The following is a 288,358-nucleotide window of genomic DNA, read 5'->3' as shown; positions in this document are numbered from 1 at the left end:
CCACGGATGCAGCTAGTGATTGGGTCAGACCAGCGGGCAAAATCTGGAATGAACTTGCGGTAATAGTTCGCGAACCCCAAGAAACGCTGCACCTCTTTCTTGTTAGTTGGCGCCCGCCATTCCAATACTGCTGAAACCTTGGCTGGATCCATGGAGAGCCCTAGAGGCGAGATACAGTAACCAAGGAAATCTACCTCTTGTAGATCGAAAGCGCATTTTTCCAACTTGGCATAAAGTCCATGATCTCGCAAACGTTGTAACACCATTTTGACGTGGTTCTCATGTTCTGATTGTGATCTAGAAAACACCAAAAAATCGTCCAGGTAGATTATCAAGAACCGATCTAGATAGTCCTGAAAAATATCATTGACAAAATGCTGGAACGTTGCGGGGGCTCCGCATAATCCATAATTCATAACTCGGGACTCGAATAATCCGAATTTAGTCTGAAAGGCAGTCTTCCACTCGTCCCCTTCTCTGATGCGAACTAGATTATAAGCCCCTCGAAGATCCAGCTTGGTGTAGACCTTGGCTCCTCGAAGTCGGTCCAGTAGATCCGAGATTAAGGGCAGGGGATAACTGTTCCGCTTGGTGATATTGTTCAATGCTCTATAGTCCACCACCAAGCGTAATTCCCCTGACTTCTTCTTCACAAACATCACTGGGGAGGCGGCTGGGGATTGAGAGGGTCTGATGAATCCCTTGCGAAGGTTTGTCTCTATGAATTCCCTGAGAGCTTCTTGCTCCGGTTCAGTCAGGGAGTATAGGTGCCCTCGCGGGATCGGGGCCCCCTCCACCAAGTCAATGGCACAGTCATAAGGTCTATGTGGGGGTAATTTCTCGGCTTCTTTTTCATTGAATACATCCCAATACTCGGAGTACTTCTTGGGCAGGGTGATGATGGGCTCGGTCTCTGTGGCATGGCAGACCTTGGCTACGAGGCAATGGTTTTGGCAGTACTTTGAAGCAAACTGTAGTTCTCTGTTGGACCAGGAGATGCTTGGGTCGTGGAGAGTCAGCCACGGGATTCCCAAAATCACAGGGAAATGGGGAACCTCGGTAACAAAGAAAGAAATCTCTTCCATATGTTCCCTTATCCACATCCTGGTGGGTTCTGACCACTGGCTTACGGGCCCCGTCTTGAGGGGGCGGCCGTCTATGGCTTGCACCACACGGGCATTCTTGAAGTCATGATATTGTAATCCCAGAGAGTCGGCATACTCTCTGTCAATGAAGTTGTTGGTGGCTCCGGAGTCTATCATGGCGTGGATCATGACGGGTCCCCTTTTTGCTGACCACAAGGTGACCACTAGAAGGAACAGGACTCCGGTTGGCGGCTCTTGAATGGGTTTCCTGACCGGGTTGGCGAGCCTCTCTACGCCCGGTCGTTGGCTTCCCCCGCCGGCTGTGTGCCAGCCGCCTCAGACGCCTTCGTCTCCGTGGAGGACGCCGCCGCAAGACGGGCGGCGGGCTTCCCTTTGGCTGGACACTCTCTGGCGAAGTGGCCCCCATTTCCGCAATACCAGCAGAGATTTAAGCGTTGGCGACGGGCCTTCTCGGCGGCATCTAACCTGGGTCGCACGTTGCCCAACTGCATCGGCACCTCCTCGCTCCCTCTGGGGTATGGGGTTGGTGGTGGGGGTCTCCACACTGGACGCGGCTGGACGCTGGCGGGAGCGGGGGGTTTTGCCCCAGCTCTACCGCTCTGACCACGTACCCATTGTTTCCTGTTGGCAATCAAGACTTCAGCCCGTAAACATTGGTCAATGAGTGCTTCGAGGGACTGGGGAGGGTCCACCTTGGAGATTTCTTCCAGCATTTCAATGTTGAGACCCTCCCGAAATTGTCCCCTGAGGGCTACATCGTTCCAGCCGGTGCTGTGGGCCAGCACTCGGAACTCAGCTATGTACTGAGACATGGGTCTGTCTCCTTGAAAGAGGCGCCGGAGTTTATGGCCGGCTGCCTCCAAATTGTCCTCGATTCCCCAGGTCTCCTTAAGGTGATCCAAGAAGCGTTGCGCTGTTCTTAGGTGGGAAGAGGCTTGATCGAATAGGGCCGTCGCCCAGCTGGCCGCTGGTCCGTCTAGAAGGCTGTAAACCCACGCCACCTTGATGTCTTCTTGGGGAAACTCGGCGGCACGGGCCTCTAGGTAAGCCTGGCACTGGCGGCGGAAAACTTGGACCTTGGAAGCTTCTCCAGAAAACTTAGTTGGCAACGCCATGGCCGGGAGGCGGACTCCGCGCTCCCTCAATCCTTTTATTTCTCCATCCTGCGCGTTGAGTCTGTCACGGATGCGATCCACTTCATCTTTGCTGATGGTGTAGCTGAGCGGCTGCCCAGCCGGCGCGGCTCCGGTCGACATTCTGGCCTTGGTTAATTGGTGCTTATGGGTGGCGGAGTCAAACTGTCAGGACCCAGGCTGCAAAGGCACCAATAACCAAACACAGAGGCCAGAATCTATCTAATATCTTTATTGAAGGAATATATAAAGTTAATAAAAGCAAGTATATGAAATAGTCCAAAAGCAGACCTTTCGGGAAAGGTCTAAATTAGTCCAAAAAAGCGATGTCTAATATGAAATATTAAGGTTCAAAGTTGTAATCCAATAACCGAAACACTCACTTTGCCAGGCAAAGTGAGGGGAGATGACAAGGTCCTTTAGTCCATAAACTTGAGCAAGGCTAGGAAATAACTTGATACTTGAAACAAGGCTTAAAACGTGGAACAAGGTAACAAGGAACAAGAACAAGGTCCGTGGAAAAACTTGGTAAAATCCGTGATACAAGGCAATGTTTAGTCCTGGGAAACAAGCAAGGTCCGTAGGTAATCAAAGACAGAAACAGGAGCGAAGGCTGGAAAGCAGGGCAAGGCTTGAGCAGGAGCGAGGCTTGAAACGGAGCGCGCTGTCCAGACACAACTCGCCCCGGAGGTTGACGAATTGACTCCGCGAAGTTACTTCGCGGGTAAATCACCTATATAGAGTCTAACTTTCCCGCCGAAGCAGTTCTCTGGGAACCAGAAACGAAAGCTAATCTTTGAGACCAGATGTTTGCCTCCTTAAGGATTCTCACGAAAAAGCAGACTTAATTGGCTGAATTCTTGGCTGCTATCCTCGCACTCCTGCGCGAAGCAGCTTCCAAACTTCTCTGTTGTTTACAAAACTCATGGCGGGAGAACACAGGAGAAGTGGGCTCCGGATTTGTTTGACATACTTCTGGGTCACAACTCTCTTGCAGGTGCAAGGTTCCCAGATCTGCCTGGGAAGGATCTGGCTGGGAAGATTCCAGTTCAGACTGGGAAGGTAAAAAACCCAAGTTTTCTTCATCATCAGGCATTACAGTGTCATAAGCAGGACTACAAGGCCCATGAGTCATCACAGAATATAAATACTGTAAATAAAAAAATAAATAAATATGTAGATGATAGCACTTAATAATTTTTTCCATCAAATATTCAATTGCACACAGTGAACTGAAAGTGTCTTGTGTACATTATGTACTATTATATGCTGTTTGATAAAGATCATATGCAGTGGTTAGAAACTGTCATTACGGAGACACAAATGGCTTAGAGGAACAAACTAAAGACTTTATTATAGATACTCCCTTCTAAAATAGAAAAGTTACTCAGGATGCTAACCTAATCTAGCTTTATTCTAGGGAAGAATTTAAAGAGATCTGATAGGGACAGAAGAGGTGGGAAACATCCTTAAGAATGTAAGTTTACATCACAGGATATGTAAACAAGGACACTTGGGATCATTCAAACTACTATTTTTTACTCTGAGGCATTATTAATTCTTCAGTGCAAAACATTGTTGAACTTCACTACTAGCAGCAAACTGCAAAATATACCCAGACTTTACTTTGGCAGGATTCAGAAACATTTCCAACCACACATGGATAGTCTGGACTTGCAGCTTCTAATCTGGCAATTCTTTGCACTTAGGTTTTAATCATCTGTACAATAAAGAAGATGTGTCTTGTTTATGTTTAACTGTAGCATCCACAAATAATATATTTTCAAAATTCACCAGGCCATTATGGCTTGGCTTCTCTGAGACCAAACAACGAAACAAACTCGTATGGAGCAGCAGAGAAATATGGTTTGGATTTCATGAGCTATTCCTCAAAGCAAAAGTCAGCTGTGCCTTAATTACCTTCATTATCTCAGTTTCTTCTCAACTCATTGTAAATGCACTGAGATCAGTGTCCCATATGAAACCTAACATATAAGTTATGAACTTCATCAACAACATCTGAGTCCCCTGAGTCCCTTCGGGTGAGAAGGGTAGTATATAAATATTGGAAATAAATCTTGGAAATAAATCTGTGCTTTCCTGCTTTCTGATATAAATCTGATTCCATGCATCAAACAGGCACAAAAAGTGTCCTCAAGTGGTCACAATAATGTGCAAACTGGTTCTGACTGGTTGATTAAAGCATTAAATCAATGCATAGTAATGCAAAGTAAATTAAACCACAATAGTTTTTTTAGTCTATGAGTAAATGAATATAGATACGATAGTGTTGAGTTATTTTAAACAAAATTGATGATATTTATTTAGGATGCAGTTGAACTGGTAATAGTACTTATTTAACCAAACTACTTTGTTCTGAAAAGATCTATAAATCTCAAGTGCTAATTTTTCTTGTTGTTTGAGTTAGGTATTTTTTTTCTTAGGCAATAGAGACATCAGGCAGAATGCCGGAAAAGTACTATGTGCCATGTCATGGCTGGGGACTGCTGCAACATGGGGAGGGGGGATAGACAGAGAACTGCCACACTGTGTCTCTGAGCTCTGAACATTAAGATGGTTTTGTCCCAGGTTAACCTGGATCAGCCCCATATGATTTTTAGCTGTCATAGGGCTGATCCGTTTCTACACCAATCCAAGGCCCTAGCTACACTGCCATATACAATTCAGATTATCTGATTTGAACTGGATTATATGTCATAGATTCATAATCCAGTTCAAAGCAAATAATGTGGGTTATCTGCTTTGATAACCTGGATTATATGTCAATGTAGAAGGGGCCTAAATCTGAGGCTACACTGCGTATAAAATCCAGATTATTAAACTGGATTATGTAACAGTATAGATCCAGCCTCAGTGGTCAGTGTAGAAATCTCCTTAATGCTTGAGTAGAATCTCTTGTCTTGTAATTTGAATCCACACTAAGATCACTTGCTGTAGGGCAAGGTATTAATAAATCTTCCAGTTAACTTGCAGAATAGTTGGAATTGGGTTGGCATGTCCAGTCAATTACTAAGGGCCTAGGGGCTCAGAAGGGGCCATCTTGAATTTTGATGACTGCTGGAAAAGTTTGTAGTGCATGTTTTGTTTGTTCTGTTCTTATTTGAGTCTTTCAGCAGTGGATTAGGCACTTCATTTGGGATAATTTAACGTGGTGCATAAGTGACTCAGATAACTGTAGATTGCTACCTGGACTGCCACACAAAACCACCACCATGGCCCATAGCAGAAATTCCACATAACAACTGAGGTGGGTGACTACACTAAAATGGATGGTGTCATAACTCATTGGTAGAGTATGCAGAAGGTCTAGTTTTAATCCCCTGCATCGCTAGATAGAGAGAGGGAAAGAAAGATTCCTGCCTGTAAAATTGGGGAGCCATTCCTGTAATCAGAGCTCACAGTTCTAGGCTAGATAAACCAATGGTTTGACTCAGTATAGTGTAGTTTCCTATGTTGCTATGACTGGTGATGGCAACACCATGAGAATGTTTCTGGAAACTAGTGCTATTGGGGTGGAGATAGGATGAGGAAGGCACATGCAGCATATACCAGTGGTGTGGCCTAATGTTGTGGGAAGTCCTTCCCATGCCTTGATGTAGGAGAGTGGAGCTGGGAAACATGATCCTACTTCCAGCAATTACCAATAGAAAAAAGTGTAGAAGAGGTTAGCATACAACATGATCTCCATAATAACCAGTCAGATGAACTTCAGTGGGTTAGCTTTGCATTATGAATCTTGAAAAAAAAAGGCATGTAATTCTATTAGCTGATGCACAAACTATTTAACTAGTACAAGGAAAAGACACATTTCTGTCAAATGTCAACAGCAACTGTGCAGCGTGGGAGCAAATAGGCACCACTAACTCTACTTTGTTCTCTCCTTGGCACAGTTGGTGAAATTGCTAACTTCCCTTGTTTTGATTCCGCCTTGGTATTTTATTCTTTAGAAAACAAAAACACAAGCCTATGCATGCATGCGGTCCTTGCTGATTTCATTAGGCAAGGGTAGAATTTGGTGTGTAAATTGACTGACCTTTTCAAGGTGGGCTGAGGAAAGGTATGTTTGTCATGGTGCCAGTAATGGCTTAAAATTAGAGAGCTTGGAAACTCTTTCCCTGGGAAAATTGTCTCACAGAAGGCACCCTATGGTTTTAATATGCCAGGTCAGCTTTTGATTATGATTGCAACCCAAGTGGCCTCTCCACTGAGTGTTGTACAGCAACAAGTGGAAACAAAAGTGCACCTTCGGACACTTGTGTTTGCATCATTTGTTTGATGCAAGCTGCTTTCTAGTTCTGAAAGATTAACTCAGTAGCCAGAAGCAGAGAGAAATTTCCGCATTTATAGTTGTGCTTTGCCTCTAGTGTTCTCAGTATACCATAATAGTCGTCATCACATAATAATAACACCCCTATTTGTGTTTTCCTTGAATGATAATCACATACCAATTTTGTTTTGTTTTGCTTGCATAATAGTCACACACCCATTTTGAGGCTGATTTTCCCTTCCTTCCTTCTTTCTTTGAAGTCAAGGCAGTTTAAAAACTACAAAATGGAGGTCTGAAGCTCCACTCTTCTCTCCTCCTTCCCCCATCCTTCTTCCAAGTCAAGGCAGTTAACAAAACCAGAAATAGAGTTCTTTGAAGAAAGGAGGAAGGAGGGAAGATCCGAGTTCCAGAGACTTCCATTTCAGATTTTTTTAAAACCTTGATGAAGGAGAAATGAGAGAAGAGTGAATCTCCAAAGACCTCTATTTGAATGAGAGAGAACAAGAATCCCAGTGGCACCTAAAGGAGGCATCTTTAGGTTTGGCATCTTGTTCTCCATTCGTGGAATTATCTCAAATGCATTTGCAATCAAAAATTGCTTCAATTGTCGGGGGGGGGGGGGAGTATGAATCAATCTCTATAAATACAGAACAGAAAATGTTCCCATTGGAAAGAAATAATTTGTTTCCCACAACATTAACTAAAGAAGATTATACCCCTCCCTGCCCCAACTAGGTATTGATGGACGTATGTAAATGGGAACAATTTGATGGTATTGGTGGTAGTGACAATAACTGCAATGACAACTTGGATTATGATGTAACAATGTTGATGATAATGAACATCATAACCAGTATTCTGAATCAGCTAGCCAGTTAAGTATATTTTGTCACAGAGTCTGTTTCGGTGTCTATAAAACACCAGAGCATCACCATGCCATAATTCATCCCAAGATAAAGAATGTATAACATTGGGAGGCCTACCATGAAAAAAGGTTGATAATTCTGGCCTACCCTGAGAAGAGAGTGATAACATCAGTCAGTTAGGACTGGAATGTGATGTGTTGTTGAAGGTTTTCATGGGTTGCTGTGAGTTTTCCAGGCTGTATGGCCAAGTTCCAGAAGAATGCTGGAATGGGATGTTTGCAGAATATTAATGAACTGAAGGGCTGGGGTTTTAGGGAGGCTTTGGAATAGTTGTTTGCCCACATTTTCTTTAATCGTAACTTTGCTGTAGCGTAGTAACCTAGCATTAAAGATATTTCCAAGATTCTCTTGTGAGTGCCTTGACTGCTGATAACACCCTGCCATCCATTAAATAGTTCACTAAATAACCTCTCCTGCCCTGACCCACATCTCAAAACTTGTGGGCTGCGGCCCAGCAGTGAGCCACAAGAATGAAAATCTGGTCTGCAAACCTCCTTCCTCTTTATTTATTTATTTATTTATTTATCTGTAGAGCTGACCAGCCCCATAGAGCTGACCAGCTGATGTGGTCTATCCAATGCAATTTTCTGAATCAGCACCCCAAATAACCAAACCAATCTAAAGTTGACCAAAAACTGATTCATAACCATTTTGGTACTAATGTTGGAAAGTGGTCCTGATCAAAGTGGTCCTGATCAAAGTGGTCCCTGGTCAAAAGAAGGTTGGGAACCACAATTATAGTACTACAATTCCAGTTTAACTGTCAGGGCCACATCCTATAGTATTCTGAGATTTGTAGTTTGCTAAGGCACTGGAGTGGTCTGGCTTAGAATTCCAAATGTCCTGAGCTAACCTACCAATCTCAATATTCCCCAGGAAAGAACCATGGCTATTTAATATAGTACCATAATTGTCCAGTGCAAAGTTTTTCAAATTGTGCTCCTCCAGATGTTTTGGACTTCAGCTTCCACAATTCCTAATATCTGGTAAAATGGCTGGGGTTTCTGGGAGCTGAAGTCCAAAACACCTGGAGGAGCACAGTTTGAGAAACACATATTCACCATTCCTGGTTTACCAAGTCAATTTTCTCCCAAGGTATGTCACACACTTGTAATATCTTTTGATTGATGTTAATGCAGGGTCACTACATTTTAATCCAATGCTGTTAGAGGGCTTAGTTTGGCTTTCATTGTAATGCATTGTAATGTAGTGGTCTAATCCCTGCCTGTCAATCATTCTATAAAAGCTTTGGCTCTGGAAGGTGAAATAAGGTCATAAAGCAAACAAATAGCTGTGGTTGCTTTTTCAAAAAACTGTCCCACCTGTGACATCAAAAATTGTTTTGTTTGTTTTTAATGAATTGTTATACTGCATTCCCACACCATGGGACCCAATATAAGATAACATAAAAACATCCCAATCAGTAGTAGTGATGCATTTGAGTCTCCTCTATCCAAAATGCTTGGGAACAGAAATGTTTTGGATTTCAGAATTATTTTATTTTATTTTGGATTTTAGACTATTCCCATGTACATAATGAGATAGCTTGAAGATGAGACCTAAGTCTAAACACATTTAGGTTTCATATAGACTTTATATACCTAGCATGAAAGTAATTTTATACGCAACATTTTGATAATTTTGTATATTTAAAAATATTTGTGTACGAGGACCTATCAGAAAGGAAATTATCACTAGCCCAGCCACCCAAGTTGACAATTTTGTATTTTATTTTGGATTTCCTTCTTCTTGGCAGGGGGTTGGACTGAATGGCCCACAAGGTCTCTTCCAACTCTATGATTCTATGATTTAGGAATTCCAGAAAAGGAATACTCAAACTGTATATAAAATTAGAGAAAATCCCATCAAACCCTGATCCTATAGAAGAAGGGATGGCAACATCAGTATCACAATTCAAACTCTTCTGAGTCTTTATTAGAATCACCATGTTGGAAAGAAATTGGGGCTCCTATAACTTTAATCCTTAGGAGGTTGTGAAGCAGGATGAGATATATCCAAACTCAAACATTCAGCTGCAGCCATATCCTCCCAAGATGACCATTGCTTCATCCCAGTGGAGACCTGAGGGAAGGAGCAGAGGAAGGTCCCCTGATTTATTTATTTTTTTACTATTTCTGGGTCTCTACACCTCCATTGAGGATGCTATAGCTATGTTTGGAAAGAATTTGCTGTAAATGCCACAGTATGATGTGGCTTTTTGACAGTCTGGACAGCTAGATCAGGTCCAATTCAGCCCAATATGTTGTCCATACTAGACACTAATGTCATTGCCCTTTCCTTATGCTCATCAATACAAGGAAAAGGGATGGATCGTGCCTGTCATGCCACTGCTGCTCCTAGCCAGCCATGGAGCTCCATCCAATCTCCTGGCTAGTGCAGATGCCTCTGCTGTCATCAAAATGGGAGCCCCCATGACCAGTATGAAGGAGGAAAGTAATCCCCCCACATTCTTCCTTGTTGCACGGATGCCCCAATCTAACATCTGTCAAGGTATCTACATGACCAGGTGATCCTAGTTGTACAGGTGCTTCTCCTGAGGTCAGAATTTCCCACATGGATGACCAGGAAGAAAAGGGAGGTGCACAAAAATCTGTCACTAATGCTGGTTATGTGCATGCCCCATTCTGATATCAGCATTAGTACCATGATGGATAAGATCTTGCATGGAGCTCCATAGCTGGCTTGGAGCAGGAGCTGCAGTGACACTCAAGAAGTGAGTTGCACACAACCCTTACAGAGCAGCTGTACTCCCCAGCCTTGTGAACAATGTATTTTGCACAAACATACCAGATCTAAGGGTGCTCCAAGGCACATTTACAAAAGGAATGCCAAAAGCAGGGGAAAACAATTAAATTACATATATATTAGAAAGCATTTTTAAAACTTAAGTCATGTTTAATGGTCTATAGCACCTGGTATTCTTTAGTGATCACTCTAAATGGGTTCCTGAGTCAACTCAAACACAAATGACCTCCTATATATACAATTGAAAATGAATCAGTTCAGTAAATAATATATCTGGCAAATTAATATACTGTTTAAATTCACAGTAATATCGAACACCATCAAATGGATTGTCCCATATACATAGAAATGCAGTCGGCGTTAAATTCACAGTAATAACAAGCAGCCTCAAATGGATAGTCCAATATACATTGAAGTGCAATCGGCGTTGTATATTCTATTGCCGAGAAGAGTAAGTTCGCCACGACCGGTTTCGGCCCTGCAACAGGCCTTCCTCTGGTGGTCTGAAAATAGTTACGTACACTAACATAAGTAACAAAATATATCCATAAAACATCATCCATTGCCTAATACTAACATGGTTCCAAACTTAACACTTGTTCTCTTTAGAGATACATGTCATTTACATTATGAAATGTATATCAAAGACACCAATAGTTACATACACAAAATATAAGTAACCACCTATCCATTGAGTAATAACTATAAACAACATTACAATATACTTACATAGTTCCAAATTTAACACTTGTTCTCCTTAGAGATACCTGTTTTTTACAGTGGAATCTAGGTCAAAGGAACAAGGAGTGGCCATAAGCATTAAAGAGTTACAAACATCCAAAAATTTGTTTTTAAACAAATTGTATATTTCTAAAACAGTATATACTCACGGGATACTCTGCTGTGTGTTAGGTTCTAATTGCGAGTATGAAAAGCATCAAGGGGTTGCCTCAATTTAAAGGGGAAGATGTTAAAGAAACAGAAAGGTTTATATGAAGATATAGAAGAAATACCACCAGATGGTGCTATGAGTACCCTTATTGTATTGGGTGTATTCAATTAGGGATTTATAGTATGCTAAGGTTCTATATATAACAACTGTATGAATTTTGTTCATTTAAGCCCTGTGGATGTTCTGTCCGTAATCTGAAAATCCAATATGTTTCCCTTTGCAAAAGTTTATTATTGAAGTCCATATGTTTGGATTGTGATACTACTTCTAGTATGTGGTATTTGAATGATTCAGGACTATGCTGTAGATCACAGAAATGTTTGTACAATATGGATTCTCTGACATGATTTCGTATTTTGCTCCTGTGCTCTATAATTCTGCTCTTAACTTCTCGACGAGTCTGCCCCACATATGATAAATTACAATCACAAATTATCATGTAAATAACCCCTTTGGTTGTACAGGTGGCAAAATGGGGAAATTTAAATTCGAATGATAGATGTTGGTGTGTCAAGATTTTGGTCTCTATCAATTGGCTGCATACTGAACAATGATGGCAGCGATAGTTGCCCACCAGATTAGATTTTACAGTCCGGGGCCTATTGGTTATGTTTGAATGTACCAATATATCCCCAATATTCCTTGTTCTTTTATATGCTACCAAAGGGGGTCTATCACATCCAGGGATGTCTCTTATTAAGTTCCAGTACTTTTTAACAGTTTTGATGGCTAGATTGGACAAACTTGTAAGTGTGAGTGGCCATATCAATCTGTCTACTCCTGGTCTAATTTTGTCCTCTAGGAGTTTAGATCTAGGAATACTGGCAACCTTCGAGTAGGCTGATTGTATTATGGACTCTGGGTAACCTCGATTTCTGAACCTGCTTTTTGTCTCTTCCATTTCCTGATTGAAGTCCTGTAGGGTAGAGGAGTTGCGTTTAATCCTGAGCATCTGTGTAAAGGGTAAATTATTTTTTAATGCCCAATGATGGTAACTGTTGTAATGTAACAAGGAGTTTCTATCAGTGGTTTTTCGGTGGTTACTCACTTTCAATCGATCATTTTCCTTTGTAACCACGACATCTAGAAAAATCAAGGATGTAGAACTGATGTTTCCTGTAAATTTAATTTTGAGGTGAATTGTATTGATCCAGGATAATAACGTTACTGCCTCCTGATGTGAATTAACAATGATAAAGATATCATCAATAAATCTACAATATTTGATAATGCCGTCCGCTACAGGGTTCTTTGTGTGATTCAAGATAGTTTCATTCTCCAAATTATCCATGAATAAATTGGCTATCGCTGGCGCGACAGGACTGCCCATGGCTACACCTTGTATTTGGAAATAGTATTTTTCATCAAATTTGAAGTAATTTTTTTCAAGAATAATATCAAGAAGATCCAACAAAAAAAAGGTGGGAGGGTGGTGATTAGGCCTCCTTTTGGATTTTCAGATTACGGACAGAACATCCACAGGGCTTAAATGAACAAAATTCATACAGTTGTTATATATAGAACCTTAGCATACTATAAATCCCTAATTGAATACACCCAATACAATAAGGGTACTCATAGCACCATCTGGTGGTATTTCTTCTATATCTTCATATAAACCTTTCTGTTTCTTTAACATCTTCCCCTTTAAATTGAGGCAACCCCTTGATGCTTTTCATACTCGCAATTAGAACCTAACACACAGCAGAGTATCCCGTGAGTATATACTGTTTTAGAAATATACAATTTGTTTAAAAACAAATTTTTGGATGTTTGTAACTCTTTAATGCTTATGGCCACTCCTTGTTCCTTTGACCTAGATTCCACTGTAAAAAACAGGTATCTCTAAGGAGAACAAGTGTTAAATTTGGAACTATGTAAGTATATTGTAATGTTGTTTATAGTTATTACTCAATGGATAGGTGGTTACTTATATTTTGTGTATGTAACTATTGGTGTCTTTGATATACATTTCATAATGTAAATGACATGTATCTCTAAAGAGAACAAGTGTTAAGTTTGGAACCATGTTAGTATTAGGCAATGGATGATGTTTTATGGATATATTTTGTTACTTATGTTAGTGTACGTAACTATTTTCAGACCACCAGAGGAAGGCCTGTTGCAGGGCCGAAACCGGTCGTGGCGAACTTACTCTTCTCGGCAATAGAATATACAACGCCGATTGCACTTCAATGTATATTGGACTATCCATTTGAGGCTGCTTGTTATTACTGTGAATTTAACGCCGACTGCATTTCTATGTATATGGGACAATCCATTTGATGGTGTTCGATATTACTGTGAATTTAAACAGTATATTAATTTGCCAGATATATTATTTACTGAACTGATTCATTTTCAATTGTATATATAGGAGGTCATTTGTGTTTGAGTATTCTTTAGTGATCTCCCATCCAAGTAATAAGCAGATCCAACCCAATTAGCTTCGAAGATCAGACAGGATCTGGTGCCTTCAGGGTATTTGGGCCCCTAGGGGTCTCCACAGCAGCGGTTTGATTTCTATATCAAGGTTTCAAAGCAATACTGAATTATATTGTAGAAATTGAAACATGGATCTCCTTGGTTTTGCCTCTGGTAATTTCTTCACCTGGTGTACACAAGGGAAACAAGATAGATCTGATCAGTAGCATTTACTCATTTATAATAAGTGAATATCACATATTACATGTTTTCTCTTAAAGCAATAATGCTTACAAACACATCTGCTTCATTAACTGAGTTATACCTGTACTCATCCTTGAAATCCGTAATTAAATGTTATGAAACTTTAAAAGCTGAAAGCTAATGAAAGTCAGAAATATTTGCTGACTTTAATTGGATAAATTAAGGGATCATGGAAGATGGAAACTATAGAAATAGTTCTGATAACCATAAACGTTTTTGTCAAGTTTTGAAAAGAGGAGGCAATGGAGTCCAGACAATTAGCTGCTCAGAGCTATTGAGGATCAGTAGAGACACACATTTTCAATTTTGCTACTCCCACATGCAATAAAAATTTCTCTCCATGGGTGAGATTATGAGAGTTTTCCATATTTTTAAATTACCTATTTGTTTTGCATTTTGGAATTATCTTGGAAAAAACATAGTTTGCAAAAAGCTTAATTTTGCATTACAATCAACATGTACAAAAAACAGCATCTGTTGTACAAAATACAAAGCATCCTGATTTCTGTCTCCTCTCCTCATTAATATCAGATTGCAAGACATATTTTGTATGGAAATGTATGTCTAAGCATTTCCTTAAAGTACGTGCTTATTTGAAAAGCCTGTGCTATATGGGGGTTTGTGTAGTAGTAGCATTGAACAATCACTCTGTAGACTAAGGCCCAAATGTGTCAAAAGTCAGACGCCAATTAGAGAGCAAAATAGAGTTTATTAAAGCAACAGTCCAAAAAATAGCTCAACAAACTAAAAATACTTAAAACACTTAACTTTCAGTGTTATTAAGTAGAACAAGCGGGTAAAACCCCAAAAAACAAGAACTGGCAAATAATCCGGATTAGCCAGAGATATAATCCGGGTTAAACTTAAAGTTCTAGAACTTGACCTAAAAGTTCACAATGGGCTGAAAAACGGAGGCATGAAGTTCAAAACAAACAAACACCCAAACTGAGCTAGGGAACTCCCAGTTGAGAGCAGCAAAGCCAGCGAAACAGCGAGACGCCAGCGAGTTCGCAGCAACTGCTGCTGGAACATACACCAAACAAAGAGTTAAAGGATCAGAGCGGGAAAGTGTCGTCAAGCCGGTCCGAAGTCGGGATAAGCAGACAGCATCGGTATCAGGAGTGAAGGTAGTAGTCAGCAACAGCAGACAGCCAGGGAATAGAAAACGACGCCAAGCCACGGATTGAGAGCGAAGAGCAAAGCCGAGTCAAGTTCCGGTCCAAGGTCCAAGATCCGAGAGGTTGAAATCATCCAAGAAGGTCACAACACGAAATGGTACAGAGAGCCAAAGCAACAAGGGCGAACAGCAGCTAATACAAAATAGTAATAACAGTGCAGTCCAGGAAAACCCACACAATTCCAGCCCTCCATTGCAGAATAACCCAGATTAAACTTACATCCGTTGCAAAGTCCCAGTCCAGTCTTCAGTAACACACACAGAAAACCCAATGGCGCCCAGCAACACCTTGCCACACGCAAGGTGTGATGACTCATGGGCCATGTAGTCCTGTTCCTAGTACTGTTGTGACAGATGAAGAGGAAAACTTGGGTTTCCCACCGTTTCTGCCGGATTTGGAGCCCTTGCAGCTGCAGGATGTTTGCCCACAAGAAGTCAGCCAAACAAGCCTTGAGCAGAAATCTCCCCCATTTTCTCGCCGGCTTTATTATAATCAAGATAGAAGCGCTCGGGAGGCGACTCGCCGGAGCGCCAGGATAGCTGCCAGACAATTAGATGATTAAGTCTGTTTCCCTTGGGAAAGTTTAAGGAGTCTTGCATCTGGACACAGCATAGGTTTCGGTTCTTGTTCCCCAGAGAAAGTGTTCTTTGGCGGGAAAACAAGATCCTATATAGGTGTTTGGCCGCAAAGGACTCCTTGCGGAGTCAATTCGTCAGCTTCGGGAGTAGATTGTGTGTGGACTACGCTACTCCAGTTTCCAGGACCTTGCTCTCGTTCCAGCCCTGCCTTGTTCCCCGGACCCCGCCACGGATTTCGCCACGGACCCTGTTCTTGCTCCTCGCTTCTTGTTGCCTTGAATCAAGCCTTGTTTTGCCAAGAATCTAGTTTGCTCCCCAGCCTTGCTTTAAGCTCCATGGACTAAAGGACCTTGTCATTTCCCCTCACTTTGCTTGGCAAAGTGTGTGTTTCGGTTATTGGATTACAACTTTGGACCTTAATATCTCATATTGGACATTGTTTTCCTGGACTATATTTGACCTTTCCTGAAAGGTCTACTTCTGAACTATATTCTACACTTGTTTTTATTAACTTTATATATTTCCTTAATAAAGATATTAGTTAGATTCTGGTCTCTGCGCATGGTTATTGGTGCTCTGCAGCCTGGGTCCTGACACAAGGTATAATGGCCAAACAACCCCAATATATCCAGGTCTCCCTGGGCGTCCAAACTATTCACGCCCAAAGAGCAGGTGTCTCAACTTCTTAATCTGAATCAGAACTCCACACAGCCAATGCCTTTGGGTCAGGTGTTCTGAATTCCTCATCAGAATCCCAATCATCCTGCCCATGCCCAACTCTATCCACACCTGTGGACCCCCTCTCACTCCTCCAAGCAGACCAAGTGGGATCTGCTTCTGAAGACACCCAAGCTTCCCCAGCATCAGCAGTATCCATGGGCCCCGATTCGTCCCCAAGCATCTCCGGTGCCTGTGCCCAGTCTGTGCCCAATTCCTCCGTTAACACCTGTTCCCCAGCATCCATTTCCACCTCAGGATCCCCACATGAATCCTCCTCAGAAGACTCCCCATCAGTCTCCCTGACCCTTTTCCTAAACAAATCCTCGCAAGGGTTTTTCCTTCCTCTCCTGATCCCACCGCTATCATTCACAGTCGCGGAAGGCGCATTCACAACAAAATGCCTTCTCAGCCATGAAAACCAGCTGGGTTACTTTGGAAAATAATGCTCCCTCACTCTCTGAGAAAGGCAAGAACACAACTCTCTCTGAACAAATTTTGCCAAGAAAGCCCTTTGAAAGATTTGTCATAGAGTTGCCATGATGGGAACAGCCTGAAGGCACACATAGCCAGCAATAATGCATTTATTTACAAATTTGTAAAACAATTGTCTTTAATCAATGAGAAAAAATGCTTACTTTAGTGTACAAATGTATAAATACACATTACATACACATAAACCAATAATAAAATGTCTTATATGCTTTCCAAATGTACAAAGTCACACATTGAAGTATGTTTTCCCCCAGAATGAGTCTTAAGAGGTACAGATGTATTACTTTTGTCAAGAATGACAAATCTAATTATATACTTTTCCATCCACACAGCAAAGATTTGCAGGGGGCAAATGGTTCTCATAGTATATGAGAGAATAAGTCTGGTGGCTGATGGTTAGAGAAATAGACCATGGAGAGCTTTAAAGGTGAAAAGTAAGAATTTGTGCTATATCCACTGTCTGAAACAAAATTAGGAGTGGGGATGTTAAGAACAAATAAAAAAACTTTGAAAGGAGAAGAAAATTAATGTCAAGGAACTGCTGCTATCAAATTAAACATAGCAACAGAGGTGAGCTATATTGTGGATCTTGCTGAGAGAGCAACATAGTGAATCATTTTGGGAAAAGCCAATAATCACTGCCTTTGTGCACAGATCATTACATTCGCCCTCAGTGGTTTCTCCCATTATGTTTCCAAAATTATTGCCCAATTTTCTACGCTTTTAATATGAATTTTATGATCAATATGTTCCCTCCAACATTGTCTTGAGTCCCTCGTCCCCCGTGAACATTTACAGCTCAACTAAGTAGTTTTGGCCATTGAGAGATTCTTCATTTCTAACAGCAACATTAAAGCCCAGGTATGTAGAGAAAGAAGAATTAGGGGCAATTCAATAATAATTTTGTAGCCCAGCATTTCAGGAAAAAAAGGTATTTGGCATGATTAAGAACCTTACCAAAAGGAAAGAAATGACTGGCATTGCTGTGTCTTGATACTGACAAGGAGTCATCTATGAAGGAGGGAATGGCTTTCAGCAAGCAGAAATACAGTTTAACAAATCTAGAAGGCTTCAGTGATATCCATTCATCAGACACTTCCCCAAATGAACCTGAAATGTAGGAACTGTATTGTTTACTAGTCCATTTGCCACACTGTAAACCAGTGGATATGTGAAAAATGAATTTGCTGGCATCCAGTGAAGAGACATACCATAATTTCCCCTGACAGTTAGTCAAGCCATGGTTTATTTGGGTTATTTAAAGGGCATGGTTTATTTGGGTTATTTAAAGAAGCTACTCAGCCCAATCTGCCTCTTTTAATTTTTTTCAGCCCATCCACCTCCTTTCACAGTGTAGTGGTTGCTTATGGGTTGGATAGGACTCCACCCCCTTTTTCCTCCTCAGGGTGTTTTTTGCCTACCCTACCCTTTCATGGAGATACAATTGGCTATAAGCAGTGTCAATTATATAGGCTCCCTAAGCAGATGTTAGGAAAGCTATGATCCAGTGATACACCTACTGGCACATTTTGTGTTGGATGCAAGTTGGAATTTCTCTTGGGTATCAGGGATTGTAAATAATCTCCTGTCCTTGGGATTGGTTTCTGGGCCTTGCCTCCACCAGAGATCAAAGCAGCTCAGGGGCTTAAACCCTTTCACTAGCACTCTAGTATCCAAGCTGGACCTTTGAGTAATCATGCTGATCGGAGATTGCTACAAAACTCTGCTTTGTAGTGAATAAATTTTTAGTAGGTTTGTTCCAAGCATTCTCGGAAATCACAGGGCAAACCCACTATGGCCGCTGTCTGGACTGGCCAATCAGAAGTCCTGGGACTTCTGAAGGGGCCGTCTGCATAGCTGTCTTGCATTTTCTGGGCTCTAACGCCCTCTCCAAAAAAACCCCAAACCCTTTTTTAAATAAAAACTTACCCGGTCTCTATTACTGTGGTGCCAGAGCTCTCCTGGCACATAGGAATGACGTGCCAAGAAAAATGGGGAGGAGGAAAATTGCTCCTGACCCCCCCCCTTCTCCTGGTGCATCATTTCTTGCGCCAGAAGAGCTCTGGCACCATGCTAATGGAGGCCAGGTAAGTTCTTTTATTTTTAAAAGGGGGTTTGGGGTGGTTTGGGGAGGGGTAGTGGCTGTCTCCCTGTTCTCCCAGTAGATACTGGAAGGACAAGTACACAATGCCTGTGGAAAGCATAGGTTGTTTTGGTGGTGTGCGGACTTCAGTCTGCCCCAACTTGGCCTTTTTAAACCCAGGTCGCAGTGGACTTTACCGCTGTCTGGGACTGCTCTGAGTTAACCTACCAGCACTGGTACAGAGATCTGGGGGTGGATGAACCACCCTATACTCACCATTACAGGGCTTAACTTCAGAGGAAGGCAAGGGCAAACTTCTGAACAAAATCTGACAAAAAACCTCTGTGATAGGTTTGCCTTAGCAATGTCATAAGACAGAAATAACATGAAAGCACACAGCAACAACTAGTTGATGATCTCCCCAAAAAACAGACATCAGCTGGGTGTAAAACAATACACAGCTTTTATGTCACATTTGAATCCAATTTTCCTACAAAGAACAAAGACAATCAAACATGAGAGAAACTGAAGGAAGACATGAAACACTCCTTTGGAATTAATACAATGCCAGTTTTCTAACTGAATATAATGTAGGAAGAAATGAAAACAGCCATGAGAAAGGCTGTTTTTTAAAAAACTAGAAGAAAGAATATGATACAAGGAAAAAATAGAGATAGCAAAGCAGACATAGGAAACCTTGAAGGAAAACATTTTAAATCAGCAGTAAACAAATATTTGAAAATAATACAAAATTGTTTTTAAAATGTAATTTAGACTCATTGGGTTATCTCCATGATCTGCCTTTTGTGGATGAAAGGACTCAGCTCATGGAAGGTGCCTACACTTGGCTATCAGTGCCCGGTGTCTCTTAAATCTCTATATAACAAGAAGCTGGAAGGCCTGCTAAGGGGACAAAGGGTCCGGCTTCAGCCCAGTCCTCCTGAAATCTGGATCTATCCTATTGATCTTTTGGCAAGTAGTGAAACATGACTTTCAAAATCAGTTTTATAGCTTGCAGGCAGGTAGCCTGTGGCATATAAATGCAAAATGTTCTTCTTGGTACATCTTACATTTATGAGCAACAGACTACCTACCTGCATGAGAGGAGAGTTAATGTGTGTAAGAATTTTAGGGCAAGGACTTTTCTCTTTTTGCCTACATGCACATCATCATTTATACTGATAATACTGAGTGACTGGTTAGTGTTGACTAGCAAAGAGCTGATACAATAATTCAGCACAAATATTAAATATTAACATTTGAATCCTATTATAATTTTTCATCTTTTCCTTTTGGAACTTTGATAGAAGGAAGTTTTGTCCTATTTATGGGATTCTGAGGAGGGAACTGACCTCTCCTTCTTGACTTCTGTGTCAGGCATTCATATGTCACACACACATATACACCTATATGTATATAGATATATAAAGAAGATCATGATAATATGATTACATCTATGACTGCATGAACACTTAACAAATTAATCTGGCATATTGTGCTGGGGAAAATGGAAGGAAAAAGGAAGAGAGGCCGACCAAGGGCAAGATGGATGGACGGTATTCTTGAAGTGACTGGCTTGACCTTGAAGAAACGGGGGGCGGCGATGGCTGACAGGGAGCTCTGGCGTGGACTGGTCCATGAGGTCGCGAAGAGTTGGAAATGTCTATGCGACTGAGAGAGAGAGATTGTGCTCCAGAATTTTTCCAACCCTGGTGCACATATCCGGCAGGACTGAAAAACATTAGGGTCACCACTACCTTTGTGTTACTGGCTGCAAGCCACTTCTTCAACAGAGACTTAGTGGCAACATTGATTCTGCTGGTCACATGGCTAGATGTCATGTTGTGACCTAATCAGAGGCAACATTGCCAGCAAGCTTCTGGCCAGAGACACGACAGTGGGTCTGATGGACATGTGAACACTGAATGCTCAAAATCACTAGGATAAATTCCATTTTCTCTTGTTCTGGATTAATGGCTGGAAGCAACACTTCTTTTGCAAATCCAGCCTTACCTAATACAGACTTCCTGCAGAAATTGTAAGGTGAGTTATTTGGCCTTTGTAAACATTGACCAAGTCTGCAAAATTCACAATGAATGCTGTTATAACAACTGAGAATGGTTTTATAAGGCTGAGATTTATTTAACTATAATATTTAATGAACATTGCAGTACTGTACTTTAACTTTATAGAATAGTGTGCTTCACATTGCAATGGCTCGTGACTGATGTAAATAAAAGATGCATTGTTCAAAGGATGTAAAGTTCTAACATTTTGGAGAATTTTAGTTTGAAAGTGTTTTCTAAAGTAGCTCTTGACTGAGTATTTGGTGTTGACAGTTTTGAAGAGAACATCCATAGGCATTGCTCATTAATAACGTTTTCCTTCAGTTAACCAGTCACAAATGAACCCTTCAAAATGTGCCCTGATGCTTCTCTGACACAGAACTGGGGGGAGATGCATATTAGATCTGGTCAATTTATCAGCAGGACTGAATTACATTCTTTAATTAGTTCCACTTGCTTGGATAAAATATAGCAAGGGATATCAAAAAAGCTTTGGACTTTTGAGGTGATCTTTGTGTGTATGTTTACTTGCTATGAGCAAAGGCAACTACAACTTTCTGTTGTACACAAGACTTCTAAAAAGACTTCATGAAGGTGAGGAGATATTTGAAAGTTTGTCTTTACTTCAGTCATCAATGTTGTGTTTAGACCATGGATGTTCTCTGAAGTAATAATGCAAACTCACCAGATGCTTAAAGGATGCAGGATTTGTTATTCTGAAGCTTCCTTTCTGTCCAGGGCCACAGGCTAATCTAGCCTTCTCAAACACCTAATAAAAAATGTGGGGTGCACTATCCATACTTGCTCTATCACATTCTAACAATGATGACCTGTATCAAGGAATAGTGCTTTCACAAACATTACAATCAACCACTCATTCTAATAGAGCCTAAAAGTCTATTGCAAGCAACAGAGAACTTGATTTTCAACAGAAGAACTCATGGATGGCCCTACCATTATGCTGGCATTTCAGATAGTAGATACTGAAGTCAGAGAGTAGCTGCAAGATGCTGAGTGAGAGTGCCATATTACCTTTATGCCACTTACCGATATATTTGTTCTGAGTATGCAGTTATTTTCAATTGTTTATCCTCCAGATATTTTACGTGTCATCTCCCAGTAACCCTGGACATTGTGACCCATGGTGAGGAATTCTGGGAGTTAAATATCTCCTGGTCCAACTTGTCCTTTACCCCAGGCCAACTCTTGAGATAATGGGTATATGTTTTCCACTTTCTGAAGAATAAGACATTTAGGAGTCAGGTGTACAGCACATGGGTTGGATAAGAAAATCCTGGAGACTTGGATGACACACGTTTGGGAATTGATGTCTTTGTAATAATTATCAGCATTGATCATGAGAGTGCTCATGCCTGTTTGAAGCCCATGTCAGAGATCACTTAACTGCCATGGAATAGCTGCTGCATGTGATAATGACCTAAGTGTGGATCAAAGCCAGAGTGTTGGGGGACTACTACCACTAAATATAAGAAGACTAGTTCTAAGAAACCTGTGAGCACAGTAGCTTTCCCAATACATTTCCTGACTCCCTGACTTTAAATTATTTAGTGCAACCGCAGGCAAGGACTTATGAATTTTCATGACTTCAGATATGTCTGCATTTTTAAAATTCTTCCAAGCTTTGTTCATTGTCACTGAACACCTCAGCTATTAACAGATACTTTCAAACCTCAATTGGTTGTTTAAAGTCATCAGTTTTGCAAATGATAAAACCCAACATTTAAAGACTTTTGGTTTAAAGGGAGAATTGCAGCTGCCTTAGTTACAATAAAAATAGAGGTCTGTTTTGTTTGGTGGGTTTTTTGTTTTGTTTTGTTTTTATTTTGATGTAAGAGACTAACCCAGCTGCCTTGAGGATTTGTTGTATTTCTTTGAGTCATTCCTGACTAGTGGCATCCCTGAGGTAAATCTATTTTGAAATTTTCCTTGCAGAATTTGCTCAAAGGGCTTTCCCCTTTGCCTTCCTTTGAGGATGAGAGTGCCCAAAGTGACCCAGTAGGTTTCCATGACTGAATAGAGATTCATCTGCAACATTTTCCTTCTCTTCAACTTCCCTCTGCAACTCTCTTTTTACCCACCCAGTATTTCAGAGAAATCCTGGCTAGAGGCTCTGAAACGAGAGCTGTCAACTTTCCATCAATTTCCCTCCTCCCCTTCAGTCCCCAACTAGTTTGACAGTTGTAACATCTTTTCATAGCTAACTTATCTGCAGCTTTAGGCCTGCAAGTCAGGAAGGGTGTTAAAAATAGTACCAAATATATGACAACTTACAATGCTGAACCCTTTTCAATGAAAGTGCACAGTTATGAAACACAAAAAGGAGCACAAAAAGGAAGAATGGATGGATTTTTCCTGATTGTCATCAGGACAAGGAAAATAAGAGTTACTACCCAGGGGTGCCCCTGGATTTAGAGAGTGCTACAAAAATCATTTTCCACAGCCCTTATTTGCAGTGCCTTGGAAATTCTTCCATTCTGTCACTGCCAGTCTGCATTGGTTTATTTGGGGGTCATATTTGGTTATTCACAATTCTAAATATGAATGCTGAACAAAGTGCCGGCCAGAATTTGAAAAGTTTTGCAGGCTCTACACTTTAGAATGAGTGCAGTTTGACCCCACTTTAACTACTAATGTTCAATGCTATGGAATTCTGGTAAGGCACAGGACTCTTTGACAGAGAAGGTTAAGTATCTTGTAAAACCAACTCCATAGCATTGGAATTGTAGGAAGGCTCATAAGACAGAAGAGAAGGGCAGACCTGGACCCATACTTTAAAACCCTTACTTTAAGAAGCATTGCTCTAAATAATACAACACAATACAACAGTACAGATGTTACACAAAGTTTTTCTGTAGTAGCACATACTGCTCTTTCTCCTAAAAATGTGAAAATCCATCTCATTCTGGGGATGGATTTACATTACTATACAATGTGGCTTGAACTCATATAATGGAATTCAGACTGCATTGAACTTCATTATATAGGTCTACACTAACTATATAATGCATTTCAAATGATATTATATGGCGGTGTAGATACAGCCTCAGTGAACTTTTGATTGTGTTATATATTTTCATGCACATTTCTCCGTTGACTAAAGTGTATTTGTTCTCATTTTTCAAATGCACACCAAAAACATCGCAAAATACCCCTCATTAGGTTTTTGGTTGGTTTTTGGTTTTTTTTTTGGAGGGGGGGGTTGAGTTTTCTTAAAATGAATTTTATTGTATGTATTGTATTTTAACTGGATTTTAAACCACTTTCACACAATACTGTTTAATTGTTGTTTTAATTTTAGTATTTGCTTTGTTTTAAATTGATCAAAGTGGGTGACTGTTATCTGCCTTGATTCCCCTTGGGAAAGAAAGCAGAGTACAAAGATGATGATGATGATGATGATGATGATGATGATGATGATGATGATGATGATGATGATGATGTGCATTTGAGGGAATATATATATATATATATATATAGAGAGAGAGAGAGAGAGAGAGAGAGAGAGAGAGAGAGGCCCTGAGTACCAGAAGAACACCCCAAGGGGTTGCTCAGTGCTCACTCCATCTTTACAGTTTCGTTGTTTCTAAGGAGAAGCTATCAATGTTTTTAAATATATCTGGACAGAACTAGGAAAAAAACAGGTTTAGTGTTCCCTTAGCATATGCCAACCGCAGACAAATAAGTGCAGGGATATCATGCAAGAAAAGCCTTTCTATTCAAAGTGCATCCCTAGAAAGGAATACACTGTGTGCATCTACATTATAGAATCAATGCAGTTTGATCCCACCTTAAATGCCATGGCTCAATGCTGTGGAATCTTGGGGTGGGGGAGCAGTTAGTTCGGCAAGTTCTTTAAACTTTTCTACCAAATAGAGCTAGTGTCTTATCAAACTACAGCTCCCTTGATTCCATAACATTGAGCCATGGCAGTTACATGGAGTCAAACTGCTTTAATTGTACAGTAAATGCACCCTTAATCTCATCATCTTTCTTGTAGACCATTCATTTAGGATCCTCCAAAGCTTCAGGGATTCTAAGAGTCCAAAAATGTGACTTATTCAAGCTCTGATCTGAACTTTAATTTTTCAAAGCTCTGATCTGAATCCATCTTCAGTTCTCTCTGTCCCTGTCTCTGTCTCGCTTCACTACTCCAGGGGTGGCAATTCCCCGATTTAAACCTCTGTGATCTTACTGTAAGCAGCTATATTGGCTTATGCTAGATATATTCCCAGCATAGGAATAAAATAATACACCATGCAGTTTCAGCCTGAAATGACTTTAAAGATATATTTGGACAAACTATGATAGTATTGCACCCCACATGAAACAGTCATCTACCTAATATAATAATGTCTACAAACTCACGTTAAAAGTGTATGCTGAGGAAGACTGATAAAAACAGTTGTAGTAACAGCGTCCACAAGAATGTTGTTACTTATATAACTTTCATTGAGACCCGTTATGTGTATAGGTGACAATTGTTGGGGGAGGGAGGATCAGGCAGCAGACAGTTTGTAATAGCTAATTGCTTTTTATTAAGTGTGGCTTTTTATTAAAGTCTTGGATGCCTGTTTTCTTTACTTTAAAATGTGCATTCACATGCTTTTAAATGGTACTAAGCTTTGTAAGTTGCTTCATCCTGTTAAATTGTTTAATATGTTTTTAGTGTGTTTCAATTATTTTGAGCTGCTTAAATGGATTTTACTTGTTTGCTATCCTGAAATCCCAGGACAGAAAGCAGTGTAGAAAAACTATATTGATAAATAAATAAAGATGCTGGTGTGTGTGTGTGTGTGTGTGGGGGGGGGGTAACATTACTGTTGCTGCAGCTTGCTGTTCTTTATTATTTCAGATGGCAACATTTTCTCTGATTTATATGCTGTTTAAGTTGATACCTAAATAGATAATTCTTCAGTGGGGAATGGATTATAATTTCTAAGAAAGAGAAAGTGATAGGCTTTGCATATAGGAAAAATATGAGCAGTAGGAATAGAAAATAATGAGAAGCACATAGACCTGAATGTACAGGTATTTGAGAGGAATAATGGCCTATTAAATACACAGGCAGGTATTGTTATTTGCCATCACACTGAATGGGACTCTATGAGTGATAGGCCTTCAAGTACACCAGTTATCAGCTGCCTTGTTCAGGTCTTGCAAACTCAAGGTTATGGCTTCCAACTGAGTCACATCATCTCATAATATGTCAAAAATATGGCAGCCTCAGTTTAGTCAGGTGTTTCCAGTGAGACTTCAAGCATGATTTCCTTCAGGACCCATTGATTTGTCTTTTCAGCAGTCCATGGTATCTGAAGAACTCTCCTCAAGCACCACATTTTAAATTAGTTGATTTCCTTCTCGGTTTTCTTCACTACCTAGCTTTCTCACTCTTATACAGAAATTGGAAATTTTATAGCATAGACAATTCTGACTTTGGTATTTAATTACATATTTTCATACCTGGGAATCTTGTTGTTTGAAAGTTACTTTTCCAAGACTTGCTTTTCTTCTGATTTCTTCACTACAGTCTTCATCTTGATACTTTGCTGAGCCAAGGTATATTCTTATGAATCTCTGAATCAAGGTATAAAGTATCTTGATGGCTTGATTAACCACTTTATATGTAGTGAATGCAATCATATTTGAAAGCACAAGTTGCCTATTTTGTGTGGTGAGGGTCTATGTCTGATAGCTCCCGCCAGTGGACTGCTAAATACATTCCACAATTTTCAGTCTGATTTTAAAGAAGCTATCAAAGCTGCTAAAGCTTAAATTCAAAAATAGATCAACAGTATAGATATTAACACCATTAAAGTTCAGAATCAAATCTGGAATAGGTTGACCTCCTTATGGATATGAAAAACACGAGCTGCCTGGAGTTCAGAAATGACGGGATGCTACTTTTTAAAAGAGCTGTCTAGTCCAAATTTAGTTTATTTCAAGAAGAATAAAAAGAAAAAGAAAACTTTGGTGAGTGTGGTTCAAGAGGCTGGTGAGGTAGGGAGGAATTGTCCAAGATGCTGCACTACCACCACCAACCATTCCATTAGATCTCCATTCATGAAATACATCTATGAACTGTTGTTTTGTAGATTGTTTTATATGAATTGTTGTTTTTACATTGTTTTTAGGCATTGAATTTTTGCCTTTTTACTGTAAGCCGCTTTGAGTCTCCTTGGAGAGAAAGGCAGGGTAAAAGTGATGTAAATAAATAAATAAATAAATCTACATACAACCTTATCACATTCGGCTGAGGATTCGCCATGCATCGTGCTAAATCCATGGGGGTCACGGTGGAGGGTGTGGAGAACCCATCATTCCCCAACCCATATCACACAACTTATCCCAACCCCATTCAAACACGGGAAGCTTCCCATGTTGATGCACCACAGAGTCTGACTGGAAGGTGATGTGCATTGTGGGAAGAACTTTCTGGTGAAAGGGGAGAAGTGGCATAGAACAGGTAAATTAGCCCTTCTGATGAAGTCATTAGTCATTCTCCTGTCACAATCTTCATCCAGATCAGCACTAATTCCATGCTAGTGAAGGAAGCAGCCATGGAAAGCCAAAGGGGATTGATGATGGTGGTGGGAGTGGTGGCTGCCCTACCAGCAGTGAGGCTAGACTTGCCAGAGTGATAATTGAAGATGGCTCCTGGATCTTTAATGTTTGTGTAGAACAGGCCTGCACAACTTTGCAGGAGGAAGGGGCTGAAATTAAAATAGGCTAAACTTCTTCATGTTGCAGATAGGTTTTTAGACCTTACAAGGGGGCACCTTACTTTCAAAGCAAGCAGCAAATTGGAATCATCTCAATTCCCACCTAACCCTCACCTTGGTGGCGGGTTTCAGTCATTTTCTGAGGAAAAGAAAAGGGCCCCAGTTCTTGCCTCTACCAACCTTTCCTTTCCCTTTTCCTCTATGGTGTCTCTATTGTCTCCTCCTCCAGAGGGTAAATGCCAACTCGGCACCATTCATTTCCCTTGCTTGTGAAGGAGAAACAGCTTCACCATAAAGACCCTGCAATAACTCCATAGTGAAGCTAAGTTTCCCCCTCATAAACAAGAGAAATAAATGACTTGAAGTTTGCAGTTTGGCTGCTGAATGAGAAGAAGATGACAGAGGCAACCCAGACGCAAAAGAGGAAGAGAGGTGAAGACGGGAACTGAAACACTTCTTTTTATCTGTTACCTCCTCCCTCTTCCTCTAAAATGGCCAATCTAATTTTAAATTTTAACATAACCTGGAGCCCAAAATTCTAGTGCCCCCCCCCCAAAAAAATAGGTCCAGTACTCCTTTAAATTTAATCTCTACTCCCCACTACTTTAACGTGAGTCCAACAGCCTCCCCAGGAACAGCATTTCTAGCATCCTGACCAGTGGTACCCCTTTGCCACAGGTTATTTTGGTTACTTTGGTGCATAGAGAAAGGAACCGTGTAAGAGTTGAATCACTTGTAGGGGGAATGATGGCTTCTAATTGCTCCTCTGCTGTAGTGCTGCAGGTGACTTCCCTTTCTAAGGCTTAGAGCATCCGAGGGCCACACCAAAGCTTTTGAGGGCTACATCTGCCTTCCAGGCCACATGTACAGTCCTGGTGTAGAAGAAGAATTTCAGAGAATGTTGGCAGTCAAACTACATGGTAACCTGCTGATATCCCCTCTTCTACATCACCATTAAAGGTACAGAAGCTTTTTCCAGTTTTCACTATGGCCAGGGATGTTCTCATGCCATTTCTGAGAAGGAGGAGGCCTCCATAATCATATAGCTGCTGTGGACCAGTGACACCATGATTCTAGGGACTGAGCCCCCTTCTACACTGCCATATAATCCAGATTATCAAATCAGATAATCCACACATTATCTGCTTTGAAATGGAGTATATGAGGCTATACTGCCATATAACCCAGTTCAAAGCAGATAATCTGGATTTTATATGGCAGTGTAGAAGAGGACTGAGATTGTTAAAGCTATTCTTGAGTAATGGAAGAGTATAGGCCCCTTCAAGGCCCCCTTCCACACTGCCATATAAAATCCAGACTATCTGCTTTGAACTAGATTATATGACAGTGTAGATTTATATAATCCAGTTCAAAGCAGATAATGTAGATAATCTGCTTTTATAATTTTGATTATATGACAATGCAGAAGGGGCCTTAAATATGTATTTATTTATTCTGTTGCAATTCTGTGGCAAAATTATAGCAGCCTGAAACACTGCAATATCTGAGAGTAAAAATGCAAAGCAACTAGAGATTTATTTTCAGTCAATTATTTCATTGCACTTCATTTGCATTTATAAACATGCAGAGATTCCAGGGTCTGTAATTCAAAAGTCTGTTGGACAAGGAGATTAGCTGTGCCTCTTATCAGAACATATTATCATTCCTGTCAATTAGATTTATCACATTGCATTAACTGGAGAGAATAGTCAATGGCAATGGTTCAAACAGAGATGTTTGAACTCAATTAAAGATACCATTATGTTCCTCCAAAACATATAAGCCAAATAGTGCTGAATATAATTCCTTGACCTGTTACAAGAAGTTAAACTATATTTTAGTATGCAATAAGTTCTTTTAAATATGCAGTAAGTGCTCAGTTCAAAAGACATGAATGCAAATAAGGTAAAGTCTGTCTTTTCCAAGCTGTCTAGACCACCATTAGTGTTCAGATTCTATTCTTAGTTTCAGGAATACTTTAAGTGCTATCATTTCTGCTCTCTTCACCTGCTTCTTTTTGCTCCTTTCTAGGCTTATGCATAGATCCATTTTCAAAACGGTCTTCGGCTGGTTCGGATGCCCGTAATGGCATGGGCTCCCCCTCCATTTTTTTTGGTCGCAACAGCTGCTGTCAAAAATGAGATGGAATGAGATTATTATTATTTTATTATGACACAGCAAACAAGATAGATATGCTGGATTTCGTATCACACAATCACAAGTTGAACACTTCCCAAGTGTCTAGGACTGTGTGATGTATTTTCAGATGATGCGTGCAGATCCCAGTAGGGTGGCCTTTTGCAGTTGGCACATCGTGATTTTGTCAATGTCTATTGTTTCCAAATGCCGGCTGAGATCTTTTAGCATGGCGCCCAATATGCCGATCACCACCGGGACCACCTGCACTGGTTTCTGCCAGAGTCTTTAAAGTTCAGTCTTGAGGTCCTGATAGCGGCTGAGTTTTTCCTGTTGTTTTTCGTCAATGCAACTGTCACTTGGGATGGCAACATCAATGATCCAAATCTTTTTCTTCTCCACAACTGTTATGTCTGGTGTGTTGTGTTCCAGAACTTTGTCAGTCTGGATTTGGAAGTCCCACAGTATCTTTGCGTGCTCATTTTCCAATACTTTTGCAGGTTTGTGATCCCACCAGTTCTTTACTGCTGGGAGGTTGTACTTGAGGCATAAGTTCCAATGGATCATTTGGGCCACATGGTTGTGCCTCTGTTTGTAGTCTGTCTGTGCAATTTTCTTACAGCAGCTGAGGATATGATCAATGGTTTCGTCGATTTCCTTGCACAGTCTGCATTTTGGGTCACCAGCTGATTTTTAGATCTTGGCCTTAATTGCATTTGTTCTGATGGCTTGCTGCTGGGCTGCAAGGATCAGGCCTTCTGTCTCCTTCTTCAGAGTCCCATTCGTGAGCCAGAGCCAGGTCTTCTCCTTATCAGCTTTTCCTTCAATGTTGTCAAGGAACTTATTATTATTATTATTATTATTATTATTATTATTATTATATCATGTTTTTTCATATCCCAGTTTTTTCTCCACACAGAAACTCAAAGCAGCTTACAATAAAAAGCACTACAATACAACTTAAAATATACAAATATAAAAACAGTATTAAACTTCATTAATATTTTTTAAAAACCATTCATAAAATTATATAAAGCATATGAAATCACAGCAGCCCCTGATGAAAGGTGAAATCTCTGTTGATACTACACAAATAAAGTAAAAGTATAGTAAGATCTCCACATCTGTGGGTTAAGCATTTGTGGAATCATAGCTTACTGTATTTGTCACCATAACTGCTGGTGTTCTTTGTAATATTTAATAATAATACCGGTGTTACTGGGAAGAAACCAAGCATTCATTGTCCTGTTCACTCACATGGATAGGAAGAGGATGAGATGAGAAGAATCCAACAGCAACGGAAAACTGATATTGAAGTGGTAATCCACATATTCAAACTCTAGATTCAATTCTAAATAGTAGTAAGCATATGCAATCCATTTAAAAAGGGTTTGAAAGTACTTACAAAACTGGGGGGCCCTGGCACTTCATTTCTAAAGTGTTTTCTAAAGTTTTGGTGGTGAAAATTTTGGAATTCTAATGAGACTAATGAAATTTTGTTACTATTTCGTTAATGGCAATTGTACATGCATATTAATGCAATACGGTAGAGTCTCACTAATCCAAGCCTCGCTTATCCAAGCCTCTGGATAATCCAAGCCATTTTTGTAGTCAATGTTTTCAATATATCATGATATTTTGGTGCTAAATTCATAAATACAGTAATTACAACATAACACTACTGCGTATTGAACTACTTTTTCTGTCAAATTTGTTGTATAACGTAATGTTTTGGTGCTTAATTTGTGAAATCATAACCTAATTTGATGTTTAATAGCCTTTTCCTTAATTCCTCCTTATTATCCAAGTTATTTGCTTATCCAAGCTTCTGCTGGCCCGTTTAGCTTGGATTAGTGAGACTCTACTGTATTACCATTGGGGAAACTTCAGAGGCGCCTATCTCCCTTATTTTTAAAGCTTATGGGGTGAAACTTGCTATAATGGTAAAACACATTCACCACTCTTTGCCCATCAAATTTCATAACATTTCACTTTTCCACAAATTTTGGGGGAATTTTTAAGGTTTTTAAAAACCACATTAAAAAACTACAAGAGCTAGGTCCTTGAATTTTCTATCCAATGACACAAGATAACAGGGGATCATTCCTCCCAACTTTCAGAAATACTCATACATCAACTGATTTTAGGGATATATATATATATATATATATATATATATATATATATATATATATACTGACTGTTTAGGGGAAGGGACAACTTCCTCTCTTCTCTCCTGATTGGTGAATTCTCATTCTGTTGCATACTAAGAAATGTAGTTTAGGATAGAGCCTTTTGAAATCTTTGGCATAGGGCTGCTCCTCTTCCTGAAGTACATTTTCCAAGTTCTGTGTTGTTCCCAAAATGCAAAGCTTCCTGTCTTCACACTGAGAAGCAAGCCATGAAGTCTTTAAGCGGAGAAGCCATTTACAAGGAGAGAAATGGCAAAGGAGGCAGGCATGGTAGCTTTATGCTTCCTTTCACTAGTAGCAGCTTGCTAGGGGAAACTGTGCACCAAATACTTTGCCTGTTTAAAAACAGGAACAGCAATATACAGAAAAAAGTATACAGAAAAAACATTTTAGTCTGTGTGGAAAGGTTGCATAAATTAAGTACATTGCGCAAATAAATATGCAGGGAGAAATGTGCTGAATTTTAGTGACAGAAATAATGCAAAATTTTGCAATTTAAGATTAGACTCAGGGAAATCAAGCTTGAGAGAGATTTTCAACACTCTGCTACTGATACACAACATAGCTGCTTTTTAAACAGAAGGAAGCGGTGCTTCTTCTAAATAAGCATATGACAATAGAGAATGCCAAACAATTTAAATCTCTATTTGCCATAAACACTAACCATCATCATAGGCTATCACAAGGTGTGAATTGTTGCTATAGTATCCTCCTAATCACATCATTACCTTTAAACCAAAGTTTGCATATTTTGCTATTGGAACTTTGCCAAAAAAGCAACCTGGAAACTTTGTCCCCTAAATGTTGAGTTTGTGATCTCTGAGGAATATTGTAATGAAAGTATACCATTATGATGTTCAAACAGTTTACACACTGGATACCTTACAATATGTATACAAAAAAATCATTTAGAGTGCACGGACATGACTATGATTCTAGCACTTGTATCCAAATTCAATTAAAAGGCCAAAGTGAGGCAGAAAAATCTGCATTTGAAAAGAATGTGATTTTCCCAAAGAATCTCTCTTTTTTGGTCCTTTCCTATTTGCATCTTCTCTGTCGCATATGACGTTATTTGATAATGAGTTACAGAAAAGCCCGGCTTTCCCTCCTTCATGAAATAATTAATGCCAAAGCAACATTTCCAAGGTGATCTGATTGGTCCTGTTCTTTCTGAGAGCTTGTTCTTTGAAGCAGTGAAGTACTGATGTTTTTTTATGATTATTATCATTACCCAGAACTGCAAATGCACAACCCATTTGAAGACAAATAAGATGAGATATTTATGTGGTGAAATCTTAATGATGCTTCCCTGGTAAAAAAAACTTCAGAAGGAACCTTTGAAGATTATAGACTAACATAGTAATGAGCATTTGGGTTCATTTGTGAGAGAGGATTGAATGTAGGACTCCTGGGTTCTAACAATGACACCTCATTTTGCTCAAGGCCATTATTGGCCCGACTGAGTTTTACATTTGAAAGGGAATGACTGTTTGTAATATGAAAACAGAGAATGCATGATTTGTTTTATTCACAGAAAAGCAAGTCTTTGTTGTCTTTGATCACAAGGCAAGGCACCATTCACAGAAAGATTAGGCATTTTACATCTCTTTGATTTCAACTGGAGAGATTTCTGCATGTGATCTGCCCTCCCACAGACTTCAATGCTTGGTGGATATGCTTGCTATTAACATCCAAGTTGTTCTCAGTGCATGTTCCAATCTTCCCTGAATACCAGCGTTTTCTTATACAAGATCACAGATAGATTGCCAAAATCATCTGTTTAGAAAAAGTCCAAATAGTGCAGATGAAGTCATCATTTTAACTTTCTTTGTTTCTAGCTTGTCCTAAGCTTTAATCATTTTCCAGGCCCAAAATATACCTATTTCCTCTCTCTCTTTCTCTCTTTTTCTCATCTGACAGACTCCTTGCAAATAGATTGTCTACAGTACACTAATGAATGCAGGCTGACACCATTTTAAATGTTGTGGTATAATGCCATGAAATCATGTTATTTGTAGTTTTACAAGGTTATTAGCCCGCTTTGCCAAAAAGTGCAGGTTACTCATCTAAAAGCAACTGGCATGATTCCATAACATTGAGATACATCATTTAAAGAGGTATCAAACTGAACTCATTTTAGTGTAAATGCATTTCATGTAAAAACCCAGCCTACACTGAAATGCATTGAAAGAGCTGGACCTCTGTGAGAAAATAAAGTTGACCAAGGATTATTGTATAAGAAAAATGTTTGGCTTTTACTTAAGGTGCATCTACACTGTAGAACGTAGCCACAGTGGAGCAATGGGTTAAACCCTTGTGCCGGCTGAACTGCTGATCTGAAGACCTGAAGGTCGGCTGTTTGAATCCGCAAGACAGGGTGAGCTCCGTCTATCAGCCTCAGTTTTTCATGCAGGAACATAAGAGAAAAGAGAAGCCTTCCACAAGATGGTAACACATCTGGCCATCCCCTGGGCAACGTCTTTGTAGACAGACGATTCCCTCACACCAGAAGCGACTTGCGGTATGTTCTCAATTTGCTTCTGACATGATAAAAAAAACCTTAAGTAATACACCAGCTGAAAGCCTCTTGTTGTTTGATGCATGCATAAGTTCTTCTGTGAACATGGCTGGACATTTTTGTCTACTGAGTAATGGTCACGTGCTTTTCAAGACTGCAAGCGTGGAATTCCCTATAGAACACTCTTCTGCATATAAGTGCATTGTTGTTCACTGCACATTGATATACATGGTGGACTACACATAGGCACAAATTGCATAGTGCAAATTTAGTGCAATGTGCACTGATGTGTCATGTTGCAATTAACTAATGAAAGTGTATGGCACAACTGCCATGTATCTTTGTGACCATAAAATTTTGCTCTTATTTCTTGAATAAAGGGTCTGTGTTCCTATTTAAAACTAAGGGCCCTTCCATACAGCCATATCTCAGAATATCAAGGCAGATAATCCATAATATCTGCTTTGAACTGGGTTATCTGAGTCCACACTGCCATAAAATCCAGTTCAAAGCAGATAAGATGAGATTTTATACAGGTGTGTGGAAGGGGCCTGTTTCAGTCTTGAATAATAACTTCTATTGTAAACCTAAGCTGATTGATTTTCTACTTCTTTTTTTAAAATAAGACTTATTTCATATTTCAAATTTTGTTTCTAAATTTATTCCTTGAGAGTATTTGTTATTGATTTTTATGATTTTTAAATGTTTTTTATCTTAGACCAAAAATGATTTCAGAGAAGCTTACAGAAAATTCGGCAACAAAAACACTCCCTGCAACTAGTCTTAGGATCTTGTTTGTTAAAAACTACAACAACTAAATTCACAGTTGAATGTTAGCATATTAAGAAGGGGAAAAACTATCCCATGGTGATTTTAAAAGAAAATCAGCAGAGGGAAGCATACTTCTTCTCACACTCACCCCTTCCCTTTGTGTGTGTGGGGGGGGGGGCACAAGATTTTACTACCCCAAATTATAAAGAAACTAATATAACACAATGCCCTTAGAACAAGAAAACTTTTCCAAAAAATAACAGTCTGGGCAAACATTTATTGGAAACTTTTCAAGTACAGAATTCCTAAAGCATATGACCTTTGCATTTTGATTCAGCCTTCCTTCCTCTGTCTATCTATAGGCGATAGAGGGTTGCATTTCAGAAATAATCTGAACCTTTATATATATTCATTTTAACAAGTGCATGGAGATATATATATAATAGCATAAAGGCTCTGAAGAATGAAAAAGTACAAAAATAGTACTTCTGAACAATCCTTTTTTGTCTTCCTTTCAGTGCATCCAGAGCTCACTGAAACTATGTAAGTCAGTGTTCAAGCATTCTTATATTTCAGAAAAGCTCATACCTGTCTAACAAACTGCTATATTTTGGAAGGGGATTATTAAAGCCATATGGCTAGTTACTTACCTTATATACTCATGTACAAGGACCTTTTCACACAGGGCATTTAACCCCATTTTGCCACTTTTATTCATGTCTTGAATGGGGCCTGCCATTTGCCATCACATGATGCATGGCGAGTCCTGTCCACATTCCTCCCAGAGTGAAGTGGAAGCACCAAAAGGCACTTCCTCCACCAGTACAGTATATTTTGGGTAGCTTCGATGGAGTTACCCTCACTTTCCTCCCCCTTTCCCCATATGGTGGGGGAAGGGGCAGTGGGGCAATGTGTGTTACTGTCAATGTGTGTTACTATCCCATCCCCACCATATGATGGAGAAAGGAGGGAAGGCGTGCAGAGCTCCACGAGTCATCATACACACCTTTTGTTTTGTCGGCAACTGCTGGCAAAATGGCATGGCCCGAAAGGGCCGTGCCAAGAAATCTAAATTTTTTAGTCAAGAAATCAACCCCAAAAATCTGGCTCAATGTATCCAAGGGTCAGTGTGAGTACTATAGAGGAACCATTCCCTTCTCTGGGTAGGGTGACAAAAGGCAAAAGCTTGGTCCATTCCAGAAGAACCTAAAAAAGAACCCTCTACTATTTCTACCACAATGCCACCTCTAGCTTTTTAAAATATCTGGGCAAGAAATTGCTTGCATCAGCTCTCAGGAGCATAAGGACCACTGAGGCAGTAAGAGGTGGGGAGTGACATCCAGTCTTCTTTTCAGCAATTATTTGTACATCTGATTATTCTTTGTGCAGATATAAGAACAAGCATGCAGGCAGTAACTGATACAGTTTTTGTGTGTGTGTGTGTGGACAGGTACAAAGTTGCTGGCATAAATGATAAACAGGAAATATATTTCCTAATGTAATATTTGATTTTATTGGTATTTCATGCAATGGACACAGTAAGCTGCCAGTGTCAGGTTCCCGCTTTTCTGCATTTAATTTCTGGCCCTTGAAGCAACCATAAGCCCCATCAGCACAGCGTTTCTGGCTATGGACCTGGTGCTTTGGAAGTAATTTTAGATGTAATCAGCATACTTTTGTTGGATTGATCGTGGTTACATGCTTTTAATCAGATGAGAATGGCAGCTATCTTAGAAATCATTGCATTCAATGAAATATAAGAAATTGTACTTTTTATTTTACTCAGCTCTGAAAAATGTATTGATCCAGCGATGTATATAACAAAGGGAATGGAACTCAATTTTATTTATTTATTTATTTATTTATTTATTTGAGTAATGTGTGGGATTTGAATGTTTGGTTCAGAATTATCACATGAATTCAGAGAACATGTTCAAAGAACAACAAATTAAGAAATAGGAATTGGTTTTCCCATCTTCTGTCTTCCCCATTCAATCTTCCACTGTGATGTTCATTTGGCAATATATCAGATAAATGCAGCAGTCAAATTATGTTGGAAAACACCTTCTAATACATGTAGTTTATTTCTTCAGCTCAACACGGGAGTATCTATCTACATGTAATGCCAATGCAGATGCTCATCTGCATTCAAATGGTGATACTTAGCTCTTCCACTTAGCCAGCTAGATTTGTTTTCTGATGCAGATCAGACCTCGTGTTGTTGCAGGGACTCTGCAAATAGTTGCACCCATATGTGTAGTCCAAGCATAGTTAATGGGAAGTTGCTTTACACTGAGCCAAATTCTAGGTCCAGTTGGAGGTGAATGAAAGCAGCTTAAACAAGAACATTACCTTTTCAGCTATCCTAACTTAAATCTTTTTCAGGGATCTGAGTACCAATAATGATGTCTCTACTCTTTTCATATGCAAAGCAACTATGCCATACCATTTCCTCAAACATCTGTAAATACTCCTTCATTAAGTTTGTAAAGGAGGTGGTTAGTCCTTGCTCAGATTTCAAATTTTTGGAATGTTGAAACTTTCTTTTAAAAGTTGTTTGTTTATTTATTTGTTTGTTTTATTGTTTTACTCCACTACCACCCTCCACTCTTCCCCTTGGACATACTCTTTGTACAATAAACTACATAAATTACATTTGAAATATCAATCTTAATCTCATTTTTTCCACTCCACATCTTAATACATTATCGAAGTAATTCCTGACTGGATCCCACGTACTCTTAATTATTATAACTTTTTTATTTTATCTATATAGATCAATTTACAATTTGCTATTTCCACATTTAGCATATTAACTATATAATTATACTAATTTGCCAGAGTTCACTTTGTTTTATCTTTCCAACCCCTCAATAAAACATTTTGAGCACATGCTATTAATTTATCAACCACACTTTCCTTATGGACATTATAAACTCTGGTATCCTTGCATGTAATACATTTCTATTGGCTATTATTATTTGAAGATTTAACATTCTATTAATTTCTCCTTCAATCATTCTCTATCACATTCTGTTAGGGATACCTCTTCTTCAGAAGTGGAAGGGGAGCAGGAAAGTATTCATGAATCTGAGGGGGAGTTGGAATCTGAGGAGGACATTTTGCAAGTACACACATTTCAGGAGAGGCGAAAGGAAACAGAGCAGAAATGTCGTTCATCCAGAAATGCAGCTGAGTAATTGGGAACTGCCCTAGTAGCTGTGAGGAAACTCAGGGCTATAAAGCAGAAGCAGGTGCAGTCAGCTTTTGCTGGTAACAAACTGACTTTAAAGCCTAAGCCTAAGCCTTCTCTCCCCTTGTGCCTGCTTTGAATCTGCATCTGGGAAACTGTTCCTAAGGATTTATTGCTGTTTCTTTGTCTGAAGCAAGACTGCTACTTGATTTGGGAATTGATCAGAGACATAAGAACTGTGTTTGCCCTAAGACTTCTTTGCTTTCTTTTGCATTATACCACTGAGTGTACTGTTCTTTATATTTTGCTGAAATAAAGCAGTTTTCATTTACTTACCACATTGTTTTAAGGCTGTTCTTGAAAGACAAAACAGGACACATTCCTATATGTATTTATTTCATTTATTATTTCAATTATTTATACCTCGCTCTTCTCACCCGAGGGGATTCAGGGCAGCTTACAAGTGGCAATTGATGCTGTTACACCATTATACAAGGAACTAAAATGTTAAAACAGTTAAAACAGTCATAAACAGTCTATTACTTTCCATATTTTCTTATAATTCCCCTTAGCTATACTCATCTGATCTTTATATATCTATACTCCTAAGTATTTTAGTTTCTTTAATCCTAATCTCAGTCCTGAGATTTTCCTACTCTCCAATTGTTCCCTTGGTGGGGTATTAAGACACAGTATCTCTGATTTATTGATATTAACATATAATCCTGATAAATTCTTGAATGCCTCCAAATTTTTAACATATCTTTCACCATAGATAATGGTTGACCTGTAAAAAGCATTGCATCATCTACAAAAAGATTCAGCTTTATTTCTTCCTCCTGTATTTTGTAACTAGCCCAGTTATGGCCATTGGCTATCTCTGATACTACTAGCTAATAATTCTATAGCTATTGCAAATAGAGTTGGGGATAGTGGACAACCTTGTTTAATAATAATAATAATAATAATAATAATAATAATAATAATAATAATAATAACAACAACAACAACTATTTTTGTATCCTGCCTCCATTTCCCCAAAGGGAATTGGGGTGGCTTACATGGGGACAAGCCCAATCAACATAGTTTAAAATAGCACAATAAATTTCATAAACCAACATAATAAAGCAATATAAAACAACAGTGTCATAACACAATATAAAACAACCATTGAGCAAACAACAGTAGCCTAATATAGTAAACATTTTTTACTGTTTAAGACTGGAATTTCTCCAGTTCTTCCATTGTTCACCCTTAATACTTGCTTTGCAGTTACTATATAATTGTTGCAGTGTTTTGGCAAAATATTATCCCATATTCAATTGATGACACAATCTTAACAGGATTTTCTGATTAACTTGATAAAAGTATATAAATATGGACATGTTGGGAGGAGAAAGGATACATTTTATCCCAGAAGGGAAGATCGGGCTTGTTGTGCAGGAGATCCGCTACTGCAGACTCTGTTCATATGTCTTCTGGTATGAATCAATGCATCTTTATGGATTTTTAATTTTATATATATGGTGGAAAACGAGCATTAAGTGGCATTGGCTGCTACTGGCTCATCATGGTGTCACTATGGCCTTGCAGAGCAGGAAAAAGGAAAACATTTTATATTCTTTGGTTTGCATGTCCTAGGTGAACTATAATAATAATATAACAAAATGTTATTTATATTCCGCTACCATCTCCTCAAAGGGACTCAGGGTGGCTTACAAAGGCACATATAAAATACAACAGGAAAAAACATTACATAAAACACATATAACATAAAATCAGAATAATACAATTTTAAAACAACAGTAAATAAAACTAACAGCCATCAAATCACAAAGTGCCAAGTGTCAACTTCATATGGGCCCATTCAGCCAACTCGAGGTCAAAAGCCTGTTTGAACATCCATGTTTTCAGGTTGGTATGGAAGGATTGAAGAATGGGGGCTAATCTAATCTCTTTTGGGAGGGTATTCCAGAGCCGGGGAGCCACTACAGAAAAGGCCCTCTCTCTCATCCCTACCAACCACGCTTGAAACAGTGGTGGGACCGAAAGAAGGGTCTCCCCCGTCAATCTCAGAGCCTGTGCCAGTTTGTAGAAAGAGATGTGGTCACAAAGATAGGTTGGACCTGAAGCATTGGACCTGAATTATAAATATTTTGGGGTGGAGGCATCGTGTTTGACAACATAATGATGATAATAATAGCTAAAAATAAAAAAAAACAAATTTGTTCATTTTAATATAATTATAACAAGGAAAAAATGAAATAAAAATTAATGCCTTACCCAGTTTAAATCAGTCACATTGCTGCTTTGAATTAAAGTTTTGGCTACATATTACTGGGGTCCTTTCATACAACACAAAAATAGTACTATCATTCTTTTTAAATGTCATAATTCTACCATGTGGAATCTTGGAATCTGTAATTTAGGGAGAGTTGTTTAGACTTCTCAGGTGGGGAGCTTCAGTGCCTTGCTAAAATACAAATCTGAATATCACATAGGATATTGCCATGTCAGTTTAAGTAGAATCATAGTGATACTACTGTAAGTATGAAAGGGACCCTGCCAAGATAGGAGTGGTCATACTGTAGCAATCTGGCTACAGTGAAGCAGCAACAACTCTGGTCCACCTCTATTATATATGTTCTATTATATAAGAAAATAGTGGTCTTTCCCCAATTTTGTGGGGGTCCTGACCCCTAGCCCCTGAAAATGAGGAGCGTTGACTAAATAAATCAAGAAGATTTTTTAAAATTTATTCAGTATCAGTAACTAAATTGGGGGCTTCAAGTTTCTTTTGAAAGAATCAGGTCTATGTCACCCACATTTACCTATGCCTTTGTTCTCATCCTGCATTTGTTTGCAAGGTAAGTACTTCCCTCCCAATAACTTCAGCATTTACTTTTTAATATAAGAAAGCAAGTATATCTTATTGCAGTTATCTAGACTCAAAACACAGCTAGTCACACATAAAGCAATGAACAAACACATTCTAAAGCAATTCCCCAGAAGCTTCCAGCACCAGATAATTACTTCCTTATTCTTATTGCCACTGAGAACAATTTGGCTGCAGCTGATGATACTGATGGATTTTTATTTCACAACAGACATTTATTGTAAAACTGTATTGGACTACCTGGTAAAGTGGCAAATAAAAGAGAAATAATTGATTGGCCAAAGTCTGACCAAATACATTACAGACTATAAGGACATGTTGTACAGATTCCACCCTCTCATTATTATACAAACAAACCTTTAGAAGAAAAGGATTGCCATCACATCTTGCTTGAAGCTTTTTAGGCAGTCTAACAATTCATTACTTTATATTTTGTCTTTCTCCCAGACTGGAATTCAAGACATTTCATAAAAGAAAGAAAATGACAATAAAAATTCATTTAATGTTATATACTCATCTAAAAGTCTAGAAATTTTAGTTAAAAAATTGACTGTAAAAACCTGACATGACATACCCATGGGTCAATGTGGGTGATGTATTTTAACTTTTATTCCCTTCTCTGAGTATAATGGCACTAACAACCCCCTTCTCTCCACTCAGCCTCTCTGGCTTTTCTGGATGCCTGAGCATTAAAATGGTGCTGGCAGCACTTTGGTGATTCTCTTCAAATGAGTCTGAAAGAGCAAAATCATTTGCACTCCTCCCAGGCCAGGTAAATTCTCATCTTTCACTGTTCTATTCGGAGAAGGAGGTGGTTCCATGCCGTTAAAGAATTAATACTGTATTGTAACTTTTAATATATTTTTTTTAAAAAAGAGCCATCCCTTCTCTGAATCAAGTAGCAAAAGGTCCTTTTGAATGCCTACATAGAAAAATTGTGGTATTATTTCATGCCAAAAGCATTGCATAATAAATAAGGTTAAAAATGATCAAATAAAGGAATCACAAACAGCTAAACAGTTTTAGACCAAAAGCAGGCAACAGCGACTGCATTGTCCGTAGCTTTAAACAACAACTCATGAGGCAGGACATTGTGGGCAAGCGTACATATGTGGAGTTGTTTGTTTTGCTCCACAGTCACACAAGGTGGAGGATTCCTCCAGGTAGTACCATCTTGCAAAGTTGTCTTTTGATCTGCCCACTCTGCTTCTGAGTCTTTTCAGGGACTTCCAAGTTGCCCATTCTTGGTTTGCCCCTGAAGGCGGACCCTCATGGGGGCCCATCCAGTTGGAATTGCCTGGTTTAGCTGCCCAGAGAAAGAGCCTCCTCGAAGACTGAGTAAATCCAGTCAGGCTTCCCCTGGGCAATGTTTCTTGTAAATGGCTAATCTTTCCAGCCAAAAGCATTGCTTTTAAACATTTTTTTTTTAAAAAAAATGGTGGTAGACAAGAACAGCAGGCTGCTGAAGTAGTATTGATACTTTTTCTCTCCATTGAATGATCCTCAGCACATTCATGGGGCATATTAAAATCATAATTCTGGCCCTAATACCTACTCTCAATTTAGACACGAGGTCATTTTATGCACAAGTATATTCCATAGCAGTGATCTACCTTACCTGGGGGAGGGGGGCTTCATCCTACCCCATCCATGTCTTGCAACTCAGGGAGGAAGATGAGAGGAGGGAAGGGGAAAACCTCTCATCCCCCTTCTTTGTGAATCACAGGACATGGAAGCAGGAGGAACAAACCCCCAGCACAAGGTAGATCACCTAATTGCTGCTGTAGTGAGAGGCAATGTGGGGAGGGGCAGCAGAAAACAGCAATCCTGCATCCCCAAGCTGCCTGGGCTTGGGGAGTACAGGATGGCTGTCAGGACATCCACAGCCAGTTCTACTTAAGAATTGGATGCATACATCTGGATTACCACAACCCAGATGGGAATCTGAATTCTGGTGCAGGATTCAAGTTTTCTTCTGAGTTAAATTAATCCAAGGCAAGCTTCATTAAATGGCTTTTCCTGGGTTAATTCAGATCAGCTCACATGTGTTTTGTGTCTGCCCATGGGCTGATCTATCCCCACACTGACCTTAATGGTCAGTATAGATGGGGCCCATGTAGTTTTAAATAGATGACAGAGTGCCCTGCATGTCAATTCAACAATATTAAAATTTCCAGGAAGAGTTTCCATAAGAAACACCCAATGAACATGATGAGCACACTGAGGCAGATAAGTACTGAAACAAAATGTTCCTGAGTTTTTGCGTTATCAAGGTAATTGCAGGATCAAATCCCATCATAGCTGGAAAAGAAGATGACATTATAAAGCAGCAGGCTCTTAAAACACATATACTTAATCTAATTATCATTTGTAACTGTCCACAGAAAGATGAAACAGCAGCTCCACTGCAATCCTAAAAATATAAATCCTGATCCATAATTTCCAAGGTTCCAAACAAAGCTAAAGATATCACAATTTTAAATGAAATTTTCTCCTAAAATACTTAATGTGCATTTCCAATTATTTTGTTAAAGTTGAATCACAAGATTCAGAGAAGTGACAAATCTGGTTCATAGCAACATTACAGTTACCACCATTTAAAATATGCAAATCAGGTCATTTGTATATAAATTATTTAGAAATCATATAGAAGTTGGAAAGCGTTAATCCACAGATATCCTTAATGTGGACTTCCTTTTAGTTGGGTTGTTGTGTGTTTTCCGGGGCTGTATGGTCATGTTCCAGAAGTATTCTCTCCTGACGTTTAGCCTACATCTATGGCAGGCATCCTCAAAGGTTGTGAGGATGCCTACCATAGATGTGGGTGAAACGTCAGGAGAGAATACTTCTGGAACACACATCAACCCTGTGATTCCGGCCATGAAAGCCTTTGACAACACATTCATTGTCATTGTTCTTTGTTCTTATGACCCTCTGAATGTCTCTTTTTGAAGATCTTATCCCCATACTCACCAAAGTTTTCTATCAGCAGAATGTACTGTTTGCATATTTTATTTATGTTTACCCTATGTGGTTTTTGGTGGTGGTGGATATATTTGTTTGTTTTCAAGACCATGATTCAAGGTACCATATAAAAGGTATAAGAGCTACAAACCATACAATATAACTAAATTATTGACTGAATATTAAAAACCCTAATATGTGCAATTAAAAATTAAAAGATAAGAATGCATTATTGTTGTTGTATACCTTGAAGTCATTTCTGACTTGTGACAATCTTTAGGTGAATTTATCATGTGGTTTTATTGGCAAGATTTGTTCAGAGGGGATTTGTTCTTGACTTCTTCTGAAGTTAAGAGAGTAAAATTTGCCCAAGATAGGCTTCTATGGCAATGATTTGAGCCTTTGTTCCAGTCATAGTCTACCATTCAAACTTCTATGCCATGCTGACTCTCCTTGTAAGAATAGTAAAGCCATTTCTTTATACACAATTCCAAAAATTGTAGAAAGAAAAAAGCCAAGAAAAAGAAGCACAAGGTATTAGAAATATCCTATACAAATTATGTAGAAAGGAGAGGCACAATCTAAGGCCAATCATCTTTTACAGGGCTAATTTGAGAAATAATATTCTTTTTCATACTTTGAAGAGACAGCTGCCATTAGAAAGTGACTATTGAGGCTGACAGTCTAACCCCTCTGGGTTGCATCTACATAGTGCACAGTGTGGTTTGACCCAACTTTAACTGCCATGGCTCAATGCTGGTATTTGTAGTTTAGTGGGGCATAGCATTATTTGGAAGAGAAGGAGATCTTGTAAATCTGCAACTCCCATGATTCCATAGCATTGAGTAATGACAACTGAAGTGGTGGCAAACTGCATTAAATCCATATTATAGATGTGCCCTGAGAAAGTACTTCCAGATCATGGGAACAGCCACCAAGAAAGCCCACTCCCACGTTCTCACCAGATGTAAATGTGAAAATGGTGGGACAGAAAGGAGAACTCTCACAAACTTCTCAAAACAAAAATACATATATTATGGCTCTCAGTATTATGTACTTGGGTTTGCTACTTCAGAACAATGACAACACTAATTGAAGTTGAGTCATAGCACAAAGTAATATTGACCCCAAATTTCCCTCTCAATGCATCTTTTCCATAATGTCAGGAAAGTCACTGTTTATTTTTCAATTCTGGGTTCTTTGGAGGGAGAACCAGAGTAAATTGCTCTCTCATTTCATCCTCTCAAATGATTGCAAAAATTTGATGTAATTGGCACAAGCTCATAGGACAAGGGGATGATGCATTTTAGTACATTGGATAATAGAGTACACCAAAAATGTCAAAAGAAAACTAGTTTGTGAGTTATAGATTGTAGATTATGAAAACCTATCAATCATTCTTGTGTAACTTGTATGGTGTATGTAACATACATAAAGTAGAATTAGACTTGGAGGAGGAAAGCATTAAAATCCAATAAAGAACAATCTACAATTTAAGTTATTCAGGTGACACCATACTGATTCCAGAAGAATAGCAAAGGCCTGAAACAATTGCTGAGGAAAGTCAAAGAAGAAAGTTCAGGTTTACAGTTAAACATTTAGAAAACACAAAATATGAGCACACATGATTTATATAACTTTAAAGCAAGCAATGAAGATATATAACATTGTAGGTCAAGACTTTCCATACCTTGGCTCAGTCATTAAGTCAGAATGAAGACTGTTGTCAAGAAATCAGAAGAAGATGAAGAATTGAAAGAACAGCTATGAAAGAACTAAACAAGTTTCCAAAAGGTAAAGATATATAATTTGATTTCAAATTTAGAATCATATTTCCCATTTGTATATTTGGTTGTGAAAGCTAAACAATGAACAAAGCAGATGGGAAGAAAATCAACACATTTGAAATGTGATACAGGAAAAGAGTTCTAAAGATATTATGGACTGCTCAAAAGACAAATGGCTCCTAGAGTACATTAAGCCTGACCTCTTCCTAGAAGCCAACATTATCAAACTAAGATTGTCATATTTGGCATTAGAACACATAGCCCACTAGAAAAGACAATGATGGTTGCTAAAGTAGAGGCAGTTGAAAAAGAGGAAAATTACATTTCAAATTGACTCAGGGCTCTTCTACATAGGCCCCAAAATCTGAGAGAAACCGGGATAAAAGGGGGGCAAGATTATGCTTGCTGAACATACACACTGAATCTCACAATTGGCTGAAAAACACAGGGTAAAGAGGTGCACTTAAAATCTGAGAACAGCCTCACATAAATAAGTCAAAATTGACTTTATAGCAGTTATCAATGCATTCAACTGAGGATGAATGAAATTTCTAATGAAATATACCCATATTTACTAGAGTTTAGTGCACCATCGAGGTGCACATTCGCAAAAAAAAATGGATTTGCCTTCCCAGTTGGGTGCAAGCAGAAACAATGCCCTTCCTCTACAGCCTGGACTTTGAGAGGGAAGAGGGGTGCTGCTGAGACTGGAAGGAGAAGTGGACTGGGAAGGGAAGGAGGGAGGGAGGTTCGTTTCTTCTTCCTCTCTCAGCTGAGAGAGGAAGGAGAAACAGCTGAGAACGGGTGCTGCTTCTCCTTGCCTCTCAACTGAGAGGCAAAGAAAAACCCAGCTTGGGGACAAAACAGCTGGAAAGGGAGTGAAAAGTTGCTACTTTTCCTTTGTTTCTCAGCTGAGAGGTGAAGGAGAAGCTGGAAGGAAAGTAGTTGCCTCCCTCCACGCCATGCCGAGATTGGGAAACTTGCCAGTCTCAGCTTGATGGAGGGCCACAGCTTCCCAACTGGCTTCCTTCACAGCCTGAATGAGGCCAGTTGGGAAACCACCATTTCTCCATCAGGCTGAGGCTGGTGAGTTTGCCAGACTTGGCATGGAGGAGGGGCATAGGCAAGGTTTAGATCAGGGGTCCCCAAACTAAAGCCCGGGGGCCGGAAGCGGCCCATCGAAGCCATTTATCCGGCCCCCACGGCACGAGGGCAGAAGGGGGTTGGGCTAAATGATCCAAGTGGTCTCTTCTTCTCTTCCAACCATCATCATCATCATCATTATTATTATTATTATTATTATTATTATTATTATTATTATTATTATTATTATTATTATCATTGAGGCTGGGTGGCCATCTGTCAGGGGTGCTTTGCTTGTGCATTTGGTGCACAAAGGCAAAAGGGGATTGGACTCAATGGCCCAAAGAGTCTCTTCCAACCCTCTTTTTTATTGTTGTTGTTGTTGTTGTTGTTGTTGTTGTTGTTATTGCTCGGTGGCCAACTATAGTCCGGCCCTCCAACGGTCTGAAGGATTGTGAACTGGCCCCCTGTTTTAAAAGTTTGGGGACCCCTGGTTTAGATACATAATTGTAATGCACCATTGAATATTATGTGCACCTCCATTACGGCTAAGCAATTTAGACAAAAAAGATATGCATTTCACTCAAGTAAATATGGTATTAAAATGTAGCCTTCACAATTATTTCAGTCAGCCTCTTTGTCTCCTTGATTTCTAAATGAGAGGATTTTGTCTAGAAGCTGAAAATATGTTTGGAGCTTGACCTTTGTGAACCAATTAGCAAATCAGAACCATCAGTCCAAAGATCTTAACAGAAGAGACAGGTTTCACAAAGCTTGACATGCACTGATAATGAATGCTAATTAAAGAGTCAGATAATCAATCTTCCAAACAACTCATTTGAATAAATGGAAATATATAGAAATACAATATATGGAAAGATAATCCCTTTCATGTTTCTTATGTATTAGGAATGTTAAATATTCATTTAAAAATAACCCAAAATATGCTAGCACCTATTTGAAATATCTGCCTTAGTCACCTTGTTAGCTTCTAGTGTGTTTCCAAATTTATGTAAATATATGTGTATGTGTGGGGGGAATTTTTTATTATTTTGGTCCAAATGCAAATTAATTAGGGAAGATTTTTGATCCAGATTCCCAAATCTCAATTTGGATTGAGCATTAAGGTTAAATTAGGTTGGCTCTGGATCAATCCAGAACAAATCAGGCCCAGATGTGAATCACTGAACTGAATCAGGGAAAAGAAAGTAATCTGTTACCTTACTGATTGCTACACATCAAATGGTTATTAAAATGCAGGAGTCATTTCAACGAGTTGCAATGCTAACATCAAATGGACAACATGTTTGTTTTGCCACTTACTGGCAGCAAGCAATGAGCTATCCAGGACTTGCTTGATCAAAGCTTTTAACAACTCATACTGTGACATTCCAGTCAAGTTGATATTAAAGGAATAAACTAATCCAGGATCCAACCAGAATTAAGCATTTCTGTATGCCTTTGATTTCAGTGAGAAAGTTCAGCATTGGCTTAATCAAACCAGTTAATCAATTTATTTATTTATTTATTTATTTATTTAGTTAGTTATTTATTTTTGGGAAGGGATATGTCCAAACTTCTGTTTGCAAGATAGACCTTTCCCATCCTATTATCTCTCATCCCACAGTTCCAGCGTATCACCTGAAAATCTGCTCCAAATAACTCACCAATCTTAATGGGGAGGAGTAGCAAGCAATACAGAATCTATTTTGTTCCTCTGTGTACTGATGAGTTGATATCTTGTTGTTCTTTTTCGCCAGAGGGAGAGTTTTAAAAACAGTGCTGTCAAACATGTCTAGGTGGGAGTTGGCCACACAGCAGGCTTTGGTGAAGCATAGCCCAGAGGGAGGGACGTCATTTTCCATTTGATTGATCAAGCACAAGCTTCAGAACCAGGAGGGGAAAACAGCAATTTTAGCTTTGTATGGGAAAGAATAAGTACCTGGCTGCTGATGGTGATTTCACTTGTTTCAGAGTTCTAGGTGGAGTATACACAAAGGAAGCTAAGAGCAAATAGAATAGGCAGGTAAATTTTATTAAGTTATTTTATTCCTTTCTGTTTCATGGGCATGGCAATATTGTACGGGGCATAAGAATTAGAAATAGTTCTGGTTGATCAAAGCCATTTATCTCACCCTGCTTTCAGGCCATGCTAATTTTCTACCCCAAAAACAAGAGGGTTTTTGAAAAGCCATAAATTAAAAGAATAGCCTTTTATTTATTTATTTATTTATTTATTTATTTATTTATTTATTTATTAACCAAACTTGTATCTCACCTTTCTCAACCTCAAAGAGGACTCTAGGCACCTTACAAAGGCAACAATTCAATGCCACATGTATATATACATCAATGAATGAACAAAAACATTAAAACTAACCAATTAAAACATAACATTAAAACATAAAGTAAAACCACATATTCCAGGTCATTCTTCAATGTAGTGATGAGAAGACTCCTACTGGATCTGGAACAAAAAATGAAAAATAAAAAAAACTTATTTTTAATAACGTAATTAATTTCTATTACTCATTATAGTGTTTAGAAAGTAATTCATTGTCCTTGCTTGTTAGAGCCTTGGAAAGCAAATTGCATTGCGTGTTTTCATAACTTTTCAGTAACTGTTCTGTGGGAAATCCAGTTGAAGACCCAGTTAAAGAGAATGACATGAAACATTTTGAAGTCCTTTAAAGTTATGTTAGAAAGTAACCAGAAGCAGTTAGTTGTTCTAACAGTAAAGTAAATTTGTCCCTAATAATTTCATCACTTTTCAGAATGGCTTTTGTGCACACTTTAAAAATTAACTTATTACAGCTGTGTTACTTCTAACTTTACTTTGAACTTTTGGCTGAATTAGATAAAAATCTGTCTAGCCCTACATCCTGTTTTTCATTTGTCAACTAGATGTCAAGGGAAGCTAAACCCATAAATTTCACTTCTCTAACACATTTAATTTTAATGCAACTCTGCAATACCTATTCTAAAAATGAAAAATGCTTCTTCAAAAATCTCTCCCATTGACACAAGTAAAATTCAATAGCTAAAGATCTAATTGGCTTGCTATTTAAGTGTAAAAAATGAAGCATTCCTCAGGAAAAAAAATAGATGGCACCTTGTTTCAATGCAACAAGCTGAATGCCTAGGGATTCAGAGCCTGACTTTTAAAAGTGACAATCCTGAAGCTCTGAGTGAGACTGATAGATCTGTCATTTTCAATTCATTAAAAATAGTTCCTTCCATCCTTGATATAAAAAACTGCAAATTTTGGAATGTGTTGTCAAAGTAAAACTGAAACAAAAATTTGTTCTTCAAATGCTTTTGAGAAGTCCAGAAATAGATATTAATATGATATTAGTCTCCTGCAGACATTTAGCCACAACGCGTATTGATAAATAGTAGGCTTGATCGATCCACGAAAAATTTGATTCTAAACTCGTTTCAAAACTAGAGGGGGGCAGCTTTTCGTTTCTGATGGTATTTCCGAATTTGGCCCCCCAAAAAATTCGAAATTAACGAAAATTCGTTATTTTCTAAATTAATTCGTTAATGGCGGACGCGCATGCGCAATTCCCAAAAACAGCACAGAGGGAGAGGACTTTACAGGACTCTCCCACCCTCATTTTTTGAGTGATCTTCTTCAAACTTGGTACAGTGGTAGAACACATTTAACACTGATAGCTCACCAAAATTTGGAACGTTTCCCTTATCCTCTGATTTTTGGCGAATTTTCATAGCTTTTATAATAAACCATTTTTTAATAATTGCAGAAATCTGTTCCTGGTTTGAAAGTCTTATTTCCTGTTAAATTGGGTTGTCTTTACTGTGAAAGTCATTGTTCTACTTCAGAAACTTTGTTTTTGTGGCTGAAACTTTGTTAAATTGGTGTGTATGTGATATATACTGTGTATATATAATATATATATAGTCCCTGCATAATGTGTGTGTGTGTGTGTGTGTGTGTGTGTGTGTGTATAGGTAAAGGTAAAGGTATCCCTTGACGTTAAGTTCAGTCATGTCTGACTCTGGGGGTTGGTGCTCATTCCATTTCTAAGCCCAAGAGCCAGTGTTGTCCATAGACACCTCCAAGGTCATGTGGCCGGCATGACTACATGGAGTGCCATTACCTTCCCGCCACAGCGGTACCTATTGATCTACTCACATTGGCATGTTTTCAAGCTGCTAGGTTGGCAGAAGCTGGAGCTAACAGCGGGCACTCACTCTGCTCCCGGGATTTGAACCTGGGACCTTTCGGTCTGCAAGTTCAGCAGCTCAGTGCTTTAACACACTTCGCCATCGGGGCTCATGTATATATAATATACATACACATACACACAATGTGGAGAATATGTGGAAAGGTAGATAGATAAGTTGGGAGCCACAGCGAAGGCACCTTCCTGGGAGCAAGGTCTAATAATAATAATAATAATAATAATAATAATAATAATAATAATAATAATAAATCCCTTACAATATCCAAGATGGCTCACTGCTACAGAATCTTGGGAGGTTTAGTTTGATATGGTACCATTATTGGCAGAGAAAGCTAAGCTGTAGGAGTTGAAATCCAATCATTTATCCTCCCTATAGAATCAATTTTATATGCATTTTTAGCTACAGAAAAGCTAAAATCAGGACAGTAAAAGAACAACACCCAGAAAATGGGAATTCCAGACAGGAAACAATCAGGGCCAGCTAATACCTCCCAACAAAGGATTCCCCCAGGTAGGAAGCAGCCAGGCTTTGAAGCTGCAAGGCTATTCAATGCTAATCAAGGTGACCAATTGCAACATTCACACTTGCCTCCCACAGACAAGAGTTCTTTCTCCCACCCTGGACCTTCCACAGATATATAAACCCCACTTGCCTAGCTTCGCACAGACGTCAAAACCTCTGAGTATCAGGCCTGAGCTGAGGCGAGGCGGCGGCGGCCATTTTCCCCCTCCGTCTTCCTCCTCCTCCTCGGCCTCCTTCCCCCTCGCCCCCTCCCATTGGCTGAGCCTGTGACGCCCCTTTTGCTGAGGGGCAAAAGGAAAGGGCCTGAATGGTGGGAGTTTGGGTGATTTGCAAAAGCTTTTTTTTCCTAACGAAAAAAACGACGACATAACGAAAAACGGCCTCTCGCGATTCGAAACCGCGATATCCAGACGTGTGGACAACCAATGCCGTATATTGCTTCAAAACAAACGAAAATAACGAATTAATAACGGTTAACGGGGAAAACGAATTATTTGAGCAAGCCTAATAAATAGTACATACAGTCTATAATGTTTGTACTTATTGCTCTTTTCAACATCATTTTAAGTACATTTTTCCTTTTTAGAATGTGGATTGTTGAGCAACTGATCTCTAGTCAAAGATTGTTTCTCTTCCCCCCTTTCTAAAACAAAAAGTAACATTCTATATCACATTATTCATATTCATTAATAGGGCTGTGCAAAATTATCGTTAGTCCTTGTAAGTCGGTTCAAATTCGTTAAATCCATACTTACAATGCAATATGTGACACATGGGCGTGGCCTGTACTAATACTTTTTCGTTTGAATTTTGTAAACCTCGGAAGCCTCCCAAACTCAGTTTCATTTTCAGTGCAAGGAAGCAAAGCCAAAAAGGCTGCCATTCCTCTTTAAATTAATGGCCTCTCATCATTAGGAGAGGGAAGCAGCAGGGAGAAAATACAGTTTACTGGGAAAGAGACAGAGAAAGCACAGAATTGTGGGAAATGTAGTTTGGGAAGCCAAGGAAACCTATGGCAGAGAAGTCAAAAGGCCTTGCCCTAAATTACACTTCCCAGAATTCTGCTCAGCATCAGAAAGCCCCAACCAGGATAGAAGAGAAATGTGTCCCTCTGTAACAGCAGCCACCCAGAGTTCCAATAAATTGTTGAATCTGCAAGGACTGACTGATACTTCCAGTGGGCTAGACTGTGAAAAAATTCTATTGGTTAATATGAGAGATGTTCAGTGAGATAGCTGTTGTGGCTTTTAAAAAAAAATTGTCAGAACTTTTAAAAAATCCCCAAAGTTGGTAGATATATGAATATTTCTGAAAGTTGGGGGGGGGGGGGGGGGAACGATTCCCTGTTGTCTTGTATCATTGTATAGACAATTCAAGGGGATAGCTCTTGTACGTTCTTTTTTAAAAATGTTGTTAATAAAAGCTTTGAAAATTCCCCAAAAGTCCTTTGGATACGTGAAAGGTTCTGAAGCCTGATGGGCTAACAGTGGTAAATGTGTTTTACCATTGTAGCAAGTTTCACCCCAATAGCTCTAAAAATGAGGGAGAAAGGATCCCCTGAAGTTTCTCCACTTCCACAATTACTATAACGAAAAAGTAACATTTTGTTACTCTCATTATAGTTTTCACTAACGATACTTTAGAGACACTTTAGAAATGAAATGCCAGTGCTCTCTAATTTTGTAATGGGTTTTGAAACATTTTTTTCATCGATCACACAGCCCTATTCATTATTGTCACATTAAGAAATGTTAAAACAATGTTTCACAGTATAATGAGGTTGTTTGTTTCTTAGTTTGCCAAAGTATTCAAATTGTATCTTCTTTCTTCCATTGGTATATCAGTGTTCAGTGCTTCTGAAAAAGTTAATAGATATCCACAAAAGCCTGTGTTAAATGGATTGGTTACCATTAAACATGTTTCTTTTGTCGCACATATCCCTTTCTCCCTTTTTATGCTGTGGCAGACTATCATAGCTATTTCTTTGAAAACTGTTCATAATGGATTGGTTTTGCCACACGTATATTAATCAAACCAATTCTTCACCACTGGAGACTTGGCTTGTCAGCAATTACTTACATTGCATTAATGTACATTAATTCACTATCTGTCAGATATGTCAGAATACATATGTGTCTGAGTGTGAACACCAATTAGGAAAAAACCAAGGGATAAAAGGCATATCTCTATTTCTATTATAGTTCGGAAATCGATAGAGTTCAAGTTGGGTGAAGCGTAGGAATGGAAAATAGATTTCTTAGGTATATATGTCTTCATAAAAACATTGGTTTCATGATTACCAATATTGGCAATGGATTGAATTCTATCTTGTCTCAGAAATGTGTACTTTTGATAGCCATTTCTTCATTTCAAGCTTGTTGTGAAGTTTAATGAATAAATAGATAGCAAATCATCTATATGTGTGAGAAATGTGTATGACTGAGGCCATGTCTCTACTGGTTGGTAAATCTGGGGCCAATCTGAAACAGAAATGCTTCAGCCACAGGCACGCTTCCAAATTCATTACTGTGGTTGGTTGGAGTCCACATAGTCCAGCCAGGTCAACACCACATCAGCCGATAACCCATCATTTCATCTTCCAAGTCTACATCACTGTTCTCAGCTGATCACAAAGCTCCATGTGGACTCCTGGTCACTGCAGGTCACTGATGCTGACATCAGCAGAAAAATCTTTATAATCACAAAGAAATTGGCAAGACAGGTATGATCTGTCTCTTTTTCCTGTCTTGACGAATGGATGGTGGAGACAATGGTTCAGTAAACAACCCTCACTGCCCCACAGTATACTCTTAAGTTTCAAGCAAACACCAGAGCACCCTCTGATTTTACCAAAAGTGGAGTAAATCAAGTTTAACCTGATATTAGGAGAATAAAACTTATGTATGCAATTTTTACAGTTTCAAAATATACTGTTTTAGGCTTGGGAGAAGTTTTTTACAAAACAAAAGTGATTTATTGGAAAAATCACTTCCCAGAAACAGTGGCCAGAACATGTTAGAGAGTTCATAACTGTGTGCTATTCATGATCTCTACGTAGCTCTTAGTTTAGAGAACACATAGAGACCATGAACATCCCCAATCTCCACTTACCAGGAATCAACTTGTCCATTCCCCAGTTGCTGGAGCAACATCTGGCTAATGTATGTACCTACCCCACCCCTCACACAAAACGAGTGATCTCTATTGCAAGGAGAACTGTGAGAGGGATCCCACTTTTTCCTATTGTAGTCCTCATGGGAGGATGTGGGAACATTAGTCATCTGCTTTCTGAAAAAGAAAGGGAACGAGCTGCCATCTATCAAAAGAGCTGTTTCCTAGTTAGTGCGTGTATGGAGTTGGGCTGGAATTCACTGTACCGATCTCTAACTATGGTAAGTTACACATTCATAATTGCCTAATAAAAATATAGTCAAAAATATTTCTGTGCTAAAAAAATTAAAATTGGGAGGTATTTATTTATTTATTTACAGTATTTATATTCCGCCCTTCTCACCCCGAAGGGGACTCAGGGTGGATCACATTATGTACATATAGGGCAAACATTCAATGCCCATAAACACATCGAACTGAGACAGAGACAGACAGACAGACACAGAGGCAATTTAACCTTCTCCTGAGGGGATGTTCGATTCTGGCCACAAGGGGGAGCAGCTGCTTCTTCATCCACTCTGATGGCACTTCCTCACTTCCTTATTCCAATGTTATAAATTAGTTAAACTTGCCTTCCCACTTTTTTTTATAAGTGGTACCTTATTTCCTATTTGATAGATGCAACTATCTTTCGGGTTGCTAGGTCAGCAACGAGCAGGGGCTATATTTTATTTTTAATTGACGGGTGCTCATCCTGCCACGGGCTGGCCTCGAACTCATGACCTCATGATCAGAGTGATTTATTGCAGCAGCTGTTTGACACCCAGGAAATCCCAACAGGAAAAATACAGGCAGTTGCATGGCCTTTAGAAAACTCTTAGTCTTTTGGGAAATATTCATCTGCACATAAATATACATGACTTATCTGTGTGGAAATATGTTTTAAAAGGCCATGTATGCATAGGTAAAAAGAATTTCTGCACAAAACATGTTTCCAGCAGAGAAACAACATTTTTCTGCGCAAAAAGCCTTCATATATTTCTCTATAGAAAGTGTATTTCTGCACAAAGAACATGCTTTCTGCATTAAGAGGCCTCATATATTTCTGCAAATAAAGTGTATTTCTGGATTTTAAAAAATCATATGTATGTCTGCAAAAAAGCATACTTTGCTTTCTGCAAAGAAAATGTATTTCAATGCTGATTTTTTTCCACAGATAAATGCTTCCCAAAGCACAAATAACAAACTACACAAAAATCTTCTCCCTGATATTTCATTTGGCAGAGGGAATGATTAAACTCTGAAAAAAGAATGTAGATAAGCATTCTTAATCTGGTTGCTAGGTAAAATTATAAATACTATTAAGCAAACTCCTCCATATCTCAGACAGAAAGAAGGTGAATGTCTGTGAAAAATAGTGTATCTATGTGAATTTGGGATAAATATTTTTCCACTCCTAATTCAGAGAGAGTTGAGAAGTTCGGATCTGATCCTCTGATTAACACCTCTGTATTGATATGAAATGTTTATTTTACAAATCTTTGTGCTAAGAAACATTTATCCTGGGTTCCTTCTAAATCATCCTTTTGCCTATCTTGGTAGGCCCTGGTCAAGGAGGCCAAAAACACAATAACACTTCTGGTTAGCAGAACTTTTTCCCAGTGCCAGCTGTTGTGTCAAGTAAAGAATATATGATGCAATTTAAAGCTCAGGAACTTGATAGCATCAAATGTTAAAACACAAAATATTTTTTGGTATTCAGGACTCATCAGTCCTGATGGGAATGATTTATTTTACCCTCTTAAACATTTATGAGGACAAGATAAAAACAACAGAAGAAGGAATGGATAAACAAAAGTATCTAATGCTGCAATGAATGTAACACTTTGTTTATCAGTATCCATGTATTCCTTGCATATTATTCACAATAACATAAGGGTGAAAATGGAGAAGGAACCCAGCATGATGAATCCAAGAAAAATGCAGCCAAACAATTCTTGTTTTTCTAATCCAGTTGTGCTTATTAAAATGATATCATAAGCACCCTTAAAAATACAAATCATCATCATGATCCTCCTCCTCTTAGCCTAAGCTTTAGCCTAAATTTACACAGAGCTATAATGTCAAAATGTGCTCCCCAATAACAGCTGAACTATACTTCTTGAAAAAGCTCATCTTTGTTTCCTATGGTATATGGATTTTAAACTAAAAGCTAAATTAAATCCTGACTCTGTCTGTTCAGAGAAGGAGAGGAAACTCTGCATGGTCTTGAGTATTAGAATAAAATTCCAGGAGGCCAAGATTCAAGTCTCTGCTCAGTGGTGGAAGCCTACTGAGAAATCGTGGGCAGCTTGCATTCTCTTATCCATGGAATCTTGCTGTAATACTCTGATAGAGTTGCTTTAAGTTAGAGGTGACTTGAGGGCACGCAATGACAACAGCAGCAGCAACAACTACATACAATAACAAGAAGACAGGACTGTCCTTCCTGCTGTATTTGGATTAATCCTCCCAAATGCCCTGTGATTTCCTCTTGAAAACCATTTGCCCCCTTCGGGCAAAGGAAATAGGAGTGCTATTCCAAGACATTTTATCACCAGGGGAAAAGGGAAATGTAATCTATATAGAAGGGATACAGAATGACAGATGAATTTGGCATTACCATTGGTGATAGAGAGGTTCCTCCTGGCCACATAAGTGCAGCAGGCAAATTACAGGACAGCAGGTCGTTTGACAGATTGTCCTTAAGGCAGACAAGTATCCTCCTGAAAAAGTTATAACTGGGGGAAGATGAGTCTGCTGCTATCTTCCACCTGAAGGGATTGCCTTGTTTGCCCTAATTGCAGGGTTGGCCCAATCTAAGATTTTCTCTTTCTAAAAACGTCATTTCTGCTCCACAACTTTTCTAGCCCACTGCTTCTTAAACCATGGGTCCCAATCCCAAATAGGGTCCCCTTAATTCAATGTTGGGGCCCAAAAATTGGCAACAGTAAAAGGTTTCTGTTTATGCAAATCTGTTAGCAACAATGTGTAGTGTTTACAGTGGACTCTACTTTAGCTGTACTCCACAAAAAGGAAGAGGAGGCTGTTTTGCAAGCCTTGCAAACATTACTCTATATACATATATATCTGGGGACGCATACATTTTTTTCTAGTGGAAAGGGGATACAGGTGGAAAAAGTTTAAGAAGGCCTGCTATAGCCTCTTGGAAGAAGGAACCTTCCCCTCCCAATAGAATGAACTTTGTAAGCTGAACTGTCCATTCACAGAAAGTAGATTCTGTGTTAAGCCTACTGAAGATCTAAACACAAATATTTATCCCACCGTGTTAACTCAGAAGTTCTATCACTTGGTTTCTGAAAAATTTGTTCTCAGGTGGCAATGGGATTCTGGCCTGCATCAATAGGGGAATAGCGTCTAGATCCAGGGAAGTCATGCTCCCCCTCTATTCTGCCTTGGTCAGACCACACCTGGAATACTGTGTCCAATTCTGGGCACCACAGTTGAAGGGAGATGTTGACAAGCTGGAATATGTCCAGAGGAGGGCAACTAAAATGATCAAAGGTCTGGAGAACAAGCCCTATGAGGAGAGGTTTAAAGAACTGGGAATGTTTAGCCTGCAGAAGAGAAGGCTGAGAGGAGACATGATAGCCATGTACAAATACGTGAAGGGAAGTCACAGGGAGGAGGGAGCAAGCTTGTTTTCTGCTGCCCTGGAGACTAGGACATGGAACAATAGCTTCAAACTACAGGAAAGAAGATTCCACCTGAACATCAGGAAGAACTTCCTCACAGTGAGGGCTGTTCGACAGTGGAACTCTCTCCCCCAGACTGTGGTGGAGGCTCCTTCTTTGGAAGCTTTTAAACAGAGGCTGGATGGCCATCTGTCAGGGGTGCTTTGAATGCGATTTCCTGCTTCTTGGCAGGGGGTTGGACTGGATGGCCCATGAGATCTCTTCCAACTCTACTATTCTATGATTCTATGATTCTATGGCAGGGGTTGATTTCCATGTCAGGGGAAAGCTGTATGTACTCCAGATTTTAATGTAAAATTTAAAGGAACACATTGAGATATTTATTACCCAAATACCTCAGAGAGCTCCTCAAAATAGAGACAAAATTTGGAGCAGATAATATATTATTTCCAGTCACCACTAATTACCATTTCACATTTCTACCACATTTCTGTCATTATATTCTATCTGGGAAATTTGTCTACAAAAGAGTTTTTGTAGTTTTAATACTGAAGGTCTGAATTATTGTTTTGGATTGTTTAGATTGGGGTCCCCAAACTTTTTAAGTGGAGGGACAGTCCACTTTGAATTTGTTTTAATAGTTTTTAACTGGAAATTTTTTAAATGCCATTTATATTTTATCCTCTTTTAATGTTCATATATTTATATATTTTAAATGGTTATGCTAATACTTTTATGCTAAGCTGCTTTGAGTCCCCTTTGCAGGATATAAATATATATAATAAATAATAATAACCATAATAATAATAATCATCATCATCATCATCATCGGGTGCATGTTGAGTGTGTGTGTATGTGTCAGCTCTGTGCGCATGCAACATATATCAGCTATGCCACACACTCACAGTTGCACACATACACTCACCACCACTGACATCACATGCCCACCACTGTCAGACATGTGCACTTGCTGCTGCCATTGCATGCATGCATGCACTGTGTGTATATGCACCAACAATGTGTGCATGTGCACATGGCAGTAGTGGTGGGGGAGAGGGAAAGACCTAGTGGGCCACATTCAGCCCACGGACCTTTGTTTGCAGACTCCTGGTTTAGGTGAACATGCTCTTTTTTATTAGTTGGAAATATGCATTATATTATTTCTCCAAATCCAAAGATTTACCTATACATATTATTGTAAGTAAGTACTTACACAAAGATATTAATCTTATCATGTGCCAGATGAGGCTTCACTGTGCATCACCCTAAACATCCAGTTGAAAATTAGCCAATGTCTCAAATCTACTTTCTGTTCAGGACACTTACTGCTCATAGTTAAGATACCAGGAATAGAAAATTACAAGCACTGATGACAACACCTATTCACATTTCATTGACAAGGACATGTAGATCATATGTGGATTTAATGCATACTGTTAATAAAGCTCTCCAAGTAATACGAATGAAAGGATATCTCATTGAACCAAAAAATATATACTGAGACATCATGTCCCTGCTTACAAAGAAATCAATTTCTGTCCAACTTACTTCCAATAGGATTTTATGCAATTGTCAGATTATTGCAAGTAATTAGCATCTGTCTTCCAAATTTAATAAATAATTCATGTTGGATTACTGATACAATATGGATGGAGGAAGACATATTCAGTATGCACAAGGGAGACTTTAAATAAAAGAAAGGCATTTCAGTTTCATTAAAGATGTAAGGGGTCCATGTCAGCCCAAAAAAAAATTCTTATTAAGTGAACAGTAGTGGGGGGGACTCTGCAGAATTCATGAATGGAGTAGAATTGCATGTGCATCAATGCATAATTTCAGCAGAAAACTTGTCATGCCATTCTGTGCTGGTTCTCATTAGCTGTTTCTGAAAATAATAATCCCAAAGTATAGCATAACATTGTACAAGCATTGCAAGTCCAATTTGGTACATCTCATTATCCATGCATCAATTAAAACCATCCATATCCCACCTTTTCATTTCTATGGAATCTGCAATACAAATAATAACTTTAGTGGAAAATATGCATCCAGCTGAATAACAACAACAAAACCATTGATCCAACTAGCGCTTATAAACATGGCCATATTCTTAAAAGATTTGACAGGCTTATTTTGACTCTAGATAGACTGCAACAAAAGGATCACAAACAGCACATAATGCTCTGAATAGTCTGAGAGTCAAAATAAGCCTGTCAAATCTTTTAAGAATATGGCCATGTTTATAAGCGCTAGTTGGATCAATGGTCAGATTCAGAATAAATCAGTGGTATATTTAAATTTATCCATAAATCTATATTCAAGATGGATAAGAAATTTGTTTTGTCCACATTTTCAGTGAAACTTAAATATTACATGCCCCCAAGACCTACATCTCAATTCATACAGATAAAGCATGTATTTGAAAAATGCTCATGGAAATGTGTTTCCTTGAAAAACAACACACAAAAACACATGATAACCAATAGAGGAATGATTGCACTTTGAAAAATATGCACAGAGAACATACAAACCATTTTCAATTTGGACCAAAGCTGACACATACTTTATGCTAGAGAAAACTAAACACCAATGAAATCAGGCACAAGAGATTAACATATCCCAATATATTATTATTCCCATTCATTTTTTTTGCTTTCAGTCTTTGGATACTTGGGACCAGAGAGAACCCAGAATAATGCTTCCTCCTGGCCATATCCAATTTTCAGCTTGTAAATATTCCTTTCCTGATATATTAGTGCTAACCTAGAATCTTAAACATAAACTAGTCTTGACAGATATAAAATCCTGCAAGCATTTGCCAAGGCCTAGGGATGCAACTCTGTGCCTTATGGTGTTACGTCAACACCTTCTGCCTCTGTTGAAATGTAGGTTAAGCAGTTCTGTTCCAGTAATGCTTTTAATTGCTGTATCCAAGCTTCACGGTCCTTTTATCACATAACAACTTGATGGTGTTTATCCTCCACAACTCTGACAAAAATACATATTGCTTGAATGAACATCTTCACTGCCAGCCATATAGGAAGGCGTGATTTTGGAATAATGTGTCAATCTAAGATGTTTTCTTTCCCTCTGCTGAAATATTTGAGCTATAAATGCTGCCAAGTTCAGCAGCAGTGTTTGTTCCTTTATATTCCTGTTTTCTATCAGAACAGAATTCAGATACTATCAGTTTAAGGAAATGAAATATATTACATTTCTGCTGCTATGTTTTATAATGTGAACATTGCCTTTGCCTTTCTATTCCTCTTCTTAATAAAATTTTGATAAACTAGTGGAAAGCAAATGTGGACATTCTTTGAAAAGAGTTTCATATAGCTATGTGCTATACAATTTGCTCTGAGGTAAGTCCCAGTAAATTAGTTTTGCTCCTAATTAAATGTGCCAAGAAGTGCTCTCTTTATCCATCTTTGGGGAGTATAAACCATGGAACCAAATTACTAAATCATTTGGTTCCATTCCAGTTCAGACAAATAAATTTCAAACTATCGTTTCAGCACATCTAAACCAACTGACATAGTTCTTGTTCACATGAGACGCATGTAAACATTAGTTAGTCATGTGGCTTCAAGACATTTCCAACTTAATGTGAATTTAAAATGAACCTATCACAGGGTTTCTTTGAGAAGATTTGGTTGAAGAATTTTGCCATGGCATTCCATTGAGGAACAAATACGGAAATGAGAAAAAATGAATAAAATTACATAAAACGAACAGCAATTCCATACAAAAGTACAACACTAATGAATATTCAGAGATGGTTTGATCTGTCCCTTCCTCTCAAATACATATTTCTCTTCTCAACGACAGGTTACCAATAGGCAGAATTTAGTTTTCATTAGAACAGATCCAACAAACATTTAAATAATTTTATGAGAGACATTTCAAATTTTAGGAGGAAAATAATGCCCAAGCAAACATTTTGAAACAGAAAAATTTATAGTAGACTCTCAAACCAAAACTCAACTGGAACTCTCAAGCAACCAGTAAAAAAAATGAAGAAATATTCCATCCATAAAGTTATTTTTACAATATAGAAAGACTGTATTACTTTAAGTGTGTCTTTATTTGTCTTAGTTTGCTTTTAATAACTTTATATTTCAATAAATGTATTTCAATATTAATATTAAGTCAAATATTAAGTGAGTGAATTAGAACCAGACATCCTGAGGAGTGAGGTTGAATGGGACTTAAGAAGCATTGCTAATAACAAGGCAGCAGGGGACGATGGGATCCCAGCTGAGTTGTTTAAAATCTTGGAAGGTGATGCTGTCAAGGTGATGCATGTCATATGCCAGAAAATATGGAAAACACAAGATTGGCCATCAGATTGGGAAAAAATCAATGTATATCCCCATACCAAAAAAGGGAAATGCTAAAGAATGCTCAAACTTCTGTACAGTTGCACTTATTTCCCATGTCAGTAAGATAATGCTCAAGATCCTGCAAGGCAGACTCCAGCAATACATGGAGCGAGAGTTGCCAGATCTCCAAGCTGGGTTCAGAAAAGGCAGAGGAACGAGAGACCAAATTTCCAATATCCACTGGATAATGGAGGAAGCCAGGGAGTTTCAGAAAAACATCTACTTCTGCTTTATTGACTATTCTAAAGCCTTTGACTGTGTGGATCATATTAAACTATGGCATGTCCTTGGTGGTATGGGGATACCAAGTCACCTTGTCTGTCTCCTGAGAAATCTGTATAAAGACCAAGCAGCCACAGTAAGAACAGATCACAGAACAACAGACTGGTTCAAGATTGGGAAAGGAGTATGGCAGGGCTGTATACTATCGCCCTACCTATTCAACTTGTACGCAGAACACATCATGTGACGTGCAGGACTTGACGATTCCAAGGCCGGAGTTAAAATTGCTGAAAGAAACATTAACAGCCTTAGATATGCAGATGACTCTGATGGCCAAAAGTGAGGAAGAGCCGAGGAGCCTTATCACCAAGGTGAAAGAAGAAAGTGCAAATGCTGGGCTGCAGTTAAACATCAAGAAAACCAAGATCATGGCAACTACGCCTATTGATAACTGGCAAATAGAGGGAGAAAATGTGGAGGTAGTGACAGACTTTATATTTCTAGGCGCGAATGTCACTGCAGATGCAGACTGCAGCCAGGAAATCAGAAGACGTTTACTTCTTGGGAGGAGAGCAATGGCCAACCTCGATAAAATAGTGAAGAGCAGAGACATCACACTGGCAACAAAGGTCCGCATAGTCCAAGCAATGGTATTCCCCATTGTAACTTATGGTTGTGAGAGCTGGACCATAAGGAAGGCTGAGCGAAGGAAGATAGACGCTTTTGAACTTTGGTGCTGGAGGAAAATCCTGGAGTGCCTTGGACCGCAAGAAGATACAACCAGTCCATCATCCAGGAAATAATGCCCAGCTGCTCACTGGAGGGAAGGATACTAGAGACAAAGTTGAAGTATTTTGGCCACATCATGAGAAGACAGAAAAGCTTGGAAAAGATCACGATGCTGGAGAAAATTGAAGGAAAAAGGAAGAGAGCTCTGGCGTGGACTGGTCCATGAGGTCACGAAGAGTCGGAAATGACTATGTGACTGAACAGAGCAGCATTAAGTCAATACAAAGGTTATGGTATGGTATAGTATGGGGTATAGTATTAGTCCTATTTTTAAGATTAACTTTCCAACCAACTAGAAATTACATTTATCACTAGTTATCTCTACACAGGAATTCAAAGAGGGATTTTAAGAGCTAATGATTCAAACTCTTCTGAATGGGGGAATATGGCAGTTTCTCCAATGCTTGCATTTTCATCATCTCAGCTTTCCTTTAAAACATGAAGTTTATGAATCCTGGAAAAGACTGACTTTGAAAAAACCCTTAAAACAAGATGCTACCAAAAAATATATATCCCAGTAACATTATTCTTGTCATAGAAAAAAGATCAAGGTTCCCTTGGTTTAGGAATTCTCTATTTGCTAAAAAGTCAGATAATACCCACACAATGCACTGGAGAATTATTGGACTTATGTTCTGCTCAGCGAACTACAATGTCTAGTTGAATGAAGCTGAGAAATGTCTGCAGTATTGTATTCCCCATTCCCCCAATCTTCCTGCCTCCACTTCTGCTTCCAAGGCAATAGAGCATGAGAAAGATTAACGATCTGTGATGTAGAGCTTTAAATGGAAAACTATAAAGGCTTGGTTCAACTAATATAAACTCTTTTAAATTCAGATTTGTTTCAAGAGGGAAATTATAGATTCAGGAGTTTTTAGACTTCTTTAATTTGAGCTGAGTAATATCTGATAGCTTTATAAGATTAAGCCTTTATAGAATTCAGGTGAAATGAATAGGTATTTTCAAGAAAAAAATGATAAGTCAAATTCCACTTACAGACTATAGATCTAGTGAACTCAGATTCAAATATAAAATCGTGTTAATTATCAAGATAAAACGTTTTCTGGCATCTTAACAGACTAATAAAACCACAAAAACGTATACTACAATACAACTGTTTTATTGAGAGAGTTTTTACGATCAAATAAAACAAACTATAAGGAAAGGGAGAGAATAAAAGGAAGAAGAAGAAGAAAGAAGAAAGAAAGAAAAAGAAGGTGACTTCCATCTACTTTGCGGTGTTGTATAAAACTTTCATAGTTCTTATAAATTCAACAAGGTCTTCCTACCTCCCCTTTCTCTACTTTTTATATGTAAAGAACAACTATATTTCTTATGTCTTCTTTCTTGTTCGAGTTATTATTCTCATCTTTTTATTGTTTAAATAGCCTTTGATCAGTTGCCAGTCTGTTTGATTTTTATTCTTTTCCTTGTTTTGTTGTCATCAAATATGTCAGCCTATCCATGTTCATAACTTCCATTATTTTCAATGTCCATTGGTCAATCGTAGGTATTTCTTTGGTTCTCCAGTTTTTGGCATAAACTATTCTTACCGCTGTTACCAAATAGTTAAATAGTATCTCTTTATTTTTTCCTTTTTCTATATCTAGCATTCCCAAACGGAAGTACTTTGGTTCCATTTTTATCTTTATATGTAATACTTTTTGTATTCTATCATGTATTTCCTTCCAGAATTTCTTTGTCTATCTTGGGAGTTCTGAGTTAGGAGTTCTGTTCTTGGGACTGTATCTTGTTCTCCTGTTTAAGTTCCATGCTTCCTGTTTGAATTACAACTCTTGTTTCAAGTTTCAAGCCCTTGGATTATGGTCATGTTCATGCTTTCAAGCTTTTGTGTATAATTCTAGTGTAAGTGCAACAACCCTTGAATTACAGTTTCTTTTTCTTTCTTTCTTTCTTTCTTTCTTTCTTTCTTTCTTTCTTTCTTTTTTCTTTTCTTTTCTTTTCTTTTCTTTTCTTTTTTTTTTGCCTTAAGTGATTTTTGGAATTTCTATCCCAAGTTGATCATTGCTTTTTGTTAATCTAGTTCATGGATGTATTTTGAAACAGTTTTATATTAGATACTCATTTCTTAATAAACTTACTAGTCTTGTTCATCTGTGTGATATTTGGGTAAAAAGAAGGATCAAATACGCGGCTGGGCTACAACAGATGTCCCTTGTCCATCTTGCGGATTTTTATAACCCGCTACAAATGTGTCAAGATAGCAGAGGAGCATTTACTGGGACTCACAGTTCCATGTTTGGACCTGCTGTCAGGTACCATGATTTTTTGCCCCATTTATTTGTCCTGGATTATGACATTGTCTGGAAGCACCCTAAGACTGGATCTACACTGCCCTATAGCCCAGGATCTGATCTCAGGTTATCTGCTTATCCCAGGTTATCTGGCAGTGTAGACTCATATATTCAAGTTCAAAGCAGATAATATGGGCTAGGTGTCTGGGATATAGGACAGGATAGATCTGGCCTTAGAAGATGCATTGCACAAACAGAACAATTTCCTGCACTTTTCAGAAAGAAAGAAAAGGAAAGGAAACAGATAAAGGCAGGTGAAAATGGAATAACATAATTGTGGAACAGGAATGCAGGAACAGGTGTTGACAGGAGTCTACAGAAGTGTAATTTTAAAAAGTAGTCTTCCCTTGTAGGCTCACCCATACAACTTTTGAATTCGTCTTCTCTCTTTCTTTTGCACTCTTGGTAAAAAATACATATGATGATGTAAACTTCTGCAAACTGATACACTTCACACCCATACAAACTACTTTTCCCATCACTGGTTCTATGGACCTCTTCAGAAAGCCCAGGTGAAGCGTTCTGCTTCACTGGGCTTTTGAGAGGAAAGCGGGAACAGCAGGGCAAATCTGTCACCTTGCGTGCAGCTCTCTCTTCATGATGCTTTCCCCATCACATGTTGCCCTTGCAGGAAGCCTCCCGTGTTGGGGCAGAAGCATCCATATATGCTTTCATCTTGGTTGAGGGCAGGGCCTGCACTGGAAGTCACACAACGTCGTGTGATGTCCGGCGTCAGTCTCCAGACCCAAATGAGGTGAAAGCATCCTCGGACACTAAAATCACCCCATCTGGTGAGGTAGTAAAACACACGCAGAAAAGGACAATCTGAGATCATTAAACCAGACTTGCCAAAGATTAAACCTGAGCCCTTTGGTTTTCAAGGCATGCACTCTTCTAGTGAATCTCACTGATGTTTTCCATCTTCATCTAATTCCTATGTGAATTATCATTTGGGCGTGTGTAATGTTTTGGCTTTTCTGTTTTACAAATGCTAAAAGCTCTTCTACTGGGAAGGAGACAGGGAAGGAGGGAAGGGAGGAAGGCACCTCAGCAGTCCTCAGTACTTCATTGTTTTCTATCCTTGATGTCTGATAATAGTCAAACACGTTTCATGGAACAATGCTACGAAAGGACCAATGCAGGTGTTGCCATAACCCAATAGGGCATCATTGATTCAGTATGACTCCATATCTCTGTTACTTTGCTAAAACAACCATATCAGATAAACCTTGTGGAAGGATCAAAAAACATTTGAACCTTCAAAAGTTTCTTCTAAAATGCATCAAGGGATGAATTTTTTTTCATCAGCATTCACTTTTCTTATGACCCCCAGTTTGGTGACCAAATTACAGATCCTTGCTTTCAAACATGCTGGAGGGGAGCTGTTCTCCCTTCTTTTCCCTGTTCTGCTGCTATCGCATGCTTGGCCAGGAACTCAGGAGACACAGTGGAGCTGGCTAAAGTAAATTCTCATTCTTTCTGAGCTCAAGTGTTATTACATTGTTGAATGCAGGCCTGTTTCTTCAACATGTCAACAAAGGCCTTTTTTAAAGCCATCTTTCACTATCTTCCCAAGGCTGACACTGCTAAAATGTCCAGCTAAATAGAAAACAAGAAAAGAAAGAGGACTGCCTGGGCATATAGTGCTCACTTTAAGTGGATTTGTATTTCTCTCAACATGATAGCTGCCTGTTTCGCTTCACTTTTTGTTTCTTCGAATATTTGTCTTTTGTCATTTACTGTTGATATGGTCAGATGACTAATCAAATCTATCTATCTATTTAAAACAAGTGTGTGAGTTATAGAAGCTAACCTTGACCACAGTGGAAGAAGATAGTTGCTATAAGTAATAAATTGCCCCATTTAAAAAGAGAGGTTGAGAGGTGTTAAATATGTAAATGCATATGTATGAACCTAAACTCTCAGAAAAAAAAGTATTTGCATCTCTAAGCCTAGAAATTAGGGGAGGGTGCCTCATTAAGAAACTGGAATTTTAAAAGAAATGTATTGTTTCTGAGGTTAAGTTCTTAAATAAAGCAAGCTTATGTGATCTTTTAATGTGGAAATGGGAAGTATCCAGGGGTCACTGGAAGAAAGAAGACATGTCTGCAGTACACGCCCAAGAGAGTGGACAAATATTATTTTCTAGCCTGGAACAAATGCAGGTCTGAGGGCATAACCAGTCATTAACCTGAATTCTTTAATAAACTAAGGCGTCATTGTTCTGAGAGAGAAGATTATATAAGACCGCAAATCTAGTTAGGTGTGTTTCCTCCCATCCAAAAGATCCCTGTGCCAATAGTCTACTGTTCCATGTTCTCTGATGCAGCTTACCATGGTAACTCATTTTTATTCTAACCAGATTATGATAATAAACTTTATTTAAACAATTGCTATGAAGTGACTGTGCTGTTGATTTTCAGAGACCGAACTGACAATTTGATTCCACATTGTCTGCTTCGCAAGCCATATAAAAGCAGAGTTGGAAATCTTTTAAGAGTGGGTTGGAGAAATTAAAAATAACTCAGTTATATTTGGAGTGCTATTACATTTTCAAAACCAATTAACTTGATTTAGAATTTTATCACATCAACTGGTTATTCCACTATCATCATGTTACCATAGATCAGTGATGGCAAACCTTTTAGAGACAGAGTGTCCAAAATGAAAGGAGGGGTTGGGCACCCAGGAAAGTGAGCAGAAGTGGGGGAGAGCAAGCAAGCAAGCAGGGGGCAGGTGAGCGGAGGGCAGGCAGGCAGCGAGCAAGCAAGCAAGCGAGCAGGCAAACAGGCAAGAGAATAAGCTAGCAGGGCAAGCGGGGAGGGGGAGGCAATGGCACATGTGCCAGGAGAGAGGACGCTGCGTGCCCCTTTTGGCACACATGCCATAGATTTGGCACCACTGCCATAGATAGTAGATACATACCTTATTGGGCACCTACGATATCACACTTTTCTTCAAAAGCACAGTTTTGCCAATTTGCCATTATGTGGTTCCATGTTAATATTTCCACATGCCCTCATATCCCCGCCTTCCTGCACTGCTGTGATTCCTTTTTAAAAATTTCAAACAATTGTGCAATTTTAGAAATTAGATCATTGGAATTGGAATGTGGTGAGATTGGGAACTATTGATAGCTTTTTACCCAGTAATAGCTAAGGATGGTGCAATGAAATTGGAATCCAAGCTGGTAGTGGGATACACTAGGTTTCATGTGATAGCAGGATGTGAATAATGTTATGTTACTGTAATACTGGTTTGTCTACCTTGTGTGTTAAAGTCCTTATAATAGTTGGATTAAATATTCAATATTTTTCTCATCTGTGTCTGTCCCTTGCTCACCAACCTACTCCCTTAGTTTTCTATTTGCTCATCCTTCATATCTGGCAGAAGCAACTGAGTCTGGGAAGCTTTCTACTGCTCCAATTTTCCCACAGTTCCCCTAAGCAGTGTTATATTAGGCATTCTGGGGTACCTGAAAATGATGTTTCCCAAAGGCTAAAATTGCCACCAGATAAAACGGCAGCTTCAGCACTGGATTAGCAGGTTGAGCAGTGGGCCTAGACAAAGAACTTGGCCCAGGAAGGTTTGTGATTATTCTGAGCAGTCATACCAGTCTTGCAGTCTCCATCAATGCACTGCACACTGGAACACAATTGGTAATTGGTAAATGTGAATGCCAGTATTACAGGATGAACCCAATGTTCATTGATGCATTGCCTAAAGCAGTGTTTCTCAAATTCTGCTCCTACAGGTGTTTCGGACTTTAGCTTCCAGAAATCCCAGCCAGTTTACCTGGAATTGTGGGAGCTGAAGTCCAAAATATCTGGAGGAGCACAATTGGAGAAACTCTGGCCTAGAGCATTACCTAAAATACCAGTATTTTGTTTTCTCACATGGCTGCCTCAACATGTAACACCAGCAGCTAGCTGCCATTACAAAAGACTCCAAAAAGCTTACATAAGGCAGGACGAATCAGCTAATTTAGGGGTCAACCTGCCCAAAGCCATGACTACCAGAAGCAGGGGAGATTGTAAAAACAACCTATTGTATGAAATTATGAGTCTATAATTTAGTTTGAGCTTCAAATGGGTTTTAGTCTGAGCTTCAAATGAGGCATCCAAGAGGCTGAGCCTGTTTTTGGAAGTATTATAGATATTATAGGTTCACTTCTCATTAACATGGATGCCACTAGTTGCCATGAGGCCAAAGGAATGTTCATCTTTTGTGCTTGATGAATATGTTGACTTCTTTTAAACAGCATGGTGATACAGTAACAGATGGTGTAGGATTTCAGAGGTATTTCTTGTTTCAACATTCAGTGCTCATTTGCATTTGATAACGTGCCATTTCCAATTAATTGAAGATCCCTGGAACATAGTCAGGATGTACTTTTCTGTTTTATAAATCTAAATAAGTCAGTTCAATTATTCCATAATTACACTCATGCTCATTTAAGGGATGCAACAGTTTGCAAAGCCAACCACAGAGAAGGAAGTGTTACTGCAGCTGTTACTACTTTAGCTTGACATCCAAATAAAATTTCCATGGTTTATAAACTTTTAGGAAAGTATTGAATTTTGTTGTTATTACATTCACTGATTATTAACCTAGTTTCTAATTTCAGAAGACGGATCTTAGTAAGAATTTGCTTATTAGAACATGACTTTCATGTACAAAATACCACATTTCAATGACTACCTTTTGGTCTTAAAAATAGTTGGATTCCGTGTTCAGTTTGTGAAATGCTATAAACTTTTCCTAGTTATAAAAATTCATAGATCTTTAAATGTATTTGCTACATTTGAGTGGAATCCACTACCTTGATTGTATTCCATTCTATCCATCCCAATCCAATATGTAGGAATTGCCCACCAGACATTGTTCAACTACAGCAGCCCTAGACAGCATAGCTAGTGCTCAAGAATTTGCTGGGTGTTGCAGCTCAATTACCAACTTGAGACAAATAAATCTTGAATGGTAAACTTTGGTGCTGGAGGAAACTACTGAGAGTGCCTTGGACTGCGAGAAGATCCAACCAGTCCATCCTCCAGGAAATAATGCCCGGCTGCTCACTGGAGGGAAGGATATTAGAGGCAAAAAGTTGAAGTATTTTGGCCAGATAGGAAAGCTTGGAAAAGGTCATGATGCTGGGGAAAATGGAAGGAAAAAGGAAGAGAGGCTGACCAAGGGCGAGATGGATGGATGGTATCCTTGAAGTGACTGGCTCGACCTTGAAGGAGCTGGGGGCGGCGACGGACAACAAAAAGCTCTGGTGTGAATTGGTCCATGACGTCACGAAGAGTCAGAAACAACTGTGTGAATGAAGAAGAAGTCCCAATCCATGGTCTCCTGCTCCTTCTCTCCAGTCATGTAGATGTCAGCAAAGGGGCCCAGTGAAAGATAGCTGTCATGGCAATCCACATCTCCTGAAAGTAGAGCCATTGTGGACCCTACTCTCTACCAGACTTTAAGTATATATACTCGGGACGCTACACAGGTATCAAAAGATAGGCTTTGGGAGACTTTGTCAGAAGATGTGATTTGGCCTTCAGGTGCAAAGCTGACACACGAGAAGAAGAAGAATGGTCTGGCAACAACTATAACTGAAACATGGCAAAGTCAATTACAGTATCTACCAATGATATGCATATCTGGAGGAACCATTACAAGACCAAGTGCCATATAATTTATATGATTTCAAATCACCACAAAAATGCTTTATGACGGAGAGAACTATCAGTAAGTCTGTAAAAATACATTTACGTGCATTTTCATTTCAGGTGCTTGCTATATGGCTTTACTTCTAGAGACTGAAGACTCTAAACTGTTACTCTTTTAAAAGATAACTTTGAATGTAAAATCCTTGTTCAGAGAGTAATGTCTACTGGGATGTTCTGTGCTGTTTTTGATGGCAAAATGCAAACAATAAATACAGCCCTTCTATTAAAATCATATTTATAGTTAATTCTTCTAAAAAGAAGTTAGTTAATTCTTTGAAAAAAATAGAAAAACAGAACATGTCAACATGTGATGACATATTGAATTTGCCCAAATTTCTTTAATAATTTGTATTCTGATTTTTATTATTTCATTACCAATGAAAGACAGCCTCAAGAAATACCATCACAGAGTTCCTTGGGGGGTAATCATAGTCAACATCCCAGTAATGACAGTTTAAGGCAAGAAGAAAACCAAGATGCCCCACATCACAATAAATATACCTCCATATTTATTCAAGCCTAGTGCGACATCAAATGTAATGAGCATCTCTATTTTGAGGTGTGCATTACCAAAAAAAAAAAAAAAGGATTTTCTAAAGAAGGAAGGAGAAGCAGAGCCCTTCCACCAGTCAGAAGCTGGTGAGTTTGCCAGCCTCAGCTTGTTGGAAGATAATGCCACTTTTCCTTCCTTCTTAGAAAATGGAGTTTGGGAGGGAAAGGGTGCCCCTTTTTCCTTCGTTTCTGAGACAAAGGTGTAGGGACATGGGAAGGAAAGGACATTCTTTTTCCTTTGTCTCAGAGACTAAGGAAAGGTGATTTGGGGAGGGAAAAAGCACCCCTTTCCATTTCATTCCCGAGACGAAGGAGCAGGGACTCAGTTAAGAGACAGAGAAATGGCTTGAGAAGAGAAGCCACTGCTCCACCATTAGGCTGAGGCTGGTGAGCTCCCTAGTCTAAGCCTGATGAGAGCTACAGGCACCTTTTGGGGCATGATTGTAATGTGCCATCGAAAGTAATGCACACCTCCATTTTGGCTGAGCAATTAAGCCAAAAAAGATTCACATTACAATTGAGTAAATACAGTAATATATAGCACCCTCCTTAGCCTGTTCACTAACTAGATTTTCTAACTGATGAGTTATAAAATTGCTCTTATAGTTTAAATCTGTTGGAATATAGATTGAGCATCTCATCCTGATTCACCATCTCCTAAAGATTAACATTACAGGATCCTCAATACATATTCAACATGGTAATCCTAATAAAGACTGAGGAATTTGAATTGCAGCACTAGACATTGTCATGTCTTGTTCTATCGACTTAGTGTCTGACTGCCCTTCCAGATCCTGGAAGGAAGTGGGATATTATATCCCAGTTCCTCCAGGGTTTGAGACTCCACACCTCCCCCAAACCCCAGGCTTTCCTAGGAAGGTGGCAGCATGCCTTCCCGGGTCAACCAGAGGTTGACCTGGGAGGATACGGAGCCAGCCCCCAGTCCCCCATTCACCCCCAAAACTTACCTTAGGAGCCTGGCTACATGTTCAGGTCTCTCCAGCAAAGGTTCCTGGTGCTTCAAAATGATATTTTGGGAGGTTGGGGCCGGGGGCGGGAGGGATTTCCCTCCTCCCAACTTCCAGATGCATAATTTTGATGCACCAGAAGCTTTTGCTGAAGGGGCCTGAGTATGCAGCCAGGTCCTTCAGGTAGGTGTTGTGGACAAATGGGGGATTGGGAGGGGAGGGGTACCACTCTGCTCCTTCAGGCTCTTGGAGCCTGAAGAACCAGGATTAGAGTGGGGATTGACCCCTAGGATTGCATAAATTGTCCCAGGAATCAACCCTCACAGAGCTCACACCTGGAAAAATCCAGACTTTACAGTAAGGTCCTGATCTTTCCATCTGTTTAATTAATCCAGATTCAACTGGGAAATCCCAGTTTACTCTGGATTAATTCGGGTTTACCTAAGGCATCATTTGGACACCTCAGGTAAACACGAGACAAGTCCCGCATTTTAGGCCTGTCTGTAATGGCCCTGAGAGAACTTTCTAGATTTTTATATACAGTTTGGGTATCCCTTATCTGGAATTACTAAATCCAAAATACTGTAAAATCCAAAATTGTTCCTTCAGGAGGCTGAGCTAGTGTCACCTTTTCTTCAAAAATACTCAACCTGTAATGATTAACAGATTTTTTTCCCCCCTTTAAATATGGAATGCAGACAAGGGAGTATGAATTCTGCTGCAGACTTATATCCTCATAGCAGCAAGTCAGCCCAATTCAGTTCAATGATACTTAGAATACCATAGGGAATTACACCATAACCATTTCACTTGGTGGAGAGGGAGGAGAAAGCTAGGGAATTTTTATCATAATTCAAGGAACCAAGGAAGAAGAACAATTTGTAGTCCCCAGTATAGCTTTGTACTTTCAGACTAATTGCTAAAAGAAGACAAAGGACTGTAGGTCCCAGAAATAGGTGGCTGGATTGGAACAATATGTCCCCAGAGTACCATTAGATAGAGCTCTGAAACCACACTGTATGAATAAGCAGAAGGACTGACATAGAAGATATTCAAAATCTTACTAGTGATCTTGAAGATTTGGGAAAACGTAGGAAATTAGTTTGTTCAGAGTTAGTCTATCCTAGCTTGAACACAGATCAAAATGTGGACTCCTTTCCAGAATGTACTGTACTATGGCTTTCTCATTATAGATATTAGACACAGAATGGTTTTAGTGGAAATACAGACATCATAGAATGATACTGGAAGGGAAAGGATAGAGCCACCGTAACACATCAATACTGCAAGCTGAATAAAAGGCAATCATAGTCCAGATCCCATTCCCAAACACAGGCCTAAGCTCTAATTAATGTAGTGGAAAATGCGTTTTCATGGAACTGAGTCCATTTAATGCATCAGATGAACTCTAGACCAAAAAAAGCTCTTACCATTAATAAATGTGTTAGTGTTTAAGGTGCTTTAAATAGTGTTGTTCTTCTTTAATGATTGGATACAGACAACATTTGATATGAATTACTCATTTTCTGTGGTTGTTGCTTTGCTGTGGTGGTAGTTGTGATACACATTTGTTTTTGAGATGATCCCACAAAGGGTTTCTGGTCAGAATTTGTTTAGAAAGGGTTTCCCTTTGCCTTCTTCTGAGCTGAGTGTTATTGCCCAAGGTCATCCAGTAGATTCCCATAGCAAAGTGGGGACTCAAACTCTGCAAATGGGGACTCAAACTTTGCAAGTGTCCCAGTTCACACTCTAATTGTTTTACCATACTGGCTCTGTTATTTACTCCTTATCTTACATTAGGCTGATGGCACTATTTATATTAACATTTATCTTGACCTGAACTAGACTATGTTAAATTCTATGTTCCCAGGAGCACTTCTGAACAGATGAAGAGACCAGCTAAATGAGATCAAACATCTAGCTGATATCCTATTCTGTTTGTAAATGTAGCCAGTGTATGCCTTTGGAAAAGAGCTCATGAAGACAACAAATCGTTGTTTCCAACATTTGCAATTCAAAGGTATATTACCTCTGAAAATTGCCCACCACAGCTTTTAGATCAATCCTCTATTTGTTTTTAAAAGTAATTTTAAAACGCAATCATTGCCAAGTGCCAGGCTATCAATTCTTAAATGGTCACTTTTCCTGATATTTTATTCCTTTGAAACTCAATTTACCATTGCTCATTTAAACATGTTTGACATGAAAGCAAGTTAAGGGTTTGTTTCTTAAGAATAACAGGGCACGGAGACAAACAAAAACACATGTTGTGAAGAACTGGACAAAAAGAAGTCTTTTGTCATCATTTGTGGAAAAAATATGGGTCATCTAATGTCTTTGATGGGCAACTGATTCAGGAGAGACAATGAATTGCAAGCTGCTTTTAAGGGTTAGACCTTAAAGCTAAAGATAGGCAAGTCTGTCAAGTTCACTTTCTCTCAGGTGCTTTTGCTATTGTTATTACTTTTGACCAATTTATGAAGAAATAAGTTATACAGCATTTTCAGCCACCCACACTAGCTATATAGCATAGATATTATTACTGTATACCTGCCCCCATGTAAAGATGAATAAATTTTCAAAAAGAGATGGTGGAGGTTGGGAGATTTCTGGGCATAATAGCCTGAAAAATAATCTTTGTTCAGGTGCTGGATTAAGTATTAGTTACTCAGAGGTAATTCCAGCCAGTACAAGCAGTTCCTGAGTTACAGACCGAGTTACAAGCCTCTGACCCACAAGCAACTCATAGTTAAGAATGGAGGTGAAACAACAGGAAGTGAGAGAAATCCTATGCTTATGGACCCTGGAATTGTGGGGATAATTTTTTCAAAGTATAACCTGTGGTGGCTGAGCCCCCCACCACACCTCTCCAAATGATCTGGCAAAACCGAACCTATGAAAGCAAATAATTCTATGAAAACAATTTGCAGAAAACATTTCTATGTCTATACTTGCTACAGAAACAATATAACAATTCTATAATACTGTGCAATCCTTGCACTTGCACAGAATACATTCACAGACTTTGCATGCATATGCACAACTGCAGATAATAGTGAACCCTGTTGAAATAAAGAACTTCTGGCTCAAGATACCACAGAGTGTCTTTGGATGACCTAGAAAATTCCTAAAGAAGACATTATTTATTATCTGCCTCTCCTGATGGCTTGAGGCAGGGTACAACAAATTCAGAAACATATGATCATAAAATATATACAATAAATTACATAGATAAAACCACAAAATATAAAACACTTGCACCTAACACTGATACAGAATTGGCATATAGTAATAGAGAGTCAGTAATGTGTTGGACAAGGATACTGGCATGGGAAAACTTCCTCTGAACACATTCTTCCAAGTAACCCATAACAGGTTCATTATAGGGCTGACAGACGTCAGAAATTACTCGAAGGTACACAGCAGCAACAATATAGTAGCACTATGGGACTCCTTACAAGATTATGGCCTGTGGACAGTTTCATCTTGTCAACACAGTTATAGTCTCATTTACTAACCAATTGTTGTTCTGTCAGTGAGTAAACTGTCTAACTCACAAAACCTTGAATTTATATAACAGCCTTTCACTTTTACAGAAGTTACCTTGCCTGAGGACTTAAATGCAAGACACTCACAGATATCATTCAGCAATTGGGCTCTTCAACTTATATTTGTTATCTACGTGTAAATTATAGAGTAACTCCCTGAAGATCACTTTAACCCTAAATAAACATTTAATAGAGTGCCTTTTTAACTGTAATGGGACTTCTGCACAAACCTTCAGAGAATGACAATGAAGTTAAGAATATGGGTGAAGTCATATGTTCAAAATCATAGGATCAGTCTTTAAAACTATTGTTTCTCAATACCTTCTACTTCATTTTATATTTTACCTGTCTATAATGATTTACAAATCATAGATTGTAAATCCACAGTGTACATATTACCTATGGGTCAATTTTGACAGATCTATTACACAGACTTCTCAAATTTTAATAAAGGCATAGCATGAAATCTTCACTCAGAATTACTTTTGTAAGAAATGGTAAGACCCAGAAGAAAACTAAACAAATAATAATCATCATTTTTTAAAATTCAGACTTTTTCTAAAGCTTTTTTCCTAAAAAAATATTTGTGAACATCATACAGCTAGAATATATCACAGAGACCATTCCATTTAAGCCTCTGTCATATAGAACTACACAAAGCAGATAGGTCAGGCATGGGCAAACTAAGGCCCGGGAGCTGATGCGGCCACCTGGGCACTTATCTCAGGCCCACCTCATTTTCCCTGTCCTCTTGGCATAAGAACACAGTGGCATGGGGGAGGCAGACACGCAGCAGCTGAGAGTCCTCTGGAGCACTCTCAGCCAACGTGTGTCTCACCCTCCGCCTGGTATAAGGACAGTGCGAGCAGCCCATTCTTATGCTGGGAGGACAGCTCAAGGAAGGCATGTGATGGCTGAGAGGATCAGAGCAGTTGCCACATGTCCCGCCTTCGTCCCAGCATAAGGATGGGGCAAGCCACTTAGGCAGAAAAAATGAAATGCAAAGATACAGAATGGGGGATGCCTCGCTTGACAGTAGTATGTGTGAAAAAGATCTTGGAGTCCCCGTGGACAACAAGTTAAACATGAGCCTAAAATGTGAGGCGGTGGCAAAAAAAAGCCAATGGGATTTTGGCCTGCATCAATAGGAATATAGTGTCTAGATCCAGGGAGGTCATGCTACGCCTCTATTCCGCCTTGGTCAGATCACACCTGGAATACTGTGTCCAATTCTGGGCACCACAATTGAAGGGAGATGTTGACAAGCTGGAAAGTGTCCAGAGGAGGGCGACTAAAATGATTAAGGGTCTGGAGAAAAAGCCCTATGAGGAACGGCTTAAAGAGCTGGGCATGTTTAGCCAGCAGAAGAGAAGGCTGAGAGGAGACATGATAGCCATGTATAAATATGTAAGGGGAAGTCATAGGGAGGAGGGAGCAAGCTTGTTTTCTGCTGCCCTGCAGACTAGGACACGGAGCAATCACTTTAAACTACAGGAAAGGAGATTCCACCTGAACATTAGGAAGAACTTCCTAACTGTAAGAGCTGTTCAGAAGTGGAACTCTCTGCCCCAGAGTGGGGTGGAGGCTTTTAAGCAGAGGCTGGATGGCCATCTGTCGGGGGTGCTTTGAATTCGATTTTCCTGCTTCTTGGCAGGGGGTTGTACTGAATGGCCCGTGAGGTTTCTTCCAACTCTATGATCCTATGATTCTAAGCAGCACTGTCTTTATTCTGGAAGGACAACCTGAGGATGATCCAGACCCTGCCTTGCCCCCTCCCAGGCCCTACTCCTCGCAGGCCTACCCCGCCTAGTGCTTGGACAGCCCCCTTGTCTCCCGGCCCAGCCCTCCCAGCTGGGCCCACAATATGGTCCCAAGGCAAAATGTTTGTCCATGCCTGAGATAGATATATAGCCTTCATTGGATATTTTTTCTTAGAATGATACATAAAATATTTAAAATAAAACTTTATATTCACTGCCCCCATTTTCCCCTAAAATTTTACAACAATATCTAACTATTGTAACTTGTGGACTTGGTATCATTTCTCAGTTCTTTTTATAGGAATGAATGTTTTGTGCCTGGTTGACCCTTTGGAAGACTAGAGGAGGCAGAATAATTTCCTGTTTTACTAATGTTAATGATTTGTTAATGTTTTTCCCTTGCTCCTAATAAACCGCCAACAGTCAAAACCAACAAGATTTATCGCAATTTGTAACAAAAACATATTTTTGAAAGAGAAGTCAGTCTATAACTATTATGTATCTGAACTTTACTATTAGTATGTCAAACATGATAATTTTATGTCAAACAATAATTACAGCATATTATTTATGTAACTAATGAAGTGATTTTATCTGTAAAGGATGCTAATGAAACTTTTTTTAAACCCCAAAGGTTCACCCTTTTTGTTTTAAAGAAAACATGGGATATGGGGTTTCAAAAGTTTCAGGAATTTTTCATCTGTATGTGAGATGGGATTTAGGGCTTGCTCAGGATATTCAGCTGCCTAAGGAAAATAACATGATAATGTCCTTCTTCAATCCAAATACAGAAGCTGGGCAGTTAAATATTATTTTTATCTTATGTGCAGTTAGATTTGGGTGCATCTACACTGTAGAATTAATACAATTTCACCCTTTTTAATGCCATGACTCAGTACTATGAAATCCCGAGAATTGTAGTTTGGTGAGACATTAATACCATTTGGCAGAGAAGGCTAAAGTTTTATTTTTGACAGTAATTTCAGGTCTTCAAATGTAACTGTGATCATCCAGTATAATGTGTAGACATGATCTGATCAATAGTAATACTCTGTAAAAGTTCAAAAAGCCTCAGAGTGGCATTTTGTTGCTAAAAACATATAAAATGTAGCTTCTAAACTGCTTGGACAGATTACTAACAACCTTATCATAAAGGCAGGATGCTTTGCCTGGCTTCAGGCAAGGAAAGATGAAGCAGCGGGGCAAATCTTGATGATCGTGCCTTCTAACCCTTCGTCTAAGTCGTTAATAAAGATGTTGAACAGAACCGGGCTCAGGACGGAGCCCTGCGGCACTCCACTTGTCACTTCTTTCCATGATGAAGACGACGCATTGGTGAGCACCCTTTGGGTTCGTTCGCTTAGCCAATTACAGATCCACCTAACCGTAGTTTTGTCTAGCCCACATTTTACTAGTTTGTTTGCCAGAAGGACAAAGTCCCCCACGACCTTCTGGCAAAAATGTGAAAGTGTATGGTATTCTGATATTATGGTATGGCATTTATGAATTTTGAATAATTCTCTCCAAGATACTCAGCACTATACAGAGCAGCTGTTCCTTGTCTTCTCTTTGTAATAAATACTATATATGTTCATGAATAATTTGACCTTACATAATCATAAGTTGATCAAAATTATGGGCTTTGATATGTGGATGTCGAGGGTCCTTCCATGTTGGGGGGGGGGGGGGGGGGCTAGTGACATCTTGGGACCAGGAACCTCTGTCCATTGCCACCATTTACCCACCAAAATCTTTCAAAAGGCCAGAAGTGGTATGGAAACAGAGAGAGGTTCATGCTTCTTTCAGGTTCTCCTAGGATAGACTGAGGCTGGATCTACACTGCCATATAATCCAGATTATTAAAACAGATAATCTGGATTTTATATGACAGTGTAGTTGGGGACTAAACCTTTGATTTTTGCCACTTTAAAAAGAAAAGGGAAGAGTTAAGATACAGTACTCACATTGACCAGTGGATAAGTTGACCCAGGTTTTTTTGGGATTTTTGTTACAATTTCCAGACCTATACATGGGTTTATATCATACTCCTCCCTAAACTCCAAACCCAGGAATCCATAGGATGCAATGTAGTAGAGGTTGACCACAGAATCACAAAAGAGGACCTAGAGATTCCACAACAGTTAAATCAACAAAATTTAAACTCATGAATGCAAAGTGCAAACTGTAGTGTGAAAGAACTCAAGAACAAGATATATCTGACACAAAGTATGTTAGCTCAAGCAGCTTCTTCATTTGGTATCATAGTAGAGCTGACCGACTTTCTACTTGTTTCACTGTGTGATGGGGAATTAAAAATGTGGTAATATCACTACCTCATTCCACAAAACGCTATGAGTTTGAGTATTTTCAAGGCAAAGTCTATTAAGGGCCTCATCCCGCTTCACCTGGCATCCAGAAGGGGCATCCGGGCAAATCTGTCTCCCTGAGCACAGCTCCCACTCTGCAATGCTTTCCACATCAATGGGGAAAGCATCACCCTCTCAACGGTACCCTGTATTGGCTCCATGAACCAGCACAACATGGTTAGGGTTTCTGCTGGATGTCACACAATTTCGTGTGATGTCTCGCATGGGACTTCATCCATTCGATGGGAAGAAAACTCCATATGATGAGGTCCTAGGAGACATTGGTCCCATTTGCACTGCCATATAATGCAGATCAAAACTGTATTATATGGTATAATACAGTATAGATTCATATGGTCAGTATAGACTGATATATTGCATTTTAATGCAGCTTCACATTGCATTATACGGCAGTGTAGATGGGGCCATGGAGTGACTCTTTACTATCCAGATTTATATTACTCCCAAAACTGACATTTTTGTCTACAAAGAAGTTCCTATTCCAAAAGTAGCATGACTCAAGGATTAGGTTTTTCTATCAAGTTCTACAATGGAAAAAAAACCCCAATGAAATAAATAAAACATACACGAAAAAACTTTGTGGTGAATCATGTCCCATAGCTATTGTTTTATACCATAATTTTGGAGGCAGCAATTAGGGAGTGATAATAAACTAATCCTGAAGGGAGTGATATAAAAGTAAATGTTCTTTTTTGTGTTATTGTTACTGTACAAACGCCAATGTTATTGTGTGATAAGATGAAGCACCAAATAATTATGTTGCAATTAAAAATGAGCATACAAACAGAACAATAATGAATAAAAACAATTTCATTTCATTCATCTATTATTTGGAGACTAACTTTAAGACTAGAGTATGTATACTGTCATATGATGGAGGGAAACATGATAACTAAATGACTTGCTTTTCTCTCATTATTATTTGTTCACAATATTTTTCAGTATTATTACAAATTAATATTTGCAGTTTTTTTATTGGTGAGCTGAAGTTCTAAAGAAGCAACACTGGGAGTAAAGGGAGCTTTAACTTACAAAAGAATCAATTGCACTTGGCTTTGAAAATAATACCGCTCCACATTCACAGTACTGATGGCAAAATTATGACAAGAAAAGAGATGGGATCATTTTTCTGAGTTTACATTTGTAGACTAGACAAAACATGCCTTTTATTCTCGGTATATTTCACGAAGAACCACTATACTGATAATAATATTATATAATTAGAAGTATTACAGTAGAATCTAGAGGCAATTGACATAATTATACTTCTACTTTGGTAGACACTGTTCTAGTGCTTTGTAAGGTTATTTTGGTTAATTCATTTTTTAAGTAGTGGATGAAATGATTATGATGTCTTTTTTTTTAAAGAAAGAATTGTCAAACAAACACTGAAAATTGACAGCCAGACATTTTTTATTGTTCCACAACTTCCATGGCATATTCTGAGAAAGCATTTTTCAAACTTTAAATAGGATGTATCAGAAGCATTTTTTTGAAAAAAAAATTAATAAAAGCATTCAGTAAAACATTTATATCCTACCTTTTGCCACTCACAGTAACAGGATCAAGATTGGCTCATTTTTATATATCGTGCTTGCCATTTCAGATCAAGAGCAAATTTCTACAATACATATTTTGAAATGTATTAGAGATAATCTAAGAATATTCTGGAAGATGAGATGTGTCAAAACATGCACTACTATTTGTCAGGAATCCTTCGTTGACTTCAGAACCTTCCCAGGTACTAATTGAATGGGTAAACCCACATTCATCACCATATAAGGTATAGTATAACCCCCATATCTGCAGGGAACGTTCCAAGGCTCCTGTTAATACCTAGAATCCCACAGCTTGACTGTATTTGGGCTGGAAGCATATCATGGAATTGCACTAGAGCGAGGGCTCTCAAACTAAGGCGTGTAGGACAGATGTGGCCCTCCAAGGTTTGAGGACCCCTGCACTAGACGATCTAGAGAAGTCCATAGAAACTTAAAGGAGGGTTATGGCTTTAGGGGATAAGGAGATCATACTGTACTTGATGGATAAGAGGGTCATAGTATACTTGATGCATCCATAGAACTAGCCAATTTTGAATAGTTGGCGAGTTTCCTGAGTCAAGATGGAATGAGTATTAATTTGCCCATATGAATAAAACACTGGAGTTTCTGATCCCTTGGGAATATTTCTATGAAGAAAAACAGCACTTGAAAAGTTCCCATGTCCTTGTGGGATCTTTTTGTTGTTGTTCTTGGCACAACAAACACTGTTTGACGTTGTGAAGAATATAGTTTGAGAAACCTCCCACTCAATAAGCGTGTATATATATATATATATATATATATATATATATATATATATATATATATATATATATATATATCCCTGTTTGTATTGTCATATATGCACTTAGGAAAACTGCACAAAATATAAACATATACAAATGGAGAAGTATATATATTAAACCTATGTGTGTACTATTTGCCTTTTTGTTCTGTGAATAATATACCATTGCTCGCATTCAGGGCTGTTGTTCCTGTTCTTATTATTGAAAGTTGTGCATCATTCCCTTTTGTGCTCTTCTCTCCAGCTTTTTTAAAAAGCTTCATAGCTATTGAAGATATGCATTGTTCTGTTATGTTTTCTGTCTTTTAAAAGAGTAGGGCTTTTAAACTTGTGCAACATTTAAAGTTGGAACATTCCATTTTGACCTTTCTTCTCCATCTTTTTAACGCTCTGCTGCTTTTAAACCTATCTATCACTCCCTCAAGCACTTCACACACCCCTCTGTTTTTTAGGAAGGGGAAGGATTTAAAGCTGAATGTTTAAAGTTAAACGTTTAAAACAGCAAATCATTCAATTTTATGCTCTTTTTCTCTGCCTTTTTGGAAAGTTCCATGACTTTTGTAGGAAAGCTGCACTACTTTCTTGAAAACTATGCTGCCTTTGGTAAACTATGTATGTAGCTTTCTTCAGAAAATAGCAGTTTCCTCTTATTGCTGAAAGAAAGATTCTAAGCATCCTGATAACATGAGAAGGAATTATCAATTAATTTTTCCTAACATTTCTCAGGAATGAGAAAATCTGGGGTTACTATCCCTACTCCAGAGTTATTAAATATCAATATTACTTCAAGATACAGTAAACATTTGTGGTGAGGGCATGAAAAACTGGGGCAACTCCAAAACTTTATAGAAAGTGAAAAAGACAGATTCATCTGTCTCTTTTTCTAATGTAAGAAGGAAGGGTGCCTCCTATTTTAATTCAGTCAAGAACACACCCTTGACTTAGATGTTTAGGAAACACTTCTTCAATTTCTTAGAAAATGAGTAAACAGGAACACCGCTCATTAAATGATAGCATCCATTTTTGTAATACAAATAAAAACATTGGCAGTATAAAGGGATCCATTTAGCTAAATGTTCACTGTCAGACCCATAACAATAAGCCTGTTCCTTTTATTACCATCTCACATTGTCTGTAATCTCTTAATGGAAAATAATGTTAGTGATGATAAGAAATACTAAATTGAATGGGACAGAAGGTGGTGAGAGTTTTGCTTTCAGTACTTCGTGTTCCCTCCTCCCCCCTTCTCCCATTGTCTCTGTAAGAAAGTTTGCTTTGACAAACATTGTATTAATTGAGACAATACTTTGAAATATCAGAACAAAGCAGTGACTTTGGTCATTGGGAAGCATGGGCAGTTCTGAAATGAAGGTCATTAACAGGGGAGACAGTTACAATTTTATTACAGTTTATAACCACTGTCAAAATTGGAAGTCGCAGACACCTTTTTCTCCTTTTTAGCTTTAACTGTGTTTGGTGTGTTTAATTGTGTTTAACTGTTTATTGCCTTGAAATAAATAAGTCTGCAGGGGAATCTAACTTTTATAAACCTTAAGAATCATGGAATCATAGGCAAAGGAGCTACAAGGGCCATCTGTTCCAATCTCCTGCCATGCAGGAATACGCAACTAGAACATTCCTGAAAAAAAATTGTCATCCAGTTCCTGTTTAATGACCTCTCAATAATTATAGTCCATTGCCCTCAGAGGCTCTTATAATCCAGAAATTTGTCCTAAAAGTTTAGGTGAAATCTCTTTTCTTGTGATTTGAAACCATTGCTGTGTATTAGCCTCTGAAATGGTAGACAACAAGCTTGTTCCAGCTCTGACTAATGTTGCTGTTATGTATCTTCAAGCAATTTCTGACTTGCAGCGATTCTAAGACAAACCTAATACAGAGTGTGTGACTTGCCCAAGATAACTCAGTCTGTTTTCATGCCAAGTGGGGATTAAAAAACCCTATTCCCCAGATTTGTAGTCCAACACTCAAATCTCTATTATACATTGGCTCCATCTTCTACATGATATCTTTGTAGAAAAGAATAATGATAGACATTTTAACCATATGAAGGCATGACATCCCTTTAGATCAGTGGTTCTCAACTTATAGGTTCCCAGGTGTTTTTGGCCTACAACTCCCAGCAATCCTAGCCAGTTTACCAGCTGTTAAGATTTCTGGGAGTTGAAGGCCAAAATATCTGAGGACCCACAGGTTGAGAACCACTGCTTTACATAATTAAAAAGGGTATTATATTACCTGTCTTATCTTCTCTAAGTTAAACATATTCAGCTCCAAAAGCCTTTCTATTAAGGTACACATGCTAAGTTCCTACGTGAGCAGTACCATGTATGTGCTGAAAAGAAAAAAAAAAAGCTCACCTTGGTTAATCACAATCCTCAGGTTGTGTAATTGGATTAATTAAGGCTAACTAGTTTGGGCACTCCCTAAGGGATATAACTGTCAGAGTGCGCGGTTTGGATAAACACACATGCAGCGGAAGATCAACGAAGAATCACTGGCACTAATAAAGAGGCTGAAGCCTGTTTGGCTTTCTACAAAAGATTTACTAACAAACGGAAAAACTCTCAAGACGATATATACATACAGAGTACAGAGAGGCAAAGAGCAGAGAGTAGAGGGAAGAACAGATAACACAGGGAGCTATTTATAATCACCTCTGCTGTCTGATGCAATACACAGTTAACTCTTTACACACTCGCATAGTGGACAGCAGACAGTGCATGATGCAATCTCCAGCTCACATTGCAACACTATAACTCAATTACATTTAAACAATTTTATATACAATCATTCCCACTTCAACAATAACTACAAGGTGTTTGAAATGTATCACTGGGTTTCTTGAATGTTTGCTCCTGGGCAGAAGCTCTTAACTTGCAGTTCATTTGATACTGCAAATGTTGTCTTCTCTGTTTATCCACATGAAGAAGGAATAAAGCAAGGAAGAAGATAAACTTTTGTGATGGACAGCATTGCATGAAGGAATGCAAAGGATTATGTGTGAGTGTCTATAGGAAGACTGTTACTGTTTATGCTGAAGTTGTTGTGTTAGTATTTTTAAACTCTGATACACAAGAGTAAATTTTGAGTTCTTTGTTAATTTTGTGTTGCTCAACTTTTGAATATAAAAACTGAGTATTCTGCTGTTCTGTTCACTGGCCCGCATGCATACACAAACCGCAACACTTTCCTCGTATGCCATGGCTTTTACACCTTTCACCATCTTGGTCACTATCTGCTGAACATGTTCTAGTTTGTCAATATCATCTTGAATATGACACTGAGAACTTGACCCCAGCTGAGGTTTACCAAAACTGGACATAGGAAACTATTACTTCCTTCTCTCTGGACACTATGCCACATTAACTGCTGTGTGACAACATCAAAAGCAGCAACTAATTTTCTGTATTTTTCATCCATGTGACAGGTTCACCTCACAGTTGTCATAAGTCAGAAATGAATTGAAGGCACACAGTAATTATGCAAGGGAACTGAATTCTCCAGATTGTTGATGTGGAGTAGGTGTCACTCTGTATACATATCTATCTGAGAGTGCCATGGGATATTGTGCAAATGAAATAGCTTTTTCTTTGTCCTAAGCTTTTGGCAATGAAGAGCTGGCTAGCCAAAAAGAGTTCCCTCCCTAGTATTCACACATTTCCCAGTGCCACTTTTTACAGTACAATATAGAGATATAAGTAATACAAACCACATTTCCCTTTCCTTCTCGTAAACAAGAAAGCAATCTATATGTGTGCCAAATAAACAAAAGTACTTTGTGGTTTACCAGAATTTAAGAAAAATTAAATTAATTTCTGGGCATAATATCTTGGAGCATCCTTCTCCATGTATAGCTTAGAAAATTGCAAAGTTACACAAACCGGTTACATTGAATGACACCTCAGAACCAACAACAGCTAGAGAAACAACAAAAATCCCTACTGCTTATAGGAAAGCATGTCTTTGGTTCTCAGGTTTTCCCATGGCTAATGAGGCAGATGAAAGATGGTATACTTTGGCCACATAATGAGAAGTCAGAAAAGCTTGGAAAAGATAATGCTGAGGAAAAAGGAAGAGGGGTCGACCAAGGGCAAGATGGATGGATGGTATCCTTGAAGTGACTCGCTTGACCTTGAAGGAGTTGCGGGTGTCGATGGCTGACAGGGACCTCTAGCATGGGCTGGTCCATGAGATCATGAAGGGTCAGAAGAGCCTGAATAAATAAACAACAACAAATGAGGCAGAAATCTTGTCCCTCTGACATCAGCCTTTACCAGCATTTCTAATGTCAATGATTAGCATCCCAGCTAAAAGAGCTTGAAATAAAAGGACCAACAGACCCCCAAGAACAAAGGCAATAAAATCTATATACCTCTGACCCACAGATGGTTTAGCGCCTCTATAATCATCCAAAGCTTGATTGGCAAAGGTTATCTCCACTGATTTTAAGTGATAAATTGAATTCCTTTGTTAACTGAATGTAGCTTGTTCTAATGGATAGCATTATCCCAGCAAGTCAGGAAGATGCTTGCATAAGGAGACATCATTGGAGCACAGTTGGATGAATAAGCCACATTGGGGAACCAGCCGAAATAAAACCAACACTTTAGCAGTGCTAATCAATTTTTAGTTCCCTCATATTTCCTTGGACATTTTATCCAGCCCCAGAAACTGCCAAGTCAATCTTTTTTAAAATGTTGTCAAAAAGATTTGGCAGCTCAAACAATTCTTAACAGTGGCAATGTGTCTTTGATCGCTGGAGGAAAACAGATGCAGACTAGACTGCCTAAGTGCTTCTATTATTCCTGGTCAATGTACTTGATTAAAATTTAAGAACTGGATCTTCTTCAACTTCCAATTACACATTGTAAATTTAATTTGTTCATCAGAGAATGAGCCTAAGTCTTAGCTGCATTTAATAAATCTTATCAAATAGAGGTATGCATGCAACTTTTAATCTTTCTATTTCCCTTTATCCCTGAACTAATCATATCTATTTTCTCTTCTACCATAAAACCTTTCACTATTATATAAAGCTATTTGATTTTTATTTTACAATTCACTCTAATAATTTAGTATTTCTGATGAAACCCACCATGAAACTTTAAATTATTGGTAGTAAACATGTAGAAAAATAATATTATGTTTATGTTTCCTTATAACCTGTTTTTTTATCTCCACAAGGAGACTCACTAGGTCTGTGTGTGGGGATTTAGTTCTGAGTCCAATTTGGTGGTTTATATCTAGACACAATCTATTTCAAACTTAATACATTCTGATGCATCCAATATCCAAATAATGATTTGTGAATCTTGATTGTCAGTCCAATGTTCACTCTGGTTATCAGAAACTAAAATTAGCTGTGATATTTTTAAATTAATTTTCCATACATCCATATTAAATTGAGAGGCAAAACAAATAATAAAGGCTCAACCCAATTATAAATAGGGCAACTGTAAATTTTGCTGTTTTTTTTTTGGGGGGGGGAGATATTTTGAAAACTGTTCATTCCCATGGCCCCATACTCCTTTCATCACAGCTCTTGCAGAGTTGCCTATCAAAGTATTCTGCATTCTGTGCTTCTACTTTACATGACTCACATCTACTGCTTTGACTTTTCTTTTACTTTTGGTCTGAGCAATTTTGCTCGATGCTGTCTCTTAAGCTGTTGTAGCAGGGTACTGGAACTGTATTTATTGTTTCACCTAGCTCATTTGCTGCCTACATCTAAGGTAGATGACAAAGGTAGGATTTTATCCCACTTCAAAAGGAGTCCAATGAAAGCTCTGCCTCTTTTATTGTGATTCACATGACTCGGTTCTATGGAATACCTGAGGAAGATGAGGAACAGTGTATAAAATGCACAGAGACAGAAACAGACAAATTAACAAGAAAGGCAAATAGTAGACAAGGGTAGGCTATTAAAGAAGAATATAATACTAAAGAAAGACTCATTGAAACCAACAACTGCACTCTTCAGCAACTGTCTTTTATAATCTGTTAATAACACAGAATTAAGAAAGAGTGGAGGAGATTGATTATGTCTCTTGAATGTTCTCACGTAACCTCTGCCTGTAAAGCACTGTAATTGGAGCGCTGGTGAGATACATTCCCAGATTACATGTTAAAACTGTCACTGAACATGACCTGGCTCCACTGCCCAACTTCTATATCACACAAACTCGGCATTTTCATTATATCATCATCATCATCATTTAATTACTTATTAATCGCCCTCCATCCACGATGCTCTAGGCGATTTACAAGATAAAATTATAAAGGATAAAAATACATACATACAAATATTAATAAAATTAACATAGAAAAAAGCTCTAGTAAAGAGCCAAGTCTTGAGTGCTAGGGTAAAAGGCCCTAACTCACGCATGGCTCTCATATAGGGCAGCAAGGCATTCTATAAGGCAGGGGCAGAAATAGAAAAAGCTCTGCGTCTGGTCCTTTCCAAGTGCACTTCTCTAGGACCCGGTACATAAAGTAAGTCTCGTTGGGATGGTCGTTGCGACCTCCGATGATGGGAGAAGGAGAGACGGTCCCTAAGGTACGATGGGCCCTGGCCGTAAAGAGTTTATATCGGGGTCCCCAAACTAAGGCCCGGGGACTGGATGCGGCCCTCCAAGGTCATTTACCTGGCCCCCGACCTCAGTTTTATAATATAATATTTTATATCAGTTTTAATAATATAATATATTGTATATACATATAATATTGATGATAATCATATGTTATACAATATAATACTAGTAGTAATACCATATAATAATATTAATTATATGTTATATATTACATATTCTATAATAGTATAGTGGTATAGTTCAATATAGTAATATATAATGCTAATATTGTGTTACATTTTCCATTGAAATTCTAATAGGTTTATGTTGATTAAAATTGTTTTCATTTTTAAATATTGTATTGTTCTTTCATTGTTGTTGTTGTTGCACTACAAATGTGCAGTATGCATAAGAATTTGTTTGTATTTTTTTTCAAATGATAATTTGGCCCCTCAACAGTCTGAAGGATTGTGGACCGGCCCTCTGCTTAAAAAGTTTGGGGACCCCTGGTTTATATGGTGATGTTGGAGACATAATGTCTAAGCTTTCCTTTTTGATCTGTGATATGCAGCTAGTTCAAAGCACTTTGCATTACAGCCGTCCATTTGGGAACTGAACTGAGCCAACCCAAACTTCTATAATGCCATTAGCAATCAGACAGTATGAGCCTGATTGTTCCTGTTACTTGGGACTGAGTTGCAGATGTTGAATAGTCCCAATCAACACCTCAAAAGATTAGACAATATAGTTTTTGACAGCCATTATATATGATAAAGCCTTTAACTATTATGTACCTGAAAATAAGCCAATTGGCTCCAAATCTGTGCACAGTGGGATGTATCCAGCTGTGTTAAAATCCATTCTGAAATAACAGTGGACTCTGGGAAGAGAAGCACTGGATAGCAGTAAAAAAAAAAAAACAACCAAAATTGCCTGTCACCACTTTCCATTTATGATGCATCAGAGCCATTGGTAAATAGGACATCACAGTACTCCCCTGAGGATGCTAAAGCCACTCACTTACTATAGAAAATAATCGTGTCATTGACTATGAAGTTAATAGTCCAGTGCAGTGGTGGTGAACTTTTGGCATGCATGCAGCACCTTCTCACCTGGCATGTGCGCCATTGCTCCCCCTCATTTCCCCGCTTGCCCTTCCCTTGCTTGCTCACCACTCACCCACCACTCACCACCCCTGCTCTCCCTCCAAGTGCCCAACCCTACCCCACCCCAGTTTGGGCGCTCCATCTCTAAAAGATCCCCCATCACTGGTCTCGTGTTTGGGACAGATCTTCTGGGTGGAGAATTCTGGGAGTTGTAGTTTGAAAAGTAACTTTTCTAAGCTCTAGTGAAGGTCTGCATATGTGAATGAGACACCCCAGCATTAGTATCACAGAAACATGTTTCATCTCACCAAATATTGAAAGAAATCTGTTCACAAACCCTCCATCATAAATAATTATTTATTTAGATATCAATACATTTATACATGGATGAGATTTTAAAAAGCTAACGGGACACAAAAAAACAGAAGTACTCAACCCCTTCTTTGCCTTAGTCTTCTCCCCAAAAGAAAACGGTACTCTGCTTCAACATTTCTTCAACTTTCTGATGTGGAGGAACAGAAGGTATTCATTCCCAATCCACCAGGAATTGATACCATATTTGTGCACATTGACTAAAAAATTTCTTTCTTTCCTGGAAATCTAGGATCAGCAAGCATTTGCTCAATTCCAGGAATTGCCACTGTAACTAGCCTTGCTAGTTGCTGATGAAAGTACAACAGATGATGTGGTAAGGAAGCCTCAACCCAAAATAGACAAAGAGGTAGTACTAGAATGCTTAGCATCTAAATGAATTCAGATCTCTATGGCCAGATGAACTACATCCACAAGTACTAAAGGCATATCACAAGTAGTCTAAGAACTCAGGGAGTTCTTAAAAAGCAGGAGACATTACAGCTGACTGAATGAGGTCAAATGCTATCCCCATCTTCAAAAAGTGAGGGGCTGGGGAAAGCTGAGCAACTACCAGCCACTAAACTTGGAATCAGCACTGTAAAAAGTTCTTGTACAAATGATGGAACAGCCAATCTGTGAGCACTTAGAAAGGAAATATGTGATTATTAAGTGCTAGCATGGGTTTCTCAAAAGAAGAAATCATGTCAGATTTTATTTCCCCTGTCCCTCCCCACCTCCTCAGAAAATAGACTGAGAGTCAACATAATGTCCATATTTAAATACCAGAAGAGGGATGCCATTCAGAAGCCGGAACAAGTTATTTGCTGCTGCTTCAGAGACTAGGGGCCCTTCCAGAAAGGCCCTATATTCCAGGATCTGATCCCAGGTTTTCTGTTTATCCCCATATTATCTGGTAGTGTGGACTCATATAATCCAGTTTAAAGCAGAAAATCTGGAAAGGGTCCTAGGAAATGAACCAATTGAGTTCAATTAGATTAAAAACAAAATCTTCCCAAACTAATGGAAATAACCATTTGACAATAGCTCCATTTCCGTTTCCATCCGCGGCTTACAAAAATAGGTGCCTATACAAAAGAGCTTTTCCATCCAAGCTCTGAAAAAAACAAAGATTTTTGGGCCAGGGCTTGCCAACCAGGGCCTACAATCGAGCTGGGCCTATGAGCCATTGAACACTTGATGCTCGTAGACTTGGCAGGCAGGGCCTACAGCTGAGCACCGGGCCCGCTCAGATGTAGGCCCTGGCACTTTGCTGTCCAAGGCCCAAAAAATCTTTGTTTTTTCAGATCTTGGACGGAAAAGCTCATTTGTATAGGTGCCTATTTCTGTAAGCGGCGGACAGAAACAGAAATGAGGCTATATGAATGGTACAAATAGAAACGGGTAGTGAGTCCATATAAATGCACACCACTATTCTACATAGAAAGTGGCCCAGCTGTTCACACTGCTATAAAGTGCAAGGAAGCTCCAGAGTATCAGGGAAGCTCCGGAGCATCTTGCAACTTTTTGAATATGGGCCAAGGCTGTATTAAGCAGCTTTATCCTGGGTTATGGCAAATGGACCTTGTGCACCATGTGGATACCGCTGAGTTCATTTACACCTCATTTGCCCCATGTAGATGGTCCCAAAATCTTGGTCCCATTCTTTTTCTGACAGTATACCAGGAAAAAAATGAAATGTTCATTTCTTTTTCTTCCCTATTGGCATGGAAGGTGGTTAAGAAAGAACAACTGTAATAAGTGTTGGAATAAAAGGAGTCGGGATGTTAATCTTCATTTTGTCATTCTCATGTACCATTCTTTTTTATAGTTCCTAATTGTTTTTTGTATTTTATTTGTATATTTTGATACATTTGGTTAGGAATTACAGGTTTATTTGTAAAAAAAAAAATGTTGCATTTTACCCCAAATACAACTTTTTTCCAAAATATTTGTGCTCTTCCACCTGGTTCCCATTTTTCTGACTTTAAAAATCAGTAGCCACTTTTTTTGCCATTGGACAAAAAGGAAAAGGAAAATAATCCTCATGATGACTGACTTTTTTTTAACATGTCTCAATATATCAGGACATCTTTTCTCACTGAGGATGAGCAAATATTCTTTAGATCCCTAAATGAGCATAGTCCTGCAGTGTTTTGTATCCTGCCTTCTTGTAGACAAAAAGACTGCTTATCTATGCACAACAGAATATTAATCCTTCTATTTAAAGTATAAAAGCCAGATGTATGATCTGAGAGTGCTGTCCGTAAGTACATTGTGGTAACTTTTTTATCCTAGAGAGTTTATTTATTACTTCCTTATTAAATCCATATCTGTGCCCTAAGGTAAAAGAGAAGAATACAACAGCATGGAATCCTATTATGGAAAATGCTTTAAGAAATAATTTGAATACCCCAAGGAATAATAATTATGATTATTAAAAATTCCATCTGTTTTGGCTCCACATGTTTAAGTCAGATAAAGACAAAAGAAAAGTTGGTCAGGAATAATAATGATATAAGAATAAAGGCAATTCTGCTGCTTAGATCAACTAATGAAAAACTTTTATGTATAATTGCGCATTTTGAAAGAGAGAAAGATTCATTAGCGATGAGCAAAAATTCATTTGGGTATTAGGTTTGTGGTTGGGAGTGAGCAAAAGAAAATGTAGACTTCATTTTATATTAGGACCAGGAAAATTTTAAATTCAATAAAAACTATTTAAAAAAAAAAAAGGACCAGCACAATAACTTGGGTTTTTGCAGGATTTTTTTTTTTTTGCAGACCCCATTCATAAGTCGATTTGTCTGCAGAGCTCCTATCTACATTTTTGTTTCTCCAGCTCTATTGGATTTGTGTTTCTTTATCTCACAAAGTAAACTTTTCAGTCTTTCAGGGTGACTATTGTAAACGCCTGTCAGATGTTGACTACAGAACAACATTGGAGGACCTAGAAATTACTAGAGAAATGTTCTCTCTAGTAACAACCAGGTCCTCCAGTGTGACTCTATAGTGAACGTCTTGCAGTTGAAATGCATTTGCTACAGGGAATTGTTTATCAATGTGGTAAATGCATTCCTGTGCTCTCCAGCTACTTGGATTCCTAACTTTTGCATTGCCTTTACGTTATAAACCTTGTTCTTTTCTTTGGCTTTAGGGGTGTGAATCTTTGATTATTCCATTCTCACATGTAAGAAAAAATATTTACAAAAGTTTTTTCTGTAGTGGATAAAACTACAAGGGATTTTGCACATTTTAAACAAATTTTTGCATTTCATGATTCTTTTTGCAAAAAAAATCATTTGCACAAAATAGTATAGACAAATACAGTGGGTTTCTTGCAAAGGATATTTGGTGCAAGCTAAAAACCCACTTAAAGTGTGGATTTTAAAAATCTAGTGATTTTGATACGTATTTCATGAAGGTATGTTTTAATGTCTATATTTTACAGAGTGTTTTAAAATTATGTGTTTGTTTGTTTTAGTAATGCTGTAACCCGCCTCGGACCATGAGGCGAGGCAGGCAAGAAATAAAATTGCTATTATTACTACTAATGGGAGTTTCTCAATGTATTAATCATGTCCAAAAGACTTTAGTTCATAATATACAACTCTGATCTCCCCAGGCTTTAAAAATTATTGTGGCATCTATAAGAGATGACTCCTTACTGTAAAAGTAATTTCCTCAGAGAGCTGGAGCTATGTGATTAAAGTGAGAAGAGCAATGTATTTATTTATTTATTTATTTATTTATGACATTTCTATCCCGCCTTTCTCAACCCTGGAGGGGACTCAAAGTGGCTTACTTAACCTCTTTCCCTCCCATGTAAATCTAATTCCATGTGGAGCAGAGATAATAAGTGTACAAGTCCTTCCTTCACTTGTGGTCACTTGCCTCTAGGACTGAACAGGTTGGATGTTCTGAACAAGTTTCCATCTGGAAAGAGAATCAGAATGTTTAATGCTTTGGTAAAAAATGTAAATTGGACCATTTACTGTAGTTTTTTTTTTCTGTGCTCTCACCTCCACACTCATAGCTGATAACCTCAAACTGTTTTGGCAGCCAGTAGGAGGAACAGAACAACAAGACATGAGTTGGAAACAGATGGGAATAAATTCATGGATAGCCATTCAATGCTTAGTTATGATTAGTACATGTGTTTCCTAATAAACAGCAGGTGAAAAAAGGGGTTCTCGCTGTGTTCATTTCTTTATTCTTTCCAAACGAATGCTCATCCTCTGAGAATTTAGCCGGTAGTTCCTACTAATATATTCCTGTTTTATATTTTTTTAATAGTTATTATTTTCAGAACAGACTGCTTGAGTGAGTTTAGTATAGCTGGTTGTTGTCAAAAGCAAAAAAAACCTTGAATCAATAAAGAAATGAATTCATACTTTATTTTGTTTTATTGTGTGCATGTGTTTTTATTTCTAAGTGCTTCTTTTAAAAGATTGTTTGCCCCTTTAAATAATGCTATTTTTGCACATCATTTTGTATCTATGATTTATTCAGAAGCAGGTCACTGTGAACGTTAATATGATTTTGCTCCTATCTGGTCTGAATGCATCATGGGATAGAAATCCTTTGAATAATTTCTCCATTGCTATCGGCAGGTGCTCTCCAGCATTCTTCATCATTGTTATCTGAAGCCAAAAGTCAGTAGCCAATTATTTTCAGGAGTAAGATAATATAATTAACATGAACATCTAAAAGATTACTTTAAAATATACTATCATTTTCTATGGGGGAATAGTATTTTGTAGGCTTGATCGATCCATGAAAAATTTGATTCTAAACTCGTTTCAAAACTAGAGGGGGCAGTTTTTCGTTTTTGTTGCTAATAACGAATTTGGCCCCCAAAATTTTTCGAAATTAACGAAAATTCGTTATTTTCGAAATTAATTCGTTAATGGCGGACGCGCATGCGCGGTGGCCCAAAAACAGCCCGAAGGGGGGGGGACTTAGGGGGCTCTCCCGCCCTCATTTTTTGAGTGATCTTCTTCAAACTTGGTACAGTGGTAGAACACATTTAACACTGATAGCTCACCAAAATGTGGAACGTTTCCCTTATCCTCTGATTTTTGGCAAATTTTCATAGCTTTTATAATAAACCATTTTTTAATAATTGCAGAAATCTGTTCCTGGTTTGAAAGTCTTATTTCCTGTTAAATTGGGTTGTCTTTACTGTGAAAGTCATTGCTCTACTTTAGAAACTTTGTTTTTGTGGCTGAAACTTTGTTAAATTGGTGTAGTCCCTGCATATGTGTGTGTGTAAAGGTATCCCTTGACATTAAGTTCAGTCATGTCTGACTCTGGGGGTTGTGCTCACCTCCATTTCTAAGCCCAAGAGCCAGTGTTGTCCATAGACACCTCCAAGGTCATGTGGTCGGCATGACTACATGGAGTGCCATTACCTTCCCGCCACAGCGGTACCTATTCATCTACTCACATTGGCATGTTTTCAAGCTGCTAGGTTGGCAGAAGCTGGAGCTAACAGCGGGCGCTCACTCTGCTCCCGGGATTTGAACCTGGGACCTTTCAGTCTGCAAGTTCAGCAGCTCAATGGTCTTTGCCTTGGCTGCCTTCCAGATCAGGCTTATAACCAGCCTATTATGGGCCACAAATTAAAGAAAATTCAATCCCATTTAAGCACAACATGAACAGTTTTGATGCCAAAACCATAAACTCTGTTTATTAAACTCTACGATCCAAACTTTAGAACAACTTGCAAACAATTGAAGGTTAGACCACAGTAATAATAACCAATTCTATTCCTTTCCAAAATTTAAACATAAAATAGTATCTTTCTTTCCAATAGCATATAAACTTTTCCTTTCTTTACAAAACAAAATTCTAGACAGTAGCCATTTAGAAGATATTTCTATATTTTCCCTGCAAAGGATAGGGCTGCATCCCTCTGGAGACACACATGATAACCCGGACATGATATAAGGCACTTATATACGTTAAATAAACATGATGTCATTGCATATATAAAAGAAGCATGATATTAGGCAATTATAGTTGCAAATAATATAATTAAACATGTAAAAATTATACATCCATACATAAAAGAAACATGTAAAGTAACTGCATATATAAAACACAATATAAAATATGATATAAGGCAATTACAGATGTCAAAGGAACGTGATATTACATATGTAAAAAACATGATTATATGTATAAAAAAGCATGATACAAGGTGTCAGGATCTAGGCTGCTGGGCACCAATAACCATACACTGAGGCCAGATTCTATCTAATATCTTTATTAAAGGAATATATAAAGTCAATAAAAACAAGTGTAGAATAAAGTTCAGAAGCAGACCTTTCAAATGAGGCCAAATATAGTCCAGCAGATTATTGTCCAATATGAAATATTAGAGTCCAAAGATTATAATCCAATAACCGCAACACACGCTTTGCCAAGCAAAGCGTTGGGAAAACAGAAAAAGTCTTGAATCCAATGAAGCTTGACACAAGGCAGAAAGTAACTTGGAACGTGGCTGGAGCTGTGGCTAAAGGCAAAGCAACTTGAAGCATGGAACAAGATCTGTGGTAAATCCGTGAGACGAGGACAAGGCTTGGAACTAGATTCAGGAGGCAAGGAACAGGATTCGAAGTCCACACACACATGACCTCTCTCCAGGAGCTGACGAATTGACTCCGCAAGGAATCCTTCGCGCAATTTCCCTATATTGGGTCTCGTTTCCCCAAACAACAATCACTTTCCCTAGAGAACAGGGAGCGAAGGAAACCAGCTTGCAGGTGCAAGACTCCCCGTATTTTCTCAGGGGAAATACTTCTAATCAGTGGCATATTTGGCAGCAAGGCGAGCACTACTTCTAAATTTTTCTCTCGATCCTCTATCAGTCGTGTAAGCCTGTTTTCTCCCATAAGGGGGAGAGTTCCCACCAAGGTCAGGTTTAATTGGTTCTTGGACTAGAACTTCAGGCAGCTGCCAAGGCTCTGACTCCGACCGGAAATCTGGGGAAAACTCCATATTTTCCTCCTCATCTGCCACAATACTGTCAGGAATAGGACTGCAGGGCCCATGAGTCATCACACTAGGCAACTGACACATCTAAAAGAAACACAATATAATTAACCTAGGTACAACAAATGTGAAAGAAGGCAACAATATACATAAAAAAACATTTCTGGACTCACAAATGTAGTCTAAGAGAATTGGGCTTCCATTCTCCAAACCTGAAACAAAGTGGGAGGAAATGTAAAGAGTGTTAATGATGCTCGAAATCAAATGTTGTTCTTTTACAAAGTCAAACTAAAACTAAGAATAAATGCTTCGGTCTTCTCCTGATCTTCTTATCTCCTCACCTTGCGTCCAGCCGAGTTACGTCCGCACTTGCGATACAGCGACCTCTTCCCTTGGCTCAGTGGGCAGTATTTTAAAGTATGGGCCTTTTCGCCCGTGGCACCGCAGAGCGGACAGGTGTATTTGCGCAAGATGGGGCACTCCACGGTGCCGTCCATCCCCTTCAGCCGGTGGGACGAATAGACCTGCTTGGATTCCCCGTTGTGTTTGCAGAAATTGCAAATCTCCTTGTTTTGGGAAGCCTGGCCATTGGCACTACCTTTGGAGCTCTTGCTGCTGGAACTGCTTCCATTAACCCATTGTGATGCTGTTTCAAAGTTGTCCTCGTTGAGGACTAGCTGCATGTCGTACTCCATTGTGTCCCAACTCTGAGATGGAAATGGGACCTTCTTGCGTTCCGCGATGATCTCCGTAAACACTTTCGCAAGGCTCAGATAGCCCTTCCATCTGTCAAACTCCCTGAACATGGAAGGGGCATAATGTGGCACGTGCATGGCTGATCTGGAGAGCATGGTGCCAATTCTACCCTGGTGTGGACACACACTGAATGCCACATATTGGAGGCGGAGTCTTTGTTTTATATATAAGGGGAGGGGTTCCAAACCTTTCACATTGGACCCTCCCATCTATTTTTACCCTCCTTTGCCCTAGATTTAACCCCCACATGTCTAGACAATCACAGCTTTTCAAGGAAGAGTTTGGTTTTTCCAATTTTTTAACTTCGGAGGTAATGCCACAGTTTCTCCCTTGAGGCAGTGGTTCTCGACTTGTGGGTCCCCAGATGTTTTGGCCTTCAACTCCCAGAAATCCTAACAGCTGGTAAAATGGCTGGGATTTCTGGGACTTGTAGGTAAAAACACCTGGAGATCCACAGGTTGAGAAACACTGCCTTAAGGGAACGTTAGCAGTTGTGGTTCTGTTTGTCCATCCAAGAATGAGTTAAATTTCTGCCTTGGATGAAATAGCAACATTGCACATCCAACGTTTGCCAAAGTCCTGAAGGACGGATCCAGTAATGATGAAGCCTGCAAGAGTGTTATATTGCTTTTGCATGGCAGAATAGCATTGGACTGGATGGTCTCTTCTACCTTTATGATTCTATGATGTTTGGCGCCATGACTCTATGATTCTATCATTTTAGGATTCTAGGACTTTTGGGATGATTCTGTTACTTGGTTCTTTGAGTCTATGACTTTAGGGACCATGTTTCTATTATTCAATGACTTATGTGACCATATTTCTATGACTTTTGTGACCATTCATGGGCCATCTGGCTAGTATTCCGGGACGGTAAATGATATATCGGTTACAGCATCAGATATTTCTGGATACAGTAGAGTCTCGCTTATCCAACATTAACGGGCCAGCAGAACGTTGGATAAGCAAATATGTTGGATGATAAGGAGACATTAAGGAAAAGCCTTTTGAACAGCAAATTAGGTTATTTTACAAATTAAGCCCCAAAAAATCTTGTTTAACAGCAAATTAGACAGAAAAGGTAGTTCAATACGCAGTAATATTACGTAGTAATTACGAATTTAGCAACAAAATATCACAATATATTGAAAACATTGACTACAAAAATAAGTTGGATAATCCAGAACATTGGATAAGCGAGTGTTGGATAAGTGAGACTCTACTGTATATTGTTTTTGCATGGCAGAATGGCGTTGGACTGGATGGTCTCTTCTAGCTTTATGATTATATGATGTTTGGTGCCATGTTTCTATGATTCTATCATTTTGTTGTCGAGCAATTTAGAACAGTATAGGATACCGCTAACTGTTTCTTTGAGTGGTGTTCTGTGGAAACACAACCCGCCCATCCTCCCCCGCTGATTTCATGAAAATAAAAGAAAAGAAAGAATAAGCCACATCCGGCAAGGCCCACACACTGAAATACTAGGCCGGCCATCGTTGGCCGGCAAGCTTCCCTGACTGGAAGAAATAGAGGCCGCCGCCCCAAAGAAGGGTTCTGTGCAAGATTGCACCAAGGGGTAAAGAACGACAGCCGCGAGAGAAGACAGAGGCGGTGCATCGTGGGAAACACGTCGACCACGTAGGCCGACAAGGCCCACACGTTGAAATACTAGGCGTGCCACCGTTGGCCGGCACGCTTCCCTGTGAGGAAGAAAGAGGGGCCGCCGCCCCAAAGGAGGCTTCTGTGCAAAATCGCATAAAGGGGTAAAGAACGACAGCCGGCGAGAGAAGAGAGAGGCGGTGCATCGTGGGAAACCCGACCACGTAGGCCGAGAGGCAGCAAAAAGAAAAGAAAAGAAAAGAAAAGAAAGAAAAAAGCCACAGGCAACAAGGCCCATACATTAAGCCGGGCCGGCCACTGTTTGCCGGCACGCATCCCTGAGAGAGAGAGAGAGAAAAAAAACCAGAGGACACCGCCCCAAAGGAGGCTTCTGTGCAAAATAGCATAAAGGGCTAAAGAACGACAGCCGGCGAGAGAAGAGAGAGGCGGTACATCGGGGAAACTCGGCCACGTAGGCCGAGAGGCAGCAAAGACCAAAGAAAAGACAGAAAAAGCCACCGCCAAAAAGGCCCACACTATAAAATACTAGGCCGGCCACCGTTGGCCGGCACGATTCCCAGACAGGAAGAAAGAGGGGACGCCGCCCCAAAGGAGGCTTCGGTGCATACTCGCATAAAGGGGTAAAGAACGACAGCCGAGAGAGAAGAGAGAGGCGGTGCATCGGGGGAAACTCGGCCACGTAGGCCGAGAGGCAGCAAAGACCAAAGAAAAGACAGAAAAAGCCACCGCCAAAAAGGCCCACACTATAAAATACTAGGCCGGCCACCGTTGGCCGGCACGATTCCCAGACAGGAAGAAAGAGGGGACGCCGCCCCAAAGGAGGCTTCGGTGCAAACTCGCATAAAGGGGTAAAGAACGACAGCCGAGAGAGAAGAGAGAGGCGGTGCATCGGGGGAAACTCGGCCACGTAGGCCGAGAGGCAGCAAAGACCAAAGAAAAGACAGAAAAAGCCACCGCCAAAAAGGCCCACACTATAAAATACTAGGCCGGCCACCGTTGGCCGGCACGATTCCCAGACAGGAAGAAAGAGGGGCCGCCGCCCCAAAGGAGGCTTCGGTGCAAACTCGCATAAAGGGGTAAAGAACGACAGCCGAGAGAGAAGAGAGAGGCGGTGCATCGGGGGAAACTCGGCCACGTAGGCCGAGAGGCAGCAAAGACCAAAGAAAAGACAGAAAAAGCCACCGCCAAAAAGGCCCACACTATAAAATACTAGGCCGGCCACCGTTGGCCGGCACGATTCCCAGACAGGAAGAAAGAGGGGCCGCCGCCCCAAAGGAGGCTTCGGTGCAAACTCGCATAAAGGGGTAAAGAACGACAGCCGAGAGAGAAGAGAGAGGCGGTGCATCGGGGGAAACTCGGCCACGTAGGCCGAGAGGCAGCCAAGACCAAAGAAAAGACAGAAAAAGCCACCGCCAAAAAGGCCCACACTATAAAATACTAGGCCGGCCACCGTTGGCCGGCACGATTCCCAGACAGGAAGAAAGAGGGGACGCCGCCCCAAAGGAGGCTTCGGTGCAAACTCGCATAAAGGGGTAAAGAACGACAGCCGAGAGAGAAGAGAGAGGCGGTGCATCGGGGGAAACTCGGCCACGTAGGCCGAGAGGCAGCAAAGACCAAAGAAAAGACAGAAAAAGCCACCGCCAAAAAGGCCCACACTTTAAAATACTAGGCCGGCCACCGTTGGCCGGCACCCTTCCCAGAGAAAGAGAGAGAAGAACAAAAAAAAGGAAATGTGGGCCCAAGCCCCTCAGACCCGGGGGGCCGGCCACCGTTGGCCGGCCCCACGCCCACACGCCGCAACCCACGGGGAAGGGCAGGCTTTCTTCACGTCTGCTTGCAAAATGTGGGCCCAAGCCCCTCAGACCCGGGGGGCCGGCCACCGTTGGCCGGCCCCACGCCCACACCGCTGAACCCACAGGGGGAAGGGCATGCTTTCTTCACGTCTGCTTGCAAAATGTGGGCCCAAGCCCCTCAGACCCGGGGGGCCGGCCACCGTTGGCCGGCCCCACGCCCACACTGCTGAACCCAGAGGGGGAAGGGCATGCTTTCTTCACGTCTGCTTTCAAAATGTGGGCCCAAGCCTATCAGACCCGGGGGGCCGGCCACCGTTGGCCGGCCCCACGCCCACACCGCTGAACCCAGAGGGGGAAGGGCATGCTTTCTTCACGTCTGCTTTCAAAATGTGGGCCCAAGCCCCTCAGACCCGGGGGGCCGGCCACCGTTGGCCGGCCCCACGCCCACACCGCTGAACCCAGAGGGGGAAGGGCATGCTTTCTTCACGTCTGCTTTCAAAATGTGGGCCCAAGCCCATCAGACCCGGGGGGCCGGCCACCGTTGGCCGGCCCCACGCCCACACACCACAACCCATGACACAAAGATACACTCCATAACAGCAAACCGTCTAGCCTCTGGAAAAATCTAGCCATTTCTGTAGTCAATGATTCCATTATATTGTGATATTTTGCAGCTAAATTCATAAAGTAAGCAATAGCAACATATCATTTCAGCATATAGAACGACTTCTTATGTCTCCTTGGTTGTATAACATGCATTTATGGTGCTTTATTTGGAAAATAATAACCTGATATGATGTGTTATATGCTTTTCTTCAACAAGTCCAATCCAAGAAATTTGCTTATTTCAGCACTGGTAGGCCCGTTCGGCTTTGATCAGTGAGACTCTTCTGTGTTCATGTTGGGTCAATAAGACATAAGATATAACTGAAGTCACAGTCAGCATACAGCATTACCAGCTTAAAAAACAGTGGTGTAAAAACACGGCTCTAGTCCGAGGACTGAAGAGGAGGTAGTTTGACAGTTAAAAAACTATACAGTGCGAAATACTATTGGCCTGTCAAGCTATTCTTAAATAGGCTACAAACGACCACACAGACCTATAATGCTTTTTGGAGGAGGAAGGTTTTAAGGCTCTGATGTTAGGCACATGTTTCCATGCAGTTCCACTGCAGGTAAGACTAGTGTGTTCTTCAGGGGTTATTAAAGTTCTCCTGCAGATGACCTGGATAGAGGGAAATGACTTCAGTTGGTATACATACAGTTTAAGTAAACTTGAGGAAGTACAATTATGAAAGATATAGTGTGTAATGTAGTAGAAAGTAATTCAAAGTAGAAACAAAGCAGAAATGTTGATTCCAAAGGAAACATGAAGGCATTATTAAGTAATTGTTTTTAATAGCAAAAGAGATTCTGAGTGGATTGATTCTCTACTTCTTACTCTGCGTAAGATTATCATCACATGCTCTCGACTACACCCGCACAAGGCAATGGTACAGTAAAAGAAGACAATTTTGAGAAGTGGTAAAGGCCAAGGTGTCCCACTTCTTTCAGTGATTCCGTGTGCGCGGCCAGAGGGCGAGGGGAACCAAAGGCGGCCGTTCTGCCGCCACATCGTTGAGTACACTTCCTTTTAAGGTGAATGGGACACTGTCCCACAGTCTGTGATCACTCCACCCTCGTTATTACCAACAGACCAGCAAGAAACAGTTTCCACGAGACGGAACTTGCGCCCACTCCTTGAAAGCAGCCGCAAAGGCACACGCCCTGACGGGCAATCGGCAACGTCCGTGTGCGCGGACAGTGGGCAAGGGGAACCAAAGGCGGCCGTTCCGCAGCAACAGCGTCAATCACAACCTCTCAGGGTGATGGGAGACTGTACCACTGTCTTTGATCGTTCCACCCTCTTCTATCGTTTTACCCAAAGGCCAGCAAAAGGCAGTTCCCACTCTGGGTAACCTGCGCCCACACATTGCAAGCAGCCGCAAAGGAACACGCCCTGAAGGGGGAAGGGCATATACCTCTAGAGTCTGGCGTCACGTAGTCCGAGAGGCAGCAAAAAGAAAAGAAAAGTAAGGGAAAAAAACAAAGGGCAGCAAAGACCCCACCCTGAGCCAGCCGGCCACAGTTGGCCGGCATGCATCCCGGAGAATTCGGCACGGCCCTCCCACAAAGTTTTTTGTTTTTGCGACTTAAGCCTCTACCCACAGCAACACTCCACCACCCCAGGGGAAGGCCGTGTACCTCTTCTATCGTCCTGCCAACAAGCCAGCAAAAGGCAGTTCCCACTCTGGGTAACCTGCGCCCACACATTGCAAGCAGCCGCAAAGGAACACGCCCTGAAGGGGGAAGGGCATATACCTCTAGAGTCTGGCGTCACGTAGTCCGAGAGGCAGCAAAAAGAAAAGAAAAGTAAGGGAAAAAAACAAAGGGCAGCAAAGACCCCACCCTGAGCCAGCCGGCCACAGTTGGCCGGCATGCATCCCGGAGAATTCGGCACGGCCCTCCCACAAAGTTTTTTGTTTTTGCGACTTAAGCCTCTACCCACAGCAACACTCCACCACCCCAGGGGAAGGCCGTGTACCTCTTCTATCGTCCTGCCAACAAGCCAGCAAAAGGCAGTTCCCACTCTGGGTAACCTGCGCCCACACATTGCAAGCAGCCGCAAAGGAACACGCCCTGAAGGGGGAAGGGCATATACCTCTAGAGTCTGGCGTCACGTAGTTCGAGAGGCAGCAAAAAGAAAAGAAAAGTAAGGGAAAAAAACAAAGGGCAGCAAAGACCCCACCCTGAGCCAGCCGGCCACAGTTGGCCGGCATGCATCCCGGAGAATTCGGCACGGCCCTCCAACAAAGTTTTTTGTTTTTGCGACTTAAGCCTCAACCCACAGCAACACCCCACCACCCAAGGGGAAGGCCGTGTACCTCTTCTATCGTTTTCCCAACAAGCCAGCAAAAGGCAGTTCCCACTCGGCGTAACCTGCGCCCAAACATCTAAAGCAGCCGCAAGGCACACGTCCTGAAGGGGGAACGGCACCCTCTGCGTGCCAGGTCAAAGGGGGAGGGGACCCAAAAGCGGCCGTTTAACGACCACAGCGTAGACCACGGCATATAAAGGAGAAGGGACACTAGACAACCATTTGGAGAAATGCTGGCAAAGGCGGAGGAGTACCACTGTCTTTGATGATTCCCCCCTCCGAGTTATAAAGGCACCCTCCGCGTAAGCGGGCAGAGGGCTAGGGGACCCAAAGGCGGCCGTCCCATGACCACTGCGGCAACCACACCCGCTCTAGACAATGGGACACTGAAAGATGACAATTTAGAGAAGTTCTGTCCCAAGTCGAGGTGTAGTAATTCCAGTGGATAAAGACATCCTCAAAGGTTCAGATGGACAGATAGTATACCTCTGTAAAGTGAGAGTCTGGCGTATTCCTACACCTGAAATGATTATCTGAAGTATCCACATCAAATATAACAGTGCTCTTTCTGTACAGGAGCTGCGAGGATCTGTAGAAGACCAAACAGTCATGGCTCGTGATGGTAATATTTCCCCCCCCCCAAATAAAAAGGGAATTGAATGAAATCCGAACAGAACACAAAGAGGAAGCATTATCTACCTTGGCTTTTATGGTCTAATTTTCCACAGAATATCCTTCAACCTCTACAGAGCCAGTATTACATGAGAGAAAACGTTTTGTAACTTCCGAATACAGAGATGGGCCAAAAGTATATTAAGTTCAACAGGGACAAATGAAAGATAGTACTTCTCTCCGCGATGGTTGTTCGGGAGTGGAACTGTCTCCCCCGGACTGTGTTGGAGGCCCCTTCTTTTGAAGCTTTTAAGCATAGGCTCGATGGCCATCTGTCGGGGATGCTTTGAATGATACTTCCTGCGTCTTTCTTGGGGGAGAACTCGATGGCCCATGAGTTCTATTCCAACTCTACTTTTCTATGATTCCATGATTACATGATTCGTGAAACGGCCCCTTGAGATGGATGAACCCAAAAACGTCAGTGGGGCAACGTTGAGTGATGAAAAAGAGGAGAAAGGAAGGGAAAAGAGAGAGGAAAGCATTGTAGGATAGAGGAGAGAGTTGTTGGACAGAGTCCAAAGGGGCCACCCCCCCGCCCGGACGCCCAAAAAATTGGCCAAAGTTACTCTGAAGCAGAGTTGGTTAAAGGAGGAGAACTGTTGCTCTAGGAGCAGTCGGTCTCAAAATCCAAATCTGGGAAATTCAACACAGGAAGGTTGGCCTTCAGGAAAACAAGTTTCTCAACTGTTTGAGGGTCCAGCAAGCTGCGGTGGGGCGTGACTACATCTCCCGCTATGCTGAAGACCCTTTCGCTCTGGACGCTGGTGGGAGGACAGCTGAGGAACTGGCGGGCTACGTGCGACAGATCCGGCCACATGTGTTCGCGTGAAGCCCAATAGGACAATGGATCACAAGAAATTATCTCAGGAGGCTCCTCAAAGTACCTGTTGACCGAGCATTCGGCCGAGTCTACCTTTTGAGCAGAAGCCAGCAAAGAGGATTCTTCAGAGCAGGCAAGTATGGCCACCGTCTCTGCAAAGAAAACGTTTCCTGTTCGCGGCTGGAGATCCGTATCCCTACGGCAACCCCCTACCGGCTCCGCGGGACTTTCCGTCTCGCCACTAGCGCTAGTGCTTGGGGTGACAGGCAGTTCTGGAAGAGGGGCCGCTGTGCCCGTTTCCTCCACCCTGGCAGCAAAGACCTCCCTCACAAGGTCAACAAGTTGGGCCTTCCACATGGTAAAGTCTTTTGGGCAGACGTTGTACTTTAGCCGTGGATCACACAAGGCCGCCAGCATATGGACCTTGCTGGAAAGAAGTGGCTCTAGCCGTTTCCGTACAGCAAAGGACAACCTCCTCACCACCTCCTGGACCGGCGGTGTCAGCGGTCCAGCCAGGGAGTCCATTGTTCGACCGGCCCCAAGCCTTTCTAGGTGCCTCCTTAGCCTCAAGACCATGGGCACTGCCTGGCTCAGAAGAGCTTTTGATTCCGAAAGTGTCTCAGTGGCATGTTTGAATGGCTTTAGTACGTCTACTAGCTGGGAGATGGTGTCCCACTCTTGCTTAGTTGGAACAAGCTTGCTAACAGGCGCAACCAAAGTGAGGGAGATGCCGTGTACCGCCTTCTGCTGCTCGACCATGCGTTCGAGCATTTTTAAGGTTGAATTCCACCGAGTCGAGACGTCCTGGAGCAGCTTGTGCTGCGGGAGGCCTTCAAGGCTCTGCCTGTCTCTCAGCTGCCGGGCTGCCTTGATGCTCCGGTGGAAGTAGCCCGCGATCTTTCTACAGCGCTCGATCAGCAGGGAGATGTTTGTGTTGCTGCCCGACTGCTCTTCCTGGCTCTTTAAACCTTCCTTGACGGTATTGTGAAGCAAGTGGGCCATGCAGGACACATTCTGAAACCCGGCACTTTCAACCGCTTTGATCATATTTTTCCCTGCGTCCGTCACCATAAAGCCCCTCCTCATTTCTTCCGGCCTACACTGCATCCATTCCCCCATCATGTTTTCCAGATAGTTGCAGATGGTCTCTGCCTTGTGATCACGATCAACTACCTCCAATGCGAGGAGTGCCCAACGATGGGATGTATCCATAGTGCCTTCCTTCTCCCACCAATGTGCCGTGAGAGAGAGGTAGGAGTGGCCTCCTCCCAAGCTTGACCAAATATCAGAGGTAAAATGGATGTGTCCTCCCATGGCGGTACGCAACATCTGGATAATGCGTTCCTTACAGCCCTCGTACAAGCCGGGGATTACTTTTCTGGAAAAGGTGTGACGGGAGGGGATTTTGTAGCGGGGGCACAGTCGTTTCATAAGGCGTACAAAGCCTTCTTGTTCTACCAGGCGGAAGGGATGGTGATCTAGGGCAATCATCTCTCCCACAGTTTGGGTTATCTGCTGGGGTGTGAGCAATGTTTCCCCCGTTTTCTTTCTGTGTAATGGAATGGCCCAATCCTCCAAGGTGGACTGTGTCCGCCTTCCACTATCTTCACCTGGTGAACTTTGCGTGCTAAGGCTGCCACTGGAAGGGCTTGCAGTTCCCCCTCCCAGCGAAATGGAGGGATGGTGTCGCTTCATGTGAGAGCTCAACCCCGAGGTCGCAAGATGTCTCGTGTCTCTGCCTCTGCTGATATTTGCCCCACAGTGTCTACAAACTGCCAAAGTAGAACTCTGAGAGTGGACATGGAAATGGTCCCAAATAAATGACCTTGGCCTCCCCACAGCCACTGTGGCGACGCCCTCAGAGATGGGAGTCGTGGGCACCCTTTCAGCAGCATGAGAAAGTCTACGTTTTGATGGTAGTACCTCCTCTACCTCCTCCTCACTGTCAGTAGCTGGGGGAGGGGTGGGGTTATCTATATCCTCACTATCCACCACCTGTAGTTCCAGGACGGCAACACCTGTATGTTCCAATGATCGTCCAGTTGTCTCAGCTCCATGCGACAGCCAGCTCCGGGTGGATGCCTGTGAACTGTCTGCATTAGAACAGCCTGGTTCTTCATCAAGTCCACCCACTCCCATAGTTCGGCGTTCCAGACGTATGGGACCCACCTTAACTTTTTTGGCCCCCCACAGTGTCCTGGCCGTGGCTTGACCACTACTAGGACTTGCTCCCCCAGACCCGCGTACAGCTGAGCGCTTCATGTCAAGGGGAGTGTTTTCAGGTAACAGAAGGGATGATGGTAAGGTGTTGTGTTACTGGTGGGAAATATTTGTTGAATCTTGATTGGCAACGTGTTATATTCTGGCCAATTTACTGTTGCAAAAGCGTAGTCTATAACATTTAGTTAGTTTTATTTATTTACAAGGGGATACCTGTACTTTCCAGTTCTACAGGAAAGTATGGGATATGCAACTCTTTCCCAAAGTTGGCTTGGGAAAATCAGGAAGCGTCCCTGGCAGACACACACCCACGCAGCCCTGGAGGTGTTTGAGACTGGGAAAGGCAAGGCACAAAGGCAAGCTTTTATTTTCCCCGAAGGAGTTGTATTTTGAACAGGATGGGATATGCAACTCTTTCCCAAAGCGTCCCTGGCAGACACACACACACACGTAGCCCAGGGGAAGGCAAGGCACAAAGGCAAGCTTTTATTTTCCCCGAAGGAGTTGTATTTTGAACAGGATGGGATATGCAACTCTTTCCCAAAGCGTTCCTGGCAGACACACACACAAGGCAAGGCACAAAGGGAACCTTTTCTTTCCCCAAAAGGAGTTGTATTTTGAACAGGATGGGATATGCAACTCTTTCCCAAAGCGTTCCTGGCAGACACACACACAAGGCAAGGCACAAAGGCAAGCTTTTATTTTCCCGAAAGGAGTTGTATTTTGAACAGGATGGGATATGCAACTCTTTCCCAAAGCGTTCCTGGCAGACACACACACAAGGCAAGGCACAAAGGGAACCTTTTCTTTCCCCAAAAGGAGTTGTATTTTGAACAGGATGGGATATGCAACTCTTTCCCAAAGCGTTCCTGGCAGACACACACACAAGGCAAGGCACAAAGGCAAGCTTTTATTTTCCCGAAAGGAGTTGTATTTTGAACAGGATGGGATATGCAACTCTTTCCCAAAGCGTTCCTGGCAGACACACACACAAGGCAAGGCACAAAGGGAACCTTTTCTTTCCCCAAAAGGAGTTGTATTTTGAACAGGATGGGATATGCAACTCTTTCCCAAAGCGTCCCTGGCAGACACACACACACACGTAGCCCAGGGGAAGGCAAGGCACAAAGGCAAGCTTTTATTTTCCCCGAAGGAGTTGTATTTTGAACAGGATGGGATATGCAACTCTTTCCCAAAGCGTTCCTGGCAGACACACACACAAGGCAAGGCACAAAGGGAACCTTTTCTTTCCCCAAAAGGAGTTGTATTTTGAACAGGATGGGATATGCAACTCTTTCCCAAAGCGTTCCTGGCAGACACACACACAAGGCAAGGCACAAAGGCAAGCTTTTATTTTCCCGAAAGGAGTTGTATTTTGAACAGGATGGGATATGCAACTCTTTCCCAAAGCGTCCCTGGCAGACACACACACACCCGTAGCCCAGGGGAAGGCAAGGCACAAAGGCAAGCTTTTATTTTCCCGAAAGGAGTTGTATTTTGAACAGGATGGGATATGCAACTCTTTCCCAAAGCGTTCCTGGCAGACACACACACAAGGCAAGGCACAAAGGGAACCTTTTCTTTCCCCAAAAGGAGTTGTATTTTGAACAGGATGGGATATGCAACTCTTTCCCAAAGCGTTCCTGGCAGACACACACACAAGGCAAGGCACAAAGGCAAGCTTTTATTTTCCCGAAAGGAGTTGTATTTTGAACAGGATGGGATATGCAACTCTTTCCCAAAGCGTTCCTGGCAGACACACACACAAGGCAAGGCACAAAGGGAACCTTTTCTTTCCCCAAAAGGAGTTGTATTTTGAACAGGATGGGATATGCAACTCTTTCCCAAAGCGTCCCTGGCAGACACACACACACACGTAGCCCAGGGGAAGGCAAGGCACAAAGGCAAGCTTTTATTTTCCCCGAAGGAGTTGTATTTTGAACAGGATGGGATATGCAACTCTTTCCCAAAGCGTTCCTGGCAGACACACACACAAGGCAAGGCACAAAGGGAACCTTTTCTTTCCCCAAAAGGAGTTGTATTTTGAACAGGATGGGATATGCAACTCTTTCCCAAAGCGTTCCTGGCAGACACACACACACCCGTAGCCCAGGGGAAGGCAAGGCACAAAGGCAAGCTTTTATTTTCCCGAAAGGAGTTGTATTTTGAACAGGATGGGATATGCAACTCTTTCCCAAAGCGTCCCTGGCAGACACACACACACCCGTAGCCCAGGGGAAGGCAAGGCACAAAGGCAAGCTTTTATTTTCCCCGAAGGAGTTGTATTTTGAACAGGAAAAACACCCACAGGACAGCCCTTTGCAAGTTTGCAACAACAAAAGAAATAGAAAGACCTAAGACCCACACCACCAAACTCAGCCACAGACCACCCCACCTTTTCTCCTGTCCTGGTCTTCACACAGCCATGCTGTGACGCAGCAATGTTTCCTGCCTGCCTGCACCAATCTACCCTTCCACCCTCTCCAAAAGTCCCAGTGCGACTGAGCCACGAGGCGTGTGCACGCTGTTTTCATTAAGCACGTCCTACCAGCCCCTCCCCCTGGTTAAACGTGCTCTCTGATTGGCTACAAGGTGCAAACAACACACTAGATTGCCCCAGTGGACTTAAAAAAGTTTGGATGATTTGACAAAGCATTTTTTAAAAACGAAAAAAAAGGCGCCATTACGGAAAACGGCCAATCGCGGTTCGAAACCGCGATATCCAGGCGTGTGGACAGCCAAGATTCAATATTGCTTCAAAAAATCCGAAAATAACGAATCAATAACGGTAAACGGGGAAAACGAATTATTTGAGCAAGCCTAGTATTTTGCATTCAAAGTTAAAATGCACAATTGGCACAGTTGAAAAAAATGAATGCGATGTAGGAGTGAAGGAGACCACATTTATATTATTTGTGTCCCTTCGACTCATTTCTGACTTATGGAGACATTAAAGTGAACATATCATGAGCTTTTCTTGCCAAGATTTGTTTAGGGGAGGCTACCCTTTGCCTTGCTCTAGGACTGAGAAAATGTGACTTGCCAAGGTCACGTAGAGGGTTTCCATGGCTGAGAGGAACTTTGATCTCTAGAGTTGCAGCTGAACACTCAAACCATCACCACGTGCTGCTTCATATTTATATTACCTTTAATTTAATTTCTCAACGTGTTAATTAAACTTTAGGAAATAACACTGTACATTAAAAATAATTTATAGTGATACTGTTCATGCTTTAGAAGCCCAACAAAAGATTAAGTATTTATCAAGGAGAAAATGAAAAAGACGGGTTTATAGTTGAACATTAGAAAAGCAAAAAATAATGACCAAACGTGGTTTATATAATTTTAAAGTAAACAATACGTTGAAATAGATCAAGATTTTCTATACCTGGGTTCAGTCATTAATAAAAATGGAGACTGCAGTTAAAAAAACAGAAGAAAACTTGGGGCATATCAACACTAACCACTATGTGTTTGGAGGCAGTGCAAAAATGCAGTGTTTAAATGATGCATGATGCAAATATGCACAGAAACAAGGATAAACAAAATCAAGGAATACTACAAAACAAGGCCTGCAATGTGGATCAATGCACATATGTGTCAACCACCCCACATGGAGAAGCCAATTAAGGGACAGACATTTTTTATTTTCCCCACAGCCATAAAGCCATGGATACTGTCAGAACCGGCCCGAGGTAATTCTAAGTAGTAGGCAAACCTAATTCTGGCACCCACCCCCCACAAACCAGAGTCCATGGGGGTGGCTGCGGCGGCTGCGGCGGCAGCGGCGCATGCCAGCACGTGGGGCGGGTGGGCGCACGCAGCCAAGGCCTGCTCTGACATGCGCGCTCTCCAGGTGCTTCAACTGGAACAATGTTGAAGGGGCCAAAATTAACTTGAAGCCAAAGTGAGAATTCTCTTGTAAACCCACAACAGTTTATCAATCATGATCTTATTAATATTGATCCTTTGCGTGAACAAAGGAAATATGTCTTGGGAGTGCCTCAGTAAGTGATGGTCTTATTTTCACAGAATAGTAGAATCAAACACATATAATAATCCTCAACCATCTATTGGTTTAGGGGAGGGAAGAGGGGCTGATTTAGAGTAGGCATAACCAATTGTGCAATTTTGGTACCCAAAACTTCCATATCTGCTATCATCATACTATGACCACAGTGATGAACTCTGTAATTGTTGCCAAAATTTAGTATCAATTATGGTGACCCTCTGGCATGACATAACATGCTTGCTTTTATATTGTTGTGTCTGGGCAAGGCCCCATGTAAGCCGCCCCGAGTCCCTTTGGGGAGATGGGGCGGGGTATAAGAATAAAGTTGTTGTTATTATTATTATTATTATTATTATTATTATTATTATTATTATTATTATTCCTTTCCTTCCTGTAGAAAAGAAAAATTATAGGACAGTGCTTTAAGGATGTATGTGATCCATACAATGTGTTGCCACCTGCTGTTTAGAAGGAAAAGAGGAACAGAACAACTTAAAACACATTGGCTTTGGCTTTTTGGTTCAGAAATGCTCTTTTATTTATATTGAAGATGATCCACAACAAATGTTTTACTTCCTCCTCCAGCTCCTCAATTGTTAACATTACTTGTCAGTACATGAGAGGGTGTGAATGGCTACAGAAAGGCTTTGTAAACTCTGAGGATCACTTATAAGAACAACTATAAAGACTTCAGCTGTCTTTTCACTCATAAAAGGAAGAAGGCTGCAAAGGATTTTCTTAGAACAGTGTAGTTCAAGAATCCCCTAAAAGCCAATCTTAGACAGGACTTTTAATCTTCACTAACAGTCTTCCACAGCCAGGAATCAGCAAGGGGTGCCTGTAGTGTCACAAAGATCAACATGATTATTTCAAAAGCCCACAGTCAACAAAAGTTTCCAAGGAAAATTAAGTTATGAGCATGCCCAAATAATAATGATGATGATAATAGTATCAGGGAAAATTCTGAAAATTAGAATGGATTCTAAACAGGCTCAATCTTGGTTGGTATTTGAATGGGAGACCATGAGAAATACCAGGTGTTATAAGCAATATTTATAGAGCCTAAACCATATGGAATTCATGGGGTCACCATAAGCTGACAGGCAACTTGAAGGCACACACACACCTCCTGAACCACATCATAAAAAGTTTTTAGAGCAAAAAGTTCATTCTCACCCACCACTTGGATGAGTGACAATGTCTCTCTGTGCTACATACAACGTTGTAAAAACTTTGCTGCTGCGTGGTAAGCAGAGCTCAAAGGCTCAGCAGGGATGACAAGTTCACCATCTTTTCAGGGCTTTGAACCCCATTACTCATTGAGGATCCCTGCAGCTTCAGTAATTCATGAGGCTGCACTGATAAAGTTTCCTGGAGCAGGTGGGGACCTTGGCTTTCCCCAGCCCAATCAAAGTGTCATACATTGAGGAATAGCAAATACACCACGCAGCAACAAAGCAAAAACACCTGGCAACCCTCCAGCAACTGAATGATGTTATAATTAAGCTGTCTTCATGAAGGCATGGCTTTTGACTGAACTCAGTAGGAAGCAGAGAGACAGGAATGTCAGCTCTATGGGGGAGTTCTGCTCTCTCCTTCTCATCCTTTTCCTCCATTTGTTTGATTTTATATATAAGTACCAAGAGTGTCATCTCAGTCTGAGCTCTTTTTCTGTATATACAACATCCAAAGCCTGACCTTTTCAATGAGCTATGTCTAAAATATCAGGGATCTTAATGTAGGGAAGGGATGGAAAACCTATGGCACTCGAGAGGTTAGTGGACTGCAACTTCCAACAGCACATTCAGTGGCATATTCTGTGACCTCCAGGGATCTCCAAATGATGCCTTTGTTTTTATTGTGCATCTAGCTTTAGGGTAATATTCAGATGGTTTTGTGATGCCCATTGCTCTCCATGAGCCACTAAATGGCCAGGGAAGGGAACTATGCACAGGAAAAAGGGAGTCCAGAGGTTGCAGAGTTCATTATTTGTGATATGTGGAAATGTAGTGAATTTCTTCCTTTGCAACAACAAAAATAAATAAATATAGGAATACGTTGGACTTAAACCTTTGTATGTCACCAAAACAATGTCATGAGGCTACACTAACAATATTTCTGGCCAATCAGTGTTCACTTTGTTCTTGAGACATGGAAATGCATGTGTGAGGAAATCTGGAGATGTTTCTGGCATTTCTCCCTTCTCCCCCTGTAGGCAGACAGTACAAGAGATATGCCATGCAGCATAAGTCTTCCCCATTAAGTCAGTACCATATATCCTTATTAGACAGCTCTATCCAACTGTGATTCCCTCCATCCATTCTCTCTATACTGGCATGGATCACCAATTCATTAAAACTAAGTTCCTGTGCTAACCATTACCATTTGGACTGTTGTGAAAAATGTCACTCTGGCAAGATTTAGTCTCCCATTTCTAACAGCCCAAAATTTATTTTCAATTACTGCTCAGTGGTTCTGTGGCTTTCTTCCCACAAATCACGCTCTTGTTACTGTGAGTTTTTCAAATAGCATTGTTCAGCTGCTGTTTAGTTTAATCCTTGTTTCTTACAAGGGTGGGGGTTATTCTCGAATTAACAAATTGTATAATTTAAATACATTCCTGCTACATGGTAGACCTTCAGAGTGGAGTGTTTCCTAGCAATCAATACTAGGTATCAATCCTACCATAATTTTTGTGATATTTTGCAAAGAATTGGTGTGTTGTCCAAACTCTATATTTCTTAATTTTAACTGTTTCTTTTTGTTGACCTATTATCTTACATTTGCTACTTCAATATGATTGTGCCCCAATTGAATGTGGTTAGTGCACATGGATTACAAGTTGATCTTTGATGATTTATAAGTCCACCCAGATTTCTTATGAAAAAATCTCAAAATGTTTACAAAACAGGGTAAGAATTTGAATTTTTTTCAAATAAAATCTGAATGCAGGAGAAAATTAAACCTCTGGATTCATTCACCCCTTTTTCCAGGCAGAATAAATTCAGTGTTCACTACTCCCCAAAAAACTTTTATGATCTCCTGCTCTTCGTGCCTTGGCTTAGAACAGCATTGGTATCACACACCTGTACAGGAATCTCTTCCAAAGCAACCGCTGACCATTAACAATGTCATTTAGTCCAGGATCATACACATTTATCAATTCAGCAAAGACAAAGCACAGGAATAGTCAGGGTTCAAGCCAAGCAGTATCACTGAATCCAAACCATCAACACCAGGTTCAAGGCAAGCATAGTCATTCCAACAAGAGTCCAAGTTCAAGGCAAGAGTTCACCACTGGGGATTCCTGCTGCACAATTCAACAAAAGTTGTTCCCAATACAGAACCAGTCCAGCTTGCCACTTTCCCAAGTGCTCTCACCTGTTGGCTCTTTGCTGAGCCAACCTATTAGATCTTTTCAGCTGAATACCCTCAGTTCACAACTGCAGCCGAGTTGGGATACTGAACTCCACCTCTTCCCCTGGGAGTTCCTGATCTTGCCCTGATTCATCCAGATTCATCCATCCGGGCAGAGAGGCCCTTCATCGTCTTCTTCAGCACTGATCCTGGCAATTGGACTGTAGTTGTTAGAGCACAGCTACCATAAGCCATGTCCATGTGTAATCCTACAGCACTTCTAACCCTTGCAATGTAAAAGCATTGGGGGCATCTGACTGTCTTTGTAGCCAAGCAGAATATGATTACATCCTTGACTGAAATCCACCCAAATCCAGAGGTTTCAGCACATAACACAATCATTACATGCCTGCCTACAGGGACATAGCTATATATTTCTCTAATGCCCAACACTTTCCACAAGGCACAGATTTGCTGATGAGGAGAAAGGGCTGTACTGACTTTACAATAGCAGGTTAGTTGGTATGGAAGGAAGGAAGAAATTTCAAACTCTGCATCAACAAAAATTAGATATATGCATGGTTGATTTATACCTGCATGCAATATTGTTATTGCTGTGTGTGATGACCCATGGGCCTTGTAGTCCTGCTCAGGACATTGTAATTCCTGATGAAGATGAAAACTTGGGTTTTTTACCTTCCCAGTCTGAACTGGATTCCTCTCAGCCAGATCTTTCCCAGGCAGATCTGGGAACCTTGCACCTGCAAGAAAGTTGTCTCCCAGAAGTATGTCAAACAAGCCCAGAGCCTACTTCTCCCGTATTCTTGCGCCGGGAGTTTTGTAAACAACAGAGAAGTTTAGATTCAGCTTCGCGCAGGAGTGCGAGGATTGCAGCTAAGAATGTGGCCAATTAAGACTGCTTCTCGTGAGAATCTTTGGGGAGTCTCACATCTGGTCTCAGAGTTAGCTTTCGGTTCTGATTCCCAGAGAACTGCTTCGGCGGGAAGCTAGTCTCTATTTAGGTGTTTTACCCGCGTAGTAACTTCGCGGAGTCAATTCGTCAGCCTACGGAGCGAGTTGTGTCTGGACAGCGCGCTCCGGTTCAAGCCTCGCTCCTGCTCAAGCCTTGCCTTGCTATCCAGCCTTCGCCTTGCTTCCCAGCCTTTGTTTATCTACGGACTTTGCCTTGTTTCCCAGGATCAATCCTTGCCTTGTTCCACGGATTTATCAAGTTATTCCACGGACCTTGTTCTTGTTCTTAGTTACCTTGTTCCACGTTCAAGCCTTGTTTCAAGTATCAAGTTATTTCCTAGCCTCGCTCAAGTTTCATGGACTAAAGGACCTTGTCATCTCCCCTCACTTTGCTTGGCAAAGTGAGTGTTTCGGTTATTGGATTACAACTTTGGACCTTAATATTTCTTATTAGACATTGCTTTTTTGGACTAATTCTGACCTTTCCTGAAAGGTCTAATTCTGGACTATTTTCTACACTTGTTTTTATTAACTTTATATATTCCTACAATAAAGATATTAGATAGATTCTGGCCTCTGTGTATGGTTATTGGTGCTCTGCAGCCTGGGTCGTGACAGTTTGACTCCGCCACCCTAAGCACCAATTAACCTCGGCCAGAATGTCTACCGGAACCGTACCTGGGCCGAGCGGCCAGCCGATTACCTACACCATCGACAAGGAAGAGGTGGACCGAATCCGTGATAAGCTCAATGCACAGGATGGAGAAATAAGGGGTTTGAAGGAACGCGGAGTTCGTCTTCCGGCCATGGCGTTGCCAACCAAGTTTACTGGAGAAGCTTCTAAGGTTCATGTCTTCCGTCGCCAATGTCAAGCTTATCTGGAGGCCCGTGCTGCCGAGTTTCCCCAAGAAGACATCAAAGTGGCATGGGTTTACAGTCTTCTAGACGGGCCAGCGGCCAGCTGGGCGACGGCACTGTTCGACCAAGCCTCTCCACACCTAAGATCAGCGCAACACTTCTTGGACCACCTCAAGGAGACTTGGGGAATCGAGGACAATTTGGAGGCAGCCGGTCACAAACTCCGTCGCCTTTTCCAAGGAGACAGACCTATGTCTCAGTACATAGCCGAGTTCCGAGTGCTGGCCCACAACACCGGCTGGAACGATGTAGCCCTCAGGGGACAATTCCGGGAGGGTCTCAACATTGAAATGCTGGAAGAAATCTCCAAGGTGGATCCTCCCCAGACCCTCGAGGCACTCATTGATCAATGTTTACGGGCTGAAGTCATGATTGCCAACAGGAAACAGTGGGTTCGAGGCCAGGGCAGTAGAGCCGGGGCAAAACCCCCCGCTCCCGCCAGCGTTCAGCCACGTCCGGTGTGGAGACCCCCACCGCCAACCCCATACCCCAGAGGAGGCGAGGAGGTGCCGATGCAGTTGGGCAATGTGCGTCCCAGACTAGATGCCGCCGAGAAGGCCCGTCGTCAACGCTTAAACCTCTGCTGGTACTGCGGGAACGGGGGCCACTTCGCCAGAGAGTGCCCAGCCAAAGGGAAGCCTGCCGCCCGTCTTGCGGCGGCGTCCTCCACGGAGACGAAGGCGTCTGAGCCGACTGGCACACAGCCGGCGGGGGAAGCCAACGACCGGGTGTAGAGGGGCTCGCCAACCCGGTCAAAAAATCCATCCAAGAGCCGCCAACCGGGGTCCTGTTCCTTCTCGTGGTCACATTATGGTCAGCAAAAAGGGGACCCGTCATGATCCACGCCATGATAGACTCTGGAGCTACCAACAATTTCATCGATAGAGAGTATGCCGACTCTCTGGGATTACAATATCATGATTTCAAGAATGCCCGTGTGGTGCAAGCCATAGACGGCCGTCCCCTCAAGACGGGCCCCGTAAGTCAGTGGTCGGAACCCACCAGGATGTGGATAAGGGAACATATGGAAGAGATTTCCTTCTTTGTTACCGAGGTTCCCCATTTCCCTGTGATTTTGGGAATTCCATGGCTGACTCTCCACGACCCTAACATCTCCTGGTCCAACAGAGAACTGCAGTTTGCTTCACCGTACTGCCAAAACCATTGCCTCGTAGCCAAGGTATGCCATGCCACAGACACCGAGCCCATCATCACCTTGCCAAAGAAGTACTCCGAGTATTGGGATGTATTCAATGAGAAAGAAGCCGAAAAATTACCCCCACATAGACCTTATGACTGTGCCATTGACTTGGTGGAGGGGGCCCCGATCCCGCGAGGGCATCTCTACTCCCTGACTGAACCAGAGCAAGAAGCTCTCAGGGAATTCCTAGAGACAAACCTTCGCAAGGGATTCATCAGACCCTCTCAATCCCCAGCCGCCTCCCCAGTGATGTTTGTGAAGAAGAAGTCAGGGGAACTACGCTTGGTGGTGGACTACAGAGCATTGAACAATATCACCAAGCGGAACAGCTATCCCCTGCCTTTAATCTCGGATCTACTGGATCGGCTTCGAGGAGCCAATGTTTACACCAAGCTGGATCTTCGGGGGGCTTACAACTTAGTTCGCATCAGGGAAGGGGACGAGTGGAAGACCGCCTTCCAGACCAAATTCGGATTATTTGAGTCCCGAGTTATGAATTTCGGTTTATGCGGAGCCCCCGCAACGTTCCAGCATTTTGTCAATGACATCTTTCAGGACTATCTAGACAGGTTCTTGATAATCTACCTGGACGATTTTTTGGTGTTTTCCAGATCACAATCAGAACATGAGAACCACGTCAAAATGGTGTTACAACGATTGCGGGATCATGGACTTTATGCCAAGCTGGAAAAATGCGCTTTTGATCTACAAGAGGTAGATTTCCTTGGTTACCGCATCTCGCCTCTAGGGCTTTCCATGGATCCAGCCAAAGTTTCAGCAGTATTGGAATGGCGGGCGCCAACTAACAAGAAAGAGGTGCAGCGTTTCTTGGGGTTCGCGAACTACTACCGCAAGTTCATTCCAGATTTTGCCCGCTGGTCCGACCCCATCACTAGCTGCATCCGTGGAAAGCAGCCTTTCCGCTGGACTGATCAAGCAGAGAAAGGGTTCCAGCAACTAAAGAAACTATTCACCTCCCAGCCAATTCTACAGCACCCAAATCCTGGAACCCCTTTTGTGGTGCAAGCGGACGCCTCTGATGTGGCAATTGGGGCTGTACTCTTACAACCGGTGGGAGATCACCTCCACCCCTGTGCCTTTTATTCTCGTCAACTAACCACACCAGAGAGGAATTACACCATTTGGGAAAAAGAACTACTGGCCATAAAGGCAGCCTTTGAAACTTGGAGACATTGGCTAGAAGGGGCCAAATTTCCCATTGAAGTCCACACTGATCATCGTAATCTAGAACATCTAAGAACTGCCCGCAAACTAAATCAGAGGCAGCAACGTTGGGCTTTATTCTTTGAACGTTTCAACTTCCAGATCCATTATGTGACCCCAGCCCAAACCAAGCAAGCAGACGCCCTGTCACGTAAACCGGAATACGCTGCAGGACGCAAGGAGACCTTTGAATCCCAACTGCTACAACCTGAGAACTTTGCCACGCTCACGGTGGGGAACACCAAATCCATTCCCATTGGTTCAACTTCCCCTACTCCAGGACCCATCTGTGCTCAAGAAATCAGGGCTAGTCAGCAAGCAGATGCCTGGGCGCAGGACCAACTTCGCCAAGGTCTGCATTTTCCCTTTTCGCTTAAAGATGGGCTGCTCTGCTATAGAAATCATGTCTATATCCCACCCGGACCGGGCAGGGAAAAGGCGCTTCGTCTGTGTCATGACTGCAAACCAGCAGGACACTTCGGACTATTTAAAACTATGCATCTGATCCTAAGGGATTTTTGGTGGCCCAAGATCCGCAAGGATGTGGAAAAATATGTCAACACCTGCCCAGTATGCCAGCGCTCCAAGATACGAAGGGAGAAGCCCTCAGGGCTTTTACACCCCCTTCCTACCCCATCTCGCCCATGGGAAATAATTTCCGCGGATTTCATCACTGACCTACCACCTTCCTGTGGGTTCACCACGATCTTAGTGGTGGTGGACCTATTCACCAAGTTAGCCCATTTCATTCCCTGCGAAGGCCTCCCCACGGCCAAGGAAACTGCGGATTTATTTCTTCAACATGTCTTCAGACTACATGGATTGCCCAAGAGTTTAGTCACAGACCGTGGATCTCAATTCACCTCTCGTTTTTGGAAGGCACTACAAAAACTATTGGGCATAGACTCTCGCTTATCTTCAGCTCATCATCCCCAAACAGATGGGCAAACGGAGCGCACCAATGCCACTTTGGAGCAGTATCTTCGCTGTTATGTAAACTATCAACAGGACAATTGGGCTTCTCTGTTACCACTGTCTGAGTTTGCCTACAACAATGAAGTTCAAGCTTCTACAAAAGAAACGCCGTTCTTTGCAAACTACGGCTTCCATCCACGTTTCTTTCCCCCTGTCATTGAAACTTCAGAGGTTCCCGCAGCAGAGGATTGGCTGCAGGAACTCACAGCGGTGCAACAACTTTTGCTCCAGCAACTGGACCAAGCCAAGGAGGACTATAAACGCCACGCTGACAAACATCGCCAGCCGGGCCCCGAAATCAAGGTAGGAGATAGGGTTTTCCTGTCCACTCGCTTTCTGCCCTCCCACCGCCCTTGCCGGAAGTTAGATGCCCGTTTCATTGGCCCCTATCCAGTGGTGGCGCAATTAAACCCCGTGACTTTCAAACTCCAACTTCCGCGTTCAATGCGCATTCACCCAGTGTTTCACCGTTCCCTGCTCCTTCCGGCGGATGGTGTGCGTCCTGATACAGACCAACCGGCCCCCCCTCCTGTTTTGATGAATGGGGAGGAGGAGTTCGAGGTTGAGGACATTTTGGATTCTCGCTTTCACCGCCGCCGCCTACAATATCTCATTGACTGGGTGGGTTTTGGCCCTGAGGAACGCTCCTGGGAAGACGCCTCCACAGTCCATGCTCCTGATCTAACCCGTCGCTTTCATCAGACCTATCCCGCCAAGCCGCGACCTCGCGCCTCGGGGAGAGGGCCCCAGTTTGGGAGGGGCCTTGAGGAGGGGGATAGTGTGATGACCCATGGGCCTTGTAGTCCTGCTCAGGACATTGTAATTCCTGATGAAGATGAAAACTTGGGTTTTTTACCTTCCCAGTCTGAACTGGATTCCTCTCAGCCAGATCTTTCCCAGGCAGATCTGGGAACCTTGCACCTGCAAGAAAGTTGTCTCCCAGAAGTATGTCAAACAAGCCCAGAGCCTACTTCTCCCGTATTCTTGCGCCGGGAGTTTTGTAAACAACAGAGAAGTTTAGATTCAGCTTCGCGCAGGAGTGCGAGGATTGCAGCTAAGAATGTGGCCAATTAAGACTGCTTCTCGTGAGAATCTTTGGGGAGTCTCACATCTGGTCTCAGAGTTAGCTTTCGGTTCTGATTCCCAGAGAACTGCTTCGGCGGGAAGCTAGTCTCTATTTAGGTGTTTTACCCGCGTAGTAACTTCGCGGAGTCAATTCGTCAGCCTACGGAGCGAGTTGTGTCTGGACAGCGCGCTCCGGTTCAAGCCTCGCTCCTGCTCAAGCCTTGCCTTGCTATCCAGCCTTCGCCTTGCTTCCCAGCCTTTGTTTATCTACGGACTTTGCCTTGTTTCCCAGGATCAATCCTTGCCTTGTTCCACGGATTTATCAAGTTATTCCACGGACCTTGTTCTTGTTCTTAGTTACCTTGTTCCACGTTCAAGCCTTGTTTCAAGTATCAAGTTATTTCCTAGCCTCGCTCAAGTTTCATGGACTAAAGGACCTTGTCATCTCCCCTCACTTTGCTTGGCAAAGTGAGTGTTTCGGTTATTGGATTACAACTTTGGACCTTAATATTTCTTATTAGACATTGCTTTTTTGGACTAATTCTGACCTTTCCTGAAAGGTCTAATTCTGGACTATTTTCTACACTTGTTTTTATTAACTTTATATATTCCTACAATAAAGATATTAGATAGATTCTGGCCTCTGTGTATGGTTATTGGTGCTCTGCAGCCTGGGTCGTGACACTGTGTGCCTTCAAGTCATTGCCTCGGGCTTCTCATACATACAAACATTCAAATAATAGTTTTTCCACTCCCTCTCCAAACTAGTTTGTCTTTTCATGCCAAATAAAAAGAGAACTTGCTTTGAAAGCTAAATACCCATTTTTGTTTTCCTTTTTTTCTAAATGAGCAAAAATGCTTGTATGCTGCAATTTCTTGTCATTCACTATGCTCCTAGTTACACAGTTAAGTTTTATATACACCATTTGAAGACCAATAAAAATGCCTAGCAAGAGGAAAGTCAATGTGTTCTTTTCTGAAGAGGTAGAACAATAACTAACAGAACTCACAGGTGTCTAATGTGAGTCATATAACTATGCATTGCTATAAAAGCATGCATATCACAGCATTATCCTTTGTATATTTACTTAGATGTAAGCCCTATTATGCTCAAGGGGTCTTAGTATCAGGAAAATGTGCAAAGTAGAAATATTATGTATAAATCAATTCAACCTACCAGTATTTTATAGATGCTCAGTGATTTATCCACAAGGAGAAACATGTAATATATATGATGATGATGATGATGAGTTTCTCAGAAAACTGAATAAGTAATATATCCATACAGAAATATTAATACCTACACAGCAAATTATGTTTACATCACAGAAAATGCTGCAATTGGTATTTATGCTATGCAAAATTCACATATGGAAAATTTGCCCCAAAACTGGATTTTTGTTAAGAAAATGGCATTTTTGCACTGTAATTAATATTTCTACATTGAAATATAATTTTCCAGGTAGAAACAAATTGAATCCTGCACAGAAAATGCTGATATTTTGTTTAGAGCAGGCTTTTTCTCATCACAATTTCTCAACACTTGAAAAACATGTTTTGGGCCACTTTTAAAAAATACATTTTTCAATCTTCTCTCCATCCTTTCTACTTGAACTACAACTGGAAAATTCAGAGGAAGTCAAGGTATGTAAACATAGCCAGGCACATCTCTAGTCCTGCTTTCTCACCAAATGATACAGAATAGTTTTATCACAAGTTACGAGAACTGGGCTTTGGGGCTGAGGAAGGAGAGGAATACCAACTCCTAAAGCCTCAGAAAGAAAAGAAAAACAGCCATACACATACAAGGGACAGCTGCATGTTTGTATATCTATAACACAATTATGAAAACCATGTGGGATGGTCTTCTCATTAAGCCATGGTGGGTTCCTGGAGTTGGGTGTTCCTACTATTAACTGGGGACTGGCCCATGATTTCCCTGATAATTAAGTTATTCCTCTGATATACAGAATGAAACAGTTTACAACATTGTTTTATTAATGTATAATTTCCTTTATTCCATTTTGTTGGTTTTTATTATGGCAAACTGTTTTGAGGAATATCCCACATATATATAGGCTCGGTATAAAAGTTTTCATCAATAAAATCATATGAATTACAAATGAAAGGCAAGACTATCGTGAAATTAAATTCTGAGATTATTTATTTCGAGTTAGTAATACATTTAAAAGCAAAGGAAAATCCAAAGTCAAATCAATGCTGAATGACAAGCAATACAATCACAACACACAGGTAGCACTGAAGTATGTAATTATAAAAGGTCTGATATTACAAGCAAGCTGAATACTATATCATGAATGTCAGTTTTATCAGCTGTTCCAAAACACATACACAAATCAGATCGAAATTCTAAAAATATAAATAGATAATCCAGCAATCAAAGAACATGTGACAATAAATAATTGGATGAAGAGAAAATGCAACAGATGATATAATCATCTCACATCTTTGGTGTAACAGTAGCAAAGCAAAATAGTTGAGCAACATAGGTTCATTGCCAAAAACACACCTGTAAATAATATAGCATAATTTTATATGCCACGAGAAACTAGAGTACAAACAAACAACCACACTGATTGGGCAGATATAAAAGCCAACTTAATCATAGATAAAAGGAATGCCTTGTGTGACGGTTTTCTTATATAGCTCTGCATAAACAGATGCTAAAGGGCTTAAAGGAAAAGAAATTCATTATAGATTATATAAGATATCAAAAATTAGATGTAAGGGAAGGGTACAATAACATCTCTGGGGTTATTTAGAGAAACAGAAAGAGATTATATGGATGGTGAAATGCTTGACACTAAAGTGAAAAGAAAAATAAACCAAAAATGTAAAGCAATGGTGATATACAAATAAGGCTTTGTCATTGACCTGTTCTTGGTCATTGGTGGCAAACCTGCCTGTTTGTTTAATTCTTTCTCACTTGCAAGCATGAACACTGCAAAAGTGTTATCCTTGTCCTACTAGATTGTGATGCTGTAACTTGGTTTGGTTTCAGGATTTTGCTGAGAAAATTCTGGGAGTGTCTTTTCCCTGCCACCACAACTATCATCTTGAGATCCACCCTCTCTTCCCCACAATATACAAAGTTGTCTGTAGATTTTCAAACTTAGGATATAGTCTATTTTCTACTTTTGTCTTAAGCAATGTGACAATTAACTGAATAGTATAAGAGTGTTTAGTCTTTTTACTAGCAGAAGGCAAAAGGTGAGTTCTCAGAGCTTAGAGCTAGTCCTGGATGCTCAAAGCAAGAGAAAAGAAGACAAATATCACCTCTCTTTCAGAAGATCAAATCAGCAATATTCTAGAGTCTATAACTTGTTTGCAGAAGCCCCTAAAGACGGCTTCTATGAATTGAGGGCAGCTGTAATTTTACATAATATTTAGCCCTCTCTTCCAAAAAGTGCCTCACCAAACTACAACTCCAATTATTCCATAGTATTGAGCCATGGCAGTTAAAGTGATGTCAAACTGCATTAATTCTACAATGGAAATGCACCATAAATTATTGCACAAAGCTATTATCAAGTCTCCGCGTTCTATCTGACGCTCTCTTGCTATATAAATAAGGAGAACTTTTTGTGAGGGAGATGTGACATGTGTCTTTTAAAATTCGTGCAGTTTGTTCTCTTCTTTTTCAAACTCAAGAAAGGGACAAGGGGTTGATAGTAAATGTATTTTGTACATTCCAGTTAAAACTTCAACTTAAATTTCACTTTATCATGTTATTTTTTATTTTTGCTCCTAATGTAAATGCAAATAATGTAATTTTCCTAACTTACTCCTGATTAACTATGCTAATTAATCCTTGTTTCTTAACTTTCTTATCTCTGCTTGCTAGAATATTGCAGCTTTCATTTCCAACACAGTCAGTGTCTGATTTTTAAAAGCACAGAATAAATTGTGTTTCATAGTAATGAACAAGAGCACTCAAGCTTTATTTCTTCTCTCTTTTTCCACAAAAATCCCTAGAAACTTCTGAGTTCTGTCTTTGCAGAATTGCCTTATTTAGAACATATCATCTGATTAGGAGCTTTTTACAAAGGATAATTTTGCTCTTAAATGTGATGAACCTAAGAGTGAAAGTACAGCAGCAACGAGGAGGAGGAGGAGGAGGAGGAGGAGGAGGAGGAGGAGGAGGAGGAGGAGAAGAAGAAGAAGGAGGAGGAGGAGGAGGAGGAGGAGGAGGAGGAGGGGGAGGGGGAGGGGGAGAAGAAGAGGGCATTGAGGCTAGAGTGGCAATGAGGGATTCTACAATTAATTACAAATGTGTGGGCAGCAGAGTGCACCACATTTTAAGTTTTAACTTAATGAAGCATTGTGCTGTATTCAATTATCACTGGCATGTCACTGCACTTATTTCTTTGTCAGGAACAAAATAGCAGGTGTTTTAGTACAGCATCTCCAAGGATTTCAATTCCGACCACTGCTACAAATTTAAATCCTAACTGGCCATATGTCAAGAGCGACCATCTGCAAAGTAGATTGAGGGCTTGCATTTTAAAGTATTTATTAAGATTTTATTGCTGATGTTTGGAGCAAAGCAACTTTGATAATAATCTTAAAACTTGGACAGAATGATGCCATGAAAGGGCGGGGAGAAAGAGGTTGAACATGGGGCATAAAATCACCTCATTCACATTTGATAAGGATTTCCCATAATTTCTACTTCCTGAATCAACAAATACTGCAGCACATTTCAGTTAACGGATCTTTTCATGTCCACCAATTTTACAAGGTTACAAGGTCTTTTCATGTCCACCAAACTCATCCTTTGTTTAGCTGAAAGTGTTTTAGAAAACGTGAGGATGATGAAGAAAGGTTGGAAAAACAGATTTTACTGTGTATCAGAAATACAATAAAGTTTGACTTAATGGGACACTACTCTGGCCTGTTCTACTATAACTGTGTGTGTATGCCTACAATAGACAGAGTAAACAGAATCATCTCAAGAATCCTTATTGAACATGCTTTTACAGCAAAAAAGAGTGAAAACAGAAAGAAAATAAGATTCTCATCAGCTAACTTCAGCTTATTAAACAAAGTACAGATATACAAGTTTGGCAATATATGGAAATACGAAAGATAATGAGGCTAGTAAAAGAAACACATTTTGGAAAGAGCGCCCGCTATTAGCCCCAGCTCCTGCCAACCTAGCAGTTCGAAAACATGCAAATGTGAGTAGATCAATAGGTACCGCTCCGGCGGGAAGGTAACGGCGCTCCATGCAGTCATGCCAGCCACATGACCTTGAAGGTGTCTACGGACAACGCCGGCTCTTTGGCTTAGAAATGGAGATGAGCACCAACCCCCAGAGTCAGACATGACTGGACTTAACGTCAGGGAAAACCTTTACCTTTACTATCTGGAATTCTGTTAATAACTTATACACATGTAATTGTTTTGGTAACTGCAGAGCTTGGAATTTTGCACCAACATCATGCAATGATGAAATTTTACCAACCGAACCCACCTTTTAGCTACAACCCTCTCATTAGAAGGCTGATTAACTGTCCTGTGAAGAGCTGGTGAACAGCTGAAAAGCATCCACCTATGCACAGTAGGTGGATGCTTTTCCAGGATATCTGGTGGACGCACAAAAAAGTCCCACTGTGTATTTAGATATAGAACATAACTGGACCCTTCTCTGTCACTCTTCTGCTTTCCATTGACCAGTAAATGGCCATGGGGGTTGCACCAGGAAAAAAGATAATGGGATAAGAGGGGAGATGCTTCATAGGTACACCTCTGTGGAACTTTTCAATACTTCTCCTAATCCAGGACATAAACAATGTGATGGGGGACCTGGGATCACACACTGGGAAAATGCAGGATATAAACAAAATAAAGAAAAAATAAAGAAATATTGTATATATCTTTTTTAAAATCTTGATATATAATTTTTTGTTATTATTGTACTAATTTATTTTGCTTTGCAGTTTATTGGTTGTTATTGGCTTTATCATTTAAATTCATTTGATAGAAGATAACTCTCTCTTTGATAATTTTCCCATGCAAAAATGTTTTTGATATATCAAATCTCATTTTGTCTAGACCTAATCAGAAATTTGGGATCTGGATCTGAACACTGAATAGAGAAACCAGCAGGGAAGAGCTAGTATGTTGAAATACAGCTTTTAATTGTGGTGTGCTGATGAAGAATGACCAGTACTGCTGCTCTGCACTAATTGATTGGCAAACACCCTTTTGGGGGCCCATGTACTAGGAACAACATCAACTTGGGACGTAAACAAGAGAACATCTGGTTGTCTAGTCAGTTCGTGCTTTTTGTTTTTCTCTATAACGATTGTGAGAAGCAGGTATGTTACAATCCAGGAATCAAATGGGAGATAGCAAGTCTATTTGTCACATCTCTTTGGCAAGACAATGCCTTGATCTTTGTGAGCCTCTTGAGCTCAAACATCTATTTTGCAGCAAAACACAGGCAAAGAAAAATGGAAAGAGGAGCTGATTAATAACATTGCTGTCTGAAAGTGGCAATCTAGTTACACATCTGAATGTCCATATGTACATAAGCTTATCAGGGAACTGGAAGCTTAGAGTATAACCATGAAAGGGATAACTAAAGGTTTGGCCTTTTATAAACAGGATCCATCACAGGGCTTGTGCGGATAATTGCTTTGATTTATTACTTATGCCAATATAACATTTAAAATATGTCACAATCTGCTCTGTTCAGCAGGTTTGATTGAATCTGTCAACTTTGACTTTTTTCTTAAAACCTTTCAAGTCCAATATAAACAAAAATAAAAGGAACTGTAATCTCTGGTCTGACTCACAGAGCTGGATAGACACTAGATTTGGTTTTCTGCCAGGGATGGGAGGAACGTGGTGTTGTGGAGGAACTGACCATCGCTCCGTTGCCATGGACCAACCATCACCTGATCAGGTTTAGGCTTACTGTGCCCACTAACTTCTGCAGGGGTGGAGGACCAATTAGAATGGTCTACCCCAGGAGGCTTATTGATCCGGATGGATTCCTGACAGCTCTTGGGGAGTTTCCCGCCACCTCAGTAGATGATCCTCTTGATGCTCTGGTCTCTCTCTGGAATAGGGAGATGACTAGGGCACTTGACACAATTGCTCTGGAACATCTCCTCTCAAATAGCTGAGCTAAACCAGCTCCTTGGTTTAACAAGGAGCTGGCAGTGATGAAGCAAAAGAAGAGGAAACTAGAGGTGTTTAAAGTCAAGCGAGTCAAACCACATATGGGTGTGTGCCTGTCTAAGGGTATAAACTGTGGCAATAGAAGTCGCAAATAAATCTTTCTTTGTGATTAATATTGCATCCACAAAGAGCTATCTAGCTGAGCTGTTTCGAGTAGTCAGAAGGTTGTTAAATCCAGTCTCCCAAGACAGGATCCCTGACAACTTGGTAGCTCACTGTGAAGCATTTGCTCGATTCTTTGCGGACAAAGTTGCTCTGATCCATTCCGACTTTGACACCATGTTAATGGCAGTCTCTGAGGCTGGAACATGAACACCTGCTTGTCCAGTTTTGATGGATTCATTTCAATTGGTGCAGCTCGAGGAGGTGAACAAGATCCTTGGAGAAGCAAAGCCCACCACATGCATGCTAGACCCCTGCCCATCCAGAGGGAGTTTGGCAGAGTGGGTGAAGGTGATGGTTAATGCCTCCTTACAGGAGGGCAAGATTCCATCAAGCTTAAAAGAAACTGCTGTTGAAGAAGCCATCACTGGACCTCACTCAATTAGTCACCATCGGCCAGTTTCCAATCTCCCCTAATTGGGCAAAGTCCTGGAATGTGTGGTGGCCTCACAACTCCAGGGGTTCTTGGTAGACAACTGATTATCTAGATCTGGTGCAGGCTGGCTTTAGATCTGGATATGGAAATGAAACAGCCTTAGTCACCTTAGTAGATGATCTGTGCCAGGAACTGGACAGCAGGAGTGTGTCCCTGTTGGTTCTGCTGGACCTTTCAGCGGCCTTCGATACCATTGACCACTGTGTCCTTCTGGGACGCCTCACAGGTATGGGGCTTGGAGGTATTGGTTTGCAGTGGTTCTTGTCCTTCCTGGAGGGTTGTTCCCAGAAGGTGTTGTTGGGGGACACCTGCTCGGCCTCACAACCATTGTCTTGTGGGGTCCCGCAGGGGTCAGTATGGCCCCCTATGTTGTTGAACATCTACATGAAGCCAGAGTTTTGGGATACGATGTCATCTGTATGCAGATGATGTCCAACTCTGTCACTCCTTCCCACCTGTTACTAAGGGGGCTGTTCAGATCCTGAATTGGTGCTTGGCAGCTGAGTTGTAGTGGATGAGGGTGAAATTGAATCCAGACAAGACAGGGGTCCTCCTGGGCAATAGCAAGGCCACACAGGGCATAGGGTTACAGCCTGTGTTGGATGGGTTCATACTCCCCTTGAAGATGCAGGTTCGCAGCTTGGGGATTCTCCTGGACTCATCGCCGAGTCTGAAACCCCAGGTTTCAGCGGTGGTCAGGGGAACTTTCACACAATTAAAACTTGTGCACCAGTTGCACCCGTATCTTAGGAAGTCAGACTTGGCCATGGCGGTCCACGCTCTTGTTACATCCTGTATAGATTACTGCAACGCACTCTAGGTGAGGTTGCCTTTGAAGACTGTTCGGAAACTTCAATTGGTTCAATGGGCGGGTGCCAGATTCGTCACTGGAGCTGCATACAGGGAGCACATGACTCCCCTTTTGCACCAGCTCCACTGGCTGCCAATCTGCTACCGAACACAATTCAAAGTGCTAGCTTTAGCCTATAAAGCCCTAAACAGTTTTGGCCCAGCTTACCTGTCTGAACATATCTTCCCTTATGAACCACCTCGAAGATTAAGATCATCTGGGGAGGCCCTGCTCTCGGTCCCACCTGCTTCTCAAGCACAACTGGTGGGGAAGAGGGACAGGGCCTTCTCGGTGGTGACCCCTCAGCTGTAGAACTCCCTCTCTAGCGATATAAGATCAACTCACTCACTCCTAGCCTTCATAAGGAAAGTAAAAACCTGGTTCTGGGATCAGGTTTTCAGATAATAGCGCAGTGCAATAAAAGATGTGGAATATGTGCAATGACTATGGAACAGCTTTAGACTACGATTATTGGATGGTGTGATTTTAACTGAATATAATGTTTTTAAATGTTAATATGTATTAATTTTTAATTTGAAAATATTTTAAGCTTATATTTTATACGTGTTTTTAAGGCATTGAATAATTGCCATATGTAAGCCACCTTCAGTCCCCTTCGGGGTAGAGAAAGATGGGTATAAATAGGGTAAATAAATAAATAATACCAGAGGCACTCTATAACTCACAAATAGGCAGTTGATACACTTTTGATAATTATAAGAGGCACATGCCAACATGTGATCCAGTGAGGAATTCTGGGGAAAGAGTTGCTTTTTCCAAATACAGCCAAAGAAAGAAAATCATAATTGATTCAGACTAAAATTGATCCAATGGGAGCGTTCATCATTAAAATCATTAATGTCTTTTTCTAAACTCAATGTGACTGGAGGGGAGGAGGAGGAGAATGTTGAATCAATTACATCTCAATAGGATGCTGCTATTGAAGTTCTTTATGACTTACTCCAGTGCTTTTGAACCATATGCCAAGGAAGTTAAAAAATTGATAATGTTTCATTTCCCAATGTTTCATTTCCTTAATGCACAGCACCTTGTTTTGTTGAATTAATAAAATATGATTGCTTGCTAAGTGTCACTATGGCTTAAAGGAATCACTTTAAATATCTATCCTGGCAGTGACAATACACTCTAAATCAGGGGTTCCTAACAAATGCCTGCAAGCCAGATGTGGCCCTCCAAGGTCATTTACTCAACCACCGCCCAAAACTTTAGATTTAGGGCTGCCCTAAGTCTGAAACATGTTGAAGGCACACAATAACAACAACAATCCTAATTAACTTGACTATCTCATCAGCCAAAAGCAGGTCCACACTTTTGATCAAAATATTAGTAAGTTTACATTGTTCTTTATTTTGAATATTGTATTGTTTGTTCATAGTTGTTGTTGGGTTTTTGGGGGGGGGTTGCACTACAAATAAGATATGTGCAATGTACACAGAAATTTGTTCATTTTTTAAAAAAAAACCATAGTCTGGAGCCCCAACAGTCTGAGGGATCTTGAGCTGGCCCTCTGTTTAAAAAGTTTTGAGGATCCCTGCTCTAAATGATTGGCACTTCTTTGTTTTGATTTGCAGGTTATTTCTCCAGATGACTAAAGCATCAAAGGCCATCCAGGCTTTTCTCAATAAATTTGGCTCCACAGCTTGCCTTTCTGTATGCCATCTGTTCAACCATGTCATAAGTTAGGTTCCCAGAAAGTCTGATGGACTGCTTCTTGGAGAATTCAATACAAAGTTGGCACTTTTTTTGGTTTTGTGCAACTAGTACCATTACTAGCACCCAAGATTCCCATAATTTCCCTGTTGTCAAATGATTAGTGAATCCTCATACTGTCATGACTCTTAGGGGAAATGAATTGGCATCTTTTATCATGTAAGTCACTGATTTCAGAGGGTTATATAACTATGTTAAAATACAGGATATAATAAGTCAATCTGAATGTCAGCCTGCAAGCAGATTTGTGGACATAGGGGTGTTTTTCATATATGGTGGTGGGAGTTACAAAAAATACTAGTATGTGCAGCAAAGCTGTTAAACTCAGCTGTTATTTACCACACTTCAAATCAAACATGTGTTAGTTATCTGTATGAGATGATTTACAATGAATGCTTTCAAAATACCTCAGCTTATCCAAATGAGGAACACTTCAATTTGGAAATTAGATTATTTTTTCTAAATATTGGCTTGAGAGAGAGGTCAGCTGATTTTTTTGTTATTTAGGCAGACTGTTGACAAATTGTAGATTAAAAGGTGGCGGGGTGAGAGGTACTACAAAATCTGAAGGTATGCAGAGGTAAAGATTTTTTAAAAAACATTTAGGACCTCTTCTTGTTAAAACCAAATAATAGTCATGTTGTCCACGGCCTTATTCATTATTTTCATCTGAATTTTTGAAACCTTCTTGTGAACTTCCCTGACTTCCACTAGTAGGAGAAGGTGGAATACAAATCAAATCAACAGAAAATTTGTTTGGTTGGCCAGAGGCAAAGAACTCTAGGGCTCCTTCTACACTGCCATGCAGATCAGTTCAAAGCAGATATTCTTGATTTTATATGATGGTGTAGAAGGGGCTTAAGAAGCCAAAGAAAGAGATTATGAAATTGTAGGGTTTTTTACTTTGTCTGTGCCTCAACCATTGCTGTTTTGGAGAGTATTACCTTCAAATTTGAAGATGGCATTTAGATATATCACAACTAACACCTCTTAATTATTGTGCCTTTTTTGTAAATTTGTAAACAGTGTTCCCTCACTACTTCGCGGTTCACTTTTCGCGCCCTCTCTGTTTTGCGGTTTTTTAATAAACACTAAAATAATAGTATAAATCATAAAATAATATTATAAATCCCTCTTTCTACTTCCTTTCTTAGGGGAAGCTGAAGGAAGAAAGGAAGGAAGAAAGGAAGGAAGGAAGGAAGGAAGGAAGGAAGGAAGGAAGGAAGGAAGGGAGAAGCCGAAAGGAGAGGAAAGGAGGCTGAAGGAGCTTTGTTTTCACCTCACAAGGCATGCACGTGCTTGAGAGGCGAGGAGGGGACAGAGATGCTACTTGCCAGTGAGATTGTAAACAACACAAATATAGTGTCCCTACTTTGCGGATTTTCACTTTTCATGGGTGGTCCTGGAACGTAACCCCCACGATAAGTGAGGGAACACCATAATCCATTTTAAGACTCTCTATGCCATAGGGTATCATCCTAGGAGTGACAACAATTTTCCTAAAATATTAATTCATGAAATTCTTTGAAGCACCAAGTAGCTTTTTGATTACTGAACAATGGACAAATCTACAGGCAATACCTAGGTTACGATTTATTCTTAAACTGAATTTGTATGTAAGCCAAAGCACTTACATTTTTACAGTGTAACTCCAGCCACCTTTTACAGTTTTGGATAGCATCGGGAACGTTTAACACCCTGTAATGTTTGTGTTACTGTCTGTTCAGATAATTTCACCTCCCTTTCTGCCCCTGTGACAATTACATTTTCAAAATTTTGAACTGTGGAAATAAGAACTGGTGATAAAGCTCAGTGGAGGCACCTTTTCCCCATGATATCTCTTTAAAAAGCGAATTTCCTTTTCTAGGAGTAGATTTCCAATCACTTTCCGTTATCTCAGCCCTGTTTGTAACTGTAAGTCAGTTGCTTGTAACTTGGGGACTGCTGAAACAGGTAAAGTTCTATGCTGTTATAGATTAGTTACACTTTCAAGGGGTGGAATGACAGTTCCACACAGTAGTGATGCATGTATATATGTAGGAACCTATCAGAATAAATTGTCAAAATTACAGAAACTTGTTATGAACAAAATGATGGGGTTTTGAAGGTAAGCATCAGGTGTGGATCATAATATTAAAAATGGAAAAACTAAATATTATCCAACAATGTAGGAAGGGTTTGGTTAATTTTCTTGCCTTTAATTATAACTATATGTGTTTCACTACATGTAGCCCCTATTATTGGGTCTGTGGTGGCACATCGGGTTAAACTGTCAAACTGTTGAATCTGCTCACCTAAAGGTTGGCAGTTTGAAGCCACTGTCAGTCCTAGCTCCCTCTGTCAGTCCTAGCTCCTGCCAACCTGGAAGTTCAAAAACATGTGAATAGATCAATAGGTACCGCTTTTGTAGGAGGGTAATAAAGGCACCCATGCAGCCATGCTGGCAACAGAAGCAGGAGGTGTCTATGGACAACAGGCTACTTGACTTGGAAATGGAACAAGAGCACCTCCCTATGGCCAGAGTTGATCACCGCCTCCAGAAAATCAGAGATGAAAGGGGAAGCCTTTACCTTTGTTCTGTATATTTGTATGTCATTGTTATTCCACTGTATTGAATGTTTGCCTATCTGCATGTTGTAATCCGCTCTGACTCCTCTTGCGGAGATAGAGCAGAACATAAATAAAGTGTATTATTATTATTATTATTATTATTATTATTATTCATTAGGTAGGACTTAAATGCCCTAAAAGCACCAGGTCTGATATTAGATGCTAAGCAGGGTCAGCTCTGATTAATGGTTTGAGGGGAGACTGTCAATGTATGCCAAGTGCTATAGACTATATTTCAGAGGAAAGAACTGACAAAAAGCTTATCTGAAAATTGCTTTCCTATGAAAACTCTATGAAAAATTCAAGGAGGAACCATGTGTTGAGAGGGGACGTGAAAGCACATATGCTCATACATATTTAATAAAGAACAGTAACTGCAACTCAATACTGTTCACAGTATCACCATTGAAATCCCATATGATTTTTTACGTCCTGTAATTATGTATACTTAGCTACACAGCAGAGGAGCTAATAAATAACTTTACTGAATAGGAAAAAATGTGTAATAAGACACCGATAATAGTACCCAATGTACACTGGAGTGCAATGCACACTTAGACTAATGCACTTTGGCATGCCTGTACATTGGTGTAAAATTCACATCATGGTGTAATGGCAGTCAGAGCACAATAAGCATCACTACCTGATGCATATTGGTACACAATTCACATCAGCGGACATGTGTGTTGCGCACCAATGCACACTCTACACCATGTGCATCGGGAACTGATGTTAATTGCCTTTAAATATACATCCTGCAGCAATGCATATTGGCATTTTCCTAGCTCTCCTACATAGTAATTTAACAGCACCACTTTATTAGATAAGCCCACCATTAGATCCTTCATTATGGACTTTATCCCACACGCTCCCCCCCCCCTTTCTAAACAGTTACATTACACTGAGGGAACAAAGTATGATGAAACCCATCCCACTTCCTATCAGCACCCATCATACTTCATTTGGGAAATGTCTGAAACAGTCCAAACAAAGGGAAGGGGAGAAGACTGAGGCTTTAATTGCATCTAACATGTATTTTATTATTCGCTCCCATTCTTTAATTCCCCCATCTCCCTCAATTTTCTGGAGGAAAAAGTGTGTCTTATTCCAATATATTTTTATCCCTAATAGTTCCTCCATTTCCTTCTTAATTATTTTGTGGAACTTTTGTATTTTTTCACAATCCTATCACAAGTGGGTATATGTTCCGGTTTTCCCACAGTTGTGCCACATTGTTTTCCCACATTGTTTTGGGGAGGTTCTTGCTATGTAAGCCAATTACACGGGGCTTCTATACCATTTTGTCTGCATTTTCCATTGCATTTCTTTAATCTTTAAATGTTCTATTTTATTAATTGAATTTATCTAATTGTCTATTTCTCTCTTGCTGCAACTTAGTTCCTCCTTCCAGACTTCTATCCAGACTCCCTGCACACTCCTTGCACCCAAGCCACCCTCCCCGTATCAAGGCCACCATGGCCTGCAAGACCTCCTCACTGCCACGTTGAATAAAATTGTTCTTCATTTGTAATATTGTATTGTTCTTTCTTTCTTTCTTTTTGCACTACAAACAAGATATGGGCAGTGAGCATAGGAATTTGTTCATTTTCTTTCAATTAGTTCACACAAACATTCACCATCTGCCACTGGTCCAGCCCCTCTGTCAAATTGCAACGTGGCCCCTGTGTTCAGAAGTTACTTGGGGCTCCACAAGAAACTTTTTCTTCAAAAAAGGCTCAGTGGCTTTAAATGTCTGAGAACCCCTCAATAAAGTATAACTGCAATGGGACATAGTACCTTACCCAAATATATTATAATTTCTCCATGGTCTTGGAGTATAGAAATCTCGAGAAACTGCGAGAGTTTGATCCTTTGCAGTGACGAAGTTAGACACCTCATCAAATTGGGGGTTTAATGGCCTCTTTTTCCTCTTCTGGACAGGGCTTGCTGAGTGCCATCAAGCAATGCTGGCTTGGCACCACCTCCATTCCTCTTAAAGTATAGGAGAAGCATCGCAAGATGCTTCCTCTGCCACGACAGAGAGGAAAATGTGTTTTGGGTAGCTCCAATTTTTTTAACCCATTTTGTTTGCTCTTTTCTCCATTTGATGGAGGTGTCCCACACAACTGCTAGCAAAATGACATGGCCCCAGGAGCCATGTGAAGACATCCTTGGAATAAAGATGAAAATGGATAATTCCAATAAAACCAGCAACTTCAGATGACATGTCATAAGGAATGAATAACAGAACTACATGCCTGGTAATGCTACAGGACTAAATGCTGCAGTAATGTGAGGCTTCCCCACTCTACATGGGGTAAAGTCCTATGTTTTATTTCAAAGTGACTTGTTTAAATTGATGAAAAACAATAGTACAGGATTTATAGATATAAAATTGGATTGCAACTTAAATGCATGTGACTTAATAACAACAAACCTAACCCATTCCTTTCAGTGGGACTTAGGCACAACCACATACTGATTTTTTTCGAGGAAAAGGTTTATTTGGACTCAGTGGGACATATATATGAGTGTGTTGTTAACCACAACTAAATTGTACTGGAATATTTTCTTGGAGTGTAATTCAAGAGATAATTAAACATATTAACATCATATTGAAAATGATTTGATCGTATATTCTGTTTTATGTGAATGATTTGTTGATGGACCTTATCATTTGGATCTTCACATCAAGCTGTATTTTAATAGGATTTAAGCATACTTAATTCTTTTCTGGATTTTATCTGTATACTTAATACATCTACAACCTTTTATCTGAGTTAACACATTTTATTTTTTTATTTTTCTCTGATTCCTATTTCTATGTGCATATTAATCTAATTAGATAACCAGAAACTAGCATCTCTAAGATTTCGTGACAGATGTAGGACAGATAACGTAAACTACTTATGACAGTATTGCATTATAGAAGAAGAAAATATGAAGGATATTCCTTCTGCTTTGCAGCCTTGTCTCATGGATGATTACTTGAATTAAATTTCAGTCTGTTTGATGGGGTTTACTCCCAAGTAACTATATACAAGACTGCAAATACTGCAGATTCACATGTATTTTATTTTATGCTCTTTCTGCTTAGACTTCCAGGTGTAAAAAAATACTGTTCTCCTGATTTATGATAGTAAGCAATAAAATAAAATGTCAACATCTGGCTAGGTATGAAGGTTGTCATTAAGTTATTTTCAAATGCCTTTGGAAGTAATTAGTGAGCCTACAGTATCTGCAGTACTCTACAAATAGAGCAGTAATAAGCACAGTTCTAAAGCGTGAAATAGCAAGCATAGCATATGAGATTTCTTCGCTTCACCATACAACTGATTGTCATACTTTAAAGTTCATGGAAGTAGAAAGCAGTTACTGTGCCTGATATATGGGAAATAGAATCTGGAGAAGACAGGAACTCAATCAAGTATTATCTATCCTGTTGAAGTTTTTGTTTTACTGTTCCAAGTTACTAACTTCTTTTTAGAAGGCCGGGCTGTGGCCCAGGCTGGTTAGCAGCCAGCTGCAACAAATCACTCTGACCAAGAGGTCATGAGTTCGAGGCCTGCCCATGCCTACGTCTGTCTCTGTCTCTGTTCTATGTTATGGCATTGAATGTTTGCCTTGTATGTGTAGTGTGATCCGCCCTGAGTCCCCTTCGGGGTGAGAAGGGCAGAATATAAATACTGTAAATAAATAAATAAATAAATTTTAGCTTCAATATGACTGTATTAGAATTGCTCTCATTTTGAGTGCATACTCTATGTATCAACTCTATGTGAGCAAAAGGTTGGTTTGTGTCCTGAAAAGTTCACATAACCACAAGAAAGCATTTTCATTGTGTACACTTGTATTTAGACCATTCTTCCACATCAACAGAATAAGAATATTTGATTCTTTACTCCCTTTCTTTCACTGTTTCTCCCAGATACTGTCAAAACCATTTTATGGGGAGCTTAACATCATTTTAACATACAACATTTTCCACTTTATTGCTAGGAGAAAAACTAGCCATCATTACAGTGCAGTAAAACGTGAAGTCAATTGAAACAGAAATGGCATTATTGTTCCCTTCAAGTTATTTCCAACTCATGGTGACCCTAAGGCGACCCTGTTACAGGGTTTCTTAACAAAATGTGTTCAGAAAGAGTTTTCCTTTACCTTCCCCTGGACTCAGAGAGTGTGACTTGCCCAAGGTCCCATGGTCTAATAGGAAAGACCCTTGATATCTGCATCTGTAGTCCAACACTCAAAGCACTATACAGATCGAACATCCCTTATCTGGAATTCCAAAAACCAAAATATTTCAAAATCTAAAATTTTACACATAGGTGGTTGAGGTATTGAAACCTTTTCTTTTTGATGATTCAATTTGTTTCATGCACAAAATTATGAAAAATATTGCATATATAATTACCTTCAGGCTATGTGTATAAGATGAATATGAAATACAATTTTTTGTGTTTAGACTTAGGTTCCCTCTTCAAAATATATCATTAACTATATGCAAGTATTCAAATATCCCAAAAATAAAAAATACAGAACACTTCTGGTCCCAAGCCTTTTGGATAAGGGAATATCAATATGTATAATGCTGGCTTCCAGAAAAAACATTTATCAACCTTATACGAGAAAAAAAAATCTTTTTTACCCAAATGCACCAGGAAATAAAATATAACCAACAAGCTTCTGGAAATTGTAAGAAATGTCCCTGCTTGTTGAGATCATGGGATCATTTTCTTGTAATATAAGTTGCTACTCCATATCAAGCAACTTTTTTGTTGTGTACAGCAATAGAGGGGTGTTTTTTTCTCCTAACAAAAACCAAACCTTTTCCCCCTCCTTGATCATGGACATGGCAAGCTGTCCTAAACTCTTCAAAACTGGCAGACCAGTAAGTGATTTTTCAACTTTCTGGGGAAATAATAGTGTAGTAATGATGGGAGAAAAAAAAATGCTTCGTGCAGTTTTGAAATGGTAGACAGTTGACTCTTTATACTGTCACTGACAGTCTTTGCTACTTGTCATATCCGGTCTACAAACCTAAGAGAAAGGCAATTATAATCTTGATCAATGTGGGTATCTGAAACATTTGCTGTTGTGTTTCAGGGAATCTGAAGTAACAGAGAAACACCACTTTCACATTCTTCTCCAGGATTGCAGCTGTTTCATCTGATGCCAGGAAAAGATTAAACTGAAGGATTAAACTGAACATCTACCAGTGGCTGGCCAATGAAATGAAAGTACTCATCAATTAAATGCAAGAAGTTTGCTGAGAACAGGCTCATCTGGATATTTTCTGGCATTGAATACTGCTGCCGTATCCCCCCAACAGAGAGTACTGTGGATGCTTTTGCATAACTGAGGTCCTGTTCAACAACCACCACTCAAATGGCACCACTCTGGGGCTCATTCCTCTTCAACCAGTAGGCAACTGACCATCCCACCATACCTCCTCCAATGATGACCACGTCAGCCTGCTCAGGAGGCATGTCTCTTGATATAGGCAAAGGAGTCCAGTCACTGCCAGGAAAGATTCCCTTCGCCTTCTGATGGAACTTGTCAAATTCCTTAGTCAAATCTCTGGAGGGGTCACAGTGTGTCCGAAGTTCCACCCTCAACCAGGGCCGCAGCCCCTGCAGCAATAGTGCTGCTCGCCAACTGAACATGCCACCTCTTTCCTTTTCCCAGGTTCCAGGCCACACAGTGCACTTGCAGATAGAAACACCACAACAGAACGTTCTGTTTCACGATAAGAAATAAAAGCAACAATGCCAGCTAACAGTGTTTGCTTCCAGGGAGACTCTATCACAGTGACAGTACACATGCTTTTCATGTAGAGGTCTCATGTTCCCACTCATCATTAGCTACAATAATTAGGACTAGAAAAACATGTGGGGGTTTTTTTCCAAAAAACTTGAGAGTTTTTGCCAGATATGTAGTAGATAATGTGTCCCTAAGTCAGGATGAGGAAGCTCTTCAGTCAAGGATGGTATTCCATTGGAAAGTGCCATCCTTTTATTGCTCCCTCCCTCTCTCAATTTTCTGATAAACCTCTTTTCATTGTATTACTTTTTACTTACATGACAGAAATGGATTGAGACAATAGGAGAGACTAACCAAAAGAAGTAAATATTTGGATCCATGGGTTTTCTCTTTTGTTGCCAGCCTCATTTCTTTCTCTTTCCATTACCTCGGTCTCTATTATCCTTCATTCTTCCCATCTAGCAGTTGGAGAGATCAATCTTGCTGGTGATTTACTTTCTATTATATTATATTGCATTGGGTTTTTAATATTTCTGTCTGGAAAGTTTGTTTTAAAATGTATTACATTACTTTTTTTTTTTTTACCAAATCCTTCCTTCCACTTTCTCTAATAATACATATCAATAGCATGTCTTTGGTGGGGTTGGCTGCTTCTGTTGTTGTTGTTGTTTTACATTGTAAAGGGCCATATACAATGATACTATATAAATAAATTGACAACAATAATTTTAAATACTTGTTTTTTTAATAAATCACCACCTGGTCAGGATTTAGTAAAGATAAAGAAAGTTATAATTTGTTAACTAAAATAGCTTTCAATATTTTGATATGAACATTAAGTAAAGATATAGGACAATATTTAGCACAGCGAATGTGATCCATAACAGATTTAAGTATCAAAACAATATAGACATCATTTAATGATGAAGAGAGGGAACAGGATATGTTGGTAAAATTGGATCAATTTTGATGCTAACAGACCAGAAACAGCATTATATCATTTTATTGGAAACATATCAGGAAAAGTAGACTCTGCATGTCTCATATTTCCTATAACATTGATATTTTTTTCTAAATATACAGGTTGCAAAAGAAATAGATACTGTCATACTCTTAGATGGTCAATATGAGGGGGGGGGAAACTTCATATTTTGTTGATGACTTTCACTATTTAAATTATAAAGATCCGCATAAAATAAACATTATGGATTTCTATCTGACTTATATAAATTATTGCTTTCATATTGGATAGCTGAAATAACATTGCATTATGTTTGATGCTTAAGGTGAAAGATCAGAATCTTGTTGGAACGTTCCCTATTTTCCAATATGTTTGCCAAAAACATATGAAAACCAGATCAGTGAGTGACTTTGCAGCTTTCCATGTAAATAATATTGTATTTTGTTGTGATAGAATATTATTCAATTCATACCTAACCTTTTTGCAATTCTTTATGATCTTTGTTCTAGTGAGGAAACAACAAAATGAGATAGCAGAGCTTTCAGCTGCTTGATCAAAAGTTCATTGTTTAAAACATTTAAGACTCTTTTTTATAAGAAGAATTAGCTGTGTTTCTGCCCTGAATGTAGGCTTGACATGCCTCCCATTCAATAGTTTGAGAACTTGCAGAAACTTCATTCATTTTAAAATACTCCATCAGATCTGCTGACATTTGAGCCCTTTCCATTTGCCTCTATTATCAATCACTTTCAAGAGCAATGCAATGCTTTCCACAAGTAGGTTGCTCCCCACCTCTGGAACTCTCTTCCTCAAGAAATACAGCTGGCCCCCTCCCTCCTTCAAAAATCAACTGAAGACCTACTTCTGCTCACTATCAATATGGAGAGAAGGAGGATTAGACAATGAGTAACCACAACCGGGCCCTGGTTGAGAACTATTATGTATCTCAGCTTTGCTACTCTATGTCAGCCCAATTTACCACCATAGGCCACACAACCAACCCAAACAACTTTGTGAACTCCAGTTGGCTTCTGTAAATTAATGTAGATGTTTGTTCAGATTTTATGTCATTACATAGTTTTTGTCTGACAATGTTGGTTTAATTTATTGTTGCTAGGTTTAATTCACTGATGTTAGATTTAATTTTATGTTAGGTTTTAATTGCTGTTTTCATGTGTGGGGTTTTTCTGGGATTCTATGTTGGTATTTGTTGGTTTTTGTGAAGGCACTGAATGTTTGCCGTTGTATGTTGGAATCCAACCTGAATCCCTTTGGGCAGAATTGAAATAAGTTTTTTTAATTAATTTATTATTATTTTATTATGACACAGCAAACAAGATAGATATGCTGGATTTCGTATCACAAAATCACAAGTCGAACACTTCCCAAGTGTCTAGGACTGTGTGATGTATTTTCGGATGATGCATGCAGATCCCCGTAGGATGGCCTTTTGCAGTTGGCAGATCGTAATTTTGTCAATGTCTATTGTTTCCAAATGCCGGCTGAGATCTTTTGGCACGGCACCCAGTGTGCCCATCACCATTATTATTATTATTATTATTATTATTATTATTATTATTATTATTATTATCACCATGAATTTTGAGGGCAGTGACACAGAGTCTGTTGAAACAAAGCAATCCAGCATCACAAGACTCACCCTTTAAAAAAAGAGAGAGAGAGAAAATCTGATCACACTAGATTATGTGGCAAATTTTATGTATATGCCTAATGACAAGTGGCATCATTTTTGAAGACTGAGTAGAATATAATTTCTTTCCATAAACCCAGAACAGTGTTAATGAGGGATGCCTATTGGACTAAAATTTCCAAGATGTCCAGCCAATAGTGCAGGATTGGTGCAGGATTCATTGAAATTGTAGTCCAAAACAGAGTATTTTCTAAACTCTGATCCAGAACATATGAGGTTGAAATTATTGAATTGCTTAGTCTCAGCTAAGATTAATTAGGATTTGAAACAGCTAATTTAAATCAGTTTTGAATGTATAGATGTGTCCTCTTTCTTGCTTCTTGAAGTGACCAGAAATTTCCAGCAATGTGAAATCATGCATCAAGTATTATTTACAGCCACTACACTATCTTAGTATGAATCCAGTTATTTATATATTTAATTGAACTTGCAAATGGAAAATATTTTCTCACATTTATCTTTCTCAAAATCTCTCCTTTCATTTCTGTCTAAACTACTTTCACCTATCACTGCTGCATAACCACAATATTATCAAAGCAAAGTGAGGGAAGTTCCTTTGTTGCGCTTTTATAATTTCTTCTCTTTGATTCTTTCTGTTCACCATGATTGTCAGTTCAGTGAAAAAACTAATTTATCCAAATCCTGGATTTAAAATGCTTAGGACCCATTGAATTTCATGATAGAACACTGACAAAGCCCTCCTAGGTTAAGTTAACCAAGCTGTGGGTCAAGGCCTATGAAAACACCAAAGGTAGATTGTGTTATTAGGACAGAATTCAAAGCCAGAGAAATCGAGTAGATTAGAAGGCAGGTTACTGTGACTGTTTACAAAATTCTAGCATTTTGGCAAAACTATAGTAGCATCAGCCTAGTTTGTTGAAGAGCTCAGTGGTGCAGAAGACCCTGACAACCTCTTTGATGATTTCTCTATTTACCAAGCCTCAGAAGCAGACAGTTTTATGTAAGGGCCAGTAAACACAATCATGCTCATACAGCCAACCACTGTTGTTACTGTGATTTGAGCAATGAGCTAGAAGGCTCCTATTTAAAGCCCCTGAAGTTGACACTCTGAAACAGAGACTGGGGAGGGGGTGCCTTTTTATGAATAATGGAACAATGTTAGAGGGGGAGGGTAGAGCAAACTAGGACCTCATTGTCTTTCCAGCCAATTAGTAGCTTAACCTAATAACTTTAATTGATTAAATGGTTTGCTTCCATGTAACATCAGTAGCTCATGACCAACATTATAGAGTGAGATTCTCATCCTCAGCACTCAAACCATAAACTATCTTTGTATAACACGACAGAAACATCTGTCTGTTTCGTTCTTTCCCAAACTCATTCTTCTAATGCTCCTCAGTTTCAGAAACTTCATGGCAGGCAGGCACAATATGTTGAGAAAATTGAGTCTAGTTAGTCTGGATTGCTTTCAATACGTTTGTCAGGAACTTCCAATATGCCACCATTCTTTCTATATATAACACTATTCTGGATTTATAAGGAGTCAGAGGGTATATATTTACAGTAGCCTTTGTGAGCTGACTTTATATATAATGCTATACTTTTTTCTTCGTGTCCTGCCCTTTTTGACCTTTTATACATGTAAATTAGTCCCTATTTCTCTTACGAAGGGAGTTCCACAATTACAGAGCCCTTCTCCTGAGGTCCGGAGACCATGATGGGAGTAAGTGAAAGAAAAACTGAGTGGAATAAAACATAGAATCACCAAACAGAATTCAGGAAAAACACAATCACTTATTAAAATTCATACCACAGATTACACTAGGACTGGTACAATATAGATGTTTCTATATTTACCAGTGGGACAACTCCTACCACCTGATGAAAATGTAAAGAGTAAGCAATTAGAAAAGTTTTTGTAAGTGGAAGTGCCCCACAGAATACCTGAAATACAATAACTATTGATGATGAATCTATGGAAACAGTGGGAACATTGATTACCCAAGGCTTTGGGCTTGTTCAGCAGAAAGAAATATTTAGTTTCTAGACTACTAGACCATTTTAGCTGGTATCACAAAATCTTGGGTTTGTTCTACACACCCTATAAGATACTACAGTTCTGAGTGGAAAGGATAATGTTTGAATTTCTGGCTGTTTGGTTAGAAAGCCAGTCTAATCTGTCAGTTACACAATTATGAGTGTATTTGTCATGGACATCTTGGGACGTGTGGATGAGGAGATGCTGGGGGAAGCCCCAGCAGTAGAGCTGGAGCCCATCAGTGCCCAGTAGCCCCCCCAGCCAAGCTCTGAAGCAACATCCATGGAAGGAGCTACTATTCCTCAGCCTCCTGAATAAGTGCAAGCAAGTTCCTCAGAGCAGGCTGAGGAAGAGTTAACAACTCCAGGTTTGCAGGTCTTTGAAATTAGCTGAGAAGAGAGCCAGCAACAGGTAATATCTGTGAATTTAGGACTTAAGGAACTGAAGACTGATACATGATTGTTGGCTGCAACCTTAGTTGTAGAAGTCATGACCCTGGACTCTTGATATCTTGTGTTTCCTGAACCCTGGACTTACCTTGGACCTTGGCTTACAGACTCTGAATCAACCTAGTACTCTAGACACTCCGGTAACCAGCTCACAGCCCTAGAATGGACATTTGGATTCTTTCTTGTGTTACTCTGTTACTGTTTCCCTCTTGGTTAGACTATTTGCTTGAGGGTTGGGGCTTTGACAGTAACTGGATATTGGTACAGAACTCAGGGCTTGTATATTTGGCAAAGGTTTTGAGGGCAAACCAAACATTAGGATTCATTGGGTTGCTGTGAGTTTTCTGGGCTGTTAGAATTCATTGTTTAAAAAAACTTAGAGTAGTATAGTGTTTATTAGCACATGAATATTTTCACCACTTGTTTGCATTCTCAATTATAGAAGCACTCTGCTGAACTAATATTTTCAGGATAGACAATTAAATAAGACAGACAAATTGTTCTTTCTCTGAAAACCCCCTTGCATTCAATTTCTTTATAAATCATAAAGCATCTGCAATTTAAGTGTTTGCTTCTTTTCATGGGTTTTCTTTTGTTTCAATGACAGCTCTGTTGCCCCCCTCCTTTCCAGTGAAAAATAATAGACTCATGTTAAAACTTTCCAGGCACTATAAGATTTCATGATGCCAACTGTCATATTTGTAGTTTGATGCCATCTTCTTTTAGACTGTCACCTGGATTGAACACTTGTAGGGCTATGAATTTGTGATGTACTGTGTCTCTTGCCTGAAGGCATCTGTTAGTGGCTGCTGCTGAATAATTCAGGAATCTTAGTTTAATAAATGAAACATTAAGCCGAGGGCGCTGATGTACCCTAATTCATCATGGGATTCTATCAGATGCCACACAGGGTGCTCCAATCCTCAAAGACGTCCAACAACAAAAACACGTAGTTGCAAATTATAGGTTTCTATCTCTTCCTCAGCTGCCGTAATTGCACCTCACAGTTCAAAACTGGATTTGTTTCTTGATCCTTAATGCTAAAAGCAAAAAAAAATCCTTTCGTCTCTTTCAGTAAGGGCTTTCAAATGCAGTTTAAAAAAAAATCTTCCACTGTATGTATTTCTCAGTAGTTCCAGGAAAACATCAGCTACCTTTTGTTTCATTCTGCCACTCATCTAACATACTAAAAAGAAAAACAACAGAGATTAAGCAAAAAAAAAATTGAGCTCCTGCTTCCTCCAGTCATTGTGCTGCACCGGTCCCTTTTTTTCATAAAAATTGATCCCAAACATACTTTCTCATTCAGCAGTTGTTTGTGTGTGTCCCTCACTCATTGCTATTCATATCAAGCAGCTGCTTTTGCAAACGGAATGCCACTTTATTTTGGTTGAAGAAGCCCTAATTGCATTAAGATGTTCCATGAATATACCCAATGGAAGCCAACTAACATTTTGCTTTCTTCAGTTGCAGATTGCTCTTCAGAAAAATAAAATCAAGGCATAGATAATATATCTTTCAGCATTTCTCAGATGAAAATGGGGGCACGTGTGTCCAAGAAACATTAGAGTGTGGTCAGGATGGCAAAAGTTACAAATGTGGAAGATTTGAAATCTCTTAGGGATTCCAAAAACTCATGTACATTTTGCAATGACAAGCCAGCCATCATGGGATGAGAACTTTACTTAGCCACTTGTACCAGTTTGGGCTGGCAGAGAGGAAGAGCAAGAGTGTTGTGTCAGCTGAAATCCCAGCATTTCGTTGGTAAGGAAAATGCTTCGGGCTGGCTTGATAAGGATGTGGCTTTCATCCACTCTCAGACATAATATTTGGGTTGCCCTATACCAATACAGAGCTGAGCCCAAATACAGGATACCTGTGAAAAATGGAACATCTGGCATCCCTACTTTCTAAGGTTGCCAGCTCTCAGGGCTTAGCCCTGAGTCTCCAGTATCCATGGCTCATCTCCAGTTTTAATGGACCAGATAAGAGGAAAGGGCTGAGTACAAATCTCCAGTTCCCTTAGAAAAGGAGCAGCTTGCTATACAAGATGTTTCAAAATGACAGTCCCAATTTCAAAACAATATATTTCACAATGGCAACATGTTATGATTACACAAAAAGTTGCAAATGGTTTAATGAGTTGTCAGGTTATCAAGTTTTACTATCCATTTTGAGCCAAAAACAAATCTAAAGAAATAACTCTGCAAATGGAGAATATCTCAATAGGCCTTATCTTCTGAATGACTGAGGCTAGGAGTTGATAATGCTCTGGAATTGGAATCTGGCAATCATAATTTGAAATTCTATGCTCCACCCTTTCAAGGGGCAAGAGTTTCATTCATGGATGAGTTGTGAGTGGAGAGATACAGCTATTTCAAATCATGTCCACCTTTTGGAAATACTTTGTAGTTTGCAGAGTTTAATTGAGTCCTTGCTGAAATTTGCAAATCCTTGGAAGTGAGGGACAGATTTATTACTTTAGTTAACTTCTTCCTTTCCTTCCAGCTGTTGTGGTGTCAGGTCTCCCTCTAGACAGAAGAAGATATTCCCTAGCCTATCTCCCAAAGAAAGCAAGTAGGAACCTGTTCCTTCAGGAACTGCCTCTTTCACTAAAATTTCTGTCTGTACGCTTGAATGATAAGCTACAAGCAACTGTGATTAGCACTCAATACATAATGCACATCACGGGAAGATAGCTCATGTTATGGCCCAGAAACCACAGGGCCTCTTCTAAAAAATCCCAAAATTACAAACAAGTGAAAACCCTCTCTATGGCATTAGAGAGGGTGGTGACATGTTTGTGTGTTTTTTAAAAAAAAAAAATGGTGCTGGGCATGAGCCCTGCAGCCCTTTGTCTTCTAGTGAAGGAGTGTGTGACCCCAGGAACTGAGGGAAATGCTTGCTCCTAATGTAAGTCTTGTAATGCACTGAACAATTGCCCAAAGCACTTTAAACTAAAAGAGCATACCATGCAATCTGCAATTTCACATTAATGGTTATATTTTGTATTAGCTTGTGAGCTGATGAAGTTTGACAGGAACATAAACATGCAGCAGTACAAATCTGTAATGAGGCATATCTATCTTTGCCTCCGGAATGCATAGAAATGAATCATTAGATCCATATCAGGTATCCTTTTCCATATCCTAAGAGAAAAACACTGCTAAATACTTCAAAGGAATCAGTCTGGTGTAGTGGAGTACAGTTCTGGTGACCAGGGCTGAAATCCCCACTTAGCTATGGATGCCCACTCGTTGACGTCACAGTATCTCACCCTCAGAAGAAAGCAAAGGCAACCCCCTTGCTAAGAAACCCCCCTAATAGGTTCATCTTGAAAGGTACATAACAACAAAATACTTGAAAACGTTCCCTTCTGCAATTAAAAACACTACTTCTGAATTAAATATTGTGAGGAGGAGTCATTGTAAGATTCCTAATATTATTTACACTGATATTTATATCTGTCAGCTTTCATAGCTTGGATAGTTGTGGTGAAAACAGAAAAATAGTGTGGTTCTTGGTCATTTTTGACACCAGTATCCATAATTTCAAATACTTTTCAGATTACAGCTTGCAACTCTCAATTAGTATATTGGTTACCCATGCTGGATGGGGTATTCTGAGAATCACTTCTCCAGCCTCTGGACATGCATGTCAAAGATTACTACAAACACACTATCTTGTTTTCATGTAACTACTTCTATATAAATAAAAAAATGAAGTCATGAAATGAGCAGAACCCTAGTTCTTCATCCCCAATTGGAACCATACAGTTTTGTAGACAGAACAGAGGAGCACAATCCCCAAAGGCCTACCAAAAGTCTGCTCATGAAAGTATGAGTTGACCATTTAAGCTTATGACATTTGGTTACTGGTCTGGAGTCTAATTTCTATTTAAATGCTAATTCCTGTGTGTTTATTCTTAAGATTAATTGCTCATGCAAGAGTTATTTTTTCCTGTGTATGAAGCCCATGATGGAAGAGACCCTTCCTGTCGAACACTAAAGAATTATTACAAGCAATAAAGTGAGGAACAATACACAAACAGGTTTGGTCATAGCCTATTCAACTAAGGAGGTAGAGAGATGTAACCCATCCAAAGCATTGGATGCAGTTTCTGTTTGTTCAGTGTGTGCAGGTCCAGAAGATTTGTTTATTCAAAGATGAGCAACTCAAAATAGAAGAATGCAAAATTCAAGTTTACGCTTGTATAAGCAGAGTTCAAGAAAACAGCGACTTCAACACAAACCAATAATACAGTCACAATTCTTCTGAGTATTACACTCACATATAGTCCATGCATTTGATTCATGCAATTCTTCCAGTAATAATAATAAATAAAAACTTTATTTATACCCCGCCACCATCTCCCCGTGGGGATTCTGGGCGGCTTACACGAGGCAAAGGCCCAAGCAACATAAGGACAAGATAAACAACAACATGATATAATCACAATATAAAAGATAAAAACAGTAATACAATATAAAACAAGAATATTATAACAGTTAAAAACCAGTCAACTAAAATAGCAGTATGAAGATAAAAAAAACTACACACATAAATGGTAAGGACATAATCAATACAGGATAGATTACTAAAACCATCTGGGGCTGATTAGCTAATGACTGTCTCACCAAAGGCCAGCCAAAACATCCAAGTCTTCAGTTGTTTTCTGAAGGAGGATAATGAGGGAGCCAACCTAATCTCCTGAGGAGGAAGTTCCAGAGTCGAGGGGCCACTGCCGAGAAGGCCCTCTCTCACGACCCCACCAAACGTAGTTGTGAGGAAGATGGAAGCAAGAGGAGGGCCTTCCCGGAAGATCTCAGAGATCACACGGATTCATAGGGATGAAGTGATCATGAAGATAGGCAAGTCCCAAACCTTTTAGAGCTTTATAGGCAATAACCTGCACCTTGAATTGGGCCCGGAATGATATCGGCCAGTGGAGCTGCTTGAACAGGGGGGTTGACCACTCCCTGTAACCAGCTCCAGTCAATAAACTAGCTGCCGACCGTTATACCAACTGCAATTTCTGGGCCATCTTCAAGGGCAGCCCCACATAGAGTGCATTACAGTAGTCCATCCTTGAGGTAACTAGAGTGTAGACCACCATGGTCAAGTCAGACTTCTCGAGGTATGGTCACAGTTGGCGCACTAGCTTTAGTTGTGCAAAGGCCCCCCTGGCCACTGCCGATACCTGGGAATCAAGTCACAGTGATAAATCCAGGAGGACCCCCAAAGGATCTGTGCCTTCAGGGGGAGTGTGACCCCGTAAAGCACAGGTAGCCACCCTATACCTTGATCGGCTGAGCAACTGACCTGGAGAACCTCTGTCTTATCAGGATTAAGCTTCAGCTTGTTGGCCCTCATCCAACCCATTACAGCAGCCAGACACTGGTCTAGGATCTGAGGAGCTTCCTTGGAAGTAGGTGGAAAGAAATAGTAGAGTTGAGTGTCATCTGCATAGAGATGGCACTGAATTCCAAAATTCCGGATGACCTCTCCCAGCGGTTTCATGTAGATATTAAAGAGCATGGGGGACAGAATAGAACCTTGCGGGACCACACAGGTCAAAGGCCAGGGGTCCGAGCAGGCGTCTCCCAGCTTCACCAACTGGGAACGGCCCTCCAGGAAGGACTGGAGCCACTGCAAAGCAGTACCCCCAAGGCCCATCCCAGAGAGCTGTCTCAGAAGGATACCATGGTCAATGGTATCGAAAGCCGCTGAGATGTCCAAGAGAACCAGCAGGAACACACACCCCTGTCCACTTCTCTGCGGAGGTCATCCACCAAGGCAACCAAAGCTGCCTCAGTGCCATGATCAGGCCTGAAGCCAGACTGGAATGGGTTGAGATAATCGGTGTCGTCGAAGAATCTCTGGAGTTGAGAGGAAACCACTCGCTCCAGAACCTTGCCTAGAAATGGGAGGTTTGAAATTGGTCGATAGTTTGATAGAATTGAGGAATCAAGTGATACCTTTTTCAGAATTGGTCTAATAATTGCCTGTTTCAGGCTAGATGGGAATTGCCCTTGTTCCAGTGAGGCATTGATAATCTTCAAAAACCAGTCGACCAACCCCCCTCTGGCAAGCTTTATAAGCCAAGTAGGGCAAGGGTCTCATCGCTCCAAGGATCTTGTCCACGTCATCAGGCAAAACAAGCCGAAAGGAATCCATCAAAGTTGACTCAACAGAGGCTCCAGGTACCTCAGTAATACACTCCTCAGCTATACCCCTTTGGTAGTGGCCCTAACTGTTTGAACTGAATTACTCAGCCTGTGGTTTGCAATTAATCAGGGCGAGTCTTTAGAATATATATATATGTGTGTGTGTGTGTGTGTATATATATATATATATATATATATATATATATATATATATATATATATATTGATCTCAATAAAATATGCAATAAAGTACAAAAACTTGTAAAAGCTCAGACCAAAAACATTCTAAAAGGAAAAACAATATATACAATGATATACAAATATCTGTTATCAATGAGAACACCCAGCAATTCTACAGAAAAATCATTAAAAACAAGGCTGAATTGATCGTGACAATATGTTTTCTTCAGTGAGCACCATATTAATTATGCATAGAAAGAATATTTAACAAATATTTGGAAATTGTCGAAAACATGTTTCTTGGGCATCAAAAGCACTGATGAGAAAAATCCTGGTTAACATTGTATTTCAAGGACTTCCTCTGCACAAATGTGCCGAAAGTAATATTTCTATCTACCATTATTATTTTCTGTACAAAAAATGTTGTTTCATGTGCAGAATTGTAAAGGGGGCTAATCACAGTTTAGGTTTTTGGAATATTTACTATTTTGGATTTCCAGAGACGGGAGATTCAACCTGTGTTAGTAGAAATTGTTTTGAAACCCTACACTGGATTGTGAAACATTTATTGTAAGAAAATGCATATATAAGAAAAGTGCAAGAAAATTAATACATGCATAAACATTGTTCATGAAAATGCAAGCATGTAACTGGATATAGATTTACAGCATTACGTTATTTGGCTAGACTTAGTTATTGCTGGACTAATCTTCTTTGATTATGAATTTGAACTGTGACTCAGAGATTGAAATGGAAGTACTTCCATCTCTCCAGGCTGATTAATTAATGGAGCAGGTCCCTGATAAAAGATTTACTTTGAAATAATGAATGTTTAAAGTTAATAATGGCAAACCCTGCCATGGCATAAATTGGATTACTGCAGATTTTCTGTTTGGAAATGTGAAAATCACAGTAAAATCACACTGCATTTTTCCCACTGACACCTTGAGCAAAGAACACCATTATTCATGGAGTCCATAGTGAGCTTACAAGGACCCTAAGGGAAGCTATATGCATGGTTGAACATTAGGCCATGTAAACAAAAAGCCATGCCATCTGTGATTCCAGTAGAAAATGATCAAACAAAAGTTCTGAGTCTGACATGCTAACATATATTATCCTTCAGCCTGGCAGACTTTAATCTCTCTCCCTTTGTTACTTCAGACCTTTTTGCGGGCAACTCTCAACTTAATCAAAAACAAAAGAGATTTCTTTTAATGTGTAAGTAGGTTGAAAGGTAATAGTCCTTAGTAGTGGAATTTTGAGAACTTTCACGCATATGATTGCTATTTCTATGCATTGAATGAACACGCACTTTTGAAAGAGGTGAATCTCTTTACTTTTAATGTGTATGAACAGCTAATGATATTTATATGTCTGATTTCCCATTTAGGAGCCATCTTTACTATTAAAATCCCTCTGTCACCGTTTCATACCATCCAACATTTTGGCACACAAGCTACGTGAGAGTATGACCAAGATGGCAAAAGTTACCTCCAAAGAAGAACACATAGCAAGGAGTGGCTACAAAAGTTTGCTCTTGCCTATTTGGGCAGGGCAAAATTCTCTCTTCCCCTTTCTTCACACCCCATCCCTACTCAGTAAGTGAAAAGCACTTTTGCACTTTGAAATCAGTTTGCAGCTGCTGCTCAATCATATAGTCGCTTCTAACTCTGTGTGACCTCATGGACCAGTCCATGCCAAAGCTCCCTGTCGGCCGTCGCCGCCCACCGTTTCTTCAAGGTCAAGCCAGTCACTTCAAGGATATCGTCCATCCATCTCGCCCTTGGTCAGCCTCTCTTCCTTTTTCCTTCCATTTTCCCCAGCATCATGATCTTTTCCAAGCTTTCCTATCTTCTCATGATGTGGCCAAAGTACTTCATCTTTGCCTCTAATATCCTTCCCTCCAGTGAGCAGCCGGGCATTACTTCCTGGAGGATGGACTGGTTGGATCTTCTTGCGGTCCAAGGCACTCTCAGGATTTTCCTCCAGCACCAAAGTTCAAAAACATTTATCTTCCTTCACTCAGCCTTCCTTATGGTCCAGCTCTCGCAACCATAGGTTACTATGGGGGATACCATTGCTTTCACTATCTTCGTTGCCAGTGTGATGTCTCTGCTTTTCACTATTTTGTCAAGGTTGGCCATTGCTCTCCTCCCAAGAAGTAAACATTTTCTGATTTCCTGGCTGCAGTCTGCATCTGCAGTGTCTTCGCGCCTAGAAATATAAAGTCTGTCACTGCCTCCACATTTTCTCCTTCTATTTGCCAGTTATCAATAGGTGTAGTTGCCATGATCTTGGTTTTCTTGATGTTTAACAGCAACCCAGCTTTTGCACTTTCTTCTTTCACCCTGGTGATAAGGCTCCTCAGCTCTTCCTCACTTTCGGCCATCAAAGTGGTATCATCTGCATACCTAAGGTTGTTTGCAGCAGTTGAAGTAAACTGAGGGCAATGAAAATGAATGTTCTCCCTAAAATGGTGTTTCTCTTTCAAACAATACCAATATTATTAAATGATACCTGCTTTAAGCAATGGAATAAAGATATTTACAAATTCATTTGGAAAGGCAAAAATTAAGAATTAAGATGAAATTATGGCAAGATGCCAAAGACCACAAAGGTATGGCTCTACCAAACTGTAAACGAAGTTGCCTCTGTAGTTTGGATGGAAAAAAAAATAGATAACATTAGATAATAAAAGATTAGGGACATTAGAAGGACATGATTTAAGATATGGATAGCATGGATATTTAATATATGAAAAACATTAATTGATTCTAATTTTAAGAGCTGCCTGCTAAGAAATACAATATATTACTGACTTTACTCAAGACTTTATTTATTTATTTACAGCATTTATATTCCGCCCTTCTCACCCCGAAGGGGACTCAGGGCGGATCACATTGCACACATAAAGGCAAACATTCAATGCCATAACATAGAACAGAGACAGAGACAAGACGCAGGCACAGGCTGGCCTCGAACTCATGACCTCTTGGTCAGAGTGATTTGTTGATTTGTTGCAGCTGGCTTGCTTTCCAGCCTGCACCACAGCCCGGCCAGTACTGTGTACGTAGTACTTTACTTAAAAATATCTCTATGGACATCTACCAAACAAGCCTTCTATAAGACAGAGATGTAGGAAGACCAATGGCCCATCTATAAACAGGTATTAAATAAACAACAAAATGAAGCTCATCTAAAAAATCCAATCCAGCTACAAGCAGGCATACAATTTTCATGGCTCCAATATAAACAACTACAAGAAAGATCCCAAATTGATAAGACAATAGGCGTTGATTGGAAAGGTAATGAAATAGATAATATTTTTCCAGTCTAAGGAAAAGCAAATTGCAAAAGTATATAAAATATTATTAAAATTAGACACAGAAGTACATCTAACCAAATGTTGTATGATTCAATTGTCAAAGAATGTGGGTCATAATATCCACCTAGACAGATGTGGAAAACAAAGATTAAATTCACAAGATATTGTGGACTAAGAGAAAATTTCTACAAGATGATGCATGGATGGTACATGGTGTTGGAAAGAGTAGCAAAGATAGAATCAATTTTTTTAAAAAATGTTTTCTTAAACATGTTATAAAAAGAAGAAACTGTTTACCATATGTGCTGGACATGTTCTAAAGCAAAAAAATAGATTCTAATTCATTAGACCATTGAAACCATCTTAACAATTAAAGTACCAGAGACAGAAGACTTTCTGTTGGAACTTACAAATTCAACACTACCAAACAAAAAATTCTGATACTCCTTTTATAAATTGCAACTGCAGCAAGAATTGTTTATGTTCACTTGGGTATGAAGAAATTCCCACCCAAGATTTATGGATTACAAAAATGTTGGATATTGCAGAGATTGACAAACTAATAAGGCTTATACAATTGCCAGATCCTTCCAATTTTGAAGAACTGCATCCTTTTATTGACTAAAAAAAAAGAAAATGAATATATTGGGGTTTTTACAGCCTTAGGGGAAAATTAGTAGTACATACAGGGATGCAATAATAACAAGAAAAGAAAAATAGAGAAGTTGGTGACAAGAACAACAGGATCCCCAATGATATTCAAGGGATCTTGGAAAGTTAATCTATCAGAGGTAAGAAGATTTATGACAAAAAGGATAGATTTTTTTGATTTATCAAGAAGACAGCAGAGACAGGGTATGACTTGGAAGTGTTAGTTAGGGCTTTCTATTTTCCATTTCTCAACTTTTCTATCTCTTTTGTTTCAAAACACTGTACATCCACTTTTCTATCCTTCTGTTTTATATTAGGAAAGTAACAATGGAAGAAGATGAATATGTATAATGTTAAAAAATGCCTGTTTTATATCCACCCTTGTACCCTTCCTCATTCCTCATGTCTTTGCAATAAAAATTATGAGGAAAAAAATATGCATTCCTCTCCACTTTCTGTGTATATATTCAAATATCCAAATAAAACTGCCCTCTTACCTCTAGAGAAAACATACATTTAGAAGATGTCAGAGGTTTCCTTCATCTGTTCGGTTCTTGTTGAAGAGAGGCAGTCAAGTTCTTGTTTTGCTTCTAGACAGGTATGTCTTCTATGCTTTCTATGCAAATGCAGCAGGATTCGGAACTGTACTTCCAATGTTTTATTGTTGTTGCATTCTTTTAAAGCAGTTTTCCAAAGATTTCACAGTGGTGGCACAGGTTTGGATTCTGGCATCTGATGGCCCAAGATGGAACCCTGGTAAGGTGGAACTGGATCATTCAATTTACTTTCACTCATAGTAGCCTAAAGGCAAAAGAAAACCTCAGGTTATTTTTTTTACAAAGGTCTGAATTGAATCCCCACAGAGCACCTCCAAAATTAGGCTGTGTGTAGCAGCATTCTCATTACTGCATTGAAGCACCAATGATAGGCTCCTGTTCAAATTGTTGCAACAGAGATGGGGTTGTGATATTTATGCTTTCCTTCCCTGAACCATTTTTTTCAGCCTAGATCTCTCTCAAACACAGTCGCAGTGGAAAAAAATATACAGATACAGCAAAAGGTCGTGTTTGTTTTGCTTTTGCGTTACCACTTCCCAGTCCAAATCAGTCTGGAAGCAATTATATTCTGATCATATGAAGAACCTGGAAATTTAGAGGGAACAGCAAGTGGAATCAGGCAAGGTCTTTGTAAGCAACAAAGGTGAAGTAATACTGGCCAAGAAACTTGTTCAAAGCTTCTATTTTGTAACCTCTCTCTCTTTCTCTCTCTCTTTTACAGTTTCATCAATCTGATTATTTTTCAGGCTCCCATGGAAAATTCTAAATCATATGAGTATAATTACTTCCTCAGCGTCACTTTACTTTGTTTACTTAGGATTTTTGTTTTGTGTTATTGCATTGGTTGCTGTCTTATTTCAGTAGACATCATGAGTTTAATTTTGTTAAAATATCATTCAGTCTATATTTATGGTTGTAATGTTCCTGGGAATCATTTTATAAAAACAGAAGGATAGCACTAAAGAAAGAGGATAGATGAATTAGCGAAATAGTTCATGATCTGGGGAACCATGAAGCTGGACTTTCACAAGAGTCAGGTCCCTTCTATACTGCCAGATAAAATTCAGATTATCTACTTTGAACTGGATTATATGGTAGCATAGACTCATATAATCCAGTTCAAAGCAGATAATGTGGATTATCTGCTTTAATAATCTGGATTATATGGCAGTATAGAAGGGGCCTCAAGATCTCACCTTATTGTTGCTGGAGTTAGTAGCTTCCACATTCCTACAATCATTAGGCATTGCTAGTTAATCTACAGAATTTAGACACAACACAACTAGGTAATTTCAATTCTTTTTGCATAACATAGCCTTTTATCTCCTTTGGGATCTCACCAGATCTCACCTATGATAGTCTACATGAGAAATGTCTTTCTTGTCAAGAGACTACCTCTTACCTGATACTATGTAGCATAACTTCCAGCTATCCTGATTTGGCAAGAAAAGTCAAAATTCATCCACATTTTCACTGTTTTTTAAAATGTCTCTGTTTCTCTCCTCTCCTCTCACTTTCCCCCTTTGTCCATAATCTCCTTCAATTGCTGCAAAACAAGTTTAAAATGCAAAATTACTTTGCACTCAGTTAACTCAGAGAAGAAGAGGAGAGCAAGGGGCATGATCATGACCTTTCCAGGAGGCTCAGCCAAAAGCAAAGTGCTGCAACCTCTTCTTGCTTCTGCATTATTTTTGTGGGTTTCTTTCCATTAATAATGTTAGCCATTTTGACATTCTGATGTTGTTTGGCTGCCTGTGATCTGATTTTCATCTGTAAAATATTAGATGGTATGATTCAGTACTTTTCTTTTTCCTATTTTGTTGATAAGATAGACTTGTGTTAAATAATTAAACACAAGTCATTGTGTGTAAAACTACAGTTATATACCGGATGAGAATTTCTGGAATTCCAAATCCGAAATACTTCAAAATCTGTGATTATTATCAACAAGGGTAATTGGGATAGTGACACTTTTGCCTTTTGATCGTTCAAACATTGTTTCATGGACAAATTTATTTTAAATATTTTGTATAAAATTACCTTCAGGCAATATGTATATGATGATTATTATGACATTATGTATAGCAAATATTCCAAAATTGGGGAAGTGAACAAAATTCCAAAACATTTCTGATTCCAAGTATTTCAGATAAGGGATACTTAACTTGTACTTTATGCAGATATAGGACTGCATTTTGCAGATGTCAGACTACAACATTGTTCAGATTCTTCCTAGATAAATGTGATGTCCCATGGCCCTCTGGGTCGTGACCCTGGCGCCATTATGGATCACAGTGATGAAGAAATGGGATTTCTGCCGTTTCAGCAAGAGGCTGTTCCTTTCCAGATGCCTTTTGTTGACAATTCTAGCCCGGAGCTCATTAAAAAGGACCTTGAACAGGCGCCTATTCCCAGCACCTCTCCCCCCTTTGCGAGAAGGGGTTTTTGGGAAGCTAGCCGCTCAGAGAAAGCGCAAACACGAAAAAGCACCCGATTAGCGGCCAGAGAGAGTGCTAATTAGCTCGTTTCCCCTGAGAGTTCTCAGGGAGGATCGCATCTGGACGAAGATGTTGTTTCAGTTCTTTTCCCTTGGGAAAAGGAGCACTGGACACCTGCTTTGTAGAAAGATTTGAAGTTCTTTAAAAGTTCCCCACACTGGCTAGTCCTCGCGGAGTCAATGTGTGAATTTGGAGGATTAACTTCGCTTCCAGCCAAGTGTGGACTGTGTTTAAGTCCACTGCCTTCCAGCCTTTTTGTGCCTTGCCAAGCCGTGTTCCTTGACTTGTCTTGCCGTGAATCCAGTCTTGTTTTGTCGTGCCGTGTATCCAGCCTTGTTTCCAGTTTCTTGCCTTTGGACTTGTTCTGAACTCTAGTGAAAGACTTGGACGTTTTCCCCACTCAAACTGCTTGGAAGTTTGAGTGTGTTTCGGTTTTTTGGATTACAACTTTAAACTCTAATATTATATATTGGACAATATATTACTGGACTATATTTGACCTTTCCTGAAAGGTCTATTGATGGACTATACTTTCTACTTGTTTTCATTTTAATTCCTTAATTCCTTAATAAAAATATTAGATTGTTTATTGGCCTCAGTGTATTGGTTTCCAGTGCTCACGCAGCCAGGGGCGTCACAATAAATAATTACTTCTCTTGGAGACATCCACTATTATAGTTCACATTTTCCCAAAACTATTACCATTATAAATATTATTTTTATTTTAGAAATTTCATCTCTAAATCATATATTGTATTTCACTTCACTTCACTTTATTTCTTAATTAGTCGCTCTCCACCAGAGTGCTCCGAGCGACTTACAATTTAAAATATCATTCCACAATATAAAAACATTCAGCATAAAAACATTTAACAGTGACTATTTGGCAAATTAGATCTGATTCCTTAAATGCACAACCAAACAGCCAAGTCTTGAGCGCTTTTACAAAAGGTCGCAACTCCGACATTGCTCTAACATATGGAGGCAATGAGTTCCACAGAATTGGAGCATAGGTCGAAAAGGCTCTACGCCTTGTAGCTTCCAAGTGTACCTCCCTAGGGCCCAGTACGTATAGGAGATTTTCCTGGGAGGATCGAGGTGACCACTGATGGAAAAAAGGAATGAGGCAGTCCCTAAGATATAATGATCCTTGGCCATTTCGAGCTTTAAATGTCAGGATCAGTATCTTGTAAGAGATCCGATGTTCTATTAGTTGTTTCAGAATCGGTGTAATATGGAATCTTATAGATGATCCCGCTAGCAGCCTGGCCACCGCATTTTTGACCATTCAGATCTTCTGCGTATAAGGCGTTACAATAATCCAACCTAGTGGTGACTGTTGCATGGATTTCATCACATAATAGAGAGCTGTGGTGGCGCAATGGGTTAAGCCCTTGTGCTGGCTAGACTGCTGACCTGAAAGTTGGGTTGCTGACCTGAAGGTTGGCAGTTCTAACCCACGAGATGGAGTGAGCTCCTGTCTGTCAGCTCTAGCTTGCGAGGACATGAAAGAAGCCTCCCAGCAGGATGGTAACACGTTAGAGCATCCCCTGGGCATCTTCTCTGTAGATGGCCAATTCTCTCACACCAGAAGCAACTTGCAGTATGTTCTCAATCGCTTCTGACACAATAAAAAAAATCACATAATAGTCACCATCACATATGTGAAGAGGCGAGAAGTGTGGGCAAGTGAGGCTTCACCTGCCCACGCACCCGTCCCCTCAGAGCTCTGAAGGGAGAGGTGAATGGGCATGTTCACCCACCTGCTCGCCACTCCCCTCTGAGCTAAGGTTGCTCAAAAGGGAGAAGCTGTTGAGTGGATAAGTTCTCCCACCTACCTGCCTGTCCCCTTCAAAGCTGTCAGGACCCAGGCTGCAGAGCACCAATAACCATACGCAGAGGCCAGAATCTATCTAATATCTTTATTAAAGAATTATATAAAGTCAATAAAAACAAGTGTAGAATATAGTCCAGAAGTAGACCCTTCAGGAAAGATCAAATATAGTCCAGGAAAGCAATGTCCAATATATGATATTAAAGTCCAAAGTTATAATCCACTTCACCGAAACACACACTATTTAGCAAGCAATAGTGTGGGGAACTGTCCATAGTCTTTGAGGCTCAAGGTAAATCCGAAGGAGGGGAAAACAAGGCTGGAATCCGAGAAGCAGGGTCCGTGGTTTAAAACGCAAGGCAAGGCAAGACTTGAGACTTGGCAAGGTCCAACTTGAAACAAGACAATCGTGGAACAAGAACTGAGTCCATAGAAATCCGTGGAACAAGGCAGGGCTGGAAACTTGGTTCAGGAGCTGGGAACTGGGGTACGAAGTCTACACACGATCTCACTCCACGAGCTGACGAATTGACTCCGCAAGGAATCCTTTGTGGCCAAACATCTATATAGGATCTTGTTTTCCCGCCAAAGCACACTTTCTCTGGGGAACAAGAACCGAAACCTATACTGTCCAGATGCAGGACTCCTTAAACTTTCCCAAGGGAAACAGACTTAATCATCTAATTGTCTGGCAGCTATCCGGGCGCTTCGGCGAGTCGCCTCCCGAGCGCGTCTATCTTGATTATAATAAAGGCGGCGAGAAAATGGGGGAGATTTCTCCTCAAGGCTTGTTTGTCTGACTTCTTGTGGGCAAACATCCTGCAGCTGCAAGGGCTCCAAATCTGGCAGAAACGGTGGGAAACCCAAGTTTTCCTCTTCATCTGTCACAACAGTACTAGGAACGGGACTACATGGCCCATGAGTCATCACAAAAGCTACATAGCCTTTCTGGAGCTACAGAGCAAGGCAATGCTCTATAGCTTGGAGGGGTAAGGCGGTCAGGTGCATGAACTTGCCCAGAAGCCTGCCTCTCCCTTTTGCTGCTACACTTTGAGGGTGCAGCTGCGGCAGGTGGAACTTCACCTGCCTACGTGGCTACACCCTTAAAGGGACTATTACACCGTGAAAAGGGGCTCTTAAAGTGTTGTTTTTTTAAAAAAAAACACACACACATAATAGTTGTCTTTACATAATAGTCACCCCCCTTTTCTGATTATTATACACTGAAATAAATTAAATCCTATGCACATTTTTATGAAAGATTGTATGATGTACTCATGACAGAAAAACATGAAAAGGAGAAGGAAACCTTCCTAATTAGTCTTGCAATACTTCCTAAAATAAGAATATGCCTTATTTTCAGAAACAAAGAAATAGATGGTGCAAAAACACTAAACCTTTGCTTGTAAAAGGAGTTTATCTTAAGTCACTATAGGAGACTTGCCTATAGTGACAAACAAATATTGATTGCGCCTATCTGCTATTTAGTATTGTTTTTATGAATGTTGCTGTAATTAATTAGTTAACTATTTTAATTGATTTGTATTTTATTTTATAATTTTATATACGTGTGTTTTATTGTAAGCCGCCCTGAGTCCCCTTTTCGGTGAGAAGGGTGGGATACAAATGTTGTAATAAATAAATAATAATAAATATTTCTCTTATATCCGTTTTTTTCAAGATCAGGTTGTTCTTCCCATCCTTCTCTTGTTCCCAAGTACTTCACAAATCTCCTGGCCTGAGTACTCAAAGTAATGCTGGTTTTGATTAGTTCTTTTTAATTTTATTTACTGTTAAGAATTTTAACTGCCTGCTGAGCTGCTTAAATTACCTTGCATTTTGTAAATGCAGGGTTTTTTATTTCAATCTTCTTTTGACTCTAATCTGGGAATAAAAAATAATACAAGAGCATATTTGATACACAGGAGAAGTGCAAAAAATATCTTCATATCCAGAGGACCTAATGGCCTCACCAGTTTCATTTCTCATGTTAACATGTAGCATCCTTGAGAAGGCACTTCATGTTATTGGATGAATCAGAAAACTCCTTTATTGGATGGGTCAGGAAAAACAGAGCAATCACAATGTAGCACAATTTCCTGAGCAATACATTTTATAAGACCCTCAAGACTCCATGGCAAAAGAACACCACTGGAGCAGGCAAGTTGTGAAGGGAAGGTATGGAGAAGAGAATTATCTGTATTTTCACAGTTATAATGACTTTCCTACTGTGTTAATAATGTTCGTGCTAACTAAAGCCTACACTTGTTGCTTATTTAGTGTAAATGGGGCCCTAGGATATCCTCTGTGAAAATGAACATGCTAAGAAAAAGAATTAATGAAGCTATAAAAGAGTCTGATATCGATCCCGTCACCTTTGGGGATTGTTAAGACAGAGGCAAAGCAATTGTTTGAGGTTTCATGAGGATAGGCCCAAGAGATGTTAGTGGGGGTGAAAGAGACACAAAGATTTGTCAAGATGACATTTCCAAAAAAGAAAAAAAACATTTAATTAGAACACAGGGAGAAAAGAAAAGAGACACATTCATAGAATCATAGAGTTGGAAGAGACTACAAGAGCCATCCAGTCCAACCTCCTGCCATTAATGTAAACACAATCAAAACACACCCAACAGATGGCCATCAAGCCTCTACTTCAAAACCTTCAGAGAAGGAGAACCCACCACACTCCGGGCAGCATAGTCCACTGCCATCCAGAAGTTCTTTCTAATGTTCAGGCAGAATCTTTTTTTTTCTTTTCTTTTTGCAGTTTGAATCCGTTACTCCATGTCCTAGTTTCTAGAGCACCAGGAAACAACCTTGCCCTCTCCTCAATATGATATCCTTTCAAATAGTTAGACACAATTATCATGTCACCTCTCAACTTTCTTTTCTACAAGCTAAACATAACTAGCTCCCTACGTTGGTTGGTACATCAAATGTGAGATAATCCAAGTTTGAATCCTCACATATTTATGAAGCTGGTTGTGTGACCCTGGGCCAGGGTGTATCTTTACTATAGAATTAAGGCAGTTTGACACCATTCTAACTGCCATGGCTCAATGCTATGGAATCAAGGGAGTTTGGTGAGAGAAGGCTAAAGTTTTGTGAAAACTTGTGTGAGAACTGGGAATGAGGAAGACAAACTAACAGAAGCATCAAATTGCAGAAGTATTTGTTGTCAAGAAACCCCAGAAGATGAAAACAGGAAGAGGGGGAAGAGGAGGAGGAGGAGGAGGAGGAGGAAGAGGAATGCAGGCTTGGATCTCACTGAACAAGAAAGAGCATTGGCTTAATGCACAACTCTTGGTGCTCTTGTGTTTTCATTCCTAATATTTACAGGGCTCCGGGGATGCATGATCTCATCATTTAAGTAATGAGATGTTGTAGATGATGCTAATCAAGTCTTATGTCCCAAGACCAATTGCTTGTCAAGGGCAGCAACATGGTCATCCTTTTCCACCCGTATCATATTGCATAAGTGGCTGGGGAACATGATTTGCTTTGACATGTTCATCTTGAAAATATTAGGTACAAAAAAGCCAATGCTGGAGGCAGAAAATGAAATTCATTGGCCATCCGTTCAAACAGGAGATGTTATTTAAAGTGATGGATAATTCATTTTGTAAGTCACACCATATGTTTGTGGTATACTTGAACTCTAATCCAAAAGATGTGTTCATAGGGAACTGCACTATGTATGCATGCATGTAGGTATATACCTGTGTATGCTTATAACCAACACATCATAATGCAAGGTGATGTTTGCAGGAGTTTCCTCCTATTCTAATTGAAATTATCATACTAGATAACATTGCCAGGGCAGCAAGGTATTTCAGTGTCAGTAGAGTGGTGAATCCATACTGGATTTTATTCTAGACTTTAAAGGATGTATGCAAGGTGCTGAACTCTAGTCCTAAAATATTTTCATCACCTTGAACAACTCCTTTAAAGTCTAGAGAATAAAACCAAAAGTAGTTTCACTGCACAATTCATATGGAATAGTGCAGTGTCCTAAGCTTTTTGGTACATTTTGAAAGCCCATAATCATATTCATCTTTAGCCACAATCCCAAGGAGAGTTCAATAATGCAGTCACTTTGTTTGATACATACAGTAGAGTCTCACTTATCCAACACTCGCTTATCCAACATTCTGGATTATCCAACGCATTTTTGTAGTCAATGTTTTCAATATATCATGATATTTTGGTGCGAAATTCGTAAATACAGTAATTACTATGTAGCATTACTGCGTATTGAACTACTTTTTCTGCCAGATTTGTTGTATAACATGATGTTTTGGTGCTTCATTTGTAAAATCATAACCTAATTTGATGTTTAATAGGCTTCTCCTTAATCTCTCCTTATTATCCAACATATTCGCTTATCCAACATTCTGCCGGCCCGTTTATGTTGGATAAGTGAGACTCAACTGTATCAACAAACCATTTCTAGCACAGATGTCTCACCAAGAGCAATTCTTTCTAGATTGGTTTGATCTGGTAATTTAAGACTGTCGGCCCCAGATATTCCATGTTATTAGCATTCTGCTGGATATTTCACACTTTCTACATTGGAACGTTTCTTAAAATGTTAATAATTTTCATCCCCAGTTGGCCTGATTTGCAACTTGTGCATTAAATTTTTCTACCATTGGAGTGTACAATTATTTTAATGGCTTCTTCCATTTAAAATGCCATTTACTGTAATTTTACAGTGCTTAATTTATTTACTCAGTTCACTGCTCTTCTATACCATGCAATAACCAAAGTTCTCTATAGACATTTCACACAGTAAAAATAAATAAGAATGTTTTGAACATAATGTAAACAGGAAAGCTACAAAATCTAATTAATCTCAACAACAAATCTTAAAATTTTATTTCTTAAGAACACAGTCTTCAAATTTGATAGCCCAAAAAATCTGTGAATAGTGAGGTTGTCACCTAACAGGAAAAATAACATTAAACATAAGCTGTGTCACTCTATGGGGATTACTCCACAACTTTGGTGTCAACACTAAAAAAGGCCCATTGTTATTAGCATACTTGAGCTATTTTATTTTAAAGGCAGACTATAAATGTTTTCAAGGGTGAAAAAGGGTGGATTTATAAATGTATAAATATGTACAATTGTTTTCAGCTCTAATGCTTAGCAATATTTGAGCATTTTTTAAAGTATCACATTTCATTGCATAATAGTCACACTTGCCCACTTTTCTATCAATGAGGGGCGATGCAACTATTGTTGTTGTTGTTTATTCATTCAGTTGCTTCTGGCTCTTTGTGACCTCATGGACCAGCCCACGCCAGAGCTCCCTGTCAGCCGTCCCCACCCCCAGCTCCTTCAAGGTCAAGCCAGGCACTTCAAGGATACTGTCCGTCCATCTTGCCCTTGATCGCCCCCCCCCCTTTCATTTTTCCTTCCATTTTCCCCAGCATCATTATCTTCTCCAAGCTTTCCTGTCTTCTCATTATGTGGCCGAAGTACTTCATCTTTGCCTCTAGATGCAACTAATATGTGAGGAAAAAATCTGGCATTGATTCTTTAGTTTCTGTTGGGTTTTTTTAAAAGCCTTACCTCCAGAAGGGGGGAGGAGGAATGCTGATCCAACCTCAAACGGCTCCATTTCTGCTTGTTTATTCAAACTCTAGAGCCATTTCAGACTGATATTCCCATCATTCCCCCTATGAAGGCAAGGCAGTTTAAAATAGAGGTGTCTGAAGCTCTACTATTTTCTTTTATCCTTCCTCAGAGGCAAGGCAGTCTGAAAAATCTAAACTGCTGTTCTCTGGAACATGGATCTTCCCTCCTTCCTCCTTTCTCCAAAGAACTCAATTCATGGTTTTGTAAACTGCTTTGCCTCAGAAAGGGGAGGGGGATGAGGGAGGAGAGAAATATGAACCTTCAGAAGCCTTCATTTTGTAGTTTTTAAACTGCATTGCCTTCAGAGAAAGAAGGAAGGAAAATCGGCCCCAAATTGGGGTGCGACTATTACGTGAGTAAAGTAAAAAATACATTTTGGACACCTAAAAATGTGGGTGTGACTACTATACAGTGGCAATTATTATACAATGAAACATGGCATATCTTTTCCCCAGTCTTGTCCCCTGAACTTTCTTTACTTGGAAACATTTGAGTCTGATTTTTGGACCTTATTTATTTTATTTACATCATCACTTTTACCCCGCCTTTCTCTCCGAGGAGACTCAAAGCAGCTTACAGTAAATGGCAAAAATTCAATGCCTAAAACAATGTAAAAACAACAATTCATATAAAACAATCTACAAAACAACAGTTCATATAAAACAGATACAATTAAAAATAAAATCACATTATATAAAATTTTAAGAATGTCCAAGATAAAAATCCATTCATCCAGAATCCTCAAGTCTTTGTACAGGTCATGTAAAGTCCATGTTCTCATTCATTAAAAGCTTGCGTGCACAACCATGTCTTTAAGGCTTTCCTGAAGCCTAGGAGAGTTGGTATCTGCCGTATGTTGCTGGGGACCTTGTTCATGTAAAAGATGGGTTCAGACCACTGAATTACACCCAAAGTCACTTGCTGCTTTATGTTGTATGTACATTTGTTAATTAAGATGGATGAGTGACCAATAATTGGATTACTGTTTGGCATGTGAAGAAATCTTTCAAGTACTGAGATTCTCATTGTGCCTAGTCAAAACTGATTCTTCATCATAACCACCCATGGGAGACCTCAGTTCAGGTCTGAGTTCAGGAATCTAAATGATCGTTTTTGGTCATAGATATCATAAGTCATGCAAAATATCATTTGCATATGTGTCTGTCTCAGGGGAGAAATGAGTGTCTTTTTCCCATTGTTAGGCAAAGCACAAGGATACAGCAGGGCAGGTTGAATTGCTCATGAATGTACAAACAACCCATCAAATCCCAGTAGGTTCACTTGTTCATGAAAGAAGGCAATAGGTGCATGTCATTTTCCAGTCATTAGTTCCTGAATTTAACCACTCACAAGAATGCACACATTGTCTGTGAAACCAGTCCAAAGTAGCAAGATATTTCATGGCAGCTCAGGGTGAGGAAAACAATTACGCTTTCTTGTTTATTGTGCAAGGATGAACCAAATCTGGATGTCTCTCAGGGTATTGGAAGAGACAATGCTTTGATGGCATTATTCCAGGCTAATAGTGAAGACAATTGGCTGAGATGCTGTGAAGAAAACCTTGCCACAAGCTATAACCAACCTGGTTTTGTCACATTGGCACATATACTGATAGTATTTCACAGCTGTATTATTTCATTGCTCCTCTGAATTATTCTGCTCCAAATTCAATTGCTGTAGACTATGTATAGGGAATGTGTATCATGTGCCCACAAGACCTACTTTGCAGCTACTAAATCCACTTGGTAGATGTCACCAATTCCTTCCTCCCATTTTATAATTTATTCAGTGTAATTTATGAAGGATTTTCTGCCTGAAAACTCATCCCAAACTCTGTTTAGATATGAAGAATCCCCCCCCCCCAAAAAAAACCCCTTCCCAAGTCTTTATTTTCAACCAAATTTCAGGCAAGAGAAGTTGAGCAGAATTTTCATGGTAAGACATCAGGACAGGTAGGCAAGAACTATAGAGAATGCAGAAGCAAATAACTGCCCTCCACCACTGCTTGGTTGCCCACCCCTGTTGCAAATCCTGTCCAGAACCTGTAGTATGAGACATTATTTCACATTTACTAAATTGCAACTAAATTGTGGTTATTTTTAAAAAAATGAAACTTAAAATGAATACCAAATATATATTTACTGTTTGGTAATATGATAGCACCACACTAGCAGGGCATCCATTTTCTTGAAGTGTCTAAAATAACGTGCTAGGCATGTCTATTTGGGGATAAACACAATAAATATCATTTTAAAGGGGGTTCCAGCATAACCTTGTGTTTTGTGAGCACAATTCCATGAACACAGAGTGGGACCTTTCCTGACATTAACATGCCTATTAGAACCTCATCACACTAGAGGATGGATCCACTTTCAATCCAGTTTCTGCCTCCTGCAGAATTCTGGGGCTTGTAGTTTAGGGAGAGGCCTTTAAACTGCTCAGCTAGACAAGTCCTGAGCCACACTAAACTACAAACCCCAGAATTCTGCAAGAGGCAGAAATTGGATTTAAAGTGGATCCATGCTCTGGTGTGATGAGGCTGAAAGATCAATGAAAACAACCTTATGTGATTGCACATTTAGCTTCCTGAAATAACAAACTTCATATATTTTGTAGACTCCGTCTTGATCATTTCCAGTTGGAAGACTTTGGATAACAGACTCAAAAAAGATCCCATAGGGGGAAAAAATTCTATTTGGATTAGGCTGCTTGTGAGGCAATCCAGGATCCCTTCAGCAAATTGTAAATATCTGAACATGGAGATATGCTGCTCCAGCACTATGAAATCCGCATGTGAAACAGTAATATTGCAGAATGCATGTCAATGACGGGGTGCTGCTGTGAAAAACACAATATGCAACAGGAATACACAATACACAACCACTCCGCTTTGACCACTGTCATCAGAATACATCTATGATGCTACAGTGAAATTCTTCTGTTTACATGTAAACACAGCTCACACATGTGCATACCACTAACAGTATGCTAACTGGAGTAACTAAGACCTCTTCTACAATGCCATATAAAATCCAAATTATCTGCTTTGAACTGGATTATATAACAGTGTAGAATGGGCCTCAGTTACAGTAGGATTCCCTTAACCATGAAACCCATGGAAGGAATCTTGCTCTCTAGATGCCTGTTTCACTTACTTTATCATGGGGGTTAGGGTAGGTCGCTGTAGGAGTTTTCTAGGTGCTCCAGGTGATTCTATGGGAATCTCTCTAGGAACTTCTAGGTCCTCCAACTTAATTTTATATATACTGGGGTGGAAAGTGAAATAATTTAATGGTGTTCATTCATATCTGCAGTTTCACTTAACCATAGTCTGGCCAGGAATGTATCCTTTGCAAGAAAGGGGGTCTTACTGAATATAAAAAAAATTTATTATTTAATCAAGTAAGTGAATTATTAGAGAGAGGAGGTTGGAGTGATAATTTCTGAAAACTGCATCTGATCACCAGGCTAAGAAATGTTCAATTATATAGTAAGAACCTTACTCTCCAAAACTTTCGAAGTACTATTCTCTATTGTCTACCATCTCAAGATTTTCCCTCATCTTTTCCCATTTCAGATCTTCCTCTCATTATGTTCTTTTCAGTTCTCTTGACAACATCTCTCCTGCTTGGCCAGTCCTGAAGTCTTGAATTTATACCTAATGCCTCTGCTCCTCATATCTAATCTGTCACCTTGTTGTGCCAATTATCTTTAAACCCTGTCTGTTCTCTATTATTCTCTCTGAAATAGTGTGGAACATAATGTCATGGCACCTCCTCCTCAGTGCAGTGACACCATCGCACTGAATGTTATAATCCAGCTTATTTTTGCCACATTTGTTTCACATTGAGACTTAGGTTGTGTTTGGTTGCAGGCATCCAGCACAACGGGTCAGGATAACAATGTGCTCTCATGTTGAATCCATTTTGCTTCACACCTGTAGCTCCTATACTGTTTAAAAAAGAAATGTGTAAAGAAATTACTACAGAGCCATATGTCTTATCATACCCAAAAGATAACTTAGCTCAAGACATTTTATTGCCTGAAGCCTTGAAGGTTGGGTTGCTGACCTGAAGGTTGCTGGTTCGAATCCAACCCGGGGAGAGCACGGATGAGCTCCCTCTGTCAGCTCCAGCTCCATGCGGGGACATGAGAGAAGCCTCCCACAAGGATAGTAAAACATCAAACATCCGGGTGTCCCCTGGGAAATTTCTTTGCAGATGACCAATTCTCTTACACCAGAAGAGACTTGTAGTTTCTCAAGTTGCTCCTGACACACACAAAAACTGCCCGAAGCAACACAGTATATGACACCCTGTCATCAAATTATATAGCAGAAATAAGAGGAAATTATTGGAGGTTTGGAACATTTTGGAAATTGTAGTTCAAAAAATTAATTTCCAGACTTTAACTCAAAGCAAACAACTTACTTTGAGACACTAGGCCAAAGACTGCACAAACACCATCTTTAGCAGTCAAACTACAAGAGCAATCAAAACAATAATAATTTCCTGTCCTTTTATGACACCTAAAATCTGCTGCCTGGTGCAGCTAATTTATTCTGCCTAATGATACATGTGTCTGTCCTTCATGCATTGATATGTCCAAGTTGTGCTCTCATCTTCCAATACATCAAGTTCTTGTGAGGAAGGAAGGTCACAATAGAGGTGGTAGATCCCATTTTTGCTTTAAAAGTACAGACACTTAACTGAACTCCTGACTACAGCTAAAGTTCACAAGGAGGAGGAAGAAGAAGAAGAAGAAGAAGAAGAAGAAGAAGAAGAAGAAGAAGAAGAAGAAGAAGAAGAAGAAGAAGCAGCAGCAGCAGCAGCAGCAGCAGCAGCAGCAGCAGCCCTGGCAGAATATGTAAAGCAAAGTGAAGAACCTGCTTTGATTGAAGTCAAAAATCAGAAACTCCTCAAAGCACAGCAGACAAAAACCAGTACAAGAAACCAGTACAAGAAACCAGTACTCTACTACAAACTAGAGCTGACAGCTGGCACAACAAAACATTGCATGGAAAGTTCCTTGACAAAATTGAAGGAAAAGCTGATAAGGAGAAGACCTGGTTATGGCTCACGAATGGGACCCTGAAGGCCTGATCCTTGCAGCCCAGGAGCAAGCCATCAGAACAAATGCAATTAAGGCCAAGATAAAAAAAATCAGCTGTTGATCCAAAATGCAGAGGAAGGAAACCGATGAAACCATTGATCATATCCTCAGCTGCTGTAAGAAAATTGCACAGACAAACTACAAACAGAGGCACAACTATGTGGCCCAAATGATTCATTGGAACTTATGCCTCAAGTACCACCTGCCAGCAGCAAAGAACTGGTGGGATCACAAACCTGCAAAAGTATTGGAAAATGAGCACGCAAAGATACTGTGGGACTTCCGAATCCAGACTGACAAAGTTCTGGAACACAACACACCAGACATCACAGTTGTGGAAAAGAAAAAGGTTTGGATCATTGATGTTGCCATCCCAGGTGACAGTCGCATTGACGAAAAACAACAGGAAAATCTCAGCCGCTATCAGGACCTCAAGATTGAACTTCAAAGACTCTGGCAGAAACCAGTGCAGGTGGTCCCGGTGGTGATGGGCACATTGGGTGCCGTGCCAAAAGATCTCAGCCGGCATTTGGAAACAATAGACACTGACAAAATTACGATCTGCCTGCTGCAAAAGGCCACCTTGCTGGGATCTGCGCGCATCATCCGAAAATACATCACACAGTCCTAGACACTTGGGAAGTGTTCGACTTGTGATTTTGTGATATGAAATCCAGCATATCTATCTTGTTTGCTGTGTCATAATAAAATAATAATACAAAATCCAGCATATCTTGTTTGCTGTGTCATAATATATAATAATAATACAATTTTATTTGTATTCCACCCTATCTCTCCAAGGGGACGCAGGGTGGATAAAGTAGAGGGAATGCTTGTTTGCTTTAGAGAGGAAGATAGTAATGCCAAGACCTGCACCCTTTTGTAGAGAAGACTGCAAAGCTTTCCTGTTACTGCTAGGACTGTTTAATAGACTGTGACAATTGCCTATGAGGTGGATATATCCATCCAGCATCCTGATGGTAAAAAGAAGCAGCCAGCTCAGAATCATTAGCTTTGAAAGAGGTGTATGTGTTTGGATTATAGTGCCCAGAATCTCCCACTGGCCATAATGGGGATTTGGAAAATTGTAAACTGAAAAATAATCTTCTCCTAGCTCTGCACACACACTACATTACTCATGCATTGTTTCATTTCCCACTGGCATCAAGGGTTCCTTTGGCTGAAACACTGGAAATCCTTTCCCCAGGACACTTTATTATTATTAGGATTAGGGAAACTAGCTATCTCCATGAGTATTTGAACAATATGTTGTCAAAGGCTTTCATGGCCGGAATCAAAGCCCAGAAAACACAGAACAATCCCATTTGAACAATAGTTTCCATGTGCTCGAACTGTGGTCTGGCCAATGATCTTGGATTATGGCAGCTCTATTCCAAAATGTGTACATCACTATTCTATCTTTCAACATTTCATGAAACAATATGACTCACCAGGGGAAATGATAATGCTTGGTAAAGTAGAAAGCAGTGAGAAAAGTGGAAAACCACATTACAGGTAGATTGATTCAGTAAATGACGCCACAGCCCTGAGTTTGCAGAAGCTAAATAAAGCTGCTGATGAGTGGGACATTGAAGGTCTATCATTCATAGGGCATCACAAGTTGAAGCTGGCTTGACAACAGCAACAACAAAGTCCAAAATTACTCTGACATATCTATATGGGCCCCTTACTGTGGTGCCAGTCTGTAGTGGCAGTACTGTGGACTAGCCCTGGGGCAAGTATGCTGACCACCTCTGTCCAACTGCAGTGACAGAATATCCATTGAGGCCAAGCCTTGCCACCCATATTTGTGTCATGTTGTCATCACCACAGCTGCAGCCACAGAGCTCCTAGCCATCCCTGTCCCTGAGCACTTTTGCTAATTTAACCAAAGGAGAAGATAGGGGAAAAGGAGGTGGTGACCCCACCCCCTCCCCTCTATAAGTTGCACACATGCTTTTGCATATGTGCAACTTATAATGGCCTGCATGTACATCTGGGAGCTCTTTGGGGCTCCTTGTCCTTGACAGCAACAATGTAATGACAAAGTTAAGAACAATCCTGGTTTCCACGTGCTGAGTAGTGCAGGGAATGTGGGATTGCAGCACTGCCCATATAAACATCGGGGCTGGTTCCAATTCAGAACCGGCCCAGCTGTTCACACAACCATGAAGTTTGGGGCTGTTGCAGAGCTTTGTGGAAGGTCTGGAATATTCACTGATTTTCTTTAACGCTGTTTTTATGTTTTGCTTCCTGTTTGCTTTAAGGATACTATTCTGTGCACCCTGTACCTGTACCTTTTTGTCATGGCCTTGGGCTTGTACAATAAACTATTTGAATATTTAAAAAATTCTTAACATGGGGCACTACTGCTACTTTTTTGCATTGTTATCTGAAGCATTAGGTGCCCTGGTTTATTCAAGCAGGGCACCTAATTCCAACAATTTTGCTGCTATCCCAAAAATCGAGGTTGGTGTGAGTAATTGATTGCACAGCTTTGTACTACTGTGTAAATTAACAATAGCACAAAGTCACACTGACTTGGTCACAAATATTGTGACCTTTATTGTAGGAATCATTTTCAATTTCTATCCCCTTTCCCTTATTTTTCTAAGGCTTCAGCCATGGTTTTCAAAGAAAGCTAAATCTTTCCACACAAAACTAGTTGCCCCTTTTCATAAATGTCCACACAATTATTTTGTAATAACATAAACACACACACACATCCTCTTTACATTCTTTTAATAACAGAAAGCATTTTGATATTATAAAAATATGCATACATAACTTGACTCCTCTTGTGTTAGATGATCCAAGAAGCTGGAGCACAGTTACAAAGCAGTCAGTATCAACAGCATAAGATTGTAGACCATATTTCCCAACCTAGTGCCTTCCAGATGTTGTCGTTCTACAATTCCCATTGTCCTCAAGCAGCATGGTCACTGGAATATGAATCCCCACATATATAGAATCCCAGAATCCCAGAATCCCCACATATATAGAGGAGCTTAATGTATGTAAGTGTTGATATGCACACAGATGCAATTCATGCCCCCCAGACAAGTAGACTGTATTGGACGTGCCCACTGCAATGTTGGTTTGCATGATGTCTCTCTTGTCTATTTCATAAACCTTATGGAGATCATAAAGTTGTTGGAATTTCCTCTAAACCTTCCACAGCACAGGTAGAATATTGTCTTTAAGAAAGGGTGATCTTTCTTCCCTAATTTGGCAGAAGGTGGATGCAACTTTTGAGTTCCATGATGGTGATTGTTACAAGACACATTTAAGACTTTTCATCCAATTCTATAGAAACTCCTACTGCATTGCTGTTCTTGCATATTCTGTGGTCATCTGCCGCTTTCTGGCTTGAAGTTCCATCACTGCCCATTTTCCAAGCATGACTGGTTCAGAACCAGAGGCTGAGTGTCAGGGAAGATGCCATGGGTCTCTCTTTGATGGCATAGCCTTGATATCTCCCTCTCACCAAGAAGCCACTGCTGTATAACAAAAAATGGGAAATAGCCATCATTAACAAAAGTGCTTCTATAAGCATGTTAAGAATGCTGGCCCCATGAACCCCATTATCATTTTCCTTGCATGCTGGAGTCAGTATTAGTAATTATCACTCTACAGGGATTTTAGAAATTGTTATTGCTTGGTTATAGCACAATTTAATTTTTAGCAGCAATGTAGAAAACATTCTCTCTGTTGTTTGAGATTCCTTTTGAACAAGCTGTATTAAAGCAACAATGGGAAAGATATCCATTTAAAATATTATCAAAGTTCTTTTTTATAAAAACAACTAAGTAGCAGAAACTGGCTGTTTAGGATGCAAATTGGCTTACTACTTTTGCTTACAGTCAACAAAATGGGTGGTGGCTTGAGTGGTTGAACAAACGTATAGAAGATTCAACGAATGACTGCTAGCTGGGAAATTGGGAGATGTTGTGCAAAATTCTTTGTTTTAGTTCACAGTTGTGAACAGAAAATGGAAGGAGGAAGGGGTCGAAGCACCTTTGAGACTGAACTGGTTTGTATTTTTACATGATCTTTTGTGGCATTGTGGAGGTGGAAGAGCATTTTACAATATAAAATAGCAATATAAAATACAATTAAATATAAAATACATTTTACAATATAAAATAGCAGTGAATTGCAGCCTATGTAACATTATGGAACAGCCTGGATTATGATTGGTATTGTCCAAATGTTTTAAAATGTTTAATGTAATTTTAATTCTATTTTAAAATGTTTATTTTAATTGTTCTTTTTTAAAGGCATCAAATAGTTGCTTATGTGTAAAGCCACCTTGAGTCTCCTCTGAGGTTGAGAAAGGCGGGATGGAAATGTCGCAAATAAATAAATAAATAATGTGATTTTCTTTCCTGGGTAATGAATGTCATTTCCTAATTGGTTCCATTATAAAAACATGGAAAAGGTTTATTAAACTACAAAAATTTTATTTTTGCAGAACATCCAGCAGCACATTTTGCAATAGTTTTTCAATGAATATCTCATACTACTACATCACACTGGGGCAAACTGCCCCCTTGCAACACTTTGAGGACAGGGCCTGCCAAGCACCATCACATGACGCTCTGCAGGTTCCGTCCCATTGCACCTCAAAGTGCTGAGGAAGTGTTGCAAGATGCTCCCTCGGCCACCATACTTGTGTAAGCTACCCATATTTTTTACCTATTTTCCCCATTTGGTGGAGGAAAGGTAAACATAGCAACATGTGTTTTTTCCCTGTCTGATGAGGACAGGGACAGAACGCCTTGACCTGTCCCCCACATGTAATGGGGCAATGAGGAAGGGGGAGTCATCTGTATGATGAGGTCCACAGAGTCTCATCCAATTCAACATAGTTTGTGATAGTCACCAAAATGGAGTTTCTGGAGTATAACAGCTACTTTCACACAATTATCACACAATTAAACAGGAAATAATACTTTCAAACCAGGAGCAGAAATGTTTCAAATTTTGTTACATAGTGTAATAAATGTTTAGATAGAAAACATATTGGCACAATTGTAGGACTGGGTGCATGAATTTATTTTTTTATTTTTTTTATATCCTGTCTTTCATCCCAAAGGAGTCCAAGGTGGCTTCCAATTTGAGTTAAAATGCACCTAAAACAATGGATACATTTTAAATAATTAATCATTAAAAGAATTAACTGAATGCACTTAATGTCATATCAAAAGTAGTTCATGATCCTTCAGACCCTTGAGGTTCTTCAGCCTTGCATTACTTGTTCAGCTAAAGACAGATACAGACCAAAGAATTAAGACATCCTCTCCCAGGAACGTGAACATTTCTCTTACACTCTTGCATCTTTCACTGAACATTTTTTTGAATCATGACCTCCAAATTTAGAAAAATCCATTTGACCAAGGACAATGCTGCAAGAAGTCTCTAATATCAGGCCTCTTTCTCTGAAAGAACTATTGTCTGCCTATGCCTCAATTCAAGTTAAGTAGCGATTTAGTATGTCTTTGGCCTTCCTTTTCAATCTTCTTTATGACATTTATTTCAATTACAGATTCCACTGTTAAGTGAGAAAGGACTTACTAGCCTACAATTCACTCTGCTGCTATTTTATATTGTAAAATGCTCTCCCAGCTCCACAATGCTAGATACTACTATGGGAGAGAGTCAATTAGTAGTAACACCGATGCAATTTCCTTGGTATCATAGAGCTTTCAAAATGCCTTCCAGCCTTCTTCTGTTACATTTTTTAACTGGAATAGTTCTCCATAAATGAAATTCACTCTCCTGTCTAGTTTTGCACACATTTCAATGTACTAACAAAAAATCAACACAGACCAGACATGAGGAACATGTGGCCCTATAGATGTAGTTGGACTATCATTCTTTGTCAGTATTTCTGCTGACGAGATATGTAATTAAATATCCACTGCAGGGCCACACAACGTAGAAGATAATCAGATATTTAGATCAGCTGCCTATTGGATGTTTAGCTCTTCTAGAAGTTTTTTTTTTTTTTTTTTGTGTCAGGAGCAACCGGAGTTAAGAGAACCACAATCATATTTTTGTTGTCACCATTTGAATGCCTAGAACTGATAACACATTATTTCTGATCACATCTAGCTGTTGTGTATGGAGAGGGTTGAGTATTTCAAAGTAAGGAGTACACTGAACAGAATACAATAACTCCATAAAGGGGAGTTATCTGAAAAATTGTGGAATTTCATTGGAAAAAAATCTAGACCATACCAGACTCTTTGGGGTATTGGTCTCAAAAGCTACTCCAAATCCCTTAAAGGGCACATGTGTCCCACAGACCACAGAATTCCCACCCTAGGTCAGAAGGGTTCCCTGACCAGAAAAACAACTTATAATTTTGCATTGCTGGAATGATTTTTTATTTCAATAAGGCAGAAGCTACAGGAGCTCCTCTATCACTGAATCATTTCTTTAACTTCTTAGTCCTTAGAGAGAAGAAAAACATTGATATTGTCTTCTTCTCCCCATTTTTCTGTTATGAGATTGTCCTGATGCAATTTACTCTAAATATTGACTTGATATGGATTGTAATTAAAATCAAAGGCCACCAAAAGCAAATAGAATGTATTTATTACAGAAAGTGTATGTCAGATAAACAAAAAGTGATGGATTGTACTGCCTACAGTGTGATAACAAAGACCAAGAGGCAAAGAGGTAAGAAGTGAAAAAAGAACTGAGAACACACTCTGGCCAAGCAAGCTAGGCAGGAAGAAAAACATCTGCGAGCACTGACTATTTGTCTTCAACTTTACTGCCCACTGTACTCATAAAGGCATAACTACTTGTGGAAGCATGATTGTACAATGTCCTTTTCCAATATTAAATACTTATAATTTTAACAATATTTTAATTAAATAATTTTCATTACAGTAAAATGCATCTTAAAGACAAATCATATGAAAAAAGAAAAAAGAATTTAAAGAAAGGGGTTTGCTTTTGAATTCCAATTTTCCTAACAATGGTTATACATCATACTATATATAATAATCTTCTCCAGCACTAATATAATTCATAAACTTAGTCAGCTTAGCCAAAGCTATGAATTATCTCAACCTATAGTTAACATATTATTCTCTTTTTTTCACTACAAAAAGACAAGACAATAAAGAGCTCCATATTTAACCCAAAAAATTAGAAAAAATATTTCTTTATAATATGACAGTTTTCCATCTTTCCCCCAACATATCAACATATCACCAGTCTCTTCTCTGCATATTATGTCTCCAACCTAAATATGCACCAAATTTATTTATAAAAACCAGTAATCTTCAACAATGTATAATTTAGATTTAATCTATAGCCTACATAGATAGAGAGTATAATTCACATCATTTATCCAAACTTCTCTTTAAATTTAATGTAACCCAGAAGAATCCTTATACATTTTTTTAACAGACCAGGCCTCTCACCTTGAGAAATCAAATGGCATGCTTACTGTCTCTAGACCCAATAAGTCTAATTCTTTTATCACCTGTAAATATGTGTACCCTGTTTGCCCGAAAATAAAACATACCTATAAAATAGGCCAGGATTTCTAAGTATTTGTGCAATATAAATCATACCCTAAAAATAAGACATAGTGATAGGTGTGGCTATGCAGCATATTGGTTCCCCTGTCACGTCCCAGTCGTTCTGTGCATGTTGCAAGCTGAGGCATAGAGGGAGACATAGAAAGTGAAAGTAAAAGTTTCCTCAGTGAAGTGAGGAGCAGGACGCGCTCTACTTTAGGTGTGTCCTCAGGGGGAAGAAGTAAAGCTGTGGCTGCCATTTTACTCAGCACTGTTGGTCCCTCTCCCCCAGCACCAACCACCAACAGTCTGTGGGTCTCTCTCACCCCCCACAAACACCAGTAAAGCTGCTGCTCCCCAGCACTAACCAGCAACAGTCTGTGGGTCTCTCTCACCCCACACAAACACCAGGGGATAAGGGGAAAGCTTCAGCAAACAGTCTGCTACTAAGCCAGGAGAGATCATCCCATAAATGCAAATTATTGTACCATACTAAATAAAACTAAGACATCCCGGGCTGTGGCGCAAGCTGGTGAGCAGCCAGCTGCAGCCAGCTGAGACCAATCACTCTGACCAAGAGGTCATGAGTTCGAGGCCAGCTCGGAGCCTGCGTTTGTCTCTGTCTTTGTTCTATGTCAAAGCATTGAATGTTTGCCTTATATGTGTAATGTGATCCACCCTGAGTCCCCTTTGGGGTGAGAAGGGCGGAATATAAATACTGTAAATAAATAAATAAATAAATCCCCTGAAAATAAGCCATAGTTAGTCTTGAGGAAAAATGAATATAAGACAGTGTCTTATTTTTGGGAAAACATGGTGTTTGACATGAAGCATTCTACCAAATCTTAAACAATGTCAAAACTGGATATAACTCACCCAAAATAAATCAACCTGCAGTGAGTACATCATCCCAAACAAACCATTCATCTTAATTATAAATTTTGGTAATCAAATATCCTTGGAGTTTCCAAATCTCACGCTGTCACAGCTGCTTCAACTATTAAGCCATGTATCTAGCAGTTCTCCCTTTGTTCTTTACCACTTTGAGCAGAATATTATCAGATAAAGGATGTTTTTCTCATAACATGGATTGGAGCTATATAATATATTTTACACATTTTTCTCTTCTAACAAATGTTCACACCTGTTTATCCTCACATGTATGCAGATATAGCCAACAAATAAATCCAGAATGCCAGAAATACCTGGCGGTGCAAGGCAGTTTTCACACTGGTGTTAAACTAGAGTCCCTTCCACACAGCCATATAACCCAGAATATCAAGGCAGAAAATCCCACAGTATCTTCTTTGAACTGGGCTATTTGAGTCCATACTGCCATATAATCCAGTTCAAAGCAGATACTGTGGGATTTTATTCAGCTGTGTGGAAGAGGCCTAAGTGAGGAAATCAACTCATTGACAAAAGTAGAAAATAAACCAAAGTTTTACTTTGAAAAAATGCCACAGAAAATAATTTCTAATTAGCATTTTAATCCATTGGCACTGGACCAGAAGAATAATACTATTTAGAAAGACTAAGAACAGAAAAATGAAGGGAAAAAGTGAAGGATCATCAAAGGAGTGGAGCAAGGAAGAATCAAAGGAACGTCAAGACAGTGTTTTAGGAAGATAAATACAACAATAGAATCCTGGGTTTCAATGTTAAAAAATGGCACATTCAAGGGATACAAGCCATACTTCCACAAGAATTTCATAGAGTGTACTGTTCTATGAAATACTTTTGTGGGGCTTCTCTTCTCTTCAGCCTCTTCTTGACTTACACTGCTCCACAGTACGCTCTCACAAAAATTTAGCAGCCACTAGACTTGTGCATTTTGGCTGAACCTCAATCCGTTTCTGCTGGCCCAATACCGGTAGACCCCCAAATCCATTTTTGCATGCCTCCTGAAAACAGGTGTGCAGTTTTTGATTGAGTTTTTGAACTGCAGCAGAAAAATATGGCTAGATCCAGCCAATTGGTGGCAATACGAGGCTCCCCTTCCCATCATTTTAGGCAATTACATTGTTTGTCCTTATATCTGTCATTAAGACCTGGATGAAAAAGCATCAAAGTTAAGATACCACTCTTTCTGCGATTCTTTCTCTTTGGTCTGTAGAGGAGAACTGGGTTTAATGCTTCCTTAAAGTTGTTTCTACTTTCTACTCTAAAGGAGACAGGTGACAGCATGCACATTCTCTCCCTGCATGCAGCTTTCCATTAAGGCATTTTAAGGAGGCTTCCCACTTTCCACTGGGACGGAAGAGCGATGACCTGGAGCTATCCTCTGGGCTTCCTTTAAAAAGCCCTCTCTTTTCTCTTGATTTGCACAAAAGGCACTGCCTGCCTTTTTCCTCCTCATCCCTTTCTGTTTCAGGTTAATGCTTCCTTAAAGCTGTTTCTACTTTCTACTCTAGATGAGAAGTAACTAGATGGTAGTAGTTTTCTGAAAATGAGGCTTTTCTTTTTGTTTGCTAGGATTACTAATATTAATAATTTTATTATCTTTTAAAAGTATTTTCTGAAGGAGAGGTGGGGAGGAGAAAAAGAAGCTAAAAGGGTGACTCTCCAAGCCCCCAAACATACACGCACACACCACCCACCCATCCCACACGTTCCCAACTCCCAGTCAGTCCCACTAAATAAAAAGAATCAAGGAAATCAAGGAAAATCAAAAAGATTCAAGAGAGAAGCCAAACCAAAAGCCAAGCCAAAAAATACGCTGAAGCCAGGACCTAACTGTGATGCCCAATAGAGGAGGAGGAGCCATAATCGACTGCCATGTCCTCCCATTACGGACAGGGAAATGTGATGGCTGGGCCCTAGCCAAAGCCAAAAAAGCCAGTTTGGTTGAAGTAAAATGGCTAAAACAGATCTATACACAAGTCTATCACAGGATCCACAGGCAATACCTAGGTGCAGTTTTGCAACTCAAAAGATCTCTTCACACGGGACAAAAATGTCCCATTTTGCTGCTTTATTTCGAAGCTTGGACAGGGCCTGCCATGCACCATCACATGACACATGGCAGGCCCCAACCACCTTCCTCCCAAAGTGGAGGCGAAGTACCAAAAGGCACTTTGTCCTCCACCACAAGGAAGAAAAGTTTTGTTTGGGTAACTCTGATGGAGTTACCCGCACTTTCCTCCCCAAAACTCGGTGTGATGGCTGAAAGGGTGGCGGGTCAATGTGCATTGCTGCCCTTTCTGCCATCTGATCGGGGGGAGGACAGCCTTGCCCATCCCCGCCATGTGATGAGGTGAGGAGGGAGGGCACATGGGGCACCACAGCATGGCCCAAAAGGGCTGCGTGACAAAGTCAAAAGAGAGGCGCAAACATTGACCCCTCAGATCAACTAGATTTGAATAGGTTCAAAATCAAAGTAAGCTGGAACTCTACTTAGAAGCCAACTAACCTCAGACTATCATACTTTAACCATGTCACAAGAACACACGATTCTCTAGAAAAGACAATAATATTTGACAAGATGAAGGTAGTAGGTACAAAGGGAGACCGCAGATAGCTAAACTCAGGCAAATAAGCCAAGAGCCCTCACTTTGCAAAATCTAACAAGTCTGTTGTCAACAGGAAAACTGGGAAGTCTTTCATCCATAGAGTTGCCATAAATCTAAATAGACATGAAAGCAATTAACAGCAACAAAAAACTGTTGAGTTTCCAATATTAAGCTAACTTTTTGAGGGTTTTTTTGTTTGCAAAGTTAATTAAAGTGCTTTATTTTAGTTGCTTTAAGAGTTATGGTGACTTGGGTTGCATAATTTTTATGCACACACAAATTTCCACTATTATCTCTCCAGTACAAATCTTTTTTTTAAAAAAAAAATGTCCTTCATGGCATTGGCACACATTTTAAATACTTTTTACATAACAGAGAACTATAGCTTTAACTGATACACATACATTGTTGAGATGAATGCCGTGCTTAGTGGTAGCTAATTTCTTAACAGAAACTGTTCTTCCCGCTGCCTTAAGTCAAAATGTACATAGTACCCAAAGTCTGCCAAGGTGTTTTGGCATATAAAAGGGGGAAAACCCTTAAGCAACTTCTCATCATTCTTAACAATAAAGTACAAAAACAACAATAACTCTATATGCTGATCTTTGATTTTAACCAAAACCTGCTGCCTAAGGGATTATCTTGCCTTCCACATACATTTAAAGAGTTTCAGACTCTTGTAACTGGTTTTAAACAGCCTTGTTATAACTAGTTAAATTGTTTAATGTGTTTTTAATTTGTTTACATTTTTTGCTGTGTTCAATTTGTTAAATTGATTTTATTGTGTGCCAGTCCACCCTAAAACTGAATGGAATATAGATCTATTTAACAGGAAGGGCATATCTCAGTAAGAGACATTAGGAAAGAACTTTGAATAATCACATATTATAACATTAGTGCAAATCCAATGTAAAATGCAACATCTTCCTGAATTTCAGGTCAATATGGTGTTATAATTCATGTAAAAAATAAGAAAAAATACAGTTTGTAAATCTATTTTAATAAATAAAGAGTGCTAGGACCTCCATTAAGCAATGCTACAGAGCCCATACCAATGTGGCACAGCCCATAGGATGCAGAGAAGCGAACTCCCAAAATGAGTATAAGCAAAGCCAATCTGTCCATGCAAGACAGGTACTAGATCCAAGTTTATCCATTTTGTTTTCTCTCTTCCTAAAGAGGCATCCTGAGTTACCTCAAGAAGATATGCATGCATTTGAATATGGGGCTGGAGGAGAGTTCTTTGGATACCATGCAATTTTTTAAGACAAAGAAGTGGATCCTGGGGCAAAAAAGGCCTGAACTCCCACTAGAATCCAGAATCTCTAACTGAGATTCTCATATTTTACTCATATTATGCAAGAAAAGATCATAATGTTTGATAAAGTAGGAACCAGTGGGGAAAATGAATGTCCATAATGCAAGATGATCATTCAAGGAACCTATGGCCCTGAGTTTACAGGACATGAGCAGTGCTGTTGGTAACAGGATGATTTGGAAAATTCTCATTCATTGGGACACCATAAATCAAAGCCATCTTGATAGCAATTAGCAAGAAATGTATGTATGTAATGTATGCATGCATGCATGCATGCATGCATGTACGTAGTTAAATATTTATATCCTGCCATTTATTGTGGGATCTCAGGGCATCATGCAATATAAACAATTTAAAATCCAGATTAAAACCATAAATAATGTAAACAAGATGAGAACATATGAATCAAAGCAACCATTAAAACAAGAAAAGGCAGAGAACGGTTGTTGCAGAAAGCTGCTGAAAGTTCCACTATGCCTGACCTGACTTTGCTCTTTCCTACTTGCGGCTTCTGTTGAACCAAGCTTCTATTGATCCCATGGTGGGAAGGACGGATGTCAGCCAGGCAGGAGGGTGGAAATGGAAATGCCACAGACCTTCCCGTGTGAGTGCACATCTCATGCAGAGCAGTGTAATTTGTACTTCTCTAGACCAGCAGGGGTGACCCTGACCCATTATAAAGTTGCGGTGCTTTCCAGTCACTAATAGCAGAAGCTAGATAGTAACTCTGTGAAGTCAATGTTTCACAACATTTGGGTGAGGCTGACTTATAAAACCAACTGTGTTTATTTTTATTTTCATCTTGGTTTAGTTTTATATAAAAAAAGTATCCCTCTCCATTAGCCTCAGGCAAAAAATTATCACATTCCTACAGAACCTTTGAGCTGATTGTTATTTCTCTTTGTGTAAAATGCCTACATAGTCAAGTTTGCCTTCATTAAAAAAATAAGGTCTCCCATAACTTTAAAGATTCCTTTTTGTATAAAGCACTGAACTCTTGTAGGAAGATAGGGAGATGGAAGTGCAAAACGTAGCAATTGAGATTCATGTCTGTAGGTAAAATTATACTCACTCCCAATAGACAGACAGACAGACAGAGATGTGGATGTAAATGTAGATATTTACTGCTGAGTGTATTGTGCAAGTGTGGAAGTTAGTTAATATTCATAATAGAATGAGCTAGTTAGTGCTCATTACAATTCATCTTTTGGCTACTGATTTTTCTTGAATTACAGCCTGTCCTCTACATTTGAAAGGAGTTAGGAGTACAGGAGCACTATGTAAGCAGCAAGAGGAGTGAATAAAAAACACTTATTTTTACCTGGGAGAAAACCTCTCCAGGAATCTATAGGTTCTTCAGTAGAACCCTATGGTCAAGTTGATCCAGCGGTTACCATAGAATCATGCTGGAGGGCCTATAAATACCTAAATAAGTGTTCGCTCTAGGAATCTCTAGGTTCTCACATTCAACTCAATGGTTAATTTCCAGCAGAAGTTGATCATGTTGAAATGCCTATAATTTCCTAAAAAGATCATATTAATCAAATCTGCTAATAACAAATCTGCAGATGTGAAGAACTGACTGTCTATACGACATCATGATTGCCTGTGGGGGCCTACCCAATGAGGAAGCTAGACAAGGATGTTATTGCCTTTGGATCAACCTAGAAATATGTAATATACTTCCTCAAATAAGATGTCTGTTTGCCATAGAACTGATTTTCTTCATCCATGTATCTTGTATCTTGTGGCTAGCTTTTATGCAATTAAACATTGAAGCATAAACACAGGATTAATTTTGCAAGTCTGACTGCTGAAATACATCTCAGAGGAAAATCTACTGTTTTAAGCTAATTCTGGATATCAAGTCTGACTCTTTGTCAACTAAGAATAGAATCCAGGAGGATACATCTGATTCTGCTCAGAGACAATTATGGCCTGTGTCATATAGTGTATAAGTATAAGTATCCTGACATCAAAGGGCCACCATGCACCCTCTTGGACCAATTTTATCTCATCAAGAAACAGGAGCACAGAGTCTTTCGTACATCTGCAATGCAAATTGCAAATATCTCAGGCAAATTCTCTGCACACCAGATGTGAACAGAAAGTCATCTGCTAAAGAACTTCATGAATAATTTTGAATAAAAAGGAATTCCATTCTGTGATCATGAACGAAATGGGAACATTTAAATTTATCTGCCAAATAAATTATTCATTGTGAAGAGTTTGTGAGGCTCCATCTGTGAATGCAAAAGTGTCCTTCCAGATGTGTCTTGCTGTCATTGTACTTAGGAAAATGAAAAACATCACTTTAGATAAAGTTCTGTTTGTGTCTGAACATTTCTAATGAAGGGGGTAGAACAACATCACTATTAAATGGAAGTCAAAAGTTGAATGTGCTCACAATGGCCACAGAGTAATGATGAATGTTCACAGAGTAATTATGATCATTGTTTTGTCAGTTCTGTGATGCAGGCTTTTCCTCCATGCTTTTCCAGCTTTTCCAAACTCTGTGATCTCAGTTGTATTTTGGAACCTCATGACTTTTCCTTCCCTAGCTATTAGAGGTATGCAATTTTTTGTTTGTCATCGTAAGTCATATCGAATTAGTTAAATTCATACAGTGTGTTATCCCACATGTGGGCATGGCCCACACCAAAAACTTAAAAATCAAATCTTACCCAATACTTTTTTGTTTGCATTTTGTAAATCTCAGAAGCCTCCCGAAGTCCATTTAATTTTCAGCACAAGAAAACAAGGCAAAGCGAAAAAGCTGCCTTTCCGCTTTCCATTATTAGCCTCTCGCCATTAGGAGAGGGAAGCAGCAGGGAGAAAGCAGGGTTCACTGGGAAAGAGAAAGCACAGGATTCTGGGAAATGTAGTTTGGGATTGTCAAAACCTTTTTTTTAAATCCTAACATTAGTAAATGTAGGAATATTTCTGAAAGTTGGGGGGAATGATCCCCTGTTATTCTGTGTCATTGTATAGAAAATTTAAGAAGACAGCTCTTGTAGGTTTTTGATAGGCTAACAATAGTAAATGTCTTCTACCATTGTAGCAAGTTTCACCCCAATAGCTATAAAAATGAAGGAGGAAGGAGCCCCTGAAGTTTCCCCACTTGTGCAATTACTATAATGAAAAAGTAATGAAATTTCTTTACTCTTGGTTATAGTAACGAAACCCCCTAATTTTGTAATGAGTTTTGAAATATTTTTTTCATCTATCATACAGCCCTACTAACTAAAAGTGAATAGTTGCAATTGCCCTACTCGAGAGAAGCATGAGTACCAAAGGTACTCAATGTAGTATGCATCTACTATCTGCAACAATGCTGTGATGACTCATGGGCCTTGTAGTCCTGCTTATGACACTGTAATGCCTGATGATGAAGAAAACTTGGGTTTTTTACCTTCCCAGTCTGAACTGGAATCTTCCCAGCCAGATCCTTCCCAGGCAGATCTGGGAACCTTGCACCTGCAAGAGAGTTGTGACCCAGAAGTATGTCAAACAAATCCGGAGCCCACTTCTCCTGTGTTCTCCCGCCATGAGTTTTGTAAACAACAGAGAAGTTTGGAAGCTGCTTCGCGCAGGAGTGCGAGGATAGCAGCCAAGAATTCAGCCAATTAAGTCTGCTTTTTCGTGAGAATCCTTAAGGAGGCAAACATCTGGTCTCAAAGATTAGCTTTCGTTTCTGGTTCCCAGAGAACTGCTTCGGCGGGAAAGTTAGACTCTATATAGGTGATTTACCCGCGAAGTAACTTCGCGGAGTCAATTCGTCAACCTCCGGGGCGAGTTGTGTCTGGACAGCGCGCTCCGTTTCAAGCCTCGATCCTGCTCAAGCCTTGCCCTGCTTTCCAGCCTTCGCTCCTGTTTCTGTCTTTGATTACCTACGGACCTTGCTTGTTTCCCAGGACTAAACATTGCCTTGTATCACGGATTTTACCAAGTTTTTCCACGGACCTTGTTCTTGTTCCTTGTTACCTTGTTCCACGTTTTAAGCCTTGTTTCAAGTATCAAGTTATTTCCTAGCCTTGCTCAAGTTTATGGACTAAAGGACCTTGTCATCTCCCCTCACTTTGCCTGGCAAAGTGAGTGTTTCGGTTATTGGATTACAACTTTGAACCTTAATATTTCATATTAGACATCGCTTTTTTGGACTAATTTAGACCTTTCCCGAAAGGTCTGCTTTTGGACTATTTCATATACTTGCTTTTATTAACTTTATATATTCCTTCAATAAAGATATTAGATAGATTCTGGCCTCTGTGTTTGGTTATTGGTGCCTTTGCAGCCTGGGTCCTGACAGTTTGACTCCGCCACCCATAAGCACCAATTAACCAAGGCCAGAATGTCGACCGGAGCCGCGCCGGCTGGGCAGCCGCTCAGCTACACCATCAGCAAAGATGAAGTGGATCGCATCCGTGACAGACTCAACGCGCAGGATGGAGAAATAAAAGGATTGAGGGAGCGCGGAGTCCGCCTCCCGGCCATGGCGTTGCCAACTAAGTTTTCTGGAGAAGCTTCCAAGGTCCAAGTTTTCCGCCGCCAGTGCCAGGCTTACCTAGAGGCCCGTGCCGCCGAGTTTCCCCAAGAAGACATCAAGGTGGCGTGGGTTTACAGCCTTCTAGACGGACCAGCGGCCAGCTGGGCGACGGCCCTATTCGATCAAGCCTCTTCCCACCTAAGAACAGCGCAACGCTTCTTGGATCACCTTAAGGAGACCTGGGGAATCGAGGACAATTTGGAGGCAGCCGGCCATAAACTCCGGCGCCTCTTTCAAGGAGACAGACCCATGTCTCAGTACATAGCTGAGTTCCGAGTGCTGGCCCACAGCACCGGCTGGAACGATGTAGCCCTCAGGGGACAATTTCGGGAGGGTCTCAACATTGAAATGCTGGAAGAAATCTCCAAGGTGGACCCTCCCCAGTCCCTCGAAGCACTCATTGACCAATGTTTACGGGCTGAAGTCTTGATTGCCAACAGGAAACAATGGGTACGTGGTCAGAGCGGTAGAGCTGGGGCAAAACCCCCCGCTCCCGCCAGCGTCCAGCCGCGTCCAGTGTGGAGACCCCCACCACCAACCCCATACCCCAGAGGGAGCGAGGAGGTGCCGATGCAGTTGGGCAACGTGCGACCCAGGTTAGATGCCGCCGAGAAGGCCCGTCGCCAACGCTTAAATCTCTGCTGGTATTGCGGAAATGGGGGCCACTTCGCCAGAGAGTGTCCAGCCAAAGGGAAGCCCGCCGCCCGTCTTGCGGCGGCGTCCTCCACGGAGACGAAGGCGTCTGAGGCGGCTGGCACACAGCCGGCGGGGGAAGCCAACGACCGGGCGTAGAGAGGCTCGCCAACCCGGTCAGGAAACCCATTCAAGAGCCGCCAACCGGAGTCCTGTTCCTTCTAGTGGTCACCTTGTGGTCAGCAAAAAGGGGACCCGTCATGATCCACGCCATGATAGACTCCGGAGCCACCAACAACTTCATTGACAGAGAGTATGCCGACTCTCTGGGATTACAATATCATGACTTCAAGAATGCCCGTGTGGTGCAAGCCATAGACGGCCGCCCCCTCAAGACGGGGCCCGTAAGCCAGTGGTCAGAACCCACCAGGATGTGGATAAGGGAACATATGGAAGAGATTTCTTTCTTTGTTACCGAGGTTCCCCATTTCCCTGTGATTTTGGGAATCCCGTGGCTGACTCTCCACGACCCAAGCATCTCCTGGTCCAACAGAGAACTACAGTTTGCTTCAAAGTACTGCCAAAACCATTGCCTCGTAGCCAAGGTCTGCCATGCCACAGAGACCGAGCCCATCATCACCCTGCCCAAGAAGTACTCCGAGTATTGGGATGTATTCAATGAAAAAGAAGCCGAGAAATTACCCCCACATAGACCTTATGACTGTGCCATTGACTTGGTGGAGGGGGCCCCGATCCCGCGAGGGCACCTATACTCCCTGACTGAACCGGAGCAAGAAGCTCTCAGGGAATTCATAGAGACAAACCTTCGCAAGGGATTCATCAGACCCTCTCAATCCCCAGCCGCCTCCCCAGTGATGTTTGTGAAGAAGAAGTCAGGGGAATTACGCTTGGTGGTGGACTATAGAGCATTGAACAATATCACCAAGCGGAACAGTTATCCCCTGCCCTTAATCTCGGATCTACTGGACCGACTTCGAGGAGCCAAGGTCTACACCAAGCTGGATCTTCGAGGGGCTTATAATCTAGTTCGCATCAGAGAAGGGGACGAGTGGAAGACTGCCTTTCAGACTAAATTCGGATTATTCGAGTCCCGAGTTATGAATTATGGATTATGCGGAGCCCCCGCAACGTTCCAGCATTTTGTCAATGATATTTTTCAGGACTATCTAGATCGGTTCTTGATAATCTACCTGGACGATTTTTTGGTGTTTTCTAGATCACAATCAGAACATGAGAACCACGTCAAAATGGTGTTACAACGTTTGCGAGATCATGGACTTTATGCCAAGTTGGAAAAATGCGCTTTCGATCTACAAGAGGTAGATTTCCTTGGTTACCGTATCTCGCCTCTAGGGCTCTCCATGGATCCAGCCAAGGTTTCAGCAGTATTGGAATGGCGGGCGCCAACTAACAAGAAAGAGGTGCAGCGTTTCTTGGGGTTCGCGAACTATTACCGCAAGTTCATTCCAGATTTTGCCCGCTGGTCTGACCCAATCACTAGCTGCATCCGTGGAAAACAGCCCTTCCGCTGGACTGATCAAGCAGAGAAAGGGTTCCAGCAACTAAAGAAATTATTCACGTCCCAGCCAATTCTACAGCACCCAGATCCTGGAACCCCTTTTGTTGTGCAAGCGGACGCCTCGGATGTGGCAATTGGGGCTGTACTCTTACAACCGGTGGGAGACCACCTTCATCCCTGTGCCTTTTACTCCCGTCAACTAACCACACCAGAGAGAAATTACACCATTTGGGAAAAGGAACTACTGGCCATAAAGGCAGCCTTTGAAACTTGGAGACATTGGCTAGAAGGGGCCAAATTTCCCATTGAAGTCCACACTGATCATCGAAATCTAGAACATCTAAGAACTGCCCGCAAACTAAATCAGAGGCAACAACGTTGGGCTTTATTCTTTGAACGTTTCAACTTCCAGATCCATTATGTGACCCCAGCCCAAACCAAGCAAGCAGACGCCCTGTCACGTAAACCGGAATACGCTGCAGGACGCAAGGAGACCTTTGAATCCCAACTACTACAACCCGAGAACTTTGCCACGCTCACAGTGGGGAACACCAAATCCACTCCCATTGGTTCAACTTCCTCTACTCCAGGACCCATCTGTGCTCAAGAAATCAGGGCTAGTCAGCAAGCAGATGCCTGGGCGCAGGACCAACTTCGTCAAGGTCTGCATTTTCCCTTTTCGCTTAAAGATGGACTGCTTTGCTATAGAAATCATGTTTATATCCCACCCGGACCGGGCAGGGAAAAAGCGCTTCGTCTGTGTCATGACTGCAAACCAGCAGGGCATTTCGGACTATTTAAAACCATGCATCTGATCCTAAGGGATTTTTGGTGGCCCAAGATCCGCAAAGATGTGGAAAAATATGTCAACACCTGCCCAGTATGCCAGCGCTCCAAGATAAGAAGGGAGAAACCCTCAGGGCTTCTACATCCCCTTCCTACCCCATCTCGCCCATGGGAAATAATTTCTGCGGATTTCATCACTGACCTACCACCTTCCTGTGGATTCACCACGATCCTAGTGGTGGTGGACCTTTTCACCAAGTTAGCCCATTTCATACCCTGTGAAGGTCTCCCCACGGCCAAAGAGACTGCAGATCTATTCCTTCAACATGTTTTCAGACTACATGGATTGCCCAAGAGTTTAGTCACAGACCGTGGATCTCAATTCACCTCTCGTTTTTGGAAGGCACTACAAAAACTATTGGGCATAGACTCTCGCTTATCTTCAGCTCATCATCCTCAAACAGATGGGCAAACGGAGCGCACCAATGCCACCTTGGAGCAGTATCTTCGCTGTTATGTAAACTACCAACAGGACAATTGGGCTTCTCTGTTACCACTGTCAGAGTTTGCTTATAACAATGGAGTTCAAGCTTCTACAAAAGAAACGCCGTTCTTTGCAAACTACGGCTTCCACCCACGTTTCTTTCCCCCTGTCATTGAAACTTCAGAAGTTCCCGCAGCAGAGGATTGGCTGCAGGAACTCACAGCGGTACAACAACTTTTGCTCCAGCAACTGGACCAAGCCAAGGAGGACTATAAACGCCACGCTGACAAACATCGCCAGCCGGGCCCCGAAATCAAGGTAGGAGATCGGGTTTTCCTGTCCACTCGCTTTCTGCCCTCCCACCGCCCTTGCCGGAAGTTAGATGCCCGTTTCATTGGCCCCTATCCAGTGGTGGCGCAATTAAACCCCGTGACTTTCAAACTCCAACTTCCGCGTTCAATGCGCATCCACCCAGTGTTTCACCGTTCCCTGCTCCTTCCGGCGGATGGTGTGCGTCCTGATACAGACCAACCGGCTCCCCCTCCTGTTTTGATGAATGGGGAGGAGGAGTTCGAGGTTGAGGACATTTTAGATTCTCGCTTTCACCGCCGCCGCCTGCAATATCTCATTGACTGGGTGGGTTTTGGCCCTGAGGAGCGCTCTTGGGAAGACGCCTCCACAGTTCACGCTCCTGATCTAACCCGTCGCTTTCATCAGACCTATCCCACCAAACCGCGGCCTCGCGCTTCGGGGAGAGAGTCCCAGTTTGGGAGGGGCCCTGAGGAGGGGGATAGTGTGATGACTCATGGGCCTTGTAGTCCTGCTTATGACACTGTAATGCCTGATGATGAAGAAAACTTGGGTTTTTTACCTTCCCAGTCTGAACTGGAATCTTCCCAGCCAGATCCTTCCCAGGCAGATCTGGGAACCTTGCACCTGCAAGAGAGTTGTGACCCAGAAGTATGTCAAACAAATCCGGAGCCCACTTCTCCTGTGTTCTCCCGCCATGAGTTTTGTAAACAACAGAGAAGTTTGGAAGCTGCTTCGCGCAGGAGTGCGAGGATAGCAGCCAAGAATTCAGCCAATTAAGTCTGCTTTTTCGTGAGAATCCTTAAGGAGGCAAACATCTGGTCTCAAAGATTAGCTTTCGTTTCTGGTTCCCAGAGAACTGCTTCGGCGGGAAAGTTAGACTCTATATAGGTGATTTACCCGCGAAGTAACTTCGCGGAGTCAATTCGTCAACCTCCGGGGCGAGTTGTGTCTGGACAGCGCGCTCCGTTTCAAGCCTCGATCCTGCTCAAGCCTTGCCCTGCTTTCCAGCCTTCGCTCCTGTTTCTGTCTTTGATTACCTACGGACCTTGCTTGTTTCCCAGGACTAAACATTGCCTTGTATCACGGATTTTACCAAGTTTTTCCACGGACCTTGTTCTTGTTCCTTGTTACCTTGTTCCACGTTTTAAGCCTTGTTTCAAGTATCAAGTTATTTCCTAGCCTTGCTCAAGTTTATGGACTAAAGGACCTTGTCATCTCCCCTCACTTTGCCTGGCAAAGTGAGTGTTTCGGTTATTGGATTACAACTTTGAACCTTAATATTTCATATTAGACATCGCTTTTTTGGACTAATTTAGACCTTTCCCGAAAGGTCTGCTTTTGGACTATTTCATATACTTGCTTTTATTAACTTTATATATTCCTTCAATAAAGATATTAGATAGATTCTGGCCTCTGTGTTTGGTTATTGGTGCCTTTGCAGCCTGGGTCCTGACAAATGCTCACTGGCTTCTACTGAATTCGGGTTACACATGAACTGAAACTCAAGAGCTGTTCATTGCCACTACAAGTAAATAATTTTTATTGAAATTTTTACAGTGAATTGTGGGGAGGGGTGTGAGGGGAAGGGGTATGACTCAGGTAGGTGAGGGGAAGCATAAGGAAAAGAAAAGGAAGGAAATATGGGGGATAGGTGATTGGGGAAGGGAAAGGCAATAGGTAAATAGGGAAGGGGGGAGGCCCTATCCTAGGGGGTAGGATAGGGGGGAGGGGTACGTGACTTCCAATCATTGCCACTACATGCTTATTGGTATCTACACTGTAAAATGACACTGTCCTTTATAAGTCCTTTATAAGGATGTCTCTGTCAAGTGATGTAGGCAAGATAACCAGACCATTTCTAAATGTCAGTTCCATATAATAGGAATACAGTGTTCCCTCACTACTTCGCAGTTCACTTTTCATGGATTCGCTGTTTCACGGATTTTCAATAAACTCTAAAAGACTATTAGAAATCATTTAAAAATTACAATTTACAGCCTAAGGAAGGGGGGAAGGAGAAGCCAAAGGGAGAGAAAAGGAGCCCAAGCGGCAACAGGAGGAGAAGGAGGCAATTTATCAACACACAATTGCTTGATAAAGACTTAGAATAGTGTATAACTACTAAAATAATGTATAAATATTAAAATAAATATAGTGTCCCTACTTTGCGGATTTTCACTTATTACAAGTGGTCCTGGAACCTAACCCCAGTGATAAGTGAGGGAACACTGTACATCAATTAACAAATTAAATGTATTCCTAAGCATTTTTTACAGGATGAAGAGGAAAGAGAAAGGCTTTGTAAAAATTGATTTCTTTGTTAGGTACTTTGTTAACTGTTGTATCATATTTATTAAAGAGTCAAACAGACAAAAGTTTAGAAACTTTTGTCTGTTTAGAAACTATCAGTTGCTTTAAAAATATGAATGAACAACCAAGACTCTAAGTGGCTCACAACTAAAAGCATTATAATACAAATATTAAAACAGTATTAAATGTAATTATATTAAAACAACTCACATTAAAACCATAAAAGCATATAAAATCGCAGCAGCCCCTGATGATCTTAAAAACCTTATTTAAAAGCCTGCCTGAATAAAAAGTTTTAACTTGTCACCTGAAGTACAGCAGGGAGAAGGCCATTTTGGCTTCCCTAGGCAAGGAATTCCAGATTCGAGGGGCAGCCACCAAGAAGGCCCCCTCTCTCGTTCCCACCAACCCAGTCATTAACTCCCTGTTATCAAGGCTTTCAGTTAGGGGAAGGACAAGGCTCCCACATTTGAGTTCTGAGACTTCCCCCCTCAAACAACAGGCAGAAATAAAGGGCAGCCGCTGAGGCTAGAATCCAACAATGCCAATAGGATATAAACTCCCACACAGAGTTATCTGGATCACATCCTTCTCCAGGCAGCTGAGCAAAGCAATGGGTCATGAGGTGACAAAGTTGTTTTTTCAATAAAAAATAATGGATACTACACTTCTGTTACCTCTAAAATACACAAGCACTATTGCATTGAACAGATATAAGCTAACACAATGACATAAAAATATTCAGATCTCAAAGTACAGTGTGACCTCCCTTATCCATGGGAGGTCAATATCCACATACTCAGACTCCAAAAGAAATTTCCCTCAGATGTGTTTGTCCTCCAGTACTATTCTATGATATACAAATATAGTCAAAATATATGATGGTCAGGTATCCATGGAGGATCTTGAACTATATTACTTGCAGATACTGGAATCACATTGCATTTCTATGGAGCTAAGCAGTTCCCAGAGTTAATGCAAATTTTGGAATCTCTAGCAATTTGCTAAGCTTGGACACATCATTTATCCAATTACAACTTTAATGAAGGGAGTGATTAGTAGATTTAGTTTACCATATCAGCATCCTTATAGAGGCACACGTAGGAGACCAGTTGTGCTAAATTATTATTAGTCCATGAAGCCATGATTGACAGTATGCCTTTTTGCATTTCATTTTCTCCTTACCTCCCTGATTAATCTGTCCCCATTTCGGGAGTGGGTTTATAGATGATGAAATCACATGCTATAAATAAATGTGATATTCTTCAAGGTGCATTGTTATTTGTTTGTATCGACTATTCTAGAGACAACTCTTTGCACTATTTTCAAATGCCAAAGAATCAAATAAATTCATTTCTCTTCACACATCTACACCATAACTTCCTGAAAATGGTTGTGCTGAAAGCACACTTGGTTCATTTCAGATAGTTAATTCAAATAAATGCTGAATAAAAGAGGAGAAACCCTTTGATTTCACTAAAAAGAAGGGAGTGAGGGAGCAACAAACCAAGTGCTGAGACATTCCTGCAAAGTGCCTTAAAGCTATTTACATACATTAATGACTCTTCATATCAGAACTAAATAATAATTAGAAAATAATGATGGATATTGGACATCATTCTATTGTCTTCGGCTTTTCTAAAAATGCATTTTGCCATTTGGAAATTTGTGAAATAGTTTTACTTGGAATATCTTCTCAAGCCTGTCTCCAAGTATGTGACTTCTGTCTTAAGGATACAGAATATGGCAAAATAAAATCCTTATATAAAGAACTAGCTGTGCCCGGCCACGCGTTGCTGTGGCAAAGTGGTGGTGGGATTGGTTAAAAATTGTTGTGTAATTTTTATTTGACGTTATTTGCAATTTTTTAATTAATTTTATTGTAAGTTATATTTTTATTTATTATATTTTATTATTTTCTTGTATTATTTTTAGTTATTTTTTGTTATGGTAGTGTTTTTAATTAATTTTTAGTGTTTTTTATTATTTTTATTGGGTTGCTAGGAGACCAAGTTGGAGGAACTTAGCCTTCTAACTGGCAGCAATCGGATAAAAGCAATTATTCCTCTCCCTCTAATTAGGACTTTATTTTTCTTTTCTTTTTGTTGTATCAACCTAGAGCCGTGGATGATGGGTGGTGTCGTCAAATTTAGAGGTTGGGGGGCCTGTAGTTTTGTTGTTTTGTGGGTCGCCGTGATGCCATCACTCTTTTATATATATATAAAGAACTATAACAAAGAATATACCTTAGATATTAAAGTTATAGGGTTTTTTTCTCCTATGAAATTCCTGGTTAGTTGAGATTATTCAAAACCAGAATCTGAGCATCATCTAATACCAATCATTATGGTACTCAATTGCTGTAACAAATAAAGTGACTTCCATACTTTGTAATTGTCTTAACTAAAGTTTCCTTGAGCATTTGCTAACTGGAATTTTCCAGGACTTCAGAATTGTTGGCAATTGATGTCTCTACTTTCGACTCCTTCCTCAATTGACAAGAGCTAACATGTTGCCAGGAGCTATTTATACATATTTTAATATTTCCAAATTTGAGGTCACTAGTATGTCTGTTTTGTTGAGGGCAGTTCTTCTCATTACCTCAGACTCAGGCACCAAGACTGCGGAAGCATTTTTTATTCAAAAATGAAAAAAAGTATAATCTTTGCATTTTATATATTCTTTTGGCATGCTTGATGCACCATTAGTCTGATTCACTAAGCAATTTGTACATTAGAAGAAAACATGCCCTTCCTGAACTGAAAGAATACATCCTGAAATTAAAGCCAAAATCTCATAAATCCTTACATTTTGAAAACTGGCTGGAGGATATGTTAGAGCTTAATATTAAGAAAAAACATATAAGAAGAAGATTCCTTGTGCTGCTGATTCATCATTCTGATATCATTTTTATTGAGCTTTTTAATCATCCTACTTATCCCCTATGACATAACCTTTCCCCCCCGGGAAAGTTGAAGGAGGTCTATGTGCCCCTGACCACATTGATTAGCAGAAGGTGATGCTCAGATGCAACCTACGTATGATCACTGCTGAGACAGCTCTTTTTAATTGCTTGAACTTCAAAGATGGAAACATTTGGTTAACAAGACTAGGGCAATAGACATTTACATGGGATTGATGGAAGACGAGGAGTAAGGTGATTTTGTGTCTTTTGAGCGACGGGTGACTGTTTGCTTGTGTGTTTTTGTATGCTTGGGGCTTTATGCCAGTAGTGGGTCTAAGGAGAGAAGCTTCTACTGAGACATAGTGAATTACTGACTCAGTTGGGGATCAGAGCTGGCAGATATTAGCCTTATACAGCTGTTTCCCAGTTCCTAGGGTGCCATGGACAAGAGTTTTGAATTAGAATAACAGTCAGTTTGTGTGTATGTTCCATGGTGGGGAGGAAGAGGGTTGCCCTACCAACTGAACATGAAAGGTGTGCTATAAGGTGTTGTGTGGTTTCCAGGCTGTATGGCCATGTTCTATCAGCATTTTATCCTGATGTTTCACCTGGATCTGTGGCTGGCATCTTCAAGTTGCCAGGCCCAATTCAAGGTGCAGGTTTTGATCTATAATGTCCTATACGACTCGGGCCCTGCCTACTCTGTGATCGCATCTCCCCCTATGAACTGGTGTAGGCCTTAATATCTGCCGGGGAGGCCCTTTTTTTTGCTCCCACCGCCATCCCAAACACAGCTGGTGGGGACGAGGGAGCGGGCCTTCTCAATGGTAGCTCCCTGACTCTGGAACACTCTCCCTAAAGAGATCAGACAGGCCCCTACTTTGCCCACTTTCCGTAAGGCACCAAAAACCTTGTGGTTCCGGCAGGTCTTTGAATAAGATTAGTCTCATTGCTCAGCAAAGCAGACCCTGCTCTGTACATGACTTACCTTTTGGCCCTGTGATATGCTGCATAAGCTTTACCTATCCTTTAAAATGGACCATGTCACCCCAGCCCTGACTTCCGATCCTCGATTCCACGAAGGAAAGCTTTGACTATAACTATGTCTATTTTAACTGAATGTAATTGATGTCTATTTTAATTGCACTGTTTTGCATTGCTACAATGTTGTTATATTTAGTATGCCTGCTGTGTTAAGTTGTCTGTTGTTTTGATAATTGTCTGTTTTGCACACATGTTTGGAAACTACCCTAAGACCTCTCAAGGAGATAGAGTGGTAGATAAATAATAATAATAATAATAATAATAATAATTATTATTATTATTATTATTATTATTATTATTATTATTATTATAAAATGCTGCTAGAATGTGGCCATACAGCCTGGAAACCACACAACACCCCAGTGATTCCAATCGTGAAAGCTTTCGACAATACAAAGGTGTGCTATGTTTGTGTGTTTGCCTCAGAATGTGGGGAACTGTATATGCAGCAAGTACAGGTTGGTTGCTAGAAGAGAAAGTGCAACACTTGAGGCCCACACATCCACATCAGAATCTTTCAGGGCGAATAAAGTCTTTTTGGTGTTCTGGTCAACTCTGACCAGGAGCTCCAGACCAACAGTTTTCAGCAGCCTGCACAGCAGAGTATAGTAGCTTCAAAGGCTACCACTTAGTGGTAGCCGCCACATCCCAGCAAGAGGAGCAAGCAGAAGCCAGTATGTCAGGGCAGACTGCTGAAGGGTTAGATCCCTTGCCTGACTTATCCCCAGATGGGCCTTCTCTTTTTCTGCCATCTTTGCCCGGTTTCCTTCTTCCCAGGAGACTCTAGGCTCCTGGACCTCGTGGTGAGCATGGGGCTAGCAGGCCAATCAGAGCAGTCTTCGTGGTACACTCTGATTGGCAAGAGGGAGTGGGCCCATAAGAAGCATGCTTCCCTCAGATCTGCTCACCAAGTATATATTACCTAGCAGGGATGCATCTTCCTCAGTTGCCTTCAAGCTCTCCCCTTCCACCTACCCTCAGTTCTGTTTTCTCTTGTCATTATGTTTTTGTCACAACGGGGGGGGGGGGGGGTGGCATGGGCCCTGGATCAAGTGTAGTTAGATCATCCTTGGTGCATCAGGAGGCATGGCAGAAGGACACCCGGAGCAGTACTGGATGGGCACCTGGGCCATCCCGCATTCTTAGTTTTCATCAGACTCGTAGTCAGGTTGTCTGGTGGTTGATTTCAGGACCCATGTGAGGCTGCCAACCCTATTTTTGCAGAGAGCAAGTTCAATTGCACAGGTCTGCCAGATTAGCTGAGAAATAGGCTATCCACAAGCAACACCTATGACCTTAGCATAAAAGACTCTTAAGTTTGCAGTCTTGTTACTGGAGGCAACATCTTGCTGGATTGTGTTTTTGTAAACTCGTTGTATGACTGGCTTTGTGAACCCTGAACTGGAACTGGAACTGGACTTAAGTACTTTGGATCTGTCTTACAGTTAGTTATACTGTTACTTACTAGCTTGTTTGACCTCGGAACGTGGACACTGACTTACTGGCACTGGAATTATGGATTTAGGCTTTGATTCAAGAACTCTGTGTATGACCTTTGGACTTGCTTACTGACTATCTTTGTTTGAGTGTGAATGAGACACATCAAGACACTTAAGCAGAACAGATTGGAGTCTCATGGAAGAACAGCATAGAAGAGATGCTTCTAGGAATGAAGACAATTCCCAACAAACATGATACATAAAAGCTGAGCTATCAGGAATCTAACAGCCTCAATGATACCTAGGGAATTGGGGATAAAGTACAAAGACCCACCTTTGTGCGTAAGGAAAAACAACAACAGAAGAGCTAGAAAGAATAATCCATTATTTTAGATGTTTCTATAGTAATGCACAGAACATGGCAAATAAACAATATGGACATAAACCCTTAACATAAGAAGGCAAACATAAGAAGGACTACTGAACTTTGGTGGACGGTTCTCATGACCGGAACGTAGTAATACATAGGAGTATGAACTATTCCCAACAAATTGATTAAACAGTAAGGAAAGAGTAAGAGCATTCTATGTCAAGTACATGTACAAGAATACCCATGGCCTAAAGTATAAAAAACAGACAGCGTTTGGATGAAAATTAGAGGGAAACAATAGTGATATAACTATAGACCAACAGATTGAAGCCCAGATTATATCTTTCTAGAACAGCTGACTAAACATTCAAAAAGGAGAAATATATAGTAATTGGAGGCTTCAATCATCCTGGTATTTGTTGGAAGTCAATCTTCATTCAAGAATGTAATAATTGCATTGTTCAGAAATTAAAGGAAGCAACAAGGAGATCAACTACAGTAGAGTCTCACTCACAGGCCGGCAGAATGTTGGATAAGCGAATATGTTGGATAATAAGGAGGGATAAAGGAAAAGCCTATTAAACATCAAATTAGGTTATGATTTTACAAATTAAGCACCAAAACATCATGTTATACAACAAATTTGACAGAAAAAGTAGTTCAATACGCAGTAATGCTATGTAGTAATTACTGTATTTATGAATTTAGCACCAAAATATCACGATGTATTGAAAACATTGACTACAAAAATGTGTTTGATAATCCAGAACGTTGGATAAGCAAGTGTTGGATAAGTGAAACTCTACTGTGTTTTGAATGTGATCAAAATGGAAATCAAAGATACAGAATGGGGGACGCCTGGCTTGACAGCAGTGTGTGCGAAAAAGATCTTGGAGTCCTCGTGGACAACAAGTTAAACATGAGCCTACAATGTGATGCGGCAGCTAAAAAAGCCAATGGGATTTTGGCCTGCATCAATAGGGGAATAACGTCTAGATCCAGGGAAGTCATGCTCCCCCTCTATTCTGCCTTGGTCAGACCACACCTGGAATACTGTGTCCAGTTTTGGGCACCGCAGATGAAGGGAGATGCTGACAAGCTGGAAAGCGTCCAGAGGAGGGCAACTAAAATGATTAAGGGTCTGGAGAACAAGCCCTATGAGGAGAGGCTTAAAGAGCTGGGCATGTTTAGCCTGCAGAAGAGAAGGCTGAGAGGAGACATGATAGCCATGTACAAATATGTGAGGGGAAGTCATAGGGAGGAGGGAGCAAGCTTATTTTCTGCTGCCCTGCAGACTAGGACACGGAACAATGGCTTCAAACTACAGGAAAGGAGATTCCACCTGAACATCAGGAAGAACTTCCTCACTGTGAGGGCTGTTCGGCAGTGGAACTCTCTCCCCCGGGCCGTGGTGGAGGCTCCTTCTTTGGAGGCTTTTAAGCAGAGGCTGGATGGCCATCTGTCGGGGGTGCTTTGAATGCGATTTCCTGCTTCTTAGCGGGGGGTTGGACTAGATGGCCCTTGAGGTCTCTTCCAACTCTACTATTCTATGATTCTATGATTCTATGATCCTAAACCACACCGGAGTGAATTAGTCAATTATGTGAAAATAGTGGAAAGTAACCATATCCTCTTAGAATTTGTTATGCAGAGGAAAACTAGATGTAGCTATTTATGCACTTTATTCTTTAAGAAAGTTGAATTCAATAATCATAAAGAAATATTGGGTGAGATCTTGTGTCGGAAATATTCAAAGAGAAGAAACTTGGAGAGAAAAAAGATACTGTACACAACAATTGCAGCAAAAAAGCAAAATGGAAATATGTCTTTAAAAAAACAAAACAAGATAGAGTTATGAGCTGAGTTTTAAAAGGGGCATATACAAGAAATGGAAGAAGAAAATCTCCAAAGAGAAATACAAATAAATAGCTTTTATCTTACTGACTTTGTACTCAGACTCCAAAGCCAAGTGTAACCTCTTTCAAGACTATCTTCAACAATAGCATAAGCAAACATCTCAAAAAAGCAAATATTTCACTTTTCTTCTCCTGTATGGTTTTTTAAAATATCTTTGGCTGAGGAAGAAGCTAGAGTAATCCATTTGGGGCTTTTGAGTTAGCTTAATAAAGGTGTCACATTGTTTCGTACTTTAGATTTTGTTATATTTTGCAGCGTTACCAATAGCACTACCCTTGAACATACACATTACAGAAGACATGTTTTTTTATTTTAGAAAAATACTAATATTGAGTTGCTGACATAGTATTTTGAATCAGAATGTGAAATTGGCAAAGAAACAGACAAAGTGGATCTTAAAGGAGACACAGCTTTTGATGGGTTTTTCTATGAAGTCACTTCACTCATGAACATTAAATGCAAACAAAAAGTCATCCGCCACCTTATTCTGTTGCTCCTTGTAAAGAATTATAATGAACATGAATTTCAAACATAGTTGAATGTTGAATAAAGCAGTAGTTAAAAGCTAATACAGTCACTACCTTTATAAGTATTATAAAATTCAATGTATTTGTGCATGGCCTTTTAACAAGAAAAAGATGATGCAAAGTGAGGGCCCTAACAAGTCATATGCGGCTTATGGACTATGCAATTATCTTTCCTAGTTTAGCTTGAAATCTAAAAGAAAGTCAGCTCTCCCAAAACATGGAATGTAAAGCATAGCATGGTCTCCTACATTTCCAAGCAACTGAAATACGAAGATTAAATTGAGAACTTGGCACACTTGGTTTTAATTTTTTCCTCTACCCAAAAAGCTGAAAATTTTCATTTCCATTTTCTTTCCATGTTTGATACTTTAATCAAATAGCCATTGAACCAAGGCCTCAATGAAAATGTCACATTCCACTAAGAAATTCTTTAACATTTGAAAAGAAAAAAAATTAATTAAAGATAATTACTATTCCATTTAATTATGCATTCTATCCACTTGAAAAACTTTTTAAAAATTAACAGAGTTCTTGTAATTATAATGATTACAATGATTATCACGGAAGTAATAATTCATCTCCCCCCCCCCCGATCCTTAAAATGGGGCCTGAAGAGAATAGAAAGTCCTACTAAGCCATTCTAAGACTGCAAAGTGAACAAGTATGGAAGGAGGGACATCACGGTGGTAAACTCGGCTTCAAGCCTACATGTGTTTATTAGTGTTGTTCTTAAGGGCCTTTCCATATGATAAAAAAACAGTAGGGCTTTCAATCACATGAGAAAGAAATGCCTGTGTCCATGCATTATACCTAGGGCATTTATGGCTATAAAATAGTACCACCGCTGTGTCATTAAACTAAATGGAAGACAATGGAGTGGTTTCACAATTGGCTCTCTGCAGCACACTTTAGTCAACAACTTCATAGCTGCGTTCTGAACTAGTTTTTGTAATAAATGATTTGTCAACAGCAGACCCATGCTGTTATTCTCCATACACAGTTTTTCAAGGAAATAAATTATTAAGGTGCAACCTGTCAGAGCTACACTGAGTCAATCAACATCTTGGAATGTCATGTTTTTCTCTTCCCCATCACTAATGCCTAACAACTACATTGCCTAGGAATGTCTAATGTCTGTGATCCCATGATCCTTTTTGTTCTTGAAACTATTGCCCAAGGGTCAGAAATATACTTCGCCTCCCCCACTATCTCTACAGCTTTTCTGAATGTTCATGTTCTATGCAAGCGCTGATGTGCAGCATTCAAACAAAGGCAAATTATTATGTTCAAAACTCAAATAGAAATAGAGACATAAATATGGAATACCTCTAACTCCTGCAACTTTGCAAAATTGATTTCCTTATAAGTCAATTTATGTGTAAAACATTTTACCAAGCCTTGATTAAATTCCAGTAGGGATTTCATAAGGCAGATAAAACTGTTTTACAATATTTGCACTTTAAAACTAGTATTACCAAAAGGGAACTGGATATGCCATTTAGAAAGAGTACAACCGGCTCATTTCCCTTGTTGGCATTAAAAGCGAAAGTCTAAAAAAATGCAGCTTCAATACAGTCACCTACATGTTCAAGAATAATTTTCCATTTTCAATTTTCAATTCAAAAGTCAGTTGGTCTTGATCAAAGGATCCCAATAACTGGTTTGGTTTTGAACAAACACTGAAAAGGTTACATTTTTTGTTCTCCAGCTCCCAAAATCCAGCAGCCCTACCCAGCACTTCATACTGGTATGTGTGGTTTAGTAATCAGTTCTAAACTATCAGACCAGTTAACTCAAGTTACTTAGCCATGAATAATGACAACTGGAGTTTTAAAGTCTGCTTTGGCACACATGTCTGTCTCCACAAGCTACCCAAAACCCATGCCAGGAGACCAGAGGGAAATTGCTCCTGGAGCTCAAAAGGTTTGGGATGGCAAATGGGTCCAATACCCCATTAGACCCATATCTGGGAAGGCCCAGATCTAATGGGGTATTTAATTAATTCAGAATAACCAAGGTCATTCTAAATAGATTGAATGTTGTTTGGATGCCCTCAATAAATCCCAGACAGGTCCCGGGATATCCTAGGCTGCAGCTAGGTTTCCAGGATAAAAATATTTCAGTTGCTGTTGTGTGCCTTCAAAACGTCTCTGATTTGTACTGGTCCTAAGGCTCACCGATGACAGGGTTTCTTTAGCAAGATTTGTTTAGGGTGAGGGTGGTTTCCACTGCATTCCTCTGAGGCCAAAAGAGTGTGACTTGCACAAGTTCACCCAATGGATTTTATGCCAAAGTCATAGTCCAATAATGCTAAAGCCAGTACACCATGCTGACATTCTCTCAAAATATTACATGCTCTCAGTAGTCATTAGGTTTGTTAATTACTTATTCATTGTAAAATCTAGGATATTCTGAAATGTCTATTTCTCTATTGTGCATTTGTGATAAATCTTATCTGTCCAACTGACCCATCAAAATTTTGCTTCTCCTTTTTCCTTCCTTCCTTCCTTCCTTCCTTCCCTTCCCTTCCCTTCCTTTTTTTCCTTGCTTCCTTTGTTCTTTCCTTCCGTCCTTCCCCCCTATTCCTGAGCCAAGCCCTTTGTCCACATTTCTGTTGGTATCACAAGCTCAAACTAATTTTTTCCATATTATATTTCCCATGCACAGAGAATTTGCAATGTAAAATAATATGTGTTATCTGTAAACTAGCATTATGGTGCAATATTATAAGGACAAGATATAGAAACCAGAATTAGGAAAGTATCATCCCCTTGAGCAACAGAAAGAAGTCTTAAATCTTCAAAGGTTAGCAACAGTTAGAGTAATTAATTACAATTTTTTGCTCTTGGAAATTTCTAGGAGTTTACTACTGCCAAAGACATGATGAAGAATGATAAAGGTAACCTGTTAGAGAACCTATTTTGCTTCTCCGCCTCTTGTTCCACACTGAGTCTCAGTGGAAGGGGGGAATAGGACAATAACAAGGACAGTATTGCTTACAGTTCTTTGTCATTTCTAAAAATATTTCATGTTATACAAGTTAAAAATAAAAACAGTTAAAAGCAATATACAGTGTTCCCTCATTACTTCGTGGTTCACTTTTTTGCGGATTCGCTGTTTCGCGGTTTTTCAATAAACTCTAAAAGACTATTATAAATCATAAAAAATTACAATTTACAGCCTAAGGAAGGGAGGAATGAGAAGCCAAAGGGAGAGAAAAGGAGCCCAAGTGGCAACGGGAGAAGAAGGAGGTGATTTATCAACACACGATTGGTTGATAAAGACTTAAAATAATGTATAACTACTAAAATAATGTATAAATATTAAAATACATATAGTGTCCCTACTTCGCAGATTTTCACTTATTGCGGGTCCTGGAACCTAACCTCAGCAATAAGTGAGGGAACACTGTATCTAGTTGTCCTCTATATTTGCAGAATTAGGTTTTTTTATCATGTCATAAGCAACATGAGAACATACTGCAAGTCGCTTCTGATGTGAGAGAATGGGCCATCTGCCAAGGGGATACCCAGATGTATTACCATTCTGTTGGGAGGCTTCTCTCATGTCCCTGCAAGCTAGAGCTGACAGACTGGAGTTCATCTGTCTTGCGGATTCAAACCAGCAACCTTCAGGTGAATAACCCAACCTTCAGGTCAGCAGTCCAGCTGGCACAAGGATTAAACACACTGCACCACTGCAGCTCCTCTCAGAGGTACAAAACTGCGAATACCTCTACACCCTGCTCCAAAAAAAAAGCCTTAACTCTCAATACTATCAATCACATTTAACACAAAAAGTACCGTATATATATTGTATGTATTTATCATTTACTAAACTTTTCAAAGCTTTCTTCACATTTTCTAGTCTATGTGCACAATGTTCACAGAGGACAGCAAAACTACCCAAAATTGCAATTTAATTATTGATAGCAACTTGTGAATAATCAAATCCATGAGAGTTAAATCCATGAAAGCAGAGGTCTGACTAATATAAAACATAGCCCACCCAAGAATAAATTATCTATTGGCCTAAAGCCCATATTGTCATAACTTTACAGGGTTATCTGAGGAATCCAACACAGAGGAGGCAGATCAGGAAGACCTTGACCCAATCCTGAAGAATCATGAGTGAATACTGGCAATGATGACTCTCTGAACAAGGAGGCCCTGTTTTAGCCATAGGTGATAGATACTAAACAGAGACCTCTTTCCTTTTACAATAACAACCCAAGAAGAGGCAAAGGCAATGCTCCAGCCTAAAATGCCCAGTGCCAAGCAACTAGCCACCTGGCTGTCAAGGTCAGGCAGTTAAAAATCCCCAGTGGCAAAGGAGGTAACAGACTGACAAAGTCATATGTGTTTGACGTTCTTGAATTCCTGAACCCTTGGATCAACTATAAGGTACATAATCTGCTTTGCAAATTACTTGGAATTGTTTTTCCTGATTGCATGTTTCGCACAGGTGACATTGGAACATTTGAAACATCACTACTACACTACTCCTCATTCTGACTCTACTGGGACTACCAGAGCCTAAGTTCCCTGGCACTTTCTGTTTCTAAGCATATGACTTGTTATATACAACTTGTTGTATACAATTTCCATGAACAAATAAATATGCATACCCCAGTGACAAATAGCTGATAACTTTGGAAGCAAAGTTGGAAGTACAAATGAAAAACAAAAAATCTAATAAATAAGAAAATATTTATTTGGTTGGAAATTAAGTTTTCCAGGCTCTGCTTTACACAAGGCAAGGGGAGGGGGGACTCAACTCTTTTCCAATTTTGCTTTGAATGCTTTTCAAGCATTGTTTAAATACACCAGAGAGTTACAGTCCATGCAAATAAAGTTTTTACAGCTCTGCTTTGAATAGGAGAGTAGCACAAACTTTTCCAAGCTGTTCTTAACACTTCTGCATTCAACACTTTTAATAACACACAAGACAGGAATGAGGAAATCAGAAGAAGACAAAAGTAGACAAAGGAATCCTGCTGGGGATAGAAAGAGAAAGGGACTGGGACGAAAATGTGTGACTGTGAAATGTTTCCAGCGGGGAGAAGTAGAAAATGGTAAAAGTTTCAGCCAAGAGTTGTGCAGCAGAAAAAAGAAACGAAAATGCAGAAAACAGTATATGTTTGGAGAAAATAAATGTAAGCAAGTGTTGCAATGTGGGAAAGGAGAAAGATTGTTAAAATTAAATCACCGTTCCAAAATTAGGGTGTGTATTAGAGTATGTTGAGTATGCCTGTCCCATCTGGCATAAATCTGCCCATGCGAAGCAAGTGAATATAGCACTGAATGAGATATGTAGAATAATTGCGGGATGTTTTAAACCTACACCTGTTGATAGACTCTATAAGCTAGCTGGCATTGCCTCCCCCCCCCCCCCATGTGCGATGAGAAGTTGCTGCCAAGTGCAAGAGAAATAAGGTTGACCACAGTGAAAACCACCCACTATGTGGCTATCAGCCTCCTCTTAGTAGACCTAAATCAAGGAAATGTTTTATGAGAACCACCACTCCTCTAAATGTTCCTCCAGCAACAGCAAGAATATACCTGTGGGCATCAAAATCAGGCAATTCCAAATGGATACCCCCCCCACACACACACACACGAGAGTCTTCCACCAGGGGCAAACCAAGAATGAGCAACTTGGAAGTCCCTGAACTGACTTAAAAGCGGAGTTGGCAGATCGAAAGACAATCTGGCAAAATGGTATGACCTAGAAGAATGCTCCACTTTGTGTGATTGTGGAGCATCTGTATGCTTGCCCACAATGTCCTGTCTCATGCACAGAGGAAGAACCATTTAAAGCTACATACAATGCAGTCACTGTTACCCATTTTTGGACTAAAACTATTTAGCTGCTTGCGATCCATTTTTATCAGTTTTAAACTTATTTATTTATGCAATGCTTTTGACATGAAATAAATAAAATAAATCTTAATGCTGAACCAAAGCAATAAGGGAAGCTGCTTCAGGAGCACCTGGAACTCCAATTTGAGGGATATCATCTGTAATTTAATGGTCATAGCTCAGTGCTATTTAATCCTTGTTGGGGGTTGTAGAAATAAATACATAGAAGCTTTACTCCAGTTTTTGAATCAAGATAAACCCTGCAGTATAATAAAATGTCACTCAGGCTTATGTAACAAGTAACAGTATCTTTACTTCAGTTCAAAAGTTCAGACAGGGCAACAATATATACAGCAGTCTTTTTGAATTCACACATAGAACATAGGCAGGGCCGGTTGATTATAAGAGGCCGCTGACGCGGCCGCCTCGGGCGCTGGCCGCTAGGGGCGCTGTCGAGGCGTCGACAACGGCCTGTAGCGCCACCGACGCCTCCGGTGTTGGCGCGGCCGCGCGGGGCTTCAATCCCCGCGCCCGCGCCAAACCGCTGAAAACAGATATGCCATTTTGCCCTTAGTTTGTCGACTAAGGGCAAAATGGGCTATCTGTGCTGTGCGCTATTTGGGCGATCGGCGGCCGCGACCAGGAAGTAAGGGCCAAATGGCCTATCTGTGCTGTGCCCGTGCGCACAGCACAGATAGCCCATTTGGCCCTTACCTCCTGGTTGCGGCCACCGATCGCCCGGGCGATCGGCGGCCGCGACCAGGAAGTAAGGGCCAAATAGCCTATCTGTGCTGTGCGCATGCGCACTGCCAGATAGGCCATTTGGCCCTTAGTTTGTCGACTAAGGGCAAAATGGCCTATCTGTGCTGTGCGCATGCGCACAGCACAGATAGGCCATTTGGCCCTTACTTCCTGGTCGCGGCCGCTGGGCGATCGGCGGCCGCGACCAGGAAGTAAGGGCCAAATGGGCTATCTGTGCTGTGCCCGTGCGCACAGCACAGATAGCCCATTTGGCCCTTACTTCCTGGTCGCGGCCGCCGATCGCCCGGCGGCCGCGACCAGGAAGTAAGGGCCAAATGGCCTATCTCTGCTGTGCGCATGCGCACTGCCAGATAGGCCATTTTGCCCTTAGTCTACAAACTAAGGGCAAAAAGGCCTATCTGGCTGTGCGCATGCGCACAGCCAGATAGCCCATTTTGCCCTTAGTTTGTAGACTAAGGGCAAAATGGCCTATCTGTGCTGTGCGCATGCGCACAGCCAGATAGGCCTTTTTGCCCTTAGTTTGTAGACTAAGGGCCAAATGGCCTATCTGTGCTGTGCGCATACGCACAGTACAGATAGGCCATTTGGCCCTTACTTCCTGGTCACGGCCGCCGATCGCCCGGGCGATCGGCGGCCGTGACCAGGAAGTAAGGGCAAAAAGGCCTATCTGGCTGTGCGCATGCGCACAGCACAGATAGGCCATTTTGCCCTTACTTCCTGGTCACAGCCAGGGCACGCTGGACGGGGGGCGGGGCCAACTCTGGCCCCGCCCCCAGCACTATTCGCCCTGGCCCCGCCTCCCACACAGCATGGGAGGCGGGGCCAGGGCATGCTGGGCGGGGCCAGGGCGTGGGAGGCGGGGCCGGTGGCGGGGGCGCTTTTTAGCACCCCCGCTTAACATTTAAAAATATCTCCGGCCGGCCCTGAACATAGGGAATAAACAGTCCCTTTAAACAGTCTTTAAATATGCCTCATTTGCCTTATAAATAACCAGGCTTTGGAGAGTATGGCACCCATTTCCTCCGGACCATTTTCAGTCAGCTGCTCTCTTCCCTCTTTGAGATGAAAGTGGCAGTTAAAACCATTTGTCTCAGCACCAAGCTAGAGACAGCAGCCAATCAGAATTCTGGCTCCAGACTGGCTCAGCCAACCAGCTGTCACCACATGCTCTTTCCAGTCAACTCACTACATAATGGTCCCTCTTTTACAAATCCTCACAATCCAAGGATTTGTAATTTGGTGAAGCATCCACACTCTTTGACAGAGCAGAATCAAGGCCTTGTAAAACTACAGCTCCCATGACTCCATAGCATTGAACCAAGGCAGTTAAAGTGGATTCATTCTACAGCCTAAATGCACCCGAAGCTTTTCTTTTCAATCAGTGGAAGCTTTGGTGTTCTAACACTTTTTTAAAAAAAGAACGAATTCTAAACAGGCAATAACTCCAATGGCCAAATGACAAAGAGTACACTTTTTTTCTGCTGCACATTACATTTGTCAACATATACTTGGATTTCGTCATTCATCAGTGTGTATTTGGACTTCAACAGTTAGCAAAGTTAATCATGAAAGAAGAAGAAAAATCCATCCCCAAAATGGCCCACCCATTTGATTGCTTCACCCACCCACACTTTCTCAAAATCAGAGTGAATTATTATTTTACAACAAAGTGGTGAAATGGTGGTGAAGATTTGTCCAGGAATTTTGAGTTACCATTTCCTCCATCCTGAGACCTTTGGTTGAGTGCTTCTTTAATGTGGAGAATGAACAAGAGCACACTTCTGAGAAAAGAGTCAACAAAACCTACCTCTGCTGACTCTAACATGAAAGCTAGTAATAACGTAAATTATTTCAGGGCTTCTAGGAGCATTTCTGTCTTTCTCCAGCTAAATTAAAATAAACCCACATGTTCAACTGTGCTTAAGCAGGAAGCAGTTGCCATGGATACCATGGAAGCAATCTAAATGTGGTACAGTATACAAAATAATCAACTGAAATGACTATGTACAATACCAACAACAGCTGGGGGAATGTAATTTTAAGATACCTGGTAAACAGACCAACACACACACACCAAAAAATAAAATTCTTAGGCATCTGTACATCTACTGTTCAGGCAACAGGGCATGGGATAAAGCAAGCAAGAGATTAAAACAAATTTGTACAAAAAATGTTTTCATCTTGGCCAGAGTAATACACTAGAGTAAGCAAATTAATTATGTTCCAGTACGAATGCCAAAGTGAATGACTGACTGCTAAAGAGAGATGTATACATAAACTCAGAAAGGTGCATTGACTGCTGGAGAGAATAAGATGTACCTTGCCAGATGACCTGAGGCATGCAGTGGAGTCTCTTCAGACAATTCAGGGCAAATGTGCTCTTCTATGCTCTCCAGTGGAGAGCAGCATCCAAGGCCTTTCACGAAAAGGACTTCAGGAAACTAGTACTAGCCATCTGCTGTTATGTACAAAGTCTTCCTTTTCGGTTCTGCATTTTAGGTGCAAATTCTACCTTTAAATGTAGAAGGAACAAAATCTGTTTTGTAGAATGTTTTTCCCACCAGAAAGCTAGTACGGCGTAGTAGTTTGGATGATACACTATGACTCTGAAGACCAGGGTTCAAATCCATGCTCAGGGGCAGAGGTCCACTGGGTGACCTTGGGCACGTCACACTCTTTCACCCTCAAAAAAGACAAAGGCAAGCCTTCCTCCAAACCTGTTCTCATTGTAGTTTGTTCCCCACTTTTCACCGAGGATTGAGGCCCAAAGTAGTTCAAAAATTTAAAACTGAACATTAAAAAAAACTACAGCTAAAATCTCAGTAAAAATGAATTGGTAAAAAGCTGTTAAACACAATTCACAACATCATCCAACACCTCCTGGCCTGGTCTTAAAACCTTTTTTGTTTTAAAAGCCTTCATGAATAAAAAGGTTATAGCCTGTCCCTAGAAAGTCAGCAAGGAGGGGTCCATTCTGGTCTCCTTGGGAAGGGTGTTCCAAAGTCTAAGGGCAGCTACTGGGAAGGTCCTCTCTTGTGTCCCCAACAACTGTGCTTGCAGTGGTGGTGGGACTGCGGCTTGATCTACACTGCCCTATATCCAAGAATCTGATCCCAGATTATCTGCTTTGAATTGGATTATGAGTCTACACTGCCATATAATCCAGTTCAAAGCACACAATCTGGATTTTATATGGTTGTGTAGAAGGGACTTGAGAAAGGGCCTCTCATGCGGATGTAATATCTCATATAAGGAAAAAAACAGACCCCATCTACACTGCTATATAAAATCCATATTATCTGGTTTGAACTGGAGTTTATGAAAGTCTAGACTCATATAATACAGTTTAAAGCAGTTTATCTGGAATCATACATACAGTCACAATCTGCCAATAGCCAGGTCCTGAACCATATAGAACTTTTTACAGGTCAAAGCTAGCACTTTGAATCCTGCTGAGAAACAAAATGGCTGCCAGTGGAGATGTTACAACAAGAAAGTTATATGATTCCTTTAGCAAGATCCAGACCCTTTCCATACTACCAAATAAAATCCAGATTATCTGCTTTGAACTAGAGTATATGGTAGTGTAAACTCATATAATCCAGTTCAAAGCAGATAATGTGAATCTGCCTTGATAATCTGGATTATGTGGCAATGTAGAAGGGCTCCAGTTAACAATCTGGCTGCAGCTCTTAACTGGCATTTGTGAACACTCTTCAAAGGCAGCCCCAAGATGAACATGTTTCTGAAGTGTAGTCCAAATAGGATTTATGTAATGAAGATATATATCACCATTCCAGATCCGAAATCTCAAGGAATGAGTGCAACTGATCACATATTTTAAATGCGTGAAGATATTCTTGGCTACTATAGAATCCTGGGCCTTTAGATTCAGTGCTGAGTCCAAGAGTATACCCAGATTAAGACCTTGTGCCTTCAGAGGGAGTGCAATTCCATTTAGCACAGGCTGAATATCTATTCCCTGACCTGCCTTCCAGCTGACCAGGAGCACCTCAGTCTTGCCTAGATTAAGTTTCAGGTTTCTCTTAGGATCACCATAAAATGAAAATTTACAGTATTTATTTATTTATTTACAGTATTTATATTCCACCCTTCTCACCCCGAAGGGGACTCAGGGCAGATCACATTACACATATAAGGCAAGCATTCAATGCCTTAACATAGGACAAAGACAAGACAAACACGGGGCTCCGAGCTCGCCTCGAACTCATGACCTCTTGGTCAGAGTAATATGTTGCAGCTGGCTGCAGCTGGTTGCTCAACAGCCTGTGCCACAGCCCGGCCCAAATAACTTGAAATAACTTGAAGATGCGCAATAGTGTTCCCATTGGGCAGTTAATCAATTATTAAAGGCACAGAAATAGCAAACATCATTTTAAAAAAACAATCTGCCAAGTTAAAATTCATTGAATGACAATACAAAAAAAATCAGCAAAATAGCACAGCACACAATATAATTAAAAGCCCATCACAGACCATTTTTTAAAACACTAATGGAATAGGAGTGCTTTTAATTTCTATCTTACTCTTCCTAAAGAGGAGTTCCAGAGATGCAAAGACATCTTCTATGGCTGAAGTGGACAAAGTGTCACCCTGGGGGTGCACAGAACCCCCCCTCCACTGGTCTATTTTCATGGCCTTTGACACGTCTAGAATCCCCAGATAAATTGTTTTTTGGCCAAAGGGAGCGGCGTGAATTGCTTTCCTAGAAAGCTTCAGGCATAACAATTTACATTTTAAAGAGGTTTCAGAACATCCAACAATATCATAAAAATTCATACGTGAGCTTCCTTTGAATTGACTGCATCAGTGGCTGTGCTTGTTCAAGGGTCGCACATCCATCTATTTTTGCCTCCCATCTTTCATCATGTCACACAGGAATGTGTAGAGAAGGCAGGGGGAGTGGGATCAAGTAGTTTACAAAGCTTGACTTCTTTCACAGGGCTATACCTACAGTTTTATTCATCCAACCACCACCATCTCCAATGGCTCAGTTACATAGCAGTTCTGCACCAATAGGATTCTGGCCATAACAATTTGATATATCTTCTAGCTTTTTCCAGCTCACTGCAATTCATTTCTCCCTTCTCACACACAACAACAACAACAAAAAGGAGTGAAGACCTATTGCTAGATGGAACATGGCCAACAGATCTCTCCCTTATCTGTTGGCCATGCTCCATCGGTGGAGACAATACAGTGTGGGAAGAGATGAGAAAAGGCCTTCTCCGTAATTGCTCCCCAAACGTGAGTTGATCAGTACCAGAGTTAGTTTCTTTCTGGTATTTATTAAAACCTTTGGAACTTAATTTATTTCAACATACTTTTTACATATCCCATTTGAACTACTGTTTTAATCTGAATTGTTTAAAATTGGTCATTGTTTTATCTGTGCTCAACCCTGAAATCATATAATAAAATATGGGCAAAATAGATTACTGACATATAGAAAGATAAGCAGACAGACATACACACGCACATTGGCCATAAATTCTGGAAATTAACACCAGAGATTTCTTAATACTTCTCTACTATATTCAATCAAATCCCATTTTTAAAAATGGGGACTTATTTTTCAGTCAGGATCTATCTTTCCAGCTGCTTATTATCTTCAGCAACAAATAATAATTATGGGTAGCATGGCAGAATACAGATCCATGACTTGCTTTGTAAGAGGAATAACTCATATTTCAGGAAGTGTTATGGATATGTAGCAGTGTTGAAAGCTTGTGAATGTGCCCATGACTTGCTGTGTTAACTCTATTCAACAGAATTTTGCAAATGTGTATGAATCTTAGAGAATTCATTGAAAACCAGTTGAAATTATTCTGTAAGTAGACAGTCACTTCAAAGTCACCATACATTTTGTCTGTTCATTCATTTATCATTTAATTAAAACACTTTACATCTCTTTCTCATATAGTTTCCAACATTCTCAAATACCAAGAATAAATAATAATGCAAACATTGGCCTGCTGTAAATTAATATGATTAAACTGAACAAATTTTTATTCAGACAACTAAATTAGTACCCAAATACTGTTCTTTGTGTTTGAAAGTTATGGTAATTCTCTTTGGTACACTTAGCAAAGAATTTTGGTAAGGAAGGGCATGGCAATGAACTATGCTAATATATTCCATTAACAATGCAGTTTCTACATGAGCTTCCTTGGAAATAACTGCCTTTGAGTTCAAAGAGGCTTTCTCCAGAAAGATGCTCTTGACAGTATCCTTACATTCTCAAATTTCAGTATATGTTGAATATCACTTATTAGGGGTGTGCAAAGCTTTGGAGGTCTGTTTCGTAATTCGTATCCCATCACAATGGCTCAATGGAATTAACAATAGATCCAGACTGAGAGGGTCACAGAAGTTATCCATAAGAACCCATTCATACCATGCCAACATTAGAAACCTACCCACATTCCTTCCTTCACACACCCATGAAAGACAAACCAAGAAACAATTACAATACTTCAAACTGAGCAATGATCATTTGTTAAACTCAAACTACCTAAGAACTAATTTGTGACACTGGCAGATGGCATGACTTATCCAACCAGTGCACAAATCCTAGCCAGCCCTGGGCACAGCCAATCAACACTCAAACATGGCCAAAGTCCTTTGTTTTGAACTACTGTCAAAGTCCTGTAAGTATTTCTGTATACTTCCATTGCCTCATGTCAGTTTTGAGAGTGCAGACTCTGCTGGCATCCACTTCGGTCAAAGTGAATAAAGCCTCTGTTTCTTTGCTTTAACCTCATCTTATTCGACCTTTGGAGCTTGGCATACCAGAACCCAAACTCACAGTTCTTGCAGAAGCTGAAATCTCATATCAGAGGGAATATATTTTTTAAGCTGTGGATGATTCAGTCATTAGATATACAATCCTTGGCTACAGATGGCTGAGAGGTGAAATATGCAGGAGGAGTTCTTCTGTCCCATTAGTAAGAACAATACACCATACAAGGTCACAGGAGAAGACCTTCCCTACTGTGTCCTCCCTTTTATGGATTCCCTTCCCCTTGGAGGCCCTATTAGCACCAGAGCTGGTTTTCTTTAGGCATCAATTTTAAAAATAGCTTTTGTGATAAATCCTTTGGGGCTTAACTATTTTTTTTAAAAAAAAATCTACATTTACTTGTTGCTAACTGTGGTATGATATGAATATTTTGATAAATAAATGGTGTTCTTCTTTTTCCTAATACTCATCATATTTTCAGTATTGATTAGATATTACAGTTCTCTACTCCACCTTCTTCAACCTTGTTTGCATATGCTATTGTGTGCAGGATTCTCCTGTCACTAAGTTAAAATCGCATGAGTAACCATCCCATAATGAAAGAACTGGGTTTGCAGGCAGGCCCCCTGTTACAATCATGGACAACTAGAAGCTGTTTTCATATATGATACCTTCACTAAGACAATCTTATGCCTGCTATCCACCAATCACATCTTAACTAATGATGAGAGAGAGAACAGGGCCTTTGGTGCTCATCATAATGCACAGACAGACTCCTATGGGCAATGGAAGTACTTTTAATGGATTGGGCCAAGGGCATTTCAGCTTTAAAGCGATCACTAGCACATCGGCTTGAGTACAGAAAGAAACTGTTGCACAGTCAATGCAGTGAATGTGAAATTAGGTACACTGTGATCCAATAGGCTTGTTCCTGCCAGCATTCTGGCAACTGTATTATGTACCAGCTATTGTTTCCAAATGATGCCCCTCCTTGGCCATAAGAGTGCCTTCTGACACATTATGGGATATTTCTAGCTACTTGTACATATTTCCAGCCAGCAAGGGGAATACCAATGACAGAAAGGAACTGAACAAAGATGAAGGCAAGCAGAATTACTGAAATGTTAGTCAAATGTTCAAACTGCGAGTGAAAAGATGTCATAGAACAGAGAAGCATATGGCATATCTGAGGAGAGTGTGCATATAAATATGGGAAATAATACATTTATCAAAACTGATAACTTTGAATAGGCATGTGGACCCATAGGAATGGAGTAGGAAATAAGGAAGTGCAATAAAAATGAATTCAGAGAAGTTATTAAATGCAGAAAAGCAGAATTCACATGGGTTTCCAGTTGTGTTTCTTATTAAGCAGTTCTATACTGTGTCTGTAACTAGTCCTGTGTTATATATCTCAGCATCAAAGATACAGATATGCTTCCTTTTTCAGGCTGAAGAAAATCCCAGATGCCAAGTCTTCTTAGCTTTTGTGTTGGCAGGGTATTGTCTTCGTAGATCTATTCCACTTTTCTCATGCTATTCAGTGCCTCGAAAGCAGGTGAGTCTTATTTTGTTTTAAAATTTAGAGAAAAGGAGAGAGATCAGTGTATGCATGGAGTGGTAGAAAATATTCTTAAGCCTCGCTTGGAAATACACAGTAGTACTGCATGAATCAAAGTGAGGTTACAACTGCAAGGAATCTTATCCCTTGAAAGGGGCAGAACAATAAATCAGAGCTTTAAAACTCTTTGTACCATAATGCCAAGAATCCCTCCACCTATAACCATTCTAAGCCTTGTAATCCAAAAAAGTCACTCTGCAAAAAAAAAAAAAAATCAGTGATAATCAGTGATGTAAACTGCTCTTGAACTTAGCAATTAAATTTGAATTCTAATTTATAGTATAGTTCCAGTAATTGCCCACCATAAGGACAGGAGTCGCTTTAACCAAAGTGTTTCTTATGGCAATTAACTAACACAAGAGCACCACCAGGTGGTTATGTTTTATGCATAACCACCTGTTTCGTCTTTGGTAGTCTGTGACCAAACTAGATGTGATGTGGTAACTAAAACTCTATATTTTGTTTGTTTCCATAAAAGGGCTTGTGTGGAAGGGCAATTCAAACCCAAGAATTATTGTTGATTAAGTTTTCTTTAATTGCACAGCACTTTGGAATCTCCAGACCTAAACAATATAAAAATATTTGTAAATAAGTAATAGAATCAGGGATCTTTGCCTTATTGTTTCCATAAATCCGAAGAAACTTGAAGGCTCACAACAAGAAAAATGCAGGAAACAATCACCCAGTTGGGCCAGGTGACCAGCTGAGATGCTTCATGTTAGAAATGTTGAGCAAAATGCAAGCAAGATTAAAAAGCAATCCTTGGACTACAAGCCTGACACATACAGCATTTAGAAAGGGATTTAGAGTCCAATATTTCAACAGAGTGCCACAATTCTACATAGGTGACCATATTTCTTTGAGAGACATTATTGCTCAAGTTGAGAAACAAATTTGCATTGGGAGAGCAAAAATAAAAGGTTTTTTTTCATGTCAGGAGCGACTGAGAAACTGCAAGTCGCTTCTGGTGTGAGAAAATTGAACATTGCCAGGGGACATCCAGATGTTTGATGTTTTACCATCCTTGTGGGAGGCTTCTCTCATGCCTCCGCATGAAGCTGGAGCTGATAGAGGGAGCTCATCCGCACTCTCCCTGGGTTGGTTTTGAACTGGCAACCTTCAGGTCAGCAACCCAACCTTCAAGTCACTAGGCCTGCTGGCACATGGGTTTAATCCACTGCACCACCGGGGGCTCCACCTAAAAATAAAAGTATAACCTTAACTATGGTACCTGGCAGCTTTCTTGGTCATAAGGTATTACTATCTTAGCATAGCATATTAATTTCTTTCATACAACTCTATGGATGCATATTCTTTAATATTTATGGTACTAAATCTACACAGAACAAATCCCATTCTATTAGCATCAGTGGATCCCACTATACATAGATTATAGACTTAAATAACAACAATGCAGTATTTTCCTGGATGTTTAGATATTGATGCCACAGCCCACATTCCTGGTGTTTGGGTGGGGTTGGGAAGGAGATGGTGATGAGGAAATAGAAAAGATATCCTTATTTGAATTGCATGCCATTGTCCCTTGTTAAATTATAATCATCAGTAGGAAAAGTAATTGGTTATAAGCTATTCATTGTCATTATGGGCAGCTATGGTTATGGGTCATTATTTGTAACCACTTCCTTCTAAGCTGAGATGTGCTGAATGTAGTCAAGCCATAAGATAAAAGTAAAGGTTTTCCCCTGACATTAAGTCTAGTTGTGTCCAACTCTGTAGGTTGGTGCTCATCTCCATTTAAAAGCCAAAGAGCCGGCTTGTCCATAGACACCTCCAAGGTCATGTGGCCTGCATGACTGCATGGAGCGCCATTACTTACTCGCCAGAGCAGTACCTATTGATCTACTCACATTTGCATGTTTTTGAGTCAAGCCATAGTTTCAGTTATTTATCTATATCCATAGGAGAACCCTAGGAATTATAGGGTAATCACTTTTACAAAAAGTAATAGTTCAGCTTCTGACACGGTTATGATATCAATGGAATTAATCTGGGAATGAAGTTGTAACTTGTTTCTTTCTTCTGTGAAGGTGTTGGGAACATTGTCAATAAAGAAAACCCAACATTGAAAGAAAGGAAGTTATACACTGTTTACTCCCAAAGGAGTTCTTAAGAAATACTACTGAAGAAGAATAACATATACAGGTGAGAAGGTGCTTCTCCAAGGACCATACTAGAACATATGAACTTGGTAGCTGAAAAATTATTTAAGAATAGCCAGGCTTTTATTTTCCCACAGAATCAATGTGTCATTTTTGTATGCATAAAATCTGAAACAAACTTCCATAAAAATTCATACTATAGGTTGTCCAATACATATCAAAGAGATATGTGTAGCATATTCATATGTATATATTTTAGCTTAAGAAATCTAATTTATAGTTTATTATGATAAGCAATGCCTTTATTTCATTTAATTCTGTTTTTAAAAGTTCACCTCAGATAAATACATTTCTATTTCTATTATATCCATTCTATTATATTATATTCTTCTCTTCTCAAATATGTACTAGCTGTTTTCCCAAACCAGACTATTTTCTTATTTGATTCAATTTCACACCCATCACTTCACTAGAATTCCCAGACAGCTTATAAATTAAAATGCATAGAAATCCAATAAAATGCGTATAGAACCATTAAATGCACTCCCAGAACACCTAATGATAAAAATGTCAATAAACCTGACTTTAAAAGGCCTAACACTATTAATTAGAGATGGCTTAGAACACATAGCAATGTCTAAGCCATTAGGCTACTTTGTTGGTATAGAATAAATGAGACATTCTTAGTAATTTATATTTATGATTTCAAGTGCAAATCCTCAGCCTAGGTTAACAGAGATATTGATTTTCATAGATGTGTAAATCAGAGCCCTTCCAGGCAGGCCCAAAAACTCACAATGGGTCACAGGTTAACCTGAGGCATCCAAACAACGTCTCTGATTAACTTGGATCAATCCTGAATAAACTCAGATTTCCCAGTTTACTCCATATTAATAAAAACACCTGGAAAGATCTGGACCTTACTGAAATGTCTGGATCTTTCCAGGTGTGGGTCTGTGGGGATTGACACCCAGGACCACGTTCCATGATCCTGAAGGTCAATCCCCATTGCCATCCTGGTTCTTCAGGCTCTCAGAGCTCAAAGGAGCAGGAGGGTACCCCCACCCTCCCCCCTGTTTCCCCCCAAAACTTAATTGGGGGCAGGCTACATGCCCTCCCAGGTCAGCCTCTGGTAATTATAGCCAACCCACCACCACCACCCCAGAAAGTGCAGGGTTTGGTCCAGCTGTGGGACTCCAATCATGAGAGGAACTGGGATTAAAAATCCCAGTTCCTTTTGGGATTTGGGCCTATCAGGAAGGGCCCTCAGTTTTATTTCAAGGCCATTTAATGTAACAGATTGTAAATAAAGTTGTGACACATGCAGTCATCTCTTCTACAACAAACAGTCCTGCAGCATCTTAATGACAACACATTCACTATGACATATTTATTAATAAAGCATATTTGTTTAGATGCATGCTTTCATTTTGAAGTGATTTATTTTGTTTAACTGAAGTTGCTTCTCTTCATCTGACAGTATTATTAAAACTGATGCAGTTACCACCGCAGCTAGTACCTTAAAGGTGTCTGCTTTTTGTCTAGTTTGGCTATTCATTGCAAGCTGGAGAGAGAAGAAATGTTGTGCTTCTCAGTGCTATCTAGATGTGTGCCTAGAGAAGGGGGAGGAGAATAAATTACCATTCCAAAAATGGATTCAATTCCTCCAATAAATGTACCAGTATGTGATGTGTATATGCCTTTTTTAAAAATTTCATTTTCAAAGGAAGCAATGAATAATTGTAGCACTATAAGAAACTATCTGCAGTTAAGGACATATTCTGCAAAAGTCTCACATTGGGTTTTGTAAATAAAACAATCATTTCTGAACAGGAAACAACATTTTCTGCATGGAAAAGAAACTTTCACATAAATATTGCTTTTTGCACAAAAATGCTGTTTCCAGTACAGATAACACTGCAGTTCAGGACTTAATCTCTACAAAATTCACACATGAGGAGTTTTGAACAAAAATTAACAATATTTTCTGCATAAAACCTAGCAAACAGTATTTTCTTCATGTTTCCCACATCAAAAAAATCCATCCATGAATTTTGCACAAAATAAGTCCCAAACTGAAAATTCTCATCAGTGCAATAATTTTTTCATCAGGGTCTCTCAATATGATATTGGAAAACATGTTTTTGACAACTTCTTGAACATTTTCATATATTCTTTCTATCCATAGTCTGTCACCCAGATTTCTAAATTGCCACTCTTCTAATGACTTCTATGACTACATATAGCATTAACATATGTAGACAAAACCATAAGTCCAAAGAGGAATTCAAAGAGGAATTCAAACAAATAACCACATATGTAGGGGAAAGGTTCATAAGGCTAAAGTGTAAAATGAGCTCAGACTTGCCAGAGACATTAAAAACAATAAAAAGGGATTCTTTGGTTATGTCAGTAGAAAAAGGAAGAACAAGGAAAAGGTAGGACCTCTGCATGAAGAAGCTGGTGGTATGCTAACAGGGGGTAAGGGAAAGACAGAATTAATAATTATGATTATAATTATAATAATTTTATTTCTTACCCACCTCTCCTCCTGGCTTGAAGCAGAATAATTAAAACACATAAACATTGTAAAAATACCATAAACACACATTATAAAATGTACTTCTATAAAATATACATATTAAACATATTTCTAAAAAATACATATTAATTACTCAACACCTTCTTTGCTTCAGTCTTCTCCCAAAAGGAAATCAGTATTTAACCTAAGCAATATAGGGCAGACAAGGCAATATGGGGTATGTAACCCAAAATAGGTAAAGAAGTAGTCAAATAATACCTGGCCATCCTAAACAAATTCAAGTCTCCAGGGCCAGGTGAACTATGTCCAAGAGAAGTGATTTCAGAACCACTGGCAATCTTTGAGAATTCTTGGAGAACAGGAAAAGTTCCAGAAGACTGAAAGAGGCAAATATTGTTCATATTTTCAAGAAGGGGGAAAAGGAGGACCCAAACAATTGCCATCCAGTCAGCCTGACATCAATACCAGAAAAGATTCTGGAACAGATCATTAAGGAAATACTCTGCAATCACTTAAAAAGGGATGCTGTGATCACTAAAAGTCAACATGTATTTCTCAAAACAAGTCATGCCAGACTAATCTCTCTTTTTTTGATAGATTTACAAGCTTGGTAGATGCAGGGAATGCTGTGTATGTAGCATATCTTGATTTCAGTAAGGCCTTTGACAAGGTCCCCCATGACATTCTTGCAAACAAACTAATCAAATGTGGTCTAAGCATTGTTACTATTAGGTGGATCTATAATTAGTTGAGCAACTGAACCCAAATGGTGCTCACCAATGTTCCTCTTCATTCTGGAGAGAAGTGACTAGTGGGGTGCCGCAGGGATTGGTCCTGGACTCAGTACTGTTCAATATCTTTATTAATGATTTGGATGAAGGTTTAGAAGGCATGCTTATCAAGTTTTCAGATGATACCAAATTAGGAGGGATAGCTAATACTCCAGGCGACAGGATCAGAATTCAAAATTATCTTAACAGATTAGAGAGGTGGACCAAAACTAACAAATGAATTCCAAAAGCGAAAATGTAAGATACTACACTTAGGCATAAAAATGAAATGCAAAGATACAGAATAGATTATGCCTGGCTCGACAACAGTACATGTGAAAAAGATTTTGGAGCCGAATGCCCCTTCCACACAGCTTTATGAAATCCACATTGAACTGGATTATATGGCAGTGTGGAATCAGATAAACCAATTCAAAGCAGATATTGTGGATTATCTGCCATGATATTCTGGGTTATATGGCTGTGTTGAAGGGCCCTTAGTGAACAAATTGAACATGAGCAAACAATGTAATGTTTCAATGAATAAAAAGCCAATGGGATTTTGGGCTACATCAAAAACAGTATAGTGTTCTAGATCGAGGGAAGTCATGGTACCTCTCTATTCTGGTTTGGTCAGATCTCACCTGGAATACTGTGTCCAATTCTAGGCACCACAATTTTAAAAGAGATATAGGCAAGCTGGAAGGTGTCCAGAGGAGAGTGACTAAAATGATCAAAGGTCTGGAGATCAAGCCCTATGAGGAACGTCTTAAAAAGATGGGTATGTTTTGCATTCAGAAGAGACATGATGTAAAAGGATGTCATAAGGAGGAGGAAGCAAGCTTGTTTTCTGCTGCCCTGGAAACTAGGACTCGGAGCAATGAGTTAAAATTACAGGAAAAAGGGATTCCACTAGAACATTTGCAAGAACCTCCTGGTTGTAAGAGCTGTTCAGCAGTGGAACTCTCTGCCTCAGAATGTGGTGGAGGCTTTTAAACAGAGGCTGGATGGCCATCTATCAGGGGTACTTTCAATGTGCTTTTCCTGCATGGCAGGGGGTTTGGACTTGATAACCCATGTGATTTCTTTTAGCTCTATGTCATTATGATTCTCTGATTCTAGGACCTAGCAGATATCCTATTTTTAAATGCTATTACTGCAATAAGCAGCCAACCAAACAAGATAGGAAAGCATCATGTCGTAGAATAGCACTTCTGCTAATTTTGATAAAATAGCCTAATATGGTAAAAGAAATTGACTGCTCAGATCAGAAGACAGCCAAGAGGTGTTGTTGTTGTTGTTGTTGTCATGGAGCTTTTTAAAAAATTACACCTTGATACAGCAACTGAGCAGAGTAGACACATGTCAGAATACAAGGAAAATTTATATGGAAAAGAACCTGGTCCAGTACTACAGGACATTAACTCTACCCTCCATTTAATAACAACCTCCTCTGGAGCTTAAAACTGAGAGTGGGATTGCCATCCTATGATACTGGACCCACCAAGTGTACTAATAATATAAACAGCCAATGTATCCATTCCTAATATGTTCACCATTATTCGCGCTAAAAGGGAAAAAAAGTTTGAATTTGTAAATGAGTTTGAGTAGCTGTGCAGTTTTGTGCTTTGTTAGAGCAAAGGCCTCTTCATTCTCTTCTAAGTAAGAATGGGGTGGAAAGAGTTTATGCCTGTGAGATTGTACCCTGAGAAAAGCTTACAGCATAATAAGCAGGAATGCAACTTCCCCAGACTCATAAAAGGCTCCATGGTAGTGATTTCTGAGCATCTAAGGATATTGCAAATTAGGTCTTCTACTCTTGGTTTATGGATATTGGCAATCTCATGTCCTCAGAGACTGTGAATAGTGAACTTCTATACAAACAGTTCAACAATTGCATGATGGAATAATGACTACACTTCTCACCCAGAGCCCTGTACTGGAAAGAAGATAATACATAAATTAAATGAATTAAATAAATAAGTGCCAAGGTATCTGATTATAGCAAAAAAAAAATGTCGAACGAGGAAGACAGACAGATCTTTCTATCATCTATCAAATAAATTCTTAGTGTGCCCTTCACTTAATATATCTCACCAGTCGACCTTTTTAGAAAGCTTAGTTCTGTGGGTTATATTTCATCTATGTGATCTTTATATTTCCTCAGGCTATTGAACTGCTGCAACATTAAGTAATATCACCATCCACAGCTATAAATTGTCCACTTACAAAGATTCAGCACTTTCTGAATTGGCTTTGAGTTCCCAATCCATTACATTTTGATGCAACATTAATAAATGTTTGGCTGGTTGTAGTGTTAAGTGAAGGCAGAATGCAAGCTTCTTAACAGTGATATACATCAGTTGAAAGTTCACTTTTCTGTGCTCCAAAAGGCTTCAGAGTAATTAAGAAAAAAATAGGTTTGAAGGTAGACAGAGAATTTTGTAACTTAATTATTAATGTTAACCTAGTGAACATTAATAAGGATACCAAAGTTTATAAATGGAAGTCTTGTAATAGTGAATCTAATTGTTTGCCCTCTTTTTGTATTCACTGTGAACTCTAATGAAATTATGGCTCAGTTTATCCAGAATTTGTCATTTCTCAGGCATCCCCTTCCATACCTATCTCCACAAGTAACATAAATGTCTTCATTTTTCCCTCTGCAGTGCCTTAAACAAAATAATAACAGTTTCTCAAATAAATGCTGTGAAATATAATTTTGTTGACCCCTTGGGTATTTCAAGTAGCCTGGAAACCACTGGAATATCTTGAGCTCAAGTTATTGCTCTGGCTCTCAGCACAATCCCAGGAACAAGGAATTCAGGGATATTTCATTTGGCTGCCACATTAAAGGTGCTTTGAATCCACACTATGGAATGAGTACAAAAACATAGCCTTGACCCTCCCCACATTATAAAATCTATGCATCTGTTGAACTATAGGTAATATGTATGAAAGCCAACATGTAGTAATAATTTGAGTGTTATACTATGACCCTGGAAACCAGGGTTGAAATCCTCAATTGACCATGGAAACCCACTGGGTGACCTTGGGCAAGTTACTCCATCTTAGAAGAAAGCAAAGGCACCCCACCCCAAAGCAAATTTTGAGAGGTCACTTTAGGATTGCTATAAGTCAGAAATGATTTGAAAACACATAACAATAGTAGTAATGTGTACTTAACTATCCTAAATATCCTAAATTAGATCGGCTCCCACCTTCATGACATTTAGGAAAGGCGTGAAGACTCTCCTCTTCGAAGCAGCTTTTAACTGAAGCCAGGCACTTATGGCTACAGAGAATTTTAGACTGATTTTAACTTTTAATGTGTAATAATATGGAAGGTTTTTGGGAGACTATTGGACCTCTATTACTTGTTTGGTTATGTTTTTTAATTATTTGTATGTATGTGTCAAGAGTCAGACGCCAATTAACGAACAAAACAGAGTTTATTCAGGAGATAGGCCAAAAAGTAAACATAAACACAGAAGATAGCTTTAAACACTTAACTATCAGTGTTTAAAAGCAGTCCAAACAAAAATATATATCAAAAGTATGTTTTAACAAGCCAACCGGATTATCCACGCAAATATTCAGATAAAACTAAAAAGGTGCTTCAATTCAGCTTCTAAAACAAATTGAGTTGGCTTATAAAAATAGACAAAACAAACAAGGACTTGGAACCTTCCAAAAACCTTCCAAGAGCTAAAATTAGTAGCTTAAACCCGAAACTCCAAACAGGAAAACAAAGCCAAGGAAAACAAACTTAGAGCCGGTGCAAAAGGCACTGTGGGTCCAAGCCCTTTCTGTTGCAAACAGCCGGCTCTGGGGATTTAAAGTGACAGTTCTCAAAAGAATCACCAAACTGGTCTGAAGACAAATAAACTGGAACCGCAGCAAACTGCTTCAAAGATGCAGATAATGCCAGGAGCTCCTAGGAAAAGGCGAAGAGGTGTCGTCAGGTTGATCCAGGGTCAGGACAGGAGACAGCAGCAGGGTCAGGAGGGCAGGCCAGTAGTCAAGAGCCGTGGGTAGACATCAATCAAAGGGCGAAGGCAGAAACAAGGTCGAGTTCCAGTCCAGGGTCCAAAAGGGTGCAGTCATCAAAACCAGGTCCACAAAATGGCACAAAGAGCCAAGGCAACTAAGGTAACAGCAGATCAGAAGCAAAGTCCCAGTCCAGTCTTCTTGAACGAACAGAAATCCCAATGGCGCTTCAGCAAAACCTTGACACACGCAAAGTGAAATGACCAAACATTCCCAATTTATTCCCCTTCCTCTTGGGTGTCCAAACACCCACACCCAAACAGCAGATGTCCCAGATCTTACTCAGAGTCAGAACTCCACACAGCTAGGGCTCGTGGATCAGGCATGCCTAATTGCTCGTCAGAGTTCCAATCATCCTGCCCACACTCAACCCCATGCACACTTAAAGATCCATCCTCCCTTCTCCAAGCAGCCCAAGTGGGATCTGCTCCTGAAGATACCCAAGGTTCAATAGTATCCATAGGCCCCAATTCCCCAGACATCTCCGGTGGCCGTGCCCATTCAGTGCCCACTTCCTCAGCCACCACCTGTTCACCAGCATCCATTTCTTCCCCAAACTCCCCATCTGAATCTTCCTCAGAAGATTCCCCATTAAGTTCTCTAATCCTTTTCCTGCGCAACTCCTCCAATGAGCCCTCCTCGCGAGGGTTTTTCCTTCCTCTCCTGATCCCACCACCGTCATCCATAGTCCCCGAAGGCGCAGTCACAACAGTATGTTTTTAAATATGATGTGAGCCACCTTGGGTCTGTCCTAGAGAAAGGTGGCATAGAAATCTCTGTAATAAATAAAATAAATCATAAACAAAACAATCAGTTCCTACTTCATCTTGGAAGGTAAGCAGGTCAGCTCTGATTAGTATTTTGATGAGAAATATCCAATGAATAATATCAGGTGCTGCAGGTCATATTTTACAAGAAGAGACTGCCAAGATTTTCTCTGAGTATTCCTTACCTAACAAAAAATCATATGAAATTCATAGGATCACTGTAAGTCAACATGCAATTTGAAGGCACATACATGCATACTATGTGATTTCCCATAAAACAGCACTTACCAATCTGAACAAATATGAAAGGCTGTTTGGCTTTTTTGCATGTGTTTGTGGGATAACTGCAATTTCAAATTATGCCATATAAGACTGTCAATATGGATGTGTGTGTATGTGTCTCTTTTTTGTATGGAATTTCTAATGTCTCAACTCAGTTGTAAGGTTCAAGGCAAATTGCCCACCTAGGTATATTTCTGTACCCCTCACCCTCTGCGGAATTCCCAGGCTGTTTTTTTTCTGGCCCAAACAGATAATAAATTGCTGTTCCTGAAACCAGTGTGTTCCCTTTAAAACATATATATTGTATAACTTCAAAAAATACCAAATGTTCACAATCAAGGGAGAAATTCCAGCCACTCTAGGAAAACAGTTTTATTTTTCAGTAATCCATGGGGTCCAAGACATAAATATTGACCCTAAACCAATTCAGTTGCCCACTTGTATTTTAGGCTACAGGCATTGCATAAACAGGCAAGAAAAGTTTGACAATTGTTGTTGCATTATACAGAAGGTTAGATGTTATCAAGACGCTTTAATTGTCTGGAATGTACTGTTTATTTAAGGAATCTATTATCATCTTATCTACCCTCAGGAACTTAACTGAAGCCAAGAATGCAATAACTCTACTGTCATCTTAAATCTCTCATTCAAAATGAATTAGAAGTGTAGATGTGAAATTCTCTGCTCTACTCTAGAACTAACCATTGGATTGCACATCTCCTTGATGTTTGTTATTGTGGACTCCCTGCTTCTTGAGATGAACTCTGGGGGAACAGTTTTATTTTTCAATCATCCATGGGGTCCCATGGGGTCCTAAGACATAAAAGCTGTTTGTAGACCTGGTGCAGTTGGTCATCCTCTAAAGCCTAATTTCAGGGAAAGGATATGATGAGCAAGACAAAGAAAAGAAGTCACTCAGCAACCTCCTCCTAAGTCCTCTTGCTTCTTCAAGCCAACTGCCTTCTGCTGGCATTCCTGCAGGAGATTTTCATGGAGAACTATGGAGTTTTCTTTTCCTTGATTACTCTTACAGCTTGATAAATGTTACACTGTTCTATCTGTTCTTCACTTTCAGACACTTCCCTAAGGTATGCCTGCTGCTCTGTTTTTCAGGCTCTTCTTTCCTGCCTATCCCAGCCAAGCAAGTACTGTATTGTGAATGCCATTTTAAATCCACTCAATCAGTATTTTCTAGCTTCCTACTAACTCTGTACTTACCAATCCATACAGATAAGAGATGAAGATCAATGGAATGTTTATTAACTGGTCTATAAAACTTGATCCCTTTGATCTTCCTTTATAATACTTAAATACCCAGCACTGCAGCAAAATTGCTATGGTTCATAAGGTCTTCCTTGGCTGTGCAACAATAAAAGCTGCCATTAACAAGGCTATAAAGTCTAAAAGGCAAATATTTGGCTGCTTATATTTAACCATTTATAATAACATTATATTACAGAGCATATTTATTTATTCATAAATTTTACACACTACATTAAAAATATTTGTTTCAGAATCCATTACTTCTCCACAATGTGTATTCCTACAAGCTTGAGGTTCCCTGTATTACATTTTATTGAATGTATTTGAATCTATAGAGGAAAGTTAATTATTTTTCCCTGTTTGCCACTCCCAACAAATTTATCGAGAAGGTTAGACAAATTGAATCACACAATGTGGCCAAAGGAGAGCAAATAAGCTGGTAAAGTGTCTGGAAACCAAACCCATTTCCTGTAACTGCACTGATTTGACAGGGACAGAACTGCTTGATGCTCTTTTGCCCCACCTTTTTGGCTCCTCTTAGAATATCCCAGTTCTTTGTTTCTCCTCCCCATTCATCCTCAGCTAACTTTAATGGCTGCAAACTGAGTTCAGTGCAAACATAGTTTGCATTCAGTTATGTCAACAGGAAGAAGATGAGAGGAAGAGGGAATTTTGTCCTTCCCACTCAGAGGAAATGTGGCAGCCTCTCCTAACTTCTGTGTTTCTTTTTATTTACATCCCTGTTTTCATTCATGAAATGTTAGAGGGCTAGAGAGCTGGTTCTTTTAATCTTGGAGAGGGGAAAAGTGAATTGTGATATCATAGCTACTTTTAAATGTTTGATAGCATATCATGTAGAAAGTGGAGCAAACTTATTTTTTGTTACTCCAGAGACCAGAACATGAACATTGAGTTATATTTCAATTGTATTGTGTTATTTTATTGTTTTTCATTGCCTTATGTGCCATTTTTAGCAGAAAGGGGGGGTACAAATATAATGAATATGCAAATTCTAACTTAAATAGCCTGTGATGATTTCTTAAATAATTTTAAGGTAGAAACAAACCAAGCAAGCAGCAGGAATTATTTGTAATCTGCTACTATTTAAGTGCTGTACTTTAACTTTCAAAACGCTTCCACCATGTGATCGCATTCCATTTTTGCTTAGTACATGAGAGTCTTTCAAGTTATAACTGAAGTGCTTTCTCTCAGCAAGCTAAATGCATTTCTCTGCTGATTGAGGCAGCCAATTTCAACCACTGTCAGGAAATGACCAGCGCAGTCAGGTCAGGCTCTGTAGAAAAGAACGAAATCCATCTCATACTCAATCAGCCACCAATTACAAATTCTCAGCAGGAGAGTCTGCCTAAAATGAGTTTCTTTTCAAATGCAGCTTTTTGTGCATTGCCTGGGATGTAGAGATGCCTGAAAAGCGGTAAATAAGCCAGGACCCTTTATGAACTTTGTAATTTGTGAGAAAACTATCAAAAACCATAAGTCTGCACAAATTCCCTTGGTCATTTTGTTGCTGTTTTCTTTCCTCTAAGCATTATCACTTCTGATGACGCTTTACTCTCAGAGAAGAAGTCTTTCTGGATGTCTTCTGCTTTCTACTTATATCTTTTATTCATTAAGGGTTTTTTTTAATATGATCAGTTGAACATGATGATAAGAGAAATGTACTGTGTTTACTGGGTTGGGGCTGAGGGGAAGCTCTCCCAGGCACTCACTTTCTGCAGAATGTTACAGGCAAAAATATTTTAAAATGGACAGTTAACCAGAATAGCCCCAAAAAGAACAAAATTAATTGAGGACAAGCTAATTTTGAAGCAAAAACAATTATTTCTTAAGGAGAAAATGATAGCAGTAGACAGTCTGTATTTAATAACACTGTTTCTCAAAGGAAAAGGGCAGGTGCTAAAAGTCCTACTCCTGACCAATCTGAGGAGACTATGGGGTGCAGCAAAGCTTAATGGTCTACAGCAGTGGTTCTCAACCTGGGATCCCCAGATGTTTTTGGCTTACAACTCCCAGAAATCCCAGCCAGTTTACCAGCTGTTAGGATTTCTGGGAGTTGAAGGCCAAAAACATCTGGGGACCCCAGGTTGAGAACCACTGATCTACAAATGAAGATATACATCGGTTTTTCCACCCTCTAATATAAAGAAGGATTCAAATAAGCTGGATGGCGGAAGACACTATCAACTGGATTGCTATCAACTGAGAAGGCAAGGAAGCAGATTCTGGATGACGCAAACCATGCGAAAAAGATCCTCTGATGATTCTTCTTTCCCTGGTGACCCTTTGCCTCCAGAGTTTTTGCTTCCTTCTTGGTGGGCATCATTATCATTCAGCTGATGGAGAATCTGCTTCTCTTGTTTTGCTGCTTTGCAGGTTCTGCCTTGCTTTTCTTCTTTGCCTATATGTAGCTCATTCTTAACTTTGGGGGTGTCAACTTGGAGCGGAGGCACCTTTGGTGGGGAAAATGACCTTAATGTTATTTTAAGGGAAGTTTTTGAAAGATCCCATGTGCTTAAAGCAGTGAGTGGAAAGCTTATGCCCCATATGCAAAGGGTCAGATGTGAATGTGACTTCTGCCTGCCACCTTCTGTGTACTTGCAATGACAGAAGGTCTGGGGAGATAAAAACAATGGAGTTGCACACCTGGGGAGGAAAAGCCAATCAGGGATAGACATTTGCTCTCTTTCAAATGCAAACAAGGATGCCCATCCTTTGCAAACTGCACAATATCTTAGAATCTGGCCTGCAGGAGTTTGGCAAAGCTTCCATTCAATAAAAAAGCAAGATAAAAAAGCAAGGGGCCGGGCTGTGGCGCAGGCTGGTTAGTAGCCAGCTGCAATAAATCACTATGACCAAGAGGTCATGAGTTCGAGGCCAGCCCCTGTCGGAGTGAGCACCCAACAATTAAAATAAAAAATAGCCCCTGCTCGTTGTTGACCTAAGCAATCAGAAAGATAGTTGCATCTATCAAGTAGGACATTTAGGTACCACTATGTGGGGAGGCTAATTTAACTGAATTTATGACACCATAAAAAAAACTTCCACCAGTGTGCAGAAAGTAATGAAGAAGTCGTCTTCACAGTGGATGATGAAGCAGCTGCTCCCCCTGTGGCCGGAATCAAGGATACCCTCAGGAAGCTGGAGAAGGTTAAATTGCCTCTGTGTCTGTTTCTGTCTCTGTTGCTATGTTCATATGGCATTGAATGTTTGCCTTGTATGTGTACAATGTGATCTGCTCTGAGTCCCCTTCAGGGTGAGAAGGACGAAATATAAATAGTGTAAATAAATAAATAAAATAAAAGATAGCTAAAAACTGATTGCTGTCCTCAAGGCAACCATGAGACTATTTCCTTCTCAACAGAAGGGAGAGGGTTTTGAAGGAAAATTCTAGTTTGTACTTTAAAATGACAACATTAAATATGGGGGGGGGGCTCAAACCCCTGCCCCAAAAATGTTCAAGTAAAAAAACCTGGTTTACTCATGAATTTTAACTGGTTAACCAAATCCCCATGCTAAGTCTATGAGAAGCAAAAATTAAAAGTCCATCAAAAACTGCAGCAACTAGTTTAGCAGATTTCCCTGGTGATCTACTTATTTTGTTGAGGCCAGTGAAGCCTCTGAGGATGAGAACAGGGATTTTCTGGTTGAGCCTGGTGTTTCTGTGGGGAAAAGCAAAAGTGTTTTTCAAGAGGATGGGAATGTTTTGGGTATATCTACTGTCGGGGAAACAGGCAGTAATTCTCATGAGAATCTGCCAGGGGTTGACTCTGAAAGGAATGTGGAGGAGACAGGAGGGTTACAGATAACCTAATGTTTACAGATCAGAAGGGATAGTGGAAAACAGAGACAAATTTGATGTTCCCAGGAAACACAGATCTGAGGAAAAGTGATGTCATGGACCAGAGGGAGAATTCTTAAGGAGCTGGAGTCAATGTTCGATAGGGAGATCACCGTTGGATTTTCATGTGTCAAGTTGCCTGCCTTGGGAGCTCCAAGTTAGGAATTCTGGTCTGTATCTTGTTTTCCTGTTTAAGTTCCATGCCTCATATTTGGATAACAAATCTTGTTTTAAGTGTCAATCTTCTGGGATTATAGTCAAGTTCAAGTATCAAACCTTTAGATTATGATCATGTTCATGCTTTCAAGATTTTGGATATAATTCTAGTTTAAGTGCAGCAATCCTTGGATTACAGTTTCTTGCTTTTGCCTTAAGTGGTTTTTGGAATTCCTATTCAGAGTTGGCCATTGCTTTTTGTTAAGTTTCTGGAAATCTACTTCATGGATGTGTTTTGAAACTGTTTTTATATTAAATACTCTTTTCTTAATAAACTTATGATTCTTGTTGAAAGGGTGAAAAGGGATCAAGTAGGTGGCTGAGCTGCAACACATTTCATTTACAAGGTAAACTTTTTAAGTACTGTGTGGTGTTTGGTGGAGAAGTTGGGGGTAAAGGTTGTCATCAGCAGCTTAGTGCATTGGTTGCGGAACCATTTGTGCAATGGAAATATGCAATTGATGTCTTCAATGGACACCAAAAAACCATCAGAACAACTTGTGCTTGGTTGAAAACTTCTTGCTAATGCATCACAGTATTTCTCTTTTGCAGCAGATGAAAGTTTGGATGTCAGTAGCTCAGAACAATTATCTCTCTTGGTAAGGTACGTTGATGTTGAAGTTGCAGGAATAAGAGAAGACTTTATAGGCTTTGTGAAGATAAGTGATATAACTGGTGGAGGACTTGCAGGCATTATTTTGAAAACACTGGAAAAACTTGGGCTGAACTTACAATATTTAGCGGACAAAGTTATAGTGGAGTTGCTAATATGCGTGGTCATATTAATGATACACAGGCAATTATATTGCAGAAGTATCCAATGGCTGTCTATGCCCACTCACTAAATTTAGCTTTAGCAAAGATTTCTGATAGCATCCCATCTGTCAGAAACTGCCAAAGAACAATATCATCTGTGCAATTTCTTCAGAGTATCATTCATCAGACTGGAACTCTTGAAGAAAAATATAAAATATTGTTTTCCTGAATCAAGAGCAAATAGGATATTGCCACTTTGTGAAACCTGTTGGGTTGAGCAACATGATGTAGTTTTACAAAAAAAAAAATGAACTGTTTGGTGCAGTGGTAAGAACACTTGACGAACTAAAAGAGAGTTCTCTATACAACAGTGAGGCTTCTTCCCAATCTAGAAACCTTTTTTAAGCTGTTCTGAATGCTGAATTTATAGTGACCATACACATCCTAAGAAAGCTTCTGTCATCATCCCTTCAGCTTAGTAAAACATTACAAAGAGTATATATGGACATTTTTGGTAGTCTGCAACATGTCAACAGTCTCTTAGAAAACGTCAGGGAGATGCACACAGAATCTGTGAAAAAAATCAGGTAATTTTTGACACAGCAAGATCAATACGAATCTGTGAAAAAAATTCAGGAAATTTTTGACACAGCAAGATCAATACTGAAGTCTATGAGTGGAGAAGTTAGGATTCCTTACATCTGTTCAAGGCAGACTTGTAAAAGCAACACATGGGCAACTTCACCAACACCAATGGAATATTATAGGCTAGTTGTGTACATCGCATTTCTGGATCTTTTTTCTGCAGTAAACTTCAAGAAAGGTTTACAAGGAATAGGGAAGTCATTCAGGAATTGCAAGTGTTCCTCCCAATTAATTTTAGCCATTTAAAATCCAACTTGAACAAGTGCAGAGAACTTTACAATGAATGTCTTCAAGAAATTGAAACACCGGTGGAAGAATTTGACCTGTGGTGTAGAAAAGGGGGAAAGATTGCACCTGCTGAAAAACCATCAAATGCACTTGAAGCATATCTTGTCTTTGATTGACAGGTTTTCCAAATGTGAAGAAAGTTCTTCAGATTTCTGCAGCATTGTCAATGTCAACAGCTACAAATGAAATATGGTTTTCAACTCTTAAATGTTTGGAAACATACATAAGAAGCATAAATAAGAATGGAAAATATCAGAAGTACCGTCGCTAGAGCAATGGACATTGAAATTGATGGACATACAAAATATGGATATATTAACGCAGATAATTTCACAAAAATATCAGACAGGAATAAAAACGGACTGAAACAACTTAAGTAAATACTTGAAGGAAAAAAGGAACTTGGAAATATAGGGAGAACTGTTGTTTATGTATAGACACTCTTGGGTTTTAAGAAAACTGGGTCGGGAAAATCGGGAAAAGTAAGAGATAAATCGCAGAGCAGGGGAGCTGGAAGGTAACGCAGAGAGGAGGGAGGGTGGTGGGGATTTCGTTTTTTCTCTTTTTTCTTTTTCTTTTTCTTTTTCTTTTTTCTTTTTTAGTCTCTTTTTGACTTCTTGAATTTATGCTTCCATCCTTTTTTATTGTACCACAAAAATCATAAATAAAATGTTTTTTAAAAAGAAAAAAAAGAAAACATACATAAGAAGCACAATAGGGCAAGAAAGACTGACTGGATTTTCACTCTTGAGTTTTCACTGAAGTTTATCCATGGAGCCTGATTTCTGTCAAAGTGAATTGACATAGTTTTCAAGGGTTTCCAACAGACATTGTGGTATTATTTTGTAATGAGATCTCATGGAGAGTTCTCATTCATAACAACAAAAAAAGTAAAATAATGGATTGTTGGAATTTCTTTTCAGTACAACTTCATTCACCATAGATGCATGAAGACTGTTTCTAATAGATCCAGCCATAATTTTGTTTTGCATTCCCTTCAATAGATATGCTGATATAAATTCACTCAACCGGTACCAAAGGATTCCTAAGAATCTGAAAAATTGGGTGTGCGATATATTGTTTCTATCCTCCTCCTGAATTGCTTTTGCAATAAGAGGTCATTGCATATTCAATGTTGATGATAAAGCTGGAGATGCCAAATTAGATGCATAGTCAACTTATCAAACAAGTCTAAGTGCAGCACATCTTATCCAGTCCTTTAGTAAAACTCCATTTTTTGAAATCTAGTCTTGCTTTACTCCAACAGCTGCATTATATTTTATCATCATTTTGCAAGGAGGCTGATGGAATACATGCTGCCATCACATTACAGCTGCTAAAACAGCATTTGAAAAATGCAATTTATTGAAGTACATTCACAGGGTGAAGTCATTTTTATATCCTAGACATTTTTAAAAGGGGAATGGTGACTCCTTGTGCTACCATACCACTGGAATTCATATGGCCAGCAGCATCCATGATGTCTTGTCCTGAATAAAGCATTAAGGGCTTGGTAGTCTCTGAAAAGCTGCATTTTATTTATTTATTTACTTACTTACTTTATTTCTAACCCGCTCTTCTCACCCCAAGGGGGACTCAGAGTGGCTTCCAATTTTGGCAAATATTAATTCATTATGCATTCATTTGTTATGTTGAGATAACCTGAAAGCCATTGGCACAGCTCTCCAGAGCTCACTAATATTCCATTTGGAGAGTTTGCTAGGCCAAAACTAATAAAATAATTTCAACAAGAGTATATGTAAGGTGATGTACATTGAACTACAACTCTGGTGGCTTACCACTACATCAGATAGGCAAAAGGTGATAATAAATTTAAATAAAAATGGCATAACAAAGATAGGGGATTTTTTTTAATTTGGATGGAACAACAAAAGACAGAGGAATTAAGAGACAAATGTGGGTCAAGTAATTTATTGTTATGGCATGGAATGTTGCAAAAGATTACAGAAAGATTAGGGTTGAATAAGAAACAGTTTTTTACCTGAAACTAGAAGGGGAAAGCGGCAATAAAGATTGGGCCAAGTCAACTAAACATATGTTTGCTGCAGCCCAAGCTACAGTCACCCTGGGATGGAAAGAACATAAAAAATGGGATATACAAAAATGGTGTGAATATTTAGCAGACTATATGCTTCAAAATTACATAATGGATAGGAAAAATAAACTACCAATGCAGTTTCCAGATCGAGGAAAATAGTAGTATCACTCTATTCTACTATGCTCTGTTTTTGGTTATCTTTAAATATTATATAGAAGATGGAGCAAGCTTGTCTTCGGATACTCCAGAGACTAGAACATAAACTCATGAATGCAAATGAGATTCTGTCCAAATATTAGGAAGAACTCTTAAAACTGTTCAACAATGGGACAGATGGACTTGATGGGTCATGGACTATCCACATTTGGAGCAGGGGTTACCTGGGTAGCTTTTAGTTGTATATTCACAGCAGGGATTATACTAGATAGTCTTTATGGTCTCTTCCAACTCTAAAATCATAAACTCTAAGGGTTTATGATTTTATGGTGTTACCATAGTCGAAGTATAACCAGAAAGTCCTTCCTGAGCAGTGGCAGGAGAGTCATGGGGACATCTCCTACCATCATCCTACCAAAACTCTACCTAGTAAGAGGACCAACTCTGCCAAGTGACTATGACATGGCCAAAAATCAAACACAAAATAGAAACAGACTTGCATACATTAACACTTAAAATATCTTGTCAAGCAGCTGTAAACACAATGGAAGAAATGGGAAAATGTTGAAGCAGAAAAAGTGAAACCCAGAGCAACTTAAGCAACTGAACTGCTTGCATTTAAATCTTCCTTTCTAAAAAAAAAAAAAAAAAAAAAGCCGCCTTCCAAAGTCAGAAAATACAAGCCATTTTAGCCCTATTGCCTATGCAAATCCCAGATTTTCCTTAGCAGGTGGCATGAAGGTCTCATCATCAATGCAGCCAATTACAGCTAGTACTTCCGTGGTCAGTGGGATAATAAATACACTCCAGGTTTTAGTGTGATGTTTCAAATAGCTTCAGCACTAAAATTCAGACTAAATTGCTTCTCCGATCCAGATGCTGAAGCCACCGTCTACAAATGAAAGCAGTGCTAGCTAAATTTATTTTTGTTTCTTGGATTTTTCCCAATGGAAAATGGCAATGAATGCAGGCATCAGAAAAGTGTTGGGAACCTGAAATCACATGGTTGCTTCTTCCAAACTCCAAAAAGAAGCAAAAACAAGGTACAGATAATGTGAAAAGCTACATAGTGTCTCCTTTATTCTCAGCAACACTCTAATGCTTCTTTGCTTCTTTATTATCTTTCAACAGATGTTTATTCTGCATCTTGCCTGTTTCTAGGCTGAGACAAGGCAAAGCAGGTTGAACCTCTCTGAAATCTGATTGCCCAGATTTCTATATAGTTGAGTCTCTCTACAGTAATTATAATTAGAAGTGTGCTAAGCAATCAGATGCAAAGAGATATGGAGACTATGTGTTGTCGAAGGCTTTCATGGCCGGGATCACAGGGTTGTTGTATGTTTTCCGGGCTGTATGGCCATGTTCTAGAAGTATTCTCTCCTGACGTTTCGCCCACATCTATGGCAGGCATCCTCAGGGGTTGTGAGGTATACCTCACAACCTCTGAGGATGCCTACCATAGATGTGGGCGAAACGTCAGGAGAGAATACTTCTAGAACATGGTCATACAGCCCGGAATACATACAACAAACCAGATATGGAGACATTTATTGTCATAAGACAGCCAAGGCTGTTTGTAACCTATCCATTGTAACCCTTACTTGGGAATATGAGAAACTGAACTCACAGAAGTGACTTCTAAGGACATACTGTGCTTGGAAGATTCTTCACATTTATTCATGTTTGAATGATAAGAAGTTTCCCTTCTCCTTGCAAGAATATGCAAACAGGCAAAATGAGTAAACAACTTGTTTGGCCATATTGAGCTACACACCAAACAAACAATTCTCAATTTTTTGTACTAAATGACAGGAGGGGATGAAATCCAATCTGATTTGTCAGTATTTTATTGAATAAGAGTTTTGAAGATAGGTAGGACAGATACATAATATATTCCCCATTAACTGTATTAGATTGTTAAGAGGAAACACTTGTATAATTTTAGGTGGAGTGTAATTTATTACCAGCAACTGAAAGTGCTTGTGTTCATAAGGATATACTTTAATTTAACTAGCTGGAAGGTGATCCTAGGCCATACCTGGAGGAAAACCTTACTCATGTTGAGCAGAACTATGAGAAAGATTTTTAAGAACTGTAGCAAAGCTACAACATTACATTTTTTTCTCATTAATGATAGTGGTAGCATTTATACTACCAACTAAGGTGAATTTAAAAATGTTTAAAGATCAGGCTAGGAATGTGCTGCATTGTTTTAAGATGTTCAGTTTAAGATGAACTGTTTTTTTAAGTGTTTTATTATTTTTCTGATTGTATTTCAACTGAATTGTTTTAATAATTGCAACTAGTCTAATTCTATTTTAAATATTTACATTTTGTCTGTTTTTAATTATTTTGCTTTTTAAAAGTTTTGAGCAGTTTTAGAGCTTGGGGAGAAAGTAGAGTATAAATAAAATAATAACAACAGCCAAAAATAAATGTGGCGGGGACAGGGGGCAATGTAAAGATCTAACTGTACTAAAATATTTCTAAAATATCTCAGAAATAAAGAAGTTTAAACTGAGTGCCAAAAATGTATATTTCATGGAAGCTTTTTGCAGAGCAACCATTTTGCTGACAAAGGGCCCCTACCAAAAAGACCATTGCTTTAACCAACTCAGGCCCCTTCTACACTGCCATATAAAATCCAGATTATTTGCTTTGAACTGGATTATACAGAAGTGTGCACTCAGATAATCAGTTCAAAGCAGATAATGTGGATTATCTGCTTTGGTAATCTGGATTATATGGCAGTGTAGAAGGAGCCTCACTTCATCTTATTTGGAGCACATGGAGGAGGGGGCTCCAGATTATATCTTAACGTCCCCAGGAGTCCCAGGAGTTATTCATGGAAGGAAATGCTCTTTCAGGTGACCTAAACTCTAGCCATTTAAAGTTTCAAACCAGTATTTTTTCAATGTAAAGGAGCAGTTTATTTTCTGTGCCTTAACTGTTACATAGGCTCCTTTTACACTGCCAGATAATCCTGGTTATCAAAGCAGAAAATCCACATTATCTGATGTGAACTGGATTATTTTAGTCTACACTGCAATATAACCCAGTTCAAAGTAGATAGTGTGGATTTTATACAGCTGTGTAGAAGGAGCCCTAGGGACCTTCCACACAGCCATATAACCCAGAATATTAAATCAGATAACCCACACTATCTGCTTTGAACTGGATTATCTAAATCCACACTGCCATATAATCCAGTTCAATGTGGATTTTATACAGCTGTGTGGAAGGGGCCCTAGTCTCTCTATATAAAAATCTTCATCAGCCACTTCAGATACTGCTTGAATGCATATATCCAATTTATGCATAACCAGGCATGTGTATTATTTGCTGGTGGCTCATTATTTCAATTTGTATGCTGTCATCTAATCAAAGACTAAAAACGAGCAATGCAATGTGATCTGACAGATGCATCAGAAACACATGCCTGCATGCACACCACAAATGTGAGATCTCCAATTGCCAGAGGCAAAAACTTGCAAATGAACATTCAAAGGGCCAAGATTTGTTTCCACAGAGCATGTGCTAGATATTGTGAATGGCAGTTAAGATCTGAAATCTCACGACTGCACCTCCCAGAATTATTATAACACCATGCTAGGATAAATTGATAGGATCTTAGAAAGGACCACAAGAATCATCTAGTCCAATCCCCTGTTGTGCAAGAATACATTTTTAAACTCACTCCTGAAAGATAACCTTTGGCTAAAGACTTCCATCATTCCCTAAGGCACATGTGTCAACTCAAGACCCGCAGGCCAAATCTAGCCCACCATGTCATTTATGTGGCCTTCCAGATGCTTGACTACAACTCCTGTATTCCTCCTCATTAAACAGCATAACTAGAATTGACGAGAGTTGTGATATGATAACACCTGGAAGGCTGCAGTTTGTTCTGTTTAGTGAGAATAATGGGATTTGGATTTAGATACAAGGCTTGTGGATAAGATGTCTGACTTTAAAATATCCTTTAACCTCTTCCCAACCTCAGAGCCTCAAGTGCTGTTGGGTTGCAGTTCCATCATCCCGAGTCATCATAGTGGGAGTTCTCATTCAATAACATCTGGGGACCCACATTTGGTAAAAACTAAAGAACACTGACCACAATGTAGAAAAAACTGGCCCTCTCTCTCCATGGATTCTCTGTGCATGGATTCAGTGACCCTTTGAAGGCAACCATAAGGCTGATGTGGCCCTTGAAGAAAATGAGTTTGACACCCCTGCTCTAAGATAGTCTTTTCCACTGTTGAATAGTTCTTATAGTTAAAAAATGGTATTCCTAATGTTTAAGTGGAATTGCTTTTCCTATAATATAAAATAATTTGAATCTATTCATTTATGCTGTAGCAAACAAGCTGGCTCCATCTTCTACATGATATCCCTTTAGATATTTAATGATAGCAACCCCCTCATCTCTCAGCCTTCTCTTCTCCACACTAAACAAACCTAACTCCCTAAGTCATTCCCTGTGACACTTGTTTCCAGACCTTTGATTATTTTGATCACTCTTCTCTGAATACATTCTCCTGTGGATCTCAGAAAAATTCATATGGAGATTGAGGTCTGTCAGATAACCTTGACCTGAGACATATAGGGCTTTATAGATCATAGCTAACAGCTTAAATTGTGCCTCAAAACAAACTAGTAGGCAACATTGTGTGCTGTTGGCACATGGAAGATGCATTATCTCTGTAACTGCATATGCTTTTTTACAGTATCAAAATCAATACTATTCATTTTAATATGAAGACATTTGCAATCATTGGCAAATCTTTAAGAAAAATGAACTGAAACAAAAATTCTCAGCTATCCTTTCTCCTGACCTGCAACCCGTGCCTGTGCATCATCCAGAAAATCTTTCCAAGTGGTGAATCATAATTCTTAGCTTGGTTCAATTTTCCTTACTTCTGCTGCTACAACTGTCAGTTGTGTTTATTCCAAGATAGGGAACTCAAGCAGCAAACCTAGAATAAGACTCAAGGGCAGTGTCAGCTGAAAATAGAACGTCTTTTACATGGTATATTGGTCACAGTACAAGGCTGATTCAGCAGAATGGTGTACCATTTGGTGTCTTTACATTTCCCCCTCGTTTTGTCACTAAATGCTACCAGTAACAGATGCAGAGCTCATGGAATCCCACCAGGCTCACTGCCGGAGGATTCAGAAACCGGTGATCCAAAACGGAGAGTTCTTCCACACTCCAAAAAGATGTTACATGTTCTTAATGCTCTGATTTTTAAAAACACAATGAAGTTCTGCACATACTTGTTTAGTACAATATAAGTTCTACTAAACTGAATGGCATTTTACTTTTCACAGAGAGAGAGTACACAGGACTGCAGTCTTGAAGTGCACTAAGGTCCCTTCCACAGAGTTGTATAAATCCACATTGAATTATATGGCAGTGTGGACTCAGATAACCCAGTTCAAAGCAGATATTGTGAATTATCTGCCTTGATATTTTGGATTGTATGGCTGTGTGGAAGGGCCCTAAGAGTGTTTTTATATTATGTCACAACTCCAGCTTATTAGTCTTGTCGAGCATGTGGCTGATTTTTAATACCATGTAGCCAATTCTCAAAAAGGATTGAGAAATGACAGGCAGCAGCTGGTGTTTCAAAAAAAATCCTGCTGGTAAAATTCCAAAAGATAACTGAAAGGAGGAAATGCATTTCCCCATTATGAAAACTCACAAAACACAGGGTATTCCCATTTTCATTTGATTATTTTCAGCTTTGTGATGAGACTGTTAAACAAGGGCACTATTATCTAGCTGCTGAGAAAAAGAAGTAATTTAGGCAATTGGAGAACGGGCCACCATCTATTTAATATATACTTGTTTTAAAAAGCACACAATGATTATCCCTAGAGGGAAGATCCCAACTTAATTCACAACTGGGCATTTATTAGAATCAACCAAAGAGTTGCAAAATTATACAGGCTTTCAGGTCTTGTGGAAGTCTTCAGCAGGCAATCTGATACAGAAAGAAAAGAATGAAGTAAGAATTTTATTTTTGTGTCAGGAGCGACTTGAGAAACTGCAAGTCGCTTCTGGTGTGAGAGAATTGGCCATTTGCAAAGACGTTGCCCAAGGAACGCCCAGATGTTTAATGTTTTACCATCCTTGGGGAGGCTTCTCTCATGTCCCTGCATGGGGAGCTGGAGCTGACAGAGGGAGCTCTCCCCAGATTTGAACTGCCGACCTGTCAGTCAGCAGTCCTGCTGGCACAAGGGTTTAACCCATTGCTCCACCAGGGCCAATAGAAATAGAAAACATTTCTATTGCCCCCAGTAAGAAATAGAAAACATTTCAAAAGGCCAGATGTTGTAGGCCATGACACCTAAGTTAGACTTGAAATTGAAATTTCCAGGCAGAATGAATCCATGGTAGGTATCACATGTATTTGATTACATTCATGAGCATAACAATTAGGCTGCCATCAAATATACATGATACTTTACAGTAAACAACTACAATACCGGTAGTGGGTCCTGTCAAAGCTGTATAGACCCTAATATAAGAAAGGAGGAATAAAATAAAAGCAAAATTGTACAATACAGTTGCAAAACAAGTTATCCTGATAACATGCCAAAGAAACCCTCAGTATAATTCAAAACAAACTCCTGTATATATGTAATTAAAAAATATAACACTACAAAACAAAGTTGAACTAAAATTCCAAAAACTTTGCAAAGAAAGATTTACAAAGGGAAAGAGAAGACAACAAATGCTCTGGGAAGTGATTCAAAGAGTAGGGGCAGCAAGTGACAAAGGATAAAGCTGAGCCAAGTGAGAGGAAGCTTACACTGAATCTTAGAAGGAATGGGTAACTAATAAAGAGATGTCAAAAGTGGGATAACAGGATCAAAATGACAGACCAGAATAAAAACCAGAGGACTAGGGTGAGATAATAGAAGACCAATCAAAAGGAAATTGCAGTAATCAAGATGGGAAATGTCTGAGGCATACACTGTGGTCTTAACAAAAGAAGCAGAGAGAAAAGGTCTGATTTTGGCAATGTAATAAAGAAAAAACGATACGACTTACCACAGCTTCTATATGAGTAACAAAAGACAAAAAAAACTCAAAAATAAAGCCAAGACTCTGTGCTTTCTTCATAGGAAAAATGGAATATTATTAACAGTGATGGAAAATGCATGTTGAAAAGAAGGTTTTCGAGAAAAATATTTGTTCTGTCTTTGCCATGTTAAGGGTTAAGCAATGATGACACATCCATGCTGAAATAGCTCAGACACATGCTACAATACAATGTTTGATGTCAGAAGAAACTTCTGAAGTGGAAAATACAGCTGAGTATTATTGGCATAAAAATGACATTGAAAACCATACACACTCATAAATCACCCAAAGATAGTTTGTAAAGAGAAAAACAAGAAGGATATGGTTGGACTATTAGTTCCTGCTGCCCTAACCAGCACAGCCAATGGTGAAAAATGCTGGGAGTTGGTGGACAGCATGATTCATCCCCCTGGACTTCCAAAAGTGCTAGTCTGGGCTTTTTGAAATTAATGGATTGCCCATCCCACCTTATTTCCTTTCATTGCCATCCATTTTGTTTCCACAAAATAGCTATATTTCCATATGTGTGTGTAAAGGTGGTTTTATAACCCAACCCGGCAGTTACCCAATACAGATGACACTGCCATTTATTTAATCTGGACAAACCATATAATTTGACTGTCACAAGTTTGATCAATTTTATTGCAGCAAGAGCAACTGAGTCCATAGCAAAACTGACAGTGGTCCAAAAAAATTGTTTCCAAAATTCTGATGCACAGCAATGGTTTTGACAAGTAGCTGACACTACTATTAAATCAAAACAGATACTGAGTGGGAACTGAAAACAGAGAATGCACTTGCTCAGAGCTGATTATTGGCTTAGCTCACATATTTGGCTTGAGGGGGTTACACCAGAATAGTTGCCAGATTTTCAAAGTAGAAGTACAAAACAGTCCGGATCTTTGACACAGAGAATGGCAGTGTAGCAGCAAGGGGGTGGTCATTATGAAGTGGTTATTGACCAGTTTATCTTAATACCAAATGGACGTATTTTGTTTTAGCACTCCCCTTAAATTGGTCTGACCTCAGGGTACCTAAATATTTATCTGCCCAATAAACTGATCAATCTTGCCTGTTCTACTCATAATTCATGCTCCACCCCTAAATAAATATAAATAAATATTTTATATAGCAAAAATATAATCCAAATGTAATATACAAAAAGATACATCTATCCGTGCTCAGATAGAAATCTGCCTGCCTAATGAAATATATTGGTCTTGCCTATATTTACCATCAGAAATTAATTGAACAGTGTATATGTTGAGCCAGAGTTGGACAATTATTCAATAATTGGACTGGGATTCTAGGAGAGCAGGGTTCACATCACTGCTCATCAGTGGAAACTCATGGAATGACCTTGCGCAAGTCACAGTCTCTAAGTTAGCCTCAAGTTGCTAATAAAACAGACTAGTGTTTTTGTAGGTCCACTTCACTTTTGTCTGCTTAAAAGGAAATCTCTCTGCCAAATGAAAGGAGGTAAAGCACTGAAGAAATGTAGGCTGCTCACAGCCAGCAGATTTTGTCTCCTTTTCCTCGGCTTCACAACCCTGGAAAAACTGTAGCCATTGGTGTGTGTGTGCTTCAAGTCACCTGTCAAGTTATGTCAGCCCCCATTAATTTCATGGGGTTAGACAAGAAAAACTCAGAAGTGGTTTTGTCAGTTCATTCCTCTGAGATTTAACATACAGCACCTGGTATTCATTGGCAGTCTTTCATCCAGGCACTAATATCAGGGATGACCCCGATTAGCATTGAAGATCAGGCATAATATGATGTCTTAGTGCATTTAGACCTACTGCACCAACATTCAACAGTGTGAACATGATGCCATCAGTGTATTCGAATCCATTTATCAAATCACCTTGACTCAGTTCAAATGACAGAAAAGAGGTTTCTTCTTTGAGAATGATGAATAAGCCAAGAATCCTCTCTCTCTCCCTCAAGCAAGGGTTCAACTATCTCTGGAGCTCCCAGACTTCAATGCACTTCAAACATCCTGGGAGTATTAAAGAAGATCCTAGACAAGACCGACTCAAATAGACTTGCTCTTTTTTATTTCAAAAATAAAATAAATTCTTCCTTAATTTCATCATGAAAGCAGTTTGTTTTAGATAGCTTTTAATTTGTATCATCTGCAATTATGTGATTTTAATGTTTTTTTTTTCATGTTTTATCTACTTTTAATATCTATATGGTGAGTTCGTTATCAACAGGTAGGTAGGAAAATATATCATTTTGAATCCCACCACTCTAACAAAAAGAATGAATGACACCCAAAGTGTTTAACATCAATAAAATTTAAAAAAGAAGAGCAAATACAAATAAGACATTTAAATAGGTTAAAAGAAAATTCAACTAATAAGAAATCAATATATTGGTATTCACTGGGGTTTGGTTCCAACACAGACACAAACCCATTCATACCAAAAACCATGGATAGCCAAGCCCCGTTATATACAATGATATCCCTTTTATAAAATAGCAAAATCAACATTTGCTAGGATTTTTTAAATATTTTCAAATTGTGGATCATTGTATCTGTGGATACAGAATCCATAGATCTGGAAAGCCAACTAAACAATGAAATTAACACCTCCCTTCAGTTCAAACACTGAAAGATACAAAAGGCCTGTTTGAACAACAACAAAATTACCATGAAGTGAGCTTATTATTGCATTGCATACATCTTTATTCAAAGAAAGCAGCTGTGGGAATGGTAGAGTAAAAGTGGAGCATAAAGTTTCTGTTGCTGCTGTTCTTAAACAGCTATAAACTTCCATAAAATCACACAATTTCTTCTCACTTAACATATGTCCCAGTGTAGAGATGCTGGTGTTCATCTCAACCTTTCATGTAGCTTTTCTGCAGCATGGAAAAGTGACCAAATTGGCCATGACATCTGGGAGATGCAATCCAAAAAGTAGCTTTTCCGAAGATCTACTGTTGTGTCTTCATTGCTGTTTGAAATGAAATCTAGCAGATGCAGCTCCTCTTATCACAATACTGCAGTGAACAGACAGTGTGTACTTGCTGTGTGCCATAATGTTCTGTGGAAGCACAGGAGGAACACTCTACAAAGTCAGGGGTTGGATCTCTACAGATCTGCACACCTAAAAGTATAGTTATGATGTCCTGCAGGACAAAACTGAAGAAAAAGGAGACCCGAAGAATCATCAGGCCTACAGAAATTTCCATGTGGAAAAAGTTACAATTTATGGAATTACATTTGGGGAAGAGACAAGCAGAGTGAAATGGTAAATATCTATAAAACTGTACATGGCATGGGAAGGGGGAAGTACAGGCAGTCCCTGAGTTACAAACATCTTACTTAAAAATTACTCATAGTTAAGAACAGGGGCGAGACAACCCAAAGTGAAAGAAATCTATCCTTCAGAAGGGACATTCACTCCTGAAAGAGTGATAATAGGGAAAAGGTGTCTCCACTGAAGTTTTACTATCAGTCCTTGTTTCCACAACAAGCCATTTCTTTCAAAATCCTGGCCCAACTTGCAAACAAATTCAACTTAAGGACAAATCTAAAGGACCTGTCTTGTTCATAACTTGGAGACTGCCTGTCATGCTAGATATGAAAGTCAGATTTCCCAAGGCTGATGACTTCAGGACGAAGGACACTAGCAAAATCTACCATGGAATGTGCTGGCAGTTGATATTCCTTTTAGTGAAAGATTGTATCTTTGCAATGTGATATTGCCTTGTCTCGACAGAATCTATGACCACAGAGAAAACAACCACTATACTCAAAGCTTGTTTGGTGGTTGTTATTACCTTTGACTCAAGGTAATCTTATCATAGGGTTTCAAAGCAAGGACTGAAGAGCAATAATTTGAATCCTGGCCTGCCAGAGTCCCAATCCAACACCCTCTATTCAAATGTTATGAAAATATTAATCAGTAAGCTCATAAAATGTAATTTGTTTTTTTTTTAAGGAATTGATAGGAGAGAACCAAATAAAAGAAGGGATGCATTTTGAGTGCAAACATTTGTATGTGGGTTTCTACTGGCATGACATGGATGAAAATGCTCATCATTTTGCATATAATCCCCCTTGACCCTTTCACTAATATAGAGGCAAATACACAAAGAGTGTTCAGCAAATTATATGGAGGAAGTAAGCTCCAGCCTACTAACACACATGCAGGACAGATTATGCTTGATTTATACATCACTATGAGAGACAGTGGAAGATTTAGGGCAGATTTTTTAAAAATAATAATCATTTAGTGCGTAGTTAAACTTTAACAGATGCTAGTGCAGAAGGCCCTAAAATGAAGTTAGAAGAAATCTGTAGATAATAAGGCTACTGAATTGTTATTATCCCTGATGATGATTATCTATATAGATATGCCTTCAGCTTGATACCACAAGTATCTTCTGAATGGCCTTTACGTAGAAAGCTGCCCTTTTGAATGTCAGCCTCATCACAAAAATCTATTCACACTTCACAATCCACAGTATCTTGGTCACCTTTCTTAAACACCTTTCGGTGAGGTAACATCCAAAGTCATTCACATGACCTGAACATCCAGCCTGCATCAAGATATTCTAAAGAAATGTAGAGTCAAAATAGAAAAGCTTACAAAAAAAGGAGTGCAAAAAGGGTCTTTGCTTTTTTATTATTAGTTCACATTCTTTTGAGCATGAATGCATAAGCTAGACTTTTGTACCTGCTCTGAATTTGTTTACCATCATGGCATTGCTATTGTGGCAAGAAATACCCCCAAAATCTATCTTAATGGACAGCAGCTATACTGATATAGGTCTGTCCTGTTGGCAATCAGGGCACAATAGGATGATGTTTCTAGACCCTTTCTACCAGCAATCTTCAAGGCAACAGAGACTCTACTTGAAGTGTCTCACAGCTGGCTTGTGGGAAGAAGGATGGAAATGTCCTTCTGCTTTATTTATTTCATGTCAAAAGCATTGTACATTTCAAATAATGGAAATAAAAAAAATAATTAAAAAAAAGGAATCACAAGCAACTAAATAGTTTTGGACCAAAAGCGGGCAACAGCAACCGCATTGTCTGTAGCTTTAAACAATTCCTCCTCCGTACATGAGGCAGGGCATTGTGGGCAAGCATACATATGCTGAGTTGTTTGTTCAGCTCCACAGTCACACAAGGTGGAGGATTCCTCCAGGTAGTGCCACCTTGCCAAGTTGTCTTTTGATCTGCCCACTCCGCTTCTGAGTCTGTTCAGGGACTTCCAAGTTGCCCATTCTTGGTTTGCCCCTGGAGGAAGACCCTCTTGGGGGGCCATCCAGTTAGAATTGCCAGGTTTAGCTGCCCAGAGGGACACCCTTGCTGCTGCTGGAGGAACATAAAGAGGAGTGGTGGTTCTCATGAAGCCCTTCCTTGATTTGATTCTGGTGGGAGGAGGGTGATAGTCATGCAGTGGGTGGCTTTCACAATGTTCGACCTTTTTTCTCTCACCATTAGCAGCAACTTCCCGTCGCACGTCAGGAGGGGCAATGCCAGCTAACTTGTAGAGTTTATCAACAGGTGTAGGTTTGAGGCATCCCGTGATGATTCTGCATGTTTCATTCAGTGTGTCAGCTCACCACAGCCGCTCCTGAATGAACACACGAGACTCTCTGTGATATCACCAGAAACTTTTACTGTAGGAAACATGAACATCAAAAAAGCCAAGAATGGGAGGCTCCGGCCAACCATCCTTTATATACCCTCCCCCTCATTTGAAAAGTCTCTTCCCACTCAGCAAAACCCCGCGCAAATTCCCCGCCAAGTCCAGCAGCCGTTTCTTCTCCGAGTCCTGAGCCGCAGGTGTCTTATCAATGTCAGTGACCCTGAAACTCAGAGCCACATCCAGGCTCTAGTAGCAGGGTTCTGACATGGCGTCCTCCTCCCCTTCGTCCTGGAAGGAAAAGATTAAACACAACTATCGTTCTCCGCTGTCCAGAGTTCCTTTATACTTTTTTAACAGGCTGCAATGGAATACCGGGTGTACCTTTCCTAGGTCCTTGGGTAGCCTCAGCTCATAGGTCACTTCGTTTATTCTTTTTGCTACCCTGAACGGCCCTATATAGCGTGGAGCCAATTTTTTAGATGGAACCCCAATTTCAGGTTTTTTGTGCTCAGCCAAACCAGATCCCCTTCGCCCAATTTGTCCCCCTCTCGGCGCCTACGATCTGCAAAGAGCTTGTACTTCTTTTGTGTTTCCCGCAATGCCTCCACCACGGTCTGCCACCCTTGCTTAATTTTGGCCGGCCATTCCTTGTCGGTCTGGCCCTCTCCTTCCTTCCACTCGGGTAGCCTGGGGAAAGGTGCCACCTCCTGTCCGTATACTATTTCGAATGGGGCACGACCTGTGGCCGAATGTACGGCCCCGTTAAAAGCCATCTCAGCAAACGGTAGAAGGTCCGCCCAATCATCCTGTCTATAATTGGTGTACATCCTCAAGAATTGGCACAGTGTTTGTTGGGTGCGTTCGACTCCCCCGTTGGTTGCGGGATGAAAAGCCGAGCTCAGGTTCCTTTCTGCTCCTAACAGCTGTAAGAATTTTCCCCAAAATTTTGCAGTAAATTGGACTCCCCGGTCGCTAATTATTTTGTCGGGACACCCATGTAGGCGATATACATGCTTCACATACAAATCAGCAAGTTTTTCAGCTGAGGGGAGTTTTGGCAGGGCCACAAAGTGTGCCTGTTTTGAGAATAGGTCCAATATTGTCCAAATGTATCTGTGGCCTCTGCTGGGGGGTAGTTCGCCTACAAAATCCATGGCCACGCATTCCCATGGCCTCATGGGCTCCACCACCTTCTGCAATAGCCCCTGGGGCTTCCCCGGTGGTGTTTTTCCCTCTGCACATAATTCACACTGCGTGACGTACCCCCTGGCGTCTTTCCTCATTCCGGGCCACCAGCATTGTTTGGCCAACAGTTTAATAGTCCTGGTGGGGCCTAGATGACCCGCACCCTTGTTATCGTGGCACTTCCTTAACATTTCTCGTCTTAAACATTCAGGAATATACAATTTCTTATTTACAAACACCAAATCCCCACACAATTCTCCCTTTTCTTTGTTAGTTTGTAACCATTTGTCCATTCCATACGCTCGCTTCAACTCTTCCTCCCATATTTCTCCTCCCCCCGTGGAAATGGCAGTACGTTTGTTTTCTTTGGCCGCTTGTGCTCGAGTTAGTACTGCCAGGCCCCACTGCTTATCTAGGAACAGGCTCCCTTCAGATTCCTGAATTCCTCCCCCGTGCTGAGGCATCCGAGAGAGAGCGTCAGCGAGTATGTTATGTTTCCCCTGGAAGAATCTGAGTCTGAAATCAAAACGGCTGAAATATTGGGCCCATCTAATTTGCTTCGCTGATAGTTTACGAGGGGATCTTAGATACTGTAAATTTCTATGATCAGTCCACACCTCAAACGGTGTTCCACTTCCTTCCAGAAAGTGTCTCCAGCACTCTAGTGCTTTTAGAATCGCTAAGGCTTCTCTCTCCCAAATCGGCCAGTTTTTTTCTGTATCGCTAAACTTTTTTGACAGATAGCCACATGGCTTCAGGTTCCCCCCCTCGTCTTTCTGCAGCAGAACTGCCCCATATGCCCGGTCTGACGCATCGCAATGTAGTACAAAGGCCTTAGACATATCAGGGTGCTGTAGGACAGGTTCCTCAGTAAAACGCTTTTTAAGGGCTTCGAAAGCTTCCTGGCATTCTATTGTCCATGTCAGTTTGGCCCCTGGGGCCTTCACTTTGGCTGTTTCTCCCCTGCCTTTAGTTTTTAACAAATCCGTTAATGGCAAAGTGAGGCGCGCAAAGTCCTTGATAAATGTTCTATAGAAGTTTGCGAACCCTAGGAAGGATTGCAGCTGCTTCCGTGTTTTGGGGGCTTCCCACCCCCTCACGTCTTCCACCTTCGCAGGGTCCATCGCCACTCCCTGGGAGGAAATCCTATACCCCAGAAAGTCTATCTGGTCTTTATTGAACTCGCACTTGGCAAGCTTCGCATACAGTTTCGCTTCCCTCAACTTTTGTAGGACTTCCCTGACTAGTTCTACGTGTTGCTCCTTAGTTCGAGACATTATCAATATGTCATCTAAAAAAATAAAGACTCCCTTGTACAACAATGGATGCAATACTTCGTTGATTAATTGCATGAACGCGGCCCCTCCCCCGCACAAACCGAAGGGGAGCACACGATAATTGAATAATCCGAATGCGCAGGAGAAGGCCGTCTTCCACCTGTCCTCTGGTTTGATCTGCAATTTATGGTAGGCCTCAATTAAGTCCAATTTAGTGAATATCTGTCCTTCCGATAACTGGGCGATCAAGTCCTTCACTAAGGGTAGGGGGTATTTATTTACAGTACTGATTGCATTTAGGCCCCTGTAGTCAATGCAGAGCCTCAGCGTTTGGTCCTTTTTCCGCCTGAACAACACAGGCGCCCCTAGAGGGGAATTTGAAGGCTCTATGAAACCCCTCGCTAGGTTTTTATCAATGTATTTTCTCAGTTCCTCCTTTTCCCTAGCTGACATCGGGTATATTTTTGCCTTGGGAAGCTCTGCTCCTGGGACTAGCTCTATTTTCACTTCAACTCTCCGCTTCGGTGGGAAATTGTCTGCTTCCTTCTCATCAAACACGTCCACAAAATCCCGATACTCTGGGGGTAATTTATCTGCCAGTTCTGCTATTCTGATAGAGTCTTCCTCCCCCCTTTTCCCTGGCTCCCTCTCAACTTCCTGGCTCCCTTCTTCCAAATTCATCCTGAAGATCATGCTCTTATCCTCCCAGTTGATTTGCGGGTTGGCCTGCCCCAGCCACGGCATGCCTAGTATAACATTATAGCTGGCTATTTGTGATATCACAAATGACACCTTTCCTTCCCAACTCCCTATCTTACACTTTACATCTTCGGCACTGTACTTAGCTAACGATCCCGATGCTGTGGATCCGTCCAACTGCGAAAAAGCTATTGGGGATTCTAGGTTCGTTCTTTCGCATCCCAATCCCTCGGCTAATTCAGGGGAGATGATGTTCCTGGAACATCCACAATCCACAAATGCTTTGCAGGTTGCTTGTTTGCTGCCATTTTCAAGCTGAATGGGGACCACTATCATAGCTTTGTCCTGACTTACCAACCCCCCCGAGTGGTGCCTCATCGGTGGTTCTTCCTCGGCGCGTTTTCCTGCCACGGCTCTTGGTTTGGGCTGGCCTCCGCCTTCCCCTTTTCTCTGCCAGCACTCGGCAGCCCTGTGGCCCAACCGGCCGCACACGAAGCAGCCACTCCTGCTGGCGCTCACGTTCCCTGTCGGCTCCGTTCTCCTCCCGGCTGGGGTTGATCCCTCCTTCCGGCTCCCCTCTTTCATCTGCGGCCGCTGCTGTAGCCCTCCTCGGTGCCTCCTCGCCTGGGCCAGCGATGTCTCGACGCGCCCCGCCAGCTGAATCCATCCGCGCAGTGTGTCAGGCTCATCACGATGCACCGCCCAGGAGAGGATCTCCCGCCTGAGACCCTCTTTGAAGAGTTCTATCTTTGTTACTGCAGACCATTCCGGCACCTTTTCGGCGAGGCATTGGAACTCCTCCGCATACTCAGATACCGACCTCTGCCCCTGGGAGACGGTCTTCAACTTCTCCCTCGCCCGGATCTGCTCCAGTGGATCTCGGAAACGGGTCTCCAGGGCCCCCATAAAGCGTCGGAGTGACCCCAGACATGGGTCGCGCCGCGTGTGCAGCTGAACGTACCAGCTGGCCGCTCCCCTCTTCAACACTGCACCAATGGCCCGTATCCGGCTGGATTCCGTTCTAAAAGTGTGAGCATTGTCCTCCATATAGCCCCTCACCGTGGTCAGGAAAAAATCCAGTTCAGAGGACTCTCCCCCAAACTCGATCCTTAGTTCCTCTCGTCTCGGTAGGGGTCCCTGTGGTGGCAATCCCCAATTCTCCGCCCGTCGCAAGCCCCCTTGCGGACCAGTGGGCCCCGCTGCTGCTTCTCTTGGCCCTGTGCCATGCCCGGCATTCGCCAGGGGCACCAGGGTCTCAGCTGGGAGCGTAGCTGGGATTCTCGGAGGTTTTTCCCCTTCGTCGTCACTCTCCTCCACCCGCGTCAGGCTTGTTTGGGTCTTGGGCCGGGCGCCGGGCTCCTTTCGCATTTCCCTTCCCTTCGGTGCTGGGAGGTCTGCAAAGCCCTGGCTGCTTCCCACGCTCACGTCCCACATTGAGCCAGCCCGAAGTTCCCTTCCTCTCTCTGGCTCCGCCAAAAACGCCAGGCGCTCCATCGCCCTCGACATCACTGCCAGGGTGGTCTCCATCGCCGACATCCTCTCCTCCAGAAACACCATCCTTTGTGGGCCTGGGGAAGGTGAACCTTCCTCTCCTCCGGTGCTGTCTCCCCGCACCACTCCACGCCTCTGGGTTACCCCATTTGGCTGGGCATAAGCGGTGGATGACGCCAGGGCCGCCAGCTGGTGGAACTCAGCGTCCGGCTCGGGAGTGGCCCTTTCCGACCTTCCTCCTCCTGCGCCCAAGAGCTCTTCATCCTCCACTTGCATGTTACACCTCACCGCTACAGCGGGATGGTGTCCGTATTCTTGGCTTAGTGTCAGCTCACCACAGCCGCTCCTGAATGAACACACGAGACTCTCTGTGATATCACCAGAAACTTTTACTGTAGGAAACATGAACATCAAAAAAGCCAAGAATGGGAGGCTCCGGCCAACCATCCTTTATATACCCTCCCCCTCATTTGAAAAGTCTCTTCCCGCTCAGCAAAACCCCGCGCAAATTCCCCGCCAAGTCCAGCAGCCGTTTCTTCTCCGAGTCCTGAGCCGCAGGTGTCTTATCAATGTCAGTGACCCTGAAACTCAGAGCCACATCCAGGCTCTAGTAGCAGGGTTCTGACACAGTGCTATGTCCACCTGCTTTGCAAGGGCAGACTTTTGCCAGACAGGACAGGCATGCTCTGCAGTTGAGAAAGACAAGGCCAGGGCTGATGTTCTTACTACTTGTGGGTCTGCACCCCATGCGCTGCCAGTCAGTTTCCGCAGGATGTTATTGCGTGCAGCTACTTTGTGCTTGGTGTTCATGCAGTGTTTCCTATATGTTAGTGTTCGATCTAAGGTGACACCAAGGTATTTAGGATGGAAACAGTGTTCGAGCTCTTGGCCTTCCCAAGTAACTTTCAGTTTCCTGTTGGCTTCACGGTTACGTAGGTGGAAAGCACACACTTGTGTCTTGGAAGGGTTCGGCTTCAGGTGGTTCTCTTTGTAGTAGCTGGAGAGATCTTTCAAGGCATTGGTGAGTTGCTTTTCAACTGTTTCAAAATCTTTTGCTTGTGTTGTAAGGCCAAGGTCATCAGCATATATAAAGCTCTTTGTGAGTGGAGGTTGTGGCTGATCGTTCGTGAAGATATTAAATAAGGTCGGTGCAAGAATGCTGCCTTGGGGTAAACCATTCTTTTGCCTCCTCCATCTGCTTTTCTGGCCCTGAAACTCCACATAGAAGCTGCGGTTTTCTAAGAGGGTCTGGACAGTTTTTGTAAAGTCAAAGTCCCGGGTGATATGGTAGACTTTATGCAGCATTTTTCTATGTTGCACCATGTCATAGGCTGCCGTAAGGTCCACAAAGACTGTTCCCGTAATGCAGCCTTTCTCATAGCCTTCCTCGATATGTTCAGTCAGATGAAGAATTTGACCTGTACAGTTTTTCCCTGGTCTGAAACCTGCTTGTTGTGCAATAAGCTTGGGTTCGATAACAGGTCCTAGTCGATTTAATAGCATCCTCTCATAGACTTTATATAGATGACATAAGAGGGAGATTGGTCGATAGTTCCTGGCATTGGAGGCATCTTTACCAGGTTTTAAGATGGCAGTTATCTTAGTTTTCCTCCATGCTCTGGGAATCTGTTTCTGTGCCAGGCATTGATTGTAGAATTTCAAAAGCCAGTTTTCAGCTTTGGGGCCCAAGTGTTTGATTTGCTCCATCATCAGGTCATCTAGGCCAGGTGCTTTACCAGTCTTACATCGCTTGATGGCTTCTCTGAGTTCTTTCAGGTTTAGAGGAGAAGACAACTGGTGGGTTTCAAGTTCTGGCACCCTGTTGATTTTCATCTTTATTCTGCTGCGGTTGGTTTTCCCATTCTGAATTAGCTGGTGAGCTATCTGATCTGGTGTCACGTTCGCGTGTCCAGGGTTGACCAGAGGGTCACTATCCAGGCGTCTCAGCAATTGCCAGGCTTTTCGGCTACTCTTGGACATGTCCAGGTTCTCAAGCAGCTCTATCCAACGGTCTTTCTTAGCATTAGCTAAGGCTGTAGATAGTTTTTGGCCTGCTGCTATAGGGGGGACACGGAAAGAGCCTCCCCGAAGATTGAGTGAATTCAGTCGGGCGTCCCCTGGGCAACGTTTCTTTCCAAACCCAAAAGCATTGGATGAATGGATGAATACCAAAGGTCTTTATAAAGACCATTGCTAACGATTATGTCCTTCTGCTGTACCCAATAGAACAGATCTCCATTGCTCAGATAGCTGCTGTTAGGATAGGTTTGGGACAAAAGGTCAGGACAGGATATATACAGTAAGGATCTCTTCACATTGAAGTCCACAAGCTGGGGGACGGCAGGGGAAACTGTAGGCAGTGTAACACTTCATGCCCTTACCATTGGTGGTAGTGGCATCACTTCCCATGATGTTCCTCCGCTGTCCCCAGCTTCCCCCCACTTTCTCCCTGGCTTCTTCTATAAGGAGTCAATGTACACCTGACTCCTCTCAGCTCTGCCTTTCTGTGATACCTGCATGCTGCTGGTATGAAGCCCAATGGGGCCCTGCCAGAAGTAGTCCTGCATAATTTGATGGGCTCTGCGGAACTCCTTACCGGCAGTGTAGAAAAGTGCAGAAAAGACTCAATGTGATGAGGTGCTAAGACCCCTATATCTGCAGATCATTTGCACAGTTTCACTCATCCACATCAGCCTTGGAGGTTTGGGTGGGGAATTGCCACTGCCATCTCCTTTTCTCAGGCAACAAAATCTATCAAGGTCTCTGTTGCCAGGGAGAAACCATCCCATCTTCTCTGGATCAACAAAGCAGAAGAATCTCAGTTACTTTGCTCTCTATGGGACAGGAGTTTAGGGGGATGAGGGGGAAAGCAAATTGTCTAAGCACAAAAACAGTGTTCACTGTTATCTGCATTTTTGCACGTATCCATGGAAAGTCATGGAACGTATCCCCCATAGATATGGGGTCATATTGTAGTTTTTAAAAATAGTACTATTAGAACAGCACATCACACTCATAAAAACCCTTCCTTTAAAAACCTTCAGTTGTCGAAAGGCTGTCAGCACAAAAAAAAAACCAATATTTGTTGATTGAAAAACAGCACGGAGAGTGCCATCCTTAGGAAGAGAACTGAGAGCCATGGGTCAATCCATGAAAAGGCCCTATCATGCCTTTCCACGAATCATGCTTGTGAAGGCAGTGAGGTGGAAAGGAGTGCATCTCCTAAAGCTCTCAGGGCCCAAGGCAAGTTCATTTGGGGAGATACAATCTGTTAGATAGTCAGGACCTGAGCCATATAGTGCTTTATAGGTCATAAACAGCAGTTTGAATTGTGTCCAAAAACATTGTTAGTCAGCGTAGAAAACAATTTGAATTCTCCCTGTTTATCTATTATACCAAGAAAAACTAAAAGAAATAAAATTAGTAGCTGATGGTAATTGATCTCTTCTTTGACTGAGATACCAGCAGCATCCCAAATAGGTGAAGCCAGTACCATTTTGAACCATTTGAAGCCACTACCATTCATTTGGATTTTAAAAAATGTAGCCACAACTTGAAATGTTAGCCTTTTTGGATCAGAATCTCTCTGATAGAATAACTATTACATCATGGAAATTGCCATCCAAAAAGAGTAGCATTTTCAGTCCCTAATAGAGAAACTGCTTTGATATTGTGCAAAACAGGAACAAAAAATGTTTAACTCTACTAGTGACATTGACCTGAAACCTGCAGAGATAGTCAGAAACAGAGGCAATAGTGAACCCAGTACGTGGGACTCCAATAAAATGTGGTGGATTATATATCTCTACTTTAAAAGCAACTTTTTCATATTATTATAACATATAACCAGGTTTGTAACAGAGGAGTTTTTCCTGTCCCTTGTAAAAAAAAGAAACACCCAGACATATAACTAACTTTATTTTTATTTTTTGCTGCTCATTAACAAGGAGCAATTGAAACAACCCTCTCATATTGCTTTTATTTTTCCAGCCCACTGAGTCCTTTTACAAATGGAAGGGAGGGCTCTTAGCTATTGCATCCGTCAGTCTTCCTTTGAGGCGTTGATCTAGGCATTTCTCTAGCTGACGTTTCTGGATTTAGATTTGTTATGCAACCATGCATGCATATGATATCAGCAGAGGAATCTGAAGGAACAGTGGTGGAGTTAAGTGGCAGATGATCTATGAGTTTCAAAGCCTTGCTGGTATGTTTTGGCCATGGTTAAAAATGCGAATAGTTGATTAAATCAGGTTTTGGTTACATTGTATAGTCTTCCCTTCTTCTTCACATATTTAAACATGAGTATTGTATCATCTCTCAAGGCTCTTTCAGACAGACCTAAACCCCAATTTAAAATGCCAGTTTTTATCAAGTTTGTAGCCAAACAGTGGCCCCACCCCGCAATTATGGTCAGGAGGGGTGGCTAGATACCCTTCCGGGTAGATCTGAGATTGACCACCAGCCACCAGCCCCCATTTCCCCATTAAACTTACCTTAAAGGGCTGCCTCTATATGCAGGCACCTAGGAGCAAGCTCCTGACATATTTTGATGTGACTGGGGCTTGCTTCTAGAGCCTTGCAAATGGAGGCTGGCCTCTAATGTAAGTTTACAAGTGAAACAGGGAATGGAGACGGTAGTACTGCCATCCCACTCCCTCAGGATTATGTGGCCCAAAAAAGTGGGAGGACTGTAGGTTTTGAACCTCAAGATCATAGATGGTGGTCCCAAATGTCAGTCCCAACAGATACCATACCTGGGGAGATCCACACCTTCCTAGGTATTCTTTTAACATGGAGGAAATCTCAAAATCCAGGTTTAATCCAGGCTAAACCAGATTAGTTTGAGACATCCAAAAGGTCTGGAAAAAAACACAGGTTTGGGGCCCATGTAGATGGGCCCCTCAGTCTTCTTTCCTCCAAGCTCTACTGTGGCATACAATGGGCTGGAGAGTGCTGCTGGTATGGCCTATAGATTTCCCATAGCATGTAGTTGACCAAAGTGGAATCAAATGCTGGCCAAGATATGCCTTTGCTCTGATCCAGTTTGTTTCTCCTAATGTCCTTGAATTCTCCAAACATCAAGCATCTGGTAGGGCAGGGATGGAAAACCCCAGATCTGTTTTGGAGCAACCCCAGATTGGCTATGGTGACAGTCCAACTACATCCAGATGGCTCCAAGTTGCTCCCATCTTAAAACAGAGGTGGCAACATGTGAGTTCCAGACATGGTTGGAATAAAGTTTTTGCCACTAGCCAATGGTGAAGGATCATGGGAACTGTACTCCAACAACAACTGGTCACATGTTCCACATCCCTGCCTTGGACTGTACATCAACATTTAAAACTGGGAACATCAGAAATAAAGGTCAAAATACATCTCCTGTTATAATTCAGACCTGAACACAATCTCAATTTTAGACATGGTTCCATAATTCCTCTGTATATATCCTCTGTGCTATCCTCCAAAAATTTGCCCCTGTTACTTATCCTGGGAAACAAAAGTTGGGAGAGCTGCTGTTGAGGACAGTCTCCAGCCATTGCATTTAACAACTACAGGCAGTTCGAGTTACAAACAACTTCCAGTTACATCAGAAGGTAGACAACAGGAAGTGAGATGAAATCTATCCCTAGGAAGGGAAATGCGCTGCTGTAAGGGTTATCATTGGGGGTGGGGGAGTGTCTCAATTGAAGCTTTCTCACTAATCCCTATTTCCACAAAAACACAAAAAATTTCAAAATCCAGATGTCAGAGACAGAACAGGGGCACAGATAGCAAAAAAAAAAAAAAGTTGCAGTTACCCCTTCCCTAAAGTCTGCCTATAGTCTTCTGGTTCAGATTGTCAAAATCATATTACTGAAGCATCTTTGCAATAAGTTTTGCCCTTCCATGCAGTAAGCTTTGCTCTTCCAGATAAGATGCACTTCAATTTTCATTGCTTGACATCCTAATTCCGTGTTAGATAGGGTTGATGGGCAGTGTAATCCAAAAACATCTGGCAAAAGTTTCTTTTTCTTCAGGGCAATTACAGCAGACAAAGCTTCCAAGATAGGCCACATCTGCAGAAATCCTCTCTTTTATACCATGGGAAAGGGGACAGCAAGACCCTAGATTTGTGTTCATTTCATTTGGAAAGGAAAGGATGAATAATTTAATTAATTTTCTTCATTCTGTGAGAAAGGCTTTGGCAGCTGCAGATTTTGAAGATTATTTGCTATTGAAGACCTATTTTGCATGCGCGCGCACACAAACCTTTGTCAGACATGGGGTTCCCTTTTCCATGTGCTGTCTGAATATCTGCTATTATTATTATTTTGCCTCTGACCACCCTCTGTAAAGTCTTGTCTTCGGCAACCTTCTCATGCACCTTTCCATGGCTGCTGAGATTCCCAGTCTTAATGGTTAGGTGGGTTTTGCATTCTCAACATGATAAGCTAGAGCTCTCTAAAAATGAATTCCCACCTACCTTTGTGACCTTGCAGTGCAATTACCAAATTAAACATATGCAATCTGTCTCCATGCGTGTTCCATGTTTGAGAAAAGCTTGATCTGACCTCAGTAATTTTTTTAAATTTTTTTTTAATTACATCTTTTTTTCAGAGTAGGTTGAGATAAATTCAGTAAATTAGTTTCTCATCCTTAAATATTTGCAGGGTTTATTACCTCTGTGCAAAATGTATTTTGATATCCATTTTTAGATAGCTTTGTTCCGCATGGCCTCTGCTAATCATGCACAATTGTGCTCACCCAAGACTCAAAATATTGATTCTGTTTTCTGCTACACAAGACCAAATTTGTAATGTAATTACAAAGTCAAACTTAGCTACTGTGAAAGCCAAAAGAAACATATAATTATTATCCATAATGGAGAAATGTCATATTTAGAACTTGAGATTAGTAAAGTACCCATGGGGAACAGGTCTTGAAATTTCACCCACCCACATTGGGCAAAATATGTTCTATCGAGGAAATTGTTGCGCCCTCCAGGTGATTCTATTGTACGTTTCTCCCTAGAAGAACTAGCGATTTCCTAGAGATACTTCTTTAGGACTTCGTAAGTCCTCCAGAAGAACTGTATGGTAGCTTCCAGCAGAAGTAGAGTTTGCTATCGTGCATAATTTGCTATTTCCACAGTAAGTTCAGGAACATTCTCCCCCCCCCCTCCCCTCCCCCACCAATACGAGGGTCATACCCTAATACATTTTCAAGTGCAAGCTACTTTCTTCTGGTTACCATGTCCACAAAAAAAAATGAAAACACATATATTGATGCAACAACACAATAATGTTAATTAAGCAGACCGGATTCTTTTTTTCTTCTCTTTGGTGAGCAAGCAATTGAAATTGAAACTTTTTTTTTTGCTACATTGTTAACACAAGTTAAATGGTTTGCACAACGCAATTCTAAAAGGTTGAATTCCAGCCCTCTGGGATTGTTCATTAAAGTTCAATGTCTTTTATCAGTTTTACAACTGAATGTTGTCTGAGCTAAGCACTATTAAGTTCAGTGCAGCTTTTTCCTGGGTAATTACACACAGGCTTGCAGTTATGTACTGTAATGTTCAATCTAAGACTTTACAACTTTTTTGTTTTATTTTGGATTGTGTTCAATACTTTCACAGGGATTTCTGGTAGTAATATGGAAGAAAAGCTTCTTTCTCAGTGACTGCTCTCAGGCTATGGTTCCCTCTTTCCTATCCTTCTTTGGCAAATACAGACTTTCTTTATTCCAAAAGACTTTCAGGAATTAACTGCAAAAGCCTTTAATGTTATGCTGTATTACTGACTTTCATCTTCTGTCTTTTTAATGGATTTCTTTTTAAAGTTTTAATTCTGTATTTAGTTTAATTGAATTTTAATAATAACCTTTTGCATGATTTCATTTGAATCTCAGTTTTGGAAAAAGTTATTTCAAGTCATCTGTGAATTCATGGTGACACCATGAATTTCATGGTGTTTTTTAAGGCAAGGAATACTCAGAGATTTATTTATTTATTTACAGCATTTATATTCTGCCCTTCTCACCCCAAAGGGGACTCAGGGCGGATCACATTGCACACATAAAGGCAAACATTCAGTGCCATGACATAGAACAGAGGCAGAGACAAGACGCAGGCACCGGGCTGGCCTCGAACTCATGACCTCTTGGTCAGAGTGATTTGTTGATTTGTTGCAGCTGGCTTGCTTTCCAGCCTGCGCCACAGCCCACCACAGAGATGGTTGCGAGTTCCTTCCTTTCCCATCCCAGTATTGACAAGGGCTGATTCTACTTAACTTTCAAGATCAGACAGGATCTGGTGCCTTTAGGATATTTAGGCCTAACTGGTAATTACTACCACCTCCTTAAAACAACACGTATTGTTAAACTGCTTTTGTTATTTTAATTGTATGTTTTAAATTATGTTTATTGTTCTTGATTGTTTAATTCAATTTTAATGATAATTTGTATGTTCTGACTGTATTATATTTGTTCTAATGTGTAAGCCATCTTGGGTCCCTGTTCTGAGGAAAACGTTTAAGTATTAAAAGGATGTGTTTTGTGCCACCTTCAAGACTAACCAATTATTTCAACTAAAATGTTTGTGGATCACAGACTTCTGAAGAGGTGAACTGTAGTTCTCCAAAACATATTCTGAAATATGTTTGTTAAATTTGAAGATACAAGGACTCTTCCTTCCTTGTTATTGGGATGCTGAGGAGAGGGGGTTAAATTGGAAAAGATGTCAAACTCAGAAGTCACAGGATATTAGAGGTCTTTTTGAGGATATAATAGAAATATTCATTTTGGAGGAACAAACCAAAATCAAGTTGTGATCTCTTTCAGACATTTGTTTGAGACTGCGATTCCAATTTCTTACTGGTAACATGGATTAACGTCTACAGAGAATACAAACATCACACTAGCTGTCATGATAATCCTTCCATGAGAAACTGCAAACTATTTTCAATGAAGGAAGGAACAGCTGGATGATATATTAAGGAGATGTTATCATTGCCAAGAGGGTTTTCTCTCTCCCTCTCCCTCCCTCTCTCTCTCTCTCTCTCTCTCTCACACACACACACACACACACACACGTACACATACATAAAAAGAGAAAGAAACACATACAGGCACACAAAATGTTGTCATTGACTAATACATATGGCCACTCAAGTCTCATTCCACTCTGTCCTTAACTGCTTACTATCCCCACCTCAAAAAAAAGTTGATTGGAATCCTGTTAGTGTGAGGGCCACTTAGGCCTGTCTTCAGTCTTTTTTTTCCTTTTGGTCTTTTCAGAGTTTGGAATTCTCTTCCTTCTTCATACCATGACAACAACCCACCTTCTTCCTGTAGCCACCCTTCTCCCATGTAGTTGCCAATAGAGAGAAGGAGACAGCTGAGAAGCATTTTGCTCTGCGATTGTAGCCAGACACACAATGCTGATGGCATCTTCTGGTACTTTCTAGAGGTCCTCCAGCGATCCTAGAAGATGACATTGTCATTATGGATCTGGTTATTTTCATTTTCCATAGCTAAGGTAGCCATCAGTAGACTCTAGGAGGAATCTGAGTGCTGAGGGAGTGCCAGGAAAAGATATCTCATGGGCTCACTGCTGACATTTTCCTATGGAGGAGCTTAGCCAGTATGCCCATCCATCTTGTGCTTTACATGAACTACTTAAACAGTCTGATTCATTAAATTATGCAGACTGAACCCACCCCTTGATACTGTTTTCTGTTTACTGTGCATGAGCTTTGCTGAGTGATTTGGGTTACATTTCCTTACTGACTTCTTGAAAATTCTACCATGCAAAACTGCAAATGGCTGCTGAAGTTTTCCAATCTTCAGAGATGTAGCAGACACCCAAAAAAAGATGATATTTTCAAATAGTCAGATATTGATGCTCCTTGCTCCCCATAAGTCACTAAAGGGCTAGCAAGAGAGAGTCCTACAGCTAAACAGTGGATGGATTTGGTCACTGGGTGAGATCAGTAGAGAATTCCAGTCCATGCAATAAACAAAGAAGTTAATTACAATGGCATTCATTAGACTAATTTCATTGTAAGTAATTAGCAGGATGCAATTTTCCTTCTTTAAAAATAAACCATTATTGTGTAAGAATTCTTTTGGTGACATATATAGACACAACCCTCAGATTTTCAACATATTACATACTTGCCACAGCCAGGCACTGTAAAAGGAAGTAACTAGTACTTCCTTCTACAAATCTCATGTTCTGCATGTGCAACACTAATCACGGGGCTACCTGGTACAGCACTGTCTCCCTTGTTATTAATTAGCTTCTGGGGCTGTATGTGGGCACTTTCCAATTAACCTTAAGTATCTGGAGAAGAACTACCAGCCTTATGCTAGGACCAGCCTTTTTAACTTCAGGTGCACAAAGCAGCAAGATGATGCCTAATCTTGGCCCATGCACCTTTGATTAACCAGCATTTATTATACCTCTTCTTTTTTCATTCAGTCACACATCTGTCCTGCCCTCCATATCAAACCGAGGCTGTTTCTTCAAATAAGTTCAGATAGGTTCATTGTGCCCAATGCTGTGTTATTCTGCTGACTTATTCTAGCAGGACGACAAATTGCCTCTGTAGGAATACTCCATATGGTAGCACTAGCTGTCGAATAGTGTCGGCTCTTAATGGTATCCAGATGCAAAGATTTTCAGCAGTGATACTAGAGGCAATGCTGCCAATGTAGCAGTAACTGCCAACTCCAGCAGAAGAAACTGACTCAGCACCAGAGCTAATTTCCTTAATGAGCTCTGTGTCATTTTTTGCAAGAAGGCTCAGGCATCTGTAGTTCACTCGAGCTAGTGAAGTTGCTCTTGAACACTGTACCTGTTGGCTACACAAACACTCTTCAATCCCCTTGGAAAACTCTAAATGCTGTAGAATGTAGTAATCACAATATGGAAGCAATGTCAAGTGGCCCTTGTTGTCTGATGGGTTTGGTTCAAAAATCTGCCACAGATACCAAAATCCATGGATGATCACGTCCCATTATATATAATAACATAGTAAAATTGTGTCCCTTATGAATGGTAAAGTCAAGGTTTGTTTTTGAAATGTTTAAAAACACATGTTCAAGCTATGGATAATCAATCAATGCAAAATATGTGAATATGGAGGTCATGGTGTAATTCTATAGCAAGTGTACTTCTGTGGCAAATTATAAGAACTAAAACAAAGGGTTTCATTCTCCACCCCCAATTTTTTTAATGAGTAACATTTCTCATTGAAGCATTGGGAAGAACACATAGCTGAAAATCCTAATACAAGAGGGTTGTTTATCTTTTAGTTAAAACAAGGATATTACTCTGCTCACATCAACACAAAATCTTGTCTCTTGCTGTGATGTTGTTGAAAATCAATTATTTTACAAGTTCCTTTTTTCTTGGCACAGCATTATCTTTTATCTTTTAGGTAGATTCAGACTGCCTGAATAATAGAATCATAGAATCATAGATTAGTAGAGTTGGAAGAGACCACATGGGCCATCCAGTCCAACCCCCTGCTAAGAAGCAGGAAATCGCATTCAAAGCACCCCCGACAGATGGCCATCCAGCCTCTGCTTAAAAGCCTCCAAAGAAGGAGCCTCCACCACGGCCCCGGGGAGAGAGTTCCACTGTCGAACAGCCCTCACTGTGAGGAAGTTCTTCCTGATGTTCAGGTGGAATCTCCTTTCCTGTAGTTTGAAGCCATTGTTCCGTGTCCTAGTCTGCCGGGCAGCAGAAAACAAGCTTGCTCCCTCCTCCCTATGACTTCCCTTCACGTATTTGTACATGGCTATCATGTCTCCTCTCAGCCTTCTCTTCTGCAGGCTAAACACGCCCAGCTCTTTAAGCCGCTCCTCATAGGGCTTGTTCTCCAGACCCTTAATCATTTTAGTCGCCCTCCTCTGGATGCTTTCCAGCTTGTCAACATCTCCCTTCAACTTTGGTGCCCAAAATTGGACACAGTATTCCAGGTGTGGTCTGACCAAGGCAGAATAGAGGGGGAGCATAACTTCCCTGGATCTAGACGCTATTCCCCTATTGATGCAGGCCAGAATCCCATTGGCTTTTTTAGCTGCCGCATCACATTGTTGGCTCATGTTTAACTTGTTGTCCACAAGGACTCCAAGGTCTTTTTTGCACACACTGCTGTCAAGCCAGGCGTCCCCCATTCTGTATCTTTGATTTCCATTTTTTCTGCCGAAGTGAAGTATCTTGCATTTGTCCCTGTTGAACTTCATTTTGTTAGTTTTGGCCCATCTCTCTAGTCTGTCAAGATCGTTTTGAATTCTGCTCCTGTCTTCTGGAGTGTTAGCTATCCCTCCCAGTTTTGTGTCGTCTGCAAACTTGATGATCGTGCCTTCTAACCCTTCGTCTAAGTCGTTAATAAAGATGTTGAACAGAACCGGGCCCAGGACAGAGCCCTGCGGCACTCCACTTGTCACTTCTTTCCATGATGAAGACGACGCATTGGTGAGCACCCTTTGGGTTTGTTCGCTTAGCCAATTACAGATCCACCTAACCGTAGTTTTGTCTAGCCCACATTTTACTAGTTTGTTTGCCAGAAGGTCGTGGGGGACTTTGTCGAAGGCCTTACTGAAATCCAGGTAGGCTACATCCACAGCATTCCCTGTATTGACCCAACTCGTAACTCTATCGAAAAAAGAGATCAGATTAGTCTGGCATGACTTGTTTTTGGTAAATCCATGTTGACTATTAGCAATGACCGCATTTGTTTCTAAGTGTTCGCAGACCACTTCCTTAATGATCTTTTCCAGAATTTTGCCTGGTATCGATGTGAGGCTGACCGGACGGTAATTGTTTGGGTCGTTCTTTTTTCCCTTCTTGAAGATAGGGACCACATTCACCCTCCTCCAATCTGCTGGGACTTCTCCCGTTCTCCAAGAACTCTCGAAGATAATTGCCAGTGGTTCTAAAATAACTTCCGCTAGTTCCTTCAGTACTCTTGGATGTAGCTGATCTGGCCCTGGGGACTTGGATTCGTTTAGAGTGCCCAGGTGTTCCTGGACAACTTGTTTCCCTATTTGGGGTTGGATTTCCCCCAATCCTTCGTCCATTCCATGTTGCTGAGGTTGAAGATGGCTTTCTTTTTGTGAGAAGACCGAGGCAAAGAAGGCATTAAGTAGTTCTGCCTTTTCCCTGTCCCCTGTCGCCATCACCCCATCTTCTCCTTGCAATGGCCCTATCGCCTCCTTTTTCTTCCTTTTTCTACCAACGTAAGCAAAAAAGCCTTTTTTGTTGTTTTTTATGTCCCTGGCAAGCCTGAGCTCATTTTGCGCTTTAGCCTTGCGAACTTTTTCCCTACAGGTGTTGGCTATACGTTTGAATTCTTCTTTGGTGATTTCTCCCCTTTTCCACTTCTTGTGCATGTCACTTTTGAGCTTTAGCTCAGTTAGAAGTTCTTTGGACATCCATTCTGGCTTCTTTGCACTTGTCTTATTTTTCTTCTTTGTTGGCACTGTTTGCATTTGCGCCTTGAGTATTTCACTTTTGAAAAACTCCCATCCATCCTTAACTCCCTTGTTTTTTAATATCGGCGTCCATGGAATGCCGCTCAGTAATTCCTTCATTTTTTGGAAGTCAGCTCTCTTAAAGTCCAGAATGCGTGTTTGACTTGTCTTAGTTTCAGCATTCCTTTGTATTGCAAACTGCAGGAGCACATGGTCACTTGCCCCTAAGGATCCAACCACTTCAACTGTATTGATCAGGTCTTCCACATTTGTTAAGATTAGATCAAGAGTTGCTGATCCTCTTGTTGCCTCTTCTACCTTCTGGACCATAAAATTATCTGCAAGGCAAGTGAGGAATTTGTTGGACTTTGTACTCTTGGCTGAGTTTGTTTTCCAGCAGATATCGGGATAATTGAAATCACCCATGACTACTATATCTCTTCTTTGTGCCTGTTTGGTCAGCTGTTGACAGAAGTCTTCATCAAGTTCTTCATCCTGACTCGGAGGTCTGTAGTAGACACCCACGACAAGATCTTTTTGAGTCCCGGTTCCCTTGATTCTTATCCAGATGCTTTCAAGCTGGTTTCCTGGATTACAGTCTTGCATTTCTTCTGCAACGTAACTGTTTTTGATATATAAAGCTACTCCCCCTCCTCTCCCCTTTGTTCTATTTCTGTGAAAGAGGTTATAGCCCTCAATGGTTAAATTCCAGTGATGGGAGTCATCCCACCAGGTTTCAGTGATGCCTATGACATCGTATGTGTGGTGCTGTGCTAGGAGTTGGAGTTCGTCTTGCTTATTTCCCATGCTCTGAGCATTAGTGTAAAGACATGTAAGCCCCTGTGACCTCCCCTTGAGCTGTTTATTTGGGATTATTGTGCTCTCTGTACTTGGTCCTTGCTGTGTTTGTGCAGCCCTCCGTTTAGCCTTTTGGCGGTTCCCTGTGGTCGTGGGTAATATAGTGTTCGCCAGGCTGTTGTTCCCCTCCCCCAGTGGATCTAGTTTAAAGTGCGCCTATCCTAAGATAGTCAGATTCAGGTCTGGTTTGTATTTGGGATTGAAAATAAATACCAGGTACTATAGATTTTAATTCAGAAAGAGGCTATGGCAAACCAAATCTTGGGTACAGCTGAACTTGTGCATCCACAGATTTAACCAACCACAGATAAAAAATAAAAGAAAATTCCAAAAAGCAAAGCCTGATTTTGCTATTTTATTTAAGGAACACCATTTCACTACACCACTGTATATACGGGACTTGAGCATCCATGAATTTTGGTATCATATCAACAGTGGCTCTTCGAACCAAACCCATTGTATTCCTTGTCTAGGAAAACCCTCTGAAATTCACAGCATCACCATAAATCAACAAAATAACTTGAAGACACATAGCTATATACACAGAGAATGATCATGTGCACCAGCCACATGAATTAAGCGCCAACATAACATTCAGCGTTACTGTAATGAGCAATGTACGAGATAATGATCAATAATGATAAAGCAGAGGTAGGAATCAAGCAGCCCTCCAGATATAATTCAGCTGCAGCTCCCAGCACCCCGGTCCATTAGCTAAGTTGGCTAGAGAATTGCGGTTCAACAACATTCAGAAAAGCTTGTGATTTCCAGATGCTTTGAGGGAAACTATATTCTAATCGCAGCAGTGATGTGCACCCAGGCCCCTTCTACTCTGCCATATAAAATCCAGATTATCTGCTTTGAACTGGATTATATCATAGTGTATACTCATATAATCCAGTTCAAAGCAGATGAATTGGACTATTTGCTTTGATCTGGATTATATGGCAGTGTAGAAGGGACCCCAGTGTCTCCTCTTAACAGGTTTTGAGAGAAAATGGTTTTTAAAAGTAACATTCCAAGATGTGATAAGAATCAAAACTCAGACAACTTTACTTCTAAATAGCATTTGAAAGAACGGTTTCTAGTCACTGAAGATAAAATCAGTTCTCACTAAGGCCGAATCTACACTGTCCTATATCCCAGGATCTGATCCCAGATTATCTTTTATCCCAGATTATCTGGTAGTGTACACTCATATAACCCAGGTTTTTTTTGTTTTCTTTTGGTTCTTCTCAGGACCCTTCCACACAGCCATATAGCTCAGAATATCAAGGCAGAAAATCCCACAAACTGGGTTATCTGAGTCCACACTGCCATATATTCTGCCATATACTGTTCAAATCAGATAATGTGGGATTTTATTCAACTGTGTGGAAGGGGCCTCAGCTGCCATCAGAAAAAGCGCTGAGCTGGTTATCAGCCAGGCTGGTTCTACCATTAGATTCAGTAACACCAACCAGGGAAGACTGGTTGTTGAAATGGACTTATTAGTACAGTGCAATAATAGACTTAGAATTATGGATAACTGATGACAGAATGGCCTTGGACTATGATTTTCAGATGATGTGATTTTAATATGGAATGGAATGTTTTAAATGTTTAATATCTATTAATTTTAAATTAAATTGATTTTAAGTCTCTGTATGTATTTTAAAGCATCTAATGGTTGCCATAAGTAAGTCGCCTTGTGTCATCTTCAGGGTAGTGAAAGGTAAATAAATAAATAAGGTAAATAAATAAATAAGCAAAAATGGCTTTATTTTTGGCTTTGATTACAAAAAACATTGCAATTATTTCAAAAATATTGAAAGCCCCTTACAAAGTTTTTGTGGAGAGGAAAGAAAATGATTTAGTAACAAGAGTTTTGACAATGAACAGGACTTGGTGAGCAGAAGGTGTGTATGATGTAATTTTAAAAGAGAGGTTTCAATATATTATATATGTGTATAACTGCGGAAAGAAAGTCAGAAGCCATTATTCTTTTTTTTCTGCATTTCTTTTTATAGCCTACTCTTCTCTTTTTTTTCTTTTTCTATAAAAATGTAATTTTTACTGTATCTTGCAAATACTTAACAAAAATTATGTAAAAATAAAATAGAAGAGTGATTGTATTTCTTTTTCCCCTGAAGGCATAAGAAGAATGTAGTTGCATGACTTATATTATTAAGAACCAAACTGTTAAGAACCACACACCACATGCATAGTCTTTTCTGTTGCTCTAAAGTCGTTTCATTTCCTAGCCAAGGGAAGCCACTCACAAAATATTTGCAAAAATTATTTTATGGGGAAAAACAGAAAGGGTGATCAATGTTAAATCAATTTATAAAGCTTTTTATCAGTCTTCCTAAACTGAAAGGAGTGATAAGAAAAAGAGAGATGTAGCATATGTAAAAGCTAAAAATAACATTTAAAAAAACTGAAGAGCACTGCATGATTGCTTGGTTGCTTCCAGCTTCTTATAATGTAGTTTATCTAAACTGATTGATTGATTCCATGTATTTCTTGATCATCTTTGAGAACTGTAGTCTTCCATGGATATTTTACTGTCAGCAAGAAGTAAAAACATGGCCATTCTAATTAACTCAATGATTATCTTTCATTTCAGTGAAATAGATCCAGTTCTAGCTCATTATAATGAATTTACCATAATCTGTGTTGCAACAAATAATACTAACAAATTACCCAGATGCTGTGAATTAATTTCTGAAGTCTTTTGAGACATGGTTTACATATTGTGACAAACAAAATTATAAACTTTTCCACATAATTATATAGAAGTCGTGTCTGTTCAGGTAATATACTGCTACACTGAGAACCCACATCCATTCTGTTAGTCCACTATTTGCAAGAGGAAAAAATACTGCTTCATTTTCATAGAACCAGAAATTCCAGGACATGCAGATGAAAGAAAAAAAAACAAGAAGTGAGATCAAAGATCATTTTAATTGAGAAAATGCAGTTCATTTTGATCAGAAAATTAGATTGTATGTAGGACATATTAAAATTATTGGTGTCATTGAACATAGTAAGAAGCTTCAGTTTATGAGTGGGCATATACATTCACATAAGTCATGGAATAAGCATTCCCTTCATATCAAGTAGCACAAAGTGTATGCAACATCATCCACTCTTCTCTTTGGCTCAAATATAAGATCATTGGACGACCTTCCCAAAGATTTAGATTATTTAATAGTGCAAAAATTAGCATCCTTATCAAATCTGGTTTGGGGAAGTTAGGTCACAATCCATTCCCTGTATAGGAGGGTGCTCTGCAAAAATGGACATTTCTGACACCTTCCTACAAATTCTGATCCTGGAAGTACGTCAAACACCATCTGTTCCAGAGATTGGCCAAGTGAAGTGTTGGGCTACATGTATTTTTTGTGGCACACATCCCCTCTATAGCCCACGGGCTCCTTTTTCTTGCTAATAGTGGGAGGTTTAAAGTGCCTTTTTAGCAATCTGGTTGCACCCAGAGGGTCTGAAGGGGATAAAATTGGCCCTAGACCAGCTGCAGCTGCCCACTTAACCTCTTTCATCCACTTGCCTTACTTGATTCACTCAAGATAGAAATTACTCCCATGAGCAAAAGCCTGGAGGTGAACCCTAACACATACTGACCATCATCCTGTTAGTGACATGTGAATGTGTAAGTCCAATGTATCCCATTACACTTTTTTTTTTCGAAGCCTCCGGTGGCCTAGGGCATAAAAGCCTTGTGACTTGAAGGTTGGGTTGCTGACCTGAAGACTGCCAAGTGCGAATCCCACCCGGGGAGAGTGCGGATGAGCTCCCTCTATCAAGTCCAGCTCCATGCAGGGACATGAGAGAAGCCTCCCACAAGGATGGTAAAACATCAAAACATCCAGGCTTCCCCTAGGCAAAGTCCTTGCAGACGGCCAATTCTCTGACTCCAGAAGCAACTCCGGTTGCTCCTGACACGAAAAAAAAATCTTTTTTGGTCATTGCAGAAGTTGGTATTCTGTTCCTCCCTTTACAATGACCAAAACTCTCCCATTAGTCTCACCATTTAGCTCAGTGGTTCCCAACCTTTGGGCCTCCAGGTGTTTTGGACTTCAACTCCCAGAAATCCCAGCCAGCTTACCAGCTGTTAGGAACTGTGGGAGCTGAAGTCCAAAACACCTGGAGGTCCAAAGGTTGGAAACCACTGATGTTGCTACTGCATTTCTGCCCATACATATCCAGTAGCTGTTGGAGGGTGTAATAAGATGCATCTGTCTTCATAGCCAGATGTGAGGCAAAGTCAACTTCCACTGAGTCCTCCAAAAGACCACATTGGTTCTCAATGAACAATGTCATTAATCTATGTGTCACTGTGGTGACATCGCCATATGCTTCTCCTATCCTTACAGTTGCTACCCTCCAGTTACATAATGGCTACAGGGCATAGAAGGTGCAGCAACTAAACAGTGAGTCAATAGATGTATGAGAGGCAAGACATAGTGTTGATCCACTTGTAGAACTTTTGATTAGTTCCCACCTGAGTAGATCCATTAAATAAAGAATTACCGTAAGTGGTGGGTATATTTAATTGATTCAATAGGTCTACTCTAATCTGTATTAATGATAAAATTTTGGTCAATATCTGTTTATATTACTACATTGAAAATTCATTCCATCATCCACATATCTTTATTCAGAGCTGAAATCAATAGTTTGCTTAGGCAGGTATCTACCAAGAGTCTACACCCCAGAAGGTTCACAGACAAGATCTCTTGACTTAAGCCTCCTCTTCACTATTTAACTCAGTTTAATAATTTCCATCTCTGGCCAGAAATAATAGTGACAAGGAACATTGCACAACTGCCTGCTTGCTCACTGGCTTTCTGAGTCTATCAAGCAAACAATTCGTCACAGTGCTTAGAAAAAGTGGAGGAATGACAGCAAGAGACAGCGAGAGGGCAGATTCACTGAGAAGGTGAGAGCACTGATCCATTTCCCTAGGATTTTGAAGAATTTCTATATAAATGTAAGATCATATGCTGTATGTAAGTCCATGGGATTGCAATAAAACATTCTTCCAAGTCATTGTGCTTGAGTCTGAAAACTGAAGTAACATACAATGTGATGTCTTTTCACAGGGCACAAATTAATTTTGTTCAAGCTACATCTGACACAGCTAAGGCTGACTGATTCATGTATTTCATAATTGCAATCAAAACAGTGTGTGGTAAACTAGTAACTACACCACATGCAGTTTTTGGGAAATATTAGGGGAAGGACTTACAGAATGAAAACAAAATGAAACATAGTTCAATGCTATCCAAAGAATACCTGTTTAAAAGTAAACCCCGCTGAATTCATTGGGACTGAGCAACAACCCTAATAATGGCTAAGTGCAGCCTGGATTTCAAACTACATTCATCTCCAGCGTATCTCTTGAAAGATAGTCATACATAGCGATATTTTCAATGGAAACAAAGAGTGTAAATTATAAAAATAGGAATTCATTTATATTTTAGTTCATTCTGGCCTTTTAAAAAAATAAGATTTTTGAAAACCTTTGGAGACAGCCATATCTGAACAAAAAGGTGGAACTTTGAGGTCATAGGAAATTGGTTTAAAAAAACTGTTAGCCTCATGGCCATGTTCCCTTCACTCCAGACAGCAACATTTAGCTATTGAACTCTTATATGGAGAGATACGTCTTCTTTGTAAGCAGCTCCATTCCAAATATATTGAGCTGGATCCAGCCTCCTAAGGAACCTTGGGAAATAGAGAAAATTTTGCTGGTGGAGGTAAAGAGGCAATTTTCATTGCGTCCTTTCTCTACCTCCAGTCTCCGTGCCTCCTTCTCTATACTCACCCCCCAATTTGCAAACAGGAATTGGAGGAACAAATATTGCTTTCTTCTATTTCGTGACCTTCCATTAATAAGAATATTCCAAGAACTCCACTCTAGGACTGTTCCCACTGGGGGAATTAAAACTGAGACCAGGCAATTTTATAATAAGCTAAGGTCCATCTACACTGCCATATAATCCAGTTCAAAGCAGACAATCTGAATTGTATATGGTAGTGTAAAAGCAGCCTAAGCTATACAATTTTAATAAGACAAAATCTAGTTGTTAGTATCAACAAAAATAAATCCCTCACCACAATGAAATTTATATATGTATCAATTTATCTAGGTCCCATTGATTTGTATGATTCTGCTCTTCTTGGTAGTGTTGTTCTTAGGCTAATGAATTTAAATTTGTTTAAATAGGCTTAGATACAGAGACTGCCTTAACTTTGAATTAAATTCCTATGCATTTTAAATAAAATTTATAATCTGTTTAATTTATTTCCCTAGAAGTGCTTTTGGAAAAAATTGAATGATATTCTTTGGAATGTTGACTCCCTAAAACTACAAATCACAGGATTCCACAATACAGCAGGCCTTTGATATCAGATGAGTATGGGTTCAAGAACTCACTGTAGACATATACTACAATTTGTGGATTCCCAAGTCCCAATATATACACCAATGAAATGGTATCCCTTAAATAAAATGGCTAAATCAAGATTTGTTCTTTGGTTCAAGCCTTGGATGGTAAAACCCATGCACACAGAATCTGTGGATATAAAAGGCTTACTGTACTAGTATTACAAACACTTCCCAATATGCTAATGTACCATAAAGAAATTCTGAACAGATGCAACTGTTAGCAGGGAAGGAGGAAAATCAAAATTTCCCCATCAATAAGAATGTGTGATTTTTAATCTTAAAAATAAGTCACCAGTGTTGTGCGATACCCCAGCAACTGGCTATTCCTTCTCAAGGATATATGTTAAAAACGTCACAAATTGATAAATGAATGTATTTTTGAGCTCAGCCCCATTATTTGTTTTTCTGCATGTGTCTAGCTTCTAGTTTATGGAAACTTGCTTTCAAAATGTATTGCTAAATAACTTCTTTGTCACATTTATTATGCCTCCATAAGAAGCATTCCAAATGCTTTCAACTGATACAGATTATATGAACTTCCATGTACATGTGCTTGGCATAATTCACATCTCTATTGTCTTAAGGCCCATAGCTTCAAAGATTCCTGAAAACAGGGAGTGGAGTGGAACAGAAGGCACTCTGATCTGGTGGCTCATAGTTTTAAATCATACTTTTCAATATATATATATATATATGAAGAATTAGATTAACAGCTGCATGGAGTACAAATCACATGAAACTCTTTTATACAAACTCTTTTGACAAGATTGGGGCTTGTGTTTTCAGAGCACTTACATCTTCTGGCACAAATCCAATTAAGATCAATGAGCAACCCATTCGCATACATAGTACAAGGAACAAATAAATCCTGCTTATTCCTTTACTAGGGAGTTGAAATTATTCAAAAGAATGCTGTAGTTCAAGCCAAAGGAATTGTGCCAAAAGGATTATTAGAGGGGATTGGAGATGTCTCAGTTAATATTTTTACATTCGGTATAAGCAACTGTATTTGTCCTGTCATTCTTGAACCAACAGCTCCCTTCAACCATAGATAATGTAGACAACGATGAAAGATAAAAGACAGTTAAAAAACATCTTGAGGTCCAATTACCCACTATTATTTTTCACTACAGGTGCTTGTAAATGGGACAGCTCTTAACACCACCAGTCTTAAAAGACACTTTAAAGCCATTCCCCCTTTTCCTCCTTATTGGATCCTTGGTGTGATGGGCTGGGGAAATTAAAGTAATGGTGAGGACGTATAAAAGGATCCCAAGTGGGAAGGTGGCCTCTTGCACATACAGAGATATGAATGGGACAATTCTCCAAATGAGGCAAGACGATTGTACAATAAAAGCCTCCTTTATCATGGCCACATTGGCCAGGGATAATGAGAGTCATAGTCAAACACATCTGGAGGCTGGAGAAGTCTGCGCTAATGGGAACCTTAAAAGGTGAGGTACGGACAACAACCAATTTACTTTAGCTATACTGCAAAATGCTCTCCTAGAAAGAAAAACAACAAGCAGTTGCAATAGCTGGCCATAACCCGCAAGCCACATAAGCCGGTCCATTTCAGTAGACCCCTTCTGTGACTGCTATAATTTATGTGACACTGGATGTGCATTCATTAGCTGCATTATACTTTCAACAAGGTGGAACTGACTTATACAATTATATGAAGGCCTTTTTAAAAAACAAAATAGACAGTTACATATATATGTGGACCTAGTTTGTATCACATTTTTGTGCCAGAATATTTAAATATTTTCTAATTACGTTGTACCACACAGTAGATTTGATTCACTGCTTGATCCTTCTATTGCTGTCTCAAAGGATATTTAACCTTTCCCCTCCCACTTTAAACACAGTTCTCCCTACTATTCCAAAGTCAATGCATCTTCTTAAGTGTGGCTTACTGTTGAGATAACACTTGACATCGGAGTAATTTGAGAGCTATGTGTCCACTCCAGAGACCAATATGTAAACCTTGCAACCTCCAGGTGGATCTGTTTTGCTTTACACAGTGTCTCAAAAGATGGCTGTGCCAATCAAAAATAAACTCTCAAGCAGATAGCTCTATCTAACCCAATTTTCTAACAATGTGCAATGATAAATTTGCCTGATCAGTGTTTACCTTTTCAGTGGTTATGGAAGATTCCAGCAGTACAAATACACTTTTTTTCACCTTCTCAAAAAAATCTCTGAACATAATCCACCAGGAGCAGCCTTGTGCCTAATGCAGCTCTGAGCAACTTGCAATAGAGGTTCTCTTTAGTTCCAGTGATCAGGAATGGCATTAAGTACATTTATCCAGCTCTATTATTTTCATCCTCAAAATGGTTCGGAAGTTTACTTCTCTCACTTCTGAGGGCCCTTCCAAACAGCCCTATATTCCAGAATATCAAGGCAGAAAATCCCACATTATCTGACTATGGACTCAGATAACCATGTTCAAAGCAGATATTGTGATATTTTCTGCCTTGATATTCTGGGATATAGGGCTGTGTGGAAGGGCCCTGAAAGTGCTCATGGGTACACCTAAGGCCTCATTTGCAAGGGACAGCATGTTTCCCCCCTTTCTATGCAGAACTTAATCTCATCCAATGTTTGCTCTGAATCCAATCCAACAAAGGCCCCTTCCACACAGCTGTATAAAATCCACATTGAACTGGAATATATGGCAGTGTGGACTCAGATAACCCAGTTCAAAGCAGATAGTGTGGATGATCTGCCTTGATATTCTGGGTTATATGGCTGTGTGGAAGGACCCTAAGTGCTACAGATTCTTATTCCTGGTTGTTATGTGCTCTCAAAGACAGTCAGACCTAAAGCCACACTACCTTGGGAATTTATTGCCGCACTCTTTCAAAAGCAGAGAGTGTGTGTCTTCTCTAAGGTCACCCAGTGGATTCAAACCAGATCTGAAGGACTTGAAACAGACCATCCCAAAGCCCTTCCACATAGTCATATGATCCAGAATATCAAGGCAGAAAATCCCACAATATCTGCTTTGAACTGGGTTGTCTGAGTCCATACTGCTATATATTCCAGTTCAAAGGAGATAATATGGGGTTTTATTCAGATGTGTTGAAGGGACCCCAGAGGCCTAGTCCCAAAAACACTGCACAGTTCTGATTATTTTATCCTTTCCCACTAAAAAGTGTGCCTAGGCTGATAGTCATTACTTTCTTAGGACCTGCTGAACTGGTAGAGCTTAAAACCTGGGGCCCCTTCAACACTGTCATATAATCCAGATTATCAAAGCAGATATTCCACATTATCTGCTTTGAACTAGTTTATATGAATCTACACTGTCATATAATCCAGTTCAAAGCAAATAATCTGAATTTTATATGGCAGTATAGAAGGAGCCTAAGCAAGCCCTTGTGAGATCAGGTTGAGTCATCTATTTTTTCAACAATGCCTGTTCCTCTATATCAGTGGTTCTCAACCTGGGGTCACCAGATGTTTTTGGCCTACAACTCCCAGAAATCCCAGCCAGTTTACCAGCTGTTTGGATTTCTGGGAGTTGAGGATCAAAACATCTGAGGACCCCAGGTTGAGAACCACTGCTCTGCATGAAGGACCAGAATTTCATTCCCCATCCCTGGCTTCCCAAGGTGGGATTCTTGAATTCAGATGGGATTTCTCTCTACAAGTGATTGCTTGCTGCAGGTGCCTCTTTGCTGTAGAATTAATGCGGTTTGACATCACTTTAACCACCATGGCTCATTGCTATGGAATCCTGGAATTTGTAAAACTACAGCTTCAAGGATTCCATCACAATACATTAAAGTGGTGTAAAACTGCATTGATTCTATAGTGCAGATGCACTCTAAAACACACTTGTGAAGAGAAACCAGACTTGGAAGCTGATAGCCACAGCAGTGTTTCCCACCCATTTCACCCCCCTTTCCCCCCAAAAAAATGTAAGTTCTTCTCTGATCTGATTCGGTTTCTCGGCTCCCTTTCAGAGTTCATACTTAACTCCAGCCTTCATAAGCAATAAACTTTTCCACTTCTCCCTTGTTTTTAAGAAGAAGACAGGGGAAGGAAAAATAACAACAGACAAGATGAGGTTTCATTCTCTCTCTTTCTCTCTGTATTTTTATAATGCATAGGATGGGTTTTCTTGTGGTTAATGTCGTGCAGATACCCTGTTGGTTACTTCCAGGTCTGCAAACCCCAAATCACACTCTCTCAGCCCCGACCTCCAGAGACCACGGGATCAAGAAGTAAGGAAGAAACTCTGAGAAGGAATCGAGGTCCCGGAGCGACCACAATGCACAGAACGAATGACAAGAAACAGGACAGTCAGGCTTCCAAAGGACGTCCTACCTTCCTGGGTGGCTTGCTTTGTGCGGAAGAAGAGTTGTAGTTCGCAAAAGGGGGCAGAAAGAAGGTGAGAAGGAGAGAGAGAGGCGGAGGAAGAAGGACTATGTTCTCAAAGGAATCTTGGCTCTGCTTTTTGTGGAATTCCTAAAAGGAAAGGGTGGTCCATTCTTCAAGCAATGGAGCAGGAGGTGCCCCACAGCAAAGTGCAGGTCCCATCAGTGTATGTGGGAAAGAAGGGTCTGCAAAGTCGATGATGGGAACAGGAGACGTGAAGCAAAGTTCATGAAGCCAGAGGCGCTCAAGGAGTTGCAAGGAGGCAAAGGAGTCAGAAACCCCCCTCCTGTTGCGTTTCATCCCTGAACTGCACAAGTGTCTTGCGTCATCAAGTTTCCAGACCTCAATGAGTAGCTAGAGATAGGATTAGGCTGCGGGATTGCTCCCCCACATTGCTATGCATGTTTTCCAAAAAGGGCTTTGTTTTTCCTCCTCCTGCTAGCCACTGTCTCCACCCCCCTTTGATGATGTAGCAATGAATTCTGTGAGGGAATTTCCTTTTTAAGTTTTTTATTACCCTGGGCTGGCCATGTGGCCATTCGCTTTTGTTCTTCTGCCTTTTCTTCCTTCAAGTAAGGACACATTTTGCCTCTCTTTAGGCAAAATGTAGCTGCATTGACCTTTTTGACTTTTTACCTTTCTTAGAAGATGAGATTGAGTAAGCTCGATTAGCTCCAAGAACTTTTCTATCATGAATGTATTTCTTTTCCTTCAATAAATATTTTTGAACCTAAAGTTCTGGCTCTACAATCCTAAGCCATTTTGAACCTAACAGCTCAGATTCCCCAACACTTCTTCTCCATCTCCTTCTATCTCATAGAATCATAGGGTTGGAAGAAACCATGTGGGCCATCCAGTCCAACCCCCTGCCAAGAAGCAGGAAAATCGCAATCAAAGCACCCCTGACAGATGGCCATCCAGCCTCTGTTTAAAAGCCTCCAAAGAAGGAGCCTCCACTACCGTTTGGGGCAGAGAGTTCCACTGCTGAATTACTCACAGTGAGGAAGTTCTTCCTAATGTTCAGGTGGAATCACCTTTCTTTCCTGTAGTTTGAAATCATTGTTCCCTATCCTAGTCTCCAGGGGAGCAGAAAACAAGCTTGCTCCCTCCTCCCTATGATTTTCCCTCACATATTTATACATGGTCGTCATCATGTCTCCTCTCTTCTGCAGGCTAAACATACCGCTCCTCCTAGGGCTTGTTCTCCAGACCCTTGCTCATTTTAGTCGCCCTCCTTGTCAACATCTCCCTTAATTGCGGTGCCCAGAATTGGACACAGTGTGACCAAGGCAGAATAGAGCGGGGAACATGACTTCCCTGGATCTAGACACTAGACCCCTATACTCCAGAGTCAGGAAACCCCCTCTCCTCTCCTTCCTTCCCCTCCGCTCCCTCCCGGGGCCCCTCTGCTTCTCGGCCCCCTTCCTCTCCGCTGCCAGAGTGAGTGTCCCTTCTCCTGCTCCACCTCTTCCACCTCCTCTTTCTTCTTCCCCGTCTTCTCCATCTCCTTCTCTCTCTCCCGCCCGGTCTAGCAGTGTCACTGCCTGCAAAACTTGCACCTGACGATCTTCTTAAAAGCACTTTGGAAATCTTTGTTGAAATAGGCGTAGATGACGGGGTTGAGGAGGGAGTTGGAGTAGCCCAGCCAGTTGATGACGGCGCCCAGCCAGTCCGGCATGTAGCACTCCGTGCAGAGGGGCAGCACCAAGGCCACGATGAAGAAGGGCAGCCAGCAGAGGATGAAGGTGCCCATGATGATGCCCAGCGTCTTGACCGTCTTGCGCTCGCGGGCCAGGGCCGTCTTGCGCTTGGCCTCCGCCGTGCGCGGCTCCTGGTTCTTGCGCTCCGAGGCCGGCGTGGCCTGCGTGGCGGGCTGCGGGGGCTGCGGGTCCGGCAAGGGCAGCAGGGCCTTCGCAGAGCGGGGTGCGGGGTTACCCTCCAAAGCCGCCGGGCTGCCGTTGACGCAGGCCACGCTGCCCAGAGCCCCGACGGCGGGCGGCTCCTGGGCCCGGTTGGGGCCTCCGTTGCTGCTGTTGCTGCCGCCGCCGCGCTTGGGCGAGAGGGAGAGGCAGGTGTCGGCCGCCGCCGGGGCATCCTTCTTCCTCTTCTTGTCGGCCTTCTTGACGCTCTTGCGGATGCGGAAGCGCGCCGCCTTGAAGATGCGCCCGTAGAGCACCAGCATGAGGAGCAGCGGGATGTAGAAGGCGCCGAAGGTGGAGTAGATGGTGTAGCCGGGGTCCTTGCTGATGGTGCAGGCGTCCGGGTCGGAGCGGTCCTGCGGCGTCCGCCAGCCCAGCATGGGCGGGATGGAGACCAGGAAGCCCACCAGCCAGGTCAGGCTGATCAGGACGGCGGCCCGGCGCGGCGTGCGCTTGTTGACGTAGTCGATGGGGTCGGTGATGGCCCAGTAGCGGTCCAGGGCGATGGCGCAGAGGTGCAGGATGGACGAGGTGCAGCACAGCACGTCCAGCGAGATGAAGATGTCGCAGGTCACCTGGCCCAGCGTCCACTTGCCCAGCACCTGGTACAGCGCCGCCATGGGCAGCACCAGCACCGACACCGTCAGGTCCGTCACGGCCAGCGAGCCGATCAGGTAGTTGGCCACCGTCTGGAGGGAGCGCTCCAGGGCGATGGCGGCCACCACGCAGGCGTTGCCCAGCACCGCGAACAGGATCAGCGCCCCCAGCGCCACCGAGGTGCCCAGCTGGTAGCCCAGGCTGGCTGGAGGCGCCCCCGCCGCCGCCGTCCAGTTGCCCGCCTGGCTGCCGTTGGCTGTGCTGTTGGGCGGCTCCATCGCCGAGGAAGAGCCGGAGGAGGGGGAAGGCGGGCTTCACTCCGGGGGCGAGGAGGGGCAGCGCTTCCTGGGGGTCACCATGGCCCCCGACGGCGGGAGGGGGAGGAAGGACCGGCCCTCAGCGGCGCTCCGCCCGGTCTCTCCTTCGGGCCAGTCCCGGTCCCAAGCAGCCGCCGGCATCTCCTCCCCGGCAGGGCATCTCCCGGACCAAGAGAAACGGCAGCAGGAGGAGTGCCGGGCACCTCCTCTCCTTGGACGGCCTGCCCTCTCGCCCGCCACTTCCAGGCGAGTCCTGAGATGCCCTCCGCGCCCCCTCTTCTTCCGACAGCTCTCTCTTCTCTTCTCTTCTCTCTCTCCAACTGCCCCTGGCTCCGTCCTGCCCCTCTCTTGCCCTCCCTCGTCCCTCTCTCCTTTCTCTCCTCTTCTCCCTTCAGTGGCTCACTTTGCTGTCTCTCCTGCGCGGCTGCCTCGCCTTCTTCCCTCACTTCCTCCGTCGTCAGCCAGTATTCGTTCCTTTGATCCGTCTTCTCTCCTTGCCTCTCCTGTCTCCTTTCCTTTCCAGTTCCCGCCCGCTGCCCTCCTCCTCCTCCTCTTCCTCCTGGCTTCTGCGCCCGTCTTCTCCTCTCTCCCTCCTTTCCCCCACCCCTCCCACCTCGCCCCTTTTGTAGCTCTCTGTCGCTCCCTCTGTCCTCCCCCCTCCCGCTCCCCCCGATGCCACCGCCGCTGCTCTTTCCCTTTGCTTTCCTCTTCCCCGTCCCTCCTCCGCTGGGCTCCTTTGCGCCTCTCTCTGCGCCTCCACCCCGCCGGCCCTCTCGTCCTAGAATCACAGAATCCTAGAGTTGGGAGAGACCTCGTGGGCCATCCAGTCCAACCCCATCCTGCCAAGAAGCAGGGAAATCGCATTCAAAGCACCCCCACAGATGGCCATCCAGTCTCTGCTTAAAAGCCTCCAAAGAAGGAGCCTCCACCACACTCTCGGGCAGAGAGAGAGTTCCCCTTCTGAGCTGCTCTCACAGTTAGCAAGTTCTTCCTCATGATCAGGTGGAATCTCTTTCCTTCTCTTTCTCACTTCTCTGTCCTTTTAAGTAGCGCCCCTTTCTCCTGCCCCCCCCCCCTTCTCTCTACCGTCTCCTTCTCTTTATTAGGTTTATTTCCAAACTTGCCCTTCCTTCCCTCCCTCCCTCTGTCTCTCTCGTTCACTTTTCTTCTTCGCACAAGATACACACCTGGGCGGGTGTTTTCTCGCTGGAGATCGGGGAAAGCGGGGGGGGGGGGGGCGATCACCTTCGGGAATCCCTCCTTTTCCTCAAAAGTGCTCCCTATTCAAGAGAAAGGCGGAAGTGTAACCCGCGGCACCCATTCCTCCGCTTTTTCCCCTCGACATACACGCACAGCTGAGTCCTGACGATGAAGGACACGGAACCCCCAATACGTCAGCTCTTCTCCCCTCCCCCAGCTCCCAATCCTAGCGCCATGTACAGAGGACCAAGTTGGCGCGCGGTCCTCCGTCTCCTGCTTGTTCAGCGATGTCAACCAGGAGAGATCGTAGCAAAAGTTAATTTGAGGGGGACCTGGGGGAAGAGAGACCTTCCCAAAGAACCACTTTTCTGTACACTGGGGTATTGCTTGGCTAAGGCTTCACACCAGCCCTCCTTGGTAACATCATGAATGTAGCTTGGCTATAGCTTACAAAATTGGCGGAAACGGGGGCAGCTAATCCATAGCGGGAGGGAGGCACCGAGGACCCATGTACCTGCTGCCAGAGGGGAGAGGGAGGAGGAGGACTCGCTCTTTCCCGTCCCCTGGGCAGTGCGGGGGAGTGTGTTTGTTTGTGTGTGTGTGTAGTCACTCTGCGAATCTGAGGCTGCAAGGAACTTGGAAAGGGGATCCCTCCCAGCCTTCCTTGACACTGGCTGGCCAAGCAGGGAGCCCAGGAGGTCCTATTCCTTCGCGTCCCCCACTTTGCCCCTCTCTTTTCCATCGCCATTGTGGGCTCTGAACCGGTTTGACTTCCAAGCAGTACAGCCGCTTCAGCACCATGGATAGCGCCGCTGCAGCAGCGTGGGCAGCGCTGGGGTTTCAGCACCATGGATAGCGCCGCTGCGGCTCTATGGGACAGGGCTAGGCTTCAGCACCATGGACAGCGCAGAGCTTCAAGGGCATTTGTCGCCACCTGCAGGTACGCGGCTTGGCGCTGCCGGAATTTCAAGGCAAGCAGCTCACACACCTGCGGATGGAGACTCATGTTCTACTGTGTTGTCAAAGCCTTTCACTGGCTTGCTGTGAGTTTTCCAAGCTGTATTGTCATGTACCAGAAGCATTCTCTCCTGACATTTCGCCTCGCATCTATGGCAGGCATTCTCAGAGGCAATGAGGTTGTTGGAAACTAGTCACTGGGGTTTATACATCTGTGGAATGTTCAGGGTGGGAGAAAGAACTCTTGTCTGTTTGAGGCAGATGTGAATTTTTCATTTGGCCATCTTGACTAGCATTGAATAGCCTTCCAGCTTCAAGATCTGGCTGCTTACCATCTGCGAAAATCCTTTGTTGGGAGGTGTTAGCTGGCCCTGATGGTTTCATGTCTGCAATTCCTGTTTTCTAAGTGGTGTTCTTTAATTTACTGTACTGATTTTAGAGGGTTTTTTTTAATACTGGTAGCCAGATTTTGTTCATTTTCATTGTTTCCTCCTTTCTGTTGAATCCAACCAGAGAAGTCAGCCATAGCAGAGCACACGATGAACCAACCTAGACACAGCATGTTATTTGAGAACACAGAAATGCTGGACCACTCTAAAAGCTATCATGTCAGAATACACAGAGAAGCCATTGAAATCCACAAGCATGTGGACAATTTCAACAGAAAGGAGGAAACCATGAAAATGAACAAAATCTGCTACCAGTATTTTTAAAAATGTAAAATCAGAACAGTAAATAAAGAACACCACTCAGGAAACAGAGGAATTTCAGACATGTATCAATCAGAGCCAGTTAACACCTCCCGACAAAAATTTCCCCCAGGCAGTAAGCAGCCAGGCTTTGAAGCTGCAAGGCTATTAAATGCTAATCAAGGTGGCCAATTGCAACATTCACACCTGCCTCAATCAGAGAAGAGTTCTTTCTTCCACCCTGAACATTCCACAGATATATAAACCCCACTTGACTAGTTTCCAACATACTTCATTACCTCTGAAGATGCCTGCCATAGATGAAGGCGAAACGTCAGGAAATAATGCTACTGGAACATGGCCATACAGCCTGGAAAACTCATAGCAACTCATGTTCTATTATTACACACTTCTCTGCCATGTTTCTCTGATCTACACACACACATATAGGCATTTGGAGTATGAAAGAATAATGACAGGCCAGGGCAAATGCTCCATCTCTTTGAAACCTCCCTGCCAAGTGTGTTCAACATGCCTACTGGAAAAGTTACTTTAAATTTCATATGGATTTTCACAGCACCGGCCTCATTAAAGCCAGAGCAGAAGAGGAATGGTGTTGGTTGTGTGGAATGGGAATGGTATGGAGATGGAGAGACTGTGTACTTCAGCCATGTGCCTATGAAAACCTTCACTACCTTTCTCTTCTCATGATCAGGATTTTTTAACAAGTTTCTTTTTTTTGCGTTGTTTATTTTTTTTCAAAGCACAGCTCTTTTTATTATTATTTTAAATATTCACTTTATAAGGTAAGTAAAGGTAAAGGTTTCCCCTGATGTTAAGTCCAGTCATGTCTGACTCTGGGGGTTGGTGCTCATCTCCATTTCTAAGCCGAAGAGCCAGCATTGTCTATAGACACCTCCAAGGTCATGTGGCCGGCATGACTGCATGAAGCACCATTACCTTCCCACGGG

At 40.6% G+C, this 288,358-nt stretch overlaps 1 protein-coding gene across 3 annotated transcripts; it reads right to left on the bottom strand.

The window, feature by feature from the left end:
* Positions 1-49,485: 49,485 nt before the first annotated feature.
* On the bottom strand, positions 49,486-284,510 carry htr1a (5-hydroxytryptamine receptor 1A). 3 transcript variants are annotated; one of them, XM_062972387.1, is made up of 3 exons: positions 281,658-284,510; positions 158,073-158,376; positions 49,486-49,726 (listed from the first exon to the last, which is right to left on the bottom strand). In XM_062972387.1, exon 1 carries the CDS (start codon positions 284,500-284,502, stop codon positions 283,246-283,248), a length of 1,257 nt encoding a protein of 418 aa, XP_062828457.1. In that variant the 5' UTR covers positions 284,503-284,510; the 3' UTR covers positions 49,486-49,726; positions 158,073-158,376; positions 281,658-283,245. The 3 variants fall into 3 exon arrangements, with proteins under 3 accessions (XP_062828457.1, XP_062828456.1, XP_062828455.1); XM_062972386.1 differs by lacking the exon at positions 49,486-49,726 and adding an exon at positions 83,835-88,022; XM_062972385.1 differs by lacking the exons at positions 49,486-49,726; positions 158,073-158,376 and adding an exon at positions 175,948-176,722.
* Positions 284,511-288,358: the final 3,848 nt, after the last annotated feature.

This window comes from Anolis carolinensis, chromosome 2 (assembly GCF_035594765.1).
Source record: "Anolis carolinensis isolate JA03-04 chromosome 2, rAnoCar3.1.pri, whole genome shotgun sequence".
Classification (NCBI taxonomy): Eukaryota; Metazoa; Chordata; class Lepidosauria; order Squamata; family Dactyloidae; genus Anolis; species Anolis carolinensis.
This window is presented reverse-complemented; position numbering and strand designations above follow the sequence as displayed.

Coding starts and splice junctions, on each gene's coding strand:
- htr1a (XM_062972387.1), bottom strand. CDS start 284,502: ATGGAGCCGCCCAACAGCACAGCCAACGGCAGCCAGGCGGGCAACTGG.